Genomic DNA, 253,855 nt, shown 5'->3' on the forward strand with positions numbered 1-253,855 from the left:
TTCCTCTGGGATCAGTTCACTTTTTTTTTTTTTAAGTTTATTAAAGAGGCAGGGTTGGAAGCAGCCCAAGTGTCATCAAAAAATGAGTGGATAAAGAAAATGTAGTACATGTACATGATGGAATATTATTCAGTCATAAAAAAGAATGAAATCTTGCCATTTGCAGCAACTTGGATGGAGCCAGAGGGTATAATGCTAAGTGAAATGAGTCAGCCAAAGACAAATACCATATGATTTCACTCATATGTGGAACTGAAGAAACAAAACAAACAAGCAAACAAAAAAAAAAGAGAGAGAGAGACACACACACAAACCAAGAATCAGACTCCTAAGTATAGAGAACAAATTGATGGTTACCAGTGGGGAGTGGGAGGGGGGAATGGGGGAAACAGGTGAAGGGGATTAAGAGCACAGATCATGATGAGCACTGAAGAATGTATAGAATTGTTGAATCACTATATTGTACACCTGAAACTAATATAACACTGTTCACTACACTGGAATTAAAATAAAAAGCTTAATAATAAGAAGAAAGAGGCATAGAATTGAGTAGTTCAGAGTGCAGTGCAGGAAACAGGCTGCCTGGGTTCAGATTCCATGTCTCTGCCCTTCAGGAGCTGTTTAAATCTCAGCCACGCTAATGTACTGTTCTGTGACTCAGTTTCCTGCAAAGTGGAGATAACAAGAGCACCTGGCTCAGGGGGTCATTGCATGGTTACTGAATGTCAATGCTTAGGCCACTGCATGTCAATGCTTAGGCGCACGGTCAGCCCTGAATCGTGGTTTGCTATACTTTTCTTAATCCTGCTTTTGTTGGGTTTTCTCAACTGGCTGGTAACACCTGGTGGCCAATTCGTCTTTAGGAAGGGAGGGCAGGGGCGCCTGGGTGGCTCAGTCGTTAAGCGTCTGCCTTCGGCTCAGGTCATGATCCCAGGATCCTGGGATCGAGCCCCGCATTGGGCTCCCTGCTCCTCGGGAAGCCTGCTTCTCCCTCTCCCCCTCCCCCTGCTTGTGTTCCCTCTCTCGCTGTGTCTCTCTCTGTCAAATAAATAAATAAAATCTTAAAAAAAAAAAAAAGGAAGGGAGGGTAGGGCTGATTGGTATTGGCATGGATGGAAGGGATTTTCTCTGCCCTGGAGCGTTAGCAGGGGTGGAGGTAGGGGTGGAGAAGTCCATATGCCCTCAAACTCTCCAGGAGCAGAAATGGGTACATGAGCAGAGGAGGAGAGCCAGAGCGACAGACCACAGGCTCTGGGGTGACTGAATGAGTGACAATCCAGGGTGTGGCTATGGGAGTGGTCACCTTGATGGGGCAGGCTCTTCACACTAAGCTGTCCCCAAGGCTCCAGGTTCAGAGTGGTTGAGTGACTTCCCCCTGATCACACAGATGCTGAATGATATGTCTGGATTTGAACTCAGCTCTATGCAAGGCCCAGGCTCTTAACCACTGAGCTACGTGACTTGCACCTGTCCCCAAGCTGACCACAGCAAGCCCTGAAGATCTTCAGGCCACTGTGGGCTGAGCCGGCCATACCTTAGATGTTGCAATTGGAGCTGAAGGGACAAAGGCGAGGAAGCAGAGGGCTCTGGCGCCTTCTATGGGAGACAGGAGGCTCTACAGAGATGCTGTCAGAGTTGAGCAGGGGCCTGGGGCTGGGATCCTAACAGTTCCAAGGAATGAGTGATTTAATTAGGATCCTGGTTGCTCTATAAAAAGGCAGGGCTTCATCTCCCCCAACTCCTTAGTAGTGAACCCCTAGGGTTTACCTGGGCACATCATCTATTGGAATAAAGACATAAAGCTAGGTGACTAACTTCTGGCTAGAGTGATATAAGCAGAAATGAAATATGCAATTTAAGGAATTATCCTTAAAAGATGGGGGCATGACCTGCTTTGTTCCTTCCTCCATCTTGCTTTCTGGAATGCAGATATAATGGCTGGCATTCCAGCAGCCGTCTTAGACCATGAGTGGAAGCAGTGCATTGAAGATGGCAGAACACAAAAAATTAAAAGGGTTCTAGTTTCGTGATGATTGTGCAGTTGCCACATCAGCCTTGGATACCAACACTTACTTGAGGGAGAGGGAAATACACTTCTATTTTATTTAAATCCCTATTAATTCTAATTTTCTGCATTTTAGCCAAACATTTTCTTCATTAAAAAAAATATATATATATATGCTTGGGGCACCTGGGTGGCTCAGTCAGTTAAGCATCTGCCTTCTGCTCAGGTAATGATCCCAGGGTCTTGGGATTGAGTCCCACATTGAGCTCCCTGCCGGGCGGCGGGGAGCCTGCTTCTCCCTCTCTGTCTGCCTCTCCCTCTCCCTGCTTGTGCTGTCTCTCTCTGACAAATTAATTAATTAATTAATTAAATCTTTTTTAAAATTATGCTTATTTATTCCAGAACAAAAGTAAACACTTTTTACTAAGAGTAATGCCATTAAGTCATGAAATAAATTCATTTTTTAGCCAGATTTAATTTCATATTCAAGATTTCCCATTTCAAGCTTTGCCACTAAAAACATTGTGTGGCATCTCTGCTCATGCTCTTTCCTAATCCTGAAAGGTTCTATTATTTTAGGATCTGTTATTCTCAGGACAGATTTTGATCTGAAATTTTTAATTGCAAAGAGATGGAATTTCAGGATACAAAAGCCTGAGAATTGCTAAAAGAATTTCTCTTCTATTTTACAACCGACAAACAATACGGATATGAAAGTAGTTAAGCACACCACCTTCAGCCACCTGCCTCGATGCTGAAACATCAGTTGCCCAGAGTCAAGGGCGTGAGCCGGCACTGGTTTCAGGTGATGGAAGGTGGATGCTGAAGTTGCGTGCCTACCAGTTATGGCCCAAATTCTTGAGAGAATTTCTGAGCTCTCTCTCACTCCAGCGGCTGGAGCGAATGGAATGAGCTTTGTCCTTTCTATTATTTTTCTTTTTCTTTTCTTTTCTTTTTTTTTTTTTTTAAAGATTTTATTTATTTATTTGAGAGAGAGAGAGTGAGAGAGAGAGCGCAAGAGGGGGTAGGGTTAGAGGGAGAAGCAGACTCCCCGCCGAGCACGGAGCCCGATGCGGGACTCGATCCCGGGACTCCGGGATCATGACCCGAGCCGAAGGCAGTCGCTTAACCAACTGAGCCACCCAGGCGCCCCTCTTTTCTTTTTTTTAAGAACAGTTTTCGATTCACATCACAATGAGGGGAAGATACACAGATTTCCCATATGCCCCCTATGTCCCCCCCACATGCATAGCTTCCGCCGGTCATCAACATCCCCCGCCAATTTATTGTAACTGATGAACCTACACTGACACATTATACTCACCTGAAGTCCACAGTTGATGTTAGGGTTCACTCAGTTTTGTACATTCTGTGGATTTGGGCAGGTGTATAACAACATGCATGCATCTTTATGGTACCATACAGAACAGTTTCACTGCCCTAAAAAATCCTCTGTGCTCCACCTATTCATACTTTCTTCCCCACTAACCTCTGGCAACAACGACCTTTTTACTGTCTTCCTAGTTTGGTCTTGTCCAGAATGTCATATAGTTGGAATCAGCTGCATAGACCTAGAGCTAAACCAACAAGTCTTATGTTGGGGTTGGAGGAAGAAGCAATGGATGATCCCATTGTGTTTTGGTCAAAAGAGGAAATGACCCAAGGTTAGGAGAGATACAGGGGCTGCAAAGAAACCAGAGTGAGTGACAGAGCCCTAAGTTCTCTGGGGCTTGAGGATTTCAGGGCGGAATGCCAGGAGACAGTTGCTTTGGGCCACTGTGGCCTGGGGTCCTGGGTTCATCCTGATTCAGGGTTTCATGTCCTTGCTGATCTGTACATGTGGGTTTGTCCACACGGTACGGGGGCCTGCCACAGATAGGTAGGGGCTGAGTGGAGTCAAGTTTGAGGTGTGAGATGAGAAACGTGTTGTCACTTGTATCCAGCATCGCTTGGAACAATTAACACTCCACTCCATATTGCGCGTGACTGGCACATAGTAGGCCATCAATAAAATGGGCTCCAATAAAAAAACAGTAACTAGCTGTGGTGGGAGTTTTCTTTTTCTGCCTCACCGGGGGTTGGGGGATGCTGAAATCACATGGGGGGGGTAGTGGGGGTGTAGGACAGACAGTGAGGAATGGAGAGGGAACCAGGGATGCTCTTCCAGCCTGAGGAGTATCCTGGAGGTTGGGGGCCCTGTGTCCCCCACGACTAGGGCCTGCTTCTTAGGGGATTCTTCTCAGAGAATCCTGCTACCAGGGGGATAGTGAGAGGCTCCCACAGGGCTTGGAGAATCAATACTTGCATCTGGGTGCCCTGTAATGCTCCCTCACCCCAGGCTGGGCTTGTCTCCTTCCCTGTTGTCAGGAGGACCATGGATAGAAAGTTCCCTTCCTCCTCTCTCGGACTCTCTAAAAAGGCCAGTGGCCACAAAGAAAAGGAGAATGGACATAGCTGGTAAGCAGGACCCCCCCCCCCATTTCACTGTGCCTGAGAGGACACTCCAGTGTGGCCCCCGATCCCACTTCTGCTTGCTCGAGTCCTGAAGGGCCTTCCTGGGGGCCCTTCCCCTGCCTAGGAGGCCTTTCCTGTCTTGGTATTATGCAAGGCCTGCAGCTGCCTCCCTGACCAGCCTCCAGGCTGAGGCTTTGGGAAAAGAGGAAGCCGCCTCCGAGGCTGGATCTCCTCTGTTGGGGTGGCAGAACCCTGGGAAGCCTCCAGCACCACAAGCACCACGAGCGCCTGGCCCTCCTTCCCGTTTTTCTTCCTGCGGTTCACCAGCCCTGCAGCCCCTTCCCCTTGCGGAGCAGGTACTCCCATTTCCAGAGCGTGAGAGGGGGGCTGGGAGAGGGGCTGGCTGAGATTTGCTGGGGGGCATTGGCGGTAGGTGCTGGGCCCCAGACTAACCCAAGCCCTAGACACTAATCAAAGCTGCAGTCATTACCGGAACTCTTCCACACCCCCAAATCTTCCCCAACCCACACCCCGATCCCAGTCCTCACACCTTCCAGCCCTCCCTCACCCTCAGTGACACCCCAAACATTTCCGTCATCTTCATGCAGCCTCAACCCCGACCTTCATCCTCTCCCAACCCATCACTCTCCCCTCCACATCCACCCAATTCCATCCCACATTGCAGCCGAGATTCACCTTCATGCTCACCCAGCTGCCGCCCACCCCTCAACCCGACCTCATAGGAGCCCAGTCCCGCTCACTCCCTTCATCACCACTTCCTCCTCCCAGCAGGACCCCCAGCACCACCTAGCACAGCCTGGGGAGTGGGGGGCGCTTGGGCTCTAACCACTTACAGCCAGATTGAAAAAACGAGGTGTGAAATCTCTACTGCCCATTTCAAAGCCAGTCAACTTCATTTATGGGCTGTATGGCTTTTCAAGTGAAACGTCTGGCTTATTTTGGGGGCTTTCCACTATTAGGAAGATAATATACTCAGGACTTGCCCGCCTGTACCCTGTTTTCCTATCTGTGGGGCAGAGCACTCCAGATGGCTGGGTCCCCTCATTTCCCTCCTTCTGCAGCTGGGTAGGGAAGTTGCGGGGGAAGCCCTGGTGCTAGGAAACAGAAACTGAACCCTGCATAGCTGTCTATAGTGAAACTACCTCTGTCCTTCCTTCCTCAGGCCAGACTGGTCTCTGGGATCAGAGGTCAGGGTTCTGCCAGCCCTCCCCAGTTATCATGGGACACTTGGTCTCACAGAGACTTTACCCGCCCACTTGTTCTCCACAGGCAGCAGAAACAGGCACCCACTGCGTGCCAGGCCACCCCAGCCCCACCCTGAAGCAACATATACCAATTCTGGGAGTGGGGGATTTAAACCCTATCTTCAGGGCACCCGAGACTTGGAGATACAAAGATGAGCCTCAGGAACTTTCTGAGGTCTGGGGAGCGATCCTCTCCCAGAAGGTCACTGCCTAAGGAAGGGGTTGTTTCCAGGCTGCGGGGCTCTGGTCCCCCAGGACACCCACCCCCTTTCCCAGGACTGGGAAATCACCCCTTTACCACCAGGGGGCGCAGGCGCACACCAGTACACCAAGCTCAATCCACGCCCTAGGATCACCTAGCCGTAGCCTGGAGGTTTTTAAATAGAGACAAGTGTCTTCCTTTCTGGGGTCTGTCTTGCCCCTTCTTTCTTCCAGGAAAGTTCTCTAGGAGGAGGGTGGTCTTTGGGGTGGAACAGGTTGAGTCAATGAGCTGGACTCTGGTGGGACTGACCTCTTGGGTCCGTGTAAGTGACCTCTCGGGTTAAGTGTAAGTGACATATACACGACGTGATTTGGGATGGTTCTAGAAAGGGTCCTCTCACATGTTTCAATAACCTTTGCTCCATTCTGGGGTCAGTAGGTCTAAAATCCCACCATTCCTTCAGTAGTTTCAGCATTGTCCTTTTCATGGCCCCAAATGGGAACAGCAGGGGCACTGGGGCCAACCTGCCACTCTCTTCCCGATGTCCCTGCCATAGCAGAGCTGACCTTGTTACCCACCTGCCCCAAACATGCCCAGGGCTGCCTTTCAGCCCAACATCCGGGCCATAGCTCCAGCCTGGGCCAGCATGAGCCTCTCCTGTGGCCAAGGACCAGGTGTAGAGGCTGTGGGTCCATCCTCCTGGGAGAGGAGGAAGCCTAGAGCGGCCCAAAGAACTGGGGATGAGCCACTGGGCCTCAGCAAATGACCAGAGCTGTCTGCTGGGTCCCTTGAGAAACAGTGCTCTTCCTGGCCTTCCCCTGCCTTTGCCCCGTTCCCTGCAAGGACGTTCCTTCTCCCTTCACACTTGGCAAAGTGTATCATCCTGACGGACAATTCAGATCCCATGCAGGTCCTGGGTGCCTGCTCAGCCCCTCCCCAGGTGTGCCCCCTGGTAGCCCCCAGAATCAGTTGGGCCCCATCCCGTGGCTGGTGGGCTGTGGGCTGGGAGATGTCATGAGTTTCCTGTCCCCACTCCCAGCCTCCTCGTGCCCGCCCCCTCACTCTGCCAAGTCAGCATTTAGGACAAGGGAGGATTGCAAAGTTGGCAACATGGGTGTTTGTTTGTTTGTTGTTTTTTCAAATATATGTATTTTTTTTTTGAGAGAGAGAGAGGGAGAGAGCACACATGAGTGGTGGGGAGGGGCAGAGGGAGAGGGAGAAGCAGACTCCCTGCTGAGCAGGGAGCCCAAGGAGGGGCTCCATCTCAGGACCCTGGGATCATGACCTGAGCCGAAGGCAGACACTTCACTGACTGAGGCACCCAGGCGCCCCGGCAACATGGGTTTTTGTATGCATGTTGTAAAATATACTTAACATAAAACTTACTGTTTTAACCATTTTTTAAGTGTTCAGTTCAGCGGCATTAAATACATTCACAATATTGTGTAACCATCACCACTGTCGATTTCCAGGAATTTTTCATCATCCAAAAAAGAGACTCTGCACTCATTAAACATGAACTCTCCCCTCGCTCCTCCATGCCTCCTCCTTGCCCCTGTAACCTCTACTCTACTTTCTGTGTCTTTGAACTTGCATACTCCAGGTACCTCATATAATCACTCAATATTTGCCCTTTTGTATGTGGCTGGTTTCACTTAGAATAATGTTTTCAGAGTTCGCCCATTTTGTCACATGTGTCAGAATTTCAAATGCTTCCCATGTCTCCACGTCATCATCAACATTTATTATTTTCTGGTTTTGTTTGTTAATAGTCATTCGGATGGGTTTGAAGTGGTAGCTGGTTGTGGTTTAATTTGCATTTCCCTAATGATTCATGATGTCGAGCATCTTTTTATGGGCTTATTGGCCACTTGTATATCATCTTTGGAGAAGTGTGTATTGAAGTCCTTACCCCACTTTTTGAATTTGGGTTGTTTGGGTTTTTTTGTTTATGTTCTTGTTGCATTGTAGGAGTTCTTTTTTTTTTTAAAGATTTTATTTATTTATTTGAGAGAGAGAATGAAAGAGAGAGAGCACAAGAGGGGGGAGGGTCAGAGGGAGAAGCAGACTCCCTGCCGAGTAGGGAGCCCGATGCGGGACTCGATCCCGGGACTCCAGGATCATGACCTGAGCTGAAGGCAGTGGCTTAACCAACTGAGCCACCCAGGCGCCCTGTAGGAGTTCTTTATATGTTCTAGATATCAATCTCTTACCAGATAGATGATTTGCAAATATTTTCTCCCAGTCCGTGGGTTGTCTTTTCACTCTCTTGATAGTGTCCTTCGATGTGTACCAAAGTTTAAAATTTTGATCAAGTCCAATTTGTCTATTTTTTTTTTCTTTTGTTGCTGTGCTTTTGGTGGTCATACTTGAGAAGTCATTGCCTGATCCTGGGTCGTGGAGATTTTCACCCATGTTTTCTTCTACAAGTTTTATAATTTTAGTTATATGTGTTTCTGGCATTTCTCCCCCTCAGATTCATATCTGTGGTACCCCTTAGAGCCTCATCTCCAGCAGGGCCCCTCGATGGCAGAGAGTCCACCTTCTTGTACATGGTATATAGTAGGCATTTAACTCATGTTTGTGGGATATGTGTTGTGCGGGGCTTGTGTCCCCTGCCCAGACTTGCCCTGCCACCAACTCCAGACCCCCAAGGACCGCACCTCTCTCTTGCTCACTACTGCAAGGCCTGGGGGGCTCTGTATTGCTTCAGGGCACATGTCTTCAGTCCCAGCTCCTGGGAAACGGGGGTCACAAGCTGCCAAGGACAAGGCAAGCACAGAGATGGCTGTGGGGTGGCTCTAGGGACGCCACAGGGGAAGTTTCAGCTAGAAGCCACCTTCAAGCTGCACCTTGAAGACTGAATAAGGTTTCAGCAGGCAAAGATCATTTGTGGTGGGGGCAGAGCTGGTCAGCTGGAGAGCCCATGGGTAGATGGGACTGGCCACAGGCTGCATGTGTGGGGAGCAGAGAATGGGGGCAGAACTGGGAGTAAGAATGAGGACCTTTCAGGGATGTAAGTAGCTCTTAAAGGCAGCACTTTGGTCAGGGTTCAGTCAAGCCCCACTATGGCCTACAGCTGGTAAGGATGGTGGTAAGGAGACAAGTTTTAAGCCATCATCCTTGCTGAGTATCTTGGAGTGAGTCACTGGGCCTCTCTGGGCTCTAGTTCTTGTTGGGTTGGGTGGTGGGGAAGGGGTGGGGAAGTGGGAGGAAAGGGAGAAACAGATGTTCATCTGCTCTCGAGGAGTGTCATTGAAGGGCTGCGAAAGCAGAACTTGGGGTGAGGCTGAGAGACACACAGAAGGCTTTCTGGGGCATGACACCAAGGGAAGGTATTCCTGGGTGCAGTCCCTGCTGGGAACGTGGGCTCCCGGCTCCCTGCTGCTGGCTGCACTAGGAGTCCTTGGCAGCCTGGCCGTCTCACTGGGTGGGACCCAGGGCTGGACTCTCAGCAGACTCTGAGGCTGAGGTACCCTGAGGTGCCCTGGGAGGCCCTTGTGTACCCAACCAGCGCACAAGGTGTACATCACCTTCTTAGGCACCAGGACCAACATAAAGCCTGCTATGGACTTCCTGTTCTGGCTTCTCCAGCTGGTCTTAGCCACCTCAACAGGTAAGCTACGCTGGCCTCACCCATCTCGCAGGGCCTGGCCTCGGGGAGTCCAGCCCTCCATTGGCCCCGGGCAGACTGGACTGGGCCTGGTCACAGGTTTGTCCACTGAGGTCAAAGGAGGGCTCGGGGAGGCAGTGGCTGGGAGGGGCCCCCCGAGGGGCTGCTCCAGGGGTGCCTTGCTGGGGGCAGGGCAGGGTTTGGGGGCTCATCTGGGGGCAGATCTGAGGGCTCTGCCATGATACCAGGTCTTCGTCACTCTCCTCTCTGTCTCGCCTCACCCTTAGGCCTGTCCTCATGGAGCGTCTCCAGTCCCCAGGATGTGAAGGGCGTGGAGGGGTCCTGCCTCATCATCCCCTGTGTCTTCAGCTTCCCAGCTGACGTGGAAGTGACTCACGGCATCACAGCCATCTGGTACTACGACTACTCAGGCAAGCGGCTGGTGGTAAGCCACACGGAGAACCCGGAGCTGGTGGACGCACACTTTCGTGGCCGTGCCCAGTTCTTGGGGCACAGAGAGCACAAGATGTGCAGCTTGCTGCTGAAGGAACTGCAGCCTGAGGATTCGGGCTCCTACAACTTCCGTTTTGAGATTAGTGAAGGCAATCGCTGGTCAGATGTCAAAGGCACTCTGGTCACAGTGACAGGTGAGGGGCAGGGTGAGCTGGCTACTGCCTGGAAGGGTTTCCCAAGCTGCTCCTGGCCCCACTGGCTCACAGCCCTGGTCCTCAGCCCAACCCCAGCCCCGGCCTAGCCTCAGCCCTGCATCTCCTTTGCATTCACCCTAAGTGGAGCTGGGGGTAGAAAGCAGTCTCTCCTTCTTCTTGAAGGACGCTGCCCAGGTCTCACCCCTCAGCTGGGCTTTCTAGGGCAGGAGGCCTCATGTGTGGTGAAGGGGAGTCCTGAGCCTCTGGTCGTTGTCTTCAGAGACGCCCAAGACTCCCACCATTGCCTCGCTGGCGGACCTTCGTGAGGGCATGGACGCCTCCTTCAACTGCTCCACTCCCTATGCGTGCCCAGAAGAGCACATCAGCCTGCAGTGGCAAGGCCAGGACCTGAAGCGCTCGGTCACCTCCAGCTTCCAGAATCTCAGGCCCACAGGCATCAGCCACCTGGGGATCCTCCATATGGCCCTGTCCTGGCAGGACCACGGCCGGACCCTGCACTGTGAACTCTCAGTGGCCAAGCAAAAGACTCAGAGCGAGATTCTCCTCCAAGTGCAGTGTAAGTGTGCTGGGGGCCACGCCCTTGGGACTGAGCACACATCTGTGTCTCCCCAGCGGAAACCAATCTCTTCTGCAGCCCGTAGAAACAGAGCCCTCGCCCCTGAGGCAGAGCCAGGCGCACTTGGACCTCCAGGGTCAGGCAGGGGGAGCGACACTGCAAAGCCCTAAAAGCCACATTTAATGGCTCACTTCTACCTCTCGTCCCTGAGGCCAGGTTGGGCAGAGAAGGGGAGGCACAAAGAGCCAGAGAACTGGGGGCCAGGAAGTGAGGCTCCTGGGACTTAGCCCAGCTCTGGAGGCTGCTGTGTGTGGGAGGAGGAGGGTTCACCCCTTTCCTGCCTAAGGCTACTCATGGTGATCATGACAAAGAAGAGGTGGAAGGAAGCCTGAGTTTCTACTTGATTATGCAACTTCACATCACAGTAAAACATGGCAGCCTATTCTAGGGCAACTGCTGTTCACAGGCATCAGGCCGCCTGGATCCACCCCTCGCTTGTTGGGCAAGTTACTTGCCCATCATGTCTTCCTCTGCTAAGGAGACTCGTAGGTCTCGAGGAACTATTATGGAAATTGAAGGAGTGCTTGGCACATACTAAGCACTCTAAAATATTAGCTTATCTTATTTTCATATTTACCTAGATTAAGCACTTGAAAATATTAGCTTTTATGAGCCTATTTACATAGCCAGAGGCTTTGGAACAAGATTTCTAGAAATGCAGGTGTTCTGTATGCACCTTCCTTACAAATGGGCTAACCATTCTCAGAGCTCATTTGACTCTGCCTTTGGTCCCCTCCATGAAGTGTTTGGTTTCTTGCCAACAGCTACCACAAGCCACCTAAGCAGGCAGGATGGTGCTCATGATTCCCAAATAGAGCAGAGGGCGATGGCCAGTGTCACGAGGCAGAAAGCCATAGAAGTTGGCATTAGGCTGAACGCTAGACCGAGCACTGCATTATCAGGCCCTCAGTGGAGAAGGAAGGCATCAGGACCTCCTCGAGAGGTGGGGGGCAGTGCCTGTCCTGACCGGGGAAGTGACGGGCCTGATGATTACCTGGGTGGACTTCCTTTTTTTTTTTTTTTTAAAGATTTTATTTATTTATTTGACAGAGAGAGACACAGTGAGAGAGGGAACACAAACGGGGAGTGGGAGGGGGAGAAGCAGGCTTCCCGCTGAGCAGGGAGCCCGATGCGGGGCTCGATCCCAGGACCCTGGGATCATGACCTGAGCCGAAGGCAGAGGCTTAACCCAGGTGCCCCCTGGGTGGACTTCCTTAAGGCAGAGTGTTGAAAGAGGAGAGAAGTGCACCACTACCCTCCCTGGGCCCCCCCTTGATGTCCCCCATCATGCCTTGCAGATGCCCCCAGGGGAGTGGAGATCCTTTTTAGCCCCTCAGGGCGGAACATCCTTCCAGGTGATCTGGTCGTACTCACCTGCCAGGTGAACAGCAGCTACCCTGAGGTCAGTTCTGTGCACTGGGTCAAGGACGGGACACAGCTCCAAGTCCAGGGTCATATGCTGAGGTTGTCCCAGGCAACCTGGGGCGATGCCGGTGTCTACACCTGCCGAGCTGAGAATGGCGTGGGCTCTTCGGTCTCACCCCCCATCAGCCTCCACATCTTCAGTGAGTCCTCGGGGAGCCTGGGTCTTGACCGGAGGGTGGGGAGGGGTCCAGGCCACTGTTGCTGAAGGGAGCCAGACCAAGGCACCTTCTGGGACGTGGGTGTGGAGTCCTAGCCCTGCCTCAAATAGAAGACAAACCTCCCTGGCCAGGGTGGGCTGTCACAAGAAGCCCAGTAAACAGGACAAAGAGATGCAGCGCCTGTCCAGAAGGGGCCTGATACAGAGCGTGCAGGGATTTAGGCTGATTGGCTATAACCCCAGTGCACTGGAAGTCGGCTGGTTATCCCCCAGCGGCCCTCTGCTGCCCCCACAGTGGCTGAGGTCCAGGTGAGCCCAACAGGTCCCATCCTAGAGAACCAGACGGTGACACTGACCTGCAACACACCCAAAGAAGCGCCCAGTGAGCTGACCTACAATTGGTACAAGAACCACGTCTTGCTGGAGGATGCCCACAGCCACACCCTGCAGCTGCACTCGGCCACCAGGGCCGATACCGGCTTCTACGTCTGCGAGTTGCGGAACGCCTACGGCAGAGAGCGCTCCGGCCCCGTCAGCGTGGTGGTCAGCCGTAAGTGGCCAGGGCAGGGGGCGCTGGATGCTGCCGGAGCCTGGTCATAAGGTGGGGCCCCACAGGAGGGTTCAGGGCCTGGGCCTGATGGGCTCTGAGCTCACATCCCAGCTCTGCAACTCTGGGCAAGCTTTGACCTCCCTGGGCCTATTTTAAGATTTTTTTTTTTGAAGATTTTATTTATTTATTTGACAGAGAGATGGAGAGCACAAGTAGGCAGAGCGGCAGGCAAAGGGAGAGAGAGAAGCAGGCTCCCGCCGAGCAGGGAGCCCGATGCGGGACTCGATCCCAGGACCCTGGGATCATGACCTGAGCCAAAGGCAGCCGCTTAACCGACTGAGCCACCCAGGCACCCCTCAATTTCCTCCTATTTTAGACTACTTTTCATTTTGAACAAGTTAAGCTTATAAAAAGTTGCACGAAGAATACAAAGAATTACCATATACCTTTAACCTAGATTCCTCATTTGTTAACAGTTTGGTACATTTGCTCTCTGTCTTTATTTATTATTATTTTTTAGAAAGAGAAAGAGAGAGCATGTGTGCGTGGCGGGGGTGGGGTGGGGCAGAAGGAGACAGGGAGAGAGAGAATCTTAAGTAGGCCCAGCGGGTGAACCTGACAAGGGGCTTGGTCTCACCACCCTGAGATCATGACTTGAGCTGAAATCAAGAGTTGGATGCTTAACCAACTGAGCCACCCAATAGATTTCATTTTTTAAGAATAGTTCTAAATTTACAAAAATATTGAGCAGATAGTACAGAGTTTCCATGTATGCTTTCCTTGCACGGTTTCCCCTATATTAACATCTTGGATTAGTGTTGTGTATTTGTTACAATTACTGAACCAACATTGATACATTGTTAACTAAAGTCCCTAGTTTACATTAAGGTTCACTCTTTGTGTTGTGTATCTATAGGTTTTGAAAACTACATAATATCATGTATTCATCATTACAGTATCATACAGAATAGTTTCACTGCCCCCCAAATCCCCTGTCCTACACTTAGTTATCTGTTGAGTGCCTGGCAACCACAGGCAAAAAAATTTTGCCTTTTCCAGAATGTCAAATAGTTGGAATCATATAGAAGTTAGTCTCTCTCTCTCTCTCTCTTTTTTAAAGATTTTATTTATTCATTGGAGTGAGAGAGAGAGCAGGGAGGGGCAGAGGGAGAGAGAGAGAGAATCTGAAGCAGACTCCCCACTGAGCACGGAGCGGACGCCGGGCTCAATTCCACAACTGTGAGATCATGACCTGAACCAAAACCAGGATCCAAGCCACGATCCTGCACTGCATTCATTTGTCACATCTTTTTATTCTCCTTTAATCTGAGACAGTTCCTCAGTCTTTCCTTGTGTGTGTGTGTGTGTTTTTAAGATTTTATTTATTCATTTGAGAGGGAGAGAGAGCACAAGCAGAGGAAGTGGCAGAGGGAGAGGGAGAAGCAGGCTCCCCGCCGAGCAGGGAGCCCGATGTAGGGCTCGATCCCAGGACCCTGGGATCATGACCTGAGCCGAAGGCAGACGCTTCACCGACTGAGCCACCCAGGCACCACTTGCCTTGTCTTTTTTGACATTGAAACGTGAAGAGTACAGGCCAGTTGTTGTGTGGGTGTCCCTCCGTTTGCGTTTGTCTGATTTGCGTAGACTGAGCCTGTGCCCCCGGAAAGCAACAGCGCGGGTGTCCATCTTGCTGCGTCCCATCAGGAGGCGCTTGATGTCAGTCTGTCCCATTGCTGGTAGTCTTTCACCCTGATCGCTTGGATGAGGTGCTGTCCACTGCCAGGCGTCTCATCAGCTTTCCCATCTTCAAAGTGGGGCCCCTGACCCCCACTCACAGAGTCGCCACAGCTATTGACTGAGGAGACAAAGTGATTTGCCCCACTCAGGGATAAGGGTATTCAACCGGCCCTCGGGAGCTCTGGGCTTGCTCCCTTCACGGGCGGGGCATTGTGGAACAAAGGAGATGCAGAATCACAGCCTATAAAGGGGGATCCGGGATTGCCCTTGTCTGAGGGTGACCGGCACCTCTTCATCTCCATACAGACCCGCCCCTTGTCCCGGAGCTAACTGCCTTCCTGGAGACACAGGAGGGGCTGGTGGGCATCCTCCACTGCTCGGTGATCAGCGAGCCTCTGGCCACCCTGGTGCTGTCACACAATGGCCTCATCCTGGCCTCCACCCCCGGGGAGGGGGACCACAGCTCACGCTTCAGTGTCTTCTCCACCCCCAACTCCCTGAACCTGGAGATCCGAGACCTGGGGCCAGCTGACAGTGGGGAATACACATGCTCAGCCACCAACACCCTTGGGAATTCAACGTCGACCTTGGACTTCCATGCCAAAGGTAAGACCAGCACGAGGGGCTGGTGAAGGGACCCTGAGGAGGACGCCTGCTCCGGCCTTCCTCCCAGGAGTCCAGAGGACTTGGCCGAGGGGATGAACAAGCTGGTTGGTAAAAAAAAACCATCACATCAAAGATCTGGACTATATAGTCATCCCGACCTGGGAGGTTCTGAAGTCAAGGCAAAAGGGAAACATGGCAGGTTGCATTATTCCTTTCGTGCACATTTGGACTCCAAACTTGAAGAGTCCTTCATATCCATTTGTTTTTTATTTACCAAACGTTTGGGGCAGGCTCTGCGCTAGGAGTCAGATGCAGGAGGAAGAATAGAAAAGCACGGTCATCCATACCTCGGTGCATGTGCTGCCATTTCCTCCTTCTGAGGCCGTGGCCTGCAGAGCTAATCAATCGAGCCGGGTTTTCGATGGAAGCTTGAGCTCTGGCTCACAATCCTTCTCGACCATGCTGCAGCCAGCTACTACCATAGATCAGAACTGGCATTCAAGGACAAACCCTCCTGATTATCAAGGGGTTCATGGAGCTGATGCCATGGAGTCCAGACCTACCTACAGTCATGTGGGGAGAGGAGAACCCTGGAGGTCTTCCTGCAGCCGGTGGCACGGAGCTGCCGGTGTGTAGGGGACCTGAGCCTCCCCTACTCCCTCTTCTTCCAGTGGTCCACCTCCTCATCAGCCCCGCAGCAGAGGTGGTAGAAGGGCAAGGGGTAACACTGAGCTGCAAGACCGGTCTGAGCCCATCGCCCGACATGCGCTTCTCCTGGTACCGGAACGGAGCCCTGCTTCTCGAGGGTTCCAGCAGCAGCCTTCAGCTCTCAGCGGCCTCCAGCACCGACGCCGGCTCTTACTACTGTCAGGCCAAGGATGGCCACAGTGCCAGTGGCCCCTCCTCACCTGCCATCCTCACTGTGCTCTGTGAGTAGTCGTCCCACCAGCCCCTGCCCGCAGTGGGGAGGGTCAGGCCACCGGAGCCCACCAGCCGCCTCCACCTCCCTCGGGCCCTCCTGCCACTGCCCTGCCCGGGGGTCTAGGTCAGGAAGGCACCAGAGAGCAGTCTGCCCAGGGCTGAAATGTGGGGAACAAGCCGGGGACTTTCTCTGCCTCCCCACATCCCACCCCCAACCCCAGCCCGTTTAGGGCCCTCTGCTTCTAGCCTCAAATGCACCACGGGCGCCATGTCCAAGCTCTGTCTTGAGCAGGGTCCTAGGACACCATACTCCCATATATGTGTACACACCCATTGGCTGTGCCCTTGCAGGCTCCCATAGCCACGAAGGCAGAAGCTCTCAGCACAGGGACTGTGTCCTGTCAAGGGTGGATGCTCCATATTAGCCTGAGGGGCTAATACGTCCATCTGCTAGACTATCCGATGCCCTGGTCCAAGCTAGAAAATGGCATTCCTTCCTCAGGGAGAACTCAGTATAGCACTAGAGCACAGCTGAGCACGAGGGGCACGGGCTGAATTCCTCCTACCTTGGTTTGGTTGTCCTTGTGCAGTGCACAACCTACACAGCTGTTTATGGCAACCCTGGGCACATGCCTTTGTTTGGTGTGTTGTGGGAACCTAGCCAGCTTTGAGTGGACCGGGAGAAACCTGGTGGAGGCCATGGGATGAACGCTTATGCTCTCCCTCCCTACAGATGCCCCACGCCTGCCCAAGTTCACTGCCCAGCTGGAGCCCGATGCTGCCGGAGATGGGGTTAGACGTCAAGGGCTCCTCTTGTGCCGCGTGGACAGCAACCCCCCAGCCCAGCTGCGGCTGCTCCATGGGGACCATGTTGTGGCCTCTTCCCTGCCACTGGGCTGTGGGGGCTGCTCCCGGCGCCTAAGGGTCACTAGAGCCCCCAACCTGCTGCGTGTGGAGATTGGTGACCCGGTGCTGGAGGATGAGGGTGTGTACCTGTGTGAGGCCAGCAACGCCCTGGGCAACGCCTCCGCCTCTGCAACCTTCGATGCCCAGGGTGAGTCAGCGCGGGGAGCGGGCGGCTCAGGGTCAGGGGCTGGTACGCGGGACCCCGCAGCCGTCCCCCGCCCCCCGCTCCAAGTCGGGTCTATCGGGTGAAACCACCTCCGTTGGGCAGTGGGAGTCGCTTTTCTCCCCTGCCCCGTGGGCACCCCGGGGCATCGCCTTCCTGCCTGCTCCATCCGGGCTGGGAGGCTGGGCCCCCACCCCAGGGGGGAGGCGGTCAAGGTGAGGCCTGTCTCAGGTCGCCTGTGCTGTCTGCTCTCCAGCCACCGTCCTGGTCATCACCCCGTCGCACACGCTGCAGGAGGGCACCGGGGCCAACCTGACTTGCAGTGTGAGCCGGGGAGCCTACGGCCCTGCCAACTTCTCCTGGTTCCGGAATGGGGCGCTGTGGGCCCAGGGCCCCCTGGAGACCGTGACGCTGCTGCCCGTGGCCAGATCGGATGCTGCCCTCTATGCCTGCCGCATCCTCGCCGAGGCCGGGGCCCAGCTCTCCGCCCCGGTGGTCCTGAGTGTGCTCTGTGGGTGATGGGCCAGGGCAGGGTTGGGTACTGGGAGGGTGAGGGGGTGCTCAGTGAGGCGGGGAGGGCCGTGCGGGGGCAGAGCATGGCTTGGGCATGGGCAAGGGCAGGCTTGGACTGTGTGTGTGGAGGGGGAGGGGCATAGAGTGTGGCTGTAGCACGGGGGTGAGCTGGACTGGGGGCAGGGGGTGGGTGGCCTGAGCTCTGTCCTGTCTGCAGATCCCCCAGACCCTCCAAAGCTGTCAGCCCTCCTGGACGTGGGCCAGGGCCACGTGGCTGTGTTCATCTGCACTGTGGACAGTCGGCCCGTGGCCCGGCTGGCCCTGTTCCACGGGGAGCGCCTCCTGGCCACCAGCCTGGGGCCCCTGCTCCCATTCCATGGCCGCCTCCAGGTCAAAGCCACAGCCAACTCCCTGCAGCTAGAGGTCCGAGACTTGAGCCTTGGAGACTCTGGAAGCTACCGCTGTGAGGCCACCAATGTCCTCGGATCCACCAATACCTCCCTCTTCTTTCAGGTCCGAGGTGAGTGTCAGTTCTCTATGTGGGTAGGCCCACATGCCCTGGGGGCTGCTCTAGCCAGGCTTTGGGCTGGGTCATGTGGATTTTGGGTAGAGATGTGAGTCTTTTTCAGCCGTGGTTAGGGGAGTTTCTAGCCAGCCAGCAGGCCTCCCTTGGTCTCCAGCTAGATATTTTCCCCTGTAATCGCTGCGGCAACGACTAGAAGGCAGTGGCTATCGCCCGGCGTGGCTGGCTTGCTTGGAGCACTTGCAGAAACTTCTTTTATAGTAATACAGTTTTGTTATATAACAAGAATTTTTAAAAAAGATTTTATCGATTTATTTGACAGAGAGAGACACAGCGAGAGAGGGAATACAAGCAGGGGGAGCGGGAGAGGGAGAAGCAGGCTTCCCGCTGAGCAGGGAGCCCAATGCGGGGCTCGATCCCAGGACCTTGGGATCATGACCTGAGCTAAAGGCAGATGCTTAACAACTGAGCCACCCAGGGCCCCCCCCTTTTTTTAAAGATTTTTTTATTTACTGGACAGAGAGATAGAGAGAGAGCACAAGTAGGCAGAGCAGCAGGCAGAGGGAGAGGGAGAAGCAGGCTTCCCGCTGAGCAGGGAGCCCGATGCAGGGCTCGATCCCAGGACCCCAGGATCACGACCTGAGCTGAAGGCAGACGCTTAATGACTGAGCCACCCAGGCACACACAGCCCCAGTTCTTGGGCTCTCATGACTCGGAGCCTGGGTGCGGAGCTGAGCTGGGGAGGACTCAAGACCACATGGTGACTAGCCTTGGGTCATCCAAGCTGGGTCCAGCTCACTATCAGGACAATGGCCCTTAGCATGACCTAAATCCTTCCCATTTCAGTGCTTTATGGGGTCAAACCAGCATCTGTCAGGAGCTAGCTTGTGCAGGCGCTGTCCCTGACACGGGGTTAGAGGTCACATAAGCTGGGCCTTCTGGTAGGTGAGATATGACTGACAGAGCGAAACTGTAGCTCGAGTTGGTGGGTGGTAAAGGCCAGGACAGACCCAGTGCAGGGGAGTTGGGAGCAGGACAGGAGGAGGCGTGGAGCTGAAGCGGGGCCCTTGGTGGTGGTCTGGTAGGGGGGCTGTGGCTCCAGGACATAGGATTGAGGCCCTGGTATGGACACACACACAGCCCCAGGCTGGGGGGGGAGGGTGTGGGGAGGGCCCTCACCTGCTCTTGGTTTCTCCCTGCAGGAGCCTGGGTCCAGGTGTCACCATCACCCGAGCTCCAGGAGGGCCAGGCCGTGGTCTTGAGCTGCCAGGTGCCCACAGGGGTCCTGGAGGGGACCTCATACCTCTGGTATCAGGATGGCCAGCCCCTCCCGGAGTCAAACTCGGCCACGCTCCGCTTCGCAGCCATTACTCTGCGCCAAGCTGGGGCCTACCATTGCCAGGCCCAGGCTCCAGGCTCAGCCACCATGAGCCTGGCCGCTCCTGTCAGCCTCCACGTGTCCTGTAAGTTTTCATCCTGTCCATGTTTCTTGGGGGGTGAAAGAAACAAGGGCACAGCGGGAGGAGGGGCTGGGGGAGCCCAGGCCCTGGGCACTGCCTCCATGAGAGAGCACTAGATGAGGAACCAGGGGCCCTGACCACTCCCCGCTCCTGTAGATGCCCCTCGCCAGGCCACGCTCACCACCCTGATGGACACAGGCCCTGGGCGACTGGGCCTCCTCCTGTGCCGTGTGAACAGTGACCCTCCAGCCCACTTACGACTGTTCCACGGGGACCACCTCGTGGCCTCCACCCTACAAGGTACAGGGGAGCTGGCAAGCAGCTCTCCCCGGCTGCAGGTGGCTGTGGCCCCCAGCAGGCTACGCCTGGAGATCCACGGTGCAGTGCTGGAGGATGAGGGCGTCTACACCTGCCAGGCCAACAACACCTTGGGCCAGGCCTCAGCCTCTGCCACCTTCGATGCCCAGGGTCAGTGTGAGGGTGTGAGTGTGTGCATGGGTGATTCCTTTAAGAGAAGAGAGGAGACTGGAGAGGGTTCTGGAAGCCTGAGGCACAGGAAGGCGGGCTGAACATAAGGACAGTCTCCGTTCCCAGCCTCCTTTAGGGCAAGCGACTCCAGACTTGGCTCTTATGGAAGAGCCTTTTTTAGAAACAGATGTTTGCCTGGACGTCCAGTGGATAAAGCTAATCAGAAATGGAGGGGGGTGTTCAAGGAGAAAACACCACAGGGCAGGGAGGCTTGCATTCTCCCATGTACCCACTAGGGTCAGGGAGGGCTCAGGGCACCCGGGGGCCCTGCAGAACCCTGCTTGGGACCACCTAAGAGATGGTGAGCTGTTTCCCAAGCTTTACCTCGAGCCCCCAGTAGGGGTGGGCCACCTGTGCCTCCCAGAAGCTGAGGGGCTTCCCTCCCTCATGGAGACAAGTGGCTTGCTTTACATAGCTTCACAGTCTCACTGGTGTCCCCGTGCCCTCCTCCCTCCCCAGCTGTGAGCGTGCAGGTGTGGCCCAGGGCTGTCGTGCAGGAGGGGCAGTTGGTGAACTTGACGTGCCTCGTGTGGACCGCCAACCTGACCCAGCTCACCTACACGTGGTACCGGGATGGGCAGCAACGCCCAGGTGCCCACTCCATCCTTCTGCCCAATGTCACAGTCACAGATGCTGCCTCCTACCGCTGTGGGGTGGTGACTCCGGGCCAGGCACCCCACCTCTCCAGACCTGTCACTCTGGATGTCCTCTGTGAGTTTGGTTGGATGCAGGGTGGGGCAAAAAGGAATGACGGCAGCCCACAGGGATCAAGGGCATGGCCAGAGCCCCAGAGATGTTCAATCCAGGAACTCAGTCCCCATCCATTCGATGAAGCCTGGGACAAGGAGGGCTGAGTCAGGGGTCAGAGGGGATAGGTTCTTCCTGGGCAGAGGAGCATGGCCCCAGATTGGGCAATGGGGGGCCCGTGGGATGGGGAGCCAGGGCCCTCCTGGTTTGAAGGTCACCTGCCAACTGGCCTCCTCATTGCGGTCTCTGAACCGTTTCCTTTGGTGTCCCTGTAGACGCACCCCGCAGCCTGCGCCTGACCTACCTCCTAGAGAGCCGCGGCGGACGGCTGGCCCAGGTACTGTGCACCGTGGACAGCCGCCCGCCCGCCCAGCTGGCCCTCAGCCACGCTGGCCGCCTCCTGGCCTCCTCGACCACAGCCTCTGTCCCCAATGCCCTGCGCCTGGAGTTGTGGGAGCCCGGGCCCAGCGACGAGGGTCTCTACAGCTGCTCCGCCCACAGTCCTCTGGGCCAGGCCAATGCCTCCATGGAGCTGCGGCTAGAGGGTGAGGCCGGGCGGGCCAAGCCCAGCAGGGGAGGAGGGAGCGGCTGTGGTATCTGGTTGGGCCTCGCTGACCCTGGTCTCCCTGGGACAGGTGTGCAGGTGATCCTGGCTCCATCCGCCGCTGTGCCCGAGGGGACCCCCGTCACAGTGACCTGTGAAGACCCTGCTGCCCGCCCACCTGCGCTCTATGCCTGGTACCACAATGCCCATTGGCTGCAGGAGGGGCCAGCCGCCGCCCTCTCGTTCCCGGCGGCCACACGGGCTCACGCGGGTGCCTACTCCTGCCAGGTCCAGGACGCCCAGGGCACCCGCAGCTCCCGGCCCACCGCCCTGCAAGTCTACTGTGAGCCAGGGTCCTTGGCTGGGGGTGCCGAGGCTGAGAGCGGGTGGAGGGCACTTCTGGGCCTTCGTGGGGGTGGACGCAGGACTGTAGCGGACCTCAGATTGGGCAGTTGGGAAAAGAAGGACACAGGTGATGAGAAAAGAGACCCTAGAGTCCTGTGAACCCTGCCTGGGGGAAGCTGCCCACGAGGTGTCACTTCGAGGAAGTGACCTTTTGTCCAGAGGCTTCAGCCTCCCCAGTGCCAGGCAGGTAGGCTGTGGATGGTCCAGGGGTTCCCAACAAGGCCTCCAACTATGTGCTGTCATGTCCCCAGATGCCCCTCGGGATGTTGTCCTGTCATCCTTTCGGGACTCCAGAGTCAGCTCCATGGCTGTGGTGCAGTGTACTGTGGACAGCGAGCCACCCGCTGAGCTGGCCCTGTCCCGCGATGGCAAGGTGCTGGTCACCAGCCCTGGGGTCCACGGCTTGGCATCCGGGACAGGCCACGTCCAGGTGGCCCGCAATGCCCTGCGGCTGCAGGTGCAAGACGTACCCTCAGGTGACAAGGACACCTACGTGTGCACGGCCCACAACTTCCTGGGCTCAGTCAGCACCACAGGGCAGCTGCAGGGAGAAGGTGAGTGGGCGAAGGGGGCGGAGAGGGGGCTCGGGCACAGCGGGGCCATGTTCATATGAGGCATGGCGCTCCCCCAACAGGGCCTGGCTGACCAGAATGGGTAGCTAGAGCCCTGCCCCATCTGACAGCAGTGGCACAGCTCTCCCTGGAGGCAGGTGCCCAGTCTGAGGGGAAGAAACGGCCTCACCCTTGGAGCGGTCCCTGCAGGCATGGAGCTGTAGCAGGATGCCTCGGGTGCAGGGGAGACAGTACCCCGTCCTCACAGAACCCAGGCTGGAGAGGAGGCACAGACCTGCCCTGGGGAAGCCTGGGGTGGGAAGAGAGACACAACCCTACCTTTAGGGGGGCTCAGTGTGAGGGATTAGGTGGAGCCCCACCTTTGGGGAGTCCCATCTGAGAGCAAGATATAGCCCCATCCATCAGAAAGCCCGGTTTGTTAAGAGAGACACACAACCCTGTCCCGGAGGTCCCCAGTGCAAGAGATCTCAGTCTTATGGGAGAGACAATCTCACCTTTGGGGGGCCCAAATCAGAACAGACCTTCCCATAATGCACCGAGGCCTCTCAGATGCCCAGATGCCACCCAGAGGCTCCCTGACCGCCTCCTGGTCCTCGGCCTGCAGGCGTGCGTGTGGTGGCCGAGCCGGGGCTGGACGTGGCTGAGGGTGCACCGCTGAACCTGAGCTGTCGCCTCGCTGGTGGTCCCGGGCCCATGGGCAACTCCACCTTCGCTTGGTTCTGGAATGGCCAGCGACTACACGTGGAGCCTGGGCCCACCCTTGTCTTTGCCCACGTGGCCCGCGCCCAAGCCGGGGCGTACCACTGCCAGGCTGAGCTCCCCAGTGGGGCCACAACTTCTGCTCCAGTCATGCTCCGTGTGCTGTGTGAGTAGGACACCCCCCTCTGCCCCCGGCCTCAGTCTGCCCGAATCTCCCCTGCCCACCTCAGGTCCTCCTCTTCTGTCTGCAAAGAGCAAAGACTTCACAGGGGTGGAGACCTGGGTTGGAGAACTCCCGCTGGCTGCTTGTGGGACCTTGCACATCCCTGCCTGGCTTTCCTCACGTGTAAAATATCAGCCCCCTCGCCCCATGAGGAGTATGGAGAGCGAGTGCACCCGGAGTGCTGGGTCCCTGCTCCATCCCTCGTCCAGGCCCCTCGCAGCATCAGCCAGCCATGGCTGCAGTAACAAGCTACTCCAAATTATGGAGCTTCAAACAACAGCCGTCGTGTTTGCTCACAATTCTGGGGGTCAGCAACTCAGGCCGGGCGTTGCTGGGCAGGTCTTCGGTGGTCTCACCGCCTGTGGCTGCTGTCGTCCAATTGCTGAGCGGAAGCGCGATGGTGGAGGATGGCTGCATCCTCGCGGCTGGCAGCTGGGGCTGGCCTGGGCTTCCCACATGGTTGTGTTTGTAGGAGGGCCGAAGCAGTGAGGCCCCTTGAGGCCTAGCCCTGAAGTCACATAATGTCACTTCTGCTTTCCAGTGGTCAGAGCAAGTCACAGATCAAGGAGTGGAGGAATAGGCTCTTATCTGTTAGTGCAGCGAGCTGCAGGGTCATCCTGCGTGGGGCCCGGGAGGGGAGGAGTTGGCACTGGTTTTCTGCAATCATCATGCCCCTCTGTGTTCCCACAGACCCTCCCAAGATGCCCACCATGACGGTCTTCGTGGAGCCTGAGGGTGGCATCCAGGGCATCCTGGACTGCCGAGTGGACAGCGAGCCCCTAGCCAGTCTGAGCCTCCACCTCGGCAGTAGGCTGGTGGCCTCTAGCCAGCCCCACAGGGCTCCTGCAGAACCACACATCCGTGTCACGGCCACCGCCAATGCCCTGAGGGTGGACATGGAGGAGCTGAGGACCAGTGACCAGGGCGAATACGTGTGCTTTGCCTCCAATGCCCTGGGCTCTGCGTCTGCTTCTACCTACTTCGGAACCAGAGGTGGGGGGTCCATCTCCCAGGCCCCTCTGTAGAGAGGCCTAGCTCTCCCGTCCAAAGGCTTCCTTCTGAGGTCTTCCCTGAATCCTTTCTGCTGTAGTCAGTTTATCCGACTAGTCTAGACTGGTTGCTTGAAGCGCTGTTGCGTGGGAAAGCTTCTGAGATAAAGTGAGGGCTAGAATAGTTTTCATCTTGGAGGGGGGAGCATCGGAGGCCTGGATCCACAGCTGCCCCCTGAGCCTCTCACCCTTGTATTCCAGCCTTGCACCGCCTGCATCTGTTCCAGAAGCTACTCTGGGTCCTGGGGCTGCTGGTGGGCCTCCTCTTCCTGTTGTTGGGCCTGGGGGCCTGGTATGCCTGGAGGTGGGTTCAGAGCTGGGGGGTGGATGGGGTTACCTTGCCCTCCCCCCTTGCCCTCAACATTCCCTCATGTCTCTCTTACCAGATGCACAGGCTCCATACTTCCTAGCCTGACCCTCTTCCTCCCACAGCTCCAAATTTGGGAATTGCTTCTAGAATCACCTTTAAATCCATCTTGCTGTAGTTTTCTTTCTTTATCTGGACCCCACCTGTGTAAAGAAAGGGCTGGGAGGGAAGGAAGAAAGATAAGGTCCCCCACTCCCCACCAGGCTCCCACCGCTCTGTTCAGGGAGCAGTCTGGGGCTAAGGACTTGGGGTCGGGGGAGGGAATGGGGGTAGGCAGGGGGAGGGTAGAGGCCTTCTGAGTCCAATCTTGTTGTTGCAGGAGGCATTTTTATAAGCTGAGCATGGGTGAGAATTTGGTGGAGATGACTTCTCCGAAGGAGACCATGCAGGTATCCATCAGCCATGCGGGCCCAGGCAGACACGATGCCCGGCTAACCCACCGTGCGGGGCTGGCGCCTAGAGACCGCTCTCATATATAGGATGGCCCCTGGGACTAGGGGGAGACTGGGGAGAGAATACAGAGAACCAGGGACCCCTGGAAAGACAGGGAAGCCACATTCTAAATGGAGCACCCAACAGTCACGTGTTTGCTCGCCGGGGACTCCGGGCATACAGTAGGCCAGTGTGACTGCTGGCTTCTCTGTGGGAGCTGCTGGTGGGGTGACTGGGGCAGACGTTCTGAACGTAGCAGTTTCACTTCAACTTCCAAGACACATCTTGGAACACAGAACCCCACCTGTGTTTTGGGTTCTCTCTTCCCCACTCCAGAGTGTGCCCATCATCTGGGCGGGGGTGAAAGTCTGTTTTCCCTTCCCTGTGATGTGTCCCCTTTTGCAGATCATCCAGTGGGTGGGCCAGGGCTCGCAGCCTCATTGCCATCCAGGCACGGGCTCACCAGTCCCCTTGGGACCCCCACCCAAGGATTGGGGTCTAGGGAATGCCCTCCAGAGTTTGAGGTCAGGGAATGAGAGCTCCCAGAGTCCTCCTTGTAACCAGAATTTTCTCTGTGGGAAGCTCATTGATCCTGATGCAGCCACAGGTGGGACCTTGTCCAGTGCTCTGCCCCTGGGCTGACCTGTGACACTGTCTACCCTCAGGAGGAGGAGGTCACCAGAAACGGTGATGACTTGAGCCTCATGAACAAGGCTGCATTGAATCCCGACTGCCTCTGTGGAAACAACTCTACAACATCTGATTTTCAATGACCTGGTTCCAAACCTCTTGCCAAGAAAAATGGGCGTTGAGAGTGGAGGTGAACCCTAATTTACCCAGGAGGGTGATGACCCTGGGGCACTCTGAGGAGAAACGAGTCATGGTCATGTTGTCTACTTGCCTTTTCCTTTTCTCTGGATCTGATCTCTCCCTTTACCTTCCAATGGACCGCCCCTCACATCTTTTTCCTCCAAGCCCACCCTGGACTTTTTGGATGGGTTAGAAAAGAAGAGGAGCTTCCTATATCCTCACAGGCTGGCAAAAGCACTCTGTAGTAACTGGAATAGAAGTTAGGCTGCTCTAACGAGAGACCAAATACAGTAACTTCAACATGAGGGAATTTTATTTTTCTCTCCATACTAATCTGGGTATGCTATGGTAGTTTAAGGCGTCAGAATACTGGATCCTTCTATCTTATTTTTCTCCAACCCTGCAATGTTACCTTTGATTGTGAGGTTCATGGTGGCCCCACTGTGTTCACATTCCCTCCAGCAAGAAGAGGAAGTTGAAGGCATACCCATTCCCATTGTGGACACAACCCAGAAGTTGCGGGTCATTTCCACTCACTCCCCGTTGGCTAGAGTTGAGTCACGTGGCCATCTCAAGCTGCAAGGGGTTCTGAGAAATACAGTTTTTATTCTATTTCCAAAGAATTCCCAACCATGGACTCATCCCTGAGACTTCTGACATTGGTGGGAATGCTGCCAGCAAGCCACATTTTTAGTGCCCATTTCCTGAAGGCCAGGACATGTCCCTGGTCATTCTGTTCATGGGCTTCCCAGAGGAGGGAGTCTCTCTCACACATTAAGACCGAGGAAATCAAGATGTTCTGGTGCTCCCTAGGAAGAGGGTATGCCAGGCAATGGGGTTGCCTGAACAGGCATTTTATCAGGCCCCTGGAAGAAGAGGGGTCCCCATTCCTGTCCCCAGGGAGCGTGGAGAGCATCCTTATTTCTGCTCCAGGTACAGCCCTCTCCGTGATCAAGTGGGCTCACTCGGTCTTGTGTGCCAGGGGCTGTTAAGTGGAATGAGGGTCACAAAGAAGGAATGACTTGCTCCCATGACGTCAGTGCCTGAGAGGAGGCAGTTCTTGGGTGGGTTAGTGCCTCCCCTCACAGCCTGGTGGCAGATGGAAGGAGGTGCAAAGAGCCTGCATGGAATTTGGGTTGAGAAACCTGGAGGGTAGTGGGGAGTTGTCAGAGGGGCTAACAGGTTGGGAAGAAATTGGAGGCTGAGTAAGCTCCATGTAACACGGCCGGGAGCTTCCTGGCCCCAGGTCCCATTCCTTGTAGTGCCTGATTGCCAGACTCTTCCTGGGAGCCTGTCTGGCATGTCCACCCAATAAACATCCATCCTATGACGTAACTGGAGTGAGTCTCCTTCTTGCAACCCAAACGGCTGCACTGGGACACGGAAGATCTAACTGTGAATGCAGCTCATTCTGGGAGACTGCCTGCTGGAGGTGGTCAGCAAGTGCAAATTACATGACATTTGCCACAAACTACCTATGCTCAAGAGATGGGTGCTCCTTCCTGCTCCGTGAGGCTCTAGGTGCTGCTCACCGACTCTGGCCACATCACCAGCACCTTGCTTGGCACGCAGTACGTGAGCACTTAGTAAGCACTGGTTTTTCTGCATTGTTGTCCAGGGGGGTGGGGCGGGGGTGGAAAGTGTGCACCCAAATGGGTGTCCCCAAATGGGACAGAGACAGAGCAAGCCAAATGCAGCCAGATGTTCTTAGGCTGTCCAGGGAAGAGAGGGTGCGGGGAGGATTGCTTCTGCGCATCTCCAAGGGGACATAGGTCCACCTGGGATTGGAAGGTTCTCAGAGGGGTTAGTTGTGACCCCCCTCAGAGGTCTGAGGCACCTCAAGACTTTTGAAATAAACTTTTAATTCAAGTGTGACACACATACAGAAAACCACACACACTGTAAGTATACATCTCGGTGACTTTCCGAAAAGTGATCAAGCCCATGTAACCAGCACCCAGATCAAGAAACAGACCATTACCAGCACCCCGGAGTCTCCCTTGAGCTCCCTCCCAGTTGCAAGCCCCCTGAAGTTAACTTCTATCTTGCTATCTAACACCAGGGATTTGACTGGCCTGTTTTTGAATTTTATGTAAATGGAATCATATAGAATGTCCAATGACTTTGGAAAACTGTGTCACATTATCTATTAAAGCGGAAGCACTTCTGCCCTATGACCCTGAAATTCCACCCCTGGGTAGCTACGCCAAAGGATGAAGGGCTCTATCCACTGTGAGGCTTGTAGGAGAATGTTTACAGTCACCCTGTTCTGGGTCATTCTTCAGAATGTGTCTTGTTTACAGATGGTGGATGTCACCCAAATTACGTGAGCACTTCAAAGATTTAACTCTCCCTGGTTAGCCTTCTTCCCAGGACGCTCTCCAGTGTCCCTCGGGAGAGTGACTCCAGCAAAGCCACTTGAGACATCATCTTTCCCACAGCGGCTACTTGTGGGATCCATCTTCTCAACTTTGGTCCAGTGGCCCCATACCCTCCATGGCAACCTCCAAATAAATAGCTGCTCTGAGATTTCCGCAGAAAATTCCTCAGATATACTTGGACATAGCCCATCCGGGTTGGGAAGGCATCCACTTTGCAAGGATGACTCCAACCCCCACCCACCTTGTTTTATTAGCACTGACTGTGTGCCCGACCCTGTGCCAGGCAGTAAACAAAGACAGCCCCAGACCCCATGGAGCTCAGGATCTGGGGGGAGAGAGACAAGGAAATGGGCAGGGAGAAGTATATGCAGGGGATAGAAACCAGGCTTTAGGTCAGGAAGGACCCCTTGACAAACAGGCACCAAAGCCTATGTCTGCAGTGGGAATAGGGGCTCACCAGTTTGCTATTTTCTTGCCCGAGAGGACCCTGATGTCCACAGTGAAGCCTCCCCTCCGTGTTCAGAGCCTGGCCGCTCGAGGAGTCTGTTCTGCTTCCCCGGCCCCCAGCTCAGTTAGGGCTCAAGCCACCTCCATGTCCTCACTTGTCAGACTGCACATTTGGTGTTGTCCCATCTCTGTGATTTCTGGGGCTCTCTTAGCTGCCTCTCTCTTCTTCCTCTTCAGGACTCCTTTACCATGGTTAGGACTGTGTCTCCATAATTTCCCCTTCCTCGAGATCCACGTTTTGTTTTGGATCTCCAGTTGTGCTCCTGGTTAAAGATGGAAGCCTAGATCTCCCTGTCCACCCCGACTCTTCCCCAAGTCCTCCCTAAAAGAAGAGATAGCCAAATGCACCCAGGGTGTGATAAGATGCTTTGCTTTCTGCCCTCCATCCCCCTGCTCATGTAGCAGGAGGATCAGGTGGCCTCTGCTGCTGGTGGCACCCATGGTGACCCCATTTACTCATCCCCAGAGGGAGGGGTTGATGTCTCTCCAGCCTGCCCATACTGGAGCCCCCAGCATGACCGCCTATGTCTATATTAGGTCTGGTTCCCCAAGATGAGGTTCCATGTGATGTCAGTCTGTGCTCTAAGGGGGAACTCATTAAATGGACGAAAGGAGCAAGACAGGCGAAGGCAGGAAGCTGGGGACACACGCACACAAATGTCCACAGTAACATCTCAAAACTAGGAACCACCCTAATGTCCAGCAACAAGAGAAGCAATGAAAAAAATGTTATATTCACACAATCAGATGCTAGTTAGCAATGAAAATAACTGAACTAAGCCACACACAAAAGCTGAATGCATTTCACAAACTGTGAAAAATATTTGCAACTCACATTCCAGACAAATCTCCCTTATATATATAAAGAGTTCCTTCAAGTTGCTACGAGAAAGACCAACAGCTCAGTAGAAACATGATTCAGGGAGCAAGACATACAAATGGCTCTTAAATGTTTGAACAGTTATTCAAGCTCACTGCTAGGAGGAATGCAAATTAAGACTGCACTTTCAGGGCGCCTGGGTGGCTCAGTTGGTTAAGCGACTGCCTTCGGCTCAGGTCATGATCCTGGAGTCCCGGGATCGAGTCCCGCATCAGGCTCCCTGCTCATCAGGGAGTCTGCTTCTCCTTCTGACCTTCCCCTCTCTCATGCTCTCTCTCTATCTCATTCTCTCTCTCAAATAAATAAATAAAATCTTTAAAAAAAAAAAAAAGACTGCACTTTCACCTTCAGACATGCGTGTCATGGTTTGAGAACTGTGTTGGTAAGGTTGTGGGCAAAGGGGCACTCTAGATATTGCTGGCACGACTGTAAATTGGCACAAATTGAAGGGCAATTTAAGTGTATCCTCCCAAGTCATAAAAACACATCTTTTGACCCAGGAGTCCCATTTGTAGGAAATCATCTCACAAATGAGTTTATGTATAAAATTATCCATCACAGGGACACCTGGGTGGCTCAGACGGTTAAGTGGCTGCCTTCAGCTCAGGTCATGATCCCAGGGTCCTGGGATCGAGCCCCGCATTGGGCTCCGTGCTGAGCAGGGAGCCTGCTTCTCCCTCTCCCTCTGCCTGCCGCTCCCCCTGCTTGTACTCTCTCTCTGTCAAATAAAAAATTAAAAAATCTTTAAAAAAATAAAAAAGAAAATTATCCATCACAGCATGGTTTGCAATAGCAGAAGGGCTGGAAACCATTTATATGCCCAAGAGGGGACCATACGAATGAGTGGCAGCATTCAACTATAAAAAATGGTGGGGACGCGCACCCACTGGAATAACTAAAATTAAAAAGATTGACAACACTAAGTGCTGACGAGGATGTGGAGGAAACAGAACTCTCCTACACTGGTGGTGGGAATGCAAAATGGTACACTCGCTTTGGAAACTAGTTTCTTTCAAACTTAAATATGCCCTTTTGCCATGTGACCCTGCCCTTCTACTTCTGGGTCTTCACGGATGAGAAATGAGAAATGAAAACATAGATTCATACAAAAACTTCGCAGAAATTGTGTAGCAGCTGCATGTAGGAGAGTCTCACGCTGGAAAAGACCCCAAATGCCTGACTGGAGAATAGAGAAAGCGTGCTTCCCTCAGCCCATGGAACATACTCGGCACTACAAGAGGAAACCATGTCAATGAATCTCAAAAACATAGAGGGAAGAAAGCCAGACACAAAGAGTACATGCTTTACAACAACATTTATATGAAGTTCTGGAATAGGCAAAACTTAACGTATAGACACAAAGCAGATCAAAGGTTGCCTGGGGGGCTGGGAGTGGGAGAGAGTAACTGGGGAGGGGCACAGGGGAACTTTTTGGGGGCGATGGAAATTGAAGCCAGCATCCACCTTGTCAGTGCAGGTGAAAGAGTGAACACTAGAGGTCTTATTGCCTCCAGGCATGGCTGGACTGGACCAGCCAAGGAACCTCCAGGAATGCAACCCCGCTAGCTTACAAGTAGTTAATCAGCACTACCCTAAGGATATTATTACCGGATGTACCTAATGAAACCTCTACCATAAAGAACAAATATACTTTTCAGATTCCAAGTCTCTTGAGATGAAAAAGACCTCCCAGGGGACTGGACGAAATGGCACCAGGGCACCTGCTAACATGACCTCCTGGGCCTCCAGTCAATGACACCCACCTTCTCAGGACAGCCCTACCCCAAATTTTGCCCTTAGAAACCTTCACTTGCAAGCCATTGGGGAGTTTGGGACTTTCGAGCCTTAGTTTCCCATTTTCCTGGGTGGTGCCATACCAGTAAATAGCTTATCTTTTTTCACTGCAAAAGCTCAGTGTCAGTTTTATTGGCCTGCTGCCCATAGGGTGGACAAACTCTCCTACCTGGTTTGGTTACAGAACTTTGTATCTGGATTATGGTGGTGATTACAAAGGTGTATGAATTTATCAAATTCATCTAACTGGATACTTAGAACAGGTGCCCTTTATTTTTAAAGATTTTATTTATTTATTTGAGATAGTACGAGCAGGGAGGAGGGGCAGAGGGAGAGGGAGAAGCAGGCTCTCCACTGAGGAGGGAGCCCGACCCAGGGCTGGATCCCAGGACCCCCGAGTAGCCACCCAAGCACCCCCAGGTGCACTTTATTGTATGTAAATTATATCTTAATAAAGTTAACTTAAAAACCTGAAGTAGTAATAATAGGATAATAGTAATAACCATAAGACCACTCTAAATGCACTGATATGAAGGATCTCCAAAGTGTCGTAAGTGGGGGAAAAAGTGCAGAGAAATGTTAATCAGAGAAAAAAATAGGTCTGTATTGTCTTGGGTGTGCATAAAATAATCGAAAACCTACACAAGAAGCTAAGGATAGTGGTTTAGCGTTGGTTGGGGGATGTGGGTTGAGAGGGACAGAAAAGGGAGGGATGATCTCTTAACATCTTAGACTTTTGATGTTTGAATCAGAACAAACAGCGAGGTTTCCCTCGCTGCTGGAACTCTTCCTAAGGGAACCTCCGCATTTGTTCTCAAAAACAAATAGATTTGCTTAAAAGCTAACATCCCTTGTGGGGCACCTGGGTGGCTCAGTCCGTTGAACGACTGACTCTTGGTTTCAAGTCAGGTCATGATGTCTGCTAGTGAGATTGAGCCTAGGCTCCCCGCTCAGCCGGGAGTCCGCTTGAGATTTCCTTTCCCTCTCCCTCCTCCTCTGAATCCCCCCCCAAACAAACAAACTAACAAATAAAATCTTCAAAAAAAGTTAACATCTCTCACTATCAGAACACCGTGTACTCGCTCTCCGAATTTACTCAGTACACAAACCTTTTAAAAAAGAAACAGATGTTGCCAAAGCAGAAAGCAGAAAGGATCCCCCACGTCTGGGAGTCCGTGGCTTTGTGCAATTGTTCCCTCTGGCCACCACCAGGGACTAGGGCTGCCCCCGCCCCCACAGGGGCTGGCGGCCACCGCACGGCGGCCCCCGGCGAGCTCCGGGCCGCACCTGCTCCTCGCGGGCGCCCGCCCCCCTTCTCCTAGGCCCACTTCCGCCGGGTTCGGACCAGGGCCCCCTCTGGGCAGGCTTGGGGAGCAGGCGGGGACAGAGGTCCGCCCAGGGGACGGCGGCGGCGGCGGGGGGCGCTCCCTGCGCAGACCCGAGGCGCAGCAGGCGGCCCCCGCCCTGGTCTCTCCCCCACGCACCCCCAGGGGCCCTCACAGGCCCTGCCGAGGGGCCCCCCCCTCCCCTCTCCAGCCCTGCTCCGCCCCCGCGGGGAGAGGGCGCGGGGACCTACCCGGCGGCTGGGCGCTGGCGGAGCCCCGAGGGGCCGCACGGATTCCGCCGGCCCTGCTCCTGCGCTTAGACGGCCGCTCCGGCTCCCCCTCCCCGAGGGCGCGCGGGGTCGGGCGGCAGGGCTTGGGGGGGCCCCGTGCGGGGTGGCGCGGGAGCGGCGGGAGGCTGCGGGCCGGCTGCCCGGGGCGTGCGTCGGCGCGGATCCAGCCGGGGCGGAGCCGGGGCCCGGCCGCCCGCAGCCGCCGTGTGGCGGGCCGGGGCGCTCCCAGCGATGGGCCGGGGGGCCCCGAGAGCTCGAGGGTCGCGGGCGTGCCTGCTGCTGCTGCTCCTGCGGCTGCCTTGGCCGGTGTGGGGGGCCGAGGCGTTTCAAGGTGAGTGGGACGTGCCCCGCGGCGCAGGGGATGTCGCTGTCCGCCACCGCGGTGGCTGGGAGGGCAGGGAGGGTCTCCGCAGGACCTGCGCAGGGACTCTCAGCTGTCCTGGGGCTGGCCTTGGGGCCCAGACCGACACACTCTGCGCAGCTGCCACAGTGGCAATGAAAAAACGGGGGGCGGGGGGGAGCGGGGGGCGATCCCCTCTGAGCAGCCGCCCCAGTTCCCAAAACCCTCTGCCAGGACTCTCGGCCTTGACCACCCCTAGACCCCATGCACCGATGTGCACGTCCCTGCACCTCCATCCCTGAGGCGCAGCCCACGGGGTCCCAGGAGTCCCTGCTGTGCCCTCCCCCTCCTGCAGCCTCGTGCTCATCCCCAGTAGCGCAGGGCCTTGGGGCTATGTGTGTGTGTGTGTGTGTGTGTTTTGTTGATATTGTTGCCTTGTTTGGTGAGATAGAGAAGGGTGCTTCAGACAGAAGGGGCCCTGGGAATTAACCTCCACACCCCCAGTGCGTAGGAGGACTGGCCAGTCCTGTACCCTGTATGGGAAGTGGCCTGTGGAGGGACTGGGAGGACACCGGACACTGGGGAGGAGGCAGGAATGGCCCTGCTGGGCTGGTCAGCCTGGGGGCACTGGGTTTGGGAGCACTGTCCGCGCCAGTATCCAATAGGGATAGGGTCCTGTTCTGTTCTGGGGCCCTGAGGGGGTGGGATGAGAGCCCTCATGCCTTTGGGGACGGCTGCTCCCTCCTCCTCAACCTGGGGTCAGGAGAAGGTGAGATAACCCCTGGGAGGAGTGGAGAGGGGCTTTGTGCTCCCCAACACCGCATTGGCTCCCTGAACCTCATCATCACGGCCCCATCTCTGCCCCCCTCCCTCCTCAGGGGTGCCATGAAGAGAACCCCCAACCCGCTCGCACACCTGCGCACAGGCCCACCCTCCCCTCTCTACCTGGGAAGCCTAGGGCCAGCAAGAGGTAGTTCTCCACACCCAGTTAAGTCCTCTCTGGGCTGGTTGCCCCCCCACTCCCAGATTCACTCAGTTCCCTCCCCCACCGTAGCAACTGGCTCATCCAAGCAGGGAGGGCTTCCTGGGGGAAGGGGACTCCTAGAGGTGCTGCTATTCTGGGTCTTTGACGACCGGGTCTCGGGGAGAGGATGGAGGAAGAGAAAGGAGTTGGGGTGGACTGGCCAGAGCTGGAACACTTCCGCAGTCAACCATCTCAGCGTGGGGTCAGGGCTGGCTGGGTGCTGGGTGAGGCTGTCGGTTCTGGGAGCTGGGCTCACTTCCCCAGGGATTGTGTCAGAGGACAGGGAGGGCTGCCTACAGGCTCTGGGCTGCCTGGGGCCTGGCTCCTGCAGGGCGGGTGTGGCAAGAGCCTCTGGGACCCAGTGTGGGGTGGGGGGCAGGGAGCATTCCAGGGGAGCATTCCAGAGCCTTCTGAGTAATGCTTGGCTCTGGTATTCCTCCAGAGCCCCCTTAAGCACGCCTGGCCCGGGAGCACTCAGGCTCTGTTCCCCAGGCCTCCCCACCTTGAAGATCCAGGGAAGGGGCTTCTGAGCTAGAGTCCCCGGAAGTCCCGCTTCCAGCATGAAGCCCCCAAGGGGAGCTCGGGGCAAGGTGGGTCTCCCCAGATATCTGGCTGTTGTTTTTCTCAGATGGCGGAGACACAGGCATCCTCTCTTCACAGATCTCTCACCCCAAAGGCATCTGCTGCCCAGTCTAAAAATACCCAAGGCTGCGTCCCCTTTCCTTTCCCTTCTGCACTGGGGGCCTTGGTCTCTTCCTTGTGACCTCTGACCCCCAAGCCTCCCCCAGGTCAGCGGGGCTCCCACTTCCCCAGCTGAGCTCCTCTGTCTCTCTTCTGCCACCTCCCTGGTTCCAAGGATGCTCCAGGGGTGGCCACCCTTCTCCAGGCTATACCTTTGAATGTTGAAGATAGAGTCTCCTATTCCAACCAGCTGATGTCCTGTAACCTCATCCCTTGGTCGTCCCCACCCCCCTATGTTCCCCCTCATCTTTTACTCTGTCCTCCCTCCAGGAAACAACCCTGGAGAACCAGTCACCCTGCACTGGGTCCCGGATGCACAAGCCCGACGCACGGTCACCCTGGAGGAGCCGGTCAGTGCCAGCTCATCCTTCCCTCTGCAGGAGCCCAGGGTCTCCCGGCCCCTTTGCCCCTCCTCATTCAGCGTGGCAGTTTGGCTGGGGGCCTTTCGGGCCCCTTCCAGGAGGGTTGGCAGGTGGGGGTGGGGAGATATCTGGCTCACATGAGCCTTCACACATGGAAGTCATTTTCAGGCCTCCTCCCCCACCTCCCCCTCCTCCCTCCCTCCCAGAATTATTCAGGCCACCCCCACCCCACCAGGCAGAGGTGGGGCCAGAATCTGTGGGGCCTGAAACTTTTCAGGGACCTCTTTAAGAAAACCCCCAAATATCTTCCTTTTGCCCAGTTTACTAGAATATGTTACCCTGTGGACACATTGCTGTTCCCTCCAGGAAAACTTCAGCCTCCCTGGCTCATGCAGAATCCACTTCTGGCCAGGGGGCACTGGTCACTCTCCGAGTGCCCCCCAAATGCACCTGATTTTGCTTCTCCAGGATGCTCTGCCCCAGCTTCCTGCCAACACCCACCCATCACACACTTCCAGAATAACCGTGTCCCCATCTGTATGTGTCACACAGCTGTGCTACAAACCAGGAGGCCAGTGGCCTTGGTATCCCCATTTCACAGAGGGGCAGACTGAAGCCCAGAGAGGTTGGAGAAAGTGCCCAAGGTCACACAGCCTGAGACCAGAAGCCCAGAAGCCTGAGGCCCACTAAGGTCTGAAAGACTTGTAACCATTGACCAGTGTCTCCCCCTCCCCCCTCCCGCCACCAGGTCTAGAGAGCCCTCTTCATCCTGAATTTTCAGGCAAGAGAGGACAACCTACTCTCTAAGCCAGCAAAGAGGAAGGCAGGACGACAGTGTCATGAAGTCTAGGGGGGCCCCATAGGCCCAGCAGGCTTTAACCTAGGACCTTCACTGGGTCCCCCAGACCCCCAGGGGCCCCCATTCAAGCGGGCCCAAGCTTTGAGTTGGTTGTCCTAGACATCACTGGCAGAGGGGAGGCTAGGGACATGCTGGAGTCACACTGACTGTGGTCCTCCCTCCCGGTCCAGCCTGGGCTGTGATGAAGAAGGGCATCCCAGAAGGCATTCCTTTCCCCTGCCTCCAGGAAGCCTGCCAAGATGAGGACAGTAGACAGAGTTGAGGCAGGGAGTCCTGTCCAAGTGGCAGGAAATACCCACATTTCAGGTTAGGGATGGGGTGCTAGGTGAATAGCTGGGTCACCAAGAGGGCAGGAAGCAAGGACAGGAGGGGCTGCAGAAGGACAGAGAGAGGGGAGCCCGGGCAGGGGTTGAGGTAGGAGGAGGCTTTCCATCTGGGGCTGCTGTCTGTGCTTGGTGCAGACCTTTCTCCAATAAAGTAAGTGGCATTCCGGCCATGTGAGCTCATGCCTGGGGCCTTGGGGAGGTCTCTTGGCTGGGGTGGGGGAGTTGTCTGCTCCCACCTGCAGAGAAAAGGCCCCCCAAATAATCTGAGCCCCTTGGCCTGGGGCCCAGCCCAGTGCATGGTGGGATAAAAGGGCAGGGCTAGCAAGGGTGGGGCCAGCATTCTGAAGACACAGCAGCTCTCCACGAGGCTCCAGCTCCGGGGCCGGCTCCAACTCTGGGCCCCCAGCCAGGCAGAGTGGACAAGGAGGGGCAGATGGAGTAATCCCGCAGGGTGGGGGAGGCAAAGAGCCTATGGGGAAAGAGAGGCTGGGAGAGGCAAAGAGGCTATGGGGAAGGAGAGGCTGGCCCAGGATGTTTTCCTCTTGGCCTGGAATGGGGGGGGGGTTAATGTTTGCTTCACGGGCTCAGTGAAGCAGGTGTGGGCAGGCCTTCAGGAGGCCAGGGAAATTTTCGGTCTGTCGGAATTGGAGGCAGAGGGAGTAAAGTCTGAATTCTACAGGGAGTGGGGAGCAGGAAGATACAGAAACAAGAGGCTGTAAGGACGCCTGAGCCTGACTACCCGACGCTCCTCCACCCAATGTCTTCAGGACGCCACTGTCCTCCCCACTTAGAGGAAGGCTTCTGGCTTCTGGCTGTGAAACAGGAGGGAGGGCCAGAGGAAGGGCCCAGTCACCTTGTGTAAGGCAGGATACCTTTCTGGGACCCCTTGTCTCATCTCTCCGGAGGATGTGGTGTTCACCTAGCAGGCTGGGTCAAATGCCTGTTGTTAGAGCCAAAAGCATCCCGAGTTTGGGAACATATATGCCTGCGTGTTCTCACCCCCACCCACACCCACACCTGCTGTGGCAAGTGGGGGAGGCTACTGCCCCCTGCCTCCTGCGCTCTCCCTCACCAGCCAGCTCCCCATCCCAGCCCTGAGCCCATCCCTCAGCCCTGCTCTCCTTCTTGCCCAGGTCTCGAAGCTAGACACAGGATTGGTGGCCTTGAAGGCTGAAGGGCAGGAGCTCCTGCTGGAGCTGGAGAAGAACCAGTGAGTACCAGGCTGGGGAGGAGGCTAGCAGCCAAGAACAGCCCCCCTCTCCAGGGGGGGTTGGTGTGGGGGGCACTGAGGGGAACACATGAGAGAGGCTGGATGGGGCAAGGGCCCCAGAAACAGAGGTACAGGTGACTAGAAGAGTCATGCCAGCCTATGACCGGCTCCCTCAAGGCTGAAGTAGGCTGCTGAGGCTGGGTGAGCCCTGCTGTGGGGCTCACTCCTCGTTCCAGCCCCAGGAGCACCTTGTTAGCTTCCTGCCAGAAATGAGTGAGCATCACCCTGTGGGTGCTCAAAGGATGTGCTTAGTCAAAAGAGAATCCAAGATGGATTCCAAGAATGGGTAGGTGCTCTGGGCTGAGGGATAGCAGGGAAAAAGGTGCTGTGGCTACCAAGTCCAGACACATTCAGGGGGAGGCAATTTGTCTGGCTTGCCTGGAAGGTCTCCATCAGCAGGGAGGGGAGCAGCGTGAAATGAAATTGGGAAGTCCCAGTAGGACCAGATCACAGAGGCCATTTTAAGGCTGAGTGTCCAGGATGGGGCAAAGCCAAAGATTCTGAGCTGGTGAATGAGCAGGCAGAGATGGGCTGGGTGGGGTGGGTGTCCAAGATGGAGCGTGGGGTCTGGAAACCATCCAGATGGAATTACCAATAGCTATCATTCATTGAGTGCTTGCTTCCTCAGAGGCATTGTTCCAAGCACTCTACACACGTTGACTTCTCCCCCATGGAGCCAGATGGACCAGGAACACATTCTAGTTCCACCACATTTAACCACAGTTCCTCTGAGGCTCAACGTCCCCACACATGAAAGGGGGTGACCACATCGCCTACTCCTCGGGTTGAGTGTGTTGTGTGTATTGGGGGAGCCAAGCTAGAGAAGGTGGAGGAAAGACTAGGAGGTGGAGAAGCAGGCATCACAGGTCTTTGGGTTGGTCTGGCAGTAAAGAGGTCAAGGCGAGATGGGGGTTGAGGATTTTCTTTACAGAAGAGAAATGGACTCATGATTGATTCACCTTGGTGGGAAGGGCCCTGGAGAGATGGAGAAAGAAGGTGGAATCGTTACTGGAGTGGGGTCTGAAGAAGGTGGGGATGGGGATTCCTGCTCAGGTGGGCAGGCAGGAGCAGCTGTGAGCAGGTGGAGATTCTCTTTTCTCTGGAAGCATGGGGTGAACATCACTGAAGGATGGGTGGGGAGATTTGTGGGGTCTAGGGGCCAGAGAAGGTCTGAAGGATCTTGGGGACAGGAAAGAGGATGAGAGAAGGTTGACCAGATGCCCAACAAGGCTGAGCAGCAGGTAGGGCCACCTAGGGAGGCCACTGCACTTCCTTGGCTCCAGGTCCCACCTCCTCATCAGTGTCTCTTGAATCCTCCCTCCTGCCCCTCCCCAGACCTGTGGACCCAGCTGCCTGCCACAGGTCCCACAGGAACCCCAGACTCTTTCCCCATTCCTGCTCCTCCCTGGTGCTTCCTACACTCCTACTTCCCACACCTCAGCCACCGCCAAGGCTCCTTCCTGCCCTCCACCTTTCTGCCTCTAGCCCAGGGTTTTCTGACCTGAGCAACACATAGTGGCTCCTGTCTGTTCCCTAAGACACATGTGGATGTTTCCTCAGTGCTAGCCCTATGCCTCGCTTCACAGAGCTGCTCAATTAGCATTCAGGGGGGAAGGCTGGAGGGCATCCTGGAAGAGGCCAGGCTGAATTAGCTGACTCTTACAACACCCCCTCCCAGCAGGCTGCTGGCCCCAGGATACACAGAAACCCACTATAGCCCAGATGGGCAGCCAGTGGTGCTGGTTCCCAACCACACGGTGAGATACTCCCGTGGGCTCTGAGGACAGGGTAAGGGGTACTGGGGGGTGCACTCCCTGAGGACCTCTCCACCATTCCTTCCCCATTCTCCTCCTGTTCTTAAGGAGAGGCTGGAGCCAGCCCCCCACCATGCCCTCTCTCTCTTGCCCCTCCCAGTTCAGCCCTGGCTGAGCTTTGGGGCTGGGTCTCTTGCTCTCCAGGACCACTGCCACTACCATGGGCGTGTGAGGGGCTTCCCTGACTCCTGGGTAGTCTTCAGCACCTGCTCTGGGATGAGGTGAGGAGTTCCGTGGGAGGGAGCTGGGCCTGGGGCTGGGGCAAGAGTCCCCTCACACCCTCCTCTGCACTCCTCCGCGCCCTAGGGGCCTGATCACACTGGACAGGAATGCTAGTTATTATGTGCATCCTCTACGAGCTGGAGACTCTGAGGACTTCATCACTCACAAGATGTTCCAAATTGGGCAGCTGCTCGGCTGGAAAGGGACCTGCGGCCACAGGGATGCCAGGAGCAAAGGGGACATGGCCAACCTTTCTCGTGCCACTCAGATCAAGGTCAGGGGCACAGATAGGAGGGGGAATGGGAATGCAGTATCCATAACCCTCCAAATCACAAGACATAGGAATACACAGCCCCAGTTCAGGGCCTCCGATCCTGATATTTTTATTTGGAGGCTGAAGAAACAAGTTCTAGCAATTTTTATTTATTTTTGTTTTTTTTTATTTTTTAAAAATATTTTATTATTTTTTAAAGATTTTATTTATTTATTTAATTGACAGAGAGAGAGAGAGAGAGACAGCAAGAGAGGGAATAAGCAGGAGGAGTGGGAGAGGGAGAAGCAGGCTTCCCGCCGAGCAGGGAGCCCGATGTGGGGCTAGATCCCAGGAACCCGGGATCATGACCTGAGCTGAAGGCAGACGCTTAACGACTGAGCCACCCAGGCCCACCCCCTAGCAATTTTTTAGAGTTAACTTTCTGCTTCCTGGGAATTGGGGTTAGTGGTCAGGACTCAAGCCCAGCAGCCTGCTGCTGAGGGTCACCGTTGCCTCTCCCCAGGAGAGGAGGGAGGTCCGCAGGAGCCCGAAGTTCCTGGAGCTGTACATAGTGGCTGACCACACGCTGGTGAGCCAGAGGCCCTGGGGGCTGCCGGGGTGGGATGGGGCCAGTTCAGCCTGTCACACCCTCTTATGTCTGCCTTTCCAGTTCTTGACCCAGCACCGGAACTTGAACCACACCAAACAGCGTCTCCTGGAGGTGGCCAACTATGTGAACCAGGTTGGGGTTGGTGGAAAGACACCCCTAAAGGGGGTGACTGTCATATGGGCTGGCAAGTCCTAGGGGAGGTGTGGCTGGCTTGGAGATGAGGCCCGGGACCCGAGCAGAGAAGAGAGGGCGCCCCCACGGAGGAGCACGGGCACTGTGGCACGTCCTGTCCTCACCCCCGTCCCGTCCGCAGATTCTCAGGACTCTGGACATTCAGGTGGCACTGACTGGCCTGGAGGTGTGGACGGAGCAGGACCAGAGCCGCGTCACGCCGGACGCGAATGCCACGCTCTGGGCCTTCCTGCACTGGCGCCGGGGGCTGTGGGCACGACGGCCGCACGACTCCGCGCAGCTGCTCACGTGGGTGCCTCTGATGCCCACGCGGGGCCCCGGCCCGGCCGCCCAGAATCCTGGCCCGGCCGGCTCACCATGCATGCGTTCCGCCTTCAGGGGTCGCGCCTTCCAGGGCACCACCGTGGGCCTGGCGCCCATCGAGGGCATGTGTCGCGCCGAGAGCTCGGGAGGCGTGAGCACCGTGAGCTCCACCCCTGGGGATAGGAAGGGGGCAGCAGAGGAAGGGGAGGGTGGGGGGGAGGAGGAAGGGGAGGGTGGGGGGGAGGAGGCGGCCCCGCAGCCCGCCCTGACCGTCCCCGCTCCCTCTCAGGACCACTCAGAGCTCCCCATTGGCGCAGCCGCCACTATGGCCCACGAGATAGGTCACAGCCTTGGCCTCAGCCACGACCCCGACGGCTGCTGCGTGGAGGCGGCGGCCGGGCAAGGCGGCTGCGTCATGGCCGCGGCCACCGGGTACGGACGCCGCGGTCGGTAGGGGCTGCGGGGGGAGGCTCCGCTGGACCAGGGGGCCTTCCCCAGCTGCCTTTCTTGGGAAGAAATGGTTATCCCTCGATTTCCTCTCCCGTAAAATGGGGATATGACCACAGCACCGCCCCGAGAGTTCTTCATGACGCTTAAAAGGAGGAAACGCAGAAAAAGCAGATTCTCAAAAGTATGAAGGTTATTTTCAGAACATTCTAGCGAGGATTCTCTAACCCCGGGAGGAACGGCGCTAGGTCGCGATTCGACCTCGAGTCCTGGGCTGCCTGGTCCCCGCCTCGGGCTCGCAGTGTGACTTTGTGCAGGTTACTTGCCCTCTTCGGGCTCTGCCTCTGGAGGACCCGGGCCGCCGGTCGCTTAGGCGCTGTGCGCGCAGCCAGGGGCTGTGCGGCCAAGTACAGCGGGTAGTGGTGGGAGGGGATCGGAGACGAGCTGGGGGCTGAGGGTGGCGGTGCCCTCACGCCCGACGCCCTCCCCTGCCCGTAGGCCCCCGTTCCCGCGCGTATTCAGCGCCTGCAGCCGGCGCCAGCTGCGCGCCTTCTTCCGCAAGGGGGGCGGTGCGTGCCTTTCCAACGCGCCCGACCCCAGGCTCCTGGTGCCCCGCGCGCGCTGCGGGAACGGCCTCGTGGAGGACGGCGAGGAGTGTGACTGCGGCGCCAGCCAGGTCAGGTCCGCGCTCCCGGACCCCGGGGTGCGGGTGGGGGTGGGGGCCCGAGGCTGGCGCCCCGCCCGCCCCCCTCCCCCGAGGTCCGGGGCGCGGCGTCCTCACCTGGTCCCACATCCCCTTTTTGGCTCCAGGAGTGCCCGGACGCCTGCTGCCTCGCCCACAACTGCTCGCTGCGCGCGGGGGCCCAGTGCACCCACGGCGACTGCTGCGCGCGCTGCCTGGTGAGGGCGTGGGAGGCTCGGGTGAGGGTTAGGGGGCGCTTGCGAGCCGGCCTGGTGGTCTTGGCTGACTGGCACGCTCGGGTCCCCCTGCGGGTGCGGGCTCTGCTCTGCCCTCCAGCCTCTGAGCCGCGCTTACGGCGTGGATCTCTCCCTGTCTATTGTCCCTCTGTGCCTCGGCCACCCTCCCTCCACCCGGTCACCTGCGTAGCTGAAGCCGGCTGGCGTGCCGTGCCGCCGAGCTGTGGGCGACTGTGACCTCCCAGAGTTCTGCACGGGCGCCTCCCCTTACTGCCCCCCGGACCTTTACCTACTGGACGGCTCGCCCTGCGCCAGCGGCCGGGGCTACTGCTGGGATGGCGCGTGTCCTACACTGGAGCAGCAATGCCAACAGCTCTGGGGGCCTGGTGAGACTACCCGAGCACCCCGGCCCATCCTCGGGCCTGCGCTCTTTTCCACTCCAGGGAAGACGGGAGGGGGCGGGGGCCCTGAAGCCAGCGCGGTCTCGCCCATGCGTCCTCAGGCTCCAGCCCAGCCCCGGACGCCTGTTTCCAGACGGTGAACTCCGCGGGAGACGCCCACGGGAACTGCGGCGAGGACCGCAAGGGTGGCTTCGTGCCTTGTGCGCAGAGGTGAGGAGCGGAGGGGAGGGCGAGGAAGCTGCGTAGTGCGTTGGGGCAAGGACACATCTCGCTGTTTGATCACCCTGCACTTTCCTCCCCAGGGATGCGCAGTGCGGGAAGCTGCAGTGCCTGGGCGGGGAGCAGCGCCCACGCCCGGCGCACACGGAGCCCGTGGACTCCACCGTTGGACTAGGCAGCCATCAGGTGACCTGCAGGGGAGTCTTCGTGCTGCCCGGTGTCCAGCTGGACGTGCTCGACTTGGGCCTGGTAGAGCCAGGTACCCAGTGTGGACCTAGCATGGTGAGCCCTGTACCCCCCCGCCCCTCCCTAATGCTTGAATCCTGCGCGGGGAGCATCACTCCCCCCGACTGCCCGGTGCACACCCTGCCCATAGGTGTGCCAGGACAGGCGTTGCCAAAACACTACCTTCTGGGAGCTGGAGCAATGCCTGGCAGCCTGCCATGGCCATGGGGTGAGTGTCAGAAAGTTGATGGGGGCAGGTGGGCTTGGGGTTCCTGATCCCATGGGATCCTCCTTCTGTCTTCTCCTCTGTAGGTTTGCAACAGTAACCAAAACTGCCACTGCGCTCCGGGCTGGGCTCCGCCCTCCTGCGACAAGCCAGGGTTTGGTGGCAGTGTGGACAGTGGCCCTATGCAGCCTGAAAGTGTGTCCATGGGGGACAAGTGGGGAAGGCTGGGATGGTGCACCTGCTAAGGACTCAGCCTTGCCCTGTTGTCCCCAGACCACAAGGCCTTCCTGCTGGCACTGATCCTTAGCTTTCTGCTGCCTCTGCTCCCCGGGGCTGGCCTGGCCTGGTGCTGCTGCCGGCAGCCGGGGTCCCGTCTCCAGCAATGCCTCTGGGGCTCGAGGAGGGACGCCGCATGCCATGGGTAGGCTCTGAGCCCACTCCCGTGGTTCTTGCCTGGGGGAGCTGGGGTGGGGTCCTCAGACCTTGTCCCCGGCTGCACAGAGGTGGCCGGAGGCGGTGGAAAGGAGCCCTGAGCAGGAGGCCACAATGGGTGTGTGTGGATCCCTGGGGGCCCTCAACCCCTCCCAGTTACTGAGGTTCAGACCCTCTTGACCCCCTCTTCTGTCTCTCCCACCAGGGGGCTGCCTCACCCTAGACTGCCTTTATTCTACCAACTCATCCTTCGGTTCTTGCTCCACTGTGCCCTTCAAGACTTTTCTAGCCTCACATGCCTTTTCCCACTTCCTCTGCCTAAATGTCTCCTGTACACCTTTCAAGTCCGCAGATGCTGGGCCCAGCACATCCTTTCACTCCATACCGCTGCTTAGCTTTGGGGCTGGCTGCCCTTGTGCCAAGGGCCTGCCCTTCACCCAGTTCTCCGTGACCTGGGAGGAGGTCACATAGTACCTGAGCATGGTTGATCACCCGGTGCTGGTCAAGGGAGGCCCCCTATGGCACATCTGACACAGCCTGGCCTTGGGAGTACTCCGAACAAGCTGCGGGAAAGGGCAGGGCTTGGGCTAGAGATGGGGGCAGAGGGCAGCCCAGACAGGGGCAGGGCACCAGCCAGGTCCCAGGTTCTGAGAGGGCTTTGACACAATGAGCAGTAATTGCAGGTCTATGGGGGAGGAGCAAGGTGCTCAGAGTTTGGTGTGTCCGCATCAGGAGTCCTGGAGGCCGGGCGGGGTGGGGGGCAACCTGAGTGATGCCAATATCTGGAGGGATGCCAGGATGCTGGGGTGATGGCAGAGCTTGAGAGAAATGTCAGGGCTAGAGAGAAGTGCCCATGGCCCCAGGAGGGCAGGAGTCAGACCTGGAGCCTGGAACCCAGGGGCCTCTCCCAAGAGGGAGCAGGAAGGGAACTGGAGGCAGGGATGTGGACCAGAAGGGTAGAGACTCATTCAAGGCAGAACTCAGATCGGGCATGCCTGCTCAGGACCACTGTGCCAACCTCCTGCCGTCTTATCGCACTGCTCAGGCCCAAAGATGCCCCAAACAGGGACCGCCCCCCCAGCAGTGTTCACCCCATGGAGTTGGGCCCAGCAGCCATTGGAGAGCCCCGGTCCCTGGGTGAGTGAGGCACAGGAGGAGATGGGGAGGGAAGTGAAGGATGGGCTCTTGCCTTCTACCTCCTTCCAGATGGGCCCCCCTCCTTTCCACATAACACCCAGTCACCTTGAGGCCCCTGAGCCCACCTTGCCCCAGGGACTCCTGACTGTGGTCACAATATATGTCCTCCACCCATTGCTGCAGACCTTGAGGACTCTGCCTGAGCCCAGGAACCACCTTGAGAAGCCTCTGCCCTGTTGTGCTGCCTGCAACCCCAAGGTAGGTGGGGCCCCCCACCTCATCCACCCACCTCTGTTGCCCCTCATCTGCCGGCCCCTCTGAGGTTTCTGAGCTTGGGTTATTATGCAAATGAGATTTGATCTTGTGGAAAAGCTGTTGTCACGGAGACCAGATGCTGGAAGCCCCCAGGGTGGGAGAGAGAGAAGTTGTGTCTCTTCCTGGGTCACTGGTCTTCACTGAGGGAGGAAAGGGGGTCCTGGCCCTCAGGGGTGATCCCTCCTCTTCGTTTTCAGCAGGTCAAGCCCAGAAGGCAAGATCCTGTCTCTGGTGAGAGGGAGCTCCCGAGATGAGGATACTTACAGACGGTCGACCTCTGACAGCCCCTCCGGGGACTTGGTCTCCCAGGGAAGAGCCAGAGAGTCAGACCTCATGCACTTTGGCAGCCTGCAAGTTTCTTCCCTGAGCTGAGCTTGCCCCACTGACTCCAGGACCCCAGAGCCTTATCAGAAGGTGCCCAATACTGTCCGCATTCCTTAAGACTAGGGAATCCTGGTAAGGTACATACTCCAGCCCAAGAATCTATCAGTCCAAGGAGCAATGTTCATGTAGTCACTGACCTCCTGTCACCAGGGGAGGCTGGGTCATGATGGGCATCAGGAGAGGCCTCTGTCCAGGGAGCCTGGGTGTCTCTGCTCCATGTATTTTACCCAGACCCAGCTCTGTAGAGGCCAGCAGCTGCCGGGCCAGAAGCCAGCTCTGGGGGCTCTACATTTCAGACAGAGTCCACTTCCCTGGAGCCTGGCCCCAGCAAAAACAAACAAACAAACAAAAACACCCAAACAAAATCCTTGGGACCCTCCTCCCTCCCTTTTCCTGCCTTATCTTGTCCCTCAGACGCTTCCTCAGCCTCACCCCGGTTCTTGGTCCTCCACTTGAGGTTTTGGAGGAGTGTGGGGACTGCTGTCACTCCCTCCCGACTTTGGACACTACTCAGCCTCTCTTCCATTCCCTGGGAGGGGACAGTGGGAGCTGTTTTAAAACGGACACCAAAGTAGAAGTCAGAAGAAAGACATGCTGCCTTTGAGCCTCTGTGAGTCTTTTCTGTATATAGATCCAACCCCATGGGGCTCCCTGAGGGTCCCAAGGGGTGGTAGCTGGTAGGTGAAGCCTCAGATGGCAGCCAGGGCCCCAAATGTATCTGGGATGGTGTTACCTAGCTGGAATGACCCCTTTGCCCCACCTCTTTTGCCTCCCTTGGAGATTCTGAGAAGCCACTTATTCTCTCCCCGTGCTTCATGAAAGAATTGTTGGGTGACCTTCTGTATCAGTCAGCTGTTGCTGTATAACAAAACTACCCCCAAAACATAGTAGCTTAAAACAACTAATTCTGTGAATTGGCAAATTAGGTTTAACTCAGCAGGTGGTTCAGTTGGCCTCTTATGATTGCAATCAGCTGCTGGTCAGTTGGGCAGTTCTGCTTCTGGGGTTGGCTGGCTGTTGGCTAGAGTGATGTGGACAAATGGGCTATGCACCCATTTTCCAACAGACTAGCTCAGGCTTGCTCACATGACAGCTGGGGAGGACTTGAGAGAGCAGAGCAGTATTAGGGTAAGGCAGGTGATGCACTTACCTTGAGCACAAAAGAAAGGCAATCAAGATAAGTAATATTTTAATGCAATATTTTAAAAGATCAAAATCAGTGCAAAAAAAAATCAATTATGAACAAAATATCAGGATTTTAACTGAAGACCAGATCAGTGACAGTGTGATGCCAAGCCACATTGGAACCTGAGGCAGAAGGAAATATTTTAATAGTGATCCTGTCTCACCCCAGTCCCAATCCTGCCAGAAAGTAAGTGGAAGCTTGCAAAGCTTCTAGAAGATTCTACGACTGGCACATTTTACTTCCATAACACTCTATTGGCACAAGCAAGTCACAGGGCCAGCCCAAATTCCAGGGATTGGGAGAGAAACTCTACCTCTTGATGGGAAGAGCAGCAGAATCATGTTTCAGAGCGCATGAAGACTTGGGGGAATTTTTACAAACAAGCATCTCTGCCATGGGCAGCAGAGAAGAGGCAGCCCCGGGCTCGGGCTGGCTCCTATTCCATCAGCCCCAGAGGTTGAATGAGACAGTTTTCTGAAGCTGCCTTGTCTTTTTTTTTTTTTTTTTTTTTTAAGATTTATTTATTTGAGAGAGCAAGTGAGCAGGGGGAGGGGCAGTGGGAGAGGGAGAGGGACTCTCAAGCAGACTCCCCACTGAGCTTAGAGCCAGATGCGGGGCTCTATCTCAGGACCCTGAGAACATGACCTGAGCTGAAACCAAGAGTCCGGACATTCAACCAACTGCACCACCCCGGGACCCCAAGCTGCCTTCTGTCTTAATTGTACCCGTGAGATTTTGATTGATAACGATGACCTGAGTACTGACAATGGAGGGGTTAAGGCCACTGAAAGGAGTTATTATTACTTACAATTCCCAAGAGAAGGGGTCATGTCAGGCCATGCAGGGCCACATGGGGAAGCATGAGGTTCAGAGGGGAGGCAGAAGCAGGAGTGAGGGGAGAGCCTATACTAAGGTTTGTGCAGGAAAGGCAAGGAAGGGCAAGATAAACGCCTCAGGACTGGCCAGCTGTGCGGTATAGGGGTGGTCTCTAATGGTCTGGTAATGGCCCTGTGGTGACTTAGGGCAGGGCAAATGCAGGCTTGGTAAAGGTTAGGAAAAAGGAGGTGGTTGGGGGTATGGACTCAGGATTGATTGCTCTGCATGTGAAAGACATATTCATAGGCAAATTTTCATGAACTCTAGGACTTAGGGTTAGAGGCAGTCTCTCCCCTAGTCAGCAAGCTCCCTCCCCTCCCACCCCCACCAAACCAAGATGTCAAACCATCATAAAATACAGAAAATAAAGAACGTGATTAATACAGCTCCCCACACTCTCACCCTTGGGGGGGGTGTCTGGATCCTATGGGACTCCCACTTATATTACATGTCTTTAATACTTAAAATTGCATGATAAAGAGAAAAACATTGCATGATAAAAATCGAATGATCAAAAATTGGGTATGCCATGAAAGCAGTACTTTGAGGAAAATTTATGACCACAGTATTTTTTTTTTTTTTTCAAAGAGAGCTTAAAGTCAGTGGGATAAAGGTCCACGTTAAGAAGTTAGAAGCCCAGGACCAGATGATTTCACTAATGAATTCTACTAAACATTTAAGGAAGAATTAATGCCGGTCCTTTTCAAACTCTTCCAAAAAATTCAAAGAGGAGGGAACACTCCCAAACTCACTTTAGGAAACCAGCATTGCCCTGATACCAAAGCCAGATAAGGAAATAAAAAGAAATACAATACAATACAAGGACACTACAAACCAGTATCCTGATGAATACAGATGCAAAAATTCTCAACCAAATATTAGCAAAGTGAATTCAATAGCACATTAAAAGGATCAAACCCCGGGCGCCTGGGTGGCTCAGTTGGTTAAGTCACTGCCTTCAGCTCAGGTCATGATCCTGGAGTCCCTGGATCGAGTCCCGCATCGAGTCCCGCATCGAGTCCCGCATCGAGTCCCGCATCGAGTCCCGCATCGGGCTCCCTGCTCGGCAGGGAGTCTGCTTCTCCCTCTGACCCTCCCCCCTCTCATTCTCTCTCTCTCAAATAAATAAAATCTTAAAAAAAAAAAATAAAAGGATCATACACCATGATCAAGCGGGATTTACTGCTGAGATACGAGGGTGGTTTGACATATGCAAATCAGCATATGTGATACACCACATTAATAGAAAGATAAAAATCATATGATCATCTTAATAGATGTAGGACAAGCGCTTGACAAAATACCACATCCTTTCATGATTAAAAACTCCAAAAAACTGGCTATAGGAGGAATAAACCTCAACATAACAAAGGCCAGATAATTACAAACCCACAGCTGACATCATACTCACTGGTGAAAAGTTGAAAGCTTTCCCTCTAAGATCAGGAACAAGATAAGGATGCCCACTCCAACCACTCCCATGAAGCACTGCTGGAAGTGTGAGTCAGAGCACTTAGGGAAAAAAGGAATAAAGGACCTTCAAATCAGACAGGGGAAATAAATTTATCTTTGTTTGCAGATGACATGATTTCATTTTATTTTTTAAAAGATTTTATTTTTAAGCAATGTCTACATCCAATGTGGGGCTTGAACTTACAACTGCGAGATCAAGAGCCACATGCTCCACATGAGCCAGCCAGGCGCTCAAATGACACGATTTTATATATAGAAAACCCGAAAAACTCCACCAAAAATGATTAGAACTAATCCCCAAATTTGGTAGTTACAACATACAAAATCAACATACAGAAATCAGGTGGGCTTCTATTCACTGACAAATTATCTTTAAGAGAAATAAAACGATCCCATTTGCAATAGCATAAAAAATACTAAGGAATAAATTTAACCAGGGAGGTGAGAGACCTGTGCACTTAAAACTACAAGACTCTGATGACAGAAATTGAAGAAGAAACAAATAAATGGCAAGATATTCCGTGCTTATGAACGGGAAGAATTAACATTGTTAAAGGGTCCATCCTACCCAAAGCCATTTATGGATTCAGTGCAATCCGTATCAAAATTCCAATGTTATTTTTCACAGAAATAGAAAAGATCATCCTAAAATTTGTATGGAACCACAAAAGATCCCGAATAGCCAAAGCCATCCTGAGAAGGATATATATAAGGGGAACACTAACATTTTTGTTAGCAACTTTTCTTCAAGTCTAAGATTAGTTAATAATAAAAAGTTAGAATTATAAAAGAAGGGAAAGAACAATGATGTTTCATAAAGTTAACAGTCTGGCATGGGAGACAAGGTCTCCTTGGGTGTGTGTGTGTGTGTGTGTGTGTGTGTGTGTCCACCTAGGCACACGCGGGTGCTGGGTTCCGTGGTCTCCTTGGGTGTGTGTGTGTGTGTGTGTGTGTGTGTGTCCACCTAGGCACATGCGGGTGCTGGGTTCCGTGTCTGGCATGGGAGACAAGGTCTCCTTGGGGTGTGTGTGTGTGTGTGTGTGTGTGTGTGTGTGTTTCCACCTAGGCACACGCGGGTGCTGGGTTCCGTGGTCTCCTTGGGTGTGTGTGTGTGTGTGTGTGTGTCCACCTAGGCACATGCGGGTGCTGGGTTCCGTGTCTGGCATGGGAGACAAGGTCTCCTTGGGGTGTGTGTGTGTGTGTGTGTGTGTGTTTCCACCTAGGCACACGCGGGTGCTGGGTTCCATGGCTCCTGGACCTACCTGAAGGCAGAGCCTGGGGTGGGGACTCAGTGGGGCGGGGCGTCATTCCCGCTACAACGGCTCCGCCCCATGGGAGTGTTCGCGTCGGCACCGGCACTCGGGGTTCCCCCTGCCAAAGGCTCGGGCGCTGCTGGGAAGGGGACACCTGTCCCGCTGGGACTCTGCTTTCAGTCATCCTCCCGTTTGCTGCCCGGCATGGGCCTCTGCTTGGCGCCCGCAATGCTGCTGCTGTTGCTGGGTGAGTGGCCACCTCCTCCCCGAGACCCCTCAACACTGGCCTCTTTGTCCGATCTTCAGGGACAGAGAGAGGGGGCAAGAGGATGATCTGGAAAAAACCAGAACCACAATAAGGGGCACAGGCATGAGACCTGTATATGGGGTGTGCCGGCACCCGGGGCAGCCCTGCAGCGTGCCGTGTAGCCCGCCACTCCCCACCCCGAAGTCCCGTCTTTGTACCCCAGTCCCAGAAACTTCCTTTTTCCTATTGGGTCCCCTCTCCCACCTCTCTTACCCTTCCCTCAGCCCCTCCTCTCCATCTTCAGTCTTGGAGCTTCACACTCGTTCCCTGGTGCCACGCATCTGCTGTTCCAACAGCTTGGCTTCCCCTTCCCCAGCTGGGGCATCGTGGAATGCGGGGGGGGGTGTCACTTTACTGGGTGGAGCGGGGTGGGGAGAATGGAATCTGACAAAGGTGTAAGGCACACGAGATACTGGAGCTGAGACGTGCTGTTTGGAGGGTAAAGATGAGGCAAGGGTACTCCTGGCAGAGGGACACCCGTAAGCAAAGGAGCAGAGGTGGGACCAAGACCTCAGGCGACACTAAGTGCTACTGCTGTGTGGCTGAAGCCCGGGCACGTGAGGGGCTTGGCTGCGACAGAGGGCAGAGTTTGTCTGCTCCTGGGGTCCTGGAGGGAAGGGGAGGGGAGGGGAGGACACAGGAAGGGAGGGCTCCCCCCTCTCCTGTCTACCCTCCCCACATACTTACTCATCCTAAGCCCTTGGTATCTATTCATCCTGCCTGTAGCCACAGCGAGAGAATCACCGTGGCTCCCACCATCCTATCCGTGGATCCTGAAAGAGGGGGCCAGGGCCAGATGGGGACCCTGCTCCCAGACCTGAGGCAGGAGCCGCCTCCCTCCACACACCCAGTGAGAAGGATGTGGGGCCAGGCTGGAAAACTTCCCCAAGACTGTGGTGTTCCCAGGGGCTGAGAGCCCCGAGAGGGGCGGGGGTAGCCTGGTTTTGGTGACCCAGGTCCTAGGAGGGGGCTGCCAGATCCCAGCAGAGTGCTGCCTATCATGGACTCTTGGGCCTTGTGGCTCAGGACAGAGCCCTGTGGCCTGACGGGAGGGACTTCTCTGGAGTCCACACCCTGACAGCCAGGTCTAAATGGGCCCTCCAGTGCCCAGAGCGCCTTCAGGGAATCCCTCTTTTGCCTGGCTGGAGGAGAGCGGAGGGGTCAGGGGAAGCCAGAGTCCAGATGGGGCAGCACGGGAGATGCACGAGAACGGAGCATCAGAAGGGACTGGAAGGGCAAGACGCCCGCGGTAAGGGGCAGAAGGAGGCGCACGAAAAGGTCTGGAAGGAGGGAGACCCAGAAACCAATAGATTCACTCAAAGGGTGTCTTTGGGGAAGGGAGGAGAAGAAAGGAAGAAAGCTCAGGTGTCCCAGCGTGTCCTCAACGCCGTTTCTGATAAATGTCCATTAGCCAAGTCCCCAGAAGCCTTGCTCTGCTTCCCGCGTCAGGTGGGGCCTGTGAGAGTGGCAGGAGCCCCGCGGACCCCCTCTTTGAATGGGTCTGGTCGTTCTGCGGAAGGAGTGGTGCCTGGGGAGGATGAGCTTCAGCGTCTGGGGGAGGCCGGGCCGAGTCTTGGTGCGCCCCTTCCACCCGTGACGCGTAGCAGGACTCCCCAGAGCCGGCGGCCGCCCATCCGCGCGACAGAGGGCCGGTGAGCGCCAGTCGGTCACGCCTTCGAGCCACACTCTGCGCTCCGCGGGCTCCGCGCGCCCCGCATCTTCGGAGGGCGAAGCGCACTGGTGGGGCTCGCGGAGAACTGCAGCTGCCCGCCCCTCCACCAGGGTCACCCAGCTCGGCCGCACGGAACCGATGCTTGGACGCGGCCGAGGCGTGCACGGCGGACGCGCGGTGCCAACGGCTGCGCACCGAATACGTGGCTCAGTGCCTGGGTCGGGCCGCGTCCGGGGGCTGCCCCCGCGCCCGCTGCCGCCGCGCCCTGCGCCGCTTCTTCGCCCGCGGGCCGCCCGCGCTCACCCACGCGCTGCTCTTCTGCCCGTGCGTCAACGCCGCGTGCGCCGAGCGCCGGCGCCAGACCTTCGTGCCCGCCTGCGCCTTCGCGGGGCCCGGCCCGGCGCCGCCCTCCTGCCTCGCACCCTTAGACGCCTGCGAGCACAGCCGGATCTGCCGGTGCGGGGGGCGAGGGGGGCTACGTGGGATGGGGCGGAGGCGGGGCGGGGCTGGGTCGCAGGTGCGCACCGCCGTGGGAGCCGCGGGGCGGGGACTGGGCGGGGCCGGGCGGGGCCTCCCGCTCACCGCCCTCCGGTCGCGCCGCGCAGGCCCCGCCTCCTGGCCTTCCAGGCCTCCTGCGCGCCCGCCGCCAGCGCCCCCGACGGCTGCCTGCAGGATCAGGGCCCCCGCTGCCTGCGCGCCTACGCGGGCCTCGTGGGTACGCACTGCCGGGATCCGGGCGCGGGCTGGGGCTCTCCCGGGGCTGCCTCCGCCTGGGTGGGCCGATTACCCAGCCGTCGGCGTCCCCGCAGGCACCGCGGTCACTCCCAACTATGTGGACAACGCGAGCGCGCGCGTGGCGCCGTGGTGCGACTGCGGAGCCAGCGGAAACCGGCGTGAGGAGTGCGAAGCCTTCCGGGGACTCTTCACCAGGAACCGCTGCTTGGGTGAGGGGCCCGGGCGGGGCGGCGCTGACCGCCCCTTCCCAGGTTCAGGCTGGCGGCACCTTATTTTAGCGGTGAGGAAACAGGTTGTTTGCGGCAGCCACGCGGGTGCACACCCCCTCTGCTGTCGACCTGCCCCTCGAGACATCCGCGCCCAGTTCTCTCCGGAGACCAGGTCACAGATCAAAGTAGGATCTTCGCGATGTCTAGGCTGGTGACCCTGCGGGCGGGCGGGCGGGCGGGTGGGGGGCAGTCAACACAAGTTTCCGAGTTCCTGGAATGCAACTAGGCGAAATTCTAGATCGCCACTTCTGAGGTGCTCCCACCCCCAGGGCACTCCCAACGTCCCCATTGATGATCTTGCCTTTTGGGTCTGAATAAACTGGGTGGCCTGTGAAGTCCATTCTGCCACTTAGCAGCCCAGAGTTAGTCAACTCCTCGAAGCTTTTTTGTGCCCATCTGTAGTATGGGGCTGCTAATCGGCACCCTTCCCTGTGAGGGTGACAGTTTGTAAGGGACTAGTGGCACAGATGTCCCTATTTTGTTATTCCTTGTCATGCACCTTCCATTCCAGAAGCCAGTCCTTGCAGATGTCCTATCCTCCTGCCCCGCCGCAGGATGCCAGAGGTCTCTGTTTGTCCCCGAGGAGCTGGGCCTTGTGCTGGGGTTTCCCAGCCTAGCCCACCCTGGACCCCTTCCTCCTTAGATGGTGCCATACAGGCCTTCGATGCTGGGTGGCCTCCAATCCTGCAGGACCGGCCAGATGTCCACCAGGACCCTGAGCACAGCCTCCTGCAAGTAGGTGTAAGGAGGGGATGGTGAGCTGGCAGCCCCTTGCACTGGCTCCTTCCACACACTTCCATTCCAGGTGGGCCTCGATGAAGGCATGAGTGGCCTGGGATGGAGGTGGTGGAGGCAGAGAGCAGAGCCCAGCTTCTGCCTCAAGTCCACATTCTGCTCCCACCCCCAAGGTGTCCTCCGCAGATGGGCTCCTGGTTGGGAGCTCCCTGCTCTCCATGCTCCCTGTCCTGGCTCTGCAGCCCCTGCTCTGACTAGGACAGCTGACCTTGGACAACACCACTGTCCCATCCTGCCTGGGGTACAGGGCCCCATCTGCACCCTACTGCCCCACTGAAAATGGGCTGGCTTGCCTCCCAAGCTGGTCCCAGTGCTCTTGCCCTGCTGCCCTTTTTAGGTCTGGACACTCTGTGTGCCTGTCCCCTCGAGTGAGGGATGTGGGTTGAGGGCCTGATGCAAAGCCCATAGTTTCCCTTTCAGTGGGTTTCTTGGTTGTAGGTCCCTCTCTCCACTGACCTTTGAACAGTTGGGTTCTCCCACAGGGTAGGGATGGGACGGGGTCACCTGTGTAGCTGAGGCTCGCTGGGGCCCCAGATCACCTAGAAGTCAGAAACCATCCAAATTCCCAGAATTTTAAGAGCTTTTACCAGCTTCCCCAAATAGAACATGCCCTAAGGAGTACATCTGAATAGACTTCAGGTAAAACTGTTTTGGACGCTGCAGGCTTTCATGGCACCCTCCCAGGGAGGTACCGCCGGTCATGATAGCCACCTAGGCCCCACTGACTAATGTTGGTAAGGTTCTTCCCAACCATGATCCGCTGCTTGGTGGGCACCACCTGGAGTGAGGATCCAGTCCCCTGTGTTGCACTGGTCACATGACCATCTTTCCTATGGGTTAACCTAGCACTACGAATGGCGTTCCTAGCTCAATAAACCCACATGCACTGAGACTGGCCTTGCTTTCATGTGATCTGTCCTGGGAGCCTGGAGACCAGGTCAGCCACAGGGGGGTATGCTTCTGCTGTCCTGTGTGACCTCAGATGGTCTCAGAACCAACCTGGGCTACCTCTGCTCACCTGCGAGGCCAAACTGAATCAACTGTTAGATCCTGGTGGCAGAGATTTCTGTTGCTTTGTCTTCTTTGCTAGTACTCAGATTCAAAAACTATGCTTCCCAGCCTCCCTTGCAGCCAGGAGGTGGTTATGGGGCACAGTCCTGGTCATAAGTGGAAGTCACAGGTGAGGCTTCCAGGAGAGTTCTTGAAACAGGAGAAGACTTGTTGACTGGACCCTTCAGCCTTTAGCCTCCTCTCCCTTCTTCTTGCCCAGAACTTGGTGGCCATGTCTGGGGACATGGGTGCCATTTTGAAAATGGAGCCACGTGACATTGTGGACCCACTGTCCCAGCCTCCATCTGCCTCCCTCTAGACTCTTCATTATATGAGAAAAATAATACCTTTAGTTTGTTTAAGCCTGTTTCTCCACAGACATCTGTCATTTGCAGCCAAACATAGTCTCTGATTGTCTCACTGCCACTTCTGGGGGGCCAGGGAGCCCCGGGATCACTTAGGAGACCCCCTCCTCAGTGTGCACAGAGCCCAGCCCTGACAGACACTTTAGAGTGATGGTCATTTTGTTGTTGTTGTTGTTTTATTTCCACATATTCTGCCTGCTTCTGTCCATGGGGAGAGTCGAATTCTTTCCTGGAGTCTAGGGAAATGTGTCCTGTTTTCACAAGCACTTGTGTGTGGCCGGTGTGGACCCGCGCGTGCCGGGGGCGTTGTGTTCATGTGCAGGTCTGCGAAGGTGTTCGGGAGGAGAAGGCAGAGCAGTGGCGGCCGAGTACGAAGTCTTCTGCCCGCTTCCTTCTTTCTCAAGAGCTTGGAGACCCTGATGAGGGAAGGGTTACAGAGTCTCCAGGCCGCTGCTTCTCAAAGCGGGTTGAGGCTTGTCAGGGGCCACGAAAGCGATGGAAGGGCACGTTGTTGGCGCCTTGCTCAGAGACTTCTCTGGACCAAGCTGCTGGGGACGTTGGGTGCTAACCCCCCTCCCAGCTTCCCCCGCTCTAGAAGAAATGCCTGTAAAGATACCCTTTGCTCCCTGAGGTAGCCTGCAGCCATGCGGCCGAGTGGCAATTCTGTGCGCCATGCATGCTCCAGAACTCCCTGTGGGATGGAGCTGAAGCTAGATCCCGGCTGAGACCACAGCCTAGCACCTTCCCCTGCCGGCTCCTGCCTCCCTCACTCAGAGGTTCCCCGGAGGGCACTCACTCTCCTAAAGCATCCTGAGAATCCCTGTCTTGGGCTTGGTTTCTGGAGAACCTGACCTTAGACACAAGGGTTCAGTGCAGATCACACCAAAGCCCAGGCCTGGGGCTGTCCTGACCAGAAAAAGAGCCATTGGCTCTGAGACTCTGTATTTAGCACTCAGAACAAACCCACAGACACCACATGCAGCAACTACCAACCAGCCTGGCCACTCCAGCCAGTAATCTCATCGGAACCAAACACAAAGCAGACGTGCGGGGGTAGGCAGCTGAGCAGTCCGGCTTCAGGCACGGCTGCGTCCGGGGGTTTGAGTGCTGGTGGCCCCGTTGGTCTGTGCATGGCCTCCTCTGTGGCCAGGCAGGCTCTCTCACCGCAGGGTGGGCAAGAGCCGTCCACAGCTGCACAGCTGCGGTCTCTCCTTTTAGGAACCTCAGCAGAGAAAGACACGTCTCTTTCCCATCATCCATGGACTGAGTCAGGCAGGACCCCAGTAGGCCCAGCGTCATAAGCCTCTTCCAGTCGGCCCAAAAAGATCACATGGAATGGGAAGGACAGTTCTCCAGAGGAAGAGAAGTGGGGGGTTGCTGGGCAGAGGGAAGCTCCGAGTCCAGCCTCTTCTCACTTCACGAAGAAGGAATGTTCTCGACTCTCTTCACCTGCATGGGAACGGGCACCTGTGTGTGGGCTGGGGAGAGACCGTTTATGTGGGCTGGGAGCTGCGGCAGCGGGGTGAAAGCTGTTCACCATGATGGGGTGGTGGCCCAGATGAAGGATTACGGGTCTTCTGCATGACGGGCCACACGTGCCGGTGTGTTAAACTCTAGCACTTCATTTTTTAAAAGTTTGTTTGTTTGTTTGTTTGTTTGTTTAATCTCTACACCCCACATGGGGCTCGAACTCACAACCCCAAGATCAAGAGTCGTGTGCTCTACCGACTGAGCCAGCCAGGCGCCCCCATCACTTCATTTTTTTTTTTACTCCGATAATTAGAGTAAAATATAGGCATATACCTTTCAAGAGATTGCAAAGATGAAAAAAAGAGCAGCACTTAGTTGAAAACAGTGGCCCTGTGGCTGTCTCCCCTCTGTACTTCTCTCTAACTCAGGCGCGGGCTTGAACCGAATAGAGCCGCTTTAACGTCAGTGTGCCGCGGAAAGGAGGCTTCCTTTTTTTTTTTAAGATTTTATTTATTTATTTGACAGAGAGAGAGAGACACAGTGAGAGAGGGAACACAAGCAGAGGGAGTGGGAGAGGGAGAAACAGGCGAGGGAGAAACAGGCTTCCCGACGTGGGGCTCGATCCCAGGACCCTGGGATCATGACCTGAGCCGAAGGCAGACGCTTAACCGACTGAGCCACCCAGGCACCCCTTATTGGGAGCAGCGGGAAAACGAAAGGTCTCAGGGCTCCTGCTTTCTGGCTCTCTGTTCTTCCCCCGAGGGAACGGTCCCATGTGGGAGGCTTGGGGCCATTTGGGGCGTGGCCCCGGGCAGCTCTGAAGACAGAAGCCAAGAGGAGGGGACCGGGCGCCGTGGCTTACAGAGGCCACCCTCTGGCCACCCCTGGGCCCGCTGACTTTCCGAGGGTTTTGTTGTTGGAATGGGCTGAATGGCGGCCCCAAAGCTATGTCCACATCCTAAGCCCTGGAACCTGTGATGCTGGCAGAAGAGTGAATGTTACCTAATGTAGCAAAAGATGTGATCAAGAATCTGGGCAGGAGGAGCTTATCTTGGATTATCCGAGCGGGGCCCTAAATGCAGTCCTGTGCATCCTTAGAGGCAGGGGGAGATCAGAGAGATGATGTGAGGACAGAGCAGAGACAGGGGAGCCGGCGGCCACCAGAAGCTAGAAGAGGCTGGGAACGGGTTCTCCCCAGAGCTTCTGGAAGGGGCGCAAGCCCGTCAACACTGAGATTCCGGACTTTTGGCCTCCAGAACTGTGAGAATGAATTTCTGTTTTAAGCCACCAGGGTTGGGGAATTTGTCACAGCAGCCCCAGGAAGCCGAGAGTTGTCGGAGTTCAGTTTCTGTCACTTCTACCTGAAAAGGTCTGCCTCATACACGGTGTTAAGTCTGGCCAGACACCTCAAGGCTGAGTCCCGCCGTGGCCCCCATGACCAGGAACGGGTCCTGCCCTGTTCGTCCACATCTGCGTGTCGGCCTCCGTGTCCTTCCAGGTAGCCTGCTTGCCGTCATTCTCTCGTGTGCAGCCCTCGCCTCGTCCCCGTGACTGGGCCTCTGTTAGCTGCTGTCAGCGCTGAGCCTCTAGCTGGCAGGTGGCTGGGGGCGGGGGAGGGGGTCAGGCAGAAAGGCAGGTGCTAGAAGCATCCATGGATTTATGGGTGGAAACTTCACGGCTCATGAATGTCCACTCTGGCTTGGGGCCTGGGTTGATACGGAATCTGCCTGTTGCCCCCTCCTGCCCTCTCCGCCGCATAGCTGAGTCAGGCAGGGCCAAACTCCCAGGAGCAGCTCATTTTTCGAGGAAGTGTGGACACTGTTCGGTTAGATTTCCAGAGTAGCAGGAGGACAGGGGCCATGTGGGGCTTCAGGAGACATCCCCCAGCTGGACAGCAACTTGCCAGCGAGCTCGGCATGCGTGTGACAGGAGACAGAGCTGTGGCCCTGCCTTGCTGGCCTTCAGGCCCTGGAAGGCGTGAGTTGAAGGATGTCTTGGGAAGCTGTTTTGCCAAGAACATGTCACCCCACACTCAAAGGAGCCTCCAGTCCGAGGCAGAAGATACAGAGAGAATAATTAAGATGAGTACACACCAGAACAAAATACACAACCTCAGGAGCTGAGCCCTCATGGGATCAGGATTAAGCAAATGAGGAAGGGCCTACTGGGTGTGTAAATGGGCCCCGAGCCAGGTTGTCCCCAGCTCCCCGTGCAGGACGTCAGGATGTTGCATATGGTCAGCAGGTCTTCCGGTCTGTCCCCTTCTTGTGTTGGCGACACAGGACGGAAGGGAATTCTCGTCGGGTGTGTTACCCAGCCAGCAACATGGGGCTGCGGGGTGTGTCTGCACCCCGCACACGTGTGTGGGTGGGGTTGGGGGCTCAGACACCAGGAAGGACAGTGCCGTTGGGGAGAGCATTTTCCAAAATGATGACCGGCTCTGGGTAAAGTTTTGAAGGAAATGAAATGTGGTCTTCCCTTGATTTACACCATAGTTGCATTTCTGGGAAACTGGCTGCACCAGACCAGCTCTCAGATCCTTGTGTTTGTAACCGGGTTGGGTTCCACACTTAGATGATTAGGAACAGGTTTTCTCATCTACACAAATACCCAACAAGACGTTTCAAAATCGAGGGGGAGGTGGGTCAGTTCTTGGTTGGGTGGCACAGTCCCATGTGTCACAGGATGACCACCTTCAGGCTCACCCACTAAATCATAGCAGCACCTCCCCGGGCAATGCAATAACCAAAAGGGCCCTTACCTCTTCCCCAAATGTCCCCCAGGGGGTGGTCCTCTGCCAGTTGAGAACTATGTCCCGCAGGCCCCGGCCAGGCCCAACTCCCAGGACTGCTAGGGTAGCCCACTTTGTTTTAGCCACTCTGGCCACTTTGGACCAACTCAGACCCACCAGGCATGCCCTACCTCTAGGCCTCCGCACCTGCTGTTCCCTCCATTTCTGGTTGTTCTTGTCCCGAACGCTCGTGTTCTTGTCCCGAACACCTTCATTCAGCTCTCTGCTCAGCTGTCACCTGTCAGAACGGCCTCCCCTGTCCCACTAAAGAGCAATCCCTCCCCCCCCGCCCCCATCCCGCACTTTCTGCCCCCTACTGCCTCCGTTCTTTTACAGAACTTACCATCTGACGTTGTATCCATTACCTGTCTCCCCAACTGCCTTGTACGCTCCATGAGGACAGGGATTTTTGTCTGTTTCGTTCCCTGAAATCCCTGGTCCCTACGCAATGTCTGGCCAGCAGATAGTGGCCAGACAGGGAAGGACACTCTCACGCAGGGAGGAGGAGGATGGCAGACATGCGGCGATTCTGAAATCCTCTGGGGCCCCGCGGCGTGTGCCCTCAGACATAGCTTGCACAACCATCTCCTGCCTGCGCGTGGTTCTAATGAATCACAGTGTTGGTTGGCTGTTTACATTTTTAAAGGTCAGACTAACGGTTTCTTTGGCAACGTCATTCCCTCAAAAACCTACACTTTTTTTTTTTTTAAAAGATTTATTTATTTTAGAGAGAGCAAGCGGGGGAAGGGCAGACGGGAGAGAGAGAGAGAAACAGACTCCTGGCTGAGCACGGAGCCTGACTCGGGGCTCGATCTCACTGCCCTGAGATCATGACCTGAGCTGAAATCAAGAGTCGGACACTTAACTGACTGTGCCACCCAGGAGCCCCCAAAACCTACACTTTTTATTTATTTCCCAGGCAGATCCAGGGTCAGTGATGACATTCCTGGTTCTTTCCTGGATGCAGTTCTCAAGTTGGCTTTCTATCTTTGCTTCCTTGTTGCGTCTCCCACAAGATGCTGGCCTTGAGGTTCCGAGGCCCAGGCGGGAAGACCACACCCTCCACCTGCTTCTCACCCCGGGAGGCCGAGAATTACTGGGTCTCTGTGGGTCGTGAGCGCCTCTTAGTGTTTGGAGGCCAGAAGCAGGAGGAGTTGGCTTTTCTAGCACTGCAAGACTCTGGATTTCAGGATCCTCCATCCCTTTCCCTTCCGCTTGTAAACTGGCTAATTCTTTCTGGAAGTCAACTCCTCCTTGTGGTGCCTCGCCAAAAGCAGCCAATAACAACACATGCCACATTCTGGGTTTCTTTCTTTCTTTGTTTCTTTTTTGACCTTCTTCCCTCTGAACTAAAAACTCAGCAGACATGTAGACGGCTGAACTTGAACAGCCTCACCAGATGTTTTGCGCCTGCCTGGTGGGGACCCCAGCTGTTCTGCTGCCACCATGTTTGCTCCCTGCCTGCCACGTGGCCACGACCTAAGCCAAAGCCCTGCATTTTAGGTTTTGGTGACGGTTGCCCTGAGCTTCAGGGTACCAATCTATCAGCGAGAGTAAGAAAAGCCACTTGTGGTAATAAACCCCCAATCTCAGTGGATCAGTTAGAGTGGAAGTTTCCTTTTAGTGAGGCAAAGACCAGCACACAGCTCTTGCTGAGCAGGTGACTTGCCTCTAACTGGTGACTCAGTGACCCACATGCCTTCCAACCTCCTTGGCACCTGACCTCCAGGGAGTCCCATGCGGGAGCACCATATGGGCCAAGTTTGGAACTGGTGTCCAACCCTTCTTTGGCCACAGCTCAGTTTATGCCCCCCCCCCCGGGGGGGTCCAATGGCAAAATCTAATGGATTTGGTGAGCACACGGTGTTGTTTCTGCCACAAACCACACACTCCCAGGTTTTCATCCTGTCTTAAGCACTTGGTGGCTCCCACAGCCCTCCCCCGCTGAACAGTTTCATGGTCTTCTCCACCCTGGCAGTGGCCACCAGTCCAACCATTTACCTCCCCAGCCCAGTCCCAAGTGCTGGTGGGCTGACGGGACCTGGTGCCCCGGCCTCCCTCCCCTCCAGCAACCACAGCATTTCCTTGTGTCTCCTCTTCGGTTCTCCACCCCCCTTACGCCGACCTTCCTGCTGGGGCTCCTGCACTCCACACCAGGGCGCCGAAGTGCACCATTCTGACCCTGCTCCACACACAGGTGCCGCACCCACAGACACAGCTTTCTGGGTGAGAAGATCAAAACCTCCGAATCAAGGACAACGCTGTGGCCGTGGAGTACTCAACCTGTCAGCACACCCGAGACTGAGCAGTCTGGAAAACCTAAACGTTCAGGAACCCATGAGAGAACGAGAAGATGAAAGACCAAGGGCAGCTGGGGTGCCTGGGCTGCGCCCAGCCCCCACCAGGCCCCTTCCCCGGGGACCCTCCCATGCCAGGGCAGAGCTGCCCTGCACACCAGTCTCCTCCCCGCGCCCCCCCCCGCCAGCACGGTCGCTTCAAGGGCAACGCCAGCTACAGTGGGGACGCTGGGAGTCTGCTCACAAGCTGCGCAGGGCTCTCTGTACCCCGTCACCCCAAGAGGTAGCCGAGGTGCCCACCCTGCTGGTTTTATACCTTGACCTTCACTCAATGCCAAGTGCTTCCTCTTGGTCTGAAAACTGGTAACCATCTTAAGCATTTTCCCCCCTTTTCGTAAGGTTCTAATGACCAGACTGTAAAAATAAAGGAAAACAACACAAAATCAAAATTCAACACTTGGAGCAAAAACCGCATTTTTACCAGATCTACTTTTATTTCAGAAGAAAATCTGTATTATAGTATTTACTTTTGTTTATATACAAGTTCTTCACATTTGTGTTTAAAATGCACAGACCTCCCTTAATTCTCTTGTTCCTGCTTAAATTAGCTGTTATTTTACAATACAAAAAATACCAAAAAATTGCAGTCCTAAATGTATGTATAACACCCACAGTCCCCAGCAATGAAATAGTTTACAATACTTACTCCATATTTACATGAGTGCAAGAAATGCTAAATTATACATATTAACAAACTAAGCTTGAATCCAAACCAAAAATAAAACAAAAACAAAAACCGTAAATACCTATAAAACAAAAACATTTCCAGAGCCAGAATTAGTTCAACGAAACAGGCTTCACTAGTGTTTAGAATGTTTTGTGCACAAATTTCAGTTTCTGAAAGTCAATTCCATTATTGCCTTTGAAAGAGAAGGCGCCAGTTCTCTCCACTCCAGATCATCTCCCTGCAGGTAAGGGTGTTCAGGAGTTTGAACGATTCCGGGCAAACGTCTCCTGGCGGGCCTGCCATCACGGTGATTTTTATGGTTGGAGCCGAGCTTGGGAAATTGGGCACACATTTCAGACTGAGAGCTGGTGCTCGGCCCCAGGACAGACCCTCTGCCTTCCTGGGTCTGTCCTCAGGGCGGCCAATTCTCACAGAAACCACCACGAGGAAAGGTCTCCTGGGATGAGGGGCGCGAGCTGGGCTTTGCTGTAATTCCAAAGAGCTTCTTTCCATCTCGGTCACTGCCCTAGCATTAGCTCAGGTTGTTAGTAAGTGCTCAGGGAGTATTCACTGAGGGTGTGGATGGATGAGAGAGACTAAAGGATCAAAGGTGTTCTCAAAAATGACACCAGCACCGGAGGAAGTGAACCCCCACCCCCTCCCCCAGATACACTCCGTTGACGGAGCGAGTTGCACTGAAAAGGTCCCATGTCTTCTTTCTACCGAGAGGGCTCTGGTCTCGTGCATCCACGTCCGCCCCGGGCTTCCCGGTCGGTGCGTCTCCCATCTCCCATCGGGGGCTTCAGGCCTGACCCCCAGATGTTCTGCTGTTTTCCTGCCCAGGGCTGCTTTTCCTCCAGGGCAGCTCGGGGGAGGTGTGGGGGGAAGTGTGGCTTGCCTTCTCTCCACACCTCCTCCATCTCTTCGAGCTGATCTCACAGGGAGTGCTGTAAGACGAGGAGTGGGGCGCGGACAGGAGGCCAGGCTGGGCGTGGATCCGCAGGAGGGAACGGGAGCGATCTGTCAGTGAACCGGCCATCCTACTCCCACCCCGGTTTTCAGTACAGGAAACCACAGTCCCGGGAAATGGTCATTCAAATTGTAGACCAAACGGAACAAAAGGCAGCCTGGAAAACCCCTTTCTGGAAAATCTCATAGAGTCTTCGAACTGAGAGACTAAGAGAAACGCTTCTCAGGACAAGACTGGTCATCCGTGGCCAGGCACAGTAGCAAGAGGCTAACAGAAAGATTCATGACCCCCTGCAGAGCCTGCAGGTGACAGCGACATGCCCGCTGCCTTCAAGGCTCCTCACACAATGCTGTTTAAATGTACTCGACGCCTGAGTTCTCCTCTGTGTACCGGCAGACGATTTCTGTTTTAGAATCAACCAATTCGGACCAGATGCATCTGGACACACTGGCATGATGGGGATGCCCCCCCCTTTTTTTGGTTTTGTTATCAATGTATCAGGGCCCAATGAGAGGACTTCTTTAGACTTGGATATCCGGTATGTGGCACAAAAACATATTAGGTAAAACTCAGACACCGTTACATTTAATAAAAATACATTGACATGGTTTTGTTTTATGTACACTCTGAATGTCTGAACATTCTGGACACTACTGTATAATTATGTACAAGTGCAACATCAATGTTTTCGTGACTATTTTAACTTATATACAGGCTCTCCTGTGACACGCAGGCATTTCTCTGAAGTTCCAGATGATTCCCTCTTGGTAACTGGCTCCTAAGCTGAGAGCCTCTTTCTCCTGCCCCTCCCTTCCTCTGGCCTGAGCCCTGAGGAAGCTGTTTGCTATTGGCTGCAAAGGAGAAGCAGGTGGATTCAGCTGTTTCTCCACTGTTGGAGCAGAAGTAAACATCACTTGCTCCTTTTTCCTTCCTTTTTAAAAATAAACTATCTTAGAAAAGCAAAACACCAAACCAGGTGCTATGGGACACGGTGCATGTTATTTCAAGGCCTGGGAAGCCATGGGAAGAGACTTCTTTGGCCAAAGAAACACTGGTCCTTTGAACAAACAAGGATTTTCCTTGTGGGGGGTCCTTCTCCAGCGGCCTCCCTCTCTCTGCCAAGAGGCCTCAGGGCAATTATAGGGGTAAAGCGCCAGTCTGAGGCAGGCTCTCTGTGGGTGCCGTGATGTGGAGCAGGGATGTGGGAAGCTTGAGAGAGAAGGGGGTCTTTTCTAGAATTGTCTGCTCTTTGTCAATGATGTGAAAAAGCAGCTTTTTGAGAGGCGAGTCTCAAAGTAGAGGTGTTTTGTGCATCAGACAGTGTTTTAGGGTTCAACTTCCATGAAAACATCTTTCCAGGCAACTCTTCATGGGTGAGGGCTGGGAAAAAGACAGCGTTCCTACTCTAGGCACTGCATGTCAAGGTGAAAAGCTGCAGTCTTTGCTCTTTCGAGTATTAATTTCTCCAAATTCACAAACGAGTGTGGTTGTCTAGAGGGCCATCCCTACGGGGTAATGCTAGAGAACCCCAAGTTTTGAAGCGGAAGAAAGACCTGCGGAGGCTGCCGCGTAATGCCGGAATACAGAGCACCATACACAGGGACACCACGACCCCCAGGCAGCGGCCTGTGGAGAAGAGCAGGACTGCCCCACCCCACTTCAACTTGGTCACTTTCCACTTGGCATGGTTATTCCTCCTTATCTATATTCTCTATGTGCTTTTCATCCTTCTCAGTGGTCACTGCCCTGCCCACAGCCACCACCCGGGGCTGGGAAGGAGGATGGGAGGGCCGAGCTGAGCCTCTCCTGAAGGAGAGCCAGCAAACAGTTCCAGGTCCTTCTCCAGCCTTTGGGCGTGCAATTCCACCTGCAGCCTGAGGATGGCCCACCAGCTCAAGGCAGGCTCTAGGGCACACTGTTGCTCTTTGATGCAGGGATCCTAAGGGTTGGCATGCTCTTTTCTGCCCAAGGGAGACATGTAACATGGACGAGTCCCTGCCTCTGTGGTGTCCTGGCAGGAGTGGCTAGAAGGGCTGGAGCCAACGTCAGGCCTAGAGTGGGGGGCGGGGGGCAGGGGGCACATGAGGACCACACCTTATTTAGTGCTCCTGTCTTTTGACAACAACATAAACAGGAGCTTTCACAGTTTGGTCATTTCTGCTTTCCTCTCAGTCCCTGCTGCTAGGTTAAACGTTCCCTGGGGTAAGAAAATTCTTTCCTGGCTGCAAATTAGATTTTAGAAAAAGAGCAGATTGCCAATGGTAGCTATTTAAATTTTGTAAGAATGTAAGAATGCAATTATGGTAAAACTTAGGCTTACTAACTTTCCAATTGCTAGATCTATTTCAAGTCTAGGCACTTAGTGTGTGTGTATGTGTGTGTGTATGTGTGAGAGAGAGAGAGACAGAGAGAGAGACATGAAAGAGGGAGAGAGACAGAGAGAGGGAGAGGATTTCAAATGGATTAAGAATAAATTAATCAAGTTGCTATAGAAAACTACCTATGACATCAGTTTACATTCTAAGTAACACTGCTGACCTTGACATTTAAAATAGTCCCCTTCTACCTTAGTTTGATACGATTCAAAAGAGATGGACCTTTGTTTATTCTCAACTAGAAAAAAGCTACTCCCTGCAAGAGAGAGGTTTGCCTACGTCATGCGAGAATAAGTAGCACATCTTTTAAAAAAGATAGCAGGCTTCAGATGAGAACAAATTCATTCATCTGACTAGTTTTTAAAAGACCATGTTCAAGAACGACTGGTGGTGAATGTCTACTTGTAAACACTACATCTTCTGTTTTTTGCAAGTTGAGACAGCCCCAAGAACAGTTTTCCACAAGTGAACCTGAGTGTTGCTCCCAGCTCTCTCACTGGCTCTGCCCCGGCCTCCTCCAGGAACAACTGGGTCACCCCTGGACCTGCCATTAAATAATTATTTCCTATGCAAAAGTAAAAGGTTAGATGCTGGAGCACAGATGGGAGAAACCGGCAAAGAAAGCTCGTGAACATGCAGAGGAGTCGGATGTTTCGAGGGTTTCCAGTCTTCGGCCCGCTCCATGGAGCATCTCCCCGCCTGCCCCCTCCCTGCTGACGGCGCCGGCGCGCCAGCCCCCCCACCCCGCCGGCTCGCTCACGGAGAGTCCCTGCCCGGCCTCAGATGCAGGTCCCGGGCTGCGCGGGGGGCTGCTGCTTCCGGTTTCTCACGGCTCCTGACTTCTCTTTGTACACCATTGGCATCTGCTGAGAAATGTCCACGAGGGCGCTGGCCACCGCGAGACCTGGGGAGAGCCCACGGGGAACACGTGGTGAGGAGCAGCTTGCTTTGTCTTTAAACATAATTTCAGAAAACTTTTTTTTTTTTAACATTCCCGGGGTGCAATGAGCAAATAAATAAGTATAGAGGGGAAAAGCCTTCCTTCCTTCTGCGTTGTGCCTCCTTCCACCCGAGCACTGCTTTCAGTAATCTGTATATATCCTTTCAGGGTTTACTGATGCAAATACACACACATATTCTTCTCCCCTCCCCACTTTTTACACAACAGATGTAGCTTGCTGTTCAGCAGATCAGTGAAGCAAAGAGCTCTGCCTGGCAGTTGGAGCATTTAAGAAAGATTGCAGTCATGCTCTGAGTGCTACATTTTTCTGCGGGCCTCCAAAAGGGTGCCAAGAAAAAGCAGCACTCTTGATCAGTAAATTCAGATTCATTCCACATCACTCAGCCAGCACTAGTTATTTTCGTATCTATCCTAGACAGGTTAGGACAGACTCTGGGGCCAGGCTTTGGAATACATAAGGATCTTTAACCGCCCCATGCCTCCGTTTCTTCATTTGTAAAATGGGGACAATAACAGGACACGGCATGTGAGAGGAGTCACTGAGTGAACCCATGTGAACATCTTAGAATGGTACCTGGCTCGTCGCCCCACCACCCCCACCACCCTTGCTTTAGGGTCTAGTGGGTTCCATTCTCCTTTTTGTACTAGGAGCTGATTAACCTGATGTTCAGTGGGGAAGGCACGGTTCTGGGGGAGCTGGATTCTCAACGCATGTGAATGAGCCAGTGGAGGCTCAGCACCCAGCTGAGGTCCTCATGAGCCATGTTAGTGCCACCTGTTACTCCACTGAGCCTATAAAAATGGAGGAATGGGGGGAGTGGGGGGGGAGGTTTTATGTGCCTGGCATGCAGTGGGGAATCCACACCAGTGACACTGTTTAGCAAAGGCAGAGTCCAGAGGAAGGACCAACTAAAATGGGGGGTAGAGAAGAGACCATCTAAAATGGGAGAATGGTCTCACTTGGGGTGGGTCTCAAGCAGTGAGCCGGCCTTCATCAGGAACTGAAGGGGATGGGGCCTATCAGGGAAAGGACAGGGCAGGAAAGGCCACAGTACTGCAAGCCTGTCACTTCCCTACTCTAGCCAGGGCCTTGCTCTCAGAGAGCAGAGGCCAAGTTCGCTGAGCTGGGAAGTAACAGGAAACAACGCTCCAGAGTTCAGGTCAATGGGTCATTCTGTCCTTGACATGGATAAGGCTGAGTTAGGAGGTGAACTCACATCCCTAGGTCAGAGTAAATCAAGCTGTTCCCCTATGAAATGAAGCCCCCCTTAGGCCTGGCCAAGCCTAAAGGCCTCCCTCGTGAGGACCCAGAAACCATTTCGAGAGTTCAGCTGGAGGCGGCTCTGGATCTGAGGGCTGCACTCAGGAGGCTTTGGAGCTCTGGGGCTGGGCAAGGATTCTTTTTTTTTTTTTTTTTTAAGATTTTATTTATTTATTTGACAGAGAGAGACACAGCGAGAGAGGGAACACAAGCAGGGGGAGTGGGAGAGGGAGAAGCAGGCCTCCCGCAGAGCAGGGAGCCCGATGTGGGACTCGATCCCAGGACCCTGGGATCATGACCTGAGCCGAAGGCAGTCGCTCAACCGACTGAGCCACCCAGGCGCCCTGGGCAAGGATTCTGAGACACACTTTATCACAGACACAAGGCTTTCCTTGGCTAAGGCAACCGTGACCCCCAGAATCACTTCAACTGCAAGCTGTCTAAAATATATTGTGCGGGGCACCTGGGTGGCTCAGTCGTTAAGCGTCTGCCTTTGGCTCAGGTCATGATCTCAGGGTCCTGGGATCGAGCCCCGCCCTTATCGGGCTCCCTGCTCCTCAGGAAGCCTGCTTCTCCCTCTCCCCCTTCCCCTCCTTGCTTGTGTTCCTGCTCTTGCTATCTGTCAAATAAATAAAATCTTAAAAAACAAACAAACAAAAAAGCCCCCCATATTGTGCATCTTGTCTGACGCATCCCTCCAAAGTACTCCGCGATTAATCAGGATATTTCCGAAACTGTATTCCGTATCTCCTTAGTGTTTAATAAGAGGATGTTTATCGAAATTATGATTTGTGTATTTGATGGAATTGCATAAAAGAAACTGGTAAAATGTTACATAGCAAAGTGTCAAAATGTTTATGATAGTTATATGAAAAAAGAAGAATAAAAATTAAATCCATACAATCATTTCAACAAAGCTGCTGCCAGGGCTGGAAAGGAAAGAGAACAATGAACACTGGTGGGTGCTGGATGGTAGGATTGTGAGTACCCTTCCAAGACTTCCTTTAAGCTGTTATAATTGCTGTTTGTGCCTTATATTTAACAGAGTGAAAACGCAAAAGACAGGCAGCAGTGCTACAAATACCAGTTTGAGAGCGGACAGCTTGGAGGAGCTAGCTGGGAGCCACGAAGAGTAGGTAAGACGACCATGGAAGAGCATAGGGAAGGGAAGGTATGGGCGGAAGCGTCCATACCTCCGGGAGGCCGAGGGAGAGGGGCAATCCCAGCTCGTCCCTGGGAAGGAACCTCTGGACAGACAGTTTAGGGAACACCAGGGACAATGGGATCATCTCCCCAAATCCTTACAATGACACGAGGTAGGCATGTGCCTCCTGTTCACTATCGCTTCTTTACCCAAGTTCACGTCTGGTTTGTCACTGGCCCTCGTCCACTCACCTGACTGCCCAGGAGGAGGGATTCCACAGAGCCCTCGAGGGAGCCTCACAAACACAGAGAGGACAGCAGCTTTGTTGCCAAAACACGGCTCCAGGGCAATGGGTTTGGGAACAGTCTGGTGGGAGATAACAAAGAACTACCTAAACCAGTGTTTCTCAAGTGTTAATGATGCAGCCTTCACACGTGATTTTTTTTTCATTTTTTTAAAATTTAAGTTCAATTAATTAACATATATTATTGGTTTCTGAGGTAGAGGTCAGTGATTCATCAGTCTTATATCAGTCTTATATAATACCCAGTGCTCATTACATCAAGTGCCCTCCTAAATGTCCATCACCCAGTTACCCCACCCCCTCGTAATTTTTAAAGATGCCCTCTATTAGTTTCTATTGCTGAGTAAACTTAGTTGCCTACAATAGCACCTATTTATTATCTATCTCAGTTGGGCAGGTCGGAAGTCCAGGAGTGCTCTGTAGGGTTCTTGCTTACAGATACAGGTCTGTTCATCTCTTCCATCAGTTCTGGAAAATTCCCAGCTCTTATCTCTCAAAGGTCTCCATGATCTCAGCTTTTATCTTCACAGGTGGAAGTCAAGTTAGCATCTAGGCCGGCTCTTTCCTGCAGGCTCTAGGGAAGAATCTGTTCAAAACTCATTCAGGCGGCCTCAGATGGCCGGCAGAATCCAGTTCCTTGCAACTGTAGGTCTGAGGTCCCCACTTCCCTGCTGCAGGGGGCTACCCTCCAGCTTCAAATCAGTGGTGGTGTGCCAAGTCCTTTGCATGTTTCCTCTTCTGCCACCAGCCAGAGAAAGTCTCTCAGTGTCTTAAGATCTCAGCTACCTTGGGATTTGTATGACTTTTGCCCAATCCCTTCAGAGCAGCACCTAGAGTAGTGTTTGACTGAAGAACCATGAGCTGGGAATCTTGGTGGCCATTTTTAGAATTCTGCCTGCCATACCTCCAAATACATCATTCATTTCTTCAATTTGGTTGAAGAAAATGACTTCTGGAACCACTGTGGCCACAGCACAGGGAAGGATGGGGTGGGTGAGAGGACAGTGCAGTGATAGGGGTGTAGGTGTGTGTGGTGGTGGAAGACAGAACCAAAGACATGTGCTGATGGACTGGCTGTCTGATGAGAACGAGAGCAAGCACGGACCAAGCACAGTTCCAGGATTTTGGCCTGAGCGGCTAGGATGAGGTACTGAGCTGGGGGTGATATGCCAAGAAGAGGTGTGGGGGATGATATCCAGAGCTCAGCTTTGGCTATGTTAACTCTGAGATGGCTGCTAAGACATCCAACTGGGGATACCGAGGAAGCAAGCAATTGGTTATAGGAGTTGGAGGTTCACAGGAGAGGTCCGAGCAGAGAGATGGTGTTAAAATAAACCCATGACGGAAAAGATCACTTCTTGGTCTGAATGTTTGTGTCCTTCTAAAATCCGTAATGTTAAATCTTAATGCCTAATACGATATTTGGAGGTAGGGCCTTTGAGAGATGATTAGTGCCCTCATAAGAGAGCCCCGAGAGCTCCCTAGCCCCTTCCACCATGTAAGGTCAGAGTGAGAAGGCACCATCTACGAACCAGGAAGGGTGCTTCCACCAGACACTGAACCTGCCAGCGCCTCGATCTTGGACTTCCTAGTCTCGAGAATTTGTAAGAAATTTCTGTTGTTTCTAGGACACCCAGTCTCCAGCGCTTTGTTATAGCAGCTCGAACAGACTAAGTCACCAAAGGACTGGGTGCAAAAAGACGTGAGAGGAGGCCCAAAGACTGAGGTGGCCCTGCACCATTAGTGGTGTGGGCCATGGAGAGGGCTGCACAGAGAACACTGAGCAAGAGCCCCCAGAAGGTGAGAGAGTGTGTGTCCTGGAAAGCGCGTCAATAAAGCGTTCGACGGAGTAACCACCTGGGTCATATGCCATTGACATATGACATATAGTGCTGCTGCTTAGTACTTTAGATTTGTCTGTTTTATTAATCCCATAAATTGTTATTTTATCACATTCGCTGAGATTTATGTACATGCTTACCATTTCACTTTCTCACTATTCCTTCTCATTCCTCAGTCCTGGGCAGTTTGCCTTTCTCCGAGCACATCCTGTAGACATTTCTTTTGTACAGGTCTCTGGTGGCCAACTCAGCTTTCCTTCTCATCGGAAGAAATCGTGCTTCTGTCCTTGTTCTCGGAAGGCAGTTACTGGGCACGCTATTCTAGGTTGGCAGTTCTCCTCCTGATGTCATTTAGAGACATTCTTCCACGCTCTTTTGGCTTTTGATGTTACTAATGAGAAGTCAGTTGTTGCTCTGTCATTTCCTTTAGGTGATCTTTTCTTTTTTTTCCCCCAGTTATTTTATTAATGTAGTAAACAGACTAACATTTACCATTCTAACCCTTTTTTTTTTTTTAAGACTTCATTTATTTGAGAGAGGGAGAGACAGAGATGGCGAGAGAGCACAAGCAGGGGGAGCGGGAGAGGGAGAAACAGGCTCTCCGCTGAGCAGGGAGCCTGATGTGTGACTCGATCCCAGGACCCCGGGATCATGACCCGAGCCAAAGGCAGACGCTTAACCAACTGAGCCCCCCCAGGAGCCCCCCATCCTAACCCTTTTTCAGTGTACACTTCAGAGGTATTAAGTAGATTCATATTGTTATGCAACCATCATCACCATCCATCTTCAGAACTCTTTTCATCTTGCAGAACTGAAACCCTCCACCCATAGTGACTCCCTATTCCCCTCTCTCTCAACCCCTAACAACCACAATTATACTTTGTCGCTATGGACTTGAGTATTCTAGATAACTCAGAAAAGTGGGATCTTACAGTATTTGTTTTTTTGTGACTGGCTTATTTCACTTAGCATAATGTCCTCAAGGTTCACCCATGTTGTAGCAGGTGTCAGAATTTCCTTCCTTTTTGAGACTGAATAATATTCCTTTGTATGTGTAGACCACATTTTGCATACCCATTCATCTACTGATGGACATTAGGGTGCTCCCATCTTTTAGCTACTGTGAATAATGCTGCTATGAACATGGGTGTACAAATATATCTTTGAGACCTTGTCTTCCATTCTTGCAGGTATATATCCAGAAGAGGAACTGATAGATTATATGGTAATTCTATTTTTGTTTTTTTGAGGGAGACCAATACTGTTTTCCACAGCAGCTACATCATTTCACATTCCCACTAACAATGCTCAAGGGTTCTAATTTCTTCACACTGTGGCAATCCTACAGTATAGATATAAAATACATGTTAGGTCTTCTCATTTTATCCTCCATATTCTTATCATTTGTCATAGTTTCCATCTTCTTGTCTCTCTGTTCTGCATTCTGTGCAATTTCTTCAGATTCATCTTCCAGTTCAAAAGTTCTGTCTTTACTTGTATCTGATGTGCTGTTTAAAATGTAGACGGAGGGCGCCTGGGTGGCTCAGTTGGTTAAGTGACTGCCTTCGGCTCAGGTCATGATCCTGGAGTCCCGGGATCGAGTCCCGCATTGGGCTCCCTGCTCGGTAGGGAGTCTGCTTCTCCCTCCTTCCTCTCATGCTCTCTGTCTCTCATTCTCTCTCTCTCAAATAAATAAATAAAATCTTTAAAAAAAATAAATAAAAATAATAAAATAAAATGTAGACGGAGTTATTTAAAAAATTTCAACCCCTATATGTTCCATTTATTTTTTTTAAAGTTTATTTATTTAAGTAATCTTTATACTCCACATGGGGCTGGAACTCACAACCCCAAGATCAAGAGTCACGTGCTCTACTAACTGAGCCAGCCAGCTGCCCCTGTATGTTCCATTTCTAACAGTTCCATTTGGTTCTTTTTTAGATCTGGTCACTCTTGATTCATGGTGTCCTCATCTTTATGATTCCATCTTTCACGTCTTTAAACATTTCATACAGAGCTATATTATACGCTTTAGATGCCGCTCTAATGTGTGAAGCCCTGTCTAAACCACTGTCCATGGTATCTGCTAACTCCTATTCCTAGTGGCTTATCTCTCTTGTCCTTGGTGATCTCTGATTGCTTGATCTTGATCTCTGGGGATCCTACATGGCTGAAATGGGGATGCTTTCCCACAGAAAGGATCTGCACCTACGTCGGCTGGGAGTCATGGTGTGTTACCAATCTGGAACCACTTCAGACCACACATCGTTCTGGTTTTGGTTCATGATTTGTTCTTTTTTGGGGGAGGGATAGGAAAATATTCCCTGGGAATTTCACCTACTTCCTATGAGCTCAGTAATGCTTTAATAAGTATTTTAAAATTCAGGTTCTATAACTGTTTCCCCAGAGCATCTGAAATAGTTCATCATTTTGCCAAAAGAGAAACTTTTCTTTCTTCATCATTTTTCTGGGAGGAGTCAGAAATATTTACATTCCATGGAATGCATAGTGAATTATAATTTTTGCCCCTTTTAAGAAAATTCCCTAAACTACTTATAAAAAGCAGTGTTTCAATTTAGCTCTTTTCCAATATAAATTTTTAAAGTATTACGCCACAGAATACTTAACAAGAATTTGAGACAAACGATTCATATTTTTAAATTCCTTGAACGTGAGAATGCTTAACAACATGAAAGACTGAAAAATGAAAGCAAAAGAATATCTGACAACATCAGTGTGTTGCCTTATTGTTAAAAAGAGAGAGAGAGGAACACATAATTACGAGGCAACAGAATAAGGCTCTTGTTCTCTGTGGTCTCCCCAGACTTAGAAGCCTGAGTTCTGACAAGTTTTCGGGACTTTTGAACCACATTCTCACCTTTATACTCCCCCCAATAAGATCAGGAGGCTCTTCATCTGTTTCCAAGGCAACATTTACGGAGGCAAAGGGACGACTGGCCATCTGCTGCATCTCTCGAAGAAGTTGCTATGGAGTAATATTGTGGCAAGTGTTAGCGCACAGAGTACTGAGGGGATTTTATTAGGGAGCACGACATATTAAAAGTACCTCATCCTGCCCGCTTCAAACAAATCAAGTCCAAAATGACATTTTTGAGACAGCTGGAGAAAACTGGACACAGACCAGGTACCATCAGGACTTACTAAATTTTGTTGGATGTGATAACAGCACTATCATCATATTAAAGAAAAAGTCCTTGCCTGTTACAGATACATGCTAAAGTACTGATGGACAGAACGCTATGCTGCCTGTTTGTTAAGTACATACAATAAATGATGTAGCCCTGTCTCCTCATATTTTTGTTACTAAAGCCAGCCTTTCTTCTTTCCTACTGAAACTTGAACCAAGTATTGAGACCACAGATAGGAATGGAAAGAGCTCTTTGTTCACAGGGGTGGTATAAGCTGAAAACAAACAAATGTGAAGTGTGGCAAAGTCAGAGGGAGATGCAGGGGCTCTGGATTTAGGGACGCTTGGATGTGAACCTTTGATCCAATACTTTCCAGCTGTATCACCTTAAAAAAGGTGTTTAAAGTCTCTGGGCTTCAGTTCCCTCTTCTCTGAAATGGATTTTTAATCCTAAGAGTGTTAGTAGGTTCAAAGGAGACACTGAAACCAGCTCAGCGCCTAGCACACGGTGGATCAATATCTATCAATCATATATCATTTAGGATATTGGAGATCTGGGCATGTCACTGAAGTCTGGAGGTCATGCCACGGAAGACAACAAGGCCTGACTTCAAACCACCCCCTTGGAACTATGGTAGGAGACAGAATCTTAGTCTGGATAGATCAGTGCTCAGTTTTAGAAGGATATTTTTATGTGAAACATTTTCTTAAAATACTAACATTCTACATCTTGTCAAGCTGTTGGTCCACTTACTCAACAAATCTATGCAGCAACCCTACTCTGGGTTCTGTGCTATTCCAGAGCTGGAGTCACAGTAGGACAGGGTGCCTATGCTCCCCCAATTCAGAAGTTCCTTTATGAAGAGTGCAGAAGATAATGTGTGTAAAAACAAGTAAAACGGAGCCTGGCATCTAGCAAGCACTTAAGCTGTGTCAGCTGCTATTATTTTTGTTGTTATAAATTCCATTAAGTCATTTCTTCTACAGTTCTGAGAGGGTTAAGACATGACTGAAATTGTAGAAATGCTGAAATATATTTTGAACAGTCAGGTTCACAGTTACAGATAAATTTTAAATCACAAGGGTAAAAGCTTAGTTAATTTGTTGATAACAACTGTGTCATAAGCGTACTTTTTTTAGGCGTGGGGGAACTCTTAAAGAAGTTTAATCTGGGATTTTTGAAGAAGTTTAAATGATTTAAAAAATAATATGCTGAAGAAACTGTTATTCTTACTGAACCTAAATAAAGCCTATCCTAACCCTGTGAGGTAGGAATCTTCTAATTCTTCCTTCCTCTTTGATAAAGCATGCTCTCCGGTATGGCAAAAGAAAGAAAATCTTTCCTCCACCAGACATTCACCATTCCTATAGAATGAAGAAATATCTTTTTAAAATTTTATTTAGATTCATAAGCATACTTTTTAAAAACCTTTTTTTTTCTACAAGGTGTTCATCCTCTCCGTATTTTCTTTCAAGTATGTTTTCTAGTTGGCTGTTTGTCTTCAATGATTTATTTTTGATATACTTAAGTATTTTTGATATACTTATTACTTTTTAGGCAGGCAAATCGCTACTATACAGTGTGCATCCATCATCTTATCTGAAAATCGTAATTTTGTCCCCTTTCCAATAGTAATAAAACTTATTTCTCTTTCTCCGAGTGCACAGCCTAGAATATCCAGAACAGAATTAAGTGACGATGGGGACTACAGGACTAGGCACGTGGCCTGTGAAGACCGAAGTCCCAAGTTGAAAGCCCAGTTTGGCCTCTTAGTAACTGTGCAATGGTCAATTATTCCACCTCCCTGAGCCTCAGTTTCCTCATCTGTGAAACAGGGTCAGTAACTATTTCATGGGCTTGTTACGAAGGGTAAATTAGTTAATCTATATAAAACCTCTTAGAACAGTGCCTGGAATTTAGAAATGCTCAAATGTCAGCTCATTATGACAAACTTGTCTAGATTTTGTTGGTACAACTTCTAGTATTTTTATGTCATGAGTGATGCTGGTTATCTGGATATTCTTTATAGTGTTAAAAGGAGGTATTATTTTTGAGTTTACTAAGAGTTTTGTTTTTAAACCAGGAACCAGCGTTGAATTTCAATAAATGACTAAGTGATTACTTGGCCACTACTAAAAATTTAGGTTCTATTTTTACCCACTGAAATAACCTATTCTGATAGGTTTTCTGGTAGGAAATGATCCTGTTATTACACTGGTAAATTAGACTGCTCCACATACACTCACTGTGTGACTGGCCTTTGTTTTGGTTTCAGAGTTTTTGTGCATATAATGAATTAGGACTCCTTAAGCTTTCCATCTTTTCCCTTACTCTGGAACAGTTTATATATTTTGGAAATAATTAATTCTCCTAAGCACTCAAGGAGAAATAGACTATTATTATTTCCATAAGTTCATTTCAAATGGAAACCCCCTGGGGTAATGCCTTTCGTGGAGAGAGTAATATTTTGACAAGTTTTCAATTCCTTCCCTGGCTACTGGTTTATTGAGGCTTCCCACTTCTTTCTTACTCCATCTGGATAACTTGTATTTTTTTTTTTTTTACAACACTGTACAATTCATTGGGATTTTAAAATGTCTTAGTAATGGAGCTATTAAAAAATCCCTCTGAATATGTTACCCACTGAATTTTACGAAGGATAATAAAAAGGATGCAACATTACCTCTATGCTAACATCACCTTTACATGGGTCAGAGAAAAGGGGTCATGGCCCCCAGGAGGAGGCTCTCATTATAGACATTAATGTTCAGGGAACAATGCTGCGTGCTTTTGAGTTTTGATTTGGGATATTTCCATTCTCTTCTAAATCTTGTCTACAGATCAATCTTTTTAAAAAGGTTTTATTTATTTGACAGAGAGAGAGAGAGAGACAGCGAGAGAGGGAACACAAGCAGGGGGAGTGGGAGAGGGAGAAGCAGGCTCCCCGCCAAGCAGGGAGCCCGATGCGGGGCTGGATCCCAGGACCCTGGGATCATGACCTGAGCCAAAGGCAGACGCTTAACGACTGAGCCACTCAGGCACCCCCTATAGATCAATTATTATATAGAAAAGGGCATGAGTAGATACAGAAGACCGAGGAGCAAACAGTCTAGATCTCAGTGCCCTTCCATTATCAACAATGCAACAACAGATGGGACTACTAGAAGGCAGAGTAATAACATCGGTGAAAGTTGCGATAAAGATTTTATGTTGTCACTTTTAACCAAGTTTATTTATTTGACTTGTCAACCGTAAATATTTGCTTGACTTACTCTTTTTTTTTTTTATTAACATATAATGTATTGTTTCAGGGGTACAGGTCTGTGATTCATCAGTCTTACACAATACACAGTGCTCACCACAACACATACCCTCCCCAATGTCCATCACCCAACCACCCCATCACCCCATCCCTCCCACCCCCTCCATTCCAACAACCCTCAGTTTGTTTTCTGAGATTAAGAGTCTCTTATGCTTTGTCTCCCTCTCTGGTTTCATCTTGTTTCATTTTGATATGACTTTTGGAATGGAGCTCTGGAAATAAGTCAAGACTCATTAAAAAGTAAAACTCAAGCAAAAACTTAACTAGACACTGATTTATCTTTCTTTGAGTGATGAGACATTTCTGAGATGCTTAGCTGGTTGATTTTACTCTCATTCTCATGAAAAGCTCTGCTACTGAGCCCTCAGATCTCCCGCCTGAGTTAAGGACAGAGGGCTGGTAGAATGAGTAGAATGGGCAGCTATGGGTCAATACTAAAGATTCCTTTTAGAAAGTTACAAGCATGTGGTGCAGAACTCATTATACTTTATATAGACTAATCAAAATCTACTGACCATATTCTGCAGAATGGGCAGCATTAGTCCCCCCTTTGGTATGTCTATCAATGATCGCTAAGTAGCTAAAACTAACCTGCTCTGAGAAATAAAAAGGAAGAAGCTCTTAGAGGCATTCAGGAACCTTTATCCACTGAGGCTTACCTCTCTACGCCTGGAGGCCCAACAACTTTGTTTGATCTTCCAAACCACAGCAGCCACCAGGAGCAAAGAGAGGAAACAACTGTGAGAAAGGAAAGTACTGAGTTATTATCCCAGCCCCCAGAATCAGCACTGTCACCCATGCCTCAGGCCAGGCAGGGAGAGTCCCCCAAATCCCAACTCCAAGCACCTTTCTCATGACTCATCGCAACCATGTCCCGGTTCACAGGAAGTGAGTGTGAGAAGACTGATAAGCTGAGCTTCCTGATTGTTCTGTCCCCAAAGGCACTGGGAGAAAGCTCTGACCTGCCACCGGGCTGTTCATGAGAATGGCTCCTTGTGGCTTATCCCAAAGAAAAATAAATCTAGGACAATAATAACGAATGACAAGCATGCTATTTAATTGAGTTAGCAAATCTTTACTGATAAAGTCTAAAAAAAATGAGAAAAGTTACTTATTAAAGTAACAACCAGCTTTTCATACGGAAGAGGTAGACCCAAGAGGAACTAAACGTATAAATAATAACATATATTCAATTATATATATATATATTTTAAAGATTTTATTAATTTACTTAACAGAGAGAGACACAGTGAGAGAGGGAACACAAGCAAGGGGAGTTGGAGAGGGAGAAGGAGGCTTCCCACTGAGCAAGGAGCCCGATGCGGGGCTGGATCCCAGGACCCTGGGATCATGACCTGAGCCGAAGGCAGACACTTAACGACTGAGCCAGCCAGGCACCCCTATATTCAATTACATTTTTATAAAATAAATTCATATAATTTTTATAAAATCAAATGATCAACCTCAAACCAAACAACTTTCTTAAAAGTATTAGCAGAGAGGGCGCCTGGGTGGCTCAGTTGGTTGAGCGACTGCCTTCGGCTCGGGTCATGATCCTGGAGTCCCAGGATTGAGTCCCGCATCGGGCTCCCTGCTCGGCGGGGAGCCTGCTTCTCCCTCTGACCCTCCCCCATCTCGTGCTCTCTCTCTCTGTCTCATTCTCTCTCTCAAATAAATAAAATCTTAAAAAAAAAAAAAAAGTATTAGCAGAGAATAACTCCCACTGGTCTTGTAACTGCAAATGCTTTCAACATTCTCTCATCTGTAAACCAGGTGTGAATGGTTGGAAAGCTACCCTGACAGCAGAGCATGACTGACGTCTGTTATTCCAGACACGGGGCATTTGCGGCACCAGTTGGCTTCCAGAATGGCAGCCCAAGTGTGCCCAAGTGCTGGTGGGAGGCAGGCCCTCAGGCTGGCTGGAGAGGGCGCTCTGAGGTGTGCGGATGACTGAACTTCCGCCCTCTCAAGGCTCCCACAGCCTACCGCTGCCCCAACATGAACGGGGTAAAGACATCTATCTCCACTGAATTCCCTGACTAAAGAGAAGGGGCTTGCCGGGGTCATCACTCAGGGGAGAGCCTTCAGTTCCTGTCTTGTTGGGCCTCTCAGCTGTCCTGATTCTCCTGCTCCTTCGGCCTCCATGACGGCCTCCATTTTCCTTTTAATCACTACTTTAGAGACAGGTCCTGTTCTAGGCCCATAAAATACACTGAGGAACTGGACAAAAGACCACTGTTTTCATGGAGCTGACATTCCAACAGGTGGAGATAAAAAGTAAACAAAATAAACAAGCAAATTATAGAGCAAGTTAGAAGGTAGTAAATGCTACAGAAATAAAAAATAATAAAAAATAAATAAAAATGGTAAGGAAAAGGGGGTTCAGGAGTGCCACTAGCACTCTAAAGCAGAATGGTCAGAGCGAGTGCGCCTTACTTCTGGAGAAGGTGACATCTGAGCAAGGCTTGGAGGACGTGTGGGAGGTGGCTCAGGGGACGTCTACAGAAACACGCCCGGGCAATGGGCTCAGCTGGGCACAGCCAGAGGCAAGGAGGGACCTCAGGAGGCCAGCATGGCTGGAGTGGGGGCAGTGGGGTCACAGGTAAAGGCAGAGAGGTAAGCAGCAGACCATGGAAGGCCTGCAGGCACTATAAGGGTATTGGATTTTACTGAATGAGATGAGGAGCTAACTTAGGTATCTGAGCAGAGAAGTATCATGATTTCACTTATGCTGAGGAGACCTTTAGGGTAGCAAAGGCAGGAATAGGGAGACCACTAGTCTAGGAGAGATGATGTGGCTCAAGTCAGGGTGGTGGTAGCAGGGGTGTGAAAAGCACTTTGGAATCTGGACATAATTTGAAGGTTGAGACCACAGAATTTCCTGATGTGCTGGAAGTAGGGTATGGAACAGAGAAGTCAGGGATTTTTGGCCTGAGGAACTTGCCATCAACCTTGACAGGGAAAGCTCTGGATGGAGTGGGTACAAGACAGCAGACCATATAAGACATGCTGAATTCTGAGCTATCTACCTAACCACCAAAGGGAGATGTCGTAGGCAGATATCTGAGCCTGGAGGCTGGGTGCCAAGTCTGGCTTGGAGGTGGCATTTGGGAGTCATACGTATACACAGTTAACTCTTGAACAATGTGAGGGTTAGGGCTGCTGACCCTCCGCACAGTCGAAAATCATCCACATATAACTTTTGACTCCCCCAAAACTTACCTACTAATAGTCTACTGTTGACAGGAAGCCTTACTGATAATATGAACAGTTGATTAACTCATATTTTGTATGTTATATGTACTATATGCTATATTCTCACAATAAAGTAAGGTAGAGAAAAGAAAATGTTATTAAGAAAATTATAAAGTGGTGCCTGGGTGGTACAATCGGTTAAGTGTCTGACTCTTGGTTTCAGCTCAGGTCGTGATCTCAGGGTGGTGAGATCGAGCCCCAGGTCAGGCTCTGAGCTCAGCACTAAGTCTGCTTGAGATTCTCTCTCTGCCCCTCCTGCTTGTGCTCTCTCTCAAATAAATAAATAAATCTTTAAAAAAAAAAAAAGGGAAAATCATAAGGAAAAGAAATTACATTTACTGTACTGTATTTATTGAAAAAAATCCACGTAGAAGTGGACCTGCTAAAAAGACCTGTGTTGTTAAGGGTCAATGGTGTCTTGTATTTGAAGTAATAAATCTGGGTGAGGTCACCTAGGGAGTGAATACAAATATAGAAGAATGTCCTGGGGAGCACACCCCACCACTGAGAAGTTGGGGAGAACAGGAAGAAGCAGTAAAGGAGTCTGAGAAGAGTAATCTGTCTTTCTTGGTTTCCACTCATAATCTTGCTTTTTGTTATTTTTATTCTAATAGAAACACAAGGAGGCAGCAAACCCACATGGAAGGGCAAGGAGGGAATGAGAATAGCTTCTAAGTCGGTCAAGACGCTACTGACGCAGTTGAGTTACAGGGCTGTCCTCAGAGGCGAGCACCTTGGTGCCACTCAGAGGCCTCTCCTGGGACTACCCTCAATCCAGAGGTATAAAACAGTGCAGCTCAGAAGGTCTGTGTCCCCTTCCCCCGGCCTACGTGGGGCTTCCATCTTCAATGCAGACTTCTTAAAAACAGCAATAACCCAGTTCCTTCCACGGGTTCCAGCTTTTCTAAGAAGTGACATAAACATATACTAACACATAGTGATTGTCCCTCAAAGCTGATTATGTGTATGATTTTTCCTAGGCTAATAGAACAACAAAAAACATTCAAGTTATTTCAAAAAAGGTGGCACTCACTGATTTACCTCCCTTCTTTTCTTCCTACCACTAATTTGGGTACAGGTAGCGCTGTAACTCAGTGTTCACCCTACTGCAGTCCCTCTTGTCAACAGTTTTCTAGATTTTTCTATGTAAATGTAATTTAAAGAAACGTTAAACCACGAAAATTTTCAAACATACACACACGTAGAGGGAATGATCTAGTGAATTCCTATGTCCATTACTTAGCCTTGACAATTATTAACATTTTGCCAATGTCATTCAAAGATCATCAAAGAAGTGTATTCCTCTCTTTCAAAACTAGGCCACTAGCTCCAGGCTAAGGGTCTCTCACTTCCTGTCAGCTCTGTACCTGAAGAGAAAACAAGAATCCTTTCACCTTTTTGTTCTAAACCCGTTCCTCCTTTCAAAGGCTTGTACTTTCCTGAGACTACTCTCAAAAAATCCATGCCTCGATTCTAAGTTTTTCTTTCTACCTTTCGTCTATGTCTTTTGAAAACTCCCAATTTGTGTGAGAGCTCGGTGTTTGGGACATCTGTTTCTCACCAGCTTAGCTGTAATTGTGCAGTTAGAATGACATTTTTGAGAGTGTCCTGAATTCTCCCTCCAGAGGGCAAGACTATTAATTAATGGTTATCGTTTCCTGCTCTCACAAATCTGGCTTTTCTAAAACTATGTTTATGCATTTTCTTGGCCTGGCCTTGAACACAGAGATTCCACTGCCTCTTCCCAAGTTGCTGTGATTTGCACTTCACCATTCTGGTCAGAATTAGATCCAGAGTGGCAGGAACCCATCATCACTTCTATCTTCTGGAATATGAAGTGGACTTGTCAAAATGTTTGCTGTCAGTGTGGCAAGGGTCTAACAGAAGTTCAAATAATTAATTTTTACAAGAACATTCTATCTCGTCTGTAACAGAAATTCCCATTACATGCCCTCCTTTTGGCCAGTTGATGTGACATCACCTATTTCTCCTTTTTATTCTCACTCAGACATTGCCCTCTAAGGCAACTGTGACCTCAGCCACAAAGACGTCCACAGAGTGTTAGTCCCTCTTACTACTACCAGTTGTCCTAACCACTCTAGCACATCACTCCCAGATACAAAGCCCTTTCACATACATGACCTCACCTGATTCTCACAGCAAGCAAGCAAGTGGGTCTTATTATTTCCCTCTTCGTTCGCAAGGCTCCTACCGGAGTCTAGAGTAGCATCTCGTTAAGACACAAAGAGGGCTTAATGGATTTGTCGGAGTCTAGAATTTACTTCACTATGCCTGAGTCTGGAAGTTCTCTGACTCACCTCACACTGATTTTCTCACTTGAATCACTGAGTGCCCTGCCCCTACCACCCCACTCTAATTCTCTTTTCTGTGTTATCTCAGCTATTCTTCAGAGTGCTGCTGGGATTGTCTGGATACCTTTCTTCTCCCCTTATTTTTACTTAGATCCTTTGGGACCTGGTTAACTTGCTTGGGGAAAATATTTTGTTCCTCATGCTCATAAAAAGGACTCTTTTCTCAGTTAAAAGATCATCATCATTCTTAGTTCTTAAACAAAATCCAGGGCGGCGTGGGGGGGAAGCTCTGGATTCTTTTCCAAAGGTTCCACCTTCAAAAGGAAGAAGTGACAAAAACACCATTTGTCCTTGTTTACTACACAAGATTCCATGCTCCCAGTCCATTCTGATGGTGCCATTCAGTCTTCCACCAGTCAGCAGAAGGGACTACTCCTCACTGGGCTGGTGCTTGGCAGCAGGGGTATCTCATTCTGTATGCATGTTCCAAGAACATACAGAACACCTGCTAATTGGAGCTACCGAATCAGCATGCACCCTCTACATCCCCATGAAAGTGTGCCATCGACTAGTACCACTAACTCTTCCCACAGAGGCTGGTGCCTCCCGTTCCTCGAGACTCAGCCCTTCTCCTGAAGGTCTAGTTTACTTTCCACATATATTTGCACATGACTGTGTGCTAGGTGCTGGAGGTCTGTGTGTCTATAGGGATGCCCAAAAGAGACAGTACACCTGCTCTCTTGAAGCTTAGAGTCTAACTGTGGGCACAGATAGGAAGCAAGGAAAAAACTGTGAGAAGCACCATGATGAAAACTAATATGGTTCTCTGGGAGAGAACAAGGGAAGACCAGTTAGTTTGGGGGTTCTGGGATGAAATCTTGGAGGAAGTGATACTGGGCCAAGGATGAAGGATGAGTGTGGTATAATTAAAAAATAAAAAGTTTGGTCTTTGTCCTGAGTTCCTGGTACAGAGCTCCTAAAATTCTTAAAATTTCCTGAGTGACAGGAGTGTCGCCCTCCCCACTTTTTTACACAAATGTTCACAACAGCTTTATTTATAATAGCCCAAAACTGGTAACAGCCCAAATGTCCATCTCCATCAAGAAGTGAAGAAATAAATTGTGGTTGATCTTTACATAGAATATCACTCAGTATTAAAAAGGAATGAGCTATTTTAAAATTGGATTAAAAAATTTATATCTTTGGGCGCCTGGGTGGCTCAGTTGGTTAAGCGACTGCCTTCGGTTCAGGGCATGATCCTGGAGTTCCGGGATCCAGTCCCATATCGGGCTCCTTGCTCAGCAGGGGGTCTGCTTCTCCCTCTGACCCTCCCCCCTCTCATGTGCTCTCTCTCTCTCATTCTCTCTCTCAAATAAATAAAATCTTTAAAAAAAATTATATCTTTAATAGTTTTTTGTACAAAGTAATTTTATATAAAGAAAGGTATAATTTAAAAAATGACAGGGCCTCTGGGTTTGAATGAGCTTTTTTTTTTTAAATAACAGATTTATTGAGATGCAATTCAGGAGTGTCCTTTGTGTGCTAGTGAATGACTCATGGGAGGGAGGGACCCAAATAGCTTCAGGAAGGAGGCTGGTCACCAGAAAAACCAACCACATGATTAGAGAGTTAGAATGTTCAGAACCCTGCCCCATCCCCCAACCTGAGGGGAGGGGAAAGGGCTGGAGATTGAGTTCGTTAGTCACGCCTATGTAATGAAACCTTGAAAGAAACAAGGAGCCGAGAGGTTTGAGGGAGCATCTGGGTTGAACACATCCATGTGCTGGGAGGGTGGCACACCTGGACAGTGTCGAAGCTCTGTGCTCTCCACCCACCCCCACACCCTGCCTTATGCACCTGTTCCATTTGGCTGTTCCTGAGTTATATTCTTTATAATAAAACTGTAATTTTAAGTACTGTGCTTTTCTGAGTTCTGTGAGTCATTCTGGCAAACTCTCAAAGCTGAGGAGGGTCACGGGAACCCTCAAATTTGTAGCTGGCCAGGCAGAAGTGTGTGTAGCCTGGGGACCCACTGGTGGTTGACATCTGAAGTGGGGGCAGCCACATCAGGCAGAGCCCTTAACCTGTGGGGTCTCCAGGTAGCGTCAGAACTAAACTGAACTGGAAGACAACCAGTTGGTGTCAGAGAATTGGATGTTGTTTGGAAAAAACAATCAATGAGTAGAAGTATACAGATGAAGGGTAAGGAGAAGAAAGAAGGAAAGCGTTTTCCAGGAAAAAGGATAAGCGTGTGTAAATGGGAAAGAGCCTGGCGCTTTTGAGAAGATAGCTCATGCAGTGGGAATGCAGAGGAGTAGCATAAGATGAATATGGAGGGGTGAGCAAAGGTCAGTTCACCTTGGTTTTTATTTTGGAGACAATGAAAAGCCACTGAGTATGAGATAAGGGAACAGATGAAGATGAATTCATTTTCAAGGTCTCTTCTGGACTTTATGTGAATTGTAGAGGAGCTCTGACTGCTGGGGTGGGGTGGGGGGGTGCCTGCTGTGTGGAAGAGAGGTGGCAGGGTGACGCTGCAGTCAGTGATGTGGGGAAACCCGCTTCTGCACGTATTGTGCTGCAGATGGGATGGCAGAGTTCAACCGGGAATACAGAATGAGAAGATGACCAGGGTCGAGCTCTGGAAGAACATCAACAGCGAGAGACTGACCAGAAAAGTTCAACAGAAGAGTGGCCTCAGGGCAGTCTGGGGTCAGAGAAGGCCAGAAGAGGGTCAGTGATGGGTGGTCAGTTGCTTGATACCGTTGAGAATCCAAAAAATGAGAACTGAAAAGTATCTTTTGGATTTGGCAATACAGATGTTCTTGCTGCCCGCCACACACAAAACAATTCAGGTGGGGTGTGGGGATGGAAGTCAGATTTGAGAGGGCTGAAAAGCAAAAAGGTCTCCAACACAAGGATTTTTAAGGTAGTGCAAATACTTGGTACGATATTACGATGCTGGATTCATGTCATTATATATTTGTCCAAACCCACAGAATATAGAATGAACCCTAAGGTCAACTCTGGACTTTGGATGATTATGATGTTCAATGTAGGCTCATCCTTTGTAGAAAACGTACAATTCTGGGAAGCGATGTTGGTAACGGGAGGCTGTGCATGTGTGAGGGCAGGGAAATGGGAAATCTCTGTACCTTCCTCTCAATTTTGTTGTAAACCTAAAATTGCTTTGAACAAAGCTATCTAAAAATTTAAACAAACAAAACAAAACAAAATAAAATAAAACCAAACATGCTCTAAGCCCACAGCCAATGGACACAAGGAGGGAAGGGAACTGCCAGAGTGAACAAGGGGAGCCAGAGTGGCCACACCGGACGGCTTTGTCCCCCTTCTCTGTCCGTGCTGAGCAACGGCAGACAGCAGCTAAGGCAGTGAGCCCTGGGCCTGGGGCCAGGGAGGCCAGACAGGATGGAGGCTCTCTCATTCAGAAGACAAACAGTACAGCCCACCCAGCAGCACATTCTGCCCCTACCCCACACTCACTGGAGGCTGTGACACACGGAAACAGCATCCACACACAGGCAAGCGGCAACCTTCAAACCAACACTGTGAAAGACTGGAATCAAACAACAAGACCCAAACATCTGAGGAGAGTTAGTAATAACAGCACAAAATAAGACATAAATAAAATATAAAAAAATAAAAAATAAAATAAATAAAATAAAATATTAATTAATCTCACAAAGGAATACGAAAGGAAACTGCATTCATAAAACGGACACAGATTATAAGGAAAAACATACTAGAAGTAAAATGCAAACATTAAAATTAAAAAAATATCTTATCAGATGGACTCAACAAAGGAAACAGACCCAATTTTGGATTAAATTAATGAGCTGGAAAATACTGCTGTGGAGCTCATCTAGAACACAGAACAAAAGGAAAATGAAAGAACAGGTGGGTTCAGTTAAGAAATATAAAGGACAGATCCAGAATCTCCTTCACTAATGGAACAGAGAATTCCAGAATTCAAGCAAAAGAATAGAAGGAGAGGAAACAAGCAAAGAGACAGAAGACAATGTTGCAAAGCTCAAGACTCCAGTCTTCAGACTGACCCCCCTCCTCAACCTCCAGGATCAATTTCTTTCTCAGGTCCTTTCTGAATTACTCCTACAGTCCTGCACAACAAAGACATCCAACAAAGGGGAAGATGTGGGACACATAAGATGGTGCAAGGAAAAAAAAAAGGTAAAACTTATAAAAATTGTTCCTATATAATATAAAGGAATCACAATCTAGAATTTAAATCCCAGATAACTGCTATGTTGGAGGCCACTGGACGGCTGTGGGGGAATGACTCTTAGAGCCTAACTTAAAGCAGCCAGCTCTTGTAGGAAGTGGAATCATGAAGCTGCCAGGAGCTGAGGCCACGTTCCCATCCCCTAGGCGGTTACATGATCTTCTTTCCCATCTGACCTCCTATGCGTTAGCTTGCATGTGGATGGATGTAATACGGCCCCAGGCCCTGAATTCACACAACTTTCGGCTAATGCTGGGTTTCTCAATGCCAAATGAACATAAGAATCACTAGAGGGGGCGCCTGGGTGGCTCAGTCAGTTGAGTATCTGCCTTTGGCTCAGATCATGGTCTCAGGGTCCTGGGATCAAGCGCCTTGTCAGGCTCTCTGCTCAGCGGGGAGTCCGCTTCTCCCTCTCCTTCTGCCTCTGTGCTCTCTCTCTCTCAAATAAATAAATAAATCTTAAAAAAAAAAAAATCATTAGAGAGCCTTTAAAATATCACAAGAATCAGGTCCCCTAGGAGACCAATGAAATGGGCATCCCCAGGGCCTGGGGCCCAGACTGCTCTTGCTTCTTTTTAAGCTTCCCAGGGAGTTTCACGGAACAGCCGGGGCTGTGAGACATGAGGTAACCGTTTCGGGCTCTCAAACCCAATTTAAAACTTGTAGGAGAGGCTTCTAATGGGGCCTGTTCATCTTCGCATGTCAAACTGTAGGTTCATCTATGTCTGAGCAGACTGCTGAATAATTGCATTAAAGGGGGATTAAGTGCTATAATAAGAACATGCGTAGGGCAGAGTTCCAAAAGGGATGGATTTTGGAGTGAATGTGTCAGGAGAAGACAATTGGGTTGGGTTCTGAAGGGGTACGACTCTGACAGGTCAGTAGGATTGGGTCAGTATCTTTGGGGCAAATGCAGAGGAGAATCAGGTTAGTCCACCACCCCTCCAGGCCCTGCAGCTCACGTGGGCAACAAGGAAGGACATGACAGCTATCTTGGGGGGGCTCATAATCTGGTGGGAGTCACAGGGCAAAGATTCACTGAATACCGAATCTGCAAGAATACAGAATGATGCTTTGGCCCCACTCTGGGAGAACCATGGAAGGTGGCTCACGTCAGTGACTCCTGGCTGCCCGGCACAAAGCAGAATAAAAAACTGCTGGAGGGGTGGGAAGAGATCTTGGGATTTTAATTTTTTTCTGTGGTAACATCAGAGAGGGCAGTTTCCTTTTGGAATCTAGACTTCTGTGGAATGAAGAGATTTTCTTGTGAATGGGAAGTCATTTCGTGAAAGTGCCAGCACTCCATATTGCTGGCATTGCCTCATTTGGGACAGAGGTTCTGTGATGCCCACTCAGCTCCAATGAGCTACGCTGAGCATTCTGTGAAGAAGGGAAAGACATAGTGAGTTCCTGCCCTAGTGGATGGTGTGGCCTTGGAGTTGAAGTAATTAATATCTTGACCTAAGTCACTGACAAGTTTCTGAAGGATATAGTAAAGCCAATACCCAAACAGATTCCAGATGGACACAGGAACACCTAAACATGAAGAGACAACAGGGAAAATACCCATGAAGAAAACAGGGAGGGACTGAGAGACCTGCTTGATGGAAAATACCATAAATGGGGGTCGAAGACAAACAAGTGAACACACACATCTGTTAGTAGTTGCAAAACAAAACAAAGTTCTAAATTTCAGCAAGAAAAAGGCAAATATCCCAAAAGAAATATGAACAAAAGGATAGGGACCAGTAATTCAAAACAAGAACTGTAAGAGATCAGTAATCACAATTAAAGAAATCCAAATTTAGGATACCAGTGATACCTCCCAGACTGACGAAATTAAAAATAATGACAATTTCTCAGGTTGCTGAGAACTAATAAGAGAAACAGGCAGAAATAATAAGAGAAATTATATTTATTCCTGCTGTAGGAGTATAAATTCACACAACTGTTCTGAGAGGCCATAGCAGTGTTTTTGCATTTTGATATAGCAATTATAGGACAAAAAAACTATCCCAGAGAGATCATCACAGAAAAATGTAAAGGCATATATAACAAAAATTGAAGACAATCTAAGAGTCAGTCAAAAGAGGAATGGTTAAATAAAATGTGGTACTCATACTTTGAAAAAAGCTGTTTAAAAGTGAAGTGAATCCCCACATGGGAAAAGTTAACCACAGAACACTAAGTGAAAAAACAAGTTCTAGGACAACATGTAAGGAGGGAACGCATTTTATAAACCAAAGAATCAGAAAAACCATAACTTGCGTGCAGTGTATATACACAGAGAAAAAACTGTGGAAACACAAACATCAAAATATTAACCCTGGTAATTTCTAAATAGTAGGATTAGGGGAAGTTTGAGTTTTAGTTTTTACATTGTTTGAAGTTTTACTATGAACATAAACTACTTCTGGTACTTTATAATAAGAGAATTATCTTTATGCTGATTTTCTACTTTAAAAAGTCTGAATGAGGACTTACTATTTTGTTTTCAAATACGCGGGATTAGTTTGGCATTATTTTATCATATCTTTTTATGTTGTCCCTACAAAACTTTCCCTTTACTTTAAGCATTGTTGTTCAACAGAAATTTAATGTGAGCCATACATGTAATTTTAAAAGTTCTAGCAGCCACATTAAAAAAAAAAAAAACAGGTGAAATTAATTTTAATGTTTTATTTAACCCAAGATTGCCAAAACATCATTTGAACATGTGACCAATATAAAAAAGATTGAGATATCTTACATTCTAATATTCTACTAAGTCTTCAAAATCCAGTCTATATTTTATACTAATAAGCACATCTCAATGCGAACACAATTTTTATCAGAAACTATTTGATCTGTATTTAAATTTCATAAAATTCACATCTGAAAAAGCAGAGTCACATATCCAGGTTGTTCTAAACACACAAGTTCTCTGGTAACTGAATCAAGTAGTTTTAAAATGTATATTTAAATTAGTTTTAAATTATATTTAAATTAGTTAAATTAGACAAAGTGAAAAATTCAGTTTCTTGGTCATAGTAGCTACATTTTAAGTGCTCACGAGCTACATGTGACTAGTGGCTATTAAGTCTGTACTGATCTTTTAGCTTCTTGTTTATAACGGTCTACTTTTTATTTCTATTTAGTTTTTCATCACTTCAAACAAATCTGAGACTTTTAAACTTTTATCTGTTTCCTTGGTTATGTACATATTCCACTGGTTAATCTGATTTTGTGCAGTGCCACACTGATCACTGTAGCTTGACGAAGTGTTTACTATCTGGAAGGACCAGCCGACGGTCTCCCCACCCTCTCCATTTTTTCTTGGTAACTCTTTCTTGATCTTGTTATCCTGTAATTTCGAAAAATCTTATCACTGAAGTAACACAAACATGTAAATTTCATTTTTGTTAGTGAAATCTAGAAATGTAATTGATTTTTTTCCCCTAGAAACACTGAATGCTTTTATCAGATTTTCTCTCCTTTCAAGACTGGAGGGATGCAACTGTTACTTCTTGGTGGAGATGTCTTCATTATCCAGAAACTAAAGGCTACAGTTTACAGCAGGCAGAAATGGGTCCATCAGGATGTGGCTGAATCTTGACGCGAGGCCATCTGCTCCCCGGCATCACTTAGGAAGGGATTTCTTTCATGGTCGAAAGGGGAGGGCACCTAATGGCTCACTATGGGAAATACAATTAATTATGTGGTTATCATGCCACTATCTGCCTTTACCAATAAGAGCTGCAAAAGATGTATGCCTCCGAACGACAAAGAGCTTTTTAATATTGCCCTTGTGTCTAGCAACTTTGCTGAATTCACCTGTCAATTCTAGTATTTTTCCTGCAGATTCTTTTGAATTCCTAGAAATACAATCATATTGTAAGTGTGATGATTTTCTTCTTTTCCAATTCTTATGTATTTTATTTTTCTTGTCTTACTGTATTGGCTAGAACCTTTGTCACAATGTTGAATGAAGTGACTGATAGAATCTTTTTTTTTTTCTTTTTAAGTAGGCTCCATGCCCCATGTGGGGCTTCAACGTACCATCTTGAGATCAGGAGTGGCATGCTCCACTGACTGAGCCAGCCAGGAGCCCCGAACAGAATCTTTGTCTTGTTCCCAAACTCAAAGGGAAAGTTTGTAACATTTTACCATTAAGAATGTGGTTTGCTGTTGGCTTTATATATTGGTCCTTTATCAGATTTAAAGAAGCTTCTTTCTATTCCGAGTTTCCTAGGAATTTTTTAATGAATGATATCAAATTTCATCAAAGGCTTTTCCTCACTGATTAAGATGATCACGTTATTCTCTTATTATGCAATTAATGTTAATTACACAGATTGATTTTCTGGTGCTGAATCAATTTTGCAATTCCTGGAATGAACCCAACTGGGTCATGATATATTTGCCTTTTTACATTACTGGTGGATTTTTGCTTCTCCATGCATAAGTGAGACTGGCTTGTAAATTCCATTCTCATAATATTCTTGTCAGGTTGTGCTAAGTTCATAAAATGAACTGGGATGTATTTCTTTGTTTTTTGTTCTCTAGAAGATTTGGTTACTATTGATATTATCTTTCTTAAAAGATTATAAGCCGCCTGGGCCTAGAGTTATCTTTGTGGGAAAATTTTAAGTTACGTATTGTTTTTAAACAGATATAGGGCTATTCAATATTCACGTTCCTATTCTGTATCAGTTTCCGTAAGTAGTATATATTCCTTGTTTTTCTAATTGTCCATTCCATCTGTTCCACTTCCAAAATTATTTGCAGAAAGTTGCTCATAAAATATTCTTATGGAGGAAAAAATTGTCTACAGGATTTGGAGTAATGCCTCCTTTTACATTTCTGATATTATTTATACCTTCTCTCTTTTTTCCTTGGTCAATCTTGCCAGGGTTTATTAATATTATTCTTATTCTTTTCAAAGATCCAACTTTGTGGTTCTTTTAATCCTCTCTACTGTACTTCCTCCCCTATATGATTAATTTTACTCATATATAATGCTTCCTTCTACTTTCTTTAGATTTAATTGGTAGTTCTTTTTTCTGAGTTACTGAGAAAGGTGTTCGTTTTTTTTTTTTTCCCTTTTCCAATTTTGCTTTTATAAAACAGTGATCCTCAACCTTAGCTGCATGTCACAATCACCTGGGAGCTTTCAAATGCTTGAGTCCCATCCCCAGAGATTCTGATGTGACTGGTCTGGGATGTGGCGTGGGCATCAAAAGCTTTCCAAGTGATTCTACTGTGCAGCTACAGTTGAGAACCACAGATTTAAAGCCATACCCTCTAAGTGCAACTTCAACTGTATCCCGTAAGTTTTAATTTTTCTCGATCATTCAAACTGTTTTAAAATTTCTGCAGTGGGGGCGCCTGGGTGGCTCAGTTGTTAAGCGTCTGCCTTTGGCTCAGGTCATGATCCCAGGGTCCTGGGATCGAGCCCCACATCGGGCTCCCTGCTCCTCGGGAAGCCTGCTTCTCCCTCTCCCACTCCCCCTGCTTGTGTTCCCTCTCTCGCTGTGTCTCTGTCAAATAAATAAATAAATAAAATCTTAAAAAAAAAATTAAATTTCTGCAGTGATTGTATGTAAATTTTTTAAATGGGCTAATCCAATATATGGTTTTAGAAGTCAAGTAAATAGTTACTTTGGGGAAGAAGAGGGTTGTGATTGATGAAACACATGGGAGCTTCTGAAGTGCGTGTTCAATTTGTGATAACTCATTGAGCTTATTTTATAACTGTTTCTGTAATTTTATAGTAAACTTCAATATAATTTTTTAAGAGAGAAATAGATCTCATACACGGAGTGGGAATTATAACGGCAATAGCCTTCTCAATATTAATACTAGAAGCTAGAAGAAACAGCATAATGCCTTCTCAATTCTAATGGAAAATGATTTCCAAACTAGAATTCTGTATGCAACCTTTTGATCAAATGGGAGGGTAAAAATTAAAACATTTTCAGACAAAGAAGGTTACAGAAAAGTTACCTCCCCTGCCCGTTTTCTCAAAAACCTTCCTGGAGAATGTGCCCACTTAAAAAGAGGAAATAAACAGGGAGATGAAAACACAAGATCTTATATTTAATATCTTATATTTCAGTATAAGAGGATGGCAAGAGAAATTCCCAAGTTGACAGTCATGCAGCTGGCCTTAAAATTAGTGCACCTGGGAGCAGCAGGCTGGAGGGTTCTAGATGCAGAAATCCAAGGGAAACTAAAACCAGGAGAGCGCCTGTTTGTATTTGACCACAGACAGATTTTTCACTTCTGTCAGAGTACAGGGAAAATCGGGTAGCCTCTCAGAAAAACCAAACAATTAGAAAACCAAAATTAGGGTACGAAAGGAGTGATTACTCCATCCAAAAAATGGGGAAGTACAATCATTGTTCAACTCAGCTGTAAATGGGGGTTTTACAGTTAGAACAACATAAACAGGGAGCACTGATTTAGGCAAGCACTGTGATGTAACTCTATGACACGAGGGGGAAGGAAGGGGATTTTGCCTGCACTCTGGTGTGTGGGGAGCTGTGGATGAGGTTACATGAGATAATAAATCCTCATCTACAGTGGGACATCCAAAGAGAAACTGAACTGAAAAATCAAGAAATAGTGTAAGCACAGAGAAGTGAAAAATAGCTAAAACAATTTAAACTCGGGGGAAGTGAAGGATGGGAAGGTGTGGGGCAGGATGCTGCTACTTTCTCTTATGAGCCCTGGAGTACGTGTCTTTTTCAATTATGTGTCTACAGTATTTTCATAAAAATAAAATTAAACTTAAAAAAGGTATAAAAAGAAAAGAATCCCAAGAGCCTACCAAGTCACTTTTAGCTTTAAAACTCTGGATAATCACCAGAATCATCCCTGAACAAAAGGAAGCATATCTGTAGCACAGATTAGTAATCATTATTAAGTACTGTTTCAACCCCGAATTCTCCCCCATATGAAGGGCCAAATTATCTACATTTTAGTACAGAGTACATGAAAAGCTGGAGCGTACAAAGCAAATGTTTTCATTTATCAGGTTAGGCTGAATTTACATTATTGCAACTGACGTGTAACTTTTCAGAAAGGTCTATGAAGTTAGTTTGATCTCTTGTACCAACACAGGATTACTCAATTATCTTCTATGCGTTGATAATTAATGGGATTAAGTACCCGAATCAAAAGGGAAGGTATGGTTTGTAGAAGTGAAATTACCTGAAGAAAGTCACGAAGAACTGTACCAGGTCCATAAAATTGCTGTGCTGGGAGAAGGCGATCTGTGAGGGAGAAACAGGGAGCGTGAGGAGGGAGGCTACACAGGAGCACCAGCAAACTCGGCCTTCTCAGTTCAAGAGACACACTTGAAATGTTCAAGGAGAGATTAATGAAATTGTTTTTCTTGAGGGAAAGTGGCTTATCCCTTTAGTTTCTTTCCTGGCTTAACCGACAACCCAAAAGTAATGTCCTGAGGCTTCAACACGAACTCCTAGAGTGCCCACCTCTCTGCTCTTGACATCAGATCTAAGTTCTTTTAGTGTGACCTTGAAGACTTCCCAGATTCCCAATGTGAAAACCCCAATGCCAGGCAAGCCAGGTCGCTCGCTACATCCTTGGGCCTTCCTCTGGACAAAATGCTCTCCCTGTTTGCTTCAAGCTGGAGTTCCTGGATCTGCCTTGAGGCAGGGAGTCTCATCTGTGCCCTTCATCCCTTTGATACTTACATGCTCAGTGAATATTCACTTCAGGATAGTATCCTTTTTTTTTTTTTTTTTAACTGTATCTCAAATTTTACTACACTGAGTATCATCTGATAGTCAATATAACACCAGTTGGAACCTAAATAATTTTATCACACAATTAATAGTTTTTATGCCAAGAATATAAAAAATCCCTTATGTAGTTCATCTAAGACACCACTGACTGAAACAGGCATTATTTGATATACTATCAAGAAAAAACACTGCCAATTATACTGACAAAATATGTTAAAAATCATTGACCGTAAGATGCATCGTGATTTCAGAGATATCAGAACATGAAAAAAATGAGGATTTATTACTAAGTGTGATAACTGTGTTGTTATTATTATCTATAATACTCATAGTATTAGCCAGATGTTACGGCATATTCCCTGCTTTTTTAAAGGGAACATAGCCCTCCTTGGGGAGACAATGGTACCATAACTAAAACAATTATTGAGTAAGGCAATGGTTGCTCCATACAATAATTATGACAAAAATCAGAGAAGTAAATGATTAGCCGCTTCTTTTTCTAATCTCATCCAACTCCCTATCTTTGTCAGGCAGCAGCTCCCATCCTATGGGTAATGCAAGAGAAGTGTGAGACCCAGGCCCCGGCACTGGGACAATTCAATGCTTTGTGTTCTTTTTATGGCCAGACTCAAAGAGGCAGAAGAGGTTTCCAGTGTTTGCCTTTTTTGATGGTCTTATTTTCCTTCTGATGTTCCACAAATAAAGTCCCAATACTACCTATTTAGGCCTTAGGACATTATGGGGCATAGAATTTGCCGTTCTTGTGTCTCTCTAGTGCCCATTTAGAATCAGAAATACAAAGATACATAGACTTTATGCCATAGGTAAGGAGAAACCCACATTCTTTGCTTTTCCTTAATTTTTTAGAGTAACTAGTCACAAATAAGAAGACTCCTTGAGAATACTACAGCCACCGTCCTTGCGTAAAGCTTTTTAATAAGACTGGAGAAGGACAATTATTTAAAGAAGGTTATTCGATCTTGAGGAATGACGATTCCAGGTTACAACACATAAAGAATGAGAAGGAAACAGATTCTAGTCCATCCAATTCTGTTTGTAGATTTTAATCTTTTCAAGCATTAGTATGTCCTCAGTGTTTAGACTTAAACAGATCCTGAGATGCTTTTACTCACTTTCAGGTGCCACAAAGTATGGATGTTAATTGTACCCTCCGAGACTACCAGGGGTCTGTGTGCGCTGTGCCACGTAACACTCCCGCAGTGCTGGGATCACAACCATTAGCCTGACTTCTTGCTGACACAGGGCCACACCACGTTCATGTCTAATTCAAAACCACAACGAACCAACAGAAACTGGCTGCCAGGGTGGCTGCTACCCAAGACTCACATTACTCTAAAAGGGGATTTCTTTTGTTAAATGTTATTCATCCAAGTCTCCACGGTTACAAGGTTTTGTAGGGAAGCAAAAGTCCTAACAGAAAAATGTTTATGAATAGACTGACCACTTAGAAACGTCTAGTCTGGGCGCCTGGGTGGCTCAGTTGGTTAAGCGACTGCCTTCGGCTCAGGTCATGATCCTGGAGTCCCGGGATCGAGTCCCGCATCGGGCTCCCTGCTGAGCAGGGAGCCTGCTTCTCCCTCTGACCCTTCCCCCTCTCATGTGCTCTCTGTCTCTCTCATTCTCTCTGTCTCAAATAAATAAATAAAATCTTAAAAAAAAAAAAAAAAAGAAACGTCTAGTCTTGGGCGCCTGGGTGGCTCAGCTGGTTAAGCGACTGCCTTCGGCTCAGGTCATGATCCTGGAGTCCCGGGATCGAGTCCCACATCGGGCTCCCTGCTCGACAGGGGGTCTGCTTCTCCCTCTGCCCTCTTCCCTCTCGTGCTCTCTGTCTCTCATTCTCTCCCTCTCAAATAAATAAAAAAAAATCTTAAAAAAAAAAACAAAACGTCTAGTCTTGTTCAACACCTCACCCACCATGTCAGTTGATTAATCTTTGATTGACAGGCTGATGAACTTATTGTCCAAACTGTGAACTTCTTTTTTTTTTTTTTAAGATTTTATTTATTCATTTGACAAAGAGAGCACAAGCAAGGGGAGTGGCAGGCAGAGGGAGAGGGAGAAGCGGGCTCCCCCCCTCCCCCGCCCAGCAGGGAGCCCGATGTGAGATGCGGGACTCGATCCCAGGACCCTGCGATCATGACCTGAGCCGAAGGCAGACGCTTAACTGACTGAGCCACCCAGGCGCCCCTGAATTTCATTTTTCAAGACAATATTTTGATCAGCCCTTTCTTTCATGATTTATTATAAAATAAACATTAAAACAGACATTGAAGTGTTTATGGCTTTTCTGACACTGAAGATAATGAGGACTTCCTATAGTAAGATATACTTATTGCAAAGAAGAAAATGTCATTACAGACAGTAGGTATCACTCCCCACACTCCAGCAAACCTAGAATTTATGTCCCCTTACATAATCTGCTTCTGCCTTACTTTCAGTAATAAGTTTGATTAAAGTGTGCTTGCCCAGAAATAGGGAAAGGGTGGGGCACGATATATTTTTTTCTAGCAAGGCTTTGACAGGCTACTTGACTTTATGCCATTGAATAATTTCGATTTTAAAAAAGATAAATTTAAAAAGGTATGGGTTGGGGGACGCCTGGGTGACTCAGTCGGTTAAGCGTCTGCCTTCAGCTCAGGTCATGATCCCAGGGTCCTGGGATCGAGTCCCGCATCGGGCTCCCTGCTCTGCGGGGAGCCTGCTTCTCCCTCTGCCTCTGCCTCTCTATCTCTCATGAATAAATAAATAAAATCTTAAAAAAAAAAAAAGATATGGGTGGCATTGAGTTGATCTTGTATTTAACTTACTATTCCCCGTTTTTTTTTTTTTACAGTGTCCTATACTTACTCCTACAAAGTATGTGCAAAATTTCACCACACTGAAAAACAGATTCTGTAGAACACAAGTGGCCATGATCCATGCCTCATTTACAGTATTAAGCCCACCAGGTCCATTATATTTTATTTTTATTTTTACACTACATTAAAAACTAATGATGCACTATATGCTGGCTAACTGAACATAATAAAGAAAATATGTGAAGTCTTTGTATATTCACTATACATCAATAAAATGGAAAAAAAAAGAAAAAGAAAAAAACCCAATGCTAATACTTCACATACCAAAAAATAACAGTAATAATAATTCAAATCAACCACGGTGTGGGAGAGCCCAAAATGGAATAAAAATAACAAGAAATGAATTTAACTCTTTTAGTAATAAACAACAAAACCAGCCACACCAGAGGAGTGGGGAAGAAAAAAGCTGGTCTAACTTTGGAAAGCATGATTTTGATGATACATGGTAGAATGAAGATAAAAAATGAATATGCACCCACATTTTAGTTAGTGAATTTGTTCCTCAGAAGATTATGGGTTAGCAATTCTAAAACTACTTAAGGTGTGGGGCACCTGGCTGGTGCAGCTGTAAGAGCATGGGACTCTTGGCTCTGAGGTCATGAGTTTTAGCCCCACATTGGGTGTAGAGTTTACTTAAAAATAGATAAATAAAAACTACTTCTAAAAAATGAAAAAAATTACTAATACTTCTATTACAAAAGAGTACAATGCACATAGCATTACAGAATAATCTAAAAGCAGGGATGAAAAAGAGGAAGGAAAATAAAAATGAACCTTAGGAAGCTTCTGAGAAACTTATTAATATTTTAATATTTCATTGAAATCCTTTTCAGATTTTTTCAAAAATGTAATCATATAGATTTACATCTTCTTTTATTTTTTTATTCAGAAAAAAATCATAAATATAATTTTATATCAAGACATACCTATGTCACAAATAACTCAATCTAACTTTGAATATTTAACTTACTCTGGGATTTTTTTTCTTCTATTATAATCATTGTTGCATTAAACATACCTTAAGCCATAAATAAATAAATAAATAAATAAATAAATAAATAAATAAATAAATAAAATGTGCTTGCCCAGAGACCCTCTGGGTGTGTTAAATAAATCTGACAAACTAAACTCAGAAGCCCAGCCAGCCCCAGGACTTAGGGTAGGATATGGTGGACCTGCATTTCCCAAGCACTAATTCTGTGCTTCAGCCAAACACGTGTTTTCAGGTTGCTCTAACTGCACTTGGTCCTTCCATCACCAGAGCGCCCTGCCCACCCATCTGCAGTGGAGCCCCCCTGCCCCTCGCTGCCCAGCCCAAACACTCCCTTCCTCATTCAGTCGCTGGGAACTGGCTCTCTCTTCTCTACACTCTCAGTGCCTGACCCACTTCTCCCCCAGGGCATGGGACAGTCATATTCCACTTTATTCTGTGGCTGTCTATGCAGTGATGTCCTAGAAAAAAAAGATTTCTGTACTCTTCTGACTTTCTAATTGTTGCAGGAAAAAGAATGGAAAGGCAATTCCCTACCCCTCCCCCCGCCGTCTGAGGCAGATACACCTACCTCCAGAGAGCAAATAACACCATCTTATTCCAAGAACTAGGCCATGGTTCTCAAACTCTAGAGAGCTTGCAACAAAGTGCAAATCCTGGTTCTGTTCGTACTCCTCAAACTTTAAACTCCCCAGGTGATTCTGATGCCAGTGTCTAAAGACTGTACTTTAGGAAACTGTGAAACAAGGAATTAAGGACAAAATCTACCCTGCTCCTTTCCCAGAACAATTCCTTTAGTGTTTCAGGCACTGCACTGAAAAAAAGTTGTCATTTTTACTTGGAAGGTTTGGCTCCGAAAGAAATTAAACTGGATCTTCTCCAGGGGTAGGGGTGTCATGGGGATGGTGTACGGGAAGGATGAGGGTAGAGAAAGAGAGGGTAGTGCTTTGAAAAACAGAGAGGCGTGGCCCAAACCTTGAGACCAGGAAATGGAGGGAATGGAGAAGATGTTCTAGAGTTTTGAAAGTGCCGAGGAATATGGGAGGACTGCATGGTAGGCCTGGGGAGGCTCTCCGGCCTCACTGATTATTCTGTGCCCACATGGCCAAGCTTGTCACACATGAGAATGAGGGCAGCTGCCTTGAAACAAACCTGATGGCTGTAAGTCAGGGTACCTGGAGCAGGACTGACTAGTGAAGGCAAATCAGAGGCTCTCCCTAGATCTCTGGGCTCCAGTAAGCCCTGAGGTTTCTATACTTCCTGAGAGAAGGGGATGGGGCTCTCTGGGAATGAGTTTCTTATCATCTATGGTAGGGAGGGTGCTCTAAAACAAACAAAAAAAGTGACACATTTCTTATATTCAACTACCACAGAACAAATTCTTTTTCTAACATCTGTATTTCTAACACTGCATTTCTAACATTTCTAACATTTGTGTAATCCACGAAATAGGTATTCGGAAACAAGTGAACAAATGGATAAATGATACTGAACTGATAGGGAACGACCACTTTAATACAGAAGGTTTGAAAAGAGAGAGAGGGACCTCTAGTTTGCATTTAGCTTCTCCACCAAGAACAATCTTCACTGTTACGAACACACAAGACAGGCAGAGGATGGGAAAGGACAGCTGGCCCCCCTGAGAAGTAGAGATGGCCAGCTCGTGGCAGCACCTGTCAGGCTCTGAGAAAACCCAAGGTCTGTGTGTACCTGGCAGAATCCTTGTCGGGGGCTCCCATGGCTCCTGAGGCCAACAGCTTCACCAGGGCTCAACTCTGCCCGGTCTGGGAGCCGGTCAAGACCAGGGCCCCTCTGCTCTTCGACTCTCCCCAAGAGAAGATGCTCTGCAGACGCTGAAGATCTCACTTCAGGACCTGAGAGGGCCAAAGTGGCCTTGGCTGCCATCTGGGCTCCTGGCTTCACCATGCCAACCTTGCCGCATAGTTCTGGAACTGCAAGGCTGGAAGCCAGGAAAGAACAGATCCTCCCATAAGAGCTCAGGCCTGTCTACAGACAGCTCCCCACTCAGGCCTCAGCTGTGTCAAAGACAGAAGACTCTATGACCATTCTAACCTGGGCCTACTGCCACTGCCTCCTTGAGTTTTGCTGTGACACAAAAAACCTTTCTTGTAGGAAATTTTGCCATTTGCAACCACATGGATGGATCTAGAAGGTATGATGCCAAGTGAAATAAGTCAGTCAGAGAAAGACAAATACCATATGATTTCACTTATTGTGGAATTTAAAAAACAAAACAAAGAAAAAAAAGAGACAAACCAAAAAACAGATTCTTAACATAGAGAACTGATGGTTACCAGAGGGGAGGGGGGTGGGGGGTTGGAGGACAGAGGTGATGGGGATTAGGGAGTGTACCTGTTGTGATGAGCACAGGGTGATGTATGGAATTGCTGAATCACAATATTGTACACCTGAAACTAATATTAATGCTGTATGTTAACTATATTGGAATTTTTCAAAAAAGAATAAAGAATAAAGGAACACTAAAACAAACAAAAAACAAACCAAAATACTTTTCTTTAAAACAAAACAAAAACAAACCAAAGTTCTATATGGAACTCTGCTGAGACCACGGGCCCTGGACTTGATCCCGGTGCCCATCAACTGGCCTCACACACTACCCACCTAATGCTGGTTTGTGCTGGCACAGAAACTGTATACCCAGGCTCTGGTCAGAGTTAATTCCACTGAACCACTCATTCCTGACGTGCAAGCTAACACTCACCATCTGTGCACGCCTAACCTCCCAGCTCAATACTGCTCTGTACTCACTTCCCTACGTATCCTTCCAGCCATTGCTTCCACCACTCTCTAGAACTCCTATTCCACCTTATCATGATCATTAATAATTTAAAAATCATTAAGAACTACATATACTTGGTTGAAATACCTACAAGGGCCAAATAGCTAATCATGCAAAGCAATGGTTCCTGCTCCCTACGTCCTCTCCTTAAGGTTTTTCTCTTTGGCCCCCACCTTTATTTAGGTTTCTTTTCAGTTCTTCGGGGGTTACCTTTTAATCACTAATAAGTTTTTTAAAAAATTTGCTATTTCTTGACTTAACCATTTTAGGCATCACTTACTGACTTCCTACTATAATGGAAGGTGACTGAGGCCACCATCCCCACTTGCCCTTTCCAGTCTAGTTACATCATTGTTTTTAGTGCCTCTGTCAGTTTTGGTGTCATTATTCTGAGGGTGATGGTGCTGGAAGGATGCTAACAGAGACGGGAATGGACAGAACACCCTTGGACACAGGGAAAGGATGTGCCTGTTACCCATAGGCAGCTGTAGGTGCAGGAGATAATGCAGTGTGGCCCGCTGCAAGGCAGCGTCCCAGGCCTCACAGCCCGCGGGGAGGAGCCCTCAGGCCTCTAATGCACCCCTGCTTGGAGGTGAAGTCAGTGGCTCCCAGGGAAGCTCCCTTCGCCATTTCACCAGGGTGAGGCGTGTTAGACAGAGGGTTTTGTCCCTGACTCCTGACTGTTCTAGAGACTGCCCAACAGCAGTCAATAACTGGTAAAACCTTAGTAAAATGCTGTGCACTTCCTGCAAAGTAAAAAGAGAAGGTCAGTTCCAAGATACATCCCAGCTGGCCTAGATGTGCTAAGGTCTCAGCTAGCTTAGGCTGCAGGCCCAGCTGAGGCTACCTTCAGGAGGTTAAATAATAAGGTGGACCTTTATTATCTTTTTTCCATCACCTGTATTATCTTTTTTCCAATTTTTTATTACAGAATTTAAAACTTCTTAAAAAGTAGAGAGAATATTATGAACCCAATGTGCTCATCACCCACGTGTAGTAATTACCAGCTCAAGGCCAGTCTTGTTTCATGCATACGCTACCCACTTTCCCCAAAATCGTATTATTTTGAAGCAAATCCCAGGTCTCCTATCATTTCATTCTTAAATATTTCAATATATATAGTACCTCTTAACTACCCTCTTTGTAAAATTAGGATGTTTGTGTCCTCATCCCTTTCTTTTCTTCTACCTCTCAACTCTTCTGACAACATGCTAGAACAATTCAATCCCCTAACACCAGACTGTGCAGACTGGGATGACAAATTCTTGGTCTCCAACCCCAGCTAGCACCTTAGCCCTGGTCGGCAATCATTCTGATAATATCAGAAAAAGTTGTCAGTACCTTTTAGAAAAGGTGCAAAAGTTGCAACAAAGAAAGAACAAAGTTCTGATACCAACCCAAAAGCTCCCGTACCTACAACTACACATCCGTCTAGTACACATCTGTGACATGTCTACCACTGATCAACACTATGCTGTCACTGAGGACACAGAAGTGCAAGACATTGTCCTTGCCCTTAAGGAAAATCTCTGTAGAGTGAAAAGCCAGATGAGCCTAGAGCTGTGGAGGCACAGATGAGAAAAGAAAGTTGCTATGGGATACACCTGAGGGTCACTTGATGGACCCCTCCCCTGGGTTTCTAAACAAGAATTCTACCTGAACTCCCAAACTCAGGTCCAGCTCCTTCCAATCCATCCTCCCAACTGCTGCCAGAGGGGTCTTTTCTGAAAACACCGATCTTCAGTCGCTTCTTGGCTTACAACATTTCAACGACTCCCAGTGGTTTTCAGGCTATAGTTCTAAGCCCTCAGCCGAAACCTCCAGTCTCTTCCCGACAGCTTTCGCTTAGTTCTCCAGCACCTTGCTCATAGCACTGCCACTTCACGTCTGTGAAACTCCCGGTAGTTCTTGAAGGTGATTGGGTATGCCCTTTCCCCACCCCAAATACCCCTACTCCCCCACCTCACGCTCCTGAGACTCAGCTCTGGTACTGCCCATCCTCAGACTCAGGCGGCACGGGACACTCCCCTCTCCTCCCAGGGCTCCCAGGAGCACGGGGGCACAGCCTGCCACCCAGCATCGCACAGCTCCTCCTGTCCATTCAAGGCTGCTGCTTTGGGCCACAAAGTCGGCTGAGTGAGCAGATGTTAAAGGAAGATGTTAAAGGAAGCCTCCTGGGAGAGAGATCTGCTAGAGATGGAGATTTACTTCCCAGCCATAGGTGGTATTCACCGATGGTGTGGATGAGACTGTCCAGGGAGAAAGGGTCCAGAGGAAATTCAAGGGAGCAATGATACTGAAGAACTAAGAAGAAACAGCCAAAGCCATGGGTGAAAAGGGGAAGAGAAGAGGCTTTCAAGAAGAAGGAGTAATAAATAATGATCCTAATGAAAACCACAAGGTAGTATAAGAACCTTAAATGCCACTTTGAAATAAAGAAAGAAAGATTTATACTTTGAGTAGTTCAGTTCTAAATGTATTTCATAGCTTTATAATTCTTTAAAATTCTTATGGCACAGATACCTAACACCAGGAGGTATGTACATACATCATCACCATTATTATACAAGAAATATAAACATTAAAAGTGTACCTGACATTATTCGTAATAGCCAAAGAGTGAAAACAACCCAAGTATCCATCAACAGATGAATGGATAAACAAAAGGTGGCATATCCAGACAATAAAATATCATTCGATCCTTAAGAGGAGTTAAGAACTCAAACATACCAAATATGGATGAATCTTGAAAACATTACGCTAAGTGAAAGAAGCCAGTCATAAAGGACCATATGTTATGTAATACAATTAATATGAAATGCCAAAATAAGCAAATCTATAGTGATAGAAAGTAAACTGGTGGTTGCCAGGGTCTAGGGAGAAGAAGGAACGGGCAGTGACTGCTAATGAGTACAGGATTTCTTTTTGGGGTGATGAAAATACTCTAAAATTGATTGTGGTCACGGCTATACGACTCTGTGAATATACTAAAAACTACTAAATTGTGTGCTTTAAATGGGTGAATTGTATGGTATGTGAATTATATCTCAATAACACGGCTACCAAAACAAGTATATGAGTCAATAAAAGTTTCATACATCCTTTGCTTAGGACAGCAATCCTGTTAGCACCCATAAACATAACTCTAAAGTCTAAATGAATGCTCAGTTCTCAATACAAATTCTGTGTTGCCTTCGCTTGTGAACACTAGCCTCTTACATAAACCAGCAGATGAAACACCCAGCGTGGAGAGGGCTTTAATATTAGTTCCACATCACAATAACAACCTCTGTTGCAGAGCCAGTAACAAGCCAAAACCCCAGCTTCACTGCCCACCTCCCCACCTCACACAAAACGTCTGCCTGTCCATTCTCTATCTTGAATACCTACCCTCCCAAACCATGGGCATAGCTATGCTAGCTGAGTCCTTGCTTACTGGCAAGGACACTCAGGATCGCTTTCAGAAAGCAAAGGCTGGGCGCCTGGGTGGCTCAGTTGGTTAAGCGACTGCCTTCGGCTCAGGTCATGATCCTGGAGTCCCTGGATCGAGTCCCGCATCGGGCTCCCTGCTCGGCGGGGAGTCTGCTTTGCCCTCTGACCCTATCCCCTCTCATGTGTTCTCTCTCATTCTCTCTCTCTCAAATAAATAAATAAAATCTTAAAAAAAAAAGAAAGCAAAGGCTGAGGGAGGGGCACTCACCCACAGGAGCAACTCCCCAGAAAACAGACACAACCGGCCCCAACACACACATCACCCTCCTGCACACAAGGCCTTCTCAATCTGGGTGGTTGTTTTTTTTTTTATTTTAAACTGCATCTACAAAGATTTTTATAGTTGGGTTTCAAATTCCCTCAGTTAGCAGTTATAGGTTTTGATCTGTTCCTAATTATGGAAAAGAATCCTGGGATTGGTTCAGAGTGAAGGAACTTGAGTTTAACGTTACCATTTTTAAAGCACCAAGGTTTACATGAATTCTGAGTAGAGAACTAGATTTCCTCAGTTATTTTGCTTTAAAAAATGAGAGTCAGAGACAAAAAGGCTTTTGCCTGCACTGAAAGCCATACTAAAATTTAACCAAATGGCCTACGCTGCACTCTATTCTCTCCCTTCAATGAGTCTCTACATTTATACTGAATCTGGATAGTCTCTAAGTGTGCATGGGTGTGTTTTAAGAGCGAACTGCATCTAGGAAAGCTCAGGCTCTGAGATTAAGAGCAGTACAGAAAGGCAAAGCTCCCTCTGTTGAGCATACCACTTCATGTGCCCAGGAAGACGCAAGCTCAGCCCTCCACAGGCACACCCCCACATACGGTCCCAAGTACAGAGATCCGGTGTCATGTGAAGACACCGAGAACACACAATGTCACAAATCTAGTCACGCTGCCTGCAAATACTACAGTTAGTTGTACCAAAGAGCAAAAAGACACAGTTCAAACAGAACTTACCTGCTTGTTCAAGGAGAGCTTGGCAAGCTAAGTGGTGAGCATGCCATAGTTTATTTTCGAAAGTGCTCCTGAATACAGCTTTCTTAAGTGGATCTTATTCAAGTAAGTGATCTAGCCCGGGTAAAGAGCCCCCGAAAATCAAGCAGCAAATCAACATCTCTTTGACTCTTAAACTTAAAATTAGTACTTTAAAAAAGTAAGTGTGGGGAAGAGATCCCTCTAGAAGGAAATGCTCTAAAACCATTTCAGTGGCTTTCAGAGGGTGGAGCAACAGAGTATTGGGAGGAAAAAAACTAGAACTCAGCATTGGCAACAGCACGACTATCTCCAGCATAAGAGCCTGTTTATAGGCACAGAGCCCTCTTTTCAAATGGGAAAAGTGTCAGCAGTATAAGTTAAGATTTTCACTAAGAATCTTAAAAATGTTAATCATTTTTCAGCTATACACAACAAAGTCTGAAGTTCAGATTCAGAAATAATAAGGTATGTCAGTATGAAAATAATCTCAACTTAAAACAAGCCAAGAAATAATATTTACTAGACCTCAAATCAAGTATTTTATGAAATTGGATAGTGTTAGATGTTACCAAATTGAAATTGTCTGACTGGAGCCTAGAGTTCAACCTTTATGGGGTCAAACAACCTAAATCCCTGGTTGGCACCTAATACTCCCTTTACCTTGGTGTTGTGTACGCTCTATAATCCCTCCCCTTGAGTGTGGGTGGGCCTGACCCAATCAGGTGAATGTATTTATTTATTTGTTTATTTTTAAACACAGGGCCTGAACTCATCACCCTGACATCAATACCTGAACCGAGATTAAGAGACACTTAACCGACTTAGCCACTGAGGCGCCCCCAGATGACTGTTTTTAAAAGAGGTTCTTGAGGTCAATCAGGAAAAATCAGAAAAAGTTGAAACTTCAGTAGATATATCTGTATTTTTGGTCAAAAGTTTTAACTTTTAAATGTTATAGAAATGGAATCATACAGTATGTAAATTTCTAAGATCCCTGCCCCCAACTCAGCAAAATTTTCTTGGGATTCATCCAAATTGTTGTATCAATAGTTTGTTTCTTCTTACTGCTGAGTGTTACTCCATGATAGAAAATAAATAAATAAAATCTTCAAAACTGTGGCCAGTTTGCAGACTGCTGGGGGTCGGTGCTGCAGGACTGTTCCCAGGCTGCAGAGACTCTTCCCCGTTGTCTGCCCAGCTCGGCTCCACAATGCCGGTGGACCTCAGCAAGTGGTCCGGGCCTTTGAACCTGCAGGAAGTGGACGAGCGGCTGCAGCATGCGCTGCAGGTCAAATACATCAGGACAGAGGTTGACAAGCTGGTCAAAGTGCTGACACCCACCCAAATTAAGAACCGGCCTGCCAGTATTGTGTGGGATGGCCTCGTTCCAGGTAAACTCTACACCTTGGTCCTGACAGATCTGGATGCTCCCAGCAGGAAGGACCCCAAATACAGGGAATGGCACCATTTTCTGGTGGTCAACATGAAGGTCAACGACATCAGCAGTGGCAGAGTCCTCTCCAATTATGTCAGCTCTGGGCCTCCAGATAGATCTGACACAGGCCTTCACCACTATGTCTGGCTGGTTTATGAACAGAATGGGCCACTGAAGTGTGACGAGCCCATCTTCAGCAACCGATCTGGAGACCCCTGGGGCAAATGCAAAGTGGCATCTTTCCACAAGAAGTACGAGCTTGGGCCACCGGTGGCTGGTACGTGTTACCAGGTGGAATGGGATGACTATGTGCCCAAACTCTATGAGCAGCTGTCTGGGAAGTAGGGGAATGCTAGGAGACAGAAACCGTCCTGGAAGTCTCAACCAGTGTTCTCCAGTTCAGTGATGCATGTAGATTTCTCAGGTGAGGCCTGAGCAATCAGATAATGGTTTAGAGTGACTTTTCCTTCTGCCTGTCCTTTATAATTCTAGAGGGTCACGCCTCCGTTTATGTTTTGATCACATCTGAATGCTATTTTGGGGGATATTTTGGTACTGTGTTGGGGTCATCAATTCTTTTTTTTTTTTTAATATTTTATTTATTTATTTGAGAGAGAGAGAGAGAGAGAATGAGAGAGAGAGAGCATGGAGGGGGAGGGTCAGAGGAAGAAGCAGACTCCCCGCCGAGCAGGGAGCCTGGTGTGGGACTCAATCCCGGGACTCCAGGATCATGACCTGAGCCGAAGGCAGTCACTTAACCAACTGAGCCACTCAGGCGCCCGGGGTCATCAATTCTTAATATAAGAATAGCAAACCAGAATTTAAAGAAATAAAAATTCAGATAAAAAGACCAGGTCTATAGTAATAGAGGAGAGCGTCAAAGAATCTTTAAGGGAGGTTTAAAAAAAAAAAAAAGATTCATTGCCTCTGCTTTGTGAGCCTGAGTCTGGAATTGTGCATGAGGGCACTTCTGGGTCGTGTTTTCACGGCTGTGTCTCTCACCAAGACAGCCAGAGGCTGGCATGTGCACTAACCCCCAACGTGGTACATCTCGGACTATATTACTAGGGATCAGTGTCTTGTTCTAGCTCCTCTGAAGAGCAGTACTGGGAAGAGCAACAGGGAAAGTGGCTTTGTAATTAAGACACAGCCATCTAGAGCGCCTGGGTAGCTCAGCCATTAAGCGTCTGCCTTCAGCTCAGGTCATGATCCCAGGGTCCTGGGATCGAGTCCCACATTGGGCTCCCTGCTCGGTGGGAAGCCTGCTTCTCCCTCTCCCACTCCCCCTGCTTGCGTTCCTGCTCTCGCTATCTCTCTGTCAAATAAATAAAATCTTAAAAAAAAAAAAAAAAAAGACACAGCCATCTAGATGAGCTGCAGGGCTGCGTGAGGCCATTGTCAGAAATCCCTAAGTCTGTGTCTGTGGAAGTCTTGTCTATAGAAAAGCCGATCTGGAGTTGCGGATTATTGTGTTAATTCTGCTGTTTGCTTATAGTTAAATAAAAAGAAAAACATTGTGTGGATGAAAAAAAATCTTAAAAAGTGTTAAAAAAAAAAAAACAAGTCAAAGGATGCAACTGAGAAAGAAAAGGACATGAAAGGACTCAGTTAAAAAAAAAAGATGTATCCTGAAGATAAACCTTTATCACCGGAGTCCTTATCAGAATCAGATTATATTGAGGCGGTATGGGCAAAAAAGAAGAAAAGCAGTGAAGAATGAGAAAAAGTAACAGTAAGGGCGCCTGGGTGGCTCAGTTGGTTAAGTGACTGCCTTTGGCTCAAGTCATGATCCTGGAGTCCCGGGATCGAGTCCCACATCGGGCTCCCTGCTCAGCAGGGAGTCTGCTTCTCCCTCTGACCCTCCTCCCTCTCATGCTCTCTTGTCTCTCATTCTCTCTCTCACAAATAAATAAAATCTTAAAAAAAAAAAAAAAGAAAAAATTACAGTAAGAAAAAGCAAAAAAGAAAAAGCAGCATAAAAAACAGGATAAGGAAAAAAAGATGGCTGCAAGTTCAAGTCCTGACTGGTCATAACAAGAAAAATCAGGATTCCTTTATAAAGAAAGTGCAACGTCTAAGGAAATTTCAACTGTAAGAATTAGGACATAATTACTAAAATGCATGAATGTTCCTGTTTTTAGAATTAGTCCTGGACTATTCAGTAGCCACGTGGATGCCACTGTGTGAAAGGGCCATAATTGTTGCCTGCTGCTTGAACATCTATTTTTTTCCCTTCCAGTGCTTAACAACTCCGGGAGATATTACACTGCAGTTGTGCTAGTGGTTAAGATATTTGGGGATAGGGGCGTCCGGGTGGCTCAGATGGTTAAGTGTCTGCCTTCAGCTCAGGTCATGATTCCAGGGTCCTGGAATCGAGCCCCGCATCGGGCTCCCTGCTCAGCGGGAAGCCTGCTTCTCCCTCTTTGTCTGCCTCTTCCCCTGCTCATGCTCTCTCTCTCTGTATCTCTGTGTCTCAAATGAATAAATAAAATCTTTAAAAAAAAAAAAAAGATATTTGGGGATAAAGTTAACATTGCTGACTAGAAGTATCTCATGATAAATTAACAGAAGTTGAATCTGGATACATCATTAAGGTATAATCAGAAATGATCAGGTGACTCTAGAGCACATTTTTGTAACAAACTATAGAAATGATCCCTGAAAGTAGAGTCTTAGATAACATTTTTGAAATAGGGATCACACTGATATTTCAAAATCCTTACTCTATAGATAAATGTATTTTAATTTTTCCCCTTCTATACTTTTATTTACCTGGGGAAGGAGCTTTTGCGGGGGGGCTGCTAACTCTTCAGCTAGCAGAAGAGCATGCTTTTTATCCTCACACATCCTACTTCTGCAGACACAGTAGCCATGCCTCATGGGGAGGGCAGAGCTGGGTACAGCACTCTTGCCATCGGACATCCTTGGACTCTGTCATTTGCTACTTTAAGTGAACCAGAGAAATAGGCCTTTGCAGAATGACAGAGCCCCAAAGGCTCTGGAATTTACCTCCACTTCAGTAATGCTGAATGTTTTTTAGCATTAGGAAGTGTTATAACGTTTGAATTAATTTTGACTACACTTTGACTTTGGAAGGGAATCATTTCAAATAGATACTGGTACTTTTTGAAATTGATTGCCAAAAATTCTAAAATGCATGTTTTATAGTGTTAGGTTTTAACTAGTCAGGAATATTTTATGTAACCAGTGATAGTTATTTTTGTTTGGAATTTGGTTTAGGTTGTAATGTTTAGCTTTTATTAACTCCTTATTCCTTGCTGTATTTAATGGCATACTTGCCAAGATACCTGGCATGTAAAACAAACAAACAAACAAAACCCCCACAAGGCTTTTGGGGTGCCTGGGTGGCTCAGTCATTAAGCGTCTGCCTTCAGCTCAGGTCATGATCCCAGGGTCCTGGGACTGAGTCCCGCATGAGGCTCCCCGCTCAGCGGGGAGTCTGCTTCTCCCTCTACCCCTCCTCCCTGCTTGTGCACTTGCACTCTCTCTCGCTCTCTCTCTCAAATAAATAAATAAAATCATTTAAAAAAACAGGCTTTTGATTTTTTTTTTTAAACAGCTTCATACTGAAGCTGAGACTTACCATAAACAAGTTGAGTGGCAGGTCTGGTATGCTATGTCTTGTTACAAAAAGCTACTGCCAAAATCTTAGTAAACACAATATTTTAAAAAGTTGTCTTTGTATATTCATAACAAAGTATGACAAGTGAGAATTACATTATGCTCTTCCTGTGTCATATTTTACTAAAAATTTGTATCTCGTCGCTCCTGTTGAATTGTTTACTAGTAATGTTAAACAGAACTGATAAATCATTTTTACTTTATATTTTTATATAATCAGGTAACATGAAATATAATTTGATGTACAATTTTGCCTGTTACAGAGGGCGTGCATTATAGTGGTATATACACAAAACATTTTGGCATGACAAGAGGCTGAATAAATAGCTATTTCACTTTAAAAGGAAAAGGCTGTGATCCCTAATAAGTTGATTTTGTGTAAGATGTGATGATTAGGCCGAAGTTCATTTATTTGTCGATGGTTGTCCAATTGTTCCAGCACCACTTATTTGAAAGGCTATCCTTCTTCCACTGAATTGTCTTTGTTCCTTTGTCAAAAATCAGTTGGACACATTTATGTGGTTCTGTTTCAGGGTTCTTTTCTATTCCTTGATCTGTGTCTATCCCTCCACCAATAACCACAAAGTCCTGATTACTGTAGCTAAACAGTAAGCCTTAACATTGTGTACAGTGATTCCTCCCACATTATTCCTCTTTTCCACACCTGTTACAGCCATTTTAGAAGCTCTGCTTTTTTGTATAAATTTTAGAATAAGCTTGTTTATATCTTCAAAAAAAATCTTGCTGTGTTATTTAAAATTTTTAATAATTGGGGATGCCGGGGTGGCTCAGTCAGTTAAGCGTCTGCCTTCGGCTCAGGTCATGATCCCGGGGTCCTGGGATCGAGTCCCACATCAGGCTCCTTGCTCAAGGGAGCCTGCTTCTCCCTCTGCCTCTGTCTCTCCCCCTGCTTGTGCTCTCTCTCTGACAAATAAATAAATAAAATCTTAAAAAAAAATAAAGATTTTTATAATTGGGTCAAAAATATTTAAGATAAAATTTACTGTTTTAAGCATTTTTAAGTATATGATTCAGTACTTAAGCACAGATGCTGCAAAGATTAAAGAACAGTGTGAATACCTTTGTGTCAATACATTTGAAAAAATGAAATAAATTAATGCCTAGAAAAAATTATCTTAAATGACTGAAACAGAAAGAGAAAACCCAAGATATCCTACAACTTTTAAAGAAGTTGAATCAACAGTTAAAAAAAACTTCCACAAATAAAAAATACTAATGATTTTACAAGGGAGATCTATTAAGTAAGTATTCAAGGTTCACATAATTCTAATCTCATATAATCTCTTCCAGAAATGAGAAGAAATCTCCTCAATTTATAATTATTAAAGGTTAGTTTAACCTTGATACAAAAATGCAACAAGGACAGCAAAAGAAAACTAGATGAATGGTGGTGGCATTCAGAGAAAGGAAGCATGGGGTTTGGGGCTAAGGTCACAAGAACGACTACGTGCCGACAGCAGGAGCTTGTGATTGTCCAGTTAGAGATGTCTAAGCAGCGACCGAGAATACTGGTCTGGAGCGCAAGGAGAAGCTGGGCTGGAGACAGAACTGAGAACCACCCGTACAGAAAGAGCACCGGGGGCGCCTGGGTGGCTCAGTCGTTAAGCGTCTGCCTTCGGCTCAGGTCATGATCCCAGGGTCCTGGGATCGAGCCCCACATCGGGCTCCCTGCTCCGCGGGAAGCCTGCTTCTCCCTCTCCCACTCCCTCTGCTTGTGTTCCCTCTCTCGCTGTCTCTCTCTCTGTCAAATAAATAAATAAAATCTTTAAAAAAAAAAAAAAAAGAAAAAGAAAGAAAGAGCACCGTAAGTCCTTTAAGCGGGATGGAATTACCCAGAGAAACTGTGTGGGATGAAGACAAAAGAGAACCAATGCCTGATTCCCAGACAACCTCAATGTTTAAGGAAGGAGATTCCCTAAAGAGTCTGGCCAGAGAATCAGGAAAAGAAAGGACCAGGAAAGCAAGAAAAACAGCGACTCCAATCACTCTGAGAAGGAGAGGAGAGTGGAGAATTTGGTGACTGGCATCTGCTAAGACACAACAGTTTCAGGACGTGGTGAGGGAAGGAGGCACCACGGAAGGCTGTTGGATGAGTGGGTAAGAGGAAGCACAAACAGGGAGCCAACACTAGAGAAGGCTGGCTGAGAAGGGAAGCAGAATGTGTGTAAGATCAAAGGGAAGAGCAGACTAGAGGATGAACACATGGGTGGACCAGCTAGAAAGAGAAAGGGAAGCAGTTGGTGAGAAAAAAACAACACAGAGCCTATCCCCACATTCCAGGAATGAAAAGATTCTTCTGGAAAGATTCTTCTTTAGTCACAGTCCCAAGACATGAACACACAATCACCAGGACTCGGTTTCAAGCCCCCCCTAACTGATCAGTGACGACTTGCTTCTGAGAGTCAGCAAACGGCCTCAGACCAGGCCCGTGACCATGTTTCTATGGCTAACGCTGCACCAGTCCCTGAAGGTCCACCCTGCCCTGGATTCCACATTCACCCAAAACAGAGAAGGTAAAATTGAAAAGTACTCAGGCAAGGCCTGGAGGACACAGTGGCAGCTGACAAAGAGCAGAAATGAGGCCATGGGTCTTAGATAAGAGGGAGTCCATGGATCCCCTGTGAACTGAGAAAAGGGTGGAAGTTGATAACATCGGCGGCAGCAGCAGGTGACCTGCCTTCAGGTCACATACACAAAACTCTGTGATGTGGAGAGGCTACGTGATCTGTGTAGGAGAGGCCAGGACTCACACAGCGCCCGTGCTCGCGCATGCAACCTTACGCGGCTGCTCACTCCACTCCATCCTATCTTTACATTCTGACAGCAGCTGCAGCATCTTGCCATATGACACTTTCCACACTCGGGCTCTCATCAGTGTGGTTCATGAATACCCACCTGACTCATTCCAGAACTGAAGCTCTACAGGCTTTTACATGGGAAGTGCTCAGTGAAGAAATGAATCCAGCTGCAACTGCCAAACTTGTTACACGCCAACTTGCTTTCAAAAGGGCTTGTAATTCTCTTTAAGTGATTTAAGCCACCCCTACCACAGCCTTCTTTATGGTGGTCATGGGCTCAGCACTCCTTTGCCATAGATACCACGAAGGCCGAGCAGTATCGTACACCTCATTTACCTCAAGGTCCAAATTAGTGGAGTTAGTCTCCACTGAAAAGATTTCGCTATGTCTGCAGGTTGAGACCAAAAAGTACTTCTTACCTGAATTTTGATGGGCCAGGTAAAATTACTGACATAAACGAAGAAAGTGATATTTGGGTGGTTGCGAAAATCAAACTTCTCATTAGAGAAGCTATCTTTGTACTCCTTAATGTTGGTTTTTGAAACAACAGGCATCTCTTCTCCAGCCTGGGTTCCAGCTGTCAGGAAGAAAAGAATGAAATACAAGGGTCTTTTTTGGGGGGACAGAATCTGCCTTCATTAATAATGACAACAGTTAGCATTTACTGAACACTTACTACGTTCCAGGAATAGCCTGTAAGAGCACAAGCTCATGTAATTCTAACAACAATTCTTACTATTCTCATTTACAGATCAGGAAACTGAGGTTTGGAGAAATTAAGTAACTTGGTTCAGGTCACACAGCCAGCAAGAAGCAGAGCTGAGATTTGCAGTGGGAGGGCTGATATACAAGGCTGTGCCCTTAACCAGAATAGTTCTGCCAGGAGTCTCTGCGGCTCCTCTCCACTTAAACAGCCGACACCTAGCTGTGAAAATACAGACACCAGTAGAATCCTACTAACAAGCAAGGACCTTCATTCTGCACGTAGCACTTCCAACTGCTTTGCATATCCCTTTTAGACCTGTTTGTCAGTGCTCCTGATCCCCAAACCAGGGACACTGATCGACTTCTCACTTCCTAATTAGCAGTGACCTCATGTCTCAACAGCAGCAGGGAAGGAGTCACCCAGTCCCTTCTGCTATCAGCTACAACTGTATTTAAATCCCCCCAATCTGGTATAAATTCATGCTATTCCCAAACAGTCCTTCAACATTCCATTTTCTCCCTCAGCCTGGAATTCTGGTGTCTACAAAGATTCGTAAAATAGATTTTTAGCATGTCTGCATTAAATATTGTGACTGGAGCCCAGACTGCTGGGTCCTCATTGAGACAATCATTGAAAAGCATTCACATGCTCAGAGATGTTGCCCTTCTCCCAATGTTCTGACAATTCAGACTTTTTTCTTAAAAGTGTCTCCTCACTGCAAGTTTCAGAACCTTTTCTGAATTCCACACAATCTTAAAAGATGATAAACATAAGATGTGCAAAGGTAATGCTTAATTTTGTTTCAGTCTAACTGGTGCTGTTTTGACCAAAAATCAATACTGGAAGAGAATCGATAAGGAAGCACGGTTACCATCCAGTGAGAAACTGCTGGGTTTCAAGCACTACGGACTACTTTTTTATTGTCTCATTTCAGTCTCACTATGCTGTGCACGGCTAGGTGTTTCTACCATCCCTTGTATCCACGAGCAAACCGGCTCAGAAAGCTTAATCAGCCCAACTGCACAGTTCAGCACGGTTGGTAACGGGCAGAGTTCAAACCCACGTCTGTCGGGTCTGTCGAGCTACATTTGTAAGTGCTACATCAGGCCCGCCTGTCACTTCCTCAGTACATCTTCTGCCCAGATGGTCTTCAGTGAATCGTAGCAAGATAGACAAGAGAGCAAACACTATGCTCTTAGAGCTCGATTCAATTCCCAAATTACACCTCCCTGTACCTACCAAGATCTCATTCTAAATATTTCCATTTCTCACTTCTGAGGCCTGGATGGGGCCGACGGTGGGAGCGCCAGAGCAGGGCTGCAGCTAGTGTCATGGGCAGCAGGGGGGGGGGGTGAGTGTGCACTGAGCCTGACACGACCGGAGGCGCATGCCTGTATGACCTGATTCAATCGACACAACAATTCTAGGAGGTAAGTATTGCTGTCTTCTCTTTGTGACAAATAACGCTAAGGTCTAGAGACGGGTTTTGACACTTGTTCAAGGTCTCCCAGGTCGTAAGTGGCAAAAGTAGGTTTCAAACCCATCTGTCTGTCTCCAGAGCCCTCTCTCTCAACAACTACACGTATTTCTCAATCTACTACCAATCTACTCCACTTGGAAGGTCTTCTTCTAGGTATGTCTTTACCTGAGAAGCTGGCGGCCCAGGTGATGTTGAGGTTGAAGTTTTTGGAGGCATTGATGAACATGTCCAAATCCCTGTTTTGCTGAAGAGCGGTGCAAATAGTTAGAAAATTAATTACAACAGTTTCCAGATTTTAAAATAAAGTAGCAATTAAATTTTACTACTCTCAATTTTCTTAACTACAAAACAGATATTTTACAATGTCTTCAAAGAAACTCACACTTAGTAACATTTCTAACCAATACAAGCAATATAACCCAAGTAAATTTCATTTCTCTCTCATAAATGTGTATGTAATTTAATGCTTTATCAAATGCCTAACTCCATGAGAAAGTATGTTTTAAAAAGCCCCTGACCAGAGCACAACAACTTTAATCCTATGACCCATGTTAGGGGAGTCAGCCTCCTAAGGATCCTCTGGGCAGCTGTTTCCAAATGTCTGGAGAGCCCATGCTGATAAATAAACACTGAATCAAGACCTCAATTTATGTGTATTTATAAATTAAAGCTATGTACTTCTGAGCTGATAGATTACATATCCTATAAAGTTCTCCAAAGTGGAAATGGGCTCCCTGCTCAGCAGGGAGTCTGCTTCTCCCTCCGGCCCTCCCCCATCTCATGCTCATTCTCTCTCTGTCAAATAAATAAATAAAATACATTTTTTTAAAAAAGCATAAAAAGCTGAAATGAACTAACTTAAAAAATAATTTGACTGTATTCATTCAGGACTTAAAAAAACATTTTTCTCTCACTAAAAATTTTATTTCAAGAGAAATGATTGAATATTCTTTTTTTTTTTTTTTTTAAGATTTTATTTATTTGCGAGAGAGAGAATGAGAGACAGAGAGCATGAGAGGGAAGAGGGTCAGAGGGAGAAGCAGACTCCCTGCTGAGCAGGGAGCCCGATATGGGACTCGATCCCGGGACTCCAGATCATGACCTGAGCCGAAGGCAGTCGCTTAACCAACTGAGCCACCCAGGCGCCCATGATTGAATATTCTTTACTAGCTTTGAAAATCTTATTTACCACTTGGAGATACAACAACTCGAAGAGCTAGTGTAGTTTATTTTGATTCTTGGTTTTAATGACTGAGAAAGACCTCTCCAGGAAATGTGTTGAGTCGACAGGTAGAAGCGTAGCACCGCTGGTGACACTAGGGAAACTATAATACGGATTTTTAGTTTTCACTGAAACTTGACTAATAAATCTCTTTTCTTGTGGTCAAAGAATTATTTTTGCAAATGAATCAGATGTTGTATTTTTATATTTCACAAATGGATCCAATCCTGCTGAAATTCTTTATCTTGAAAGGCCAGAAAACAAGTCAGAAGAGTAAGATTTTTAAGGGGGTTGTTTTGATGGTATTTACAGCACAAAATCTTAACAGTGGAAACATTTCTAAATAGCCGTTTTCAAAATGTGATCTCCAAACCAGGAGTTTCTCTCCCAAAGCAGTCAGTTACCTTCTTGTTTACTGATATAACCTCACCCTCCTCTTGCAGGGACAGCTCAAGTGTTTATTTTTTTTTAATATTTGGTGGAAGAACACTACTGACAATTATTTCTTTCCATAGAAAGGATCAATAAACTTGATATCCTGGTGCTTTTATAAGAGACAGAACATACATCTTGGATAACTCTATTAAATACTCTGTTGTAAGATAAACAGGGAACTCCAGAGAAGTCAAAAGATTTTCATGGTCACTCACCACATTAAGAAGTACTACCAGGAGTCTATTATGTTTATTTAAAATAAAGTTAACAACATCAATTACATCCTGAAAGACTGAGTACTTCAACCAATGCTTATGAATAAGATATTAAATAAATTTCATGTGTGGTACTTTTGCTATAATCTTATCCTAATTTTTTTTTTTTAATTCTAGTCAACACAGCCATTCAAATGATATGATATAGTCTGTCCACATAATATTTTCATTTAAGTTCATCTATTATTTTTACTTAAATTCACTCTCTAGTACATTTCTTCTTAATTTTATCATTAAAATGGAATATAAAAAACAAATCTTACTTTCATTTAATTGTAAACATCCTGCACTCTGGATTTTGTTCTTCTACTACTTTATTTATATTTTAGATTTAGCAAAGCTTGTTAACAATAACATTTGTTAACAAAGGAGCACAACCTGGCTCACTGTCATATTATTTTCCATGTATTATTTGTCATGTTTATGGTGACAGGAATTTTGTAATGTTAAGTGGCTTTGTGCATGTTGATGAGAAATAAGAAACCTTCAAGGAGGTTCCTAAATAATGTATCATCAAGTTTAGTAAAATTTCATTATGTACTGGAGTGGCCATTGAATGACTTTATATTTCATTGAAGAAACTCTACAGGTGTGTCTTCATGTTCTAGATGTTTCACTTTTAAATGTCATGCTATGTTGGCTCCCTTCTACCACCAGGTTGTACCTTATGTCAGGCTAGGATTCATCATTAATGAAAGTAGGTATAAATCCACATTTCAAATAGTCATCCTAATAATTCCAATTATTTCTGGTTAACTTCTTGTTGGACCTGACTACACCTTCGCAGTTTTTACCTCCTAACAAGGCTAACAACTTCCTGTAGGCACAGAAGTATCACCTCTGCAGCCTTCCTTGTATCGGTGGCATTAATTTCAAACCGCAGTTTCTTTGCAGGTACTTGTTAAGCCTCTGGTCTGTTTTGAGAGAGTAAATCTGGGCCCTGTCATATGCCCCTCTGACTGGGGAGGTCCCCTTGTAGTCCCCTCTCCTTTTCTGTAGGGGCTGTGATGGGCTGATGGGCAAACCAAGTATGTGTGGAGTCAGTGTCAGTCTGGGTGTCAGATCCTGGTAAATCTGAACAACACCATTCTTGCCTTTGAGATGGAGAGGAGATACAGTGTAGCTTCTAACATTTCTTTCCTGCACCTCTAAACACAGTCCTGTGTACTCCACTTTGGAGACCACTGCTAATGCTTCTACCCATAAAGATCAAGAAAAAGATCCACATGAATTCAAAACAAGCAAGAAAACTTTTAAAATCTTACTTCATCAGGCGTAGCCACAAAATTGATGGCTGTGTAATAGCGGTCATCTTCCTGGGATAGGCTGAAGGTGAACTGATAATCAATGAGAAGAGTATCTATGGAAAGAAAGAAATGTGTATTTAAAAATTAAAACAAAACAAAACAGAATAGATCTCGAAAGATACAGATTGATCTTCTTATAAATATTCAATAGGCAGGAAACACTTTTAGCTCACTTACACCTGGGGACTGGGTGGCTTTTCAAAGAAACTCAAGTCTGTGGACAATATCATTTTACTTGGAATAACCTATCAAACTCTCCTTATATCATGACCCTGGTTGAGATTTTAGGCTCCAACCTAAATCACCTACAAATATTAATTGTACCTCTATTACATGCTAGGTTTTGCTTAAGGATACAAAGCTATAAATTAAGGATATAAAAGGAACTAAGACTCTATGGAAAAATGGTTGATTCCAGGTCTGGAGCAAGGAATATGTGCCTTATCTTATTCACAAAAGCAAGAAAGCATTCAAAGACTAAGGTGATATAGCAAAAGAAAATAGCTTTAAAGAGAGCCTACTGGACAAAGATGGTATAGTTTTTTTTTTTTTTGTACAAAAGGGTGATTTTATTTAAGAACAGGGACAGGACCCGTGGGCAGAAAGAGCTGCCCAAAGATGGTATAATTTAATTCTAAAAAGTCTATTGTACAACTCAACAACCTGATTTAAAAATGGGACAGAGGAATTGAATAGATATTTCCCCCAAGAAGATATACAAATGGCCAGTAAGCACACAAGAAGATGCTCAACATCATTAATCATTAGGAAAATACAATCAGTTAAACCACAATGAGATACCATCTCATGCACAGTAGGATGGCTACTATCAAAAAAACAGAAGGTAAGTGTTGGTGGCGATGTGGAGAAACTAGAAACCTTGTGCACTGCTAGTAGGAATGTGAAATGGTGCAGCTAATGTGGAAAACAGTATGGTAGTTTCTCAAAAAATTAAAAATAGAATTACCAAATGATCCAGCAATTCTACTTTGGAGTACATACCCAAAGAACTGAAAGCAGGATCTTGAAGAGATATTTGTTCACCATGTTCATAGCAGCTAAACATCATAGCGATTATTCACAATAGCCAAAAGATGGAAGCAACCCAAAGGTCCATCAACAGTATACATAAAGTGGAATATTAAAAAAGAAGGAAATTCTGACATACACTACAACCTGGAACAACCTTGAGGACACTATGCCAAATGAAATAAGCCAGTCACAAAAGACCAGTACTATATGATTGTACTTATATAAGGTGCCTAGAGTAGTCAACATTATAGAAACAAAAAAACAGAATGGTGACTGCCAGGGGCTAGGGGAAGAGGGAAATGGAGAGTTGTTGATAAGTTTATTTTTAACTGTTTAAGAAACTGCCAAATGGTTTGCCAAAAGGCCTACACCATTTTATATTCCCACAAAGATGGATGAAGGTTGTGCATAAAGGTTCTAGTTTCCCATATCATTGCTAAAACCTGGTATTTGATATTGGCTTTATTTTTTCAAGATAGGTTACAATGTACCAGATTACAAAAAGTTCACTGATATGGTGGGGCCCCTGGTGCCTGGGTGGCTCAGTTGGTTAAGTCAGACTCAAAACCTGAGTCCAACTCTTGGTTTTGACTAATGATCTCAGCGTCATGAGACTGAACCCTCCCTCGGGCTCAGCAGTCAGTGGGGAGTCTGCTTGAGATTCTTTCCTTCTCCTTCTGCTCCCCGCGGCTATCTCTCTAAAATAAATAAATAAATCTTAAAAAAAAAAAAAAAAAAAGAATTGTTTCTGGGGGCACCTGGTGGCTCAGTCGGTTGAGCGACCAACTCTTGATTTCAGCTCAGGTTGTAATCTCAGGATGGTGGGACTGAGTCCCACATCTGGCTCCACACTCAGCATGGAGTCTGCGGGAGATTCTTTCTCTCCCTCTGCCCCCCCCGCTCGTGCTCTCTCTAAATAAATAAAATCTTTTAAAAAAAATTGTTTCTGACTTATATCCTAAATGTGAAATATGTTGAGCCCAACCAGGTAATGGCAAATGAAATTAAGTTTCAAGAGAACATAAATGAGGAAAGCCAGAGGTGTATCTCTGTATTCTCCCCTAATATCTGCTATGGATATAGTAACATAAACCACAACCGTAATTAACACAGCTTAAAATGGTGTTCCTATATGTGGTAAGTGTAATAGAATGGAAACACTTCCATGAATGGTTGCTATATTCTTAATAGCACTTACCGTTCTCAAACCATATTAAAGCAAATAACAAAGTTTTACTGAACTACTTTGCTTATAGACAAATATGAATTGCAAAAACACTTACAATAACATGTTCCTTTGAGAGGGTTTCCCTGGTATCGATTTTCTACCTCGCATCTAGGGGGATAAAATTGAAGATTATTTTCTATTGCTAGTTAAAACAAAATCTACATTCATCTTAAAACCAAGCAGATCCTTTTATATAAAACTACACCACAAACAAGCGTGAGTCAACGTAATCACATTCTTCACTGTCACTCAGATCAGGTAGGCTGAGGAGAGTCTGCGTTCATGTTGAGTACTGCCCACCCAGCAGTTCACACCACCCGCCAACTGATAAACATTTGCCAAAGCGCAGGAGACAAATCCAAATGTAATAAATCTGGATCCTACTTATTTTCATGAAAAACACATTTCCACTTCTGTGTGGACTAAATATTCCTCTAAAAGTGAAGTTAAAACATTTTTCAAATATTCATTTCTCACTTCCTTCCTATTCTCCCTGGATAAAACTGATCCTGCTCTTTAAAAATAAGAAAAGGCTAAACACCAAGAATCACTTTTTTTTTTTTTTTTAATTCCTTGAACATGGTTCACCAGTCTGGAGAAAAAAATAAGTTCTAGTAAAAAAAGAATCATTACTTTCCTGCACAAATATCATCTGTGAACATCAGCAAAACCCAGTCTCCCACTTCACAAGGCCATTTATACTGGTAGGGCCAGCAGCGAAGAGCTATTAAGAAAGTGGGGAAAGCCTGGGTCAAGCACTATTCCCAGATAAATAATACATGATATTGTGTCCTTGGATCCAGGGTGATTCTTAGTGCTTGCTTGTATCTAAATCTCTTGAAGAAAAAGTCTTTCACTGGACCTACACCTCGTTTCGTTATCGCATGCCTAACTGAGGGCAGGAGTGATTAATTTCGCTCTATTATATTGTTCTGTTGAAAGGAACCTAGGCCCAAAAGCTAAACTTAATTTTTGATTAGACATTTCTTCAAGGCATCATGAAACCAGTAAACATGCCCAGTGGTGTAAACTGTAAAATGTAGACAGAGCAATTCCTTCCTTGAACATCACGTTACTACCAGTGTTGAGAACAATGAAGTTTACCAATGATGTATCTGCTTGTCTCAGCTCAATGTTGTGATACTACTAAACTCTCTCTCTTAAGTCTCTTCTTGAGAGAATGAGTAAACCCGGAGCATGTGTTTTATGAGGTTTTCTAGTGAGGCAGACAAGTATATGTTTGTCGGGGCACAATCTCGTTTCAACTCACCAGGTCACTAAAAACAATTATTGCTAGTCCTGCTATTGATGGATAGGGAAACGGAGGCTCAGCTCAGTAAAGTGATTTGTCTCAAGAGTGCCCTGCTTCGTGGAGGCAAAGCCAGGGCTAAAACTCCATGTCTGTCTGACACTGTTGGCATCCTCATGGATGGGAACCTCAGACTCTTTCCTGGAAGATGTCTAACACACTTCACCAAGGAAAATGCTAGAACAGGAGGGAAGTGTTAGAGGCTGGGGATCATTTCCACTATCGGACAACCAAAATGCTAAAGAAAACGCTGTCCTGGAATACCAACTCTTCCAGCTCTTTCTCGGGAAAGAGTACAATCTCCTGATGTGACAAAAATTGAACAGTGGTTGAAGTTAAAAGACTGATCAAGTCAGCAATGCAGGAAATGTCAGTGTCATTCAAACATAAAAATGTGACCTAAAGAGCCACCAAGTAATTGCTGCTGAACCTCCTCAGTGTGGAGGCTGACCGAATTAGACCTGTCTGAAATAGAAAAGGCAGAATTTCAAATTCATCAACCCGGGGATCCACCCAGAGCCCAAGACAAAAGGGCACAGGGAAGGGGTGGCTCTTGTGGTCCAGCTGCTTCATAGTCCCTTGGCCTCCTGGGTGGTACAGACCCAGCTGGCCTGGCTGCCAGTCACTAAATCCAGGTGTGGCCTGTGGCAGGGGTCCCAGGAGTGTGGTACTCACAGCTGGCACTCGTCCCCCTTGACGCCCTTGGTGGTGCAGAAGCACTTGCCCGTGTTGGTGTTACAGAGCGATGCATGCCCATTGCACTTGCATGCTGGGGAGAAGAAAAAGGAATGGAAGTCACAACCGGCCTGAAAGATTACCACTATCATAGACTTTTCCTAAAACACATAATTTTATCTGAATCAGATTCAATAGGAAGGACAGATTAGAATGAAAGCATTTAATGGGTAAGATTCAAGTTTTCCAGCTAATGATTTATCTCAAATAATGTAAAGGCAACATTAAAAGAACCAAAGTCCAAGGACAGGAGGAAAGAGAAGGCTGGCTTCTACTGCCACCCGAAGCAACCATTATGATCTATTTCGATCTTCTCAATAGGCTGTTTTTCACTATTATGACTCTTTCATTCATTCAGTAAATATTTATGAAGCATCTCTAGTGTGCCAGGCGCTGGGCATGGGGGCACAGACACAGTCCCCGCCCCCAAGGAGATGCTCTGAGCAATAACCACTCCTGAGGGCGAGGCTTGGTCTGGCTGCACTCAGCCTCAGATGAGGGGCCTGCCCCACAAAGGCCACGTCTCAAATCCTAGCAGGGCTCAGAAGTGAGGTGAAATCACAGTAGCTGGTCAGTGTTTCAGAGGCCCCGCAGGACTTGCAGAAATGGGCACCCATGTCTCGGGGGCCTCGGGCATGGGGTCCTGTGCATAGTCCCCACCCAGTAATGCCAGGCACTGTGATTACTGTCAAACGGATGAAGTCCAGTCACAAGGAGTGGGAAAAATATTTTTACTAAAGACCTTTTAATCTGAGCAGGAAATGTTCTTTAAGAGTGGCAGGCAATGGCCGTAGAAGACTACTAATAACTGCCCACATTTCCTGAGTGCTCACTATGTGTTGCACACTGCTCTGACCACTTCCGTCTCAACCACCACCCTTTTATCCCCATTTTATGGATGAGGAAATTGAACCCCAGAGAGGTTAAGGGACATTCTGATAAAATGCCAGCTCTCTCCTGGTTGCTCTGGGATCAAATTCTCAAGGGCCAGGCTAAGGAATTTGGAGGTGGGATTTCGGGAGGAGGTAGAGATTTTCCTTTCTTATTTATTTTCCTGCTCAGAAACCGAAGGGTCTTCCCATTGGAAATAAGAACAAGCCAAAAAGCAGTTTGCCAGCCTCCCTGGTCATTTTAAAAATGTATTAATTTACGTTCTAACACTAAAAAGTCCTTGCTTACAGGAATTTATTTGACATGCATGGGAAAACAGAAGACTATTTAAATCTTTAAAATATACTAGACGTGGGGTGCCTGGGTGGCTCAGTCGGTTAAGCGTCTGCCTTTGGCTCAGGTCATGATCCCAGGGTCCTGAGATCCAGTCCTGCATCAGGCTCCTTGCTCACTGGAGAGCCTGCTTCTCCCTCTCCCTCTGCCTCTCCCCCTTGTTTGTGTGCTCTAATAAATTTTTAAAAAATAATAAATAAAAAAAAAAAAATATACTAGAGGTACTGAGGAATCCAGTTCCTGGTTAAAACCCCATGTGTGATTTTTTGGACTTGACCACAAGCCAAATCCCAGGCTTAGCCAGCAGGTCTCCTGTGCCCGGGGGCCATCTCTGAGGGGAGCTGTAGTCAGGGTCTCAGGCACCCCCACCCCCCAAGTCAGCCGTGTTCGGTCACACGCTTGTATTCCTAGTGCAGGCACCTTCGTTTCTGAGTCTCTTTATCTGGGCCTTGGGCAGACTTTCTTCGGGAGCCTTGCTGAGCCTCCTCAGGGGAAAGGGGGGGGAAGCCCTGAGGATGCGGTCCCCACTCTCAGTCCCCAGCACTTACCCCCCCTTCCCTCCCCTCTCCAGGGTCCGTGACAGGCTTTTGCTGGAGCCTTCTGTTCAGGGCTCTCCCCACCTCAGTGCTGATCCACCTGACCCTCAACCAGTATCCAGTCCAGGAGGGAAAGGAACGTGGGGACTCAGAGCTTTCTTGCGTTTAGGTTTAAGGCTCTTGCTTTACCACCACAGTAACTGATTAAAGGTTTAACTCTTCCATTTTCGGCTTGTTGGCGTTAACTGGCTACTCATACTTGGCAGCTCTGCTCACTCTCTCCCAGGCTTAGCTGAGCTCCTGAAAAGTATGACAAGAAAGGCAGTATCCAAAACCAAGTGGCTTCTGTCCTCCTAGATACTCAAGTCAAATCAAGGCACAGTGTTCCAGCTGGTTTGCAATCAAACCCTAAGGGATTTGACTTACGCTGACATCTCCCCCCGTTGGTGGGATCACCATAGAAGCCAGATATGCAGGTCTCGCAGTGCTTGCCTGTGGTCAGGTTCTCACACTTCTCACAGATACTCTGATTAATGCACTTGCTGTGGCCATTGCACTGGCATGCTGAAAGAGAAAGCATAAAAAAAAAAAAAAAAGGAAAGAAAGAAAGCGTTTTAGGGGGCCTGCCCCGTGGTAGAACAGGGTGGAGTAAATTCCACGAGATTTATTTGCAACTATCTATTTAATTCCTTATTACCTCTAAATACAAAACTACTAAAACTGGCACACTAAAAACGAGTTTGAGAAATAAGATCAAAACATCCATCCAATTTGCAACGACGTGGATGGAACTAGAGGGTATTATGCTGAGCGAAATAAGTCAATCAGAGAAAGATATGTATCATATGGTCTCACTGATATGAGGAATTCTTAATCTCAGGAAACAAACTGAGGGTTGCTGGAGTGGTTGGGGGGTGGGAGGGATGGGGTGGCTGGGTGATGGACATTGGGAGGGTATGTGCTATGGTGAGTGCTGTGAATTGTGCAAGACTGTTGAATCACAGATCTGTACCTCTGAAACAAATAATACATTATATGTTAAAAAAAAAAAAAAGAAGAAGATAGCAGGAAGGGAAAAATGAAGGGGGGGAAATCAGAGGGGGAGACGAACCATGAGAGATGATGGACTCTGAAAAACAAACTGAGGGTTCTAGAGGGGAGGGGGTTGGGGGAATGGGTTAGCCCAGTGATGGGTATTAAAGAGGGCACGTACTGAATGGAGCACTGGGTGTTATACGCAAACAATGAATCAAGGGACACTACATCAAAAACTAAGGATGTAATGTATGGTGATTAACATAATAAAATAAAAGAAAAAGAAAAAGAAAAAAAATCCATCCAGGGTTAGTCCAGGAAAATCAGAAATATACCACAGCAGGATGAAAGTTTACAGCCATTAAAAAAATAATTTGTGGTAGTTCATAAAAATAATGTATGTTCATGACAGTAAATTTGAAAAAATATACGGAAGAGGGGAAAATCATATTCAACTGCACCACGCACAGATCACTGTGCACATTTGGGATTTTTAGTTCCAGGAATTTATTTTTTCTATATAGTTTTACACAGTTGTGCTCATATTAATACACAACTTTGATTTTTTTTTTTTTACTTACAGCACAATTACTTTACCACATTATTTCATCCATCATAAACAAAACCTTAAATGGCAGAATGATTTCTATGAATCATAACAGCTATTTAACCATTCCCTTACATTCTGATATTGTTTGCTTTCAATTTTTCTTTTTTAGAAGAATAACCATCTTTATATATAAAAACATTCCCACAAGTGTAATTAATAAGATTCTTGATGCACATAGGACCTTACAACTAGAAAGGCATATGAAACCTGGACCTCTCGGGACTGCTCAGGACAGCTGTTTAGGCTGTGCACTGCAGACTCCAGTGGGGCCACCCACAGAGTGCACAATCTACACCATTGCAGGCAGAAGACCTGACTCTGCAAATCTGTCTTTTTCCCCCAGCTTTACTGAGACACTACTGACACGCAATATTGTGTAAGGAGTAGAATGCACTGATTTGATACACTCAAATATCGCAAAATGATTTCTACCCATGGCGTTAGCTAACATCTTGTCACATAACTACTATTTCTTTCTTGTGGTGACATGTCAGGTTTACTTTTTTAGCAACTTTTGCAGATCTCTCTTGGCTGATCAATGTGATACAGCTTTCCACCATTGTGGCAACTTTTCATAGCCTTGCACCTGTAGTTCACGCACCTGTTTCCTATCCCATCGCTTATGTATTTGACTTGTTCTATACAGGCTGTAACTGAAAGACTTAACTATGACTATAGCAGTCATTATTGCACCAAAAATACTTCAGAGGTGTGGGATATGCATGTCGTTCCTGTGAAGATGACCAGCTGTACAGATACCAAAAGGGAAAAACACAACACACACACACAAATGCAATACCTAAAATCATTTATCAATAAAATCTGTATTCTAGATAAAAAGACTAGAAACACGCTTCTCTCTCTCTTCCCCTTCAAAATCCCACTGAAATTATGGAAAAAAAATGTAAAAACAAGGATAAATCCATAGGAATATGGGGTAAGAGGAAAAGGTGTATCAGATGTATTGAGAGGTACTTCTGAATTACTGAGCAATTTCTAGAAATTATAAAACAGATGGTGTCAATCTGACAGAAAAAGGGAGTTGAGACATCTGTCTCCTAATGTAGAAGGAGGGGACAGTTAAAGTGACTAGATGCACTTTACCAACTGACACCTGAAAAATCCAGCTCAGGCTGGGAGACAGAACAGGCCCAGGACGTGCCTCCTGACCAGTTCCATGTCTGTTCAACCTCCCACCACATACAAAAATAAACCCAAAATGGCTTATGAACCTAAAGAAAAGAGAAAATCTATGGAACTTTAAAAAGAAAAGATAAGAGTAAATCTTTGTGATCTTGGGTTAGCTAGGCACTGATTTCTTAGACATAATACCAAAAGCACAGGGGATAAAATTTAGAACTTTTATGTTTCAAAAGATACCACCAAAAAAGTAAGAAGAAACCCTCAGAATGGGAGAAGGTATTTGCACATCATTTAGTCAATAAGAACTTGTATCTAGACTTCATAAAGAACTCTATGGGTCAATAATAAACAAATGAACAATTTAAAAATGGGCAAAGAGGGGCGCCTGGGTGGCTCAGTTGGTTAAGCATCTGCCTTTGGCTCAGGTCATGATCCTGGGGTGCTGGGATCGAGCCCTGCATTGGGCTCCCTGCTCCACAGGGAGTCTGCTTGTCCTTCTCCCTCTACCCCTCCCCCCTGCTCATGCTCTCTCTCTCAAATAAATAAAATCTAAAAAAAAGGAGAGAGAACTTTTTAAAGAATGGGCAAAGAATTCAAATAGAAATTTCTCCAAAGAAGACACAGATGGCCTGTAAGATGCTCAACTTTAGTCATTAGAGAAATGCAAATAAAAACCAGAGATACCATTTCTCACACACTACAACATCTGCAATTAAAAAACAAACAAACAAACCCCCCCCCCAAAAAAAACAGACACAAGTACTGATGAGCACGTGAAGAAGTCTTAACCTTTTCAGGCTGGCCAGTTAGGGTGAAAAATGGTACCGCTACTTTGGAAAACCCCATGCCCTTTATTCCTCATTCATACCCCCAGCCCCAGGTGATTGCTAAGCTCTTATTTGTCTCTCTATATTTGCTCTTTTTTGGACATCTCACATAAATGGTATCATATAATATGCAGTCTTTGCATCTGACTGCCTTTACATAGCATGCTTTTGAGACTCATCCGTGTCACAGACTACAGTACTTCATTCACCCCTTTTACCATTTAGCCGTATCCATCATACGAACGTATCACATTTTGTTTATCTATGCACCAGCTGACAGACACTGGGTTGTTTCCACTTTTGTCTATTATGAATAATGCTGCTATAAGCATTCACTGCAAGTTTCTGTGTGGACATATGTTTTCAATTCTCTTGGGTATATACTGGGCCATATGATAAGTCTATGTTTAACATTTTGAGAAACTGCCAAACTGTTTTCCAAAGTGGCCACACCATTTTACATTCCTTCCAGCAATGTGTGAGGGTTCCAATTTCCCGAATGTTGTTGAGCATCTTTTCCTGTGCTTATTGGCCATTTGTGTCTCTTCTTTGGAGAAATGTCTATTTCAATCTTTTACCCATTTCTTAATTGGGTTGTCTTTTTACTGTTGAGTTTTAAGAGTTCTTTACATATTCTGGACGTTAGATTCTTACCAGACACTGTATATGATTTGCAAATATTTTCTCCCATTCCATGGGTTGCCATTTCACCTCATATACTCTTGATATTAATAAAAATGCACAGACTTAAATACTTCATGAGTTAAACTAGTAGATTAGAAACAGAATGATAGATCCTTCGACATCTTAGGAAAAAAGGGAACACAGAAAATTTAATTCAATTTGAAGGGAAAAGACTGGTTTCTTATTTTGCATTTCCCTACTCTGTTTCCTTTTCTGAGAAAGACTTCTTTACATCCATTGCCCGCTTTTTCTTCTGGAGGGCAGAGGTTTGCATACTCAGGATGATAATCATTTATTACGTGCACTGCAGATATGTTCCCCCGCCTGTCTCTTGCCTTTTACCGTTGCTCACAGTGTTCTTTCCGTTACAGAAGTCCTCACAAAGAGCCTTGTTGTCAGTGGCACTGTCCCACTCTTGGAGATGTTCCTACCCACCAACCTCCTGGGGGTCTTTGCACCTGCCTAACCTCCCCCAGCTGTTCTGGAGGCCCATCAGCATATTCCTGAGTATTTACTGAAAGTCTGAATCAAAGGCCAGTTTCTCAGGACAGCATCCCCAGCAGGTGTAGACTCAGGCTTTAGGCCAACTCATGATCTATTCCTTCTGGCACCAACCACTGGAACGAAGGAGGGGAAGGGAGCAGAGGGAGAGGAGGGAGGCAAGGAGCGAGAGAAGGCAGATAGGCTTAATTTTTCCTCTTGCCAGAAGGGATAGGGACCTTTTCCCTCTCCCTTTTCTTAGAGCTTTTCAAGAAAACCTGTATTTACAAATCCTTTCTCTGTTCCTTTGATATGTATATGTATGTAAATCTTTTTTTAAAAAAAAACCCTCTTGTCAGCACAACAATCCAGGAATGTTTTTCTTAAGGCCCTGGGAGCCATCACTTTGAAATGTAAACATCAAGGAAGGCAGCACTCTATATTCCTATCACTTTGGGAATTCAGTCTGGGTGCATTTGTGCCGAAGTGTAACCATCTGCTTGCCATAAAGATAAAGGAATTTTTTTTTTTTATAAAGGCAATTAACTAACACAGGTGGCCACCCCAATTCCCAAGTAAATTCAGGATAAGCTATGAAAGAAGGTACAACAGGGCGCCTGGGTGGCTCAACTGGTTCAGCGACTGCCTTCGGCTCAGGTCATGATCCTGGAGTCCCGGGATCGAGTCCCGAATCGGGCTCCCTGCTCAGCGGGGAGTCTGCTTCTCCCTCTGACCCTCCCCCCTCTCATGTACTCGCTCTCTCTCATTCTCTCTCTCTCAAATAAATAAAATCTTAAAAAAAAAAAAAAGAAGGTACAACAGTGCTGTCAAACCCTCTCAGATGAGGACAAGTTATAATTCATCTTCAAAACATTTATGTACTGGATTGTATATGCCTGGCTATTTAAAAGGGTGAGATTTCTCTGTTTTTGCCATCTCATTAGTGGACTGCCTGTAGGGTGCACCACAGTCTGGTTTGATGCTTACTCAAAATAAATCCATTTTCCTTTTTTTCTACATTTGTGGAGAGGAATTTCTGGGTTGGTAGGAGTTTTTTCATTCTTCCCCTAGCAATTACCACAGTGTATTTTTCAGTAAAAAGCAAACTACAGAACAATATATATCGTATTAATCCTGTATAGCATAGTATTTCCTGTTTTTAAAATAGACGGTATCTGTATTAAACCATTAAAAGTTTTTACTTCTGTGAAGAACTGGAGAGGAAGAATTCCGGTGTTTATTTTATCTACAGCTGCAGGATTTGTTCATAATGAACATACTTCAATACTTCCACAGTGAAAGCAAAACACCTCACTGGATCTTCTGTGTTTTCATGAATTGACATTAAAAATACTGTTCATAAAAAAAAAAAAAAGGCATGTATATATTTTTCCATGCAAAACCATTTTTCCTAAGATGATCTATTTATTTTCCTAAAGAAAATCCATATAAATAGTGTAGCTTTCACAGTTTTATTCTTTGTAGATAGGTAGCAAAACACTTGATTTGGGATACACGAGACATCTTACCTGGACAATGAATGAAAGACCAGTTGTATCTGCTGTCCTCCAGGCACATGCTGGCATTGAGAAGGGGCTGGGGGTAGGAATTCCCCACAGGGGCCTGGGAAGGCATCCTCACTGGTCCTTTGTAGGAGCCCTCTATGCATCTGCCTTTGCCCGTGTTGCTGGGATCAGTGCACCAGCCACAGCCTGGCTGCTCCAAGCAATGGCTGCAGGTACAATAGCCTGAACAATTTTCAGCTGTAAAAGAACACAAGTTGCAACTCACTACCGCACGTAGCTTTGAATTCAGTGCATTTAAAAAATTACCTTTTCTAAAAGTGGTGGGTTTTTTTTAGATTTATTTGTTCACTTAAGTAATCTCTACACCCAACGTAGGGCTTGAATTCACAACCTGGAGATCAAGCGATGCGTGTTCTTCCTACTGGGCCAGCCAGGCGCCCCTAAATTACCTTTTATTTAAACAGGCTAGTCTGTCAGTCAACATTCCTATTCTAAGGTAATTTTTTTTTTAAGATTTTTATTTATTTATTTGACACAGAGAGAGAGAGAGAGAGCACACGCACACAAGCAGGGGGCGCAGCAGAGGGAGAGGGAGGAGCAGGCTCCCCGCTGAGCAGGGAGCCCGATGTGGGGCTCGATCCCAGGACCCTGGGACCATGACCTGAGCTGAAGGCAGACACCCAACCGCTTGAGCCACCCAGGCGCCCCTCTAAGGCGATTTCTTAAATGACACAATAAATTGAAAGAGCCCAATATCTTGCCCAACATAGAACAGGGGCTCCTCCCCTCCTCTATCAATCCCAGGATGTGGAGGCAGAAGGGACCTTAGCGGTCATCCACCAGAAAGCACTTATTTCATGCATCAGGAGAGGAAGATGTGGAGACATTACATGGATTGAGCAACACGTTTCTGTACTCTGTACTCTGTCCTACAGGGCTTGATTCTTTTTTTAAAAAAAAACATTTATTTGAGAGAGAGCGAGAGAGAACGAGTGGGGAGAGGGGCAGAGGGAGAGAGAGAACCTCAAGCAGATGCCCCAACTAAGCAGGAAGCCCCGACGCAGGGCTCAATCCCACGGCCCTGAGATCATGCCCCGAGCCGAAATCAAGAGTCGGATGCTTAAGCGATGGAGCCACCCAGGCGCCCCTGCAGCGCTTGATTCTGCATGAAGGTTCCCCTCCCCTCAGGCAGTCTCCGGTCTTGCCGCTCCGTTTCACTTACGGGGGCAGCTGCTCATGGTGTACCACTCCATACACTGGCCAAAAGGGAAGGAGGCCACGTAGGCATTGGAGTCCACGCACTGCTTCATGTTGCTGCACCACATGCACTCAGAGCTGCCGCTGGTACACTCTCCACACGCCGTCCGCAGGGCACACGGCGTCCGGCACTGCTTCGCGCTGTGGTTCGCTGGGAAGCAAACCCAGGACACTTAGAGCTCCCGCCACATTGGCCAACATCAAAGGCTTTTCGGGATGGCTTGTGACCCACTAGCGTGTCATGAAATCACACCAGTGGGCTACATTAAATGTAGGAGAAAACCGAAAACACAGAGTCGTCCTGTACTGGGCTAGTCAGGTACATCCACACGCTGAGGGGAAAAAACTCCTTCTTTTCGAAGAGCGTTAAGGACAGACATGAGGGAACAAGCGAATCTTTCCATAAGCGTGGCAGTTCTAAAGCTCCTTGCAGTGTATGGGACTCAGGATGACCTTCAGAGGTTTTACGACCCACCCGAACATGAAAACTTGTATCTGTGTATTTGCGGGAAGAGGGACCACAGAATTCATTACATGCACCAAAGCATTCAGGACCCAAAAGGGTTTCCCCTACAGGAAGCTCAGAAACCATATTTTAAGAGGACTCTTACAGGGCTATGAATTCTTTTCTACACCTCTGTACTCCTCAGATGACTTAGAGTACCTTCCTAAAATGAGACACGATGTCAATGGCGTCCCAAAAAGCACGCACAAAATTCCACCTACTGCACGTGAGTCCCTCTGCAGGGTAAGATGCTCGTCTCGGCTCGTCTGCGCGCTGCAGATGCTGCCCCTGAGCCTGCCCACGGGAGGCCTGAATGTAGCCCACGGGGGAGCTGTGAACCCGAGAAGCTCCCCAGTGTGTGCTCCTCAATACTCTCCCACAGCACTAACACAGTTCCGGCCAGCTTCTGCTTTCTGTTGTGTAACTGCTCTCCCCATTTTTCTCCCCACTGATGCTTTCTGTCTACTGTCCCTGCAGTGACCTGCTTGCTTTTCTGATATTTTCTTTGCATTTTTTGTCCTTTTCTTCCACAGCGTTTCTCTGCCAACCTTAAGACATTTGCCTTTCAGAGCAATTCTCAGTACTTTTTATGGTCAGCAAACCAATCAATCTCATTGCTAATTACAATGTTAGCTTCTTTGAATAGTGTTAGTTATTTTTGTTTATGCTTCCGGCTCATACTATTCAGAGCCGGAGATTATTTCCTTCCACTTTTAAGTGCTGGGTTATACTCCGCTTCATGTGCTTGAAATCAATACTCCCCATCTGTTTTTCCTGATCATCTCACACCTTCCAGTCTTTCACTACGCCTCCTACAGACGTCTCTCTTTCAGTGAACTTCCAATGATACATCATTCACCCAGATACTTACCAGGCCTTTCACAGACACTGCCATTGAGTGGGTTGATGCAGGTTGCAGCCTTTAAGCCCCGAGTACTGGGTTCTGACAAGATTCCACAGAATCCAGCATCACTGGGCTCAGACGGCATCCACTGGAGCAAAGTATTTGTGAATGGGGACATATCTTCCCAGCACCAGTAGGACACATTGATCTTCCGAAGGCCAACCCATGGGGTTAAGGTGAGCTTGGACTATAGGCAAAAGAGATACAGCTTTGAATATAAGAGATGTCTTGAGCAAAAGAGCCTTCTAGATAAAAACCACTAAATTACATATGCCCCGCAGATGAAGGAAAACCTCCCCATCCCAATCAAGCCACGGCAGGTTAGGACAGACTATCATGTCATCCCCCTCTACTACACTCATGCACTAGAACTCTGCCTGCCGGGCACACCACGGGGAAGCTGTATGGGTGCGCCCAGGACAAGGGTGGGTACTAGAAGCTGAAGTTCTGAGGACGTGAACTCACCATGCTCTGTGATGACTGCATTATTCGCAGCTGCTTAAGGACAAATTCTACCTTCTTCTGGGTTGTAAGAGAAGCCAAAAAGGCATTGTGGTTCCTACAGGACAATTTAGCATTGTCATAATTCTCCTTGGCAGTAGTAATTTTCAAACAGGAGTTTCCGACCAAATGCCAGCCAACGCCACAGATATTTTCTTTTGTAAAGGGGAGAGGGAAAAAAAAAAGTTTTAGAAATCACACAAAACTACTACACTACCAGTTCGAATGATCGGAAACCTAAAAGGTTTCTGCAATTTGAATTCCGCGGTACTTTACTAGGATGTGGTGAGGGCATCCGACACATTACTAAGGACCGATGCAGAATACAAGAATGTTAGACTTCACCAGTCCTGTTTCCTGGATCTCAAGAGGCATAGTCTATGGTCAACTCTCTGTGTCTTAGAAGAAAAAAATCTTAGGTGCCAGTGCTAGATTTCTAACCCCCCTTTTGAAGAACAATTAGAAACAAGACTAAAATCCTAAGTAAAGAACAGAAAAACGAGTATGCGGATTGGAAGGGTGGGGAAGAAAACTGGAGGACGGAAGTGAGTCGCTGAGTGAACAAGACGATGGTCTTCAAAGCTTCACTGTTTCACATCAAGTGGAAGGTAAAATCAAGGTACACAACATCCTGAAAGTGAGGTGGAAATATCCCTCTCAGAAAAAAACAAACAACCCTACATGATACAAGTGCAGCACACAAGGTAAGACTGGAATCTGCTCCTGTGATCGTCCCGAAGCCACCCAGTTCAGCCCCATGCCCCAAACTGCACAGAAGCTCTGTGCGCTTCCTGGGAGACAGGGAACAAGCAAGGCAACTTTGCCAGAACCCAGTACCCTGGAGATACCACCAGCAAAGCCCGGGACCAGTCAGTGAGGCAAGTGGAAGGTGCCACAGGAAAGGGATCATGTAAGAGCAAATAAAGCATCTGCTCTTCCAAGTGTGGCATCAGTGTCACTCCTCATTAAAATGTAGATTCTAGCCCCCCTCCCCTGATGTGTACCAGAATCTGACTTCTGACAAGACCCTCAGGTACTCCGCAGTACATTGAAGTCTGTTGCAATGAGGTAAAGAAAAGCAGCTCACACTCACGCAAGCTGAATCAAGTACTCCCAAAGGGCACTGAAAAGGGGCCTGGCAGACCCTGCTGCCCTGTGCATGCTTCAGGTGCTGCACAGAACCATCGATGTCCCCCTTCTCGGAAATCCTAGTCGAGCAAATATATCACAGAACTTCTGTTGTGGCTGGCTAGCCTGAGGTCCTCAACTCTTCGTCCTGAACCTCAGATGCCATAAATTGAGGTATTCAGGACTGGAGATCACCTCATGGGGGTGCTGCTGATAAAAGCATCTCTCCTCCTTCTTGTCAGAAGGTGTTGACAGCCTAATCCCAGTGGTCAGTATGAAGTCTTCTTCACAAAGTGCCCTGCAGACTGGCTGCCAAGACTGCTGCTTTCTATAGCCAGGTGACCATAGCAGAGGCGAGCGGGGACAGGGCAGCAGGCTCGATGATATGGAGCCAAGCTGTCATTCTATTCTCCAGAGCAGGAGATGTTGCTTCACTTTATTTCAAAGGATAAGAGGAGCAAATGCTTAAGAACTGTATTTTCATTTTAAAAAATAACCACAATAGTGGTATGGGGGAATGAATGGATAAAATGAGTTTGTTCCCTCTGCTGGGTTCAATCTAGGCTGCACAGTATTGGGGTGGGGGTGTGTGTGAAGTCTCTGGACCCACACACATCCAGATGCCCCTACAAGGCCTACCGGGCAGGGCGATGCATTCCTGATTGCGGGGCTCCCACTGGCAGTTCTGGTCCAGGGCACAGCTCCTGCAGCTGGTCTTCTTGTTACAGTAGTACATGGGGTTATCCTTGGGACAATTCTCGTATCTGGAAATGGAGATCTAGAACACAGTGGACAAAAGCTTTTCTCTTAATCCACGGACAGAACTCATGGGGAGGACAAACAGGATACTAAAATCAACAAAATCTAATTGAGGAAGCAAACTGCAAATAAAGAAATAAGTAAGATGCAGATAAAGCGGCCCTGCAGGGAAAACAGTGTGCTGAAATCTTCTGCACAGGGCATGCCCTGACATGGCAAGGAGGCAATGCGCTCTTTTAAACACCATGCTTTAACCTGCTCAGCTGTGAAATGGGGGTGTTCAACCTGCTGCTTTTCAAATGCCTCCCAGTCTAAAACTTTCATATTTTATGAACTGCTTTACAGAATAAGCTGTCAAAAACTACAGAGGCTGAGTCACTGTACCTTTTTTTGCCCTATAACCTAAATAAAAAAATCATAAATGATGAGCATAAATTATACTGAGCCACGATATAACATAAGACAAGGAGATTTTGCAAAGTTGCCTGACTCACCTTCAGTCTCAAGTCCTAACTTGCTCCCAAGAGCTTGCACAGGTAGAGTGAGCTCACCGTGACAAGCCTCACACCAAGCATCTAGGACCTAGCGACAGCCATGCCTAGGGATGGGGAGTACACAGAGTAACAGTCCTACCTTCTTCTAAGATACTACACACCAATCCTTGCGGCTAGCAGGACCTTCGAAATTAGGATGTATATAGCATCCCCTCCTAAAAGAAAGCCTGAGCAATAATAAACTCTAAAACTATACTGGAGGTTTTAAAAATCCCTCTGGGCCAGTATTTGTATCATACACACCATAATCTCACACCTAACCACCCCCCTGGGGTTTTTTCATCCTCTGAAACCCTTGAGAAGCGGCCCCTGACCTGGCCTTCCGTGCAGCTGTGGTTCACGGGGACACAATGGTCACTACACCAGTGACAGTCATTGGTGTTGGCTGTGCAGCTGTAACAATCCGTGTGCTGGTCACATCTGTCGTGGTCAAGAGCTATGAAAAGAAGAAAAACTCATCAACTGTGACAGCTTCTCCTTATAATAAGTCACAGGACATTTACAGCTGCTGTTGAGCACAATCTGAGACTAAAGTTTTTTTAAAAAAAGTAACAAGGGTTGGCAAGTAAAATAGGAAGAAAAACTGGCAGGAAGATATATCAGTGTGTTCAGGTTAAAAGAGTACTTAGAAATAAGTAAACAATATGAAGAAACACTATTCTGTAAAGCTCCCTGCCCCCAACAAAAGTACAGAGAGAGGGGAAAAACAAAGATAGGTTACTTTAACTCAAGGACAATGAGATATAATGGAAGTAGGTCTGGTTCTTTGAATACTTTTCTTCCCAAGAAAAAAAGCAACCAGCAACAGAATCAACACCAAGAGCTGCCCAAGAGCCAAAGTAATGTAGAAGACCAAGCCATCCCCCCCAGCTACAAATGCAAGGCTAACCTGGGCACAGGAAGCGGGCAGCACCACAGAACCCCAAAGGAGACACTAGGCTGAGCTACAATCTACACATGTATGTAAGTCTAAGAGTGCAAGTTTCAGAATTCTGGGCTACTACAGACCTGCTGCATCTCCTACTGACCCTAGACAGGTCAAGGTCAGCAACAAAAAAAGAGGCTGCACAACCGTGTTGCTTGATCTACTGATCCACTTATGGTCATGGCACATGGGGGAACCCATGGACAAGATAAGGTAGCCCCCCCTCCCCCCACAAAGCATACTCGTTAGGCTACTCTACCTGCCCTGGTCATCACCCCCAGGACTGGGTCCACACAGAAAGCAGAGTGACCAGGGATGCGACATTTGAGATGAGTTCACAGCAAAGAGGTTTATATTGAACCACCTATAGTAATTAAATATTACTTTCTATACTCTTGCACATTTAATTTGAACTTTTAAAATTTGGTTTTAAAAAAAACCAATTTCACAGATTTTATTCCTTCGAAGAGACAGTGTAGACACTGTCTAACCCTACCAGGTTCTGGTCCTCTCAGTTTTCCAGCACTCACTGGGAAGTTGTCTGGGTGTCCTTTTGGGGATTTATGCTCACCTTAATTGGAGCATTCCAGTAGAGTGAAAGCTGACTCTATCCACCATAACCCTCAAGGTAACTTGCTACACCAACTCCAACAGTTAAGAAATTCAGTCAACATTCTTTAAAATAATTGAAGTGAACAAATATTTCGCAGAGACTTTTTTTTTTGAAGGATTTCTCAGCTATTACATCACTGTATTACACTGTGCTCTATCTCAGAGCAAAAACATAAGCAGCTAAGTAGGCAAGATGAAGAAAGCTTGGAAAACATAAGGGGTAGTTCTAGAAGCCAGGACCACTGGTCAACCTCAGCAACTCTCTGTCTTGTTATCACTGCTGTGCCCAACCAGAGGAGCTAGAAAGGAATGCTTTGCAAAGAGGGCAACACTACCTCCATCCTCTACTCCAACATAGTTTTTCTGGGCTGGCCCTCTTAATCTCATCCTTAACATTAGAACTGCATAATCCAATAAGGTAGCCACCACTAGCCTCATGTGGTTCTTAATTTTAGTTTAAAATTCAGTTCTTCGGTCACACCAGTCTCATTTCAAGTGTCTCTGGCTGGTAGCTCCCATACTGGGACAATGCATAATAGTACATTTCCATCATCACAAAAAGGTCCTGTTGTATTGCATTGTCTGGGACCAACTGCCAGGCTCAGGAGTTGGTATACAAAATCCGTGCAATGCCAAGGGGGTTTTGTCTCCATCACTCACAGACAGCTTCTAGGAGCCACATGGTGTTCCCATCCACTGTAAAGAGGTTTACAAAACTATCTTCAAACACCCAAAAGGCCTTTGCGCCAGTTATTACCAAACAATTTGGGATAATAAAATGAACACAAAAAATGCACATATGCTAAATACCTTCATAATTCAGACAAAATGAGATTTCAAATTAATTAAATTTTAAGAAAGGAAAAAAACATACTTCTTTTGGAAAAACATTCTGATTTTAACTTTTCTTCTTGTGCTTCAGATGCCAACTCCCAGGAGATACACTGAGATGACCCTGTATCCCACACACACCGGATGCCAGGTCCTGCTGCCAGGCAAGCAGCTTCGCTCCGGTGTGCTCCACACCTTTCTGAGGTGAATACGAGGATGTCACTGAGAAGGAGACTATTGAAACCACCAAATACATACATGGTGCTAAAAGGGGGAAAAAAAAAAAAGGAGAGGAGTAGTTTACTGAAAGTTTCTATATACAGATGCATGATAGGCTTTTTACAATCTTTAGACAAAATGTCCCCAAATATCCATCAATTCAGGATGTGATGTGAGTAAACTATGGTACATCCACACAATGAACTAGCAGTCGGTAATGTAAAAAGGATTGAGGACGATTTCTACATACTGCTATGGGGTGATCCTCAGGATATACTGCTATGTGAAAAAAAAGGAAATGCAGAGAAAAGTATATATTGTATGCAACCATTTATCTAGTGAAGGAAGAAGGAAAACACACACACACACTCTTTTTTCATTTTAAAAACAAGAACAATGGGGCGCCTGGGTGGTGCAGTCAGTTAAGCGTCCAACTCTTGGTTTTGGCCCAGGTCATGATCTCCGGGTTGTGAAATCAAGCCCCGCGTCAGGCTCTGCATTCAGCATGGAGTCTGCTTGGGACTCTCTCTCCCTCTCCCTCTGGCCCTCCTCCCCCCTCAAATAAATAAATCTTTAAAAAAAATTTTAAATAAAAACAAGAAAACAAAACAAAGCTTCTCTTTAACTTATTTTCTTTTTTAAAAAAGATTTTTATTTATTTATTTGCAAGACAGAGAGAAAGAGAGAGCGAGAGAGAGAACGAGCAGGGGAGAGGGGCAGAGGGAGAGGGAGAAGCAGGCTCCCCACCGAGCAAGGAGTCGGATGCGGGGCTCAATCCTGGGACCCTGGGATCATGACCTGAGCCGAAGGCAGATGCTTAACTGACTGAGCCACCCAGGCACCCCTCTTTAACATATCTTCTTAAAAGGGCTGGAAACAATGACCAACCTAGTAGCAATGGATATGACTAGTACTTAGGTTGTGGTATCTAAAAACCATTCTTTCCCTTACCCCTCAAAAAAAAGACTAGGACTCTTTAGAGGTAATCCCTAGGAAGTCAGGTTTAAAAATAAAAACAAGAAAAAACAACTAGGCAGAAAAAATCAGCAGTGGTACACTGGGGAGACAGACTCTAGAATTAGTCTAGGCAAGACACTAAACAAACAGTAACAACAACCCCCAGTGGTGATGGTGGGGGAATCAGAATCCACATCTGATTATTACCTAAAAGGCTTGGTTTTCAACAAAATGTTACAAGATATACAGGGGAGCCTGGATGGCTCAGTCGGTTAAGCATCTACCTTTGGCTCAAGTCATGATCCCAGGGTTCTGGGATTGAGCCATGCATTGAGCTCCCTGCTCAGCGGGGAGTCTGCTTCTCCCTCCACTCCACCCCCTTGCTCGTGCTCTCTCTCTCAAATAAATAAATAAATAAATAAATAAAATCTTAAAAAAACAAAAACAAAACCAAAAAACCAAAAAAGTGTGAACCAAACAGAGGAAGCAAAACAGTCTTTGAGGAGACCCACATGTTGGACTCAAAAGACAAAGGCTTCAAATCAGCTATTACAAATATATTCCAAGAAAACTATGTCTGAAGAATTAAGTCAAAATAGGATATCAATGACTCAATAAGTAAAGACTATTAATAAGGAGACATAAATGATAAGGAATAATTAAAAGGAAATTCTGGAGTTGTAAAGTACAGTAAGTGAAATGAAAAATTCACTAGAGGGACTGAGGAGACTTGAGCTGGCAGAGGAAAGAAACAGTGACTTAAAGACACATCAATAGTGATTGTATAATCTGAAGAAAAGAAATGAAAAAATATCAAAGAAAATGAAAAGAGCTTCAGAGACTTGCAGGACACTGTCAAGTATCCAACATAAGCATAATGGGAGTCCCAGAAGGAAAGAAGTGAGAGAGAGCAGAAAACATACTTAAAGAAGTAATATTTGAAAACTCCCCAAATTCGATGAAAAGGATTAATCTATACATCCATCCACAGAGCTCAACAAACTCCAAGTAGGATGATCACAAAAAAATCCACGTTCACACACATTATAATCAAAAACTGCTGAAGCCCAAAACAAAGAGAAATTCTTAAAAGCAACAAAAGTAGGATAACTCTTCACATACAAGAGAATCACATTAATATTAATGGCTAAGACACAATGGAAGCCAGAAGGCAGAGGAATAAGATACTGAAAGTGACGGAAAGAAAAAAAAATTTGTCAAATAAGAATTCTCTATCCAATAAAATTATCCTTCAAAAATGAAACTGAAATAAAGACCTCCCCAGATAAACAAAGACTAAGAAAATTCTTTGCTGTCAGGTCTGCCTTATGAAAAATAGTAAGGTAACAATAATGGTTGAAGACTTTAATATCTCATTCCTAATAAGAGAACAACTAGGCATAAAATCAACAAGGATACACAAAACTTGAACAACATTATCAACCAATTTGACCTACTGGCATCTGTGGAACACTCCACCTAAACAGAGCAGCACACATATTCTTTTTAAGGGCACATGGAACATTCTCCCGGGGAGACCATATATGCTAGGCCATAAAAAAACAAAAACAAAAACAAAACTCAGTAAGTGTTTTTTGTTTTTGTTTTTTTAGGAAAGGAAATATTCAAAGTATGTTCTCTGATCACCAAAATGGAATTAAATCATAAATCAACAGGTAGCAAATCTGTGAACTCCACAAATACTTGAAAAATAAACAACATATTCTGAATAACCTATGGGTTAAAGAAGAAATCACAAGGAAAATTAGAAAATACTTTTAACTAAATGAAAACAAAAATATGCCATTTCAAAATTTATGGGTTGGGATTAAAGTAGTACTTAGAGAAAAACTTACAGCTTTAAACACATATATTAGAAAAAAAAAGAATCTAAAATCAATAACCTAAGCTTCCACCTTTATTTTTTTTTGAAGATATTTATTTATTTATTTATTTATTTATTTATTTATTTATTTATTTATTTATTTGACAGAGAGAGACACAGCGAGAGAGGGAACACAAGCAGGGGGAGTGGGAGAGGGAGAAGCAGGCTTCCCGCAGAGTAGGGAGCCCGATGCAGGGCTCCATCCCAGGACCCTGGGATCATGACCTGAGCTGAAGGCAGATGCTTAATGACTGAGCCACCCAGGCACCCATGCTTCCACCTTTAGAAAAGAAAAGCAAACTAAACCCAAAGCAATCAGAAGGGAGAAAATAATATCAAGAAGAAACAATAAAATATATACAGAAAAATAATAGAAAAAAATGAAATCAGAAATTTGTTCTTTGACAAGATCAATAAAATTGACAACCCTTTAGCTAGACTGACCAAGAACAAAGACAGAAGATAAATTAACAAAATAAGGAATGAAGAAGGGACATCTTATTGACCTTACAGAAATTAAAAAGCATATGAAGAAACAGGAACTTTTATACCAACAAATTAGACAACTTAAATGAAACAAATTCCTAGCAAGACTGATTATCGGAACTATCTAGTTCCTCAAAAAATTTAAAAACAGAACTACAGTATGATCTAGAAATTCCACTTCTGGGTATATAACCAAGAGAACCGAAAGCTAGGACTCAAACAGATATTTGTACATCCATGTTTATAGCAGCATTATTTGCAATAGGCAAAAGGTAGAAGCAAACCAAGTATCTACTGACAGAAGAATAGATAAACAAAATGTGGTATACGTATATGAGAATATTATTCAGCCTTAAAGGAAAGAAATTCTGACACCTGCTACAACATGGATGAATGAACCTTAAGGATATTATGCTAAGTGAAATAAGCCAGCCACAAGAGGACAAATACTGTATGATTCCAGCTAAAGGTACCTGAAGTAGTCAACTTCATAGAGACAGGAAGTAGTGTGCTGGTTGCCGAAGGATGGGGGCAGGGCAGAATGGGAAGTTAATGTTTAATGGGTAGAAAGTTTCAGTTTTGTGTGATGAAAAAAATTCAGGAGATGAATGGCAGTGATGATTGCATAAATGTGTGCTATTAAACCCACACGTCAAAATAATTAAGATGGTAAACCCTTACATTATGAAAATTTTATCACAATCAAAAAAAAATCTAAAAAAACTGCTTGGCAAGAAATAGAAAATCTGAACAGATAAACCTATCACAAGTAAAGACTGAATCACAATTTTAAAATCTTTCCACAAAGAAAAGTCTAGGCCCAGATGAATTCTACCAAACATCAAACATGTCAAGTGTAATACCAATCCTTTACAAGTCTTTCCAGGAACTAGGAGGGGGAAAGAATACTTCCTAATTTATTCTGTCCAATATTAATCAGACAAATATATCATAAAAAACCCCCACAAAACTATGGAGCAATATCCCTCATGAATATAGACAGGACATTTTTGAACAAGGACATTTTGTGGGTAATGGATATGTTATCTCAATCATGGTAATCATTTCACAAGTGTATACTCACGTCAAGTTATCAAAGTATATTGTAAGTATATATGTAAGTATATATGTAAGTATATTCAATCTGTTGTGTGTATCAACTCTACTTCAGTAAAGCTGTTAACAGGCCATATATGCAGAATCACACATATTCAAAACAAAAGCAATTGTGTAGTAGCTCCAGGGAAAGTTCTTAAAATGCTACTGTGGGAGGCCAATGCCAGCAAATGATGCAGTTGGTCTCGCAGGGTACACTGGGCCATATCCACCACATACACAGTATGTCTGTGCCTCTCGTGTGACATTTGCTGGGACATCCTCAATCCTGCCAACCACTGTGCCAGATTAGAACCTGAAGAAAGAGTTAGGCTGGAGGCTATATAGACCAGAGACACAACGCTATCCTTAAACATAATAACCTCTGGCAAAAATCTGAAGAACAGAAACAAGATCATTTGGCAGAAGAGACAGAGAAGTGGATTCCAGATAATATAAAGGAGAACCTGCTAATGACAGGTGTCTACAGAAAAGGAAGCGGCTTCCTTCTTAGATGGGTTTTCCATCCCTGGACATGTTTAAAGGGGGTGACTGCAGTAAGTGGAAATTTTGAGCAGATGACTTCAGATCTCTTCCGACTCTGAGATCCTATGATCTGCCAGGAAGTTGAGAACTAACCCACAGTGAGGCATCAAGAAATTCACTCTCACTTGCCTCAATTTCCTTCAAATTAACACAAGACTAACTTACTAAACGCATAAAGACTTTTGTGGCTAAGTATGTGTTGTATACTATATCTAAAAATGGACACATTTCAGTGACCAAAAATGGTCACTGAATTTCTAATCTCACTATTGGTTTAGTATCATGTTTTTTTTAGCAGTCTGGATTCAACTCGTCAATCTGCTGCTTAAACCAAATAAGCTCCACCACCACCCCCCCAGGACAGCTGGTGTTTTCAGCAATTCTGAATCCATCTGGTCACACGTGGGCTATGTGAGGTACGAAGAGCCCTTCAAAAAGGCCTGGAGCAGGCAAGTGAAAGGAACAGCTGCTTCTTCGCAGCCCCAGTGCCTCACGGCCAGCTTCTCACCCCACCTCCCTCACAAAAACCACGAGGACAGCAACTAAGTGAGGTATGGCCGACCCAAAGCTGCTGATGGTCTAAGAAAACCACCACTTGGAATAAGAAGAAATGATACCAAAGTTTCTCTCCCAGTAAATTCTTTCACAAAATGAAACTAGTCATGGCCTCTCTTGTCATCGGCTGCCCCCTCCAACCCTGCCCCGTACGCACGGATGATTCACAGATAGGCCCAAATACACCACTGGAATTACACAGAAATGAAAACATTATTATAAGTCAGGCTAAGAGCTGCTACAATTTAGAGAATGTCTATGATGTGCTAAATACTGTGCTAGGAGAACCATGGGCACAAAGATGAATAAAGCAGAGGCCAGGCACCCAAGGTAATGACGAAACAGCCCCACTGCTTTTCAGATGAAAGCATTAAGAGGGACTCACTAGAAAACTTCAGGGTATTCCTCACTGAGGAAGTATCAGCCTACAATTTAAGACGACACTTCAAATGAGTAAGGGTGTCAGTCTGTACTCTCCCATGTTCTCACGGGAAAACCACGTTTATCACTAAATTGCAGCTGAGTGATTACTTTAAAAAGTTATCACCTTTTCCCAATATCTAACTATCTGAATTTTGTCAATTCTTCCTTCAAGACATTGGCAAGACATGCTGCTGGCTCATCTTTTCTAATTCCAGGTCTTCATCTCATCTTGCATCATAACAACAGAAATTTTGAAAGCCAAGGAATCCTAACATAATGTAGGTGTGTAGCACTTAAGTAATTCCAGGATCGATAAGGCTCAGAATTTTAGGAGGAGAAACAGACAATACTCATAAGAGCTGAAACAAAATGGGAAAAATTAAGAACGTGATTAGGCTGTTGAACAAATCACCAATCTTTATTTTTTTTTAAGATTTTATTTTTAAGTAACCTCTACACCCAATGTGGGGCTCAAGATCACAACCCTGGGGTCAAGAACTGGATGCTCCACCGACTGAGGCAGCCAGGTTCCCCAACAAATCACAAATCTTTAAAGCACACTGTGAGGAATGGGCAGAGTGTCCATTCTGGATCCCCCTTCTCCAGGGGCAGATTTATTTAGCTCAGGCCAGGCATCTCTGAGTGATGCAATGAAATGCAGTACAGACTTCAGAATATCCAAAGACTGCAGATTTATCTGTTTGAAGCTTCACAATCTCCCCACCTCTGTTCCTCGATCCTATCTCCCATCCGAAGTGTCCTCTCTCCTTTTTTTAATCCCTCCTTACCACTCAGATGCAGTGATAAGAAACCTGACAACCCAAGTACTGCAAACAACAGTGACCAGCGGGGGACATAAGACAGTAACTGCACAGAACTGTTGTCCCATGCATTCAGACAGCACCAATCATAGCATACTCCCGCATGCTAACAAACTTGGCATCAGAAGTAATTCAAATCCACATCAGACATTTAAAAAAAAATTTTTTTTAAAGATTTTATTTATTTGACAGAGAGAGAGAGATAGTGAGAGCAGGAACACAAGCAGGGGGAATGGGAGAGGGAGAAGCAGGCTTCCCATCAAGCAGGGAGCCCAACGTGGGACTCGATCCCAGGACCCTGGGATCATGACCTGAGCCGAGAGCAGACGCTTAACGACTGAGCCACCCAGGTGCCCCACATCAGACATTTTAAATAGAAATCAGGAAATTCAGACCTACGTAATTCTGTGACAAACTAATGGGCTGAAGGGATGCCGCAAATAATATGTTAAGTCCAATTCCACTTCTTCATGTTCAACTTTGCTTACATTTTAAACACAAGAGAAAAGGGACAAGCGCTTCTTCAGTTAAGTACCTGTTGTGTAAGACTGCTGAATGGCCAAATCTGTTGACATCATGGTGGAGATCAGGTCTGGGAAGCACTGACCAGCGGTCACAAGCTAGGAGCAAAAAAAATACATTTCAGACGGAACCGCTCTTCCTAATCAGTGGGAAATGGCATCTTCTTTGGGGAGAAGACTGTGACAAGCACAACCTCATAAAATGTATCTCTTGGTTTTTCTTAATCACGCCATTATTTCTGAGGTAAAATACAGCAAGAGCAGAACAGCAGGGCATGGAAGAAGGGTAGAACGATACGGCAATTCTAATTCATGAATGCATTCATGACACTCACATCACTCATTCTGTTGCCCATCAATTTTACCCACTAGCACGCTTCTTAACTTAGGTAAATTTTATATTTTTCAAAACTTATGTAAGTAAAATATGTGCATTCCGTAATTATTTTCCACTCCATGTTGATTTGCCCAAACTCAGCAGCTAAAACAGGAAAATACAGGTGAAAAATGAAAACTAAAACTAAAAAAAAAATTCAAACTTCAAGTCCTCTCCTAGAACCCCTAGGATCTACTGATTTTCCTTTGTTCTGACCCATGCTAGCAATTCTCTTCTGGACCTTAATCTAATTGACACCGCAAAACCCTGCCAACCTCACTCATACTCGCTCTCTGAAACACTCAGACATTCACGCTCACTAAGCAAACACTCTTCTATTCGATCCAGACCTTTATTCAACCTTAACAACAATAGCTTTCACTTCCTCCTCCCCAGACTAGATTCCTTGGTCTTCACATGGAGAAGAGGCCATCAACTCTCATAGCTTCCTGCCCACCCACCTTGCTTCTCTCCCTAAAACCACAAGGTGGCAGGAGCTCCTTCCTCTTGTCCCACCTGGCTTTTAAATGTGCTCAAGGAGGCACTCAACTATGCCTTCTCTTCCCTTCACAGAGAAGTGGGGTTTTTTTTCGTTTTCTCTCTCTTTTTTTTTTTTTACTAAAACAGTCAACCTTCATGGTGTACATCTCACCTTACATGACTGCAATCTGGATTACTCCTTCCTGTCTAGAGGCTAACAAACAACATCACTGTTGCTAAATCCAAAAGTCTCTCCAGGCCTTGTTTTCCTTAAGTCCCCTGCAGCCACTGGTAACTGCTCTCTCACAGGTCACCGATCTTGCCTCATGTTCCTCCTGCTTCTCCAACATGCTTGCACAGTCTCCACTCTCCCGCAGACTTTTTACCCATCCATTCTCTGGCTCTCTGCTCATCCCTGATGATACATGCTCCGTAGAGGCTCGCCCCTGCTTTGGGCCTCCCACTGACCTCTGTATGCCTCGGTCCCATGGTCATCTCCAGCTGAACATGCCCCCAAACCCATTTTACTCCCTTCCTCCCAACCCAGTCCCTCTCCTTCTACTTCCAGCCTTGGTAAAAAGCACCGTCTACCACGGTTTTGACAAAACACCACCAAGTACCTGGCAATAAGGATGTGTCCGCCTCTCTCAAAACACACCCCAACAATCCCCAAGTTCCCAGCAGTTCTCAAACCCACCTCTCTCTTTAACCTCACTGCCACTTCAACAGCCTTGGTTCCAACCCTCCTCGGGATTTTGCAACAGCCTCCAAACCCCTATCTTGCCCCTTCCCAACTACTCACCACAATGCCACAAAGACATCTTCTTAAGACACAAATACTACTCCATCAGCTCTTCTGTAAGATTCTTCAAAAAGCCCAAATTCCTTAGCATGATGTAACAGGTCTCTCAAGATCTGACTAGTCTGCTAGCTCTTTGCTTCTCTAGTTCTGCCAGAAGCCATTCCTCCCCGATGCGCAGCTGATAACAGCCAAAACTACTCAAGAGGTCCCAAGTATGTGGCAGGGTCTCTTTTTGCCTCTTTTTGCCTCAACTTACTTTGAAGTAAGTTTGCCTTACTTCAACAGAGAGTACTCTGTGTCTCCATGTACTTGGGCTTCCTTCATGTGGGAAGTGCTGCCTAACTTCACCTCGCTGACTTCCTCGGGACCCAGACCCTACTCAAGAAGGCTTCCCCTGATCATAACCCTTTTGCTCTTGAGTTAAGGCATGCCCATAGATGCTCTCATATATTCCTCTCAGAGCAAGTAACACCCTGAATTGCAATTATATTGTCTGCTCAGCTTTCTGCCTCCCCCACTGTGAGGGCAAGCACTGTAATTTACTCATCTTACAATCCCCAAGCTCAGTGACTGGCACACGTATGTTTGCTAAAAAAGAACATCTGATGATCCTTAACACAAGAGAGTTTCTAGGATTTGTTTTGCATGAACAAATACTGCCCTCTTCTGGTCAAGTATATTACCACTCCAAAAAACGTTTAAATTCCATATCAAAGTAGACTTCAAAAATGTGTAAAACCAATTTTTTAGGGAATGCGATAAAGCTATTAGTTAAACCAACTTAACACAATGCTGGTGGTCACAACTACATAAGACTATTTTTCTTAAAGATTTTATTTATTTATTTGACAGAGAGAGCGCACAAGCAGGCAGAGCGGCAGACAGAGGGACAGGGAGAAGCAGGCTCCCCGCTGAGCAGGGAGCCCGACGTGGGGCTCCATCCCAGGACCCCGGGTTCATGACCTGAGCCGAAGGCAGACGCTTAACCAACTGAGCCACCCAGGCGCCCCCTACATAAGACTATTACATAAGGCATTTGTTTGTAACACAGAAGAGCAGTTGGTCACCCCAACTCACTCTCAAAAATTAACATTCAACCAATTAATGGGAGTAATTTCACTTAATAGAACTTAATATAGAAAAATATATTAAAAACTTAAATAAGAAATATAAACAAGAACTCAATATAGAATTTTTTTTTTTTAAACAGATGTATAGTATTTGTCACATGAATATAAAAAATACCATTTGGACCTCTTTCAAATGGCCTGACACTTCCAACTAGCGATATTTTCAGTTTCTTTTAAAATGCTGCTTACAGGGGCACCTGGGTGGCATGGTTGGTTAAGCGTCCGACTCTTGATTTTGGCAAGGGTCATGATCACAGGGTCATGAGATCGAGCCCTGCACTGGGCTCTGTGCTGGGTGTGGAGCCTCCTTAAGATACTCTCTCTTTCCCCCTCCTCTGCCCCTCCATTCCCGGCTCCTGCTCTCTCTCAAAAGAAGAAAATGTTGCTCATAGACAAAAAAGATTCTTGAAACTAAAATGGCTTTAGGAAACTTACCAATGTCATAAGCCATAAAATCCGAAGAGAAGCATTTGGCACCATGGCTCATGGATGTGTCATTGTGTGTGTTTCCTCCAAACACCAGCATGGTTCCACTCACTATCACAGCTGTGTGTAAGTAACGGAAAAATCGGCTGTCCTTAAGAATGGTCCTTTTGAGTTTATTTAAAGATAATAAATACAAGGTTAGTTTTTTAGAATATTTATCATCTATCTGCTAATGCAAACACAACCATTTTCTTAACTTCAGATCCAAATGTGCAAATACTTCTAGATTTTTCCCTATATATAAATAACTTTCTCAACAATAAATAAATATGTAAAATCTTAAGGCCTGTGAGAATTTTGACAGAACATATTAAGAGTCTTAAAACTGTTCCTACCTCATATGACCCTGTACTTCGTTTCTGGGTAGAAATCATATCAAATACAGACAAAAGCTTATAATACAATGCCTTAATAATAAGACAACAACTAGAAACCATAACTTCTAACTGCCCCATCTCAGTACGCCCACATGACAGAGTATTTACCCAGCCACTAAAAATGACAGACAGAATGTAAAAGGGTATCCCAGAGCATGGTCTCAAATATGTAAGGAAATACAAAAAGAAAGAAGAGAAATCATTGCTTTATATAATGACATTATTTCATAACTCAAATTTGTTTTACATTTATTAAAATTATCACACTTTATATATAGTTCAGTTTATAGCAGAGGGAGGAGAGTTCTAATTCAGGTCCTGAGACCACCTCTGTTTGATGATTTCATGCAGGGATGCCAGTAACTAACCCCAATGATGACACTTTAGTCATCAAGAAAAGGTTAAAAAATGGGTATGTTTTACTTAATTACAGCAATGTGCATACATTACAGCTTTGTAGAACAATTTATTCCTCAGGGTTTTGAAGAGCTAAAATTTTATAGAGGTACTGAGTTTATGAAAATTGAAAAAATAGTCAAAAAATATCAAGCATTTTCTAATCAATCTACTACAAAATTACAGAATAAGGCTACAAAATAAATCCTAGCTACATTATTACCTTCTGCTTCTTTCCCAATTTCTCTACCAACAATGCTGAAGAGAATTACCTGTTAGGCCTGAAAACAAAAATATAGCCCAATATTTTCCCGACAATTGCTAGAATTCACACCTTAGAGTAAAAGCTCAAGAAAAAGCACCCACCACATCTGGGTGTCCACATCGTATCTGTAGAGATCATCTGCGAGCCGGTATTTATTGGCGCTGAAAGCCTTGTAGCCCCCATGAACATACAGGGCCTTGGTCCTGTGGTCATAGACACTGCTATGACCATAGCCCCCTTGGACAAGGGCACCGCTGGTTTGTAATATACTCCATGTGTTCTTAGCTGGAAGAGGAAAACAGTTAAAGGCAAATATTGCAGGCTCCTCCTAATACTTAAAATGACCAATTGGTTTAAAATAAGAGATTTCAGGAGGCTTGATACCTATAGATTTCTTTTATCTTTTTATTTTTAAAAGGAGGCCATCTAAAACTTGTAACAAAGCCAGGTGGCCAAACATCAATCTGTTAAAATGTTCTGACGCTCTACTATACCATGTAGGAAAATAATTACATTAAATTTAAAAGACTCAGATTTCCCTCAATTGAACACTTTAATACCCTGAGACCTTCAGTGACCGATACACAGATGTACTTTATGGACCTACTTTCTCAAACTATCAATTAGAGGTGGTGCTCCCACACCACAACAGATACAATAAAATTTAACCAACGGAAATATTACACATTAAGGGGAAATCACAGTCCATTAAACCAATCTCTAAAGGGTCGTCTAAATTTTTTTCTTCAGAGTATCTGTTGTTCCAAATCATTTTTATTTATTTTTCTTTTTTCTTTTTTTTTAAAGATTTTATTTATTTATTTGACCGAGAGAGACACAGCGAGAGAGGGAACACAAGCACGGGAAGCCGGAAAGGGAGAAGCAGGCTTCCCTTGGAGCAGTGAGCCCGATGTTGGGGCTCGATCCCAGGACCCTGGGATCATGACCTGAGCCAAAGGCAGACGCTTAACGACTGAGCCACCCAGGCGCCCCTATTTATTTATTTTCAACACCAAAAGCATTTAGTGTCGTCCTTAGCCCCTCACCAAATTGATGGTAACAAATATATACTACATAGCAGCAGCAATCATCTGCATTTCACTGGTAACACATCAACATCAACCGCATTTCAAGATAAAGTACTGGGGTCAAGGTTAGGTGGAATCTTGTTAAACAGCCATAATAATAAGGGTAAAGGTTTTAAATTTGACATTCAAAAAGGATCCACTAGAAAAAATACACCTACCCAAGTCATATTCCTGTACATTGCTTATATATCCATAGAGAGGGCAATGACCAAAGATGACCAGCATGACCACTCGGCCAGTTTTCAGTGTGACAATGTGCGCCGAGTGCCCGACCACTGCATACTGCTCCTTGGCTTTAGGGGTCAACAATACCCATGACTCATTATGAATATGGAACACTCTTAACTCATTGGTCACATTCCCTGTTGAATCAATTTTTCCTCCATACATGTAAATTTTATCCTAGGGAAAAAAATGCAAACAAAATTCTAAAAAAATCAAAAGCATCAAACTTGAGAAAGAAAAGTTCAAAACCTCGATGTTATTCTTAGCTTAAGAAGTGCTAGTGAAATACACCTTTTAGTGAATTATTAGGAAAAGAATGAAAGGAACAACATAAAATAAAACATCATATTCTGTATCTCCAACACTTTGCCACTGTTCTTGGACTTCCTCATATGAGATGTCTCACGGTATAAAATGGCTTGGAAAAATAAAGTTGAAGAGTTCCCTCATCCTCCCGTAAACCATAAAAACAAGGAAATGAAAGTGATTATTCAGTTATATTGCAATGTGGCTATTCTTGGCTAAACTTGCTAATTAACATAAAAGCTGATTTACACAGTATTAATTTTTAACCATTTAGTACTACAATCATAATATCCCAGTACAATCTGAATCCATTAAAATCTCTCAGGTCAAGCTGGTTTCAACTTTAATTTCCACTTACAACTTAGCCAACTGTATACACCCCCCCCAAAAAAACAGAAAGTTTCTCCCTAACTAAAAACCAAAACTGAAGTCAAAATTAGAGAGACAGAGAGTAAAATGGTGGTTGTCAGGGGCTGGAGGGGAGGAAGGATATGGGGAGTTACTGTTTCATAGGCATAGAGTTATATTTTTACAAAATGAAAAGAGTTACAGAGATGAGTGGTAATGATAGTTGCCCGTTAGGAATGTATTTAATACCACTGAACTGTACATTTAAAAATGGTTAAGACAGTAAATTTTACGTTATGTGTTTTTTACCACAATAAAAAAGATTAGAGACAAAACCCCAACACTACGTACCTTTTCAACTACATAATATAATAAGGCATTTGTGGAAGACTGGAGTTTCTAGCTTGGTACAGAAGGGAGACACTTTACCTTGTATAATGCTAAAGAATGGCCATATCTGACAACCACACTGTTCACGGAACGGTTCAGGGTAAGCCACTCCCTAGAAGCAAGGTCATACCTACAAAATGAACAGATCATATTTTCACCCAAATGACAAAGCAGAGTATCTTATATTCTTCTATTTGATATCATGCAGTTTGGAGATGCTCCAAACAAGCAATGCAATGAGGCAGCTCTGCAAACAAACAAACTTAACAGCTGGGTCCATGGGGCATATCAGAACTTGGGAAGGGGGGCTGGGCTGCACAACCCTGGGATGAGGGAAAAAAAATCTACTGGAAGTTTCTACGCTTCCTGAAAACCTTTTCTACATACAGTCTTAATCACTTGCAAGTTGTGTTATACTGAAGGGGCATTCACTGCCATAACTTCTCTTTCATTTAGTCATTTGAAATTGAAGACAGGTACTGAAAAAGGAATGATGATTAAGTAAAAGAAAACTAACTTTTCCTTTTCTTTATCTAATTGATTTTTTTAAAGTCATATGTTCAAGAAAGCTAGAATATCATTTGGCATTTCAATTATACAATGAATTCACTTAAAGACTTTTAAAATATGAACATTTAGTAAACATCATTCCAGACATTTTTCGATGCATATATACAAACAGAAGAATACACTGACAACATATATTTATACAAAGGGGATCATGCTATAGATACTTTTAATAGTGTTAATTTGTATATAATTTAATAGAAAAAAGAAATCAAAGGGAAACCAATGCTATTGTTCTACTTTAAATAAATGTTATTTTCTATAAGTTTTCCTGAATAGTCCAAGTTTTATATGATGAAAAACATTATTATGTAATGTTTTAAGAAGACATAAGAAAGTTTTATCGACATAAAAAGCAAAAAAGGATACAAATAAATGTCCATCAATAGAAAATGGATTAATAAATTGTAGTATATCTGTATAATAGAATTATACAGTGAAAAATACACTCAATACATTCTCAACATAAATCTCAAAACAATGTTAAGCTAAAAAATCAAACTGCAGAATACTGTTTTGTAATGACTGAAAACAGAAAATTTATTAATTCTAATATATGTTCATGTATATTAGAAGTGTAAAGATATGTATGTGAACAAACGACACCACAAAATCAGGATATTGGTTATCTTTGAGACTGGGGAGGAGGCATGCAGGGGTTTTTAATTATATTAGCAATGTCTTATTTCCTAACCTAGGTGGTGTATGCATTAGTATTCATTATTCTTCTCTAAACCTTTCCTTTTGTCTTAAATATTTTACACATGATCTAAAACAAAATGGTGACATCTACTGAATATGAATACTACATTAATACCAGCTATTATTTTATGTATTATTTGAATATTCCACATTTTTAAAAACACATGAAAAATTATTTAGAAGTTGGATTCACTTTAGTTTTTTAAGTCACATACAAAATTAATTTTAGACAGAATCCACTAACTTCCTGCCTTGAAAGTTGAAAACCTTAGCACCCACATTTCCTCCCATTTCTTCTCCCAATTTTTGTTATGTAATTTTTACACTGTCCAGGTCTGCAATACATTCCACTCTATAACTGTGATTCCATAATTCTTTAGTACTGGACCTCTTTTTTAGCTGAAGCAATCTCCTCACCATCCTCTTACTACAACTTCTCCTTGAGTCTTTACTTCTTAATTGGCTGGATTTTGCTGCTGAGTGGTTATTTTCTTGTGGAGCTCATAAATGGCTCCTTTCCCTAAATTCTCTGGTGTTTAAGAATATCTGCTTGCTAGCTTTACAGCTGAATGACATTTTGGCTGGGTATAATATCTTGGGCCATCCTTTCTTGCCTTCAGAACTTTGCAGATGCTGCTCCCCTGAATAATACGAATAGTGAATGCTATGATGGAGAAGCCCAAAGCCAGTCTGATTTTTCCTGTTTTTACGTGGTTTACTTTTCTGTTTGGAAGCCTGAAGAACTCTCAGTCACTCTCATTTTCTCTCCTCCTCCCTTTCTCTCCCTCCTTTCTTCTTTCTCTCTAATTTTTAAAGTCACAATATTATATTTTACTTAGGTAGAAATAACTAACATCCAAACAGGGTAATGTCTTTACAAAATGGACTATGTACCACTGCAATACTTTTATGGAGCTCTGGCTGCAGAAGGTCTTTCCTGAGGACTAGCATGGCTTCTGAAAACACATGATACGCCTAATGTTCAAGCCAGAGGCCTGTCTCTCTAAGCTTAAAAGAGAGGAAAGAGGGAGCCCAAATCTCTAGATGATTTAATCCCCTTCTCTTTCAAGTGACATGGAGGGTGCTCAATCTGTATCTTAATGCATTTTGCTCCTCCTAGTCAATGACAGGTCAGCTCTAGCTCAAGAGCTTGTCAAAGACACTAAGGCACTGGCAGGTCCCAATAACTTGGCGCACATGAACTGCCAAAAGATCTTACATAACAGGTTGGGACTCTTTTTACGACCCAGAGAAGCAAATACAAGTTAAGAAAAATATTGAGGCAATAAAGCATAAGAAATTCCAAGTAATAAATAAATTCTTCCGGGAGCTCAGTCCAAGATAATAGAATACTGAACAACTAGTTCTAAGACCTGGACAAGCAGATAAGCAAAGACAAACTTCAGGAATTCAGAAACAGGCGTCTTCCAGCTTTGCAGCCATCTCTCTCACAAACTCCTCCTTGCTGGCTGGTCTCATGATGACCATCATGGCACAGGGTAGATGGTCCACCATGCACAGTGGCCTGGTATTCCAATCACAGTGTCTGACCATCCAAAGACCATGGCAAAGGCTCTGTGCAGATTGAACATGACCCCAGCCAGAGGAGGCACAGAACTCCCTGAGGCTTCCCACCCAAGAATTTGTCCCTTATCCTAAAAGTTCAATAACTTGATCAAATTAGGTCTTGTTGAACAGCTATATAATCTTCCTGGAACTTCTTGTGCAATTTCAATCCGTTTGTCCTATTTGTTAGGTTCCTTTCTTCAGTAGCAGCAACTATCTTTATATTGGATCTCCTGTCTTCCATGTGTCCTTGCTTTTCTAATTATTTCAACCTATATTCGTTGGAATGTCTATAAAGCTGTCAGTGACTCAATTTTCATTCCAGTTTTTTCTGTATGTAATTTATTTACATTTCCTTAGATGTGTAATCTTCCATTTCATCTCACTGTTATCATTTTCTTGTCTGTTTTTTTTTTTAATTCAAATTCTCATTAGGTTGATGGGCAGCATCAAGCAGTTGGAAGCAATCTCCTTATTATTTTTCCTCTATGATCAGTTATCAGCATTTACGTGCTGTTTTCTTCCTCTTTATTTTCCCATCATAGGATATTTGCGTTAGCTACAACGTCATTTCTTTCATCTTGCTTGTGGTTAGATATTGCTCTCCAGACATTTGCAAAGCGTGGGTGATTTCTTAATTCTTTTTCTGCAGTATCTAAGACAACTTTACCCTTCCATCCTAGCTGTAGTGTGAGAGCTGATATTTTATGTTCTATCCACTGTTCTGAAGTCTGAGGACATGCTGGGGCTCAGACAGGGGAGTATGCAGTCTATTAGAATAAACCACCCAGACTCTGCTCTCCTTGGAAATTTTAAGTGTCCTGGGTCAAGGCATAGCCCAAATTAGAAGCAGCCCTGACTTTTGGGCAGAGACAGTCAGCCACCCAATTTCCCCTCTTTCCACCCAGCCCTCCACAGCAATAATTTCTTCTACTCTTCAATTAAGAGAGTGAAATAACAATGATCCCCACTCAGTTTGCATCTTTCCATATTTGGGGTTATTTGTAAGCGCTCTCATAACCCCCCCCTTATGGTTTCTGTGGGGCAAAAAAAAAGGTCAGTTGTATGGTTTCTGTGAGTCTGTTTTAAAGTTTACTGGATTATGTGATACTCCTTTCCTCATTTGGTTACCTGCTGCTCAATCTTTTTTTTTTCTCTTTTAGTTTTTTTTAAGACAGAGAAAGAATCTGAGTGGGTTGGGGAGGGCAGGGAGAGGGAGTGAGAGAATCTTAAGCAGGCTCCACACTCAGCGCAGAGCCCAAGGTAAGGCTCGATCCCACAACCCTGAGATCATGACCTGAGCTGAAATCAAGAGTTGGATGCTTAACTGACTTGAGCCACCCAGGTGCCCCTTTACTTTTTCTTTTTAAACTTTTTTTTTTTTTTTTTTAATTTTCTTAAAGGAAGGAAATTCAGTGATGAAGTTTCAACTGGAAATCTTAACCTAGGAGACTAAGACCATTTGTCTAAGAGGACTCTTGGGTGACATAAAATGGGGACTGTTTTTTAATGTAACTTAAAAGTTTTGGATTAACAGGGTTGTGGAAAAAATAGTAAGCTCAACTGCTGAAATACGCTTATGTAAGAGTATAAATGATGATAAAACTTATAATCTAAGTTTCAGAAATCCTTCTAAAAGGAGTCACTGTATTTTTACTTTCCATGAGTTAGTAAAAATTTATTTGAAACTACATTAATTTTCTACATGAAACACATAAAGCTGTAAAAATCATGTTTTGATCAAGTACAAGCAGAAAAAATTTTCCAAACACATGGCTCAGGAGGTATACCAGTCACATAAAAGCAAGAGGTGACATTAATATTTCCAGGAACAAATATTTGTGAGGGAAATAAATAATTCATTTACTCTCCTATTCACCTGATAAACACTTATTTGAGCACATTCAATGAGCTAAGCTCTGAGCTGAGTGAGCAAACAAGGTCTCTAACCTCAGAGAACATGTAGTGGAAAAGGCAAAAAATAAGCAAATTCAACAAGGGGCACATACAGCATTAAAAATGATGCCCACTGCTCTAAAGGAAATGAGAACTACGAAAAAGAACAGGGAGAACCTGCCAAAACTGGATGATTGGGGAAGATCTCTTGTGGTACAGTTAACTGAGATCTAACAGGTGAGAAGAAAACAGCCCTGGGGTACAACAGCAGGAAGAGTCTGGACCAAAGGGAGGAGTGAGCACAAAAGTCTTTAGAGTAAGGATGCACCCAGAGAGTTTTAGGTAAAGCTAGAAGGCTGAGGAGGCAGGAAAGGAACAAGTTGAGTCTGGGAAGGTAAGCAGAGTCAGATCAGGTAGGCCCATTAGGTCCAACGGGAAAAGCCAATGATGAGTTTTAAGAAGATAGTAAATGATATGACTTACACTTTAAAAAAATCATCCCAGTTGATATTTAAAAAATGGATTAAGAGGAATGCATGGAGGGGCTCCTGGGCGGCTCAGCTGAGCGTCTGCCTTCCGCTCAGCTCATGATCCCAGGGTCCTGGGATCGAGCCCCACATCGGGATCCCTGCTCGGTGGGGAGCCTGCTTCTCCCTCTCCTGTTCCCCCTGCTAGTGTGCTCCTCTCTCTCTCTCTCTCTCTAATAAATAAATAAAATCTTAAAAAAAAAAAAAAGAGGAATGCATGGAAACATACAGACTGCTAGGAATCTACTGCTGAAGTCTAGGTGAGCAATAATGGGAGGCTGGTCACAGAGAAAAGAATGAATATGACATGTATTTGGTGGGCTTGATGAGATTAGCATGAGGAGGTGAAGGAGAGGATCAAAATCACTCCCCAATTTTTTGCTTTGAGAGAGGATGATGCCAAATACAAGCGTAAAAATCAGAGAAATGGTAGAATACTTGACTCTCATAATATCTAAATGATAGCGGAAGGGAAAATCACTTTCACACCTTTAATTTTACCTTACTTCTCAGGGTAGTGGCACGAGAAGTAGTGAGAAGTGGTTACAGTGGGGGTAGATTTTAAAGGTAGAGCTAACAAGACCTGCTGACATACTGTAGCAGACAGCCACTGGGGTGGTGGTCTTCATGATCTCCCTTTCTGGGTATTCATACCCATGTATAATACCCTCCCAAGTGTGAGCAGGATCTATGACTTGCTACTAACCAACAAAACATGGCAAAGATGATGAGATGTCATTTCCACGACATCTGTCCTGCCAGGAGACCGATCTAAAGAGAGACTCTCCTTGTGATCTAATGAAGCAAGCAGCCACACTAGGGAAGTCAAAGTGATAAGGAACTGTGGGCGGCCTCCAGAAGTTGAGGGCAGCCTCCACTTGGACAGCCAGCAAGAAGCTGAGGCCCTCAGTCCTACAACCACAAGGAAATGGATTTTGTCAACAACTCTAGTGAGCTTGGAAGTGGACTCTTTCCCAGCTGAACCTCTAGATGAGAACCCAGGCCAGGTGACACCCTGACTGAAGAGCACCCAGTTAAGATATGCCCAGACTCCTGACCAGCAGAAACTATGAGGTAATAAGTATGTTCTGTTTGAAGCTGCTACGTTTGTGGTCATTTGTTATGCAGCAAGGGATAGCTAATTTACACAATGAAATGGGCAGTGAAAAAACAGGAAGTCAAGGATGGCTCCAAAATGTTGGGATTCAGCAAAAAGAAGTATGAACTAGTCATTAACTGAGATAGGGACATCTGGGGCAAGAACTGGCCTGGAGGAAAGATCAGTTTTGGACACGTACAGTTTAAGATACCTCTTAGACAGCCAAAAGATTGAGATGTAAAATAAAGAGGTGGCGATATGGGTTCAGGTGAAGTCTAGGATGCAGACATAAATCTGGGGGTCATCAACATAAAGACCAAGATATTACATGAGATCACCAGGAGTGTGAATATATACTCTCACAGAAGAGGACCAAGAGCTGAGCCCTGGAGTACATCATCATTCAGAAGTCAGTCAGTTGAAGAGGAACCAGCCAAAGAGGCTAAGAAAGAATAAGTAGGGGCGCCTGGGTGGCTCAGTCGACTGCCTTCGGCTCAGGTCATGATCCTGGAGTTCCAGGATCGAGTCCCGCATCGGGCTCCCTGCTCAGCGGGGAGTCTGCTTCTCCCTCTGACCCTCCTCCCTCGCGTGCTCTCTGTCTCTCATTCTCTCTCACAAATAAATGAATAAAATCTTTAAAAAAAAAAAAAAAAAAGAAAGAAAGAATAAGTAGTTGGAACAAATACCAAGAGAATATAGAATCCTGGGAGCCAACTAAAGAAAGTGTTTAAAAGTGGAGGCAGGCAGGCACCTGGGTGGCTCAGTCTGTTGAGCTTCCAACTCTTGATTTCAGCTCAGGACATGATCTCAGGTTCCTGGAATCAAGCCCCACCTGAAGCTCTGTTCGGCAAGAAGTCTGCTTGGGGATTCTCTCCCTCTCCCTGCCCCCTCAACTTGTGTGTGCACTCAAGCATTCACACACTCTCTCAAATGAATGAATAAATCTTAAAAAAAAAAAAAAAAAAGGAGGGAGGGACTAGTTATATCAAATGTTGGTGAAAAATCAAGTAAGATGAGGACCAAGAATTGAAAATTTGAAGTTCAGCTCCTTGGTCACATTAGCCACATTTCAAGCTCAATGACCATACATGGCTAGTGACATGACAGTGCCCCACTGGACAGTGATGATGTACAGAAACAGAAGACAGGATAAATGAGCATAGATGTAGGTAACAGCTAAATATGGCGGTGGGAGTTTGTGGAAATCCTCTTTGGATAACCGTTACCTTTCAAAATAGAAACAGGAAGCAAGGCCAATAGCTAAGAATGAAAACAGGAGAAAATGTGGTAGAAATTTGAAAACTGAAAAGAAATATGGCGGCTGAGCAGGAGAATGAGAGCAAGACTGAGACAAAACCAATGGATTGTGAACCCCTGTGGGAGCCAAGGATTGCTGGAGGTCACCCAACTTCTTGCATGTACATGCATGTCTTCTGCCAAATTTGGGCAATTCTCAGCCATTATTTCTTCAAATACTTTTTCAGACACTCTCTCAGCTCCTCTCTTTCTAGGACTCCTCCGGTGACAGAAATGTTAAGATTTTTTTTGTTATGGTCCACAGGTCTCTTAGGTCCTGTTCATTTTTTAAAATATTCCATTTTCTCACTGGTTCAGATTGAGGGATTTCTATTGTTCTATCTTCAAGTTCACTAACTTTTTCCTCTGTCCTCTCCATTCTGCTGTTGACCCTGTCCACTGAGATTTTTGTTTTGGTTACTGTATTTTTCAGTTCTAAAATTTCCATTTGATTCTTCCTTCTATCTTCTATTTCTTTGATGAGGCTCCATTATTCATTTGTTTCAAGTGTGTCTATAATTGCACACTAAGGCATTTTTATAATGGCTGCTTTAAAATCTTGTCAGATAATTCTAATATCTATGTCATTCTGCTGTCAGCATCTCAACTGCCTTTTTTCATTCAAGTTAAGATTTTCCTGGCTCTTCACATGAGAAATGATTTTCAATTGAAATCTGAACATTTTGGGTTTCATGGCATGAGACTCCGGATCTTACTTAAATCTACTGTTATAGCAGGCCTCCTCTGACACCCCAGTAGGGAAGAGGGAAGGCCAACTCATTACTGCTGTTACTCCCAGGTGGGGTAGAATCCAGGCTCCCCACAGGGTCTCCACTGACATCACAAGGGTGGGGGAAACCTCATTCCTGCCTGGTGGAGGAGAAAGTCCCAGTTCCCTAACTGGCCTTCAGAGATTAAGACTGTAAGCAAATAACATGCGAAAACAAAAACCAAAAGGCTAAATATTAACTAGGTTACACAAAAACCAGACTGCTGAGAAAGTCCCAGCTCCCTAATTGGTCTTTTCTAACACTGGCAGTTGGGGGATGGTTGGAGCACCTCACTAGATCCTGGCAAGAGTGAAAATCTAGACTCTACACTCAGACTTTGCTGACAGGAGTGAGGGTGGGGCCAGTTCTTTCTGTAGTGTTTGGCTGTAGTAAAGCAGTTGTTTGCGTCTAAAAGTTTTCTGTCTTGCTAAGCTGCCCCTCTCCTAGTCCTTAGGCTAGAGAGAATAGGTGGGCTTATTCATGGGGCTTTTTCGGCTTGTGCCTATTGGCATTTCCAGATTGTTGCTTTTTCCAACAACAAATCTGAGATATATGAGACAAAAGAAGACCCCTGGAATTTACCATTACCTCATTCCTTAAGTCCCGAGGTCCCTAGCCAGACTGCCTTCTCTCTATCTTTTAAGAGTTTTCTCATGTTTGCATTATATATAATGTCCAGGATTTTTAACTGTACTTACCATAAAGAATAGGGGAAAAGTGACCTTCATTTCTTTGTGATTTTTAATAATTTCCTTTTTCATATTCTATTACTAAAGGAGAATTGGGGCACCTGCGTAGCTTAGTCAGTTAAGTATGTGACTCTTGATTTCAGTTCAGGTCATGATCTTGCGGTCGTGAGACTGAGCCCCACATCAGGCTCCGCACTCAGTGAGGAGTCTGCTTCTCTCCCTCTCCCCCTGCCCCCCTGCTCCTGTGTTTGTGTGCGCCCGCACTCTCTCTCTAGAATAAAGAAATAAATCTTTAAAAAAAATAAAGGAGTATCTTATTTACTTTGTGTTCCTCCTGGTTTGTCTTCAATTCTGAAATTATTTTAAAATTCTTTCCTAACTTCTACCATCTTATTTCTGGATTTTTCTACCTCTGATTCTATTGTTCTTTCATGTCTTGCATCATTTTCTTCCTGTATTTTAGCTTGTTTGGGAATAGTAAGTTCTCACTTTCATCAGTTTTGTGAGTATATTTTTCTATTATGCTTTCACGTACAAAGGGGGGTTATTCTACCAGGTGGTCTCTTTCTTCTTTCTATGTTACTTTAACTTTTAATTTTCTATGTTATTAAAACTTGATGCTTTTCTGTTGCTCAGTTTTACATAAAACTACTTTTTCCTGAACTTGTACAGGAGAGGCCTGGGTTAGGACCATCTTCCTAATTTCTCAGCTCTCTAGCTCACTCTTCTGTTGTCAACAGTGTGGTGTTCAAAACACACAGCTTACTTGTTGAGATATCTGGCTCTGTTCCCCTCCCTGACTGTTATCTGGACACTCTTTTAACTTTTCCTCTAAGGTCCCTATCCTCTTCAATCTGAATTCTATTCCCAGCAATTTCTCCCTAGTGTGGAACTTTCTCTTGTGAAGAGACTGGCTAGTTCATTTTGAGAGCTAAAAAGGCACAAACTGCTCTAGCCCCTTCAGATCTTGCTACAGATACCTTGTGCTTACCCCCTACCAGAATACACAAATCTTTCCAATTCTGGCTGCCGTTCTCAAAGCAGCTTCTTCTAGGTATGCTGGAGCCTGTCAGCTGACCACTTACTCCACTTTGCTTACTCCTGCTCAGATGCCAACACCACACAGGTTTTCCATCTGTCAATTGTTAGCACCACCCATCTGTGTAGACACCTTCCGACCAAGTTTTGTTTCGTTACCCATGTGCTTTTTCATTTTGCTATCCTAGTTGTCTATGTGCTTTAATGACTATCTGAGGGATTCAGAAACTATGCCATTGCTGCCATAGTTTCTGAATCCCTTAAAGAACAGATGCTGGTTTTTTACAATCTTCATTAATAAAAAATGCCTAGAAAAAATTTCCAGGGCACAAAATCAGCATGAGTCTGTGTTCATAAATTTCTCCTAAAATCAATCTTCGTAAGTAAATTCATGACTCCACTGTGATACCATATAGTCTCCCTTTAAGATAAGTAACATAGGACCAGCAGACAGACCTTGAACTCTGGGTCAAGTATTAGACAATGGCATAATTTCCTCTAGCAAGCTATAAATTCAAACCATCTGATCTACAGAAATGCTAATTAAATTTATAGGTAAAGTAACCCCCAATTTATATACAGTCTAAAGCAAAATATAAGAGATGGTATCTAGAAAAGATGAATTCTTGCTTATTATAACAATGCATTCTTTGTGGCTCCCAACTTCAAAAACTAAGAATATGTCCCAAAAATTCTGGAACACTACTACTAAAATATTAACAGGGATCTTCCTCAGGTAATAGAATTACTGATGATTTCTTTTCACTTATCTCTACTTCATAAATTTTCAAAATGGAAAACTAGTAAGCTTCTTGCAAAAATGTTTAAAACAACTTACGCTAGAACCATGTTGTAATCTGAGTGGTTGAACATATATCCTCCAACAACCCACATTATATTTCCATTGACCACAGCTTTGTGAGAGGCTCTGGGGAGCTTTAGGTTTGAATATTCCTCTCGAGTCCAAAACGACTGGTTAGCTGGTACAGGAATTGAACATCCAGGACCTAATAAAACAGAATAAATTAGCTTCACAAAATGCAGCTTTAAAATTACTGCATTTCAAGTTTTAATCATATAAATGTAACAAATATCTAAAGAATAATCTTTCCTTTAGCATCTAAATATCAGACAAAACCCTTTAATTCATGCTTTCAGTTCACTCAAAGCTGGTGACCAAGGGTCATCTCCAGTAAAATTCAAAATCACATACTTTGTCATGATGATGTGACCATATCCAGGTTAGGATTTTTTAGTAATGAAATACTTGCTTAAGCAGCTCTCAGAGGAAAGAGTAGACAAAGAAATTATTAATTCAAATGAAAAACTTTAGAGTTAAAATGTAAGGACTAGCCCCGGGAGTAATAATACAACCCACCCCATTCCTGGAAAATCAAGAAACTCCATTCTTGGGGGGTGTGGCTCCGCTGCAACCTGTGCCCAGAGGCAGGTCCTCAAACACTTCAATTACTTAACTCGTTGACATCGGCCAAAGCACACAAATGAAAGCATTTAAACAAGCACATTTCCTTTCAAAATAAAAGTACTCTGAAGAAAAGGGTAAATGTATAAAGAAAATTACTAAATCAGTAACAGGTATTATCACACAACCCTTAAAGAATTTGCTAAAGTTTCTCTGATAACCCCTCTATCTGCAGATAATTCCACTCGCTGTTTTAGGATTCTATTGTATAATCGACCCCAATTTTTTCCGAATTTACTGAAAGTTTCTGAGAGATACTATCATTGTTAGTTCTCGTCCCGCCTCCTAGGCTTGGTTCTCTGCTATGTTTTCTTGAGGCTGAGACCAAGTCCTCCAATTTTCATGAATGAATTGCAAAGAATATGAAACCCCTCCACAATTCTAAAGAGACCACAACCACACATCTATGAAATGGAAAGATTTTTAAGAATCTGAACCAGGAGACGCAAAAACTTCAATGCTACCTGATATCGGATTAACATAAGTGGTACATATGCAAGGAATGAAGTCAATGTACAATTTACTGAACTAGGAAGATGCTGTAAATTGAAGAAAAACAAAGATAAAAGAAGCTCCTACCCTGCCACTCGGGGAAGCAGGAGCATCCTCTGACATCACTCGAATTGCAAACGCCTCGATCAGGAAAACCACAGTCATGGACACAGTGAGGAATGTCGCATGCTTCCCCTTTCCAGTTTTCCGAACACTCACACTGGACAGTGTTGCTGCTATTACTGCTCTTACATTCTCCTCGGCCTGAGCAGTTGTTCGGACACATGTCAAAACTATAAAAACAGTGGCAGAGAATGAAATCAACACAAAGCAACACTTCAATTAATTTAGCAGAACTTTCACCTACACAAGGTTTAAGAGACTCTCACTGGCTTTCCAGTGCATTCACAAGCATAATGGCAGTACTTACCAGTTGGCCTAAATGGGATCACTCAACACTGCATAGGCAGGTAATGAAATCAAATCCAACCCTGCTGGATTCTCATAAGGGGAGACAAGTTAAAAAACTTAAAGGGAGAAGAAATTCTTGCAAAATGTCCAGGCTTAGCTTCTCAAGGGTGGGATGACTATGCTGTTCTTGGTGGCCCCACCAGTGATGAGCATTAGAAAACTGTCAGATGAGGAGCACCTGAGTGGCTCAGTCAGTTAAGCATCTGCATTCGGCTCAGGTTATGATCTCAGGGTCCTGGGATTTCACCCCATGTCGGGCTCCCTGTTCAGTGGGGAGTCTGCCTCTCCCTCTCCCTCTGCCCCTCCCTCTGCTCATGCTCACTTGCTCTCTCTCTCTCTCTCTCAAATAAATAACAATTAAAAGAAAAAAGAAAAAAAGAAAATTGTCAAATGCAAGCTTGCAAGTTTGGAGGAAGAGGATAATACAAAGTGCTAACAATATATCACCCATCCTGGGGCACCTGGGTGGCTCAGATGGTTAAGCGTCTGCCTTCGGCTCAGGTCATGATCCCAGGGTCCTGGGATTGAGCCCCTCATCGGGCTTCCTGTTCAGCGGGGGGCCTGCTTCTCCCCTTCCCTCTACTTCTCCCCCTGATCATATTCTCTCTCTCTCTCTCTCTCTCTGTATCTCTGTATCTTGAATGAATAAAAAAAAAAAACTTTAAAAAATATATATATTACCCATCCTCATGGTGTGTATACCTCTGGACAGTCTCTGAAAGTTCAGAGAATTAAAGATTATTGCCCAGATTGGTGTATTTAAAATTCCTCAGTAAGTTTATCTACTCATGTCAGATGGAAGAAAAGGGAGGACCAGTTTAACTCAATAGTTTAACTAATGTGTCGCATAATAACATGACTTAAGATAGTGACAGCACTCTGAGAAGACATAATTCAGATTTTTAAAGGGGGGAGCAATAACCGAACTATCAGGATACTTCTAAGAGTGTAGATGGTTTCTTCTAAGGCCTATGAAGAAAACTAAAAAGAAATTTTGTAGCAAAGCATGTCAAAAAATCAGGAATCAGTTATTAAAAACAAGCTAATTACTGTTCACACCTACACCCAAATATCAGTTTATGACACTATAAATATTTATATACAGTATTTTTATAATCTATGTAATTAGAATGTAAGAAATGTGTATACCTACTTTTCAAGCCCCAGTAAGCAGAATAAGTACACAAAGTATTTGGCTAAAAAAGCTGAATGACATTCTTATAGGCCTCTAAAAAGTGGTGTCTACTGTCTCTATAATAATACAAACACAGAAGAGAAGCTTCAATTTCATCTTTATTAAGAAAAAGGCCTTTGCAAGACAACAGTTTATAAAAACTAAAGTTTAAATCGCAGATTGGACTTGTTACGGTAAAATGGCTACAATAACCCACTTTGTTTTTATAAAAGGCCTAGAATAAAACTGTAGTAAAGCATTGCCATGATGTGCTCACCCTTATGCCTCACATCAAAAATATGTCAAATTATAATTTCCTACTGACACACTTATTAACTGTATACGAGAGAACGGCAAACAAACAAAACTTAATGTTACTGAAAAAGGAAGAGGAGGCAGTAACCCTTAGCACCTTCTAAGCTGAAGGAGGGCAAATATTGCAACTTCCCCTGCCCCTCAACTTCTCCACTCCAGTGCCCTCAGGCATACGTTTACTTCATGTGCCAAAAATTAATTACGAGCACTTTTTAAAGTTACATAAAATCTCAAAACACAAAAATCATTTTTGAATCTCTGAAAAATGAAAGTGGCAGGTAATACATCAAAACATCTGCTTGTATGTCTAAATTGGAGTAATGAGAAAATTAGTCTTATATTAAAATGTGACTGGGAAGTAAGATGAAGAGCCAATTTGTGTGAAAATAAAATATAACTATTTTTTTCTTCTTTGAAAAGAAAATTTGGCAACACTGAAGTAGCTTTGGGTACTACTCTCAAGGGTCCCCCAGCTGAGGTCGGCCCAAAGCTAGGATTCATGCAACCTGAGGACACCTGGAAAATGATAACAATGTTTTATGTATGTCTTTCTGGACATTCTTCTGGGAATAAAGAACATTGTTTTATTTGGCTTTTCAAAGGGTCTAAAAGCCCCGAAATGGTTTAGGGCTCCTTTTTAAAGAACAGAGATCTTGTAACCAAGAAGCTGGTAAAATTTAGGATAACCTCAACATTCCTCCACTTAACAAATAAATACTAATTATGGTCTCCAGAAGAGATCAAGGCCTCCCCTACACCAATCAGGGTAAGAATAACATGAATTTCGGGGTGCCTGGGTGGCTCAGTCGTTAAGCGTCTGCCTTCGGCTCAGGTCATGATCCCAGGGTCCTGGGATGGAGCCCCGCATCGGGGTCCCTGCTCGGCGGGAAGCCTGCTTCTCCCACTCCCCCTGCTTGTGTTCCCTCTCTAGCTGTGTCTCTCTCTGTCAAATAAATAAATAAAATCTTTAAAAATAAATTAAAAAAAAAAAAAGAATAACACGCATTTCTTGGGAAGATAATGGCCACAGAGCTAGCAGAGCTTCCCAGGGTTGGGGCATAGGGCTTCCGGTGTCAAGGGGTACTTGAATTGCCCTCTCTCTAGGGGTGCTCCCTTCCTGGAGTTTCTCTTCTCCCCCAAGGCTGCTACAATGAGGGGCCTTGCAAGAGGGAAAACTGTGCCTAAGAACCTATAGGGAGGGGCACCTGGGTGGCTCAGATGGTTGAGCGTCTGTCTTCGGCTCAGGTCATGATATCCAGGTCCTGGGATCGAGCGTCCAGCTCTCAGCTCAGCGGGGAGCCTGCTTCTCCCTCTCCTTCTGCCTCTCCCCCTGCTTGTGCTGTCTCTATCTCAAATGAATAAATAAAATCTTAAAAAAAAAAAAAAAAAAGGATCTGTAGGGAGCCCAGAATGGGGCCTAGATGAATGGCTAGGGCAATGCTCCTCAGAGTATGGATCATGGACAGGCGGCAGCAGCATCATCCAGGAGCTTATCAGAAATTTGGATTCTCAGGCCCCAGCTCTGTCAAACTATGGTCTCTGGAGAAGGGCCAGGGATCCGTGTCTTGACAAGCCCCTCCAGGAGATCCCTGTGCATGTGAAGTTTGAAAAGTACTGGCCTAAACCTCTCCCTTCCCCTTCAGAGCTGAACTTCTTCCCAGAGTGTCCCACTCTCGATGCTGTGACTTTCTAACCTTCCATTCTGAACTATGTCCCTTGTAGGCCCCTGCCTCCACCCTCCCCAGCTAGGGTCACCTAGGGCACGCTCTGCTTACTCAACCTCATAGCTGTCAGTTCCCTCCTTAAGACTTTCTTTTCCAAGCTTCTGTGACAACTCAGGCCCCTGGCATTCCTCTGCCCTTTAGCTGCCTCTATGGCCCCTACCCTCCATGTGCACACGCCCCATAAGCCAGTCACTGTCCATGTGCCAATGATTCCCAGAGGATATCCCTAGCCCTGACAGCTCTTCTGGGCCCTGGATCTGAATACCAATGTCCTGCTTAGACATCTCACATGTACCCAACCAGACTCATCAGTCTTTCCCCTCAACCAGCCTTTATGCCTGCCTGGCTCACTAAAAATCACCTTGCTAGTACTGACATGCTGCCCAGGCTGCCAAGTCACAAACCAAGGGCACCTGAAAAGCTAAATCAGCAAACCAAGCAAGACAGAGATGGCTCTAGATAGGCCTGAAAGAATCTGGAGACCCTGAGAAAACTGGCAGAAAAGGAATCCAGCATAAAGGTTATACAGGGAGCTTACTGCTTCTGCCAGGAGTTGGCAAACTTATTCTGTAAAAAAACCAAATAATATCTTAGGCTCTGTGGGCCACAGAAGCTCTTTATCAGAGACCTCTTGCTTAGGGCACTTTATGGATTTAACTACTTATGAAAACAAACATTTCTTAAGAGGAAAAAATGCAAAGACAAAAGTTAGGCTCTCTCCTGTCACGACAAATTCCCAAAGCTGTCTGGGTCTGTTTGTCTACATTTCCGTTGTAACCTCAACTAAGTCCTCATCAGTGGGCCAACCACTGAGTACATGAAAACTACTAGGATCTGTTAAACTGCACTTAGCAAGAAACCCCAATGTCTTCATCCATTAGCAGAAAAATGCCCCTTTTCTGGGAGAAGCTCAAAAGCAGTTAAGACCTGGGTTGAAATTGTGGTCCCAGCACTATGACAATGTATTTTACCACTTCCCACCAGTTTCCTCAATTATAGAACAAGTGAAAACACAGTGCCCGTACCCCACGGAGTTTTTAAAAGAACTTGAAATGAGAAAACCCATGCATACTGCTTATTGCAATGCCTGGCACACGGGCAGCCCTCAGTATATGGTAGTCATTCTTACTGTTAAAACAAATACAGTCTTGGAATAAAGTCACAAAGATTAGACTTAAATATCTTACTTGTAAGTGATATTAAATCCAGTCAAATTATAAGCAGCATCACTAAAAAAATGCAGCAGGGCATAACCTGATGTGGCAACGACCTCAGGGACAGTCTCGTTGCCATCTCTCTCGGGAACGATGAGACCGCTGAAACGAAAACACATTTCTTACAAAGGGAAGCATGGTCACCAGGCACGGCACATGGCAGCACACAAATTCAAAACTGGAGTTCATCCTTAGAATTTGAAAAAACACTTTCAGGAAGAGGGGCAAATTCTTGTGATAAATGCATCACGCCACCCAATTAGTTCTGGATCCAGTTCTGAATCCTCTGAGGAATAGATGTGAATCTTTCGCTAGGCTCTCCATCCTGGGTAATATTTCTAATGACATTTGCACTCAATGGCCCTATTCTTCTTCTTCTTCTTTTTTTTTTGTATATAAAACTATTTATGTTGCTTCTTCGAAAAACTGAGTAAACCTTCAAAATCACAGCAAGTAACAAACCTTATGAGTTGATGAATGCCAAATATAAACTACTCAAAAGCATGAAAAGTAAAAATATAAATAAATAAACTTGATAAGCACCCACAATCCTAACACTTCTCATTCTGATGTACTTTCTTTGCCTAATTGATACCATGTAACATCTTATATTCTATTTTACAAGAAATACACCATAAGCATTTCCCCTCTCATTCAGAGTCCAACACACAATGTATTTGCTAGGTGTCTAGAGAGCATTAAAAATTATCAAGTCAAAGGGTCTAAATGATGGCTTTAAGGCTCTTGATCCATAAAACCAACTTGCTTTCCAGAAGCAATATGCTAACTTGAAATCTCATCAATATGAGAATGGACGGCGCCTGGGTGGTTTAGATGGTTAAGCATCTGCCTTTGGCTCAGGTCATGATCCCAGGGTCCTGGGATCGAGTCCTGCATCAGGCTCCCTGCTCGGAAGAGGGCCTCCTTCTTCCTCTCCCTCTGCTCCCCCTGCTTGTGCTCTTTTGCTCTCTGTCAAATAAATAAATAAAATCTTTAAAAAAAAAAAAAAGAGAGAATGGAAAGGTCCAACCTACCTCACTTGACAATAGGAAGTATTGACTACCAGCCCTATTTTAGCTTTGGTAATTTAGTAAATGAAAAGTAATTCTTTTTTTTTTTAACTTTAATTTTATTATATTAGTCACCATACATCATTAGTTTTTGATGTTGTGTTCCACGATTCATTGTTTGTGTATAACACCCAGTGCTCCATGCAATACATGCCCTCCTTAATACCCATCACCATGCTAGCCTATCCCCCCACCCCCTTCCCCTCTAAAACCCTCAGTTTGTTTCTCAGATTCCATAGTCTCTCATGGTTCGTCTCCCCCTCCGATATCCCCCCCTTCATTTTTCCCTTCCTACTATCTTGTTTCAGAGGTACAGGTCTGTGATTCATCAGTCTTACACAATTCACAGCACTCACCATAGCACATACCCTCCCCAATGACTATCACCCAGCCACCCCATCCCTCCCACCCCCCACCACTCCAGCAACCCTAAGTTTGTTTCCTGAGATTAAGAATTTCTCGTATCAGTGAGATCATATGATATTTGTCTTTCTCTGATTGACTTATTTCGCTTAGTATAATACCCTCTAGTTCTATCCATGTCATTGCAAATGGCAAGATTTCGGGGGTTTTTTTGATGACTGCATAATATTCCATTGTATATATATACACACCATATCTTCCTTATCCATTCATCTGTTGATGGACATCTTGGCTCTTTCCATAGTTTGGCTATTGTGGACATTGCTGCTATAAACAAGTAATTCTTTTATACTGTGGTTTTGAGTTTCTTTTACACTCCTGAGGTTAATCATTTTACTTACTTACCTATTTGCTTACCTTCTGCATTTCTTCATATGTGCACATCCTTTGCCCAATTATCAATTCACTATCACCACCACCACCATGTTCAGTGAAAACCTGAATTTACCAGGCCCTATGCAATCTGCTCCACACACACAACCCCACCCAATGAACAAACATCTCATCTATTACTCTCTTCGCTTCACTCACTCAACCCCAGCCACACTGGCCTCCTTGCTTTCCTACAGCACACATCACGTAAGCTCCCCACTCAGGGCCTATGACAATCTTCAGTGGTCATTCACTGTGACCTAGCAATTCTAAGTTCTTTGTAGAACTAACACTTGTTCATGTATAAAAGACAAATATACAACAATCCTCACTGCAGCACTATTCAAAATGGCACAGGTTGAAAACCACCTAGGGGCAGGCTCAGTTGGCAGGCCATGTGACTCTTGATCTAGGGGTCATGAGTTCAAGCCCCACGTTGAGCATAGTGATTACCTAATTAAAAAAGGAGGAGGAGGGGCGCCTGGGTGGCTCAGTCGTTAAAGCATCTGCCTTCAGCTCAGGTCATGATCCCAGGGTCCTGGGATCGAACCCCACACAGGAAGCCTGCTTCTCCCTCTCCCACTCCCCCCTGCTTGTGTTCCCTCTCTCGCTGTGTCTCTCTCTGTCAAATAAATAAATAGAATCTTAAAAAAAAAAAAAAAAAAGGAGGAGGAGGAGGAAGGGGAAGAAGAAGACCACCTAAATGCTCATCTGCAGGGTGTCAGATGAATGAATCATTCCTTATCTGTAAGTCTGCAGAACCCAACAAGGAGCTCATCAAGGCATTCTGATAAGTAGGGGAAAAAACAAGCTGGAAAACAACGGGCCTAGTGTATGTGTACATTTACACATATTTAGATAAGTGCATATAAAAATAATGAAATTGAAGAATACAGAAGCGAGATAAAAGAAGGAGGGGCCGGGATTTTCATTCAATAAGACTTTTAAATATAAAGACAGAATTCTAGGAACTCAAGAACTCCAAAGGTGCTCCGGGATTTACAAAACAGTGAAGCATTTTGCATCATGTAGTCAACTAACCAATATTTACCAATGCTGCAGGTGAGGCACTGATCTAGGTATCAGAAACACAGCAGTGAAGAACACCCTGCCTCCACGGAATTCACCTTAGAGAAACGACTAGATATACCTAGATATACCCCCTGCCCCGACACACAGGTGTGTATATGTAGCACCAGGCAGAGGTAAATGCTATGGAAAGAAAAAAACAGGGGCGCCTGGGTGGCTCAGTCGTTAAGCGTCTGCCTTCGGCTCAGGTCATGATCCCAGGGTCCTGGGATCGAGCCCCGCATTGGGTTTCCTGCTCCACGGGAAGCCTGCTTCTCCCTCTCCCACTCCCCCTGCTTGTGTTCCCTCTCTAGCTGTGTCTCTCTCTGTCAAACAAATAAATAAAATCTTAAAAAAAAAAAAAAAAAAAAAAAACAGCGAAAGAACAAAAGGTGCTACTTTAGAAAGGGACAGCTAAGGAAGGCCTCTTGGGAAAGGTGACCTTTGATTAGAGACCTATATGAAGTTTTCAACCATCATCATCATGCTTTCATCAATTTTATGTACCAGAACCCCCTGAAACGCTGAACAGGGAAGTACCTGTAAGAGGGCCACCTCAAAACAGGTACGTTGCAAGTAATCTTCTCATAAGAAACACCTGCCCAGGAATGACTGGGGGCTTCAGTCACATGTGGAAGACCCGCACTCTTCTCCTAGCATGACCTTCAGGACCAGAGATGGGAACGTTGATCCTCACTCCACATGCCTGGGCACGTCATGGACATCTGGGAACCTCAGTGTCCTCCAATGCACACGGGCAGAAATCCTACCTGCCCCACAGCAATATAATGAGAAGCAAACTATTACAGCACGTGAAGTGCTGAAACACTGCCTCACACTAGTAGGTGCTCAGTAAGCGATGGCTCATGGTATTTATTATTCATATGGTAGGGACATTTAAGGGTGCAAGAACGGGCGGAGGGAGGAAGGACAGAGTCACGGCAGGGGTGGGAGGGCCGTCTGCACCAGATGACCATGATGCTGGAGAAAGGGGGTCAGCTTCCCCACTGTCAGAGAGACTCGGGCATTGGCTTCCTTTCACTTTGAAAACTTGACATTGTGACAGCTTTGGAATGTGCCACTTTCTCCCAGTGAAAATAAAACAACCGGTTTATGACAAAAATAAACTTCTACAGTAAATGAATACAAACACAGCCTTACCCCAGCACGCAAGGCAGTGGAAAGTGTGTGGGTGAGAAAGCGATGCTGCAGGCGTGCCATTCAACTGTCACCCTGAGCCGCCTCCCACCGCCCTCCCCATCTCCTGTCCCCAGGTAGATAAATACAGGCAGCCACAGCTTAGGTGGCAGCCACTCGTTCAACCTGAGCAAACCAAGAACTGCCCTGGGGTTCTGTATAATCTTCTACTTTAAACCATTGGTAAGAACCATTTTTGAAAATCGCTGTTCAAAAATATTTTCTTAATTCATTAGAACCGTGCCAGGCAGACATGGGCTCTCTGAACACACCTGGGGCACACCCTGCCTTCACCAACTACACCAGCCGAGTTTCCTAGTGATCCTAGGTTTGACACACCTGTCTCCCTGCAAGACTAGATGCCCCTCAAGGGCAGGGAGATGTGCAAGGGAAGCCAGGTTCTTAAAGTCAGGGGTCAGAGGCTGGTGACGGGGCTAGGCAGGGTCTGTACTTCTGCCTGGTGAAGGAAGGTCCACGAACCTGTGAGGTGCCTGCCTTTGACTGCTTCTGTGTGTGCCGTGGTCTGACCACGGCGTCAACTGGGTCAGCTGAGTGCTGGACAACTGCCAGACTCCTGCTTCCACAAAGCTCTTCTAACAGCTCTTCATCATGGTCTAAACAATTGCCTTATCAATATATGACTCCCTACCCCGACCCCAGAAAAAACAACCAACTCTAAAAGGAATAATGCTCTGATGAAGAAAGTTCTCAGAAAGGAAAACCATTCTCCCCACTCCATCACCACTACCATCTCTGCATCCCCAACAGATCCTCGCAGAGGAGCTACTCCACAAAGGGGCTACATTTACACATTTGTTGAACTGGATGCACCACAAGATCAAAATGTGGTAGAGCTGGAAGAATCCTGCTCTGGCGGTTCTCAGATTTGTCTGCTAATGGAACTTGATCTGATACACCAATTTTATTCAGAACTTCAATATGTAAAAGGTAAATGTGATCAACCAGTTCAGAATCAAATGGAACTTCGCAGTCTGCAACACACTCAGAGGAAACACGGTACAACACTGGGACTTGAGGCAGAAGCTGAGGACTAGAGCACTTACATGACCTGTCCGAGTTGACACGGGGACTTGGGCAGAACTGACATACACAGTCCCCTCCTTCTAAATCCCACGGGGTTCTTTTCTCATTAGCTGGGCTGTGTGTCAGCAGGCTCTCACCACTCTGCCCTCCCTCCCCCTCAACCCGCACATCACCACTGGGTTGATTCTTCCCTCTAAAGCTCTCCTGATCCAGCAGCACTCCTCAGCCCCCATCTCGTGACGGCGCCCTTAGGCTTCAACGGTGGTTTTCAAGGTGTTCTGCACGTCACTGCTTTTAGGGGTTTTGTATTTCAGGCAAATTTCAATTTTTAGACACAGATTTTCTGTCATTTTAGAAATTTCACACTAAATATAAGTTTAAATTTTAAAATAATCAATGTGTTAATTTATATTATCAGTTAGCCAGCTCTTTTAGAGAGACATAAAAACCTTCCTGATACTTGTACATCTACTTTGGCTTCTCTCAGAAGTCACGGACTAGAAAAATTATACCCTCCTGCCTGCTTTGTTGTTGGTGTTGCTTCACAATTGTGCTCATCAAATACACAGTCCAGGGGAGCCACACGGTGATGCACCTGCTTGGCTGATGTTCCCACAAGGGCCACTGGCAAGCTGAGTCATAGTGCCTGGCACACAATAGGGACTCCCTGAATCTCGATTCATGAACTCAGTGTCAGGTGAACCCCCAGCAAGTATTACCATGATAACATCTTAATATAGACAGTTTTCAAGCTTGTGTTGAAGTCTGGGGTGCCTCTTGCCATAACCCAAGGTATGTTTCAAATTCTGGCATAAAAATATGTACACCCCACACTTGGACAATGACATTTTACTGCTTAGCATGGCCTATCTACCCTGTTCTTTGGCTCCATTAGCGAACCTCTGAAACCCAGAAGATGACCTTGGTTCTCAGTTCAAAGATATGCTGGAGAGAATTCTAAGCCAAAGGAAGTGGAAAAATATAAGGGCACATTAGTCCCTGATTTCCTGTGTCCTTGGGCTGCTCGTGTACTGTTTATTCTCTGTTACCTCCTCACTGACATGAAAGAGCAACTACACTAGCCCCATGTGAGGAATAAAAACAAATATTTGTTGAATTGATTTCTTTTTAAAGTCAGGGAACAGGGCGCCTGGGTGGCTCAGTTGTTAAGCATCTCCCTGCAGCTCAGGTCATGGTCCCAGGGTCCTGGGATCGAGCCCCGCATCGGCCTCTCTGCTCAGCAGGAAGCCTCCTTCTCCCTCTCCCACTCCCCCTGCTTGTGTTCCCTCTCTCGCTGTGTCTGTCAAATAAATAAATAATCTTTTAAATAAATAAATAAATAAATAAAAATAAAGTCAGGGAAAGAAAATGTCTGAGAGAAAGAAATCCAGAAAGTCAGCTGCAGATGAAAAACTGACAGCTATGGCTCTCTAAGGGGATGTACATTTTAGAAAAATGTATTTTATAAATCCTCTATCAAGGAAAAGGAAGAAAAATGGATGGTTTTGAATTCCCATGTACTCAAAAACATAATAAGCAACACAGCTACTTATTGTTAATAAAAACGAAAATGCCAAAACAATAGAGAACACTCCATATATTTAGTGTTAAGCTGTTTCGTTTAACTACTAATAGAGAATACACTTGCTAAAAAAAATACATAATTGGTATTTTCCTCATTTTCCCCAGGCTACTCTTCATTTTCTGTGTATTCTTCCAAAAAGTTTCCCTCACCCATATTAATGCATACACACACACACACACACCCACACACACACACACAAACTAGATCTGGATTCAACAAATAACTCCTGAAGGCCTATGCGGTGAGGAACACAAGGATCAAGGTTCACGATTTAAATTTCTCACAGAAATAATATCCAATATACTACTCACAAAACATTTTTTAAATATAAACTTGATACTACTACCACGATTTTATAGCTCAGGAAACTGAAACAAGGGGTCCAGTACTCGGCCCAGAAACTTACCCAGTGGCTACAGGAAACCAAGTCAGGCCTAGCGCACAAGTGACAGAGGACTCCAGAACTAGTACCCTCTCCGTGAAATAAAGGTGGTAAGTGACAACAGAAGTTTGCAATCTAGGACGTAAGTCTGAATTCAAAAATCTAATAATGATTAACCAGTACTTATGTGATAAAACTTACCTAAAGGCAGCAACTAGTGGGGCATAAATTGAGTCTCCATCATAAACATATAAATGGTCCCAACTACACTCTGTAGCAAAATGAGTGAAACGAAGTCTCATTATTCTATTTGGCCTGCAAAGAACAAAAAGAGCAGTTTATAATAACCATCATAACTATAAAACATGTGAGAAGAAGATAGAGATCGATTTTTAAAGAACTTACAGGGAGAGAAGAAATAAGGGCACATTAGTTCCCTGATATCCTGTGTCCTTGGGCTGTTTGTGTACTGTTTATTCTCTGTTACGTCCTCACTGACATGAAACAGCAACTACACTAGCCCCATGTGAGGAATACAAACAAATATTTGTTGAACTGATTTCTTTTTAAAGTCAGGAAACAGGGCGCCCGGGTGGCTCAGTCGTTGAGCGTCTGCCTTCGGCTCAGGTCATGATCCCGGGGTCCTGGGATTGAGCCCCGCATTGGCCTCTCTGCTCAGCAGCAAGCCTCCTTCTCCCTCTCCCACTCCCCCTGCTTGTGTTCCCTCTCTCGCTGTGTCTCTCTGTCAAATTAATAAATAAATAATCTTTTAAATAAATAAATAAGGAAATAAATAAAAATAAAAAATAAAGAATAGCATATAAACGACATTCCTTCATTTGTCAAAGATTTATTTCATACTTACTATGTGCAGAGATAACATGATTTTCCAAACAAAATCGCCATGGTCTATGCCTCTCTGGGCCTTACAGTCCATACAGTGGCTATTCTTTAACAGCCTGTGAATCAACCCATTAGCCCTTCTGTTTCTGCACTTCCTTCCCTACTCAACTTCAGATTCCAGTGTCATTTCACAAACACAAGTGCCAGTTCTCTATACTTGCCTACCCTTCTGCGTTTGCATGGAACTACCTGGCAAAGGCCCGGTCTAGAGGACACCAGTTATCTGCTCTGACTTAGATTAAATGCAAAGAAAACGAAGCCTACCACCGGGTCCTCCAGAGGTCCTCAAGACCACCGCGTAGGCTGCTTTCGGGACCGGTCACAGCTCACCAACTTCCACCTGGCACTTCAAGTCTGCCAGCAGTGCTACTACTCATTCTCTCTCTCCTTCTGCACAGTTGCTGCTCACTCCCAATTACGGTTTCAAACCATTCGCTCCCACCTCCCTGCTTCAGCTCAGCACCCAGACAAAAATCTCTCAACTCCCCGTTTTCCAAAACAGATACACCCACCCACTCCTCTGTCCATCTCTCAAACACTTCACATCTCCCTCCCATCTAGAACTTTCCATATCCTCATTTTAATTTCCTTAAGTACCACATATTTTACAAAAAACAACAAAACGTAAAAACGTCAAATCTCAACTCTCCTTCCAGCTATTACCTCTCTCTGCTGAAGAGAGTGAACCTCCACACAAGACTTTGCTTTCTCGGTTTCCTCACATCCCACTCACCCTCTTCGCTCTCAAACCTGGCTTCCACCCAAACACTCCACTCAAAAACCTCTTGGTAATACCAGCACCGTTTATATCCTGGTGATGCCTAATTATATGTCTCCAGCCTAGGCCTTCCCTCTACGCCACACTCGTCTACCTAACATCTCTAAGCAAACAACTAAGTAAGTTCATAAACAAGTTAACTCAGCTGATGATGGCTACCGTGAAGATATGAAAGGAATGTGATGTGTACAACAGGTGGTAGGGAATTACCCCAGAAACCTTTGGAAGAGATGAGAACGACAAGAAATAGGCCGTGTGAAATGAATAGGGAACCATGTTTCGGACAGAGGGAACAGCAGAGTCTTCAAGTCCAAGTGAGAAAGGGGTTAATGTGTCCAAGCAACAAGAAGAAAACCAGTGTGTCTGAAACACAGCAAAGAGAGGACACCACATGAGATGAGAAGCGAGAGATGGGCGAGGGGCAACAGCAAAAGCTGGGAGGCCAATTTCAAGGCCATCACAGTGGTCCAGGAAAGACAGGATGGTTGGTGTCTCACAACAATTGTAGAGATGAAGATGAAAAGAAGGGAGATGGAGTGGGAAGACGTTCTAGAGGGAAAACGGGCAGAACTTACGGACAGGCTGAATATGGGGATAAGGGGCAGAAGGAGTTAAAGGTTTTGCTCAGGCTGAGGAGGAACCACCAAGAGCACCTTCAGAGGAATGCTGCAGAAGGACGTCAGATAGGAACGAACTGATAGGAAGCATAGGGGCAAACAACTCCTTAGAGCAGCAGTTCTCGAGCTATGGGCCTCACAATGCCGGGAGGGGCCCTGGGACTCTTTTAGGGCAGTCTACGAGGTCAAATCTATGTTCACGATAATCCTAAAATGTCTATGAGGTCAAATCTATGTTCACGATAATCCTAAAATATCACGTGCCTTTATCAGCACGTTGGCATTTACTAACGGTGCAGGAGTGATGGTGGGAGAAACAAACTGCCGGCACCTTAGGACAGTGAGGCGGAAGCACCAAAATGGACCAGTAATCACTGTTATTCTTCACCACTACACGCTCACAGAGAAAGGAAAAATGGATTTCATGGAAGGATATCTTTATTAAGTGGTAAAAACTGTTAATTTCATTAAATCTTGACCCACGAGTACACATCTTTTGAATATCCCACCTGACAAGACAGGAAGTACGGACAAAGCACTTCTGCTACCTAACACAGGACAGTGGTCTCAAGGAAAATCACTTTTGCAATCGTTTGGGTGGTGAGCTGAACTAGTTGCTTTTTCCCCCAGAATGCCATCTATCGTTTTTACTTAAAAGAACAACTAACAAACTATGGTTATGCAGACTTGTATATTTGGTAGATACTTTCTTAAAAATGAACAAAGGGGGCGCCTGGGTGGCTCAGTCGTTAAGCGTCTGCCTTCGGCTCAGGTCATGATCCCAGGGTCCTGGGATGGAGCCCAGCATCAGGTTCCCTGCTCAGCAGGAGGCCTGCTTCTCCCTCTCCCACTCCCCCTGCTTGTGTTCCCTCTCTCGCTGTCTCTCTGTCAAATAAAGAAATAAAATCTTAAAAAAAAAAAAAAAATGAACAAAGCAAGTCTATCACTTCAAAGAAAACAACTGACAGTACTTGTTGCCAAAGATAAAATGTAAGCTTTCAAGCAATAATTAGTTATGGAAAATTTGCATCTGCCACCCAGATGCAAATTCTCAATGCTTCAAACTTTGATGAGATTAATGGTGATGCTAACCAAGTGATTTTTCACATTATATCATGAAATATATCAAAATTTGGAAGATCTGCATAATTCAGTGAACATGATTTTCCAAATAACCCATATATCCTGTTACAAAACCATGCAAGGGTTAAAGAGCCATTCCAAAGTACAAGAAAACCAACAGATTTTAACTTAAGTTCTAAAAGTTCATGAACATTGTTTCAGATTCCACACTGCAATTTACTTTTAAGAAATCAGCACTTGTCAAGCTTTGATGTAGTATCAAAGAAGACCATCCAAAATTATTTAGAAGGGTTATTAAAATATCCTTCCTTTTCCTACTACATATTCAAGTGACGACTAATTTTCTTTACATACTTCAACCACAATAACATATTGTAACAAAGTGAATGCAGAAGAAAATATAATAATCTGGCTATCTTCTATGGAGCCAGACACAAGAGATTGTACAAAAATGTAAAACAATACCATTCTTTTCACTGATTTTTTAAAAATACAGGGTTTCCTTTTTCATAAAAATATGTCACACGTGCTGACATAGAGTAGGTTTATCATGCCTTTAAATGAGTTAATGAAGAGTTTCCTTAGTGTTAATTTATTATATAATAAACACAGATAACCCACAGAAACAAAAATTACTTGGAATTCTCAAAATTTAAGAGTGTAAAGGGGTCCTGAGACCACAGAGTTTGAGAAACGCTGCTTTAAAGATTTGCCATTAAGAATGGCGCCTGTCAGGACTCCTGGGTGGCTCAATTGGTTGAGCGTTGGCCTTTGGCTCAGGTCATGATCCCAGGGTCCTGGGATCAAGTCCCACATCGGGAATCCTTGCTCAGCAGGGAGCCTGCTTTTCCCTCTGCCTGCTGCTCCCCACTGTTTGTGCTTGCTCTCTCTCACTCTCTCTGACAAATACATAAAAAATCTTAAAAAAAAAGAATGGCGCCTGCCTGGGTGGCTCAGTCAAATAAGCAACCAACTCTTGATTCTGGCTCAGGTCCTGATCTCAGGGTCATGAGTTCAAGCCCCACACTGGGCTCCATGTCCAGGGTGGAGCCTACTTTAAAAAAGAAAAAAATTGCCATGAAGAGAAGAAGGCAAAGGCAAGAGCTGAAGGGTACAGGGGCCCAGAGCAGAAGCCATCTGAACAGTAACAGGTATTTTTATTTTCCTGACCCCAATAAAAATAGGTACTTACAAAAAATGATATAATATTGTAATTTTCTACTGCTTTAAGCAAACCATTTCAAATATTCAAGAGTTTTAACTATTATAATTGACAATATACAAATTTCTGGTGTATATAATTCATTCACAGCTTTAAATCCAACCCAAAACTTTTTTCAGATTAACAATGAAGATTAAGAAAAATGAAATCAAATTCACTTGTCAGATGAAAAATTATCAAATGAAAAATATTTTTAAGTACTTTATGTTACAGATTGTTAACTGTGCTTGTAAAAAAAAGTAATGCCACACTGAGCTCAGAAAAAAAAAAATTAAACCAGCCATTACTACTTACTGTCCTTCAATGAGCCATGTGCACTTCGTTTTATATTTATAATTTCCAGGTCCATCTGTTACAAACCCAGAAGATCCAGTTAATCTGTAATGCAAATTAAAAAAAAAAAACTTAAGTCCATCAAAATTTCACATATCAATATCTTTCTTAATTCTCAATTCAATACAAGTTAAGCATAGTGGGTACATTAATGCATAACCAGAAGAAAATCACTGGATAGTTAATGATCAGATTATACAAATCTAGGTGAAAAGAATACTTGGCATAAACTTAAGAAAAGGGGGTACAAATACATTAAAACCAACAGGAGTAAACAAAAACATATCTAAATCTTTCTAGCTGAGATAAGAAATCCATACTTTGTACCATGAAAATGGCTGTAAGAACTTATTTATAAAAATGAGTTAGTTTTTAAAAAGTAAGATCACACAGTTACAGGTATAATTAAAACGTATTTAATACAATAATACTGTGGAGAACATAACTGAGATGGGCAAGCACATCCAGCCACAACACAAAATGGACCCATCACACTCATCTTGCTTCTGAAGGCAATCTACCACACCCATGAGCAGTGTCCATCAGCACCTGTCTTCCCACACACCGGCTGAGTACGAAGTTCGTCAATATTTTTAGGTCTTGCCAGTATGATAGGCATATCCTGAAATCTCATTAATGTTTTGACTGGACTAACCCTGAAGCTTGAATATCTTCTCGTATGTTTTGGTCATTTGCATTTTCTCCTTTGTGAATTAAAATTTCATATTCTGTGCCCACTTTACCACCAAGTTATCTTTTCCAAATTAATGTTTAGGAGCTCTTTTTATATTAAGGAGCTCCTATCTGCATGTTAAATACACTATAAATATATTTTCTCAGTTTACTTTTTTCTTTATATTTTGTGTCTGTTATCTTTTGCTATATATAACTTTTTAATATTTAAAAAGGATGCTATTTCCTTCCTCACTGCTGTTTCCAGATCATTTTTCCTCTGTCTTCCATCACCAATGTCAGCCTTTCTGAAACAGATGTTCTCCTCTGGATCTGCCTCCCCTACTTTCTAACTACTGACATTCCAGTTACTCCTTCTCACCCACTGATACCAGCATCTAGTTCACTGTCTTCCATTCAACTACATCAACATCCAAGATGTTCCAATCAGAACCCAAGCTCTCCATTTCTTAACTTCACCATTAACGGTCTTTTCGTCCACCCCACATTAGTCATCCACTCCTCTGGGCCCTGCCATTATCTGTAACAGCAAAAGCACCAAAATCTTCATTTTAGGCATCCTACATTATGACCACTATCTCTTTTGCCTCAAGCTCATTTAGCCTAGCTCCCCTTTTCCAGGAAGTCATCAGCTCTAAGGGGACCTCCAATCCACTGATCACTTCTTCACATTCATCAGCCACCACCCACACATTTGACTTTCCCACTTACCTAGTTAAGATTCCATGGTCCATCACAATTATCATCACCTGCAAATCCCTTGGCTTCTTTCCCCTTCTCTCCCTCTGCTGTACTTACCTGGAGATTGATATCTCCATGCCTTACTCCCAATATCCATTTTACCCCCAAGATGTTAGTCTGAGCCAATCATGGTTTTCTGTGCCCCCTGCCAATAACTGATTAGAAATGTGTATCAGTTAAGATTAGGTCCTAATGCCCTGTACCTCTGAAACAAGATAGTAGGAAGGGAAAAATGAAGGGGGGGTGGGGAATCGGAGGGGGAGACGAACCATGAGAGACTATGGACTCTGAGAAACAAACTGACGGTTTTAGAGGGGAGGGGGGTGAGGGAATGGGTTAGCCCAGTGATGGGTATTAAGGAGGGCACATACTGAATGGAGCACTGGGTGTTATACGCAAACAATGAATCATGGAACACTACATCAAAAACTAATGATGTAATGTATGGTGACTAACATAACATAATAAAATTAAATTAAAAAAATAAAAAAATAAAAAGATTAGGTCCTAATGCAACTGACAGAAAAACGTAAATAGTAATGGCTTAAACAAGATATAAAGTCCAAAGGAAAGAAATACAGAGCACATAAGGGATTTCTATAATCATCAGGGACCTAATGCTCTTCTGTCTTGCTCTGTCATCCTCAACATGTGGCTTCCACCCATAATCCAAGATGGCTGCTCAAACTCCAACTTTTACTCCCACATTCTACCCAGCAGGAAGGAGGAAAAGAAAACAAGGTGCACATCCCCTCCCTCTAAGTCAAACAGGACAATTCAACTTCTATCCCGTCAGCCAAAAGTTATTGACATATTTAAATGTAAAGGGAGGCTGAGAAATATAGCCATTATTCCAGATGACCATGTACTCAATGAAAAATCAGGATTCCCTTTACTAGCAAAATGGAGAAAGGCAAAGAAGGGTCATTACTAGTCTCTGTCACGGCACGTAATCTAATACTTAGATGTGAGGGCAAGTCTTGATGGAGGGCTTCCAGGAACTATTTTTTCATTCTTAAGAAAGACAGTGAGATGTATCACATAATCTCCCCTTTGAGGAAGGACTTACTGCCTCGTCAACAGGCAGCCTCCAAGTATCAGTTCCTTGAGGAGCTGCCCTGCCCCAGGTCACACCCTGCTCAGGGCAGCTCACACCACAGAGGGTAGAAAGGCTGGAACATTTCAATCCAACATGAAACAATTCTGACAGACAATCCTTTGCTCTAAGCTCCCCTTTGTCAGGCCTGCACTGAAGCTCAACTTCTTCGTTTGCCCAGTTCTGCTTCCTGCTATTTTCTCTCACAGATGTTATAACCAACTTGTGCCCCAAACTCCATCTCAGCAATGCAGCCATCATGCTACGAGGTTGAACACAAAGCCAACACCAAGAATGACAAACCAAAGGAATGCAAAGGTCTACGAAGAGCAGTACCAACCAACCAACCACAGAGGCCACTCCAAGTTTATGGGCTAATAAATTTCCCACTGGTTACTGGTTCATTGTGTATATGTGTGTGTGGACACACGTTAGGCCCTTCTAGCTCAGAAAGTTTTCTGGCCTTCTACTATGCTTGTTTTGCTCCTAAGAGTTTCTATTGATTTCACATACATAGACATACTCAGGTCTTTGCAAAGCAGCATCACTTTTAGAAAAGATACAGGTTGTTTTAATTTTAAATATTCACTTAGTATCTTTAAAGCTAGCATTGATGTAATTTTACAAATAATGAAGAGTTATGATCACTGATAGCCTTTTGTCAACTAAAGGACAATTCTCCTTTTGTAACTTCTCTCCCCAAGTACTCCCACCCACCCCACACTAAGATAAACATTTAACCACCTAGTAAGCATTCTTTTTTTTTTCTTTTTTAAAGATTTTATTTATTTATTTGAGAGAGAGAGAATGAGAGACAGAGAGCATGAGAGGCAGGAGGGTCAGAGGGAGAAGCAGACTCCCTGCCGAGCAGGGAGCCCGATGCGGGACTCGATCCTGGGACTCCAGGATCATGACCTGGGCCGAAGGCAGTTGCTTAACCAACTGAGCCACCCAGGCGCCCCACCTAGTAAGCATTCTTAACTATTTTTCTTCATACTCATGAGCCCATGACATATGCACAGTTCTCTTCAATTAATTTTTGGCTACACAAATTATTATACAAACTTCTCTGCATCTTCCTTTTCTCCTACAACAAAACTTTTTGAGACTCTCTTCGACTAAACAGGTATTAGTCTAATTCACTTTTTCCACGAAGCATAATCTTCTAACCTATTGAGGTAGCATTTTTTTCTGCCTTTCTCCTACTAACATTCATTTTGTTTTCAGTCAGCTGGCATTATGCACATGGCTGCAATAAATATCCCTATACATATGGCCTTACTTGTGCTTTAATTTCTAAGAATAGAATCTTAGGAGGAGGATTACTGGGCCAAAGGAAAATGAATTTTAATTGTTAACCAAGCTGCCAAATTATTTCCAAAACGGCTGTAATGATTCACATTTGCACAGCAGTACATGAGCGCATGCTATTCTCCATGTCCCCCCCGTATTAGGTATTCTTGTTTCTTTTAAATTGTTAACTTGAAATTTTCTGTGTTCTAGTGAGTGGCCAACATGTGTTTATTGAAAGGGGAAGGCCAGGAATATCAGCTACATTTTCAGGTCAAGCGTTGTGTTATCACTGATGATCCAGGTACGGACAACAGTACTGCCTGTGCTTACTTCCCCAGCAGTCACGCAAAGGCACCTGATTGAAACAGAAAGACTCTTCAACAACACGAAACCAGAAATACTGAGAATTAATAACTCCTTGCTTCTACCAAGCTTCCAGTTCAAGAATACACTAGGGTGATTCTGCAATAGAAACAAATACAGGGAAAACGGGAACCCTCCATAGGAGGTGGGTTTCAAAGGAGTCACCTTATAATTATTTCTTTCTAATTATTAGTATTATTAGCAAGCAATGTGGCCTGTAAAAAAAAAAAAAACACCTCAACTTTTCTCACCTGTTTATAGATTTTCTTTGTGGTCAAGTGTGTTGGACATCGATAAACTTTGACCAAAGTTCCTTGGACATTGGGGGAAAAAAAAAATCTATCGTAGGAATGTAAACTACTACTGATGTGTAATTCAGTTTACTGAATGCACTAGTCAACTCCTTTATATTCTCACCTGTTACCTACTAGATCTATTTCTGAGAAAGGTGTATTGAAATCCCATACCATGACACATTTGCCATGTTATTTTTGCTTTATGTATTTATTTAGCCATATAAGCCTATAACTATTAAATCTTCATAAACTGTCCTTTTATCATAACAACCATTTATATAGTTTGATGTTCATGTTTCACCTTGTCTATTATTATAATCACTGATTTTGTTGTCTTCTGGGGCCATAGATCTTTATCCAACTCTTCATTTTTCATATTTCCTTATCAAATTTTCAAAGTTTCTTTCTTCAAACAGGATATGGTTAGGTTTTGTTTCTCAACCTAGTCTGACACTTTTACTGGCACAATATAATTTGTCACATTTACTGTGACTGCTATACTGATTTGATTCCTTCCAACCAAAATTTTAAATCAATCTTAGTGAGGAGTAATTTATATACAATAAATGGCACTTTAAATGTACAATTTCTTAAGTTGTGACAAACGTATATACGTGTGGAACCCTCCCAAACAGCACATAAAACAGGTCTGTTACCCCCAAAAGTTCCTTCACCCCACCCTGCAGTTAATCTCTCCCAACACTGATCCTATTTCTAGCACTATAGACCAGTTTTATACAACATGATTTAATAAAACCATACAGAGACCCTCTTGTGCCTTGCTTCTTTTGATCAGCCTGATGTTTCTCAGTATTGTTATCAGTAGTTGGTTCGCTTCCTATTGCTGAGTAGCATTCTAATGCATGAATATACCGCAACTTGTTTATTCATTCTCCTGTTGATGGACACTTGGATTATGTAGTTATAGGCTCTTATGAATAAGGCTGCTAAGAACACTTGTGTACAAGCCTTTGTGTGGACATGTGTGGACATTCCTCTTGGATAAACACATAAAAGTGAAATCACTGGATAAAATTATAGATATATATCAAATTTAAAGAAACTGCCATAATTGTTTCCTAAGTGGTTATGCCATCTTACACTTCCATCATCAAGGAATCTTCACTGTTCCCAGGTCTCCCAGTACACCCCTTGCCTCAAGCACAGGTAAGATTCTGCCCATCCATTTAGCAATGTATTGACCTTATGGAGGTCAGGAAAATCTACTATACATCACACTATCCAGGATCTGAAGCTTCATGGTCTTTGTCCCTTGCTACATTGGCCTGGCTATATACCAGTTCTCTGTCTGGGAGGATCACAACAGATCCTAGATCTTATAGTTTCCTATAGGTCCCCCCAGCAAGCTGGCTCAAGAAAAGCAGAGCGCTTGCAGTTGGAGAGCCAGGGAAGCAAGCTTCATTTAGACTGCCATGTTCCTTTTTTTTTTTTTTTTTAAGATTTTATTTATTTGACAGAAGGAGACACAGTGAGAGAGGGAACACAAGCAGGGAGAGTGGGAGAGGGAGAAGCAGGCTTCCCACCGAGCAGGGAGCCTGATGTGGGGCTCAATCCCAGGACCCTGGGATCATGAGCTGAGCCAAAGGCAGATGCTTAACGACTGAGCCATCCAGGTGCCCCTAGACTGCCATGTTCCTATCAGGCTGCCATGTTCCTCATATCCCTCTTGGTTCCTCTTCATGGCTAAAATCCATTTATGTTTGGATTTTCTGTTGCTTTCAAGTAAAACCATCCCAATTACTAATTTTACCAGTTCTACAATGAATACTTTTCCCCTAATAGCTCAGAAATCAGGATGTACTATAAATTCAATGGCATGTCACAGTTTAAAGGAAGTGTTTTTTCTTTCTTAGTCGTACACAAGATAAGGAGGCATTTTACATTCAATGGCATCTTAGCGAGCTGAAGTTACACATATGGCAAACTCTAAACCTGGTTGAACCCAACTCTGCTTACTCTGCATGTGCAACCAAGTAGCTGGATAAAACTAGAGACACAACATTGTACTGACTGGTCTCATTACACGTTTATAAACACACATCTCAAATAAGTTCTCAGTACTGCAGGACAACAATCTTTCCACTTTCCTGGCCAGTTCACTTTTATACCTTATTATCTTTCAACTTCCCTAACCCTCTTCCCTCTTTTCAATTTCAACTGATGATCAGTGGATTGCTTTACTCATTTCAAGTGTATTTCCCCCCAGTGGAACATAAACTTCATAACAGTAAAGACTTTTGTCTCTTCTGTTCACTATTTCCAGTGCCTAGAAGCGTGCCTGGCATCTTAATGACACTAAGTGAATAGCAGTGGAAGAAATAAATTAGAAGAACTATATTTTCTCTTCCCATTACTAAATGCATGTACTTTCCCCTAGTTACAATGGATAAACTATCTAAATTCATCTAGGGTTAAATCCTCTACCTGGGCCCAGAATTCTCAAATTCTACTCAATCAAGGGCACCAGCAGAACAAACCTAATTCCAACCCCAACCCCACACTTCTCTCTACTGGATCAGCATGAGATGAGCTATCAGATTCCCTTTTTTAAAAATAAACTTTCTTCATCTTATATTCCTATCACGCTACTGCCACTTCTGTGCTTTTACAGCAAAAGTCTTGAGAATTATCTACTCTCACTGACAACGTTCTCACCTACTAATTTCTCAACCCATTCCAGCTAGGCTCTAACCCTAACTTCCCCAGCCCCGCAAAATCCTTTAGTTAAGGTATATGAGCATTTGAAATAGTTGATGCCTCCCTTTTTCTTTCTTTTTTTTTTTTTTTTTAAGATTTCATTTATTTTTGCCAGAGAGCGAGCGAGCACAGGCAGGGGGAGCAGAAGGCAGAGGGAGAAATGGCTCCCCGCTGAGCAGGGAGCCCGATGCGGGGCTCGATCCCAGGACCCTAGAATCATGACCCGAGCTGAAGGCAGATGCTTAACTGACTGAGCCACCCAGGCACCTGATGCCTCCCTCTTTCTTTCTTTCTTTTTTTTTTTTTAAGATTTTATTTATTTATTCATGAGATAGAGAGAGAGGCAGAGGCAGAGGGAGAAGCAGGCTCCCCACAGAGCAGGGAGCCCGATGCGGGGCTCGATCCCAGAACCCTGGGATCATGACCTGAGCTGAAGGCAGATGCTTGACTGAGCCACCCAGGCGTCACATGCCTCCCTCTTTCTTAAAAAAACACTTTCTTCACTTGGTTTCCAAAATCCCCCACTCTCAATTCACAGCTTCTTCTCAGTTCCCTATGGTAAATCCACCTGCTTGTCCCAGTCAGTCTCTAGTTGTAGGAATGCCCCAAGGCTCCACCTCAATCTGCTTCTCTGCACGAAGTCATACTGATCTTATACTGTCGCAAAACTTTAAATACCACCTTATACATATTTTTAACAATGAAATTTTCATCTCTATGATGGTAACACCATTCTCCTGGTTATCCCTGGCAAAAACTCTGAATAATACAATCATATCCTCTGTCAAAAAAACAAAAACAAAAAAACCTTTCTTTTTTTTTTCCTTTCCAATATTTGTGACTTTATTATTTTTCAGGCCTTGTTACAATTAGTTAAGATCTCCGTTATCATATGGAAAAGAATTGGTGATTGGTAAGAATTGGGTAATGTCTTGTTCTCAATCTCAGGGGAAAACTTTCAGTATTTCACTGGACAGTGTGGTATTTACCCTAAGTTCTTTGCAAAACCCTTAATACCAGATTAAGGAAGTACCTTTCTATTCCTAGTTTACTAAAGATTTTTAACATTAGTGAGTACTGAATTCTAGTTTTTTTAAAAAACTGTGTATCTAATGACCATTTGCCTTTTCTCCCTTATTCTATTAATGCTGTGAATGATATTGATTTTCAAATATTAAACTGACATTGAATTTCTCAAATAAACCCAAGTTGGTCATGATTCCATTTATATTTTGCTGGATACAGTTTGCAAATATTTAAAATTTTTTTTAGCTTCGTAAGTTAGACTGGCCTGCTTTTTGTCAGGTTTTTTTCTTTTAAAGATTTTATTTATTTATTTGACAGAGAGAGAGAGTACAAGCAGGGGGAGCGGCAGGGAGAGGGAGAAGCAGGCTCCCCGCTGGGCAGGGAGCCCGATGCGGGACTCGATCCCAGGACCCTGGGATCATGACCCGAGCCAAAGGCAGACGCTTAACGACTGAGCCACCCAGGCGCCCCTCGGACAGTCTTAATAGGAAGGATGTTCCAAAGACTTAGAGATTAGCTCCAAGGAGCTGGCAAAGGGCCAGAAAGCCCGACTCAGGGCTCAATCCCAGGACCCTGGGATCATGACCCGAGTGGAAGGCAGACGCCCAACCGACTGAGCCACCCGGTGCCCCATTTGTCAGGTTTTGATAACAAAATTACGCTTGTTGTATAAAAATAGGAAAGGAATTTCACCTATTTTCCTATCTGTAGGAGAGTCTGTGTAAGATTGTTGATATTTCTTGTAAAAGTTTGGAAGAATTCACTGGTAAAGCCATCTTGGTCTGGAGGTTTCTTTTGAGCAACTTGGGTTTACTAGAGTTTGCCATTTCATCTAAATTTTTCAAATTTATTGGAATAAACTTATTACCAATATCCTATGATTTTTCCAATGCATGTAGGATCTATGGTGATGTCCTCTTTATCATTATTGATCAGTAATTTGTTTTCTTTTTCTCTTTATCAATCTCTCCAGCAGCTTATCCATTTTGTCTTTTCTTTTATATATATATTTTTTTTATTTAAGTAATCTCTGCACCCAACATGGGGCTCGAAGTTACAACCCTGAGATCAAGAGTCACACACCCCACCAACTGAGCCAGCCAGGCTTCCCTCAATTTTATTTTTCCTACTCTAATGACTTTGAGTATATTTTGTAGTTTTTCAATGTTCTTGAGTTGAAAACAGATCACTGACTTCCAACCTTTCTTCTTTTTTAGTGTATACATTTAAAACCCTTTCATTCTCAGCACTGCATTAGTTGTACCCATAGTTCTGACATATAATACTTTCATTATCATTCAGTTCAAAATTTCCAAATTCCCAGGGTGATTTCCTTTTTTTTTTTTTAAAGATTATTTATTTATTTATTTGAGAGAGAGAGAATGAGAGAGAGAGCACATGAGACGGGGGAGGGTCAGAGGGAGAAGCAGACTCCCTGCCGAGCAGGGAGCCCGATGCGGGACTCGATCCAGGGACTCCGGGATCATGACCTGAGCCGAAGGCAGTCACTTAACCAACTGAGCCACCCAGGCGCCCGGTGATTTCCTTTTTGATTCATGAATATTTTGAAGAGCACAGTAACTATATGGTGCCAATTAGGACAAGTGTTTTTAAAATCTTTGTTCTATTAATTACAGAGAGGGGTGTTAAAATATTTTCTAACATCAATGGATGTTTAAAAAGCAGGAGGAAAACCTAATGAGGAGCAGGATATATGCATGGTTTTAAAGTGTTTCCCCACATATTGCTTATTGGTAGCAAGGAGGGAATAAAATAATAATTAGATACTGAAAAAAAAGAGAACACTCAAACAGGAGAACGAAATTAATATAAAAAATAAGGGAAAAATAGGTGTCATACACTTCCAGGTATGAGAGCTTGAGAAGGGCCATCCCTTCACCTATGCAGTATTCTGACCAAGGATGCATAACTTGAATCTAACCATGAGGAAATATGAAACAAAAGCAAAATAAAGAACTGGATTTAAACGGGGGGGGGGGGAGGGGGGGATGTATTCATGAAAGAGTGTCAATATCATTTTTTAAAAAAGAAGGCAGTAGAAATGGTCTACATCAGGAGTCAGCAAACTACAGTCCTTAGGCTAAATCCTGCCTGCTGATTGTTCATGTAAATAAATTTTACTGGAATACAGCCATGCCCTTTTGCTTACTTATTGTCAATGTAACTTCATGTTACAAGAGCAGAAGTGAGTAACTGTACAGAGACAAAGCAGGAAATATTCACTATCTGGTTTTTACAGAAAAGATTTGCTGACCCATGTTCTAGATTAAAGTAGGCTATAGAGACAACAATTAGATGCAGTATCCAACCCTAGACTGGATCTGGTACTGGAAGGGGGGTAAGCAAATAATATAAAGGACATTATTAGGTCAACTGAAAAAATGTAGTACAAACAATAGATTAGATAAAGGTATTGTATCAATGTTAAATATACTGAAGGTGAAAACTGTACCTTAAGACTTAAGTCTCTTAAAATGATCACTACCCTTAGAAAATACACACTAAAGTATTTTATTTAAAGGGTCAAGAGCCATGAGATACATATATCTTATTATCAAACAGTTTCAAGAAAAAACATTGTGTTTATGTGTGAGAACACAAGCAAGTTCACAAATGACAGACTATTTTTCAGCCCTTGTCTCTCTGTGCTTCTGTCTAGGAATGTTTTCCCAACATACCTTACAGTTCATTGATTCACTCTTCATCTGCATCTAAGATTCCTAAAGTCAGTTACTGTATCTTCAGTTTCTGTTAATTCTTTTTTATATTTTCTAACTCTTAAAAAAAAAAAAAGGTCTAGTCATCTAACTTCTTAAAGTGATCATTTATTTCAAAGTCTGTTTCTAATCATTCTTTTTTTTTTTTTTAAAGATTTTATCTATTTGACAGAGGGAGAGAGACAGCGAGAGGAAACACAAGCAGGGGGAGTGGGAGAGGGAGAAGCAGGCTTCCCGCTGAGCAGGGAGCCCAATGCGGGGCTCCATCCCAGGACCCTGGGATCATGACCTGAGCCGAAGGCAGACGCTTAACGACTGACTCTTCTGTGTCTCCACTAATGTCCTTTTTCTATTCCAAGATCCAATCCAGAATACAACACTAAAGTTAGTTGTCATGTCTTCTTGCCTCCCTGAACCTCTTTTCAACAATTTAAATTTTAGTTGAGATAACAGAGTCACATTTATTATAATAATGCAGTTATAAGAAATAATACAGAGTGATTCCTTATATACTTTGATCAAGTTCCCTAAATGGTAACATTTTTTAAAACTACAGTAAAATACCACAACTAGAATACTGACGTTGATAAATCAATCTTATTCAGCTGTCCACAGTTTTACTTTTATACTCGTGTGTGTGTGTTTTTAAGTTCTACACAATTTTGTCACCTGTGTAGGTTCATGCATCCACCACCAGTCAAGATACTAAACGGATCCAGGGGCGTCTGGTGGCTCAGTCAGTTAAGCGGCTGCCTTCGGCTCAGGTCATGATTCCAGGATTCTGGGACTGAGCCCCACGTCGGGCTCCCTGCTGAGTGGGGAGCCTGCTTCTCCCTCTCCCTCTACCTGCTGCTCCCCCTGCTTGCACTCTCTCTCTAATAAAAGATAAAAAAATCTTAAAAAAAAAAAAGATACTAAATGGATCCAGCACAAGGATTCCTCATACTGCCCCTTTGTAACCACACACACCCTCCACATTCTTAACCCCTGGCAACATTTAATCTGTCATTTTATCTTTATGCGATGTTCCTCTTTGTCTCTGATAATTTTCTTTGCTCTAAAGTATAATTTGTCAATTATTAGTATAGCTATTCCTACCCTTTATTTTTTTTCAATTAATGTTTGCATGGTATATTTTTTCCCTTCTTTTACTTTCTACCTACATACGTTGTTGAATTTGAAGTGACTTTCCTACAAGCAGGATGTAGTTGGATCACATTTTTTCATCCAATTTGCATTTCCATTTTAGGTAATTATTACATTTATAGTAATTACAGATATGTTAAGCCTTAAGTCAGCCACTCTATTATTTGCCTTATATTTGTTTTCTCTGGTTCTCATTCTGTTTCTCTCTTTTTGTCTTCCTGTGGGTCATTTGAACATTTTTTAAGAGTCCATCTTGATTTATTTATATTGTTTTTATATTTTTGTATGTTTTCTTAGCAGTTACTCTTGGCACCAGAATACACACACGTGACTTAGAACAATCTACTGGTAATGATGTTCTACTACTTTTTTTTTTTTTAAGATTTTATTTATTTATTTGAGAGAGAGAATGAGAGAGAGAGAGAGCAGGAGAGGGGGGAGGGTCAGAGGGAGAAGCAGACTCCCCGCCGAGCAGGGAGCCCGATGCGGGACTCAATCCTGGGACTCCAGGATCATGACCTGAGCCGAAGGCAGTCACTCAACCAACTGAGCCACCCAGGCACCCCAATGTTCTACTACTTTTAGTGGAGTGTGGCAACCTCACTTCCATTTAGGTCCTTTATCTTCATCATTTTATTTTTTTAAAGATTTTATTTATTTGAGAGAGAGCACATGCATTAATGCATGGGGGGGGGCGGTGCATGGGGGTAATCTCAAGCAGACTTCCTGCCCAGCCCAGAGCCAGATGTGGGGCTTGATCCCACAACCCCAAGATCACGAACCTAGCCAAAACCAAGAGTTGGATGCTCAACTGACTGAGCCACCCAGGAGCCCCTATCTTCACCACTTAAAATATTATATTTAGTACCAGATGGTTTTTAAAGACTTTATTTATTTGAGAGAGAGAGAGAGCAGGGGGAGAGGGAGAGAGAGAATCTCAAGCAGACAGCCCACTGAGCGAGGAGACCAACACAGGGCTCAATCACATGACCCCAAGCTCATGACCTAAGTCAAAATCAAGAGTTAGATCCTTAGCCAACTGAGCCACCCAGGCATCCCTGGTTTTGTATTTTTTATTCAGTCATCAAATATGATTGCTAACCCTCAGGAGAGTCTATTATTATATTATGTACCTGTATTTCTGCTCTCTCCATTGTTCCTTCTTTTTTCTTTTTTTTTTTTTTTAAAGATTTTATTTATTTATTTGACAGAGAGAATGAGAGAGAGAGCACATGAGAGGGGAGAGGGTCAGAGGGAGAAGCAGACTCCCTGCCGAGCAGGGAGCCTGATGCGGGACTCGATCCTATGACTCCAGGATCATGACCTGAGCCGAAGGCAGTCGCTTAACCAACTGAGCCACCCAGGCGCCCTGTTCCTTCTTTTTTCTTAATGCTACAAGAGTCATTCATCATTTCTCTCCTGTTTAAAGAACTTCCTTTAGCCAATCTTTAATGATAGATCTGCTAGCAACAAATTATTTTCATTTTCCAACATCTGACATCTGACAGTGTTTTTATTTCCCCTTAATTCCTGAGGGACAGATTTGCCGAATACAGAATTCACAAATGACAGTTGTTTTATTCCAACACTTGAGGAATAGTGTGCTGCTTCCACTGGCCCCCATGTTTCAGATGAGAAATCTGTTATTTGCACGGGTGTTCCCCATCATTTCTCTCTGGCTGCTGTCAAGACTTCCTCTTTGCCCTTAGGTTTCTAGGCTTTTACACTGTATATATTTATGTAAGTATATACTTACATACTTTACGTAAGTATATACTTATACTGTATATATTTATACATATTATATATACTGAACATATTTAGGTAAGTAGATACTTACCTATTTGTTAAGTATATACTTGATGTATTTGTCTATTCTTTCACCAATACCACACTATCTTGATTACTGTAGTTTTATAGTAAGTCTTGAAGTCAGGTGGTATTGGTCCTCCAACTTTGTTCTTCTCCTTCAATACTGTGCTGACTACTCTGGGTTTTTTGTTTCTCCATATAAACGTTAGAATCAGCTTGTCAATATCGACCAAATAATTTACTGGGATTTTGATTATATAGATCAAGTTGGGAAGAAGGGAAGAACTGGTATCTTGACAATATTGAGCCCTCTCATCCATGAGCAGGGAATCTATCTCCATGTACTTAGTTCTTTGATTTTGTTCATCAGAGTATATAGTTTTCCTCATAAAAATCTTATACACATTTCGCTAGACCTATGCCTAAGTATTTTACTTTTGGTGGTGCTAACGTAAATGGTATTGTGTATTTAATTTCAAATTCCACTTCTTCATTGCTGGTATATAGGAAAGCAACTGAATTCTGTGTATTAACCTTGTATCTATCTCACACATTTAGATTTCAAGAATTCAATTATGATGCATCTTGGTGTGGATTTGAGTTTTTCTTGTTTGGGATTCACAACTTCTTGGCTTTGCAAGTTTCTTTTGCCAAATTTGGTACATTTTCAGCCATTACTTCTTTCAAATACTCTTTCAGCCCCACCCTCATTTCCTTCTGGGACTCCAATTATGCAAGTGTTAGATCTTTTGTCCCACAGATCATTTTTTCAAGTCTATTTTCTCTCTGTTGTTTAAATTGGAGGATCTCTATTGTTCAGTTCTCCAGTTTACTAATTCTATCCTGTTACTGTCATTCTATTAATTGAACCCATCCAACAAGTTGGGGGCGGGGGGTTGTTGTTGTTGTGTTATCCAATTCTAAAATTTCCATTTGGTTCTTTCTAATTTCATTTGTAATTTGGTTCTAATTGATTTTATTTAGGGCTTTGCTGAGATTTTGTACTTATACTTCTTTCAAGACAATTTTTAATTGATTTTTTTTTTTAGATTTTATTTATTTGACAGAGAGAGACACAGCGAGAGAGGGAACACAGCAGGGGGAGTGGGAGAGGGAGAAGCAGGCTTCCCTTCCCACCGATGTGGGGCTCGATCCCAGGGTCCTGGGATCATGACCTGAGTCGAAGGCAGATGCTTAACGACTGAGCCACCCAGGTGCCCCCAATTTTTAATTGATTTTAAAGCATTTTTATGACAGCTGCTTTAAGATATTTGTGAGAAAATTCCAATATCTGATTCATTTGGGGTTGGTATCTGTTGGTTGCCTTTTCTAATTCAAGTTGCAATTTACCTTATTGGCATGACAGGTCATTTTCTATTGTATCTTGAACATGTTGTCTATTATATTAGAAGTCACTAACATAGAGTTTTATAAAATATTTTATTTTAGCAGGTAGTCACCCTGTTTAGTTTTAGCATATGAATCATGACCCAGTTTTCTGGGCTATTATTCCAATGGCAGATTAATTTTCAGAGTCTCTGTGGTGTTATTTGGCCTGCTCTGTTTATCTGGTACTATTGGGCTCCCATGGGTCCCTGCTGGTGTTGCCTGAGGGGATAAAAGGAGTTTCTTCAAGCCAGGCTGTCAGGTGCTTCTTGGTGGAGGAGGGGTGTGATGGCCCTAAGTTCCCCCCACCAACCCCCTGCTTCCCAGCATCTCTGAGCAGGAAAGGCAAGTCTTGAGTCCACAGAGAAAAAAGAGGCCTCCCAGAACATGCTGCTTCCCATAGCTGGGTCCCTCTTGCCAGTTCCACCCACCTGCCCCTGTATCTCTGGCTAGGGGAGAAAAAGCTCAGGCCCACATAACCAAAGAGACTTCCTTGCACTAGGCCACTTGCAGCTGTGTCCTTCTTGCCAGTAGTGTTCACCCCGGTATCTTTGGGTGGGGGAGGAGACCCTGAAGTCCTCAAGGACAAAGACGCTTCTCAGACTAGAATGCTTGCTGGAGCTGAGTCTCTCTCGCTAGTTCTGCCCACTTGCCTTGATATCTCTCAGTGGAAAAGGGAAGTCTCAAGACAGGTGGGAAAAAGAGTGCTTTGTCTCCACACTTATATTCAGTGGGATTCCTAACTGATCCTCCTTGCCAATGTTACTAAGTTTGCCTGATGTTTTTTTTTTTTTAAGATTTTATTTATTTGACAGAGAGAGAGAGCACAAGTAGGTAGAGAGGCAGGCAGAGGGAGAGGGAGAAGCAGGCTCTCCACTGAGCAGGGAGCCCGACGTGGGGCTCGATCCCAGGACCCTGGGATCATGAGCTGAGCCGAAGGCAGCCGCTTAACCGACTTGAGCCACCCAGGCACCCTGCCTGATGTTTTCAGAAGGAGTTCCACTTGATTGGTGGAAGAAGCGAGCCTACCTGGACGGCATTCTTTTGCTAAGTCAGAGGGTCAGGAAGCACTGGGTCTGGGAGGCCTACTTCTGTTGGGTAGGGGGACGCAAGATGTGCTATGGCTATACTGTTCTAGTCCTGTGGTCCCAAACCAGCTCACCTTTTTCTTACAACCTTTCAGAGTTCTCCTTTGGTTGTCTTCTGCACCAATTTCAGGATTTATAGGTAGATTTAGCAGAGAAAATAGGTCTATACTATCTCACCTGTACTGGAAATCTCCCCTATGAGTCTGCTTCAAACATGTTTTCTCTCTTGATTTTTAGTCAATTCTTTTGTTTTTATTATATATCTGGTTATTTTTTAATTTAATGCCAGACTAAATTTTATAATATACTATGTTATAAATATACATCTAGTTATATGTAAATACATATTACATATTCTCACTAAATATATAAAAACTACACAGATAACTTGAATCAATGGTTGACAGTGTCTTTCTCCAGAGAAAACTTGTATTTACTTCTAGAAAGCAATAAAGCTAGGAGCAGGTCTCCTTAATCCAATTAAGGACTGAGGTGATTTGCTTCAGCCTTTGTGAGAGCTAATCCTCAAGGTGTAGCCTATCCTTCAGAATTCCCAACTAAAAGCCTGGGGTGGTTTCCAGTGCCCTTCCTTCTTTGCAGGCCCTGAACCCCAATTTTATCCCCCAACTCTGCATAACTACCAAAATCTCTACTTAGAATCTCAGCCTCTCTGCCACCACTTTGTTCAACCTCTTAGATGCACGTTTAAAAAATTTTTTTTAAAGATTTTATTTATTTATTTGAGAGAGAGAATGAGATAGAGAGAGAGCATGAGAGGGGGGAGGGTCAGAGGGAGAAGCAGACTCCCTGCTGAGCAGGGAGCCCGATGCGGGACTCGATCCTGGGACTCCAGGATCATGACCTGAGCCGAAGGCAGTCGCTTAACCAACTGAGCCACCCAGGCGCCCTAGATGCACGTTTTAAATCAGCCAATCACTCCAAAGGAAAAGCTATACTGAAATTTGGCCTCACCCCTCTGAGCTTTCCTTCTCCAAAATACGATCTCTCAAGTCCTTGCTGTCTGCTTTGCTCACTTTCCAAAGTCTTTAAACAGGTTTTTAAAAAAATATTCTCCAGTTTTTCCAGTTGTTCTCAGTTGGGAGTGTCAGTTTAGAAAAAGGTATTCTACCACTGATATCAGAAATCTCCCCAGTACTTGGGTGATAGGAAAAGATGTTCCAAGCTCATTTTATAGATTTCCTGGCTCCCCTTTTCCTCCCTTTTTCCAAGGTACCCTAGGTTCCTTCTAGTGGGAATTATTATTTAGAGAACAGAGTCTGGAACTAGAAATGTTTAATGCTGTCCAGGTGGGTTTCTGAGATTTTTTAGTAGAGAGAATTAAGAAATACATTTAAAAAAAAAGAAAATAGTGCCCAACTAGCGCACTTGGTAGAGCACGTGACTCTTGATCTCAGGGTTGTGAGTTCAAGCCCCACATTGGGCATAAAGGCTACTTTAAAAAAATAAAGAAAAGAAAAAAGAAAATACATCATGAGTTCACACTGAAAATTCTTTTCTTTTTTCTTTTTAAAGATCTTATTTATTTATTTGACAGAGAGAGACAGAGCGAGAGAGGGAACACAAGCAGGGGGAGTGGGAGAGTTGGAGAAGCAGGCTTCCCGCTGAGCACGGAGCCGACCCAGAACCCTGGGATCATGACCTGAGCCAAAGGCAGACGCTTAACCAACTGAGCCACCCAGGGGCCCCCTGATACTTCTGAGTCAAACTTAGGATCCCAGAATTCTTACCCAATTTCTCTGATGGTATCTCTTTTCCACACCAAAATCTATGGCCTCAATCCAATGTAACTATCTACTTGCTTACAACCTTACAACACATACCTCCAGAATAACAATACCAATATTATTACCAATTACTACAATTATCTGATTACTAAAACCAGCTTATAATATCTTTGCAGTGGGGTATATACTACTAGAAACTTACAGTCAAATTACTATGTTTCAAAGTCTCTTGAAATTCTCTGTAAGCTTCACCTCAAACTAATATATATTTAGGTTCGGGGGGTGGAGCAAGATGGCGGAGGAGTAGGAGACCTGGATTTCATCTGGTCTCAGGAATTCAGCTGGATAGGGATCAAACTATTCTGAACACCTACGAACTCAACAGGAGATCGAAGAAAAGAATAGCAACAACTCTGAACAGAAAAGCAACCACTTTCTGGAAGGTAGGACGTGCGGAGAAGTGAATCCGAGGTGATATTCGGGAGGATAGATGGCAGGGGAGGGGGCCTCCGTCAGCCACTTCTAGCAAGTGATAGAGCCAGGGAGCACAAAATCGGAACTTTTAGAAGTCTGCTCCACTGAGGGACGTCGCTCCAGTGGCTAAGCCGGGGGTGGAACCCCCACTGGGACAGTGTAGTCTCAGGACCCTTGGGGTCACAGAAAGACCGGGAGTGCCTGAATGCGGCAGAGCTCCCAGGTATCAGAGCGGTGAAGCCGGCTGCAAAGACGGAGCCGAGGCGGGGCTCTCAGCTCGGGGTGGCCATAAACTGTGATCCATGGCACAGTCGGGCCACTGCCCCTCCAGCGGGGACCCAACAAGCGGCAGATCTGGGGAGACTCCCCTTCCTCCCCCGGGAGGAGCGGCACGGGAGTGCACCACAGGGATCTGCTGGGTTTGGAGACTCCACATGGGGTCAGGTGCCAGAGATAGAAATGCTCGGTCACAGGGCGGGTGAGCATGGAGTGCAGCCGGAGACCGGGGAGACGGGAGTGACTCATTGCTTTTCTCTGGGGGTGCACTGAGGAGCGGGGCCCCGAGTTCTTGGCTCCTCCGGGGCGGAGACTGGGAGGCCGCCATTTTCACTCTCGTCCATCAAAGCCTAATGGAAAGCTTGCAGGCAACAAAAGCTCCGGAGAGCAAACCCGAGCAGATTACTTACCCGGACCAGGCAAGGGCAGGGCAATTCCGCCTCCAGCAAAGACATTTGGGAACCACGGCAACAGGCCCCTCCCCCAGAAGATCAGCGAGAACAGCCAGCCAAGACCAAGTTTACCGATCAATGAGAACGGCAGAACTCCAGCGGTAGGGGAATACTGCACATAGAATCCATGGCTTTTTTACCGTGATTCTTTAGTCTTTCAAAGTTGTTTTTTTTTTTGAATTTTTCTTTTTCCCTTTTTCAACCAACATCTTATCCCTTTTTTAAAAAACATTTTTATTTTCCATTTTTAGAGTCATATTTTATCCCTTCATAGTAGTTACCCTTGTTTTTGGCATATATATATAAGTTGTTCTCTCTTTAAAATTTTGAGATACAGTTTCTTCTAACAGACCAAAATATACCCTAAATCTTTAGTGTATGGCTTTGCTCTACTCTCCTGCCTGATCACATTCTCTCCATTTTTTTTAATCCTCTTCTTTTTTCAAACAACTTATCAATTCCTTTTATAAAATTTTTTATAATTTTCATCTTTACAGTCATATTCCATCCCTTCATCATATCAACCCTTAATTTGTGTACATATATAAGTTTTTCTTTCTTTAAAATTTTGGGAGGCACTTTCTTCTAACAGACCAAAATACACCCAAAATCTAGTGTGTGGCACTGATCTATGCACCAGCTTGATCACATTTGATCATATTCTGTTTTTTTTTTTGTTTTGTTTTGCTCTGTTTTTGTTTGTTTTTATCTTCATCTTTTTGTTTTTCTTTTTTCTTTCTTTCCCTTTCTTTTCCCCTGGCTTCAGGTCTTTTCTGATTTGTTTAGAGTATATTTTCTGGGGACGCTGTTACCCTGTTAGCATTTTGTTCTCTCACTCACCTATTCTCCTCTGGACAAAATGACAAGATGGAAAAAATCACCTCAACAAAAAGAACAAGAGGTAGTACCGACTGCCAGGGACCTACTCAATATGGACATTAGTACGATGTCGGATCTAGAGTTCAGAATCATGACTTTAAAGATACTAGCTGGGCTTGAAAAAAGCATGGAAGTTATTAGAGAAACCCTTTCTGGAGAAATAAAAGAACTAAAATCTAACCAAGTCGAAATCAAAAAGGCTATTAATGAGGTGCAATCAAAAATGGGGGTGCTAACTGCTAGGATAAATGAGGCAGAAGAGAGAATCAGTGATATAGAAGACCAAATGATGGAAAATAAAGAAGCTGAGAAAAAGAGAGATAAACTACTGGATCACGAGGGCAGAATTTGAGAGATAAGCAATACCATAAGATGAAACATTAGAATAACTGGGATCCCAGAAGAAGAAGAAAGAGAGAGAGGGGCAACAGGTATATTGGAGCAAATTATAGCAGAGAACTTCCCTAATTTGGGGAGGGAAACAGGCATCAAAATCCAGGAGGCACAGAGAACCCCTCCCAAAATCAATAAAAATAGGTCAACACCCCAACATCTAATAGTAAAACTTACAAGTCTCAGAGACAAAGAGAAAATCCTGAAAGCAGCTCGGGAGAAGAGATCTGTAACCTACAATGGTAGAAACATTAGAATGGCAACAGACCTATCCAGAGACCTGGCAGGCCAGAAAGGACTGGCATGATATATTCAGAGCACTAAATGAGAAAAATATGCAGCCAAGAATACTATATCCAACTAGGCTGTCACTGAAAATAGAAGGAGAGATAAAAAGCTTCCAGGACAAACAAAAACTAAAGGAATTTGCAAACACGAAACCAGCCCTACAAGAAATATTGAAAGGGGTCCTCTAAGCAAAGAGAGAGCCTAAAAGCAACACAGACCAGAAAGGAACACAGACAATATACAGTAACAGTCACCTTACAGGCAATACAATGGCACTAAATTCCTATCTTTCAATAGTTACCCTGAATGTAAATGGGCTAAATGCCCCAATCAAAAGACAGAGGCTATCAGATTGGATTAAAAAACAAGACCCATTGATATGCTGTCTGCAAGAGACTCATTTTAGACCCAAAGACACCCCCAGATTGAAAGTGAGGGGGTGGAAAACCATTTACCATGCTAATGGACACCAAAAGAAAGCTGGGGTGGCAATCCTTATATCAGACAAATTAGATTTTAAACCAAAGACTGTAATAAGAGATGAGGAAGGACACTATATCCTACTTAAAGGGTCTATCCAACAAGAAGATCTAACAATTGTAAATATCTATGCCCCTAACATAGAAGCAGCCAATTATATAAGGCAATTAATAACAAAAGCAAAGAAACACATTGACAACAATACAATAATAGTGGGGGACTTTAACACCCCCCTCACTGAAATGGACAGATCGTCTAAGCAAAAGATCAACAAGGAAATAAAGACTTTAAATGACACACTGGACCAAATGGACTTCACAGACATATTCAGAACATTCCATCCCAAAGCAACGGAATACACATTCTTCTCTAGTGCCCATGGAACATTCTCCAGAATAGATCACATCCTAGGTCACAAATCAGGTCTCAACCGGTACCAAAAGATTGAGATCACTCCCCGCCTATTTTCAGACCACAATGCTTTGAAACTAGAACTCAATCACAAGAGGAAAGTCAGAAAGAACTCAAATACATGGACGCTAAAGAGCATCCTACTAAAGAATGAATGGGTCAACCAGGAAATTAAAGAAGAATTAAAAAATTCATGGAAACCAAAGAAAATGAAAACACAACTGTTCAAAATCTTTGGGATCCAGCAAAGGCAGTCCTAAGAGGAAAGTATATAGCAATACAAGCCTTTCTCAAGAAACAAGAAAGGTCTCAAGTACACAACCTAACCCTACACCTAAAGGAGCTGGAGAAAGAACAGCAAATAAAGCCTAAACCCGGCAGGAGAAGAGAAATAATAAAGATCAGAGCAGAAATCAATGAAATAGAAACCAAAAGAACAGTAGAACAGATCAACGAAACTAGGAGCTGGTTCTTTGAAAGAATTAACAAGACTGATAAACCCCTGACCAGACTTATCAAAAAGAAAAGAGAAAGGACCCAAATCAACAAAATCATGAATGAAAGAGGAGCGATCACAACCAACACCAAAGAAATACAAACAATTATAAGAACATATTATGAGCAACTATATGCCAGTAAATTAGATAACCTGGAAGAAATGGATGTATCAACTACCAAAACTGAACCAGAAAGAAATAGAAAACCTCAACAGACCTATAACCACTAAGGAAATTGAAGCAGTCATCAAAAATCTCCAAACAAACAAAAGCCCAGGGCCAGATGGCTTCCCAGGGGAATTCTATCAAACATTTCAAGAAGAATTAATACCTATTTCTTCTGAAACTGTTCCAAAACATAGAAATGGAAGGAAAACTTCCAAACTCGTTTTATGAGGCCACCATTACCTTGATCTCAAAACCAGACAAAGACCCCATCAAAAAGGAGAATTACAGACCAATATCCTTGATGAACATGGATGCAAAAATTCTCACCAAAATATTAGCCAATAGGATCCAACAGTACATTAAAAGGATTATTCACCACGACCAAGTGGGATTTATCCCTGGGCTGCAAAGTTGGTTCAACATCTGCAAATCAATCAACGTGATACAATACATTAACAAAAGAAAGAACAAGAATCATAGGATCCTCTCAATAGATGCAGAAAAAGCATTTGACAAAGTACAGCATCCTTTCTTGTCAAAACTCTTCAGAGTATAGGGATAGAGGGTACATACCTCAATATCATAAAATCCATCTATGAAAAACCTACAGCGAGTATCATTCTCAATGGGGAAAAACTGAGAACTTTCCCCCTAAGGTCAGGAACGCGGCAGGGATGTCCACTATCACGACTGCTATTCAACATAGAAGTCCTAGCCACAGCAATCAGACAACAAAAAGAAATCAAAGGCATCCAAATCGGCAAAGAAGAAGTCAAACTCTCACTTGTTGCAAATGATATGATACTTTATGTGGAAAACCCAAAAGACTCCACCCCAAAACTGCTAGAACTCATACAGGAATTCAGTAAAGTGGCAGGATATAAAATCAATGCACAGAAATCAGTGGCATTCCTATACACCAACAACAAGACAGAAGAAAGAGAAATTAAGGAGTTGATCCCATTTACAATTGTACCCAAAATCATAAGATACCTAGGAATAAGTCTAACCAAAGAGGCAAAGGATCTGTACTCAGAAAACTATAAAATACTCATGAATGTTTTTGATGCTGAGTGATGCCTTCTCTGCCTTCAGACTTATCACGTGGTCTGTTACGATACAGAGAAACATCTCTGCCCACTAGGCAACCATGATTTTCTCAAGGACATATCTCATTCACTTCTTTTTCTCCAGTGCCTAAAATATCACAGATGTTCATGTAACATTTGCTGCCTAATGGGTAACAATATCAATTCCAGCAAAGTTCGTGACAACAAAAATTCTCAAGCTCTTACTACCAGCAGCTTGCTACAAAGAAAGTCCAGGATAAACTCTTGTATGTATCCATGACATTCTAGAGAAAAGAGCATTTCAGAAGCTAAAAGACTAGAGGCAGAACCTTTGTTCAAAGACATCTAAACACTGACCTGGCTCGATTCCCTCAGATAAGGAGCTGCCTTGTGGATGCCTAGTTTGGCCAAGAACGAGGAAAGTCCAATAGTTTACGTAAAGCATTTCCTTAAACATCCATATGAAGATTATTTGTATTATGTTTTGAATACAAATAGAAATGAAGGGGTGCCTGGCTGGCACAGTTGGTTAAGCATCCGACTCTTGGTTTCAGCTCAGGTCTTGATCTCAGGGTCGTGAGATCGAGCCCCGCGTCAGGCTCTGCGCTCAGTGCAGAATCTGCTTAAGACTCTCTCTCTCTCTCTATCTGCCCCTCCCCGCCCCCATGCTCCCTCACTCTCTTTCAAATAAGTAAATAAATCTTTAAAAAACAGAAATAAAAACCCAGAGCATAACAGAGTAGTGCAACAGCAAAAACTGAGAGTTCCAGAATCAACAAAACTCAACCCTGCAAAGAAACCAGGAGCCAAAAAATATGGCTCTGACACAAGCTATATTTGGCTCTGCTTTGTGTGGCCGGCCCCTTGTTTCTTACAGGTTTCTAGATACATTCTTAGCTAATAATTTGAAATATTAAGTTAATCTTGTGGGAGGAATATCTCTTCCCATTCAACTGAAATGATAAAACAGCCCCATTCTCCTAGGCTCAAAATGTTGGTGTGACATCTGTTAGCTTCTTCCTCTATTTTATCCCCTTCATCAAATGTATGGCCAATTCATGGTACAACTGCCATCAAAGGCTTCCTTAGATTCATCCCTTCATCTCCATTCCCACTGCTATGCTCTACTCCGGCTATCTTCACAGCTTCAGAGACCTGACCACAAAGTCTACTAAGCACCCCACAGCCACAACAACATTCCTAGAGCACCGATGTCACCATGTTACTACCCTGCACAGACAAGGTTTCTCAGGTTTACATTTACCAAAGGGGGAAAAAAAGAATAAGATTTATACCGAATTTTGTCTCACTCCAGCAGTAAGTTATATCATCCATAGATTTTTTTTAAAGTACTATCCATCTCAATAAGACATGCTTTTCCAATAGAAATCTACCTATTATGTTCAAATGCTATTTCTAAAATGTCCATTACATTTATATGGTTTGTTCAGTGATGCACTAAAAATAATCATAATGATTAGTTAATTCAGAAAAAAATCTTCACATAAGGTCTCATGGTAACATGAAACTGAAAAAAAATTTCATTTACATTCTAATCCTCATTTTGAAGAGATATAACATACTCAACTATCTTCAATACAGAAATATATTAGAATAAAATCCTAAGGCCGAAATACACATACACAAATTAGTGCGTGAAAACTGGTAAAATCTGAATAAGGCTGATAAAATTGTATCAATGCCAATTTTCTGGTTGTGCTCTTATACTACTGTTATGCAAGTTGTTACCATTAAGAGAAACAGGTGAAAGGATAGGATATCTCTGTACTATTTCTTATAACCTTATGTGAATCTGCATTATCTCAAAATAAAACATTTAAAAAATTATTTAGGAGGATTTTGAAATATATTACAAAGTAATCAAAACAGGCTGGTACTGACAAAAGAATAGACAAACAGGTCAATGGAATATAATTGAGAGTCTAGAAATAAACCCACACATCTAGGGTCAATTGACAAGGGTACCAGGACCAGTCAATAGAGAAAAAATAGTCTCTTCAATAAATGTCACTGGAACAACTAGATATCCACATGCAAAAGAATATAAAGTACCTACCTCACAGCATGTACAAAAATTAATTCAAAATGGATCAAAGACCAAAATGTAAGAGCTAAACCCATAAAACTTTTTTTTTTTTAAGATTTTATTTATTTTGTGACAGAGAGACAGCAAGAGAGGGAACACAAGCAGGGGGAGTGGGAGAGGGAGAAGCAGGCTTCCTGCCGAACAGGGAGCCCAATGTGGGGCTCGATCCCAGGACCCTGGGATCATGACCTGAGCCAAAGGCAGACGCCTAATGACTGAGCCATCCAGGCGCCCCTAAACCCACAAAACTCTTAAAAATAAAACACAGACGTAAATCTTCAAGATCTTGGATTAGTAAATGGTTTCTCAGATAAGACACTTAAAGCACAAGCAACCAAAGAAAAAACAGTTAAGTTAGACTTCATCAAAATTAAAAACTTTTGCTGTCAAAAGACACTATCAAGGTTGTCTTCTTTTGTGAAAAACAACTAAAAAATTAGAAGACATTATTTGCAAATCACATGTCTGATAATATCCAGAATATATAAAGAACACTTGAAGCTCAACAATAAAAACCTATATAAAAACCCAATATAACCTAATTTAAAAATGGGCAAAGGATCCGAGTAGACATTTCTCCAAAGATGTATAAATGGCCAATAAACACATGAAAATAAACTCAAAATCAATAGACATTAAGGAAATGCAAATGAAAGCCATAATGGATACCAGCTACACTTACTAGGATGGCATAAAACCACAGAAAATAAGTACTGGTGAGAATGTAGAGAAAATGGAACCCTCATAAACTGCTGGTAAGAATGTAACTGGTGTGGTCTCTGTGAAAAAAGTTTGGCATTTCCTCAAAAAGTAAAACACTGAAGGGCACCTGGGTGGCTCAGTCAGCTAAGCGTTGGGCTCTTAATTTCGGCTCAGGTTATTAAAAAAAAGCCCCACATCGGTCCTGTGCTGGGCCTGGAGTCTGTTTGGGATTCTCTCTCTGCCCCTTCCCGCCCCTCCCTCTCTCAAAAAAAAAAAAGTAAAACACTGAGTTACCACATGACCCAGCAATTCCACTCCTAGGTATACACCCAAGAGACATACCCAGATGTCCACACAAAAACTTGTACATGAACATTCATAGCAGCATTATTCACAATAGCTAAAAGATGAAAACTACCTAAATGTCCATCAACTGATGAATGGATAAATAAGATGTGGTTTATGCATACAATGGAATATTATTCAGCCACAAAAATGAATGAAGTACTGATCCACAATGCAAAGATGAATCTTTCAAACATGCTAAGTAAAAGTCAGTCAAAACAATCACATATTGTATGATAACATTTACCCCATGTGATGTCTAGAATAGACAAATCCATAGACAGAAAGCTGACTGGCTGTCATGGGTTGGGAGGAAGGAGGAATGGGAAGTGACTGCTAATAGGTACAGAGTTTCCCCCAGGCATAATGAAAATATTCTGGAATTAGATCATGATGATGGTTGCACAACTTTATGAACATACTAAAAGTCACTGAATTGTGCCCTTTGAAGTGGTGAGCTTTATGACATGTGACATCTGAATCAGTGAGCAGAATTCATAACCCAGAAAAAAATTATAAAATTATACGGGGTTATTAGAATGAAAATAAGAATTTAAGCAAAAAAAAGGAACAGTGTAAAAATTGATTTAAAGAAGACTACTATTTTTTTTTTTAAGATTTTATCTATTTATTTGATGGAGAAGGAGAGACAGACAGAGCCTGAGCAGGGGGGAGGAGGCAAAGGGCAGAGGGAGAAGCAGGCTCCCCACTGAGCAGGGAGCCCGATGCGACCTGATCCCAGTACACTCAGATCATGACCCGAGCCGAAGGCAGAAGCTTAACTGACTGAGCCACCCAGGTGTCCCTACACGTGTATTTTTTTTTTTAAGATTTTATTTATTTATTTGACAGAGAGAGACAGAGCGAGAGAGGGAACACAAGCAGGGCGAGTGGGAGAGGGAGAAGCAGGCTTCCCGCGGAGCAGAAAGCCCGATGTGGGGCTCGATCCCAGGACTCCAGGATCATGACCTGAGCCGAAGGCAGACGCTTAACGACTGAGCTACCTGGGCACCCCCACATGTTTTTTTTTAAATGAAGGGGAATGGTTATCAAATTGCTATGGACTTTGGATTCTACCCGATAAATTTTTAAAAATAATATAATTTTTTTTTAGTAACTATTCTTTGCAACTATATAAATCCTGTTTTAAAAAATGATGTATGTCAACTGCCTGTCAACCTAAAAGTATACAAGGAAGTAAAAAGAACCTTAAAATTATTTTGGAGGTGCTTCAAAAGTCTGAAGTACCCTAGATAAAAATCATACACAGGTGCACAAAGAAATATGTAAAGAATGTTAACTGTAGCAGTTTTTGTAACAGGACAAATTGGAAAAATCTAAATGCCAGCCAGAGAATAGGTAAATAAACTGGAGTTCTATATTGAATACAGCTATGAATCAACTGGAGCTACATTTATCAATACAAACAAATTTCAAAAGCATTTAAAAATGGGGCTTTGAGTGAAAAAAAAAAGCATGTATAGAATAGTTACTTTTTATGAAGTCTGAAAACATGATCTTGTTTTTAGAAATAAGACTGTGTATCTGTAATAAAAGTAGAAACGTGCAAGGGAAATAACAAACATCAACTTCACCATACTAATTACCTCTGGGGCAAGAGGGTAAGGGGAACAGGATCAGGGAGGAAAAACACAGGGACTTTGGTTGTTATCCATAACATTTTATATTATATAACTTAATATCATTATATCATAAAAATAATATTAATATGAAGGAAATTCAGCAAAGGTAGGTTGTAAGGACACAGATGTTCATTTTATTACTCTTTGTATCTCTTCCATAAGCTTGAAATGTTTCATATTAAAAGGAAGTTAAAGTTAGCCCAGAAACTGAGCCAGCATCAAACATAATTGCTTTAAAGCAACTATTTAGGGATGCTGGGTGGCTCAGTTGTTTAAATGTCTTCCTTCAGCTCAGGTCATGATCCCAGGATCCTAGTCAAGTCCTGCATCGGGCTCCCTTCTCAGAGAGAAGCCTGCTTCTCCCTCTGCCTCTGCCTGCCACTCCCCCTGCTTGTGCTCTCTCTCTCTCTCCCTGACAAATAAATAAATAAAATCTTCTAAAAATAATATTAATAATAATAATAAAAATAAAGCAACCATCATGGTTGGTCAGTATTTCTCAACCAGTGGTCCAAAAGATGTTCTGATTAAAAGACAGTACTAGCATCTACTAAAAGAGAAGCATAGGACACGATACTTAAATACACATTACAGAAGGGCATAAAAGAAATCTAATTCTGCAAATTTGCCTCAAGATCATCTTGCCAAACCTTCTGATCAAAATCCTTGTATAGCTTTGCAAGATGTCTCTAGTACTTCAAAAAACAATGTTAAAAGGGGAAAATTAAGTGACAATTATAGTCAATCTGGCCTTTCTGCTCAATTTTGAAAAAACCATCCACACAGGAAATACGCTATCTGCAGAGAAATGCTTACAAATAGCTGGAAACCACTATCATTTTATGATTTAGAAACAAAACACCAAAAAAAATTTCTAAGACATAATTTTTAAAGCACAAATGCATAAATACCAAACATGAGGACAGAAAAGTCTATTTCTATAGCAGAGTCTGATTATATCTCTATTGTAATATAAATTCAATCCAAAATTAAGTGTCATTTCTTTGTCTATAAATCATGCTTTTCCTTACAAAATTAATTTAAAATACATTAAACAACATGTACTACATATTAAGCAGGAAAAAGATTAAATTTTTCTTTTAATATTGTGAATACCATTACAAATTATATTTAAAATGTACGTTATAGTTTTTACTAAGAAATTACTTTTTAATCTATTTAAAATCATCTTATCAAAAACGGGATACTTTTTGAAAAAGATTATTTTTTAATTCCTAAAAGAGTCCACAAGATTATACATTTTTGTGAAGGGATGTGTGAATCAAAAAATATAGGAAACACTGGTCAAGAAAGGTGACTTACATGTCTCTTAACAGCATCTAATACAGTCCCAGCCCCTAATGCTTATAGGCTTATGAGTAAACAAATTAGAAAATTCTTAATTAGAATGCAAAAAGGACCATGAGGAATTAACTGGAAAATCCATTCAACTTATAACTGTATACTATTAATGTCAAATTCTAAAAAAATAAACAGGCAAGTCAGCCATGACTAAAATTAACTTCTGTAAGTGCAAGAGAATTCTAGATGAGTAAACATCTAAATAAATAGCTAAAACTAAAGTTCGCTCACAATGTTAACTTGAAAAAACAGACAACTTAAGAGAATTAAAAACTGAGAGACTAAGGGGCGCCTGGGTGGCTCAGTCTTAGCTCAGGTCATGATCTCAGGGTCATGAGATGGAGCCCCAATTTGGGCTCCATGCTCAGCTGGGAGTCCGCTGGAGGTTCTCTCCCTCTCTCTCTCTCTGCCCCTCCCCGCTGCTCACATGTGTGTGCTTACTCTCTCTCTCTAATAAATAAACAAATCTTTAAAAAAATTGAAAGAATAAAATCGAACCAGGGTCTCAATGCTAAAAGAAAAGCATTCAAGCTTTGTGCAGTGGCAGTATTGTAGCCAATGAGGTTTATCCGAGGCGCGATTATTGCTAATTGAAAACTTTTCCCAAGAAAAGCATTCAAAGAGGACATCCATAAAATGGTAAAAAAGAAAAATGCAAAACAAATAGGAGAAAGCCACCCTCAAAAGGGAAAATGAGACAACATTTGGCTAATTATAAAGGGTTAGTCTGAAAGTACAGGGAGAGGAGGGAAAAGGAAGAAAGAGTCACGAACTGAAGAATGAGATTAGTATACGGCATATGGATGGGGCTCACTTTTGCCACAATGCACTGGTGAAATCACAAAGTGATAAAAAGTATAAGTGAGAGGGCGCCTGGGTGGCTCAGTTGGTTAAGCGACTGCCTTCGGCTCAGGTCATGATCCTGGAGTCCCTGATCGAGTCCTGCACGAGCAGGGAGCCTGCTTCTGCCTCTGACCCTCCCCCCTCTCATGTGCTCTCTCTCTCATTCTCTCTGTCTCAAATAAATAAATAAAATCTTAAAAAAAAAAAAAAAGTATAAGTGAGAAACAGACCAGCAGCTGATAAATTTCCCAACAAAAATACTCTGAAAAGTACAACAGTAGTTTCATTTCAGTTTTAAAAAACAGATTGTGTTGAAGAGAAAAACCAGTATGATTTCTGTTCAACCACAGTACCAGATATCTACTTCTGTATTTAATACTCAAGATAAACATAACCTATAAATTTATTAAGTCAGTTCATCATATTCAGAAAAAACTGTTTTGATCATACGTATTCTGTTTTTCTCCTATATATTTAACCATCCTCTACACTGTAGTAAATAAAAAGCCTACCTTGGAAAACTTTCACAGAGGTAAAGCTTAAATGTCAGATATCTGCTTTCAAACATATACCTTGTGCAATTATATTAAGACATCAGGCTCAATTTTTCTTTTTACTATAGTAAAGATATTTTTACCTTTTCAAATAAGTAAACTCTTATCTTCTAGGAATCAGCAAAAAAGTTTATTGTGTAACATTTTACATAGTTAAGTGTTTATCCAATATAACATAATTTCATACCATATACGCATGTGTTTTGTTGATTCCTCCCATAATTCTATTCCCCTCATTGAAAAATCAGGGGACAAATTACTGCCATTCAGTGACTTGACCCTAGTGCTAGACTGAAACTCAGTATCACACAGTCCTCACCGCAGTAATCTCAAAGAGCCAGCATAATGCATTCCACATAGTGGGACCCTCACAACTCCTAGTAATGACTGAGTGAATTCCTGGTAAACCAGGGGACTGGCATTTCATTACTTGATACAGTATTTTCCAGAGCATTCCCAATTTTTATCACCAACACTTATTGAGTATTCACCAAATGGCAGGTTCTAGGACTATGCAGGGGTGTCACTGTTTTTACCTGCCCAGCATGGGCCCCACTTTTCTGGAACAGTATGTGTGTGTTCCTTTCTCTTTTCCTGCTCCCCCTTTCTCAGTCCATGCCACTTTTCCATCTAATGGAACTGGACCTCACATTCCAGCTCCACAGCAGGTACTCAGGTCAGGTCTGATGAATCAGGACATTCCCATGACCCAAACACAGAGATTGCGTCAGTAAAGGACAAGGGACGAGTGAGATTCTCAGCATTCCTTACTTGCAACAAGCTTCTAAGAAAGGGTCATTCTTTTCCAGTGGAGGATGCTAAGCCAGTTTGATTTTACTTCTGGAGACACCATCTGAAGACAACCTGCCTGAGAATGAGGCCAGCAGAGTACAGATCAAAGCTAAGAGATGGAGGGAGAGAGACCAAGTGGTCCCCTGGATCCAGCCACAGACAGAGCCAACAATATCCCCCAGACTTTTCTGTCACATGAACCAATAAATCTCTCCTGTCTTTTTTCTCTTAAGCTTGTCTGAGTTGGGTGTCTGTCACTAAAACAACCTTGACAGAAACTGTAATACAATTTACAAATACAAATTAATGAGCCCTCAAATGGGAAACTGGCTAAATAGAGCTGAGGTACAGGGTAGTGAGAAGAGCCTCATTCTCAGGGGGAAGCTGGTCATCTGAGTTATGCAGTATCAAAGAAACAAGCTAAAACTATTGCCTGTGGTAACTTAGGGTTCAGATGTGTCCATCAACATTGGAAAACTAAGAGACTCTGCAGAAAAATGTCAGAAATTTAGACCATGTTATCAATTCTAAGAGAATACGGCTCAAACTCCCAGTACAGATTATGAAGACTTTTCATGATTCAGGCCTATGTTCCTCTGCATGTTAGGAATTGTTCTACATTGTAAGGAACAGGATATCCAACCGTAACTGGCTTAAGAGAAACATGGACTGCAGCATCTCACAAAACTGAAAGGTACAGCTTCAGGTAATGTTTGATCCAGAGATCCAGAAAAGTCATCAGGTCTCCAGTTCCATTTATCTGACACCCTCCCACTTCTAGAAGTTATTCTTACCACAGGTGGGCTCCTATCACAACAACAATGCTACCTATAACAATTCTCGGTTTTATATCCTTAGCACACAAAGCAGAAGACGACAAAGCATCTCCTTCATAAACATCCAGAGGAGAGAGGCATCCAGCAAGTCCCGAGATTCACTTTGACTGAGTCAGCTTAGATCACATGCCTACCTCAAAACAATCATTGTAACCAGAGGCTGGAATGCCCTGATGGCTTAGCCCAGGTCAAGGATGCATCCTGAGGTGGGAGGGTGATGAGAAAGGAAGAGGAAAGACCCTTATCACCTCCCAGTCTCACACCTTTCCAACACGTTCCTCACAAGTTATACTCCAACAACATCCATCTATATTCAGTTCTCTAAGTGCTGTGGGTTGAACTGTGTCCCACAAAAAGCTATGTTGAAGTCCTAGCCCTGAGTACCTGGAAATGTGACCTTATTTGGAAACAGTCTTTGCAGATGATTAAACTAAGAAGAAGTCATACTCATACGTCCAACATGACTGGCGTCCTCACAGCAGAAGAGACACACGGGGAGAGTATTGCGTGAGTTTGAAGTGATGGAGGCAGAGACGAAAGTCATGCATGTACAAGCCAAGGAATGCTAAGGGTTGCTGGCAATTCCAGCAGCTGAGAGAAAGACACAGAACAGATTCTCCCTTAGAGCTTTCAGAGAGAATATGGCCCTGCTGACACTTTATTTCAGGCTTGTGACCTCCAGAACTGTGAGATTAAATTTCTGTTGGTTTAGACTACAGTTTGTGGTACTTTGTTACAACAAACCTAGGAAACTAATACACTTAAGTAAGCATGATAGCCCGTGATTCTTTGCCTTTGGACACTCTCTTTTCTCCTTCTGGAATGCCCATCTCTCCCAGATGGTCTATTCACACTAAACCTCAAATCTGCCCAAATGGTCTCTTCTTTGTGATGCCTTCCACCATAGCCCTCAAAAGAGTTAGTCTCTCCACCACATCTTAGTCCAGCACCACATATTGCTTGCATTTTTATTATTAAATTCTAATTGTCTGTGCACATAGCTGTCTTCCCTTCGGAATTATGAGCTCTCCAATGGGAAAGCAAGGCCTGATTCTTACCCACCTTCATATCCTCAAGGCAGTCCATGGTACCTAACATATAATAATCACCCAAAAGCTATCTATGAATTGAACAGGCTGATGACTCATCTCAAAAAAAAAAGATAATGGGTATGATTTCAGAGGATTGGCTATTACAGATTATAGAGAACTGAAGATGGGCCTTGAGGTAGAATCTAGATAAGTAGAAAAGAAAGAATATGGGGGCAGGGAGGAGGAAAGGTGTTAAATTCAGCAAATATGGAGAAAAACTACAAACTAGAAAAATTTGGGTAGGGAGAAAGGAATGTGTATGGGGCAGTGGGAGCCTTCTGTTGAGGGTCACTTTACAGGTAATAAGAGGAGTAGGGGAATAAAAAGGTTTCTCAGCAAGACAGTGGCATGTGTTTCCAGGGGATTTCTATGACTAAGTGTAGAATGGACTCTGGAGGTGCAAGAGACCAGTCAGGGCACAAGAGAGGCAGCTCAGCAAGGAGGTGAGGGGCCAGATGCTCTAGGATGGCAGCAGCAAGAGTGGAAAGGAAGACAATGTTAAGACTTAAGAGAAGAAAGAATAAACAGAAAGAGCAAAGGATTACCCCTATGTTCTGACCTTTGGTTATCCACGTAGGATTTACTACTGAAATAAGGGAGGATAGAGGGAAAGACTATTCTTTTCGGGGAGGATAAAAGTTTGTCTCAGATGGCTTACTACGCGGTGACAGTAAAAAATCCCCAAAATGATGTCCAGCGAACAGTAGATGATGAAGTTCATGAGATTTATGAGGACAAAAGACAGATATGGCAGTTATATGGGTAAAGATGACTTTTTTCATTCCTTCATCCAACAGATTATTTATTGCACACCATGCCCTAGGCACTGTTCTAGGCTCTGGGAATAGAACAAGCAAAACTGACAGAAATCCCTGCCCTCGTGGAGCTTATATTCTACTGGGGAAAACAGACAATTTGATTCATGAACATAAATTTAGGGCTTTAGGTTAATACTACTATAAACCTCTCCAAAATTTTTTTTACCTTTTTCTTTTTTCAAATTTTATTTTCCAGAATTTTCATTTCACTAGTTACAGGTATTTATGTCCTTGACCGGTAGCCAAACAGGTTTGAGTGAGTTAAGGTTTTGTTTTTTCTTTTTTTTTTAATGCTGGCTTTAGTGTTATAATAAATCTATTTTTCCTCCTTTGTTTCTTAATCTGTTTCTCATTGGCACTAGGCAGCCCTTCCAAAGAATGTTCATAAATGGTGACTGGACTCAGAGAAAATGAGAGGCCAAATGGTACACTGGAAAGCAAGAGAGTGGGAATTAACAAGGCCTGAATTCAAATCCCAGTCCAGTTTTCCACAGGCTGTATGAGATGGTGCAAGTTACTCAGTATCTCCAAGCTTCAATTCACCCACCTGTGAAATGGGAATAACTTCACTTTAAGGATTAAAAGGAGTAATTTCTAAAAGGCACTTGACACAACACCTAGGAAAAAAACGGGAGAAATGCTGGTGGCAGCTAGTGTTGGAACTACTACTACCACCATTATTCCACATGCCAGGAACAAAACAGATGCTTAATAAATGCCTACTTCTTTCCTTATTCTAGAGAAGGTAAGTTCTTAACATCCTGCGTACTTATAAGGCTCCCATTCACTAGGCTACTCTAGTCTATCCTCCCCAAACTTCTGATGATAGCAGGAACGTAGAAGAATTAAATGCAGATTAATTTCATAAATGGACTTAATATCTTTATTTCTAACTTGATGGGATGTATTTATCGTCTGAAGAAAAACCTCCATGGTGGTGTCACAAGGAGAAAAGAATGATCACTGAATTATGAACAGTAACATAAAAATGAATGAAACTGGCACTGCTTTAGAAATTGTCCACCACGGTGCCTGGGTGGCTCAGTCGGTTAAGCATCTGCCTTCGGCTCAGGTCATGATCCTGGGGTCCTGGGATCAAGTCCCACATCGGGCTCTCTGCTCAGCCGGAGTCCGCTTCTCCCTCTCCCTCTCTCTCTCAAATAAATAAATGGAATTAAAAGAAAAAAGAAAATAAATTGTCCACCAAAGATTCCATAGTTATTTTTACTAAGCTGACATCAATAATATACTCCTCTGTAATAATCATTTCTGTAGTATCTTTCATTTGGAAAAAAATTAAGTGATTTTCTAACTGCAACCATACACTAATATAAATTTTATAGAACACCCTCCGAGTTCTCCAGAAAATTAAATGACATGATGTATATGAAAATGTTTGACCAGATCCCTGGCATGCATTCAGTGGTAACTTTGGGGAGATCTAATCCTCTTATTATCCTACACTCCTTTCAATTACTAGAAAAGACCTTCTAACAACAATTATAACACAGGATTTACAGAACTAAAAAGATTTAAAAACACGCTGCCTTGATGCCATTCCATACCAGAAAGGTATTCATTTGAATGTCTCTTCATTTAATAACAAAGAGGTCTGTGAGTTAAATCAAGATACGTACCACTATAATCAAAACCAACATTTCAGTCTTCCCCTAAAATAATCCTTCCACTAACAATTTAATGAAAGTTTTTTTTAAAAGGCCAGAGACATTAAGTTCCTCTTCCTTTCATTTTTAAAAATACAAATTCCAGAAGCCCACAAAATATATTGGAATTATCAGGACCAAAGTCTTAACTTTTTGCCCAGGAAAGAGCACTGCCACCAGCTTGAACCTGCTCCAATGGAGCATCCACGACAACCAGGGGAGCCCCTTCACTCATGCGTGACACCATCTGAGACAACCAGTGTCAGGACTGCTTATTCCCCATAACAAGTGGCTCTTCTCCGATCCTCTGGATAAGAGAGAGACCTGCTCTTTCTCCCTGGCTATGTCCCTCTATACCCGGACGACTCCAACACTTATACCTGTCCTGCCAAGTGGATACCCTGAGAGCACCTAATCTCAGCATGTAGAAAACTGTTCCTCCTGTGTCCGGTAAGGTATTATATCCTCTCAGTCACCCAAGATAGGATCTAGTTTTCTTTCCCTCACCATCCCCCTCCCTTCCCAAGAACAAACCAGTTTCAAAGCAAGACCTGTCTTTTACCTCTGCAATACCACCTAGCACCCACCCTGCCTCCATTCCCACAGCCTATCCTAGGTTCTCATTACTGCCGTCCTGACCCAGTTGCCCACAACCTCTCATGCTTACAATGAGTCCACCTGCTCTGACCAGTACAGACAAACTGATCTTGCTATGCATGTCCCTCCACACCCTGTGGGCCCCCACTGCCTTCCATGGCATTCCAGATTCTCAGAACTTAAAGGGTTCTCATCTGACACAACCGTCCATTCACTTGCTTTTAGAAGCACCTCAAATTCAAAATACTCTGGCCTTATTACCTTCAAGGCCATTCCTGCTCTGGCTCCCATCTAAAAGCCTGTAATGTCATGAAAATGTGAATTAACTGTGCCATTCCACTGCTCAAGAGCTAAAGGTCAAAATTCTCAACCCAACCTACAGGGCTTCACATGGCCTGGCCCCTGCCTATCTCTCCAGTTTTGCCATGCTCCCATTTGCTCTCTGCTTCAGCTATCTGGCCTTCTCTTCAGCTTGCCATGATCCCCCTTATCCCCAAGCCTCTGTACATGCTGGCCCCTTGGCACCCCACCCCTCATGTAGGTAGTGCTATCCTACTTCTCAGGTCTCAACTCAAAAGTCACTCAGCCACTAGCCTTAACATTCCAAACTAAGTCAAGTCCTCTGCTTGCCCTCTCCTTTGCCTCCATAGCCTCAAGCAAAATACTAATAAATTGATGATTAAATTTCTTATTCCCAAGCTAGAATGTAAGCTCCACAAGAGCAGGACTGTGTCGGTCTTGTTTGCCACCTGTATCTTACAATTTACCCCAGGGCAGCCCTCAATAAATATGTATAGACTAATGTAATTCATAAACCAGAACACCCGAAGTAAGTTACAACCCAAGATGCACTACACACTGATCATGAAATCACTTGGTTTCTCCATAACAATAAAGTAAGTGCTCAGCTCCTCAATGTTCTCTGAGTTCCCCTGAAGAACTGACATTGAGTCTAAATTCTACCATTCCAAACCTCCCTCTCACAACTCTCTTCTCTTCCATATACCCTCGTACCAGCAATACTTTACTTTCTGGTCTCCACAATTTTGTTTACAATTTTCTTCCCATCTGGAATTTTTTTTCCCAGCTACATAGTTCCAAATCCTACTTGCTTCAAATGCTCAAATCCAATGTCACTTTCTCCTTGAAGTCTTCCTTGCATTCCCCCAGCTAGTCACAACCTCCCTCCCTGAATTCCCACAGGTTCTCCATTGTGCCCCATTCAGGTCAGATCAAATGTCACTTCAAATGAGAGGTTTCTCCTAAAGTTACTCACTGGTTATAATTCTCTATCAGGCTGTCCTGTTTTCTTTTCTTGACAGCACTGTTATCTGAAATTATCTTGTTCATTTATTTCTTTACTTATGTGCTTATTTACTTATTAACTGCCTACCCCCCTCCCTCCTAGAATGTAAGATCCCTGAGAGGAGGGGCCCAGTCTGTCTGGGTCTGGGTATTTGCCCACTCCTCCACAGCTAACATCAAAAATGTTCAGTAAGATCTGCCAAAGGCATGAATGACTCTGTAGTCCTTATGACTAGGGTCATTCGCGTACCTATCTTTCTCTTGCTGTATTCCAAACTCCATGTGGACTAGGCCAAAGTCTGGCTAATCTACTTGTTCATGTGTATTACCTGGAAATCCTTCCACAACTGAAGCAAATAATAGATGACTATTAATTAATGAATTAATGATTTCTCCAGGAGGTACTGTCCCAAACCAGGCCAACTCAGAACTCCATGTTCTCCAGAAATCAGGGCAAACAGGAACCTCCTTCTATGCCCTCTCCACCCTGTTCCAATCAGCCGCCTCGGGTGAGCTTCAAAAGGCTAGTTTCCTCACTTTGCTCTAGCCAACAACCACTGATTCTTCTATCTCTGATATCTCACAATCCTAATCTAACCTTTCCCTTCTATCTTCAGCCAACAAATCACTTCCAGGGCCCTGTTTCTTCGGAGTACCCTACATCTCCAACGAGTCCGGGAACTCATCAGGCCCTAGGGAACAAGGGGATGTTAAAAGGAAGTGTTTAAGTAAGACTAGCTCGTCTTTTCTTGTACACCTCGTTTATCCAAAAGAGGCCCAGTTTCAGCGACTTTGGGACCCGAGCTTTCTTCTCCTGTACCCGCCGCACCCAAACCTCTCTGGGGTGCCTCCACCCTTGCCTCGAATCTTTTCATCTTTCAGTTCAAGAAGACCCTAGGCCAGAGACGATCATCTCCTCGGAAGCAAATGGTCCTCAAACACCGTCGGGCGGCCCTATCCTCCCCACTTTCTGTCCGGCATCTGCCTCCGGCCTGGAACCATCTCGTGCTGCCCACAGCCTCAGCCTCCCTCTGGGCCCGACCCTCCAACATCACCCCCCACTCACCTGAAGCGGCCCCCGCAGTGCTGGCATTGCTCGCCCACCCAGCCAGCGGGGCAGACGCACTGGCCGGTGCCAGGGTTGCAGCGGCCGCCGTTGACACAGGGTCGGTCACATTCCTTGGCCTCGGCTGCGGCTGAGCCCGACACCGCCGCCGCCGCCGCCGCGGCCTCGGCCGCCCAGGGCAGCAGCAGCGGCGGCGCGAGCAGCAGCAGCAGCGGCAGCAGCCGCCGCCGCGAGAGGCGCAGCCCGGCCCCCAGCCCCGGCCTCCCAGCCCCGGTCGCGTCCCAGTCCCGGCGCTGCCCGCCGTTCCTGCCCGCAGGCGCTGTCGTCGCCGCCGTCCTCCTCCTCAGCCTCGCCTGAGTGGCCGCCGCCGCCGCCGCCGCCGCCACCATCTTCCCGGGGCTGAGACGGCGCCCCGCGAACACATACACACACACCGCACGGCCGGCTCCGCTTTGCCTGGCCGTGCGGGGCGGGGCTGTGCGGACGGTGGCTCGGGCAGTCAATCCTGAGGGCGGGGCCAGAGCTGCGCGACAGGCGGGGCGACGCGTGCGTGCGTGGGCGGCGCGCGGCGCGCGCGGGCCCTCCACCAGCACGGGCGGCTCTGGAGGCGGGTGTCAGGTCCTGGGTCTGCGGGTTGATGGGACCCCGCCTGCCTCGGGTACAAGGCGCATTAGCGCTCCAGTTTTTTGCGCGGCCCGCGGCCCGGCGGTGACAAGTTAGCATCCTCTTCCCGTTGGCTGCCTGGAAGCCGTCCGCTCCGCTGGGCAAGCTGGCCGTGTTGAGCACTGCCCTCCCGGAGACCCCGGCGTCACCGCTCTGCCCCGACTCTACCTGCGGGGCAGAAAGGGCCTAGGAGGCTTCGTCGTGGTGTGTACCGTGGTGTGCGGAACTGTAGGAAAGAGTGCTGTGTTCCAGCCTCCGCTTTCTCCTCTGTAAAGGAGGGATAACGAAGTAACACGTGTGTTAAAAACCCAGTGCCTAGGCTATGCGCAATAAATGCCTAATAGACACACACAGCCCAGCCTTTCTTGATTCAGGCTGATCCAGTGGCCGACCAGATCCCCCACCTTTAATAATGTAGAGGAAGTTTGGGGTTACCTTACTCCCCACTATTTGATCTCAAACATCTCTGAAGAGAAGCCAGCATAAAATTAGGAATTGGAGCACCCTCAGCCCACCCACATCTGCTCCTAGAGCCGTTCTTGTTAGGTAGTGTTACTTTGGTAGCCCCACTGAAACTTGCCTCCTCACGGTATAACCTTCTGTGGTCATCGACCCTGGAACCTGGACTGGACCTGTGACTCGATTTCTCCAATGGAAGAATGTGGCAGAAGTGACTGCCAATTTCAGAGATGAGCTTTGAGAATACCTGGAACCTTGATTTTGAGCTCTTGATAATCCTGAGCTGCTCCCCTTCTTCCACCTTGCTGTAGAAAGATGGCACACAGAGACCACCTGGAGAGGGAAAGGCCCTGAGACTACTTGGAGGAAAAGTAAGGACCCAGTTATCACCAAGAACTGAGGTCCCAGGCACATGAACCTGATGAACCTATTCCAGCTGAGGGCCAGTCATTGAGGGGAGAAGCCATCTAGGTTGTCCCAGCTATCTGAGCTGTTCCTCGTTTCCTAAAATAGAGGTAAGTCTTTCCTACTGTGCCTTTTCCAAAATCCTGAGAAATGATAAATTGGCTGCTGGTTTAAGCCTCTTAAGTTTTCAAGAGGTTTGTTACTCAGAGATAGATAACCAGAACATTGTCTGACACAAGCCTTGTGTGGTGAGGAATATTCCTGTGGCAGTTACCTCAGAGTTTGAGCACCCTGCAGTCCCTGGGAAACAAAGAAATCCCCTCCATATACCTGTGGAGACTTTCAGCTTTACCTTAGAACACAGAATTCTGATTCTAGGATATACCCCACACTCATGCCCAGGTCCTGACCTATCTTATGTGCAGTCACTTCAAGACTGGTGAAGCTTAGCAGCACCCCAGCCTCACCCCCAGATCTCCACCCACACATCCTTCCTATTCCTTTGTGAAATGTATTGTTTGGCCTAGGCCCTACCACTGGCATTCTGGTTTGCTGGTGGTTTTGGTTACAGTGTTCTACAAGGGCTGTATAGGATGAGGTAGGGAAATGGAAGACATGGCCCTACCCTCTGGCAAGGACCCTGTCAGATGGAGGTGGCTTACATGAAGCCGTGGCCTGGCTTCAGGAGGCATTGCTCCCCCTACTCCTCTAGGCCAGAAGTGGAACCAACCTTTTCCTTCATTCCCCACAGCAAAACTGAACACAGACTGTCACATAATTTTACCAACACTCAGGGATAACAGAAAACAGTTTGCATCCACAGAGCAAGAATATGGCTGCCTTAGAACCTTGCTGCAGCAGATGTTTTCTCTCTTCTTTAATCTACTCCCTTCTCTGGTTCTTTTTCCTTAGCCATGTTTTGCTCAAATTATCTTGCCTTAAAAAACAAACAAAATCTTACCTTGACCTATGAAGGGAAATATTGCTATCTTCTTTCTCCTTTAATGTTGTTGTCAAAGAGTCCCTTGCACTTTATACTTCTGCATAGTGGATTAAAGATGGCTGATTCGAGTCCCTGTTCAGGTACCAAATGCACCTTTTGGGGTACCTGGGTAGCTCAGTCTGTTAAGTGTCTGACTCTTGATTTTCGCTCAGGTCATGATCTGAGGGTTGTGAGATGGAACCCTGCATCGGGCTCTGTGCTGGGCATGGAGCCTGCTTAAGATTCTCTTTCTCTCTCTCTCTCTCTCTCTCCCTCCCTCTCCTCCTCCCCACCCCCTCTCTCTCCCTCTCTTAAAGAAAAAAATATGTATATAAGTCTGTAAATTGTTTTGCACTCCTTCCATGGAGAGATGGGGACTAATTTCCCCCACTCCTTGAATCTGGGCTGGTCTTAGTGTTTGCTGAACCAATACACTGTGATGGAAGTGATACACTGGAACTTCCGAGTCTAGATCCAAGAAGTTTTGCCACTTCTTTCTGAGTGCCTTCGGAACTTGCTCTAAGGAAATCCAGCTGCCATAAAGGAAGCCCAGCCACTCTGAGACAAGGAAGCCAGCCCCAGCCATTCCAGACCCCAGCCACTGTTGGCAGAGCTCCTGGTTAAGGCCCCAGACACTGATGAAGCAGAGGGGCGTCATCTCTGCTGAACCCACCCCAAACTGCAGATATATGAGCAACATAAAGAAGTATGCTTCTTTAAGCCACTAAGTTTGGGGATGGTTTGTTTTGGGACCGCAATAGATTACCAAATACTCTGTATCTTGCTTCCTCCAAAGACAAGAATAAGTCTTGTGAGGTAGACTTGATTAAGAATTAAGAATGGCGTATAGGGGCACCTGGCTGGCTTAGTCAGTAGAATATGCAACTCTTAATCTCGAGGTTGTAAGTTGGAGCCCCATGTTGGATGGAGAGGTTACTTAAAAATAAAATCTTGAGGGCGCCTGGGTGGCTCAGATGGTTAAGCATCTGCCTTCAGCTCAGGTCATGATCCCAGGGTCCTGGGATCAAGTCCCACATCGGGCTCCCTGCTCAGTGGGGAGCCTGCTTCTCCCTCTGCCTCTCTCTCTGTCTCTGATGAATAAATAAAATCTTTAAAAAAATAAAATAAAATAAAATCTTGGGGCTCCTGGGTGGCTCAGTTGTTAGGCATCTGCCTTTGGCTCAGGTCATGATCCCAGGGTCCTGGGATCTAGCCCCGCATCGGGCTCCCTGCTCAGCGGGGAGCCTGCTTCTCCCTCTCCCACTCCCCATGCTTGTGTTCCCTCTCTTGCTTCGCCTCTCTCTGTCAAATAAATAAATTAAATCTTTAAAAAAAATAAGTAAATAAAATAAAATCTTTAAAAAAAGGAACAACTGTATAATTATATATACATATATAATGTACAATGAGTCATCTATATATAACACACAGTTCTGATATCATCTGGTTGTTCCTCACGAAAAGCATCATTGCAGCTCCAGAAGCATGTCTGTTGGACTCCTCACATCTTATCACCAACGCTCTGTGACTGTTCTACCTGAAATCCCACACCATCTTTTTCTCCACTTGTCCTTTCAAGTGGCCACTACCACCTGGAAATTTTAATGTCAATGGCAAAAATTCCTAGAACTGCTCCAACTGCATGGCCAAGGAGGTTTGTATCCACTAGGATGGTTTGAAGTTACCTCCGCTCTTTTTTTTTTTTTTTTTTACTCAACAAAGGCATTGTCTCTGTTCATGTGGCCCTTTGCTCTCTCTGATTTCATGTCATCATTTTCTATATCTTTGCCTTGTCTCCAGGTCAAGGACATGAATGGTTTTACAATTTTTTGGCTTTTACTCATGCATTGTCTTAAGTCAGTTTCCTTAGAAGCAGAGACTGAAACAGGATTTGAGTACATAATTTTTTATGAGAGTGCTTTCTGGAGAAAGGCGATGAAGGAAGCAGGACAGAACAGGGAAGGGAGCTAAGCCAGGAGGTGGTCTTATCTGGAGTCAAGCTTCAGGCTGATCCTATGGAGAGCCTTTGGACATGGATTATGTCATGGAGTTGATTCCACCTTGAGGCAAGAGAGCAGTGTTTTATATACATATCTCATTTAGCAGCCAGCCAGCATGCACAGCTGTAAAAAGGATCCAATAAAGGAAATATGGGAGAGGCATCAGTCTACTATATACAACGGATATTTATTGAGCACTCAATAGCAAGGATGAATGCTGCCCTGGTAAGCTATCTAATCATCTGTCTGACCTTCCCTGAGTATCACGGGACCTCACTCTGTGCTATTTGAAATATCAACATTTTTTTTTGTATGTCAAAGATCTTATACTTTTAGTCTGCCTGGAACAAAGCAATTCTCTGATTATAGATGTCAGGATCTTACCTAACATATAAGGTACTATATGGCCTGTGAAAAAGGTTGATCCTGAGGGTTTGGAACAAACACAACTAGGAGGGTTTTAGATAGGAAGGAAGCTCCATTGGGTAGCAGCTTCCTTGTGAGGGATAGGTCAACTTATAAATATAAAATCCCAACAGTCCTTGGCAGGCTCTACAGGAAAATGTTTAGGGATCCTTGATCTAGGAGCACAGGGTTAGCGCCCTTAGCTGTTGGCAGAGCTCCTGGTGGCCTCTATAGGCTAAGCCCCACAAATATAGGAAATGGCCTTGATATCAACGTGAAGGACACCAGTCTTGGGAGGAGATCACCAATTTAAAGGCAGAGAACTTGAAATTTCTATTAGATGGGTTGGATGCATGCCCTCTCCCTCAAATTTCTACAGTAGAGAACCAAAAGTTTTCTCCTATGCATAGATAAGATATTATGAAAACAGTAATAGAGTTAAAAGACAACTGGCCTTCCTAAGTTTCCTGTGACTGTTGTAACAAATTACCATAAGCTCAGTGGCAAAACAAAACAAAACAAAACAAAAGACAGAGATTTATTCTCTCACGCTTCTGGAGACAAGAAGTCCAAAATCAGAGTGTCAGCAAGGCTGCATTCCCCCTGGAAACTCTAGGGGAGAATCTTTCCTTGCCTGTGCCAGCTTCTGATGGAAGTTGGCATTCCTTGGCCTCCTTGGCCTGTGGCCACATCACTCCAGTCTCTGCCTTTGTCATCACATTACCCTCTCCTATATATTGTCTTCTCCTGTGTGTGTATCTTATTAGGACACCTGTCATTGGATTTAGGGCCCATCTGGATAAGTTAGGATGATCTTCTCATCTCAAGATCCTTAATTATATCTACAAAGACCCTTTTCCCAAATATGATAATATTCACAGGTTCTGGGGATTAGGATATGGACACATCTTTTGGAGAGCCACTATTTAGCCCACTACACAACCCTATACAGGATGTCAACTCATTCAATTCATTCAGTTCTGCCACTAATATTCATTGAGTGGCTACTACATGCCAGAGACTGATCTAGGCCCTGTGGAGGCAGCAGCGAAAAAGCATATAAAAATCTCTGCCTTTCTTCACACTCATTAGGATGACTACTATCAAAACAAAACAGAAAATAACAAATGGCAAGAATATGGAGGAACTGGAACTGTTGTGTGTTAGTGGGAATGGCAGTGCACTGTGGAGAACAGTTTGGCAGTTCCAGACATTAAAAACAATTATCATGGGGTGCCTGGCTGACTCAGTTAGTAGAGCATGCAACTCTTGATCTCAGGATCATGAGTTCAAGCTCCACGCCAGGCATGGAGCCCACTTAAAAAAAAAAAAGAATTATCATATGATTCAACAATCTCACTTGTGGATATATATCCAAAATAATTGAACCAGGATCTTGAAGAGATATCTGTACACTCAGTCACTGTAGCATTATTCACAATAGCCAAGAGGTGGAAGCAACCTAAATGTCCATCAACAGATGAACAGATAAACAAAACATGGTTTTACTAAAATATTACTCAGGGTCACCTGGCCAGCTCAGTCGGTAGAGCATGCAACTCTTGATCTTGGGGTTGTAAATTCGAACCCCACATTGATGTAGGAGGGGGAGAGGGAGAGAGAATCTTAAGCAGGCTCCACACCCAGCGTGGAGCCTGTTGCAGGGCTCAGGCCCACAACCCCTGAGATCATGACCTGAGCCAAAATCAGATGCTTAACCAACTGAACCATCCAGGCACCCTCAAAATTTTTTCATTATTTTTTTAAATCACTGCCTTTATGGAACATCTAATTATATATAATTTTTTATAAACTCTGTTGAAGTATAACATATATACAGAAAAGTGAAGAGAGATCATCCATATATAGCTCAATGAATTTTTTAAGTAAACATACTCATATAACTAGGGCCCGGGTAAAAAAATAGATCATAGGATCCCTCTTGGACCCTCCTAGTCACTACCTCCATGAGGGAGCCCTCTCCTAACTTCTTACATTTTGGATTAGTTTTGCCAGTTTTTCACTTTATATAAATGGAATGCTACAGTATGGAGTCTTTTGTGTCTAGATTCTTTCATTCAGCATTATGTTTGTGAAATTCATTCATATTGTTGTGTATAGTAAGTAATTTGTTTTTATTTTTATATTCTACTGGTTAAATGTATATGTGCCATAATATGACAGTTTATTTACCTATCCTACTGCTGATGGACATTTGGGCAGTCTCCAGTTCGAGGCAACTATGATTAATGATGCTATGAACAGCCTAGGAATCCAGTACAGGTCTCTCTGTGAGCATACGTACTCATTTCTGTTGGGTATATACCAGAGATGTGCTGATAAATGTTTATCAACCAGCTCCCTGGGAGGAAAACACCCTAATGTGTAGCATTTGTTGATTTCTGTGGTGTAAATACTCCCACCTTGGCCTATTTCAAGCTACCAACATGATGTCACTGAATGCAGAATCAGGAAGGTACACAGACTCTGCTCTCCCAAGCCAGTGGGAACCAACTCCAGCACTGTGCATGCCTGGAAGAGCCACAAATGTCCAGACAGACCTGCAAGAGACCCATTAGGAGAAACATCTGAGAGGGATAGAGGAAGGAAAGAGGAAAAAGAATGGAGAAGATTCAGACTGAAAGAAAAATCTGACAGCTGTGAGGGGAAGGGGGAAGGAAAGATCGGCTAAGAAGAGTCTCAGACTGTGGCACAGTTCCATAAAAGGCTTGTCCAGGCCAAATGGGAGTGCTGGAGCCAAAGCTGCCAGTTGGAGTAGCCCCGCATGTCTCAGGAATGGGCCTGCACCAGCACAGATGCAGGGGTGGAGTCAGAGGGGCTCCCCCACCCCCCACCCCCAGCCCAGCAGGAGAGCTGAGCAATGCATTTCCATGGCCAAAATACCTGGCAGTATTTCTTCGCACCATCTCCCTGGAGATGAGCGGGACAGCTTCTCAATCAGTGTCCTCTCCAAATGTCTTACTTTTCACAAGTTAATTGTGCAATGCTGGCTCGCTGACTGGGAAGTTGGAGTGGCCACTTTAGACTGAATAAGCCCCAGGTTTCTTGGGTAATTCACTAGAAAAGAAAGAGGGATTGAAGAAAAGATAAGTGTTCTAATTATTAATTAAAGAAATACAAGTTGACCATACTATATCCCCAACTGATGATTTAAACCTTACTGCTTACATAAGGAAAGAATAGAAAAATGGAGTTAGTCAGAAATAGAAGCTGGAAAAGACCTTATAATCCAAGTTACAGTTAGCTATTAAAGTAGAAACAATATGGTGCTTTAAAAAAAAAGGCCACAAATTCTTTGATATTCTCATTAAAAGTTAAAGTTTAATTCCTCTCTGTAAAGCAGAGGTCAGACTGAGTGACTCTCTTCTAACAAATAGGATGTGGTAGAATTATACTATGTGACTTCTGAGGCTAAGTCATGCAAAGGATAGCTCCTCCTTCTCCCTCTTCCTCCCCCTCCCCCTCTCCTCCCTGTCCTTCTCTCTTCACTTGCTTTGGAGGAAACCAGCCACCACGTCATGAGGACACTTGAACAGCCCGTGGAGAGGCACAGGTCGGGAGGACCTGGGGCCTGCCACCAAGAACTAGCACATACTTACCAAACATGTATGTAAGTCAACCTGGAAATGGATCCTTTGGGTAATCAGGGCTTCAGGCGACGGCAGTCCTGGCCAACATTTTGAGTGAGACCTCACAAAAGACCCTGAGCCAGAATTGCCTAGTCAAGCTGTTCTTGAATTTCTGACCCACAAAAACTGTGAGGGTAATAAATTGTTGTAGGCCACTAAATTGGGGGGCAATTTGTCTCACAGCACCGGGTAATTAATATAGGCCACAAGAATTTGGAAGTCCCCCTATACATACCCAACACCATAACAGAAGATATTTTACCACCGAGACAGTATGACAAACCCATGGAGGATATCCATTTCCTTGTTTCCTGCTTTGGCTCATAGAGAAGCCAACTCCTCTCTAAGCTGATTCCCATCAAAGCCCACTGTCCTGGTGCATCCAGAAGCACCATCTCTATTCCTAGCGCTCACCCAAGGCACTGATACGGACTGTTGCCAGTGTTGTGATCAAGGTTTCTGATGCCCACACAGCGGTCCCCATCTCATGTTGCTGCCAGCCCACTGGCACCAACCCCCATCATCTGAGAAGCTACAGGCAGCAATACAGCCTTCATTACGGGGAAGTGGTTCTTGTGTTCACTTGTACTATGACCGTGGCCAGAACCCCAATGTGGGAGAGGGGTGGCAGATAACCATGTGTACACAACCAGCTCACCAAAAACCTGGCCTGTGACCCAGATTGCAGTGTTTACCAAGTTAAACAGTCTAAAGGCAGAGCAGCATGTCAAAAATGACTCAAGCCGCAGAGAGAGTTTAGCTATGAACCTCAGCAAGTCAGGGCCAAGGGCACTGATTATGGACAAGGTTCAAAGAGGGCAGAAGGAAAGCAGACCTTCAAGAGTCCTGGGCTTGGGACAGCCTTGAAGTGTATACCTTATGGCCGTGGTCTGGGCCCCCCACCCTTCAGGCCCCTTTCTCCCCTGTGCATTTCAAGGCTGTAGCTTTTTTTCCCATGTAAAGTTCCCACAGAATTGCCAGGGCTCAGACTCAGTCTGATACTGGCAAGGAAGCTTGAACACTCTCATATTAGTTTAGGTTCCCCCAGAAGAAAGCCCCGAGGCAAGAATTCAAGGTTAATGTGGGATATAATCCCAGGGAACAGGTAGCAGAGCAGGGAAGGGAGACAGGGAAGGGAAGGCACTGAATCATACAGAGTTGTGTTATCAAGCCCGTGACTAGTGTGAACAATTCCACAGGGGAAACTCTGGGAAGTGGAATAGGACACATACCTCAGAGAGGCAGGAAGGCTAGAGTATTTGAGGGTATTTATGTACCAACTCCAGTCAGCCATTGTTGAGGGCTGCTAGGAGAGGGAGTGTTAATTACTGTGGGGACCAACACAGAGATGGTTGGTTGATACTGGTTGATACTGGTTTATCGGTCTTTTATTTGTTTATTGGTCATTTGGGTCTCCCCTTCTGTGAATTGAGCGTTCATAACCTTTGCCCATTTTTCTATTGGATTGCTTGTCTTTTTCTTACGGATTTGTAGGAGTCACTTATATATTTAGATACTAGTCTTTTCTTTATTATATGTGTAACAAATATCACTTTCCAGATTGTGGTTTATCAAAAGATAAACTTTCTTTATAGTATCATCCAATAAGTAGTTCTTATCTTTAATGTATAGGAACTTACCAATCTTTTCTTGATAGTCTATGCTTTTCATGTCTGGTTTAAGAAATCCTTTCCTACCTTCAGGTAACAAAGATGATAATTTACCAGGATTTTTTGCTTTTTACATATAGTCTTTGATCCACTTGGAAAGGATTTTTATGAAAATGTAATATAGGAATTCAGTATTTAATTTTTATCATGGAAAATCTGAAACATACACAAAAATAAAAGAGTACAATGAACTCAACACCCAGCTTCAACAATTATTAACTTACTTTATTTGACCATAACAAATTACCCCCAAACTTAAAAAATTAAAACAGTAATAAACATTTATTATTATTTTGCACAGCTTCTGAAATTCAGGATTTTAGGCCTTTAGGGTTGTTCCAGCTCAGGATCTGTCATTAGGTTGCAGTCATGTTGTCGGCCTGGCCTGCAGACATCTGAAGCCTTAGCTGGAGCTAAAGGATCTGTTCCAAGGTGACCCTCACCTCTGGCTGGTAAGATGTTGCCAGGAAGCATCTGTTTCTTGCCACTTGGCCCTCTCCGCAGAGCAGCTGAAGCATCCTCACGGCATGGTTGCTGGCTTCCCCCAGAACAAGTGATCCAAAAGAGAGCAAGTTGGAAGTTGCAGTGACTTTTATAACATAGTCTTGGAAGACGTACAAGATCAATTCCATCACATTGGATTCATTAGAAATAAGTCACTGAGTCCCACCCACATTCAAGGGGAGAGAAATTAGGTTCCGCTTTTTGAAGGGAGGAATATCAACGTGAGTGGATGTTTTTAAAGCCAGCAGGTTAACTCACAGCCAATCTTGTTTCAGCTATGCTTCCATCCACTCTCCCTTACAAACTGGATTATTTTGAAGAAAATTCCAGACATCATATTGTTTCATGTGTAAATACTTTAGTATGGATTTCTAAAAGATAAGCCTTGAAGAAATGTCATAAACACCGTACCATAGGCACACAAAAAGTTAACAATACAACAATAATTCCTAATGTCACCAAATACATCCAGTCAAAATTCAATAGCATTCAAGTTCCCCTGATTCATTCCCTCTCCTTCTCTCCCTTTCTCTCTTTTTTAAACAGTTTATATCAACCATCTCTGTGCATAACTCCAGATCCTCTCAGGCTCATGTCACTTAATCCAGCCACTGCTGCCCAGATCAGTCCTGCACAGGCTCCAACCAGCTGCCCACAGGTGTAGCCTGGCCCTTCTTCAGGGCTTCTCTTTAATGCGGCAGGGCGGGAGACTGTAGAAATCCACTTGGCATGTACAACCCAGAAGTGCCAGGGACTTAAAACTCTTTGAGGCAAACTTTGACCAATGGAAATGAGAACCAATGGACAACTGCTTTCCCTTTCATCCCCAGATCAACAGTCTGAAGACACAGTGTATGTAACTTCTCACAAAGTCTGTGGGATTAAGGAATCACTCTTCATGGTGGCCAACTTGATCATGCCTTCTTGTGCTCCTCTGTCTCACTTATTGTCCCTCATTCCTGCCTTTTCAATAAAGTATTTGCACATAGCTTTACTATCAGGTTCTGCTTTCTAGGGGCCCCAGGCGAAGATACAGTTGGTTCCAAACAAGGTCTCTCTGATCCATAGATTTCATCCCCTCCCACTTCTTTTCCTTTACAATTATTTGATTATCATAATAAATCATATCATTTGTCCTGAGGAGTTTACCACATTCTAGATTTTGCTGATCTCTCTTGCTATGGTGTTTATCATGTTCTCCTGTTCCCTATATTTCCAAAACTGGTAGTTAGATCTAGAAGCTGAATCAGATTTAGGTTTGATATTTTTGGCAAGAATTTTCACGGATGGTGTTACATACTTCCCATTGCATCGCATCAGAAGACATGATGTCTGTTTGTCTCTTTTTGTGATTTTAAGATGGTCAGTAAATTCAGGGGTAGTAATTCTAATATATGCATTATAAATTCCCCACCAGTCTTTCACCTAATGATTTCAGCAGCCAAAGATAATCATGCCCTAGAACTGTACTGTTCAATACAATAGCAACTAGCCACATGCGGCTATTTAAATGCAATGAAAATTGAACAAAATTAGAAATTTAATTCCTTAGTCACACTGGCCACATTTTAAGTGCTTAGCAGCTACAATGGCTACTCCACTGAACAAGCAAATATAGAATTTTTCCTTTATCACAGAATGTTATGTTTGACGGAGCTAGCCTAGAACCATTATTTCATTTTAATTCTAATATTTATTATTTCTAGTATTTCATTTTAATCCTCTCATCCTTTATATGCTTATCAGCTGTAATTGTTCTATAAAGAATAACATTCCCTCATCAACTATTTAGTTGCTCTGAGATATAGTTCATGGAGTAAAAGCATAAGTGCTTATTGCCTTTATGTACCAGGATTCAGGATAATGAAATGATTGCCTGGCATCCTCCAAACTTGACCAAAGCATTTTGTAGTTTTTATTGTTTTGAATATCATCATGGATTCACAAACAACATATTTGATGTCTTTCAGTTCATTGTAGTTACTGTTCTTTTTGATGTTCAAGTTGTGCTAAAGTTTGTTTCCTACAGTAGTATTCTATAGGTGTCTCTTGTTTGTTTGTTTGTTTGTTTAAATTTCAAATACAAGATGTTTCAGGCTCTTCTTGTACATTTTCTGCTCCAGATATGGAATCAGACATTTCTTCAAGTATCCTTGATTCCTTTTAGAGAAAAATACTGTTTAGAAGCCACAATCTGGATGCTGAGGGTACTCATTCCCAGTGACTTAGGTGGGTTGTTTTTTTTTTACGTATACAGAGCTAGGGCTCCTGGGTTAAGCATCAGTCAGTTAAGCATCTGCCTTTCGCTCAGGTCATGATCCCAGAGTCCTGGGATTGAGTCCCACATGGGGTTCCCTGCTCAGTGGGGGAGTCTGCTTCTCCCTCTACCCTTCCCCCCCTGCTCATGATCTCTCTCTCTTAAATAAATAAAATCTTAAGTATATGGAGCTAGAAAATAATCTTATTTTGTTTTTTAAAGAAAATATACCTTAGGTTAATACTGAGGTTCCAAATTTAAATTTAGGACTACAGAGTTGTGGGGTACCTGGCTGGCTCAGTAAGAAGAGCATGCAACTTTTGATCTTGGGGTCATGAGTTCAAGCTTCACATTGTACAGATTAATTAAATAATTTTTTATAAAAAAAAAAAAAGGACTATGGAGTTGTATTTAACTTCTTGGAGTTTATGTTTGTATTTTCTTTCTCCTGGACTGAGAATTTTGTGTTTTGTTTTGTTTTGTTTTTATTAACATATAAGGTATTATTTGTTTCGGGGTACAGGTCTGTGGAGAATCTTGGTTTCTAATGTCATCAATACAAGTATTCATTTTCTTTGTCCTATAATACTTATAATAATTTCTCAATGAGCTGTGCCCATGTACTAATTGTTAAATATCTTGACTATCATCCCTTAACCCATGACCTCCAAATTCTGTGAATTAATTGTTTTCTGCTTGCATTTCCTTATTTGAGGAAGTTGCTATTCTCCCACCACCCATGATTTTGTGAACCTATCAGTCAAGGAACTTGGCCTCCCCTTCTGTGAGAGTGGGAAAGAATCCCAAGCTGTGAGGGAGTTAACACCCCATGAGTGAACTTTGGCCAGTGCAAGGTAAGAGGAAGGAACCAGCAAATAATCTTTCCTTTTCACCCCACAGTGGACGATTTCAAAACATGGTGCGTTTGCATAACTTTTTAAGAAGACTCCTGTGTAACTAAGCAACCAAGTATGTTTTCTTGAAGCTACAGTGAGCGCAAAAATATACCACCTTGCGGTTATTTTCCTTCCTTCCCCTTGTCTCTAACTTTTACTTTGGGATAGCACCTCCCATTAAGACCCTACCATGACCTTCCCCTCTCATGCTCTCTGTCTCCCATTCTCTCTCTCAGATAAATAAATAAAATCTTAAAAAAAAAAAAATGGGGCGCCTGGGTGGCTCAGTTGGTTAAGCAACTGCCTTCGGCTCAGGTCATGATTCTGGAGTCCCAGGATCAAGTCCCACATCGGGCTCCCTGGCTCAGCGGGGGGTCTGCTTCTCCCTCTGACCCTTCCCCTCTCATGCTCTCTGTCTCCCATTCTCTCTCTCAGATAAATAAATAAAATCTTTAAAAAAAAAAAAAACACCTTTAAAAAAAAAGACCCTACCATGAAACCTTTGCCTCTTTCTCTGTTCTCTGGGAAATCCAGGCAAGAAAATTTCCCAGGATCTTCTCCTTCAGAAAGGTATAAAGCATTTTTTTTTTAAAAGATTTTTTTTTTAATTTATTTGACATAGAAACAGAGAGAGAGGGAACACAAGCAGGGGGAGTAGGAGAGGGAGAAGCAGGCTTCCAGCTGAGCAGGGAGCCTGATGCGGGGCTCAATCCCAGGACGCTGGGATCATGACCTGAGCTGAAGGCAGACGCTTAACCGTCTGAGCCACCCAGGCGCCCCTTTTTTTCTTTTTTTTTTTAAGTATATATATTTTTAAATTTATTTGACATAGAGACAGAGAGAGAGGGAACACAAGCAGGGGGTAAAGCATTTTTTTAATAAGCATTCCAGGTGAGTCTTACGATTGGACAAATATGGCTGACACGACCCTAAAGCATCCTCAGGCTTCAGATCTCACATCAACAGGAAATGAGCGGCTCACGTTGTGCAGAATTCAGAAGAGGAATCCATGCCAGGAACCCTTTAGATGTAGCCATGGAGAACAATGAACCAGAGAGATGAGCACAGAGAGTAGCCTGGAGGCAGTGAGATGGACTGAACAAGGATGTTGTCTGCTGCCAAAGGAAAGAGCACTCACTGCTCCTGTCTTGCAGGGGGGTAAATTATGCTGTGAACTGGTAGCCACTTGATGTTCTCTCTCTCTCCTGTTCCAAATGTGAGTTTTTATTGAGTGAGGTTCTTCCATCCCTCTTCCAACAATTTGTCTGTGAATGTTATTTGTATGTTGCTGGACATGGGGAGCCACATCTGAACCTAAATTAGAAGAATGCAGCTGGCTTACAACTGAAGGAACCTCCCCCCAACCCCAAACACACACACGCGCGCACACACACCTTCTTGCAGCAGACAGGGCAAGACTCGAGCTGTTTCGGGGAGGGGATGTTTTTATTTCTGTGCCCCCAGAAGCCTATCCTGAGACAAAGACTTGACTGCAAGTAGTTTACTTGGGAGATTAAAAGAAAAATACTGGTAGGGGGGATGCCTGGGTGACTCATTCAGTTAAGTGTCTGCCTTTGGCTCAAGTCATGATCTTGGGATCCTGGGGTTGAGCCCCGTGTTGGGCTCCCTGCTCAGCAGGGAGTCTGCTTCTCCCTCTCCCTCTGCCCCTGCTACTGTGCTCTCTTTCTCTCAAATAAATAAATAAAATCTTTAAAAAAAATCCTGGCAGAGGAGTGGGAAAGTGAGAGAAAGTAAGGCAACCAATATAGGATGCATTATCAAGCCAGTTACCATGTGTACAATTGGAGCTTAATCCCATGGGAAACTCTGGGAACCAGCGTAGAACATGCGCTACAGTGTTAATGCACTACAAGGAGTAAGGGAGCTGGGGTGTCCATACATCAAGTCCCATCAGTCATCGGTTGAGAGGAGCTCTGAGGGAGGAAGACATACCAATTCCTCTGCACTTCTGGCCTGCTGTGTAAGTGACAAAGACAAAGTAGGGAAGAATCCAAGAAAGCCATTATACAAAGAAGCACGCATGCCTGCAGCTGGAAATCAGGCCAGTATGCACAAGAGTGGCAATGGGCAAGGCAGGGACAGCATCTGCAAGAACTCAGAAGGTCTCTTGTCACTTATCCGCCAGCTTCATGACCTTAAATGGGGACATTCGTTTAAACTGTAGGCATATGTGTGTGAGTGCTGGCCAGTTAAAGAAGTAAAATGCAAGCAGTATCTGATTCTGCTTTTCAGAATCGTTCTTCTCCCATTCCATATGATTCTGGGGGGCCTCTCCCTCAAAAGGCTTCTCTCCCCTGTCCCAGGGCAGACAAATGACCCCAGTGGACCAGTCATTGTAGTCATTGGAGTAGATACTGTTGGTGCCCTGGTCTGATCCCATTTACTGGCCAGGGCTCCCATCCTGCAGTTCAGGTGAGTGTTACCCCTAGAGGCTTACAGCTTCATTTTTCTAAAGAGAATTGCCATCAGGAGGAGGGGCCAATTTGGTTGGGATATTATCCCCTCCCACCAGGGGGCATTCCACGTCTAAAAGGAGATACAAAAGACAGCTCCTCTGCCTCATGGGAAGGTGGGATAGACAATCCTGCAGTGCAATTTATGCATCAGAACTCCCCCCAAGAGATCAGCTGAATCCTCACCTTTGCATAGTTTCTTCCCTGACCCTATCCTGCTTCCTTTGCTCCCTTATAGGATTTTCCTGAGAGCATTCCTCAATTATTCAGGTACAAGTCTCAGGCTCTGCTTCTTGGATGCCCAGCTAGGACCCATTCAGTGGGACACAATGATGAATTGGCCCAAAGGAAGACACGTGGTCCCAGCATAGCTAGGGCCTTTGGGGGCATCTCAGAAAGCAGATCTTTCTCTTAAGGTTATGAGCTGTATGTAAGAACGCTGTAGTAGATACATGTTCACTCCCAGCAATCTACTTCACTCTACTTCTGGTAACAGTACATTGATTTTGGAGGAAAGGAGAAGGAACTACTTCCTTCTCTTATTCTCAGTTCTTCTACTTTGGGTGAAGGTAACTTCTTTTTGGGTCCATAGGTAGGCATATGACCCACTGTAACCACATTCAATGGCCACAGAGATTACTTGGGGTGGTCTTGTGACCCAGTCAGAGCCACTGAAATATGGGTTAAGAGAGAAAAACTCTTTCTTCCCCCCCCCTGGTTCGAGCATCAAGGATGAAGGGAACCTAGGGCTACTAGAGGCCATCCTGAGGAACCTGAGTATAAAACCAACACAGCAGAAGGCAAGACATTGTGGAAGGGTGAAACGTGTCCTACGTTGACAGTGTTGGAACTCTTGGTTCAAGCTCCACTCAAGGACAGTATGACCTCTTTGATTATACCTCTTTGATTTCACAGGCTAATGAGTTCTCTTTTTTGTTTAAACCTGTTTGGGTTGGGTTTTATAACACTTAAAACCAAAGCAGTTATGACAGATTCAATGATGATAAGCCTGCAACTACAAGAAAACATATTGCTGCCATATGCAGAGACCCTGGGTGACAATGAAACCTATACATAAAAAAGAAAGAACTAAGAGAGGGAGAGAGAACAGCAGTTGTTATGGGCATATCTAAGCACCAGGATCCTGCCATTCCTGAAGCATATTGTTCCTTTGGGTTCTCAGTTATTTGAATCAACAAATTTCCTTTGCTTCAAGGAGTAAGAGTTAAGCTTTGTAACTTACAAAGTTCAAAGGAAAGAGTTTGACTAACACCATACCTTTTTTCTCAATTTTTCTTTGAGTCATTTTATTTTTTCTTCATTGAGTTGCAGTCACCCTCTATGTATTTTAGATATTGATCTTTTGCCCATTGTTTACTATAAATAATTTATTCTAATCCACCACTTGTCTTTACTTTGTTTATGATATTTCTCATTATCTAGAAGATTGTAATTTTATGGGCTCTAGATCAACAAGCTTAACCTTTATCATTTTTGGATTATTAGACATGGTTCTTTTGGTTGAAAGTGTTGGAAACCCAACTCAATTTAGTTCAAATAAAAAGACAGTTTATTGGCTAACAAAATTGGGAATTCCAGATGTATTTGGTCCTGAGCCACAACTAGAATCATAATTCCAACAATGTCATTAGGATAATTTCTCTCATAGTCTATGAGTTCTCTGGGCTTCTTTCCTATTAAGCTCCCTTTGCCTTGTTGGAAACATGGCCCATTTTCTTACATTTGATAGTTCCAAAGGAAGAGAGAAAGACTGTATGATGGTTTAGGCATAGGAATCCCAGGAGAGCCTGTTAACCTCATATGAATGCTCAGACCGATATGTATTATATATTGATTCCTGTGTCTGATGACTGGATCAGTCATGTCAAACTATTCAGAATGTGCTCCATATGGATTGTAAGAGTTTTGTCACGGGAGAATGAAGGAAAGGAAAACCTGATAAGCATAGAGTAGCTGTCAACTCTGCCTGTTGTGTCTTGTTTATGAAAACCTTTTTCTCCCCAAATGATGTTTATATATATTTATATGTATATGTGGGTGTATTTATGCCTTTTTAATTCTCTCATATTTTTTACTTTTAAAAAATCTGTGGGGTACCAGGCTGGCTCAGTCAATGGAGTACATGACTCTTGATCTCAGGGTTGTGGGTTCAAACCCCACATTGGGTGTAGAGATTACTTAAAAATAAAATCTTGGGCGCCTGGGTGGCTCAGATGGTTAAGCGTCTGCCTTCAGCTCGGGTCATGATCCCGGGGTTCTGGGATCGAGTCCCGCATCGGGCTCCCTGCTCCTTGGGAGCCTGCTTCTCCCTCTGCCTCTCTCTCTCTCTCTCTCTCTCTCTGTCTCTCATGAATAAATAAATAAAATCTTTTAAAAAATAAATAAATAAATAAAATCTTTAAAAAATTTGTATTTTCTGAAAACTTTAGATCTGTGTTCTACCTGGAAGGTATTCTTATTGATGGCACAAGGTAGGAAATCTAACTTGAATTTTTTCCCGTATGTAACACCTATTACCTTAAAACCGTATGTTGAGTAGTCTCCTTTCCCCCACCAGTTAGAAACAACACATTCATTACAAACTAAATTCTACATTTATGTGAGTCTGTTTCTCAACTAGGCTTTGCTCCATTGATCTGGCTTTCTATTTCTGTAACAATACAATGTTGTTTAAATAACAGTTAACCTCTTTGGGTAGTAGTGATTCTTTGCTTGACATTAAACTTCTTCTAACAGGCATGTTTTGGGCTGTTCTCTTTGCTCCTATTCTTCATTCATCTGATTCTATCAAATTTTTAAAATTTATTCAGTAATTTTTTTTTTTTGTAAAGATTTTATTTATTTATTTACTGACAGAGAGGGAGAGACAGCTAGAGAAAGAACACAAGTAGGCGGAGTGGGAGAAGGAGAAACAGGCTTCCCGCCAAGCAGGGAGCCTGATGCGGGGCTCGATCCCAGGACCCTGGGATCATGACCTGAGCTGAAGGCAGCCGCTTAACCAACTGAGCCACCCAGGTGCCCCTATTCAGTAATTTTTAATTTTATTTTAAATCGTTCATTTTTACCAAAGAACAAATGAAAATGGTTTAAAAGGTAAAATAACATCACAGAGCTTATAATGAAAAGCATAACTCCCCTTCCTGATCCCACCCAACCTTTTTTTTTTTTTAACTTTCTTTTTTTTTTAGATTTTATTTATTTATCTGAGAGAGAGAGAGAATGAGAGAGAGAACACGAGAGGAGAGAGGTTCAGAGGCAGAAGCAGACTCCCCGCTGAGCGAGGAGCCTGATGCAGGACTCGATCCTGGGACTCCAGGATCATGACCTGAGCTGAAGGCTATCGCTTAACCAACTGAGCCACCCAGGTGCCCTCCCACCCAACCTGAGTGCTGAAATTATTTTGCCTGGTATTTATATCCTTCTTTCTTTTTTTTAATATATTTTTTAAAGATTTTATTTATTTGAGAGAGCGAGAGCAAGCGCACAAGCAGAGGGGAGGGGCAGAGGGAGAGGGAGAAGCAGGCTCCCCACTGAACAGGGAGCCCAATGTGGGGCTCGATGTGGGGCTCTATCCGAGGACCCTGGGATCATGACCCGAGCCAAAGGCAGACGCTTAACTGACTGAGCCACCCAGGTGACCCTATATTTTATTTTTTTCTTAAGTAATCTCTACACCCAGCATGGGGCTAGAAGTCACAACCCCAAGATCAAGAGTTGCATGTTCCACTGACTGAGCCAGCCAAGTGTCCCTATCCTTATTTATTTTTATTTTTTATATTTTTTAAAGATTTTTATTTATTTATTTGAGAGAGAGTGAGGCAGGGAGGGACAGAGGGAGAGAGAGAGAGAAACCCCAGCAGACTCCACACTCAGCAGAGCCCAACACTGGGTTCAATCTCATGACCCTGAGATCATGACCTGAGGTCGTGACCTGAGCTGAAATCAAGAAATGGGGACGCTCAGCTGACTGCTCCGCCCAGATGTCCCCCCATCCTTATTTCTAATGAGCATGCTTATAGTGCTAATTTTTGACTTTTTAATAAATTAACAAGTCAGAAAGAAAGAAAAAAAAAGAAAAGAGAAAAGCATAACAAAGAAAAGAAAAGAAAGGAAGAGAAAAGGCAAACAATAGGCACACTGATCTATTTTGTCCCTTCTGTCAGCTCCTCAGAGAAGTATGTTAAAATGGCTCATTATGATTGTAGACATTTCTATTTTTCCTTCTAATTCTATTTAGCTTTTCATATTGAGGACTATGTTAGGTACCTACAAATTTAGAATTATTATATTTTCCTGGCAAATTGAACATTTCACCATTATGAAAAGTCTCTAGAAATGCTGTTTGCCTTAAAGTCTATTTTGTCTGATATGAATATAACTACACTAGCTTTCTTTTGGTTAGCATTTGCATGGTATGTATTACCTGTCCTTTCGTATTCAGCTTTTCTCAGTGTTTCTTTGTTTTCATGACCCTTATCTTTATGAAGAGTACTAGCTAGGTATTTTATAGAATTCTCTCTCAATTTGGGTTTGCCTGATGTTTGCTATTTGGGGGAAGAATAGCACAGAGGTGAAATGTCCTTCTGATCACATGATATCAGGGGGACACATAATATCAGCACAACTTATTACTGATGATGTTAACCTCGGTCATTTGGTCAAGGTATTATTTGTCAGGTTTCTCTATTGTAAAGTTACTGTTTTTCTCCTTTCCATATTTTATTATTTGGAAGTGAGTCACAATCAAAGGGAACAGGAAAAGGAATTAAATTCTACCTTCTGCAAAAGAGGGAGCAGGTCTACTTATATTATTTGAAATTCTTCTATATGGGGCGCCTGGGTGGCTCAGTCGGTTAAGCGGCTGCCTTCGCCTCGGGTCATGATCCCGGGGTCCTGGGATGGAGCCCCATGTCAGGCTCCCTGCTCAGTAGGGAGCCTGCTTCTCCCTCTCTCTCTGCCTGCCACTCCCCCTGCTTGTGCTCTCTCTCTGTCTCTCTGTCAAATAAATAACATCTTTTAAAAAAGGAGAAATTCTTCTATAAAGATTTGTCTCTTCTCCCCCATTTGTTTATTGATTCAACCATCTTATTTATATAAGTATGGACTCATGTATATTTATTTTATACTTTGGTTTATAATGCAGTACCACATTATTTATTTTGTTTCCCACTTTATTTCAGCTTTGGCCATTGGGAACACCTCCAAGTTGGCTCTGGCATCCTTTTGACATGTCCCATCCTTTATTGTTGTTTTTGTAGTTTTTAAACACTTCCTTAATTTCTAATACTACAAAATGCCCTGGGTGCATCTTGTATTTTCCTTGTGCAAGCCTTAAATTTAGTCCTTTCTCCAAAGAGCCCAGGTTGTTCCTGGCAAATAGTATTAGAAACCAAGATCTGGGCACTGAGGGTACTTGTTTCTCCTGGGGTGTCACTGCTCCCAGGATCTCTCAGCAGATGGAGTTAGGAAATATATGTATGGACACCGACCTGTGTAGGTACACGTTTGTTTCTAAATTTATCTCTGTATCTATCCATCTGTGTGTATATATATATATATATATATTAAACTAAACATGAGTTCATGTTGATTGTCTATATTTATACTTTAAAATTTATTCATTGTGCCTGGTTCCTGGTTAGACCTTTACCACTAGAACCTTGTGACCTTTGATTCTGGGAAATTGGATTATCCCCTTGGCAATTTCCTCTCCCAGTTTTCTAATCTCATCTCTCTCTGTATCTCTGTCTCTGTATGTCTTTCTGTGTGTCTGTCCTTCCCCTGTCTCTGTCTCTATCTCTCTGTTTCTGCCTCTCTGTTTTTGTCTATCTCTCTGTTTCTCTCTGTCTCTATCCCTATCTCACTGTCTGTGTCTTTCTTCCTCAGTCTGAATTTAGCTGGTGTTTCAATGGTGCGCTGGGCAGGTATTTGCTCACACACCCATTCCCTGCCTGCCCCTCCTATGCTTACACCCTTTGAGCTATGGGAGGCCGTGGCAGGCAACTGGAAGGTGGGAAGAATGGAGACCAGGGTATTTCTCCCTGTTTCTATCTGCTTTGGGTGGTGTCTCTAGCAAGGGCTGAATCTCCTGCTGGGTGACCCCTACTATGATTTTGGTTTCTGCTGGCAGACTCCAGCTCCTGGAGTAACATCACCTCTAGTAACATCACTTCATACCTTTCTCTTCCAGTCCTGGGGATGATAGCAGCTTCATGCTGCAGTTAACCTCTGGGCATCTCATTTGGCTCTTGTGACTCTTTTGCCACTATTGTGTTGAATTCTCTAAATTAATGTTCTTCTATTGAATTACATTGCCTGCGATTGATTTTCCTATCTGGACTTTGATACAAAGGGAAGAGAGGAATTGGGCTTCCTGAACTATTCTTCTAATCATCATATTATTTTTCTTCTGTTTAATCTCTTTGGGTTGTTTTTTTTTCTTTGTACTTATAGGGAGCTTTTTTCAATGTCATCTTTTAAACTTTCAATCTTTAAAAAAGTTTCTGCTATAATTTTAATGTCTAAAATCTTTTTTAATGCTCATTAAATGTTCCTTTTTTATATATAGCATCCTAATCTTATTTCAGGGATATAAGATCTTCTCTAATCTCTCTGGGAATATTAATTATAGTAGATTTTTACAAGTTTTTTTCCTGCTCCTTGTCATTTTCTCTGTTTCCTCAAGTTCCTTTTTTTTCCTGTTTGCTCAAGTCTCTGATTTCCAAGTTAGTAGTTTTCCATGTTCATCTGCACAAGAACTGGAGCCTTATGTTTGTAGGTGTTTATTGATTGTGGTTTCATAGGCTAGGGGACACCTAGAAGTTTCATTGGGGGATCCCCCCAAAATGCCAATTTCTGAAGGTATTTTTCTCTGGACTGGTCAATTTCTCTATCCAAGGCACTTCCTATCTTCTGCGTGCTGACGGGGAGCATTCATGTGAGTGGAAGGGAAAGAATGGAGAGTGGCGGAATCTGTCTGGCTCAGAGCAGGGGATGATGCCAGCCTCTCCATTCATAATGCAGACTACACTCCATTCCCCAGCGTTCACTCCAACAGCCTCATTCTCTGCTGTGCCTGATCTCCCTAAAGTCAGAGTTTTGAGGTCCAACCTTTCCAAATGGCAAATCCTAGTTTTCTGTCCTGGTAGAGAAGGACCAAGATTTTCAACTATGTCTTCCTGTTCCAACTCAAGCCCTCACTCGTGACATCAGAGCTATGTGGTATTTCCAGTCTCTGAGCCTTTCTGGGGGTACTGAAGCCCAAATTGGTTTTCCTCTTGTTGGCTCCCTCCCATCGACCTGGCACAACTGAGAAAACTGAAAGCAATGTTAAAACAGCAAACTTCTGAAACCAAGAGATTGTGAACATATATTAAAATTTTATTTAACTCCTTAAGGAAGGAACCAGCAGGTTAAAAAAAAAAAAGTGGTTGCCAATGCTTGAAAAACAGAAGTGTGTGTGTGTGTGTGTGTGTGCAAACAAACATAGAGTTAATGAAAGGAATTCCAAAGACAATTTGCTAGGTAAGATTCAAGGCTAGTTAACTTTCTACAGGGCATTAAAATTCAGTGTTTAGCTACACAATAGCTTATAACACCACAGAATCTATTGTTTTCTGAAGTTAAACTATAACTATATAGGACCATAAAACTGACCCTTCCTTCAATAGCTGTGGATCCACTAGATATATTGTGGTAATGAATTACATTCCTCAGGACACAAAGTTCTACTTCCATTAAGGTTGTGAAGGTGTTTTTCAAGGATTGGTTGACCAGGAAGCAGTCAACCATAACTTTGCCTCTTTTCCAAGTGTGGACTCATTCTCTTTCTCCCCTACATCAGGTAAGAACATCTTATGTATTATTGACATTGCTAGCCTGGTCTTGCCTGCCTCAATACCTGTTCTTTTTTATCTTTGTGGGGTTTGTGCTTTTTTCTTTTCTTTTTTTCTTAATTTACTGTTATTTTAGTGAAGTTTGGAAAGGAAGTAGGCAAAATGCTTTAGCACAATTCCCTTTTTGACCACACACTTCTTTCTGTTCTGTCTTCCAGGACTTTCTTGAAACACCTGGCCTGTTGGTTTTTCAGTTTCCTGATGCTGCTGTAGACTTATTACTTTCCCTATTTCATATCTTTTCTGGATTTTGTTGGGAGTTCTCAGCAAGAATGACAGTGTGTATTCATATATTGTTTTCCATCTTGATCTAAGCCTTTTCCTGATTATATCAGTGTTTGGTTTCAAATATCAAAGAGCTCCCTCCCCTTGTGGATGGAAGCAAATGGTTCCCATTGTTCAGAAAAACTGCTGTAATGTTGCAAGAATTAGTAAGTATCTTGTCTCCCAACCTCTTCACCCACTTCTTAATTGTTCCTCCCCAACCGTGGAAGACAGACTTTTGTTTGCTGGTAGTCTGGCCTTTTTTTGGCTCAGAAGAGTCACCTTTTCAAGTTTTAAGTGCATTGCCTTGTGGGCGTGAAGTCACTGTTAACATAAACTGCACAGATGGTCCTTTGGAAAGGCTTCACCTCAGCTTAAGTAGCACTAGGGGGAGCCAGTTGTAAATGTAGAATCCCAGATTCCACCCCCAGAAGATGGAGAAGGTACCTTGGAATCTACATTTTATGTCAAACTTGGGGCAGCACCAGCCTCAAATGATTAATGCACCAGATGGGTCATAATGTATTGAATGAAAATAAATCAATTCATTTATATTGACATTAACATAAAACATTTTAGGGGGCATAGAAAGGAAAGTTCTTCGTAGAAGAATGCCAACTAACCAATGTAGAAGGAATGATAGAAATAGAAAAATCATTTTATAAACACATTCTAGTAATATTTAGCTCAGACAGGAATCATCTGAACTCATCAATGGAAGATAAAACCATTGCAATGAAAGGGGTTGGGAAAAAGGATAATCAAAAGGTCTGAAAGTGGGGCACCTGGGTGGCTCAGTCCTTGAGCATCTGCCTTCAGCTCGGGTCATGATCCCGAGGTCCTGGAATCGAGCCCTGCATCGGGCTCCCTGCTCAGCGGGAAGCCTGCTTTTTCCTCTCCCACTTCCCCTGCTTGTGTTCCCTCTCTCACTGTGTCTCTCTCTATCAAAAAAAAAAAAAAAAAAAGGTCTGAAAGTATTACCCAAAGAATATTTAATAATTGCAAAGAGGAAAAGGTACCCTTACCATGGAGAGATCTGGTGGTCACTGTCTTGACCAATGGATTACACATGGGCCCAGATGTCATGTATGGAGATGGACACAGGTCACTTAATATTTCTACCAAAATGTGAACCCAGATTTATTTTTTTTAATTTAATTTTATTTTAGAGAGCGAGATAGACCACCAGTGGGGAGAGGGGCAGATGGGGAGGGAGAGTGGCAGAGGGAGAGGAAGAGGGACAAGCCCTCTTGTGGAACCCGACATGGGCTCATTCCCATGATCCTGAGATCATGACCTGAGCCAAAACCAAGAGTCGGATGCTTAACTGACTGAGCCACCCAGTCACCCCAAACACAGATTTATTTTTAAGAAAATCAGGTAAAATCAGGGCCCTGTACATTATGATGTCATAGCAATTTTAAACATGATGGCTTATTTAATGGACACAATCAACACTTCGATTGCAGTTCCCTTCTACCACAGCCTCCCTTATGTTCAGTGACCAGGGAAGACTCATGCCGTCCCTTAGCATCCTCCATTCTCCCTCTGGAAATGTCACCATCCAGGCTTTGTTAAGTGTGTCCAATGCCAAGGTCATTCTGTGCTAAAGCTGCTGAAATATACCTTGAGGGCACGTTCTTACAGGATGGTCCTAAAGGGACCACTTTAGACTTTCAGCATCTCACCAAGATTTCCTGACATTTAGCCATCCTTACATTTCATAAACTTGCCTGTAGTGTGTAATGCTTTGATTTACAGCTGACTTTTTTAAGCCCGTTTTTTATTGCAATAAAATATACATAACATAAAATTTACCAGTTATAAGTGTGGAGCTCAGTGGCCTTAACTACACTTGCATTGTTGTGCAACCATCACAATAGCCATCTCCACAATAGTTCTTATCTTCCCCAACTAAAATTCTGTACTTATTCAAGAATATCTCACTATTTCTCTCTCTCTTCCGACCCTAGCAACCATCACTCGACCTTCTTTTTGTATGACTGCTTCGGATCCCTCATGTAAATAGAATCATACAGTACTTGGTTTTTTGTGGCTGGCTTATTTCACTTGGCATAATGTCCTCAACATCCATCTATGTTGTAACAGGTGTCAGAATTTCCTTACTTTTCGAGGCTAAATAATATTCCCTTGTATGTATAAGGATCTTCATGTTCAACCCAAAGTGTCGATATCATAGGTTGGAATTAGATTCTGAGATGGAGTTTGGGGTGCAAAGAAGGAGGCAGAAGGGTGCCTGGGTGGCTCAGTCAGTTAAGCATCTGCCTTCGGCTCAGGTCATGACCCCAGGGTCCTAGGATCAAGTCCCACACCAGGCTCCCTGCTTGGCGGGGAGTATGTTTCTCCCACTGTGCGTGCTCTCTCTCTCTCTCTAATAAATAAATAAAATCTTAAAAAAAAAAAAAAAAGAAGGAGGCAGAAGCCAGACTGGGAGGAAGAAGTCAAACTGCGGTGCAGGCCCAATGAAGCCTCAGCCATTCTGGCAGAGAGCTTCTGAATGAGTACTGCCCAGTTGTGTTGGTTTATGACGTCAGGAGCTTCCCCGGAGGTAATCTGAAACTGGCCCCCAAATGCAGAGGGCAGGGAGAGACCAAAGAAGGAGGCAGCCCACTCCAAGTTGGTAGGTATCAGTTTTAATAAGCAAAGGGAAGTCGCCAGGTTAGTCTTGAGCTAAGCAAGACAAGTAGAACCCCACACTTGCTCACCAAATCTTAAAAGTTGATACAGAGGTCTTAACCGGGTTCAGTCACATATACCATGCATATATTCTCAACACCATATCACTGTCTAAAGGCTATGTCCTTGGAGCAATCTCTGGGAGCAAGAAAGGCAAGCAGAACCCATATTCTAAGGACAGGGAAAGGAGGGAGGAGCCTTGCCCAGGTCAGGCTCACAGGTCAACTAGTGGTCATGTCTTTTCGATGACCTTTCCCAACAGAGTGTCCCACATTGAACCAAAAAAAGCCAGGCCTGTATCCCCTCCATCTGACCAGTCTCTAGTCTAGGTAGGCTGCCTCAGGAAGGGCATGACCTTGGAAGGGTCAGCTGTCTATGGCTGAGGCAGACCCTGAAGGAGCTGACGGCTGGCTGCTGACCATGCTGTCTGCAGCTGGGCAGCAAGTCCTTCCTTGAAGGGGGATCTGGGCAGCAAATCTCCATGTCTACCACAATTCATCCATCTTATTGGGGTGGTGGTGAGGATTTGATTTATTGCAGGAAATAAGCAAAAAGGATTTTTTTTTCCAGCTTTGGACACTCACAATGGAGTTTTGCTGCAAATCAATAGACTTCAAAGCAAGGCATTGTCCAAAGGGAAATAATTTTCTAAATTCCTGTAGCTTTCATCTGACATATCAAGAGCTACCAGATTGGAGCATTACTTCCATAGTATGCTTTCAAAACCTAGGCCTTGGCCTGAAGGTATTATGGAGAGGAAGGTGAGAGAGGGGCCACAGAGAGAGGATGTGGAATTCATGGGCCCTAGTCTCTCCACTCTAGACTTCAGCCTGGAGAAGGAGACAGTTTGAGAATTCAGCAAGGCCCCAAAAGCAGGAGGAATCACTCCATTCCACATTGGGGTTCTAGGAGAAAGCCATATAAAAGAGTGATGCTTGAACCTGGTGAAGAGCAATGTGCGGAAGGGCACAAAAGCAGGGATACAGCTTTTACCGGGCCTGGTGATTCCCATGCTCCCTGGGTGGAGCAGATGGTAGCTAACAGCTGGGGGGAGGGGGGGGCTTGTCACGGGGCAGCAAGGGCTGCTGGGTAGACTGATTCCTAAGGAGAGGGACAGAGGAGGCAGGACAGGGACTCAGAGGTGTCCAAAGGGCAAGCAAAAGCCAATGAGACACTAAGTCGCCAGACTCAGCTCAAACTGAGAAAGGAAATGGGTTTTATCAGCTATGGATGTCAGCAGGTAGGAGAGAAGTCCACCTCCCCCTGGTCATCCAGATATCTTCTTTGAGAACAGGATGGATATAAAAACTTAAGAATCTGAACATTTATCCCCCCAAAAATTCTTTTAGTCATGCTTCTACTCTACAATAAACAATCTCAAAATACAACGACTTTTTTTAAAGGTTTTATTATTAGAGAGAGAGTACAAGCAGGCGGAGTGGCAGAGGGAGAGGGAGAAGTGGGCTCCCTGCTGAGCAGAGAGTCGATCCCAGGACCCTGAGATCATGATCTGAGCCAAAGGCAGCCGCTTAACCAACTGAGCCACCCAGGCGCCCCAAAACACAATGACTTTATTTATTTATTTTTAAATTTTTTTTTAAAGATTTTATTTATTCATTTGAGACACAGAGATATATATAGAGAGCATGAGCAGTGGGAGAAGCAGAGGGAGAGGGAGAAGCAGACTCCCCGCAGAGCCAGGAGCCCGATGTGGGGCTCGATCCCAGGACCCTGGGATCATGACCTGAGCCGAAGGCAGACGCTTAACCATCTGAGCCACCCAGGCGCCCCAAAACACAATAACTTTTAACAACAAGCTTAGATTCATAGGTTCGAGGTTCAGTTGCAGCTCTACCGGCTTCAATTAGAATCAACTTGACTTGGCTCCAGGCCATAGGTACAATTCAAGTCGGTTCCACAAGTCTCCTTGTTTTGGGACCAGCGGTTACTGTGATGTGCTCTTCTCATGACAGAAGACAGGATTGCAAAAGGCCAAGCCAAGCCATGCTCACATTTAAAGCCTCTTTTCTCAGGTCACCTGGATGGTGCAGTTGGTTAAGTGTCTGACTCTTGGTTTCCACTTAGGTCATGATCTCAGGGTCGTGGGATAAAGCCTCACGTCGGGGCTCACACTCAGCACAAAGTCTGCTTAGGATTCTCTCTCCCTCTCCCTCTGTCCCTCTTGCTCACGTGCTCTCTCTCTCTAAAATAAGTAAGTAGGACACCTGGGTGGCTCAGTCAGTTAAGTGTCTGCCTTTGGCTCAGGTCATGATCCCAGGGTCCTGGGATCGAGCCCAATTCGGGCTCCCTGCTCAGCGGGGAGCCTGCTTCTCCCTCTCCTGCTCCCCCTTCTTGTGTTCTCTTGCTCTGTCAAGTCAATCAATCAATCAATCTTAAAAAAATAAAAGTCTCTATTCTCATGGGGCGGCTGGGTGGTTTAGTCGGTTAAGGGTCCAACTCTTGGTTTTGGCTCAGGTCATGATTTCAGAGTCGTGAGATTGAGCCCCACCTCGGGCTCCACGCTTAGTGCGGAGTGTGCCTGACATTCTGTGCCTCCCCTTCCCTCTATGCCTCTCTCCCGGCTTGCACTCTCTCTCTCTCAAATAAATAAAATCTTTAAAGCCTCTTTTCTCATACCCATTAACATTCCATTGGCCAACATAAGTCTCATAGCCAAGACCAAAGTCCATGGGGAAGGAATGAATAATGTATGCCAAGGAGGGAATAAAGGA

At 45.3% G+C, this 253,855-nt stretch overlaps 5 protein-coding genes, 1 long non-coding RNA gene and 1 pseudogene across 21 annotated transcripts; 5 read left to right on the plus strand and 2 right to left on the minus strand.

Annotated features, from left to right (window-relative positions):
- The first annotated feature begins 4,665 nt into the window (after positions 1-4,665).
- Positions 4,666-27,490, plus strand: SIGLEC1 (sialic acid binding Ig like lectin 1). Of its 2 annotated transcripts, XM_045885471.3 has the most exons (22): positions 4,666-4,815; positions 9,468-9,542; positions 9,827-10,186; positions 10,467-10,763; positions 12,122-12,388; positions 12,701-12,955; positions 14,999-15,298; positions 15,970-16,227; positions 16,953-17,273; positions 17,545-17,799; positions 18,019-18,321; positions 19,527-19,787; positions 19,941-20,252; positions 20,772-21,023; positions 21,335-21,604; positions 21,695-21,946; positions 22,260-22,562; positions 23,185-23,445; positions 24,193-24,495; positions 24,753-24,855; positions 25,238-25,307; positions 26,016-27,490. In XM_045885471.3, exons 2-22 carry the CDS (start codon positions 9,494-9,496, stop codon positions 26,121-26,123), a joined length of 5,160 nt encoding a protein of 1,719 aa, XP_045741427.1. In that variant the 5' UTR covers positions 4,666-4,815; positions 9,468-9,493; the 3' UTR covers positions 26,124-27,490. The 2 variants fall into 2 exon arrangements, with proteins under 2 accessions (XP_045741427.1, XP_064428946.1); XM_064572876.1 differs by lacking the exons at positions 4,666-4,815; positions 9,468-9,542; positions 9,827-10,186; positions 10,467-10,763 and adding an exon at positions 11,698-11,766.
- Positions 18,625-33,437, minus strand: LOC135361793 (uncharacterized). Its single transcript, XR_010405796.1, has 2 exons — positions 33,299-33,437; positions 18,625-25,077 (listed from the first exon to the last, which is right to left on the minus strand). It is a non-coding gene; the product is annotated as an uncharacterized LOC135361793 (long non-coding RNA).
- Positions 33,438-33,529: 92 nt separating this feature from the next.
- ADAM33 (ADAM metallopeptidase domain 33) lies at positions 33,530-49,997 on the plus strand. 14 transcript variants are annotated; one of them, XM_064572878.1, is made up of 23 exons: positions 33,609-33,668; positions 35,713-35,792; positions 36,357-36,495; positions 37,669-37,852; positions 38,123-38,199; positions 40,218-40,294; positions 40,380-40,569; positions 41,015-41,137; positions 41,219-41,290; positions 41,472-41,638; positions 41,729-41,813; positions 41,943-42,085; positions 42,599-42,776; positions 42,911-43,000; positions 43,209-43,404; positions 43,521-43,629; positions 43,722-43,920; positions 44,015-44,092; positions 44,176-44,284; positions 44,363-44,510; positions 45,567-45,658; positions 45,842-45,916; positions 46,171-49,997. In XM_064572878.1, exons 6-22 carry the CDS (start codon positions 40,290-40,292, stop codon positions 45,859-45,861), a joined length of 2,004 nt encoding a protein of 667 aa, XP_064428948.1. In that variant the 5' UTR covers positions 33,609-33,668; positions 35,713-35,792; positions 36,357-36,495; positions 37,669-37,852; positions 38,123-38,199; positions 40,218-40,289; the 3' UTR covers positions 45,862-45,916; positions 46,171-49,997. The 14 variants fall into 14 exon arrangements, with proteins under 14 accessions (XP_064428949.1, XP_045741428.1, XP_045741429.1 ...); XM_064572877.1 differs by lacking the exon at positions 37,669-37,852 and adding an exon at positions 39,938-40,016; XM_045885472.3 differs by lacking the exons at positions 36,357-36,495; positions 37,669-37,852 and adding an exon at positions 39,938-40,016 and having other exon boundaries at positions 33,536-33,668.
- A 1,352-nt stretch (positions 49,998-51,349) lies between these two features.
- On the plus strand, positions 51,350-58,216 carry GFRA4 (GDNF family receptor alpha 4). Its single transcript, XM_064573538.1, has 7 exons — positions 51,350-51,392; positions 51,697-51,722; positions 53,057-53,580; positions 53,730-53,839; positions 53,934-54,068; positions 54,772-54,863; positions 55,037-58,216. The coding sequence occupies exons 1-7, from the start codon at positions 51,350-51,352 to the stop codon at positions 55,115-55,117; spliced, it is 1,011 nt and encodes a 336-aa protein (XP_064429608.1). The 3' UTR covers positions 55,118-58,216.
- Positions 58,217-67,601: 9,385 nt separating this feature from the next.
- ATRN (attractin) lies at positions 67,602-224,359 on the minus strand. Of its 2 annotated transcripts, XM_045885482.3 has the most exons (29): positions 223,882-224,359; positions 184,589-184,672; positions 179,893-180,006; positions 172,524-172,652; positions 167,740-167,945; positions 166,516-166,684; positions 155,567-155,657; positions 154,417-154,660; positions 153,272-153,455; positions 152,082-152,236; positions 148,873-148,957; positions 141,394-141,614; positions 139,297-139,418; positions 138,309-138,447; positions 136,506-136,696; positions 136,008-136,227; positions 134,597-134,782; positions 133,378-133,611; positions 127,496-127,633; positions 125,250-125,343; positions 123,321-123,373; positions 120,964-121,058; positions 117,932-118,010; positions 116,000-116,157; positions 95,973-96,034; positions 79,610-79,688; positions 75,358-75,465; positions 70,586-70,700; positions 67,602-67,872 (listed from the first exon to the last, which is right to left on the minus strand). In XM_045885482.3, exons 1-29 carry the CDS (start codon positions 224,268-224,270, stop codon positions 67,748-67,750), a joined length of 4,269 nt encoding a protein of 1,422 aa, XP_045741438.1. In that variant the 5' UTR covers positions 224,271-224,359; the 3' UTR covers positions 67,602-67,747. The 2 variants fall into 2 exon arrangements, with proteins under 2 accessions (XP_045741438.1, XP_045741439.1); XM_045885483.3 differs by lacking the exons at positions 67,602-67,872; positions 70,586-70,700; positions 75,358-75,465; positions 79,610-79,688 and adding an exon at positions 91,443-92,452.
- On the plus strand, positions 108,832-109,535 carry LOC123851608 (phosphatidylethanolamine-binding protein 1-like). Its single transcript, XM_045885484.1, has one exon. It carries the CDS (start codon positions 108,895-108,897, stop codon positions 109,462-109,464), a length of 570 nt encoding a protein of 189 aa, XP_045741440.1. The 5' UTR covers positions 108,832-108,894; the 3' UTR covers positions 109,465-109,535.
- On the plus strand, positions 214,845-214,927 carry LOC123852258 (U4 spliceosomal RNA; annotated as a pseudogene).
- Positions 224,360-253,855: the final 29,496 nt, after the last annotated feature.

Source organism: Mirounga angustirostris, unplaced genomic scaffold (genome assembly GCF_029215605.1).
Source record: "Mirounga angustirostris isolate CCGP_5_RB_7025 unplaced genomic scaffold, mMirAng1.0.hap1 SCAF_10, whole genome shotgun sequence".
Lineage (NCBI taxonomy): Eukaryota > Metazoa > Chordata > Mammalia > Carnivora > Phocidae > Mirounga > Mirounga angustirostris.

Coding starts and splice junctions, on each gene's coding strand:
- ADAM33 (XM_045885472.3), top strand. CDS start 33,569: ATGGGCCGGGGGGCCCCGAGAGCTCGAGGGTCGCGGGCGTGCCTGCTG. Junction 38,200..39,937: donor CTGGAGCTGGAGAAGAACCA/GTGAGTACCAGG, acceptor ACCCCCTCCCAG/CAGGCTGCTGGCCCCAGGAT. Junction 41,639..41,728: donor GACTCCGCGCAGCTGCTCAC/GTGGGTGCCTCT, acceptor TTCCGCCTTCAG/GGGTCGCGCCTTCCAGGGCA.
- SIGLEC1 (XM_045885471.3), top strand. CDS start 9,494: ATGGACTTCCTGTTCTGGCTTCTCCAGCTGGTCTTAGCCACCTCAACA. Junction 21,605..21,694: donor CATGGAGCTGCGGCTAGAGG/GTGAGGCCGGGC, acceptor TCCCTGGGACAG/GTGTGCAGGTGATCCTGGCT. Junction 25,308..26,015: donor CTCCGAAGGAGACCATGCAG/GTATCCATCAGC, acceptor GTCTACCCTCAG/GAGGAGGAGGTCACCAGAAA.
- GFRA4 (XM_064573538.1), top strand. CDS start 51,350: ATGGGCCTCTGCTTGGCGCCCGCAATGCTGCTGCTGTTGCTGG. Junction 51,393..51,696: donor AATGCTGCTGCTGTTGCTGG/GTGAGTGGCCAC, acceptor CTCCATCTTCAG/TCTTGGAGCTTCACACTCGT. Junction 54,864..55,036: donor CTGAGCACAGCCTCCTGCAA/GTAGGTGTAAGG, acceptor CCCACCCCCAAG/GTGTCCTCCGCAGATGGGCT.
- LOC123851608 (XM_045885484.1), top strand. CDS start 108,895: ATGCCGGTGGACCTCAGCAAGTGGTCCGGGCCTTTGAACCTGCAGGAA.
- ATRN (XM_045885482.3), bottom strand. CDS start 224,270: ATGGTGGCGGCGGCGGCGGCGGCGGCGGCCACTCAGGCGAGGCTGAGG. Junction 180,007..184,588: donor ACATGGCTCATTGAAGGACA/GTAAGTAGTAAT, acceptor TGTTCTTTGCAG/GCCAAATAGAATAATGAGAC. Junction 123,374..125,249: donor AAGGGGGACGAGTGCCAGCT/GTGAGTACCACA, acceptor TTATCCCCCTAG/ATGCGAGGTAGAAAATCGAT.